General features: G+C 42.5%; 7 protein-coding genes and 1 long non-coding RNA gene across 25 annotated transcripts; 3 read left to right on the top strand and 5 right to left on the bottom strand.

The window, feature by feature from the left end:
* Positions 1–3,329: 3,329 nt before the first annotated feature.
* On the bottom strand, positions 3,330–9,312 carry LOC310760475. Its single transcript, XR_014546994.1, has 2 exons — positions 7,702–9,312; positions 3,330–7,623 (listed from the first exon to the last, which is right to left on the bottom strand). It is a non-coding gene; the product is annotated as an uncharacterized lncRNA (long non-coding RNA).
* Positions 9,313–14,772: 5,460 nt separating this feature from the next.
* On the top strand, positions 14,773–35,884 carry CEND1 (cell cycle exit and neuronal differentiation 1). 4 transcript variants are annotated; one of them, XR_014546900.1, is made up of 3 exons: positions 14,775–14,929; positions 28,499–34,625; positions 34,669–35,884. XR_014546900.1 is itself a non-coding variant. In XM_083608719.1 (2 exons), the coding sequence occupies exon 2, from the start codon at positions 28,734–28,736 to the stop codon at positions 29,154–29,156; it is 423 nt and encodes a 140-aa protein (XP_083464845.1). In that variant the 5' UTR covers positions 14,773–15,007; positions 28,499–28,733; the 3' UTR covers positions 29,157–35,884. The 4 variants fall into 4 exon arrangements, 3 of the variants coding, with proteins under 3 accessions (XP_083464845.1, XP_083464844.1, XP_083464846.1); XM_083608719.1 differs by having other exon boundaries at positions 14,773–15,007; positions 28,499–35,884; XM_083608718.1 differs by having other exon boundaries at positions 28,499–35,884.
* A 2,469-nt stretch (positions 35,885–38,353) lies between these two features.
* On the top strand, positions 38,354–47,836 carry GATD1 (glutamine amidotransferase class 1 domain containing 1). 2 transcript variants are annotated; one of them, XM_083608492.1, is made up of 8 exons: positions 38,354–38,772; positions 39,826–39,902; positions 41,259–41,364; positions 44,005–44,112; positions 44,673–44,767; positions 45,523–45,616; positions 46,955–47,066; positions 47,437–47,836. In XM_083608492.1, exons 1-8 carry the CDS (start codon positions 38,646–38,648, stop codon positions 47,441–47,443), a joined length of 726 nt encoding a protein of 241 aa, XP_083464618.1. In that variant the 5' UTR covers positions 38,354–38,645; the 3' UTR covers positions 47,444–47,836. The 2 variants fall into 2 exon arrangements, with proteins under 2 accessions (XP_083464618.1, XP_083464617.1); XM_083608491.1 differs by having other exon boundaries at positions 47,434–47,836.
* Positions 47,837–47,959: 123 nt separating this feature from the next.
* Positions 47,960–66,045, bottom strand: TALDO1 (transaldolase 1). Its single transcript, XM_083608064.1, has 8 exons — positions 65,781–66,045; positions 60,802–60,925; positions 60,382–60,489; positions 52,090–52,221; positions 50,920–51,095; positions 50,543–50,740; positions 49,573–49,718; positions 47,960–49,119 (listed from the first exon to the last, which is right to left on the bottom strand). Exons 1-8 carry the CDS (start codon positions 65,875–65,877, stop codon positions 49,087–49,089), a joined length of 1,014 nt encoding a protein of 337 aa, XP_083464190.1. The 5' UTR covers positions 65,878–66,045; the 3' UTR covers positions 47,960–49,086.
* A 3,535-nt stretch (positions 66,046–69,580) lies between these two features.
* Positions 69,581–154,930, bottom strand: EPS8L2 (EPS8 signaling adaptor L2). Of its 2 annotated transcripts, none has more exons than XM_083607870.1 (21): positions 154,171–154,930; positions 128,173–128,236; positions 127,515–127,570; positions 103,705–103,769; positions 98,896–99,057; positions 97,969–98,118; positions 97,363–97,442; positions 95,638–95,783; positions 88,790–88,869; positions 88,110–88,236; positions 87,449–87,537; positions 84,820–84,894; positions 83,735–83,883; positions 82,913–83,039; positions 81,041–81,150; positions 79,116–79,227; positions 77,958–78,074; positions 77,155–77,269; positions 75,594–75,777; positions 74,411–74,543; positions 69,581–73,109 (listed from the first exon to the last, which is right to left on the bottom strand). In XM_083607870.1, exons 2-21 carry the CDS (start codon positions 128,214–128,216, stop codon positions 73,038–73,040), a joined length of 2,193 nt encoding a protein of 730 aa, XP_083463996.1. In that variant the 5' UTR covers positions 128,217–128,236; positions 154,171–154,930; the 3' UTR covers positions 69,581–73,037. The 2 variants fall into 2 exon arrangements, with proteins under 2 accessions (XP_083463996.1, XP_083463997.1); XM_083607871.1 differs by lacking the exon at positions 154,171–154,930 and adding an exon at positions 133,270–133,455.
* A 4,069-nt stretch (positions 154,931–158,999) lies between these two features.
* TMEM80 (transmembrane protein 80) lies at positions 159,000–171,389 on the bottom strand. Of its 4 annotated transcripts, XR_014546640.1 has the most exons (7): positions 171,282–171,385; positions 168,351–168,367; positions 164,010–164,103; positions 163,825–163,917; positions 162,262–162,485; positions 160,315–161,128; positions 159,000–159,605 (listed from the first exon to the last, which is right to left on the bottom strand). XR_014546640.1 is itself a non-coding variant. In XM_083607591.1 (5 exons), the coding sequence occupies exons 1-5, from the start codon at positions 171,298–171,300 to the stop codon at positions 162,280–162,282; spliced, it is 429 nt and encodes a 142-aa protein (XP_083463717.1). In that variant the 5' UTR covers positions 171,301–171,385; the 3' UTR covers positions 161,745–162,279. The 4 variants fall into 4 exon arrangements, 2 of the variants coding, with proteins under 2 accessions (XP_083463717.1, XP_083463718.1); XR_014546639.1 differs by lacking the exons at positions 164,010–164,103; positions 168,351–168,367 and having other exon boundaries at positions 171,282–171,389; XM_083607591.1 differs by lacking the exons at positions 159,000–159,605; positions 160,315–161,128 and having other exon boundaries at positions 161,745–162,485.
* Positions 171,390–172,005: 616 nt separating this feature from the next.
* Positions 172,006–208,522, top strand: DEAF1 (DEAF1 transcription factor; the record flags this gene model as incomplete). Of its 10 annotated transcripts, none has more annotated exons than XR_014546430.1 (14): positions 172,006–172,279; positions 173,451–173,548; positions 174,227–174,356; positions 176,661–176,804; positions 177,448–177,587; positions 178,917–178,982; positions 180,508–180,634; positions 186,431–186,550; positions 188,170–188,298; positions 191,879–192,129; positions 198,463–198,586; positions 201,162–201,227; positions 206,375–206,464; positions 207,147–208,522. XR_014546430.1 is itself a non-coding variant. In XM_083606873.1 (13 exons), the coding sequence occupies 13 exons, from the start codon at positions 172,006–172,008 to the stop codon at positions 207,249–207,251; spliced, it is 1,740 nt and encodes a 579-aa protein (XP_083462999.1). In that variant the 3' UTR covers positions 207,252–208,522. The 10 variants fall into 10 exon arrangements, 7 of the variants coding, with proteins under 7 accessions (XP_083462999.1, XP_083462998.1, XP_083462997.1 ...); XR_014546431.1 differs by having other exon boundaries at positions 188,167–188,298; XR_014546432.1 differs by having other exon boundaries at positions 186,431–186,559; positions 188,167–188,298.
* A 7,415-nt stretch (positions 208,523–215,937) lies between these two features.
* Positions 215,938–252,125, bottom strand: DRD4 (dopamine receptor D4). Its single transcript, XM_083606798.1, has 4 exons — positions 250,721–252,125; positions 224,466–224,578; positions 222,044–222,597; positions 215,938–216,263 (listed from the first exon to the last, which is right to left on the bottom strand). The coding sequence occupies exons 1-4, from the start codon at positions 250,976–250,978 to the stop codon at positions 216,061–216,063; spliced, it is 1,128 nt and encodes a 375-aa protein (XP_083462924.1). The 5' UTR covers positions 250,979–252,125; the 3' UTR covers positions 215,938–216,060.
* Between the last annotated feature and the right edge of the window lie 409 nt (positions 252,126–252,534).

Below are 252,534 nucleotides of genomic sequence, written 5' to 3'. Positions count from 1 at the left end.
AGGGAAATATTTTATTAAAAATTCTATTAAAGTTTTGCAAATTCCTTTTTTTTTTTGAGGGGGTGGGGCAGTCTGATTTTGGAGGATAGCATGTTTAAGAGACATTCCTCCCCCTCCTGCAACTTGGACTTTGTCTTCTTGTTGCTGTGCCTCAATACTTCTTATATCCCATTCCAAAGAAATGAAATGAATTAGGTATGCAGATGGTGTGGCTATTTACATTTGCCCTTGAAGATGTCTTAAATGTTCCTAATGCCCGTGTCACTGTTGGCTAGGGTAGCCAGACGCAGAAGAGGAAAGGAGCTCTGCACCTTGAATAGCTGCGTAGAAGAGGGAAGCATCAGCGGATGTTTCTTGTTATGAAAGCTGCAACTGTTGTGACATTCCCTCTTCTACACAAATATGAAAGGTTCAGGAGCCCCTCTCTTCTCTTACATCTGGTCCTCCTATTGTTGGACCCTTTGAGTTAGCAGGGGGAGATGTTTTATTTATTTTAAAAATATGGCACTTTTTTTTTTTTTTAACTTTTCCATCGTATGAAAACAAGGCCTGAAGAATGTGGGGTTTTAAAGCATGGTTTCCTTGCTTATCTTGAAAATTAAATGTTAGAATCATTACGTTTTAGAAGACTGATTGTCGCACTGATGGTGCTGACTCACAAAATAACAGAAAGAAATTGCTGGAACTGGTTTATAATAGGAGCTGCATCTAATAATTTAATTTGCCTCATTTCATGCTGCTTTTTCATCACTGTAAGTCCTTGTTTACTTTCACATCTAATCATCATTTAAAACTCTATTGCAATGTCTGTCTTGCTTAAATGACCAAATGCCGCTTTGAAAGAGGAGGCCTTAAAGGACTCGCTGCTGCTGCCGCTGCTGCCACCACATGTCTGAGCCCACCATAAGACTACAGATTCTCTGTCAAGGCCTGGAACATCTGCACTGATGTGCTTTGGTATTTCTGAAGCAGAAATCAAACAATGATTTAGTGTTTTAAGAAGCACAATCTTCAGGATTAGTGTTTTTGCACTTTAAAAAGAAAGAGCAGCGGGGACCTCATTTTAAAAGCAACCCCTTGCAAGAAAACTTTTTTAAACAATACTTTTGTCACATGAAGAAAAACTGAAGTGGTACCCAAAATGTAATCTAATGGTGTGTGAGAGATTTATGGTTTGAAGCTTTATTTTAATGACAGGTGAATCTTTGTCCAGGTGAAAACAAGGGTTTATGTAAAAATACTGATAAAAAGAAAATATCTGTGCCTAAATAAAACAGGCTCCAGTTATCAATGCTACCACTAAGACAGCTGCTGCTTGCTTGCCAGGAGATTTTCCTGCTGAGATGTGGCTCAGCACTGTTGCTAGTAAAGGGAAACGGCACTACTTGTTTTTTGCATGAATACTCCTAAGCCCCGATTTTAGTATAGCATGACCAAGCTAATAAAGCAGAGTGGTGTTGTTTTCCAGTCCTTCATACTAGCTGTCAATTGAAATGTTTAATGCTGGCATTCTTATTGCTGCAAACTTAGAATATGTCCACATTTCAGACACACATCGTTCAAACATGTTGAATTAAACATTTAAAATGTTTGTGGTGCTTCAGCAGTGTAGATAAAGCTTTATTACTTTTCATATTAAATTTTATTGTGAGTTTTCAACACAAGATGATAATAAAAAACCAAACTAATCTAAATAAAGATAATGATAAACAAGACAGAAAGCAGAAATAAAGAAAAGAGGGGGGACACTAACACACACACACACACACACACACACACACATATATATATATATATATATATATATATATATATATATATATACCAAGCCCTCTGTCACAATTATGTCTTGATCCTTATTCCACATACAGAAGAGTTAACCCTCCCAGCTCTCACCTTAGAGCTTTCCCCTCTTCCATCAGCTTCACATCCTGAGGAAACCTCTCTGGCCTGCATCTCATGCACGTCCCTTCTAGAGAAAGCTCTAAGAGGCCCTTGTGTTTTCATGGAACCACACGTCACTGGGTTCCTACTGAAGTTCCTACAGAAGCTGTGAATCATTTGAATTTACAATGTGGAGATAGCCTAAAATCATTGCTTCCTAAGCTTTCTGGCTCCTAAGGACTTATTGGCCAACATGTCCACAGTCCACATTAAGAAAGGAAGAAAGAAAAAAAAAATCTAATGAGGTCATTTCAGGCATATCTGTGAGTGGTGGAAGTCTGTAATTCAGTTCTTGCTCCTATAGATTAGGGCTTTCAAGCAGAAGGTCCAGAGGCCTTATGGGTCCTCTGAGGTTCAAGGAATCCTATTTTAGTCCAGAGCTAATTTGAGTTTGATAGTGTAGATAGTGATCCTTCAGGTGTAGGGAGGTCTGTATTACCAACATTTATGCCATAAACACAGACCTATTACCAACATTTATGCCATAAACACAGACCTATCAAGCTCTGTGCATGCCCTTCTATTCTGAGTAAATTTGGAGTAATGCTTAGATGTGTACTTGCAATCACCAGTGTGAATTATAGTTCCCATTCTAAACATAATCGTGCACTGAAATAATAAAACCCACATTTTAGTCTCTCTTAACTACACTTTTGTACTAGTAATAAGGCTGGTTAAAGTCTGCTAAGGGGTAACAAGTATCTTAGCCATTCCATGGTAACTGGGAAGCAAGCGGCTTTTGAGGACAATAGCCCATGCTTTAAGTAGGGAATAGTGGCACCAATCTGTGTCGGCGGTAAAAAGTTACAAGTTTTCGGTTCAGCAGAGTTCAAGGAAGCTCTAGAGACCAAATGGTACAAATATCCTTCAAGAAAAAAAATGAAATGCTGAGCTCTTCAGTTTTGAAAATGCCAGCTCTTCAGTTTTAAAAATGCCAGCCCTTCTAAATCAAAATGGGTATCTGGAATGCAGTTGAGGATCCTGAGGTCCACATCTCATGATTCTCAAATATGCCAGTGAGGGAGAATGTGCATGACTTTTTTATTATAGAAAAAAACTGTTATGTGGTTACTTTTCTGAGTCATTCCGTTGTGAAACTCCCCCCAACCCGTCCTATGAATGTTGTCCCCTGAGTGTTTAGCTATGACTTAAAATAAATTTTGTTTTGGATTGTTTCTTAGCATATGGTTAAATAGAAATTTTGCTGTATGAGAATGACTGGGAATGTTGCAGTGCTGACATTCTCTTTTCACGTGATTGTATAAACTCATGTGAACATGCAGTCTTCACTCAGGCATGTTTCAGCCAAAAATAATGTCTGAGGCAAGAGTGCTGTGCAAAGTCCGGTGTGAGGTAAAAACAAGCAAACCAGAGTTTAATTCTACTGTGTTTGTGTGTGTTTGTGTGTGTGTGTGTGTGTAAAACAGATTTTTATTTTCTTGAACTTAATTTATCATTAAAATCATTTTTAAACACCATACTAAATTAAGCAGGTAACCTAATAAAATGAATTTAAAAAACCCAACTGTGTCTGGCTTGCCTGTTATATGTATCTTACCCTTTGAGATTCTCAATAGAGCAACCAGATACTGTAAAAATGTGCTGGTTTTTTATTTACGCAATTGATTATAATGAACTAATCATTGCGACATGACTAATATCGGGTCTTAGGGAAGGAGTAAACAATCAACACAAGCTTCATCATGTTAGAAACTGTGATCTCAGAAGTTTTTGCCAATCACTGGACTTTTAATAGGTAACAATTTGACAGAAATGCCGTCCTCTCATGAAGTTTGTTTACTCTGGGCTATTCCTAGGCATATGTTGCTTCTAAAAGGCTCCCTATTTTTCACTCCCATTTATAGGTCTCATTTTAAAAGTTAACTTCACAAGGTTGCATCTTAAATGCTAACTAATAACCCTTCAGGCTACCGAGTGTATGTCTAGGATGTTGAATATGTGTTCACACACTTCCACTAGAATTGGCTGTCCTTTCTACTTTAAATATGTTTTACTCTATTAAAAATAACATAATCATCAGGAAGAACTTTCTGACAGTAAGAACTGTTTGACACTGCAGCAGACGCCAACAAGAGGAGGTGGACTCTCCTTCCTTGGAGGTTTTCAAGCAGAGGTTGGATGGCCATCTGTCATGGATGCTTTAGTTGAGACCCCTGCATTGCAGGGGGTTGGACTAGATGACCCTCAGGGTCATTTCCAACTACAGTTCTATAATTCTATGTTAATTGGCTTTCTTTCTAAGTAACCCAAGTCCCTTTTTTGTGTGTGTTGATGCTTGGATTTATGGAAGCAGGTAAACTCCAGCTGGCTTCTATTCCTGCCACTGATATGATTCATGAATAGTACAAGCACTGCTTGTATCTTGCTGTCTAAATCCTAGACAGAGAACGATAGAGTTTATCACTGTCTTGAACATTGTCCTCTTTTAAAATTAGCTGATAGAACCATGAAGTAGTATTCTGGCCATTCTTGTGTTTCATTATTCCATCTAGTTTATATTTAAGGATGATATATAGTGGACTTCTGGAAGCACTTTCACACAGAAAGATGGGAGAACTTTCAGAAGACAACATATGAAATGAGAAAATGCCACATTGCCCATTTTCCAATGGAAATAGCTGTGTGAACTGGTGCTTTGAAGCTTAGAATTCTTCCATTACGTTTAGAACAAAGTCTAAGGATCCTTCCCTCATTAGGGTTCCATCTGTCACACTAGAACCATCAAAGTTGCTCGATGCCCAGTCAGTGTTCCCTGCATATTAAAATATTGTGCTTTCACATCCAGTCTGCGAATCCAAATTCTGTTGTGTAAATAAAAATTAACTGGAACATGTTGTGTAGTAGTAAGAACAATACAGTTAAGGCAATAACTTCCCTTCATGTGAAATTACCTCACAGGAGCTCTGTACTTTTGTGTTCTACTTATGCCCATCTTTTAGATATTATATAGGTGCAGGATATTTGCTAGTATTAAAGTTTTGAGGTTTTCCCCAGTATCTGTGTTAGGCTATCAGCTTTCAGGCCACAAATAGTCCCCCCCCCCATGGAAATGGACCAGGAAAGGTGTGACACAAGGCTCACACATGTCTGACTTTAAGCTTGGTTCTTTACTACAGCTAGTGAACACTGAAGATAACACAACACTGCCGTTGGCTGGGGTTTCTGACAGTGACTGCTTTGTACTGTGTCAGAGCAATGGTCCATCTAACTCAGTATTGTCTACACTGACAGGCAGCAGCTCTCCAGGGTTTCAGATGGTACATTTCCACCCCTACCTGAATATGCCCAGGATTGAACCTGGGACTTTCTAGATGTAAAGCAGATGCTCCACCACACTGAGTTATGGCCTTTCTCCACATAACTAATAAGGGTAGCTTCTCATGCGAATTTAGCCATGAGTGTTCAGATATTTTTTCCTCTGCTATGGCTGCTTCTCACTGACACTACTGTGAATTTATGTAAATGCTTCGGGATCATGGCTTACTTTTCTTCTCCATTTTGTGAAACTAAGCTGTTAGACCTTTGGACCCAAGCCACTTCTGTCACATGAGTGGAAGGCATGTGTGTGCATGTTTGTGTTTGTGTGCGTGCTGTGTCTGTCTGTCCATAGACAGCCTCCTTATGCTCCTTGACATGCCATCCTGGAGCGTCCCTGACTCTGGAACCAGTATGCATAGGGACATGGGGGCTGCAGATGAGGGAGCATTAGCCTTTGTGAGAACCATGACTAAGCTGTGTAACTTGCTGGTACTTGTGGCAATGGAGTCTGCAACACATTATAGGCAATCGAGCATCACTTGACTCCCATCTTTCAATGACTGCAGAAGTTATTGGATGTTGGGGAGGGTGGAACGCGTGAAGAGAGAACACAACAAAGTGTTGACTGGACTGTGAAATAGTGCTGATGCATCCCCAAACCTCGTTTTCTATTGACAAAGTGAATTAATTGCCTTTGTGAACTACACATGTGACACAATAAGCTCCTAGTTTGTTGATGTTCAGCCACCAAAACCTGAACTGTTGGCAATTAGCATGACAGGGTTTTTCAAGCTATCACGTGAAGGAAGCTGAAAAACAACCTGAGTCTGTGCACCAGTGTCATTTATTGATTTAATTTATATCCCTTTTCTCCAAGGAACCCAAGGTGGTTAACATGACTGTCCCTTCCCTGTTTTTCCTCACAACAGCCCTGTGAGTTAAGTTAAGCTGAGAGATGACCCAGTAAATTTCATGGCTGAGTAGGGTTTTAAACCCTGGTCTCCTAGGTCTTAGTCCAACACTCCTGTGGCTATGATGTGCATAGTTGATGGGGGAAGAGAAATTAGAGAAGATACTGAGTTATTATGTGCAGGTTTTCAACAGTGTTTTCAGTGTGAGGACTGAGGGATGTGATGAAGAGTCCTGAGGTCCAAGAAGGATATGATATGACTGGAAACCACGTGAAGAAATGTACAGGGGAAATAAGTGAAGGGTGAAGGTGAAGTATGTGAAAATAGTCTATTCTAGGGAACGAGATGATTGATGTCTCCTCTCTAGAATGGCATTAGCATTGTCCCCTGCCCAATGCTAAACTGGACTGCACAGGACCAAAAGCTTGTCTGGAAGGAGAGCTGAAGTCTTCACTTTAAATGTGTTGCTGCGTTACAGCTTCACTGAAAGACTGAAACGCCATGTATTTTTAATGTCTCCAAAGGTCACGTTTCTTCCTGATTGGCCTACTTCCGTCTGTTCCTTTCTTTCTCCGTGCAATGTCTGAGCTGCTTCTCTACCCAAGTCATGAAATCAAATGTCAGAAACTACTCGGCCACAAAGCAATCCCATAGGGACGCCTGACCCACTTCTGTAAATATGCATCTGGTTTAGGTTGTTGGCTTTTCTTATTCCAAGGGTACATACAGATGGATCTTTACATGAGGGTTGCCGGGGCTTTTTCTCCCACAGGTCAAGCCCTGGTTCCCTGCTCCCATTCCTCTCATGTTTGACAAAAAGTACTTATCACTTAGTCAAACACTGAGCTCAATGATCTCTTTTGCTGCTCCCACCAGTCTTCAGGTAGACTAGCTACCTGTTTAAAAAAAGAAGCCAGAGCATGACTTCATTTTAAATAAGTATTATTGTTATTTCCTTTTTTAAAGTATGCCACACTACTCTAGGGGTGGGAAGGAGACAGATTTGTCACACCACAAGCACCAACCAATATCTGTTGTGTGCAGTCGATTTTGGTTGGCAGAACTTATTTCTCCAGTGCTCAGAACGGAATTGTATACTGTATAGAACATGGTGAAGGTGCTTCTCCAGCAGGTGAGCTGTTTAAACAACATGTCTGTATGCAACTCAAAAAAGGACTAAGTCTTAGTTCCCTGGCATCATTTTTAATAGTGGCAACAGAAGCACAAATCAAGAAGCCAGAAAACCTTTCTTTGTCAAGTCGTTTCACCACTCTCCTGCTTTCTATCATCTAAACTGGAAGGGTAGTTAGTTCTGGTTCTTGTTTATTTATTTATTAAAATGTCACATTTTAAACCTGAGCTTTCAGGAATCATAAAATAGTGTATGTGGAAATGAAGAATTGGTCAACTTGTGATATAAATTAGAGATAAAAATACAGATTTGCAGTCACAGAGTTGGCTAAACGTTTTTATTTATTTCATAACCTGGCTGTGATCCAGAAAGCATCATCTTGGCATTGCACAAAGGTATATACACGTGTGCAAAAAATGCTCTGTGGAATGGAACAATGTTTCTCTCTTGTCTGAAGCAAGGCCATTCCAATCAGTTGAACAAATACTATGAGTGAATAGGAGTGGCTGTTACCTCCACTTCAGGAAAGGGGAACTTGCGGCCTTGCAGCTGTTGGACTCCCAACATCAGCCACTACCAGCATGGCCTATAATTACAGGTGAGGGAAACTGTAGTCCAACAACATCTGGAGGCCCACAGGTTCCTCATCCTTTTCCTTATTAGATCTTTAACCTGAAAACTCTGGGAAATCCTAATGCTTATGGGTGGTATCCAACTAAATTTTACTCAGAGGAGACCTATTGAAATTAATAGACCTAACTTAGCCATGTTCGTTAATTTCAGAGTGTTGGCTCTGAGTAAAACTTAGTTGAATACCCTCTGGTAATTTTCACGTGGAAACTGATAGGATTTGAATGTGTGTTTTCTGCAAAAAGCGTGTCTAGTGAATACACATTTGTGCAGGGGTTGTTTTTTTTAGTGTGCTGAATCTAGCTTCCTTTGTGTGGCTACACTTATGTAAGGCTGTGCATTGCTGAATGTTCTTGTAGATGGAAATGCTTTGAGGTTATTCTAACACTGATCTTTCCCCCCCAAAAAACAAAAACAAAACTTAAACTGAAAACTGTAATTTTGCAGCTGCTGAATTCACTGCTCCAGTGACTTCAGTGAGCTCCTTTGGACCATGTGTGACATCAGTCAGAAGGCCAGCAGTGGTCTTTTTGAATCTGCTACCTCCTTTCCCAAGAGTATTTTTCAGCCCAGCCTATGCAGCTATTTCCTCAGTGATGTGAATTGATTAGTGCTTGTCATTTGATGTTCAAAATGGTGCTGGAGAGTTGGGTGTTAAGGTGGTGAAAAGCTCCCTCATTATTACTCTTATTTATCTGTGCTGACTGTGCTCTTGGAGTTTTTTTCTGGTTTTGTCATGTGGCACTGGCATGCTTTGAGGGCTTCTAAGGGTGTTCCATTTCAGAAGAATCCCTCTTCTTAGGTTCTGCTTTCTTGGTGTAGTTCCTCGATCAATTACAGCTAAGAAAGTGGGGGGGGGGGGAGTCCAATAAATCCCTTTATGGGTTATGTGCCCTGGTTATATATTCATTTCAGTAATTCAAATCTCTGTTGAGGTATTCAACCAGATAATCTTCATTTTAGGTTAACTATTTATTTGCTGGTATTAAAAAGGATTCTGTTGCCAGTCATCTCGGCCACTCATTTGTTAAGTGGTGCTTCTAGTACAGTAATGTTTCAATTTCCAACACTGGCCATTGTGTGTGCGTGCAATTTTTGTTTGTGAGGCTTACAATCCCTGAATGGTGTGTATCAGTTAACACCTTTATGATGCTGTGTATCCTGTTGCTGTAGGAAAGCTGGACAATTATTGTACTGTTTTCTGAAACTGCTGCTTAAAAGTAAAATTAAAAAAGATCAAACTTTTTCTCTTGGAGAGTTTTAAAAAATTTTTTTGTGTGAACTGTCATGTTAAATAAATATTCTAAATAGAACTAAATCCATTTCTCCAGTGCCGTGAGGGTTTTGTTTATGTGTTTAACTTCTATTTCTGCACTTCACAACATTGGCTGGATGTAGAGAGGTACTTGTCTCCATTTTTCAATTTGAGAATCAAGAGTACACCTATCCTGGTCTACATACTAATTACTCATTGACCTTAATTGGCTGTTTTAAATGGGCTTGTGAATTCTCCTGCACAAATCCAGATTGTGACACATCAATATCATGGAAAAAAAATATTCTACAAGTTTTCTGGTTAACACTCGTGACAGCATGGTAAAAATCTACCTGAAATTTCACCTCAAAGAAACCCTGAAAAATCTAGCCCTCAAGAGCTAGGATAACATGTGCAGGTTTAATGTAATAACATATGCACTAAACTCCCAGATAGAGAGCCCACATAGGTCGTAGAAACTTTTCAGCACCCTAGAGCCAAGCTGTTTTTGAAGTCTGCTCAAATCTTTTTTTTAAAAAAAATAATATTTATTAAAGGTTTAAAGATTACAGAAAAAGGAGAAAGAAAAAAATGAAAAGTTAAACAAAACAAATCAATACCTTACAATACATAGAAAAAAAAAGACAAAAAACAATACAGCAAAACAAAAATAAAAACAAAAACAAAAGCACATCCAATATTTCCATATCTTTGTCTTTCATTTACTTGTTTCATCGACCTCCTCACACCTCCCTTTTTTGTATTCTAATTCAATTAGCTATTTCAGCAAATCCTTTCCATCTTTCTCAATTTTTGTTCTATAATTTATCTTAACACAATCTAACCTTAAATTTTCCACTTTGGCCCATTAACAATCTATTTTTACTTAATTCTTTATAACATTTCTGCTAAAGCCATATAACTTCATTCCAGCATCCTTCTAACATTCATTAATTTTACAGTATTTCTGTAAATAAACTTTAAATTTTTTCCAATCTTCTTCCACCTGAACTCTGCTCAAATCCAAGCAGGAGGGTACTTCAATATAATTTGATAAAGCTCCAGCTTGCTTACCAAGTTTAAAGTCAGGACCCTCCTCTCTCCCTCTCCCTCCCTCTCTCTCTCTCTCTCTCACACACACAATTCAGAAGACCAGGCAGGCAGATATTGTAGATGTTTTCCATCTGGGATAACTTCCCTTTAATGTATTGAGTTGGACTAGAAGATCAAGGTTCCTTTTGTGAAATTGAACTGGCTCCTTAGTTTCTCCACAGATAGTCTTAATGTTGAATCTTGCTATATCAAGAAGGCTGGTGCCATGCATCACTAATGCAGTACCATTTAAAGGCCATTCTGCTTCCATGGAAACACAGCTACGCAAGACGAATGTGCGTGTGCACATCCCTACAGACTCCGGGCTCATTGTGTGATGCCAAGATAGTGACACAGTCACAAGTTAGCCATTTATCACTTTCAGAGCCTCACACCTTCCCTGTGGGATTTATGCTGGAAAACAGAGCAGCCAGAGCACTATGTCTTAAATTCTCCTGAATTGTCTGAACTGGGAATTTTATGTGTTTCATTTGAGTGACAGCTGAATAAAACAACTGGGTAACCTGGACATGTTCTGCATTTCCCCTTTTCCTAAATTCTTTCTTAAACACTGGGTGGTCTCCCCCCCCCCCCCGAAAGCAATAGTCACATGGTTCATTTTGGAGCTTGCTTCTCTCCATCTCCCCACCTTCAACAGAACAGGCGACTGCCATCTGCTGGCCACTTGTAATTTTTTTCCTGGTTGGCATAGTTAGCTCTGCCCACCTTATGACATTAAAAAAAGTGGGTGTGGATTATGATTTCACTGTGATAGTTGCTGTATCAAAATACCAGAACCAGCAGGATGCAATTATGTTTCCCCACCATAAAGTGCAGAAGGAAGAAGAGGCATATCCCAGACCCAAGGATCCTCTATGAACCTTTGCAGTGATGATGGTGCAATAGATGTAATACATTGAGGGCCTTCACTTGGAGAGATTCCAAATCACTTACTTAGTTACCCATCACTTTCATTCATTCAGTTTACACTGTGCCTTTAGTGCAGAGTCCTAATGCAAGTTACTGCATAAATAAGGGGGGACACGTACATTAAGATTAAAACAAGAGCAACTGAAAAGCAATTCTATCAGAGATTTAAATTCTGGAAAGCCAAAAAGGCTTTTTACTTGGTCTCAAAAAGACTGTAGTGCAAGAAACAGGCAAGCCTCCCTACAGAGAATGCTTCACAAATGGGTGCCACAACTATGATGCCTGTCTGCATGTGTCACAGCTGCCTTGATGCAGATAGCAGGAACACCTGTAGGAAAGCTTTGTGGACCATTTAAGTGTATGGGGAGGCTCATTCTGAAGTACAGTGGTACCTCGGGTTAAGAACTTAATTTGTTCCGGAAGCCTGTTCTTAACCTGAAACTGTTCTTAACCTGAAGCACCACTTTAGCTAATGGGGCCTCCTGCTGCCGCCACGCCGCCAGAGCACGATTTCTGTTCTCATCCTAAAACAAAGTTCTTAACCCGAGGTACTATTTCTGGGTTAGTGGAGTCTGTAACCTGAAGTGTCTGTAACCTGAAGCGTATGTAACCCGAGGTACCACTGTACACCTGGATAGGTACCCATGCCATTTAGGGCTTTTGAAGGTAAGCACTCACAGGTCAAACCCTGCAAGGAAATGGAGCAGAAGCCAGTGGAAAGTTTTGAGCACTGGCAAAATACACTCCCACCAACGGGGCCCAGCTAGTATTCTATTGACCATGTTTAGAACCAATTAATTTACTGTAGTCCATTCTGGAAGTTACTGAAGCATGGAAAACTCTTTCTAGACAAAACACACTTGTGTTGAACCCCTGGCGCAAGAGATTTCATGAAAGGTACAGTGAAAATGAACCATAAATTTCAAATGCTGGGACTACAAAAAGTAAAAAGAAGGAATAACAGTAAATTTGAAAGCATCCCAATACATTTTTCCACTATCCCATACTTCCTTTGGGAATGCCAGAATGGCTTACATGGGAGCTTGCTGTAGACTCCCTTTCAGTACTGATGAGGTCGAAATACCTTTTTTAAAAAATCCCACCAAACTTAAGATATTATTGCAAATGTTTTAAGTGTTTTAATTTTGAACTGCAACCTGCCCTGGGACTGGCTGGTGAAAGGCAGGTAATAAAATTTAATAATATAAAATAATGGTTGGCTACACAGTGCTCTGGCTGCAATACACAGGAACAATTATACTTGAAGCACCTCCATTGGAGGTCAATTGACTGAGCATTAAGATGCAGCATTTCTTTCAAAAACACTGTTCTTGTTTATTTAAATGAGGTAAAATAAGAGACTCAAGAACCTCTTGCAGCAGATTTGTATCTGACTTTTTTAATGCATTTTCAAAATATAGTTTCAGCTAGGTACGGGAAAGCCACTTCCAGGCCTGCCCCAGGAGGTGGGGTTGCGGGCATCACGCCCTCCCCACGTGAGCGGGGGCTGGTTTCAGCCCCCGCGAGAACAGGGGAATCCCAACCGTCCACGCCTCCCAGCCAGCCAATCGGCTGGCTGAGGGGGGGGCGTGGCTTGCCCTATTTAGGGCCGGAGCGGAGGGGGCTCGCCCTCTCTTCTCCAGCTAGCCCCCACGTTTTCCCACCCTCCCTCCCTTTAGTTGGGCTTTAGGTAGGTCTGACTTTGCTATGGACTTCGGTCTGTCGCCGCAAGGGGCATGGTAGGAATTTTTCCCAATTGGCAATTTACAGCCTTTTGGTTTTTCGCCTACCTCGTAGCAACTCGTCACAACTCTCGGCATTGGCGGTAGGCATTGGTAAGAAGGGGTTAAGAGGATGTGTGGGGGGGGAGGAACGCCATCACCTCCCCCCAGTGAACGAAGGGTGGTCCATTAAAGGACTCTGGGGGGCGTGGCCCTGTCCGAAGCCTATGGAGGTGTGGGCCAAAGGCACGCCCCGGAGCGGTGACCCGGGGGAGCTCCTAGTCGACGTGCCTCGGCGGGAGACTCCCCCGATTAGTGTTAACCCTTCCCCGTGTCTCCAGCAAATGGGCTGGAGCCGGATAGTCGATAGGACCAATGCCTAAGCCAATGCCTCTCATTCCTGAATTCAATAAAGTTGTGGCCTAATTCGCCCAATTGACCTTAACTATGGTGTCTCGTGTGTTTATTTATCTTGGTGGGGGGCGGGAACTCGCCACGCAAATCACGACATATGGAAATCAGAGGCCAGATGATGCTCTGCAATCCGTTTGTTCTCTTATGAAGAAGCTCTATGAGTGGCTATCTCAAGACTGAGCAAGGCACAAGACAAACTCTCCTCCAGGATTATTTTTCTGTCAAAATGGCTACTAGTCATGATGACTATGCTGCCTCCACAGTTGGAAGTCACAATGCTTCTGAATATCAGCTGCTGGAAAATCACAGAAGAGGGTGTTCTTGTATAAGAATCCTGCTTGTAGGTTTCCCAGAGGTTTATCTCAGTGGCAGCTTTGTTTGGTAGGGAGAGTGGAGCCTCATGTTGATTCCACCACCCTCAAAATGAGAGGCCTAACCCGAACAAAACTTTTACTAGACAAACTTCTAGCACCATTCGGAACGGAGGAGTGGACAGATGCAAAGGACGCCTGGGAGGGAAAAGGGAATTCCAACAGGCGCTGCTTTTGTCAGCCCTGCTGCGTGACAACTGCACCCCTCAAGTTCCCACTACGCGTTGGCGTCTGCGCAGTCAGGCTTACAGTAGAGAAGCGACGGGGAAGCACTGGCGATGGACGGGAACCGGCTTTCAGCGAACTTCGACCCGCTCCAACCCTGCCGCTTTCTCCTTCCCCTTGTAAACAAACTCACGCACACGTGCAAGCGCAAACCGAGGTCCCAGCGCGCACGTGCCTTCTCGGGGCAACGAGGGAGCGTGTTTTGGCGGCGCCTTGCTCTTTTTACGGGATGGGACACTCCATTTTGCCCCCACGAGGGCGGGATCAGAAGCCTCTTCGCTTCCCACCTCACGCTAAGTTCCTGTCTAGCCCATCTCAGAATCCATGCGCCTTCTATCACTTCCTTTCCCTACTAGGCCGGTGCTTGGGGGGGGGGGGTAATCCGAGATCCCCTTGGCACGGAGAAACAAATCGCTCGGGGCTCCGATCTTAATCCTCGCTCCAACCTCCAAGCTATTTTGTGCCGGTCGAAGAGGAGTCTACCGTGGCACGAAAGTTCGCAAAACAGTGCGCACGGTCATTTTTCGCATCCTCTCGAATACACACATTAACAGATCCCGTGGCTGCGTTTCATAGGATATCACATTGCCTGCTGGCGCTACTTCATACTGGGCGACGCTCCCCTCCCGCGCAAAGAGGAGCCCAGTCGCCGGGGGCTCCTGAGCAGCAGCCTCCCACCCGCACGGCGCCAGGCCTCCCGCCTACCACGTTCCCAGCTGCAAACTCGACTCCCTGCAGCCATTCAGCCTGAAAAGAGCGTCAGGACCTATCGCGGCTCGCCTCTTTCTCCCACGCCGCCATCGGCCCCTCCCTTGGCCCCGCCCACCCGGGGTGTCCCCGCCCACTTTCCCCGCCTCTCTCCTCCTCAGCTTCATGCGGGTCTGCAGTGAGGCATTGTGGGAAACTCCCAGGGTATTTTCCTCCCCCTCCTTTCCCGCTGCTCTTCATCCGTTCCTCCTCTCTGCGGAACAGCCAGCTTCCAAGGTGTGACATCAGCAAACAGAAGCCCTAAGGTGGAAGTAAAGGTATGGGTCGTTTGTTTTACCCTCGGCCTTCTGGAACATTATAGAAGACACCTCCCTCCCCCCGAGTAAGGGAAATAGGTAGGCAGGCAAAGAGGGATGTGCACGGAGGAGGGCGGGGGGATGGTGGAGGAGAATGTTTTTGCATGCAGGTGAACAGAGGTAGAGCTGCTTGTTTAAAGCTGCCTGGGCATCTCTGAGAGCGGGAGAGGTCACTGGGTTGCTATGATAAAAGCATTTCAGTTGGCAACCCTGGCTTTCCTTGGTGCATTTGTCCTGATTCTGGCAACTGATACCACCTGAGCAAAGTAGGGACGGGGCGGGGGCAGGGGGAAAACACCTGTGAAATGCGTTTTGAGTTCTACACCCAGGGCTCCTGTGCCACGTTTTCTTCCTTGAAGGTCAGATGGTGGGTGTGAGCAGAAGCGGAATACCGACGTCCTACCTATCCTGGGGGTTATATAGCACGGCAGAACGTCATCTGCGTTTTGATTTGGTCATTGTGCAGCCAGTGCTGCCCAAGCATAACGATTGCAGTGGCTGCCCAGGAGAATTTCTGGCAAGACTTTTTCCAGAGAAGATTTAACATCCATCCCTGAGAAATAGATGAGAATTACAGCATGCTGGCACAATCTAGCAACGCAGTTATTTTTTATAATTTAAATTTAGAAAGTGGCTCTGATGCTATTGTGAAATCAGGTGTGTTTATTTAAGGCATCTTTTATAAACTAAAAATAGATAGAATTGGGAGACAAATAGGCACCCCTCTTTGTTTTAATCTTGTAACATTAATGGCACACGTTTCCAGCTTGAATAATCTTTTATGCTGTATTTTGCATTGGGTGTTTCATTCTCTTTCCTTATTTAGCCATCAGTCCTGCATGTAAGATGCCAAACCAAACATTGGCTTGCTTGATCAAACCTTTTGAAATTTTAAGCTTAGGGTTGTATGCCCTCCCCCCTCCACTTTATGCCAGGAAAGTGTGTATCTGCGCCTGTAAAATTCTATTAAAACAAAAGGGGTAGTTCAATGATGCATACTGCATCCTAGCTTTCTTCTGATATTTTACATCTATCTAAAACTAGTTGGGAAATGGGAGGAACCTAGTGGTAAAGTGGTAGTTGCTCTTAGCTCTAAAATAGGCCCTTGTGCATTGTTCCTGGGGGAAGGGGGAGGAGGAAACACTCAACCTAGTGGGTATTGGAATTCATGCTGAGCTATGGGACATCTGTATGATGCTGGAAGCTCTAATATTTAGTGTATTTCTGCCTTTGTACTGCCATGTATTCTTCACCTTGTGCCTGGAAAATACCTGTTGGTGTGGCCTTTTCCTTTAAAAAAGAGTGCCAGGTTTTTCCAAGCATTCAGAAGTTGAGGCTTTAAAGCTCTCAAACGAGGGCTGCCCCTCTCCCCAGTACTGAGCAGCCTGCAATTGCTAGAAGGTATTAGCGTACTTCACTAACTGAAAACTGGAGATTTCTGGAAATCTTCACCCTTCAGCTATAGCAAGTCCCAGTGAAATCAGAGTGGACATGTGTACAACTGCACTGCTGGGGCAGGATTGCTTGAGGTTGTTTATTTTGAAGGCCTGACCCTTATTCCATAACTCTGAATTATAGTTTCAGCAGAATACAGTTGATACCTTTATTATGTCTAGAATACCCCTGTTCCATAGCACTCTATGGAATACCTTCACCAGAGATCCAAAATACAAATTGGGTAACAATTCAGAGCAAGCTATGTGCCCTCAAGTTCCATTTAATTCAGCACACCCTTCCTCCTGCAGGTTTTCTATTTGTTCTTTAATGGGGATTCAGTACTTTAATGGGGATTCTGCCTAACTTGCACAGGAATTTGCTCTTATTTTTTTTATTGAACAGCCTTTGGGGGCGTGTTTTGGTATATCATAGCTGTTCAGTGTTTCCCAAGCTTGGGTTACACGATCATCTCCTTTACATAGGTGCCATAAGAAGGGGAACATTCACTCTCTCTTTGCCATTGTGGGTGATGCTGGTGGAGCAATTAAGGGAAACTAGGATGGCCAGAAATCAACCGGCTTCTTTGCAGGCTTTCCTTATTATTAGACATGCAGAACATCTGATCACTTGGGCCTGCATTTTCATGCTTTCACCAATGAGTTCTGGATGAAAGCTACTTTGAAAGCTACTTCTACTGCTATCTTCTAAAGGTGTGGCAACAATAAAACTCAAGACACTCATAGAGTCCTGGCATTCTTGGTCTCCTTTACCATCACTTGCTCCTCTGGCATTTTTCCACTGCTGCCTCTTGGCAAGCTTCAGGCCTCCATTTCCTTGTGGTCAGGCCTTTGCTCGCTGCAGCAGAAGGGAGGAAGAATTTACTGGCTTCCTTTCCCTCCTCAATAACATTGCAATAAATAATCCCTCATGGAGAGTGTGTGTGGATGATGAGTCAATGATGCTTATATATTTTCCACTAGATAATGTCCTTCTCAGCATTACTGGGGAATAAGTAAGAGGGGAAGCACTGTTTTTGTTGGTTAGTGAGGTAGAGTCTGAGTAGGCCTGAGCTTTCCATGGCCACCCCAGGGAGCTTGTGCTGTTCTTTGCTAAAGGTCGTTGCCTCAAGCTGGGTCAGGATCTCTGTCTGCAATGGCTTCTTGAATTTCAAGTGCGACACGGCAGCTTTGAGCCAGCGCCTGCAACGTTTGGGGCCTTGCGAGATTTCCAACCCAGTCATTTGTCTGCCATAGCAGAGCAAACAGGGGAATTGCTGGGTGACACATCCGGGGCATAGCTTTGAATTGAGTTACAGGGAAACAGAAGTTACTAGTTATCAGGAACGCTGATAAGATAAACAGAGCCATCATTCTCAATGGAGCCATTGTTCATCATCGTTTTGTGGCACTGGAGTTTTTTGTTGTTCTTATGGTTTTATCTATCTCTGTATTCAACAAGCAGAGAGAAGGAAAAGTCCATGGGCCCGCCATGGCGTGTATACAGAAAGAAAATAAAGCAGGTGGCAGGGTGACGGTGTTATGACTCAGTCAGACTGAACTCATGTTTGATGAACCGACTTCTATGACAACTTTATACCTCTGCAAGCTTAACAGCCTGTCCAGGGCAACAACTCTGTGTGGCAATTAAGTATCCCTAACTCCATCCAGAGATGGAAAAGATGACATGCCTATATTGGAGGACTGAGGGTTGGTTTACATGTTTGTTTATCCTGAGCTAGGAACAGATCTGACAGGATAATGCACACACTTCAGGCCACTTATCAAACTCTGCAGGGTTGACTTCAGGCCTGAGGACCCCCTCAGCCAAATGCCCCTGAGCAGACTCCATGCTCTGCTGATGGCCTCTTCAGGTGGGGAGCTACAGCAACAGCACACTTGTGAGCTTTGTGTGGATTTGAAACCATTATGATTTTGCACAGTGCCCCCACATAGCATTGCTCTAGGAAACAAAAATGAGGGTTTTCAGACTCCCAATGGGAGCCACTGTGGATTTCATTGAAAGGAGCCTGCGCAGTGGGTCTTGCCAGGGTCCCGAGGCTTTGGCAGTTGCCCAGTGATGCTATGTGCTGATGATGGGGCTTCCTCCCAGCTGCCAGTTACTCCAGTAACTAGGTGCTCCATTTTGTTCTTCGCAGCTCTGCTGTCTTAATTTGTTAACTCTCAGTGAAGATTCTGGGATGTCCTACCTGCTTGGAAGGAGCAACTCCTCTCCCAATAGAGTGTGTGTTGTATCTCTATGTGTGGTGGGTGTTCACATAAGGGAGTGTGCAGTGGACACACCACTACTCTTGGAGAGTTGCCCAAATCTCTTGTGTGGTCCTTAGGCTGAAAAAGGTTAGCCACACGTGCTATAGGCTCTAGTGCAGGGTTTCCCAAACTTGGGTCTCCAGCTGTTTTTGGACTACTGTTCCCCTCATTCCTGACCACTAGTCCTGCTAGCTAGGAGCGATGGGATTTGTAGTCCAACAACAGCTGGAGACCCAAGTTTGGGAAACCCTGCTGTAGTAGAACGACTGCAACCAAAGATTTGGAAACTCACCAAATTATGAGTTTCACCCCAACCCCATCCAGTGGGGGGAAATGCCTGTTTATACAATTGGTAAAATCAAGTGATAAGATACGAGCTTGAGGGAGGGGAGGTGCATGCTTGAATCTGACACATACAGTCCTTGGCACTTAGTAAACCAGTATGCCAGGGCGAGTTCTAGGGCAGAGCCCATCTCCCTGACAACCCTTTTTATGGGTCAGGAAATATTTCACAGGTGACTATTCATAGATGGAACCACCTACTTGTAGCCTGAAGTTGAGCTTTTTCTCTTTGGGGACAGACTCAATCACTTGATGCTGCTGACTGTACACACTTGCCCTGACTAACCGACTATTTGCTCTGCTAAGGGGTAGAAGTACTGTGGCAGCCATTTTGTCATGACCATGGAACTGGGCTGTATGGGATTCTGGGGTTTTCCTTCTGCACCTTGAGAAAGTGTGGCCAATGTTCCAGCGCAGTGTTATGATCAACATGAAAAGGGAAAGTGAACTTTGAGGGGACAGGCCTGTCTCTTTCCTGCTCTCTGATATCGCAGTTTGTTAAAGCAATTGCCAGCATTAGACTCTGTGGGCTGTGTCAGAATTCAAAAGGAAAAGACTGGTGGGCCTAGAGAGTGTGTCATAAATATATATTTAAAAAATGGGTCAGCATTGCTTCCTGGGCCTCCTGAGTGCCAGTCAGCTGACTAAGCGATGATGGTTTTGCAAAAACATTTCACGGTGTGCTGCAAAACCACCACGTGGTCCCAAAGGCTGCTTTGTGTGTCACAAAATCCCTATACAGGAAGTATCTCCGGCCTGGTGACAGATGTGCAGCCTCCGCAGAGATCACATGTGACAACTTGCATACGCAGGCTTCCTTGATACTGATGGGAATCTCTGGGGAACAAAGAGTACACATGTGCTTTTCCACACAAGGCATTATTCTGCAGGTGGATCCAGTCAGAAGAGTCACTTGCCCATATCAGCTGGTATCTCGACACAGCCCTGAGATATGGTAACTTGGCTAAAGTGATCATTAAGACAGGTTTTGAAAATGACTTTTCCAGGTTCAACTTCAGCTGCTGTAAAGTCCACAAAAGGGCATCGGTTCCAGGGTCAGAACATGGATACCCCTAGTTTTATAAACCAAGGTCTCGTTCACAAATCCAATTGCTTAGTCCTTCAAACGTCTCTGAGCATAGAATTGCTTGTCAAAATGGACAGTGCTTGGTAGGTGGGAAGAAAGTTGGTGGCTGTTCGTTTTTGCTTGGCTCCTGGGTGCTGTTTTCCTTTCTGACACAGGAAGTGACCTGAGGCATCACTCTGTTGAGACCCTGAAGAAGAGCAGCTGCTTAAGAAGGCACAGGTCAGAGAGTTTTGATGGGAGAAGAATTAGAATGGATGGAGGAAAGGCTCTCTGTTTTCTGGGAGAGATGCACACAACTTCAGAGGACAACAATAACAAAAAACAAACAAAACCAGAAGTCGTGAGCATAGTGGATTGAAACTTCAGTGCCCAGAGCCCCGCAGGAGGTGAATAGCCTGACTGTCCCTGTTTACTTCAGAGTGATGTGTCCACAGTTCAAAGGATGAGGGGCGGGGAAACTTCACTAGGCCACTATTGGTTTGGTGGTGGATTCCCTAACCCGGTGCTTTCTAGACGTTGTTGGACTACAATTCCCATCATGACTGCACATGCAGCATGGTGGCAAGGAGTTGGAAGTCTAATATGTGGAGTTGACCAGGCTGGTGAAGGCAGTTGTCTGTTTGTAGTTGATACATTTGTAGATGCTGTCTGGATATGAGGGGCCATCACTGACCAAGTGCTTGACCATACATTGCTTGTTGAATCTTTCTGTGCTGTCATCATTTGGGGCTGGTTTTGGAGATTGCTCTTAATTTGTTTAGTGGTGGGGAGGGGAGGAAGAGTCCTACTCCTTCTACTGCTGTTGATGAGAATCTGGACTGCACTTAACTTTCTGTCAAAGCCAACATGACACTCACCTTGTCTTTAGCTATGTCAGATTTTTTTAAAAATAACATCAGGTAACAGGAACACAATCTTCACCAGGACCACAGTGCTTGGGGTGGGAGGAGTTCAACCCTTTCCTTCCCCTGCTAAGGGGACTTGGTTGCTGAAGACACAGATCTAGTGGGCTGGGAAATGTGTTTGTAAAGCAACCACTGGCACTCTTTTACACCTGGAGATAGATGCTGTGTGGTTTCTCTTTAGAGTAGCAGCTCCATGAACTGCTCAGTAGCTGACAAAGGGAAACAGGGTTCCTGTACCCTTTGAATAGGTGTGTTAGAACTGGGAGTTTTTGCAGTTGCAGCTCAGTAATCTACTCAAATCTCCCCCTGCTCTTTCTTCTTCCACTACTATTTATGTATGCAGGAGCCCCGCCCTCCATTTCAACTAGTTAGCTAGCAATATTATTAAGACAGGAATTTTCCCTAAACATTTCAGCAAACTGCCCATTGTCTTCTCTTAGCGTGTATTGGAGCCACCCTAATTAGTGTGCACACAATTTTCTACTCTTGAGGTGGCACTTTTGTACATTGATTCCAAGGTACTTCCAGGTGCTTCTACCTGTTGCTACAGTGAGGAACAGTTGCTGGCAACCAGGAAGCACAACAGAGACACTGTATTGCAGGGTTATAGATCTATAGGAGCGGTTTTTTGGTTGGACAATACTTCTGTTATCTGGGCCAATCCTGCTAACCCATGTAAAGCTAGTACTAATCTGAGTGGGCCTCTATAAGGACATAATAGCCCTGCTTGATCAGACCAAAGGCCTTTTTAATCCATCATTCTGTGATGCTGAGACGAAAATTTTCGTTGCGAAATGGTTGTTGCAATGGGCTGCAATATTCTAACTTGAACCCCTTCCAGAATATTGATTTTCCCCTCTGACCAGGAGTCCTGAGGTTCTTGTGCTGTGCCTGCTTCTGTTTCTAGTCTGACATCTTTCAAGAAGGGGATAATGGGCCCTGGAAAATGACTGTTGAAGGGGAAGAGAACAGGCTTTTTGTAATTATGGCTCTTTACAGAAAAACTAGTGTGACTCATCTATTTTGTGTAGGGTAGATATCTTTCAGCAGCACAGACAGGGGAAAATAAAAGGGACAGATTAAATTTCTAGGCTTCTGGAGAAAGGAAGAGATGACAAATGCAGGGAGGGGAGCAGAAATCCAACAATTGCAATGGTCAAGTTTATTAGAACCAGTAGGACCTCCAACAAAATATGGAAGTACACCCCCCCAATCCCTTTCCTCCACAACTCCAGCCTTTAGCTAGAAGGCATTTAAGATAGCCAATGGTTTATTTCCCTCATTGGCAATCAATATTCCGTGGTTCCTGGAAGCCATTAAGCATGCTCAATACTCATTGGTCTGGGTTGTGGGAGTTTTGAGTGAATGGAGTCCCCTTTGAAACAGCCCCAGGACTCAGCTACATTAGTAAACAACAACAACAACAAAAACAACAACAGCTTTGTAAATGCGTCATAAACATGCAACACCAGATGGCGCTATAGAGCACAAAACTTTTCTTAATGTTCCCCCACATTCTAGCCATTTTGGCGCCTTTTGAAATTTTTTTAAAATTAATTTTTATTCAATTTCCAATATACATTCCATCCATATTTAACATCCACTTCTAACATATACATCTTTTAGACTTCCCTCAGCCTGTCTGACAATTTTCCATATTATCACGATTACTCACATTTCTTGAATTTATATTGCGCTTTAACAATCTTAATCTTATCATATCTTTTAAGCAACATTTCTATCAATCATTTTCACAGAGCCTCTTGAAAGTCAACAAGCGTTAATTGCTCCTCACATACATTTTTGATATACTCTGTAAATTTATTCCAGTCCTCGGTGAATCTCTGGTCGCGTTGGTTCTGGACTTTCCCCGTTAATTTCTCCATTTCTGCATAATCCATCAGTTTCATTCTCCATTCTTCCCTCGTTGGCATTTCTTCCTGTTTCCATTTCTGGGCCATCAAAATTCTAGCTGCTGTCACTGCATACCTAAATAACTTCACATCCTTCTTTTTAATTTCATTCCCTAATATTCCTAATAAAAATGCTTCTGGTTTCTTAACAAAAGTATATTTCAACATTTTCTTCATCTCATTATAAATCATTTCCCAGAAGCCTTTCACTTTCTTACACTCCCACCACATGTGATAAAATGTTCCTTCTTTTTCCTGACATTTCCAACATTTATTACTGATTTTATACATCTTACCAAGTTTCACTGGTGTTACATACCATCTATACATCATTTTCATAACATTTTCTTTTATTGTAGTGCATGCAGTGAATTTCATTCCTTCTTTCCACAATTTTATCCACTCATCAAATTGTATATTATAACCAAAATCTTTGGCCCACTGAATCATAACTGATTTTACTTCTTCGTCCTTTGTATGCCACTCAAGTAATAATTTATACATTTTTGATAAAATTTTAACCTCACTATTCAAAATTTCTTGATGAAACCTAGATTTCTTTTCCTGAAAACCTCTTTCTGACATCTCTTTTTTGAACATTGCATTCAACTGAAAGTAGTGCAACCAATCATTCACATTTTCTTTAACTTCTTCGTATGGTTTCAATTTCCATTTACTACCTTCTTTAATTATCAAATTCTCATATGTAATCCATCTCCCTGTCATATTGATCTTTTTCACACTCATTATTTCCAATGGTGATAACCAATGTGGAGTTTTAAACTCTAATAAATTTTTATACCTATTCCAGACTTCAATCAACGATCCTCTAAAGATGTGGTTTTCAAAACCTTTATGCACTCTATTCTTTTCACACCATAAGTACGCGTGCCAACCGAATCTATTATCATAACCTTCTAAGTCCAACAATTCTGTGTTTTCTAACTTTATCCATTCTTTCACCCAGCAAAGACACGAAGCTTCATAATATAACTTTAAATCTGGCGCCTTTTGAAATTGAGTAATTTGAGCTCACTGTTAAAAGGAACAAGTGTGGCCTGCAACAAAATGTTGCAGTGTGTTCTGATACCCTAAGAGATGTGTGCTTGTTGGTGGCTCCAGAGCCTTGCTGGTGCTGCTCAGTGTGGAGTTTCAGGAGTGGGATGAAAGAAGGGGGGGTTCTGCCCCCCTCACCCTCTTGACTGTAAAAAGCAAACAAAAAACAACCTACTATGCAATTCTATAAATTTAAAATCAAAAGTAAATTCCATTTTTATTTCAATGGAGCATTCTCCCAAGTAAGTGGATATCAGATTATTCCCTACCTCTTGAGTCACCACTGCAATAGCCAGATCCCTTTCAGGAGCTAGCGCTTTACTGAAACAACATATATATAGCGAGAGCAGAGCAATCCTAATTATGTCTACTCATAACTAAATTGTATTTAATTCGCCAGGGTTTACTCCCAGCTAAAGGAGGTTAGGATTACATCCTAACTTTCCCTTCCCCTGCTGGAAAAGCCAAGTGCGCTCTCTCTCTCTCTCTCTCTCTCTCTCTCTCACACACACACACACAGACAGACAGTGTGGGATGAAGATTTATGCATTCATTCCAATGAATTCCTTTCCCCCCACTCCTCTCTGCCCTGAACTTATCAGTGTTCTGTTTGTTTGTTGTAATTTTTACAGTAAAGTTGCTTGTTTCTGTTGTACTGATCTAGAAGAAACAGCCCTCTCAAAGAAGCCCTTCCCCAAAGACAATGTGGCTATGGATCTGTTCTCTACCCCCCTCCCCCTTTATAAATTATTGGCTTTGTTATTCTGCTTCCTCCTTTTCTTTGCTTGCATATACCAAACAGCTTAGTGCAAGCTAGTAATTTGGAAGGGGAGAATGCCACTGCAGCTTGCTAAACAAAGTGAAAAGAGGGGGTGGAGGAGTGTGGGGGCTGGCTTTCTCAGCCATGTTTGCATGTTCTCTCCTCGGTACAGGATGCTGCGCTGGGAGAACTATGAATAAAAAGGCCGCAGATAAATGGCATAGGAAGGGGGAATGGCGAAAACTGAGAGGGCTGCCATTCCGAGTTCACTTAGGAACATAGGTAGCTGCCTTATGTGGACTCTGACCACCTTGCTCTGTGTTGTCTACTCTGACCGGCAGAAGAGATTCACCAGGGTTCTTTCTGGAGATTGCAGAGATTGAACTGGGGTCTGTCTGCATGCAAAGCAGATGCTTCTACCGCTGAGCTTTGGCTCTTTCCAAACACTTGAAAATTTGGGGAACGTGGCTAAAGTGCTTGCCCTGCATTCATCCTATGCTGCTTAATACGTTCTATCCTAAATTTTACAATGGTGATATATGTTATGTAATAAGGGGTTTCACTCCCTCGTCCAGGTGCAGAACTCCAGGAGAAAAGTACGAACCATGTAGCTGGGTGCAGATTAATCAAAATCTCCATTTTATCAACCGTCCACCCCCACTCAAGCTGCCAGATCACTGACCCACCTACCCCATTGGAGGCTCTTACTTCCTAGTAACCTATTCTTGGAAAAGGAAGCTTTATCCAAGATACAACATTTTAGGATCTGTAATATCAAGCCCCCCCCCCCCCCAATCCTGGTATTTGGAGGCAGAAAACTTGCTCTGTGATGATTAATCTGTGGTGGTTCATTCGTTGGTGCTTCAGTGATGACCAAGCTGAGCGTTCTTTTTTCAAGTTCTGGTTGGCTGAGTCATAAGTAATTAAAAGGCCTCCTCTAGTCTATTTATGGCTTTGCTTTTAATTTCTAGCTATTTCAAACTAAGTGCTAGGAAAAGCAGCTCATAGGGGAATAGTTAGCAGTCCCCCTCCCACTCTTTGTCTGCTCAAAATTGCAGCCTCCCAAAGGTGCTTTGGTGCACCAGGGGACACTGGTGAGCTGCAGATACAATTTAAGACATGCTGCACTGTTAGAATCTGATGTTTTTCTATGGACTGTGGGTTATGGAGCTTTGATATGTGCCAGTTGTGTCAGGTCTGTTGCTAGAGTGGTGTGGTGGGTGCAGATCTCTGGAGGCGGGATGGGGAGCAGGGATTGTTAAAGAAAAGCTGTTCATGCTTTTTAGTGTGCGTGTGTGAATGGGCCATGTCCTGCTTGATGGGGACCCAGCACAGCCTGCCTTTTCACCTCCCTTTGGGGAAATAATTGAAGAGTGTGTGTTCATGTGTGTGAGAGTGTGTGTGTGTGTGTGTGTGTGTGTGAGAGAGAGAGAGAGAGAGAGAGAGAGTGTCAAAATGCAGAGTTCTAAAACTCCCTTGCTCAAAAAAGGTAATCTAGTTTAAATATTGCATAGAAATGTACTGTCACAACCCTGTTTTGAATGATAAAAATACATAAACTCTTTCTACTTGTTTCCATCTTGGAAGAGGATGATGGGAGAGGATTGCCAGGAGATTTTCATTTTCTTTTTTTGCTGGATATATTATAGGTCTATATTTAACTTTGTTGGTGGAAAAACTGTATGCAGCTGTTCCTGAAACCTCCAGCAGTTTTGCTGTGGTGGCAATGATGGCCTGCCTGTCTCTCCTAGTGCTTTCACCCAACATGTAGTAGACAGCACCATTAGAAGAGACCCTGACTTAGGCCAATGACCCATCAAGACCAGCACCCTCCTCTCACAGTGGCCAATCAAATGTCTGTGAGAAGCCAGCAAACTGGTTCTGAGTGCAATAGTATTCAGCCCACCTGCAGTTCTCATGAACTGGTAGTCAGAGGCATAGTGCCTCTGGCAATGGAGGGTGCCCCCTGACCTGTCCCCTCTAAGCTAGCTTTCTGCCCTGGGTGTGTTGGAAGATGCTGCCCTGTCTTGAAGTATGATTGAGCTATTAGCATCATTATATAAAATGGACAAGGGAGGGAATGCACCTGCCTTGGGCAGCAAAATGTATTGAGCTGGCCGTGCTAGTTGAAAACCTTTCCTAAACGTTATTTGACCTGGGATGGAGACTGGGGAAAAGCTTACCTTGCAACATTCTTGAAAGGGCCATGAGCCATCATTCCAATGACCTTTGGATGCTGCATTGCGCTTTTTCAAGGGCAACGGAAATAATCCAATATTTTCCCATCACACATTGTTTGTGGGGGACACACACACACCAAGATTTCATTGTGGATTTGTGAAAACTTATTATCAAGGACCTCTAAAATGGAGGTTGCAAATTTAAGAACACCTATCAATCAATGCATAGGTAGCCATTGATCCATCTAGCTTCATATCAGCTACCACGTTACGTAGCAGTGGGTCTCCTGGGTTTCTGACAGGGGCCTTTCAGCCTTTCAGCCTTACCTGAAGATGCCACGAATTGAACCTGGGACCTTCTGCATGCAAAGCGCTACTTTCCTTCCTCCTACTTTCCTTCCTCCTAATAGGAAGTAAATCCCACTGAGCTCAGTGAAATTTGCATCCCTTGTGTCAACGTGCTTAGGATTGTGCTGCATGTCTCCTACAACCTCCCAATAATTCCCAGGGTGTTTGTTCCTTGCCTCTGGGATTTTGATTCTTCCAATATTTACTGCTGGTCTAACACAGCGTGATGTTGGGAGCCTCTGAGTCTTGGTCTCTGGAGTGTGGTGCAGGAGACTAAAGGAGTGGCGGTGTCCCCTTCTGGGTCTAGGCTTGAAACTGATGAGCAAAAATGCTCAAAAAAGGTACCATGCCATTGGAGCTACTGACATATTAAACCTGCCATCAGGTGCCCATGTTTTGTCCCACCTTGTCTGTTTATTTCTCTTTCTCAGCAGAGTCTGTTGGAGTAAATGAGGCACTGCCTTTGCCATCTCCAGTCTGCACTCAGCTAGTCCTCACCTACTTACAACCCACCCAGAGGGTGCTGCTGGCTCTCAGCTCCCTCCTCCTTATACTCAGTGCTGCCCTGTAGAAGTCAGCGGGGAGGAGGGTGGGGACAATACTAGAATTTGTGTGCTTCTTCTGTCATTGGCTGTGGCTCCCTGTCTTCCGCCCTACCAGCCCCAGTGGCCAGCAGCTGCCACGGCCCCTTCTTACCTCTTTCGCTGCAGGCTCTTCGGAACAGGAGACTGTTTGCCAGCCGTACTTGGCAGCACAGTTCAACGTAAGTAGCCGCCATAAATGAGCACCGCCTTTTCTTAGAAAGTAAAATACAGAGGCCTCCCCCAAACATTTTTGTTTAGATCAGCCTACCCAGATATTTAGAAAGTTGGTGCGAGTTTTTAATCTGTTTTTTCGTCTGTTGTTATTTTAGCTTGATTTTTTTAAAAAAATTACAGGTAATGTTTTTCTTTCATTCCTATTTTTTGTAAACTGCTTTGGGGGCGTTTTTAAACAATCAGGCAGTGTTTAAATTTTATGAAATGAAATGAAATAAAAAAATAGACACCCTATTTTTTAGGGTAGGGCTGGGCTGATTAGCACTATATTACCATGCAAATATATAGCAAAATGTTAAGAAGTGAGTCCTGAAATGTATGTCTGGGCAAAATGTGTGTCTCCAGGTCTGAAAAGATGGGATACTGCTCTTCATGTCTTTTGTGACCTGACTTTTGTATTTCTAATTTATCTTGCAGGTTCTGTAACATGATCCAGCGGCATATTGTTTGAGCAGGGCGCCCCCCGGGAACACGGAATTATAGCTGCACAGGCCAAGCGGTTTTGAGGCGGATCCTTTTTTATTGGGATTTTGGCTCGAGGGCCAAGTGAAGGGAGCCGGGGTCCATCCAACCTGTTTTGTGCCTCCCCACCACACCTTTTGGTTTGGTCTGAGAGCAGGAGTGGGCGGCCTCCACTGTGCAGCTGAGCAAGATGGAGTCCAAAGGGAGCACCCGAGGTGGAAATAAGCCCGATGCCAAGACCGCCAGCTCAGGGAAGCCAGAGAAGCCCAACCCTGGCCCTGCCACAGCTGCCGATAAGAAAGAAGCCCCTTCAAAGGAGCAGCCAGCTCCTCCTGCCACCACCCCAGCAAAAAAGGCGGCAACGGCGGCAGCCAGTGAGGCAACCATGCTGAACAACCACGGCAACATGAAGCCTAGCTCTGCTGGGGGAGCGGCGGAGGGCGCAGAGGCCGCAGGTCATCCCGCTGACTCTGAGCACAAAGGGAACAATGCGGAGGAGTCTCCGGGCAGCAGCATTTTTGAGAACATGAAGCCTCTGATCATCGTCGGAGGGGCGGCGGTGGCTGCCATTGCTCTGATTGTGGGAGTGGCTCTCCTTGCCCGGAAAAAATAAATTGGCACCCAAGAAGCACAGGGGAGAGGAATAACCCTGCGCTGAATGTACAGTTCCTTTTGAAACAAAATGCATGTGGTAAACTCTATACATACCTATAAATATGCCGTATATATAGAGAAAGAGCTAAGTAGGTACAAACGGCAATGCTGGCTGCTGCCTTGCTCCCAGCAGATGCGCCAGCATTGGCCTAGCGCGGGCACTTGGTGGGCTTCTGCTCTTTTGTGTAATATAACTCAGCTAGCAGCAATGTGTATAGATGGCTTTTCTTCTCTGGTCCGTATGAGCTCTTGCGGTGTTTTCCTTTCCTTCCCCACCTTTTGTCCCGAGGTTGGCTCCAGGGTCACTTAGAGTTCTCAGCTTGGTTACGCTGGATTGCAGTAGAGCAGGTGGAAAGGGAGAATTTCCCATCGGCAAGGTCACCTGTTGCCATCTCTGTTCCAGCACACACTGTAAAGTGGTATGAGAATGCTCACAAGCTAGAGCTTCTTTCCTGATCCAAGGAAGATAGGGTGTCCCTAGTACTCGTTTTGTCATAGCATTAATGTGCTCACTCTGTCCCCCCTTACCTAAGTTTCAAAGTAGCAGCTGGAGCACGGGGGGCTTTCAAAGGTCAAGAAGCAAGCATGGCCTGCTGAGAGCCATAGGGTAGCCTTGCCATCCCACCGTGCAATATATGGGCATGGTGACATATAGCAGCCTGGCTGCGGATTTCAGTGGGCATTGCAACTTAGTAGAGCATTTTCTGTTGAACCTGGTCCTGTGCTGGTAAACTTCTTATGCAGGACTTGATGTCATTGATACTTAAACAACATGATTCAAAATATGTGGAAGTCAAGGAGGCCTTCTGTGCATATGGATTTGGGATGAATGCTAGTGCTTCGCTGTGGAAGGTTGACCTGTCATTGTATGCCATGTATGAAAGGGGAAAGTAAGGAGCAATTATGGGCTGGTTGGTTGGTTTGTTCTTTCTTTTGCTTTCCTCTTTTTTTTTTAGCTTGTGACCAATCAACAACTGGATTATGGTTTAGGAAGTATTTATGTATGGAGCATCCTGCCCAGGTGCACAGATTTGAAATGGATGGATTGTCTTTTGCTGTCTGACACTTTATAACTCTAATGCTGGAGGAGCCAGACAAATGGGCTAATCCCATTTATTTCACTGGACATTTTAGTGCAGAGAAAAAATGGCAACCGATTCATTGAGGCAACTGCCCCCCCAATAAATTAGAACCAATGGGCATTTAAGAGGGGAGGAAATTCCCTGTGTCCTGAGTTAGCCTTGCTACATTGGTGGCCTTCCTGAAGAATTAAAATCAGACTTTGAGAGGAGAAAGGATCAGTGGAATGTATGTTGACGTATCCTTGTTAATATATCTACCAGAGATAATCCACTAACCATAAGAACATTGGGACATAAATTGTAATGTAGGGATGACCGTTTGAAACAAGAAGCTTACATGTATATTTTTGCTTAGATTGAATCTGATGCGAAAGTGGTGATTGACATCAGATTAGTGTTGTTGTTTTTTTAAAAAAAGGAACGGCTAATTAGATTGAACTAGGAGTTGTAAAGCTTTTTTCTGTTGTTAGGTTGGGATAGATATGAGCAGCCAAGTTTTCGTTGCAGTACAGACTTGCTCATAAATTAATGTGGGTACTAGATTTCTTTTGCATTTTGGTCTCTGGACCCACGACTTGATCATGAAATAGGATGAGATGGTGACAGTGGCAGGACTACAGTTCATCGTCTTGAAGACCAACTTTCTCTCCCTTTCTTTCGTATTTATGGTTGTGATGTGATAGGTTAGGTCTATAGGGGAATCATTCACCAACAGTCATTGCTTAGTACTGTGGTGTCCCACTGTCTAGAATAATTCTCCAGAACCCACCTCCAGTCTGAAAGCACCTGTATTTTTGTGTGTATGTATGTGTACAAGCTTTCCTATACAAGCTTCCCTACCCTTACCTTATTTGAGAATATCTGTGTATATAGTACAGTTTACTGAAGTCTTTGTAAAGCTACAACTGTATTCTTTGTACAAAAAGCAAAAGGCAACCATTATTTGCGCACCTGCATTCACACAAAGTGTCCATGTTTTGTGCCACTTGCATTCCACCATGCAGCATCCGAAACCATGGTTTCCTTCCAATAAATGAATGTATGGTTAGCCAACTGGTGAATGTACGATAATCCCTCTTGTGCTGGGAGCTGAAAACTACTGCTTCTGAGCAGACCCTTTTAAAATGATAAATCTAGTCAGTATAATCTTCTGATGCAGTCAGCAAAAAATAGCGGTGTACCAGCACTGCACATTCTTTATATGTGTGTGTGGCACATTCCTCCCTAAAGTTTCCATGTAAACCAGGAGGTGTTATCATTGTGACTCCTGCCCATCATTGACCCTTTTGGAAAAAAGAAGGGCACTCGCCTTGCATACACCTTGCCTGGCTCCTGCTCCTGCTTCTCAGCTGCTCCTGCGTTGGCATATTGAGGCAGGGCATAGGCATAGCTGTCAACGTTTCCCTTTTTAAAAGGGAAATTCCCTTATTCTGAATAGGACTCCTCGCAAGAAAAGTGGAAAGTTGACAGCTATGGGCATAGGCTGATGGGTTCCCTGAGTTTCTTAAGTAGCCCTCGGCCATGCATCTCCAGTCAGTTGTACTGCAACAAGGCACCTTGTTGTGTCTGTGACTGTAAGATCGTTCATTTGGCCAGGTGGTGGAGAGGGGAGGGAAAGAGGAATATGTGTGTGTGTGTGTTCTCTGAACTTACTAAATCTGTGCTTTATGGAAGTGTGAATATAACACTGCTATATTGGTAAGCCTTACGAGTTTCTAAATGCATGTCCCTGACTATGTGCTTAAAGAAGCTGAGCAAATCAGAATGTGCTGCAGATTGTGTCTATTCTTTCATAAGCTTTTTCAACTTTACTAAGTTGGTGTCTTTGCCCAAAATAGCTAGTCACACTCACTCACTCACTCACTCACTCACTCACACTCACTCTTACACTCACTAATATATATATTGCCTGTTGCTTAAGAGCTGAACTATTAATCTATACCAACTCATTTTTCTTACCTTTGCTCTTAAGGTTTTATATTCTCCCCTTCCTCCAAGCTGTCATGGTACTGCCTCCTTTTATCCTCACAACAACCCTTCAAGATTGGCTAGGTTGAGAGATAGTGGCTAGGCCAAAGTCACCCAGTTTAGAACAGGACTCGGGAACCTTTGTTCCTCCAGATATTGCTGGACTACAATTCGCATCATCCATGACCACTTGCCATGCTGGCTGCCAGTGGTGGAAATTGGAGTCCAACAACACCTGGAAGACTACAAATTGCTTAGCCCTAGCTGAGAACTTGGGTCTTCCAACTATGAACCTCTATGACACACTGGTTCTCTTAAAGTGCAATCCTATACATGCCTATTTAGAAGTAGGCCCTCTTGAGTCCTTTGTACTGGACTTGCTGCCAGGGAAGTACATACTGTATAGGATTGCAGCTTTATATGGTTTGTGGCAGCAGGTCTGCCAGTACAAAGGTTTGATCCACTCAGAGGCTGATTTGTGCTTTTAGATAAATGCAGTGCAAGCCCTGCTCTCTGAGGAGGGCTGGAGAGAGAGAGAGAGAGAGAAGGATAGGGAGCTGGTGGCAGAAACTGCCTCAAGCAAAGCAGCACACATAGAAGGGGTAGTAGAGGAAGTGAGCGATGGTTGGATTGTGTGCACCAGATTTCTGTCATAATTGCAGGAACCTATTTATCTGAAATTGTTTTTGTATATGCCAGAGATTTGTAATCCTTTCCTCGCATTGAATAGCATTTTAATCTGGTGGAATTCGTAGGGGATTATCCTGGGAATAGTATTTAATTAATATTGAACAGGGCATGCTAATTCGCGTATAACCTGCTTTTGATAGCTGTAGGTATATATAACTATTTGACACATTATCAGAAGATGCCAAAAGCTGAAGTATGAGCATGTCACACTTCCTGTGTGGATATCATTGTTTGCTGTCGGGGCATGTCACCTGTTCCCATGGTTTGAGCCCAGGCATCTACCAATGGGGGCAATGTGAAAGTTTTATGCATTAACTTGGAAGTGCAATTCACTCACGATTCACTGTTTTTGGTGTATGATGCAGGCCCTGGATACAAAAAGTGTTGCTGGACTCCACTGAAGTTCAAAGTGACTGTGAATCTTGAGTCCCTTGTAGTAATGGGGGTCTTGGTTTGTATACCAAGGTTCATCCTGTTCCCCATGTTTACTGGGAATGGGTATTTACTAATAGATCAGTGCAAAATACCGTGGACTGAAGAATATGGATCCAACCGCATGTCAGAATTAAGGTGTCTAGGCAAACCTATGTAACGGAAGCTAGTTCAGTTCTTTAATGTGCTCTCCTAATGTAATAAAATACTCTGTACATACTTAGCCAATCAATACTGTGAGCATGAAACCAGAAAAAATGAAATATTCATGTTTTGGGGAAAGGAGTAACAGTCTTACTTCTGATTTAATAATCTTGGAAAACTACCACCCTCTGATTTCATATTCAGAAACAGAAATGCACATTTGAATCTTTGCTTCACCCCTAAGCGTGCATTAGAAGGGTGGTGAAAATCCACCTTGAATACAGCAAGGATAATTGATAAGGGTAATTGGGGACCTGCTATTTGGAACATAGAGTGCACATAACATGCACATAAAATCAGTATTTCAAGCTGGCACAGACATAACATCACTGTTATGTATGCCAAGGATGAAATGCTCTAATTGTAGTTGTTAATTGTGTATGGCTCACCCAGCCCACCCAGGATTTGGAAGTAGAAGAGTGACGGTGGGGGCTGGGGCATGGATTTGGAAGCGGGAAACTGGCAGGAACGGGATAAGATTCCTCTCATCTTGGAGACTGTGACCTGCGTGGCTGTATTTAGGAGCAAATGAAATGAAAAGTGAAACACTAAGGTAAAAGCTACATCTGATGTCATGTTAAGTCCAAAAAACAACAGCTTTTACAGATTTGATATGTGTTTAAAGCAGGCAGGTGGGTTGACAAGAGTTACTTCTACCACTTATCCAACGTCTTGGCTCCATCCATCTTTCACTCTCTGCCCTGCCCCACACCCATTTGTTCCATAAGACCTCTGCCAAGACCTTGGTGGAATTTGATTGGGAAGGGATTCTGCTTACACGCTTTGCTTCTTCCTGAACCCTTGTCTAAGGCACACAAATGGCCCCCGCTTCAGCTTCTCCACACAATGGAACTTCCCACACTCTGCTAGACAGTTGTCATGTTTAAATTGTCTCCTTAGGTCATTTTAAATGTGAGCTTCTGCTTCTAATGTGAATGTAAAACCTGCATTGGCTGCAATATACATTTTTTATTTTTCTTCTGAATTCTCTCTCATATTGATAGCATTCATATGTACCCCAAGAAGTATGAGAGAGACCCAAATGGTCTTGAGTAAAATAAAATAAAATCCTGCTATAGGGAGGATATAGTTTAGTCCCCAAAACTGAAGGCCATGCCTTGATATGAAGTCAGACGTTGACACTAGATATTAAAGTTCAGTCATGGATAGTCATGCAGGGTTTATTGGTAACAGTTGTAGCAATGCCTAGTTGTGAGAAATGCATTTAATTCCCACCCCACCCCCCATGTAATTCTGTCTTATCATTTGCCAGTTTTTGTACCACTGTAGCTTCAACTAGCCTCCTGAACTATCAAAAGAGCAAGGGGAATACTATTGCCTCAGTAACCCTTTTGTAATTTGTCTGTGTTTTCATAAATGTACTTGTGGTGACCTTCTTTGCCCTCTTTTAATTCTTATGCCTTTTCCTAAACCAAAAGTTAGGGAAAGGCATAGAGTAATACTTGCAAATGGGAAATGCTAATTTATTCAATCTGAACGTTCGCTATCTGCTTAAGGGGATCACTTGACTAAAACAAATATATATCAGATGAACATAGCAAAGGTCATTACAAAAAACAAGTATTTCTAAAGGGTCTCCCCATTATCTCTAATGGGCCCCAAATATAATTTCTTTTTTGAATTGAATTTGTCAAGCAACATCTTGATTTCCGCCCCTCCTCTGCAAATGAACAGATCCACTTACCACTTAACACATCAATTGGCCTGTGTGTATAACATGCAGATTTGGGTTTCTTTTTGAGTCCATTGTTGGTGACTCCGTTTCCGCAAAGGAAATGAAAGCCTACTGACACACACCAAGCTAGAAAACTAATTTGTACCTTTTTGAATTTATAATCTTGCCTATGCTTCTATGGACACTTTGTATGGGCTGCAGCTCAACTCCTTAAAATCAGCAAAGAATTTTTCCTTTCCCATATAGTATTCTCTTTTATTTGACTTTTAAAATGCGTATAAATGCAATAATGCAGGTAGACTAGAAATACTAGATTGAAAATTAAAGTAGTTTAGCTTGTCCCATTGTGACCTACAGTGTTGTATGTCACCCAACGCTGTATCCTAGCATTCTCGAGGCTTCCTACGTAGCTGAATCTAGTATTAGCTTTGAAAATCCATTGTGTGAATGGCGGGTGGGTTGATTGGGAAAGTGTACGCTTTTACACAACGTATGTTACTTGCATCAGAAGCTATATGGCCACTCCATATACTATGGAACTGTAAATGATTCCCAATATACCTGTAACTCTTATCAAGATTGTGTGAAATAAACTATATATATATGTATATTGTACACTTCTTATAGTGACCATCATTTTGTGTGTTATGCTTGAGTTTTGAGTCCTACTATGTTTTAATTCTGGCTACATAATTTTAGATGACATGGAGTTCTGCACACAGAACTGGAATGATTTCCCATCCTACCAAAGAGGGACCCTGCTACTTAGTGAACTGAAGTGACAAGAGAACATAGAAACTAGTACTTTCTATCGACACATCTGTCTAAAATATGGAGAAAAAGGAGCCTTAACATGAGGAATTTGGTGAATAATACAAAATTTATTGCAGCCTGTTCAGACTAGAACTGTGGGAATGTATTTGTCTATTCTTCGTTAGTTTCTGGAAATCAGAGCAATAAGAAGGGTGGGTTGTGAACTACCTAGAGCAATATTCTGAACATCTCTGCTGGTAATACATTTCCAGAGTTTATTTAGAGCACAACTATGCTATTCTAACTCCAAGGCTGCAGGGATTTACATGAAAGCTTTATAATGAGTCTCTGCTGTATGTGCTTTCTCTATTTCCTCATGTTGCCTGCAAGAGGGATTCAAAATGTTTGCTTCAGGATCACACTTGTTTTCCATTATACCTGACATTGGCTAGGGCTTATGGGAGCTGTGAATTCATAAACATCTGAAGGGCGCCAGGTTGTCTACCCTCGGCATACATGATTCTTTTTCTTTCAATGTGTATCACTTTGCTCTAACACTGAGGTCCCCAACTTGGCGGACATGGGTCCTTTCCCCTCCAAGGCCTCTTGCCCCTTCCAATAAAATTGTTGCTCTTCATTTGGTTGGAGGGGTTGCCAGGTTTCTTTTGGGGGGAAGGATATGGTCTGCTTTTTTCAATCTGTGTTTTTTTTTTGCTTTGTTTCAGGTTGTATGTAGCTGTTTTCTCTACTTGCAAGAGGGTTCTGAGCACTACCAATATTTATTCTGTGCCTAGGAGCAAACTCAAAGGGACCTTGGGCCCACAAATAAAATATTTGAGGGGGCTGCCCTCCCCCAAGTTGATAGGCATTGTCATTCAAATGGTGTGTGTGCTCTGCATCTTGTGATCAATTATTTGGGGCAGGGCTTACCTCCCCCCCCCCCCATTTTATTCAAGGTGGCATCCCTGCTTCTGTGAAATGAGCCAAACTCTCTGCCTAATGTTGAGATGGTTTCAGCTTCTTCAAAGAATTCATCCCCCTACAATCGGTGGAGTGTCGGGAGATTATTGACATACATAATATACTTTGTGAGCTAAAATGAATATTCTCTGCAAATGAAAACACACAAACTGGTGTTATGTCATTACCTCACATGAAGTTAGTCATGCTCTAGTTTCTCCCCTTTGTACTTTTTAGGATCAACAGGCAAAATCCTTCCTCAAAGAATGATTAGTTTCTGGTTCTCTAAAGAAAAAGTGACAGCATTTATAGAGACTATTTTTTTCCTTGCTAGTCCTATTTTCTCTTACTAGGCAACCCATGCAGGCTAAGCTATAACTTGTTCACTGCAGTAATCTGATGGCTAACTTCATATTGTGTAGAATAGTAATTAATCAATATATAAACAAATAAATATAAAAGCCATGCTAATCTTTTGTGATAAAGAGAAATATGTCTGATAGCACCTTGAGACTAATTATTAACAAGCTTTTTATTACAAAATGTGTATTCAGTTGATTATTTGTTTATTGCATTTATGAACCCCCCTTCCTTCACAAGGAGCTCAGGGTAATATATGCTAAGAGATAAAACAAGATTTATCAGCAAATGATAACAAAATCATTAAAACACAGATTGGTTTCAGCTGTGAGTTATTAAAACCAACAAAATATAATTCTGTAAAGGGAGGGTAAACAAAAATGTCTTCAACTGGTTTCTGAATATAAAAAAAGCAGAAGCCAAATGTAAGTCCAGGGAGAGGGCATTCCAAAGGCAAAGTAGCACCACAAAGGAGACTGTTACACATTCCTGGGCAACAAAGCCTTGTAAAGATCACAAGCAGAACCTTGTCTTTGCCTCCCAGTCTCAGGAACTGAATCAACTGGTATTGGAGGAGGCGCTCCTGCAGATACTTGGCTCCTGTCTGCAACTGGTACTTCACTGCACTAATCTTGGATGCATTTGGCACCCCAAACAAATCAATAAAAGGAATCAATAGAACATGTTTCCTGCTCCAGAGAAGTTGTCCCATGCGAGTCAGAAAAAGCCTTGGTATGAAATTAACCTCATACATGAATTCTGCTTTTAAATGATTGGTTAAGCAGACAGTAATAGTCAGTGTGCTGCTTCTCAATTCTGTTCCTGATTTCTCCGAGCATAAAAAGGTAAATAAAGGTTCTGCTGGATCAAGTCAAAGGTCCATATAGCTGAACTTTCTGTTTCCAGGTTAGCCTCCCTGGGGGAGCCAATGCAGAAAAGGCCTCTGCAACTGGTCCTTGTGGGTGTTTAGAGGCTGCTTAACCCTTCCCCTTCCAGCCCAGCTCACACTCGAGAGCCGCCTGCTTTGTTTCAGGCGCTGGAAGGATCCACCCCTGCTCCTGCTGCTGCTGCTGCCGCTGCCGCCGCCTTCAAGGCATCGCATCCGCTTCCCCGCTCTGGCGGAGGGAGGAACCGCCCTACCCCGCAGTGACGCCACACCTGCCTCTGGCCCATCTCCCTCAGCTGAGGCCGCACGCACCATGGCGCCTGCGCAGCGCAGCCTGGCGTAGCGGAGGGGGGATAGGCCTCTCTGCCTGCACTCCAGGCGCTGCTAGGCTTCCCCACCTCCGCCGGCCGGGAGCGCATGAGAAGGCGGCCGCCGCCTGCTTCCTCTTTCCCGCGGGGAGGCTCCGCGGACGACGAGGCCGCCATCATGTCGGAGAGGCTCAGCAAGCCGACGTGCCTCATCGCGGCCAGCGCGGCCGCAGCAGGTGAGGGGCGGGCAGAGCGAGCTCGGGCTGGTGGGCGGGCGCCCCTCTGAGCTTTTTATCTCCTCGGCTCGCCCTGTGGCGGAGACGGAGCTGTGCGGTGCCCGCGGGGCTTCTGCTCGGAGGACCCGGGGGTGGCGGGATGGAGCCGCCTGAGGGAGGCCAACCCACGCCAGCGGCATTCCCATTTCTGCAGGGCGGGGCGAGGTCACCTAGTCATTTCTCTATTGTTATCATAATTGCTGTTGCTATTGCCCGTCGTGTAAGAGTTGCAGGAGCCCTAGCAAAATATACAACATTTTTTTAAAAAAAATTGCAACCCTAAACAGGAGAGGGGAGGCCGGGCCTGCCTTCCTGCACAAGCAAACATGACAACCCCCCTTTTTTTTGTATTGTAACAATCCGGAACACCTGCCACACTCTCATTCTGGTACTCTTAGTCTCCGATATGAGCATGAAATCCTTACTCATATTGTACGAATTGTGCTTGAAGCTTGCTTGTTGAGATTGCCCCTTACACACCACACCATACATTGAAAATGCTCTTATGCCACCTTAAACACTCGGGGAGGATCCTGGGAACTGCAGTTTGTTAAAAGATTCTGGGGATTGAAGTTTTTCTGTAAGGTCAGCCACCATGAGAGACTGCAGTTCTCTGTGTTTGTTAAAGTGGTTAGCGATACTTTGAATGTATGGTGTGGATGCAACCTACTTAATATTGCTCCCTGCCTTGAGCTCTGCTTCCCCTTTTTTTTACTTTTATGATGTGGCTTTTTCTTATTGCATATCTCTCCTGCTGCATGAAATAGTTTGTCACAATTCTTCTCTCCTGGAGTTGTAAAACTGATTAGATGTTGATGTAATTTCATGTCTGTTTGGGGCAACTACCAACATCCTAAGCTGGCTGTCTTTTTCAATAATATTATGAATATTGTGTATTATTAAAATGCTCCTTATAGGAGAAAAATGACCACCAGGAATAGCAGATTAGTACTGTGAAAAATGTGTACTTGAAAACAAACGAAACATGCCTTTTGTTTAATTCCTGTTTTCCAGGGGTATCTGCTGATTCCTTCCTTCACTCTTTTACCCTGGCAAGCTCTGCTTTTAATCTACAGGTTGCTACTCCAGGGGTAGGTAAAAAATGTTAATATCTAACTGTGGATATTGTTGCAATAGATTTCAGACAGTAGTATTAGGCTCATTTAAAACAAACGGAACTTGCGAAAATCCATGAGGTTTATTCCTCGACCAGTGAAGATCATTTTTTGGTCTTTGAAAGAATTGTTGAGGGAGCTGCATCCCAGGGCAAGCAACTCATACCTCAAAATCACATATGTGTGTGTGGGAGGATTGGGTGAGGGGATTGGGATCCAGAGATACCAGAGATACATTCCACAGAGAAGCTTTCAGAATAAAGAGGCAGCCCTGCTTTGTAGGGCTGTTGGGTGGAAGTGCATTAGGTTCAAAAAATGCCTGGTGTTCTGCTGCCAGGTGTATTGCCTTGTTACATGAGGGAAGAATGCACAAACAATCCTTGCCTGCTGATTCTTTTTTTTCTTTGTAGCAGGAAGTAATTTTTATCCCCTGCTCCAGAAATTGGAGCCTTACTTTCAAGAGCCAAATGTGGCTCCCCAGGAGGCCATTGGGACTCTCCCCAGGTCACACTCCTTCATAGACTTGCTTTGCGCCCTCTTTGAGTGTTCTTGCCTAACTGGAATATGTCCTTCAAATCTGAAAATGTTTCTTGCTTATCTGGATAGAGGCATGAGCATCCATGGGGTGTGTGTGTGTGTGTTGAGACAAAAAGTACAGGTACTTTTATCCTCATTTTTTGTACAAAATTAGCCTACTGTACTTCCTGCTTTGAGTGTTTTACTCGCATTCTCCCTGATGAATTCCTGCAGATGCCCATGAATACAAGTGTGTGTGTAGAAACTAGCCTACTGCACAAAGCTAATATTCTTAATAGTTGATCTGCCCACTTTTGCCTCTGGCCTTGCACTCCACTGGCATGCAGCCTCCAGAAGGTTGCTTAGATGGAAATGTGGTCTTGGCACTGAAGTTCTCCATCCCTATCCTGCCATCTTACCCGAGAGCCCTAGCCTGCTCTCTCCTCTCCCTACTTGAGGGTGTCTTTCCATCATCTGAGTCTACATCAGACTCTGACTTTGGAAATAGAGAGGGCAGTAAATATAGGTCTTTTAAGTGGAAACAATTAGTTTTAGGCTCTGTTATTTGGGAAAGGGAGAGGCATTGGTTTGAGCTGCAGTGCTGTTCATATGTGTAGCTTTGTGCATGTTTTACAAAATCAGAACCACTTGTTTGCATATGAATTGTCTATCTTATTTCAGTCAATCACCAATAAATGGTATGTCTTAAAAAAATGGGTGCTCTTATCAGATCTTGCCCATGTATAAACTCTTGCATTTAACTAGGCTTTCCTCACATATTTTCATTAATTGAGCTTTGAACAATGATTCTGCTAGGGAAAGTCAATTGATTTCACTGGTGTTAATGAGGCAAACATGCGTTGGATCCAGGACTTCCGAATGAAATCTTACGCAAATCCTGCCAAGCTGGAATCAACTGATGGTGAGGTATCTTTTAACTTGCAACTCAGGGTCTGTTCTCTGTGCACAAACTGTTCTTATCTACACAGTATAGTGCTCCTTGCTGCCAACTCTGTCAAACTTGAGCACTCATTGATTTTAAAAGTGATTGTTGAGCATGTGCTGAGAATAATGCTATTACTGTTTCTTTTGCATTTTTAGCAATGATTTAGATAGTTTTTTTTCCTGTCTGCTGCAATCTCAAGGCCTCTCTTGTATTTGTGACAGAGAGTATTCAGATATGATAGGGAACTATGGTTTCCTTCTATGACAGTAAACCATGGCAGATCTTTGGCTCACACATTCCTTCCTCCACTCCTTTGCATCCAAGGGGAAACGGAAAGGTATCACTTTCACTTTTAAACTGACAGCAATTTCCTGTGATATTTACCGTATTTTTCGCTCTATAGGACGCACTTTTTCCCCTTCAAAAATGAAGGGGAAATGTGTGTGCGTCCTATGGAGCGAAGACGCCATAGCCCTGCAACCCTCTCCCGGTGGAGAGGTGTCGCGCGGCTATGGCAGGAGCCTCCATAGGCGCGCGTCACCTCTCCACCCGGGAGAGCGCGCGCGGGGCTAAAGCAGCCCCCCGCGACCCTCTCCCGGCTGGAGAGGTGACGCGCGCCTATGGCAGGAGCCTCCATAGGCGCGCGTCACCTCTCCACCCGGGAGAGCGCGCGCGGGGCTAAAGCAGCCCCCCGCGACCCTCTCCCGGCTGGAGAGGTGACGCGCGCCCATGGCAGGAGCCTCCATAGGCGCGCGTCACCTCTCCACCCGGGAGAGCGCGCGCGGGGCTAAAGAAGCCATAGCCCCGCGACCCTCTCCCAGCTGGAGAAGTGACGCGTGACTATGGCAGCAGCCTCTCCGCTGCGCCTTTCCGCTGCTCCCTGACCTGCTCTTTGGGGCTGGTGGTGGGCTTCCCCCCCCCCCCGCCAGCCCCAAAGCGCAGGTTGAAAGGAACCGACCCCTCTCGCTCTCCAGGCTTCCAAGGTAGCCGCCTGAACGCACCTTAAACGGCACCTTGTTTTAGAGCGGGAAAACAAGAGGGGGAAAATTATCCCACTCTCTGCGCAGCGCCTCCTGCCACTTCGCTGAAGGGGCGCTGGGCAGAGAGCGGAATAATTTTTTTCCCTTGTTCTCCCCCCTCTAAAACAAGGTGCGTCCTATTGTCCGGTGCGTCCTATGGTGCGAAAAATACGGTAAGCTTGGTGAACTGTGGTTTATTTCAACTGTAACTTGTGATAACAAACCAGGGTCAAGGAGTGGTTTGGGATCCTGGCTTGTTTTCAAACCATAGCTTGAACAAACATTGTTCAGCTCCCTGAGGGAACTGTGGTTAGTTTAAAATAGAGATTTTCGCACCATGGTTACAAAGGAAATGGTGATGGGAGGGTGCCTTAAACCCAAGGCTCATCATGGTTTCCCACTGCATCAGAATTGACATTTTCCTGCCAGTGACCTACCAGATCACTTTGGGGAGGAACAAGACCTGAAATAGGAGCATAAATCCTCATAAGGCAGCCCCCTCCATAAGGTTGCCTCCCATTTTTATTTGATGGGCAATTGGTTTGTCTGTAGTTTTCAGACGCAAACAAAACAGTGGGGCCAAAGGGAATCTAGCCTGCTCTTAATAGTTTCAGAGTGTGGTCAATAGAGCCCATTCCAATGCTTTCTTGAACAGGCCCCTTCCAATTACCCCATACAGTGGTGCCTCGCAAGACGAAAAGAATCCGTTCTGCGACTTGCGAAGCAAGCCCATTGACGGATTAGCGGATTAGCGCTATTAGCGGCTTTTAGCAGCTTATCGGCTTAGCGGATAAGCGGCTTAGAAAAAGGGGGGGAAGGGAAAAAAAACCTGCAGGAACTCGCAAGACATTTTCGTCTTGCGAAGCAAGCCCATAGGAAATTCGTTTTGCGAAGCACCTCCAAAACGGAAAACTCTTTCGTCTAGCGGGTTTTCCGTCTTGCGGGGCACCACTATAATGAAGAATCATTCCTGCGTGCACTTAGGGATAGTGTTGCTATGGGAACAAAGCTTCCTGTGAAAGGGACACAGTGGGGAAGGAGAGCAGCAACTATTCTTCTGAAGTCAGCTGCAGGGTTGTTTCCAAAGCTGTCCTCTTGCACCTTGTTGCACCCTGGAGGCTGTGGTTGGTTTGGAGTAATGGCTCTACCCCTCATTCCAGGTATGGTAATCCCCTTGATGGGCAGAACAGGGAAAAGGTGGAACAACTCTTCACACCTTCAAAATCACACCTGCTGTTGGAGCAGGTAAAGTAAGAGCCAGGTCACTGGGGGCAGTGAATATGGGAGAGGGGTCATAAATGTATTTGTAGAAAGGCACTGTTCCTGTAGTGCCAACTCCAGGAATAGTGGTTTGGGGGAATGAAGGGGAAGGCAAAGGCCATTATTAGGAGAGCAAGGATTTAATTGGCACATTATAGGACTTTAGTGACTAAAAGCTGGGGGAGTGAATGGGGTTGCATGAAATATTTTGGGGTGTACCCACTAGCCCATGGAGTCATCCCTGCCAGCCTGTCAACCTTGATAAACCTTTAGCTGGTTTTGAAATAAACAGAACTTACGAGTGTCGTAAGCTTCTTTGCTGCTTCTTCCTCCCTAGGTGCCAGATACCATGCTTTGTTGATTCCAGACTGTCCTGGTGCCATGGTGGATCTGGCAAACAGTGGTTACTTAGCTAGAATATTGCAGCATTTCAGCTCTGAAAACAGTAAGTAAACTTCCTTGGGGATTTATGCTTTATTCTGTACACTTTGTGCATCTTAGACTGGGAAGCATATAAACGGCTAAGACTAATTAAGATCTCTCTTTCTGGTAGGGGTGAACATACAGGAGGCCTTAAGGAAAATTATTGATAATGTGGATACAGTAGCAAACTAGTGCAAACTCAGTTCAGTAACATAAGAACAATTGTAGCCAGTTTAGAACCTAACACTGTGGATGTGCATCGCTTAATCCACAAATACCAACACTGAACTTCTTTCCACATCTTTTTTACACAGCCCTTCCCCCCAGCAATGTTTGCTATCAGTCAAATCTCAGTCATTCTGAGTGGTTCAGATTTGGAGAACCTGTGGCCCTCAAAATATTGTTGTGATTATAGTTCCAACATCTCTGTTCATTGGTCATGCTGGCTGCATCACAGAAATACCTGAAGTCAGTTAGATGGGAAGAATATTTTGTAGCATAACTGAACTTCTTGGGGGGGGGGGAATCAAATTGTAATTTTTATGAACAGGGATTTTTAGATAAAGCTGTTTTTCTTTGTAGAACCCATATGTGCTGTTGGACATGGAGCTGCCGCCTTATGCTGTGCCACAAATGAGGACAAATCTTGGGTATTTCAGGAATACAGCTTAACAGGTGTAGGTGCAGTATGTTTAAGCAAATCAAGACTTTTCATATATCACTCTTCTAAAACTCAAATTTCTGTTGTGATGAGTCCCATAAGAAGTAGCCTTTGTCTACATTTTATATGTGGATTTCCCCTTGGGCTTCCCATATTACAACCACAGATCTGCTCCAAGCCCTTTTATAGTAGTCTGTTTTCAGTGAAGCCAAGCACATATTTACTGGCGTTTAATTCAGGGTCACTGCAAGGTGAAATGACTGATAAAGTTGTATTTATTTACTTCTTAAAAAAAATATATAGTCAAAAGACTCCTCAAAGCAATTTAGAAAAATAATCTCAAGAAGATCACAGGATAAGCAATACAAACATAGCCATATGCATTATGTAGTTTTAACTACTAACTGTGAGGGAAACCATGTACTTAAATTTTCTGGGGACATGCTAGCAGTGGGATAGAAAGGTGCATGTTTATTTAAATAACTTTATTTTATGCTCAAGTATAAAAGGAGTATTATGAATTATTGCAGGGATAGGCTCACTTCAGCCTTGTTTCTTCTCCCCTCCCTTTAAAATTAAGTCCTTTGACCCACTAATTTGTTTTGTGTGGTTTGATCCTGAGTCTTGGTTAGGAACTGCTTGGCTGGATCAGACCAAGGTCAACCTAGTCCTGTATTCTTTGCAAGAATCTAGTCAAGGTGTTGGGTAGCCCACCGAAAACAGTATCTTCTTCTACGTGTTTTGTGACATTTATTTTCTTATATCTTCCAGCCCTGTGTGTATGAACTAATAAGACTGCCTAGTTTTGCCAGCTTGCCTATTATCTTTGAGGACTTTGCAAAAGATTCTGGAGCTGTCTATAGCGGTATGTCATTTAAGGCTCTGTTCCCACAGGTTTTTAATCAGTAGTTGATTAAGTAAATGTGTTCAAGAAATGCTTGGGCTGTACTGTATTAATGCAAGATCTAATGCAGATGTAAGACCTTAAAAGTGGAAGTTAGAAAATGCTTGTCAAAATTTCTCATTAAAACATTCAGCAACATGGAAGCTATAACAGCCCAGCATTCCACAGTAAATCTCCCAATCTTGGAGATGAGCTGAACATAACTACCGTATTTTTCACCCCATAGGGCGCACCTAGTTGTTTTTTTTGGGGGGGGGGAAATAAAGAAAAAAAAATTATTTCCCCCCCAGGCGCGGGGCTGGGGCAGGGGAAGCCTGAGCTTCCCCCGACCTCAGAACAGGCTGCTATCTGCAAGCCTAGGGAGCCTGGCGGGAAGTCGCGCCGGTCTCCCCAGGCTTGCGGAGAGCTGCGCAAAGCCCGGGGCGCGCTCTTCAGTGCGCCCCAGGCTTCAGAATGCAGGCAGCTCTTCGCAACCCTTGGGAGACCGGCACGAAGTCGCGCTGGTCTCCCAAGGGTTGCGCAGAGCTTCCTGAAGCCTGTGTTCGCCCCATAGGAAGCACACACATTTCCCCTTCATTTTTGGAAGGGAAAAAGTGCGTCCTATAGGGCGAAAAATTTCATAATTCAGGCACCCCCAATCTCGGCCATCCAGCTGTTTTGAGACTACAATTCCCATCATCCTTGACCACTGGTCCTCTTAGCTAGGGATGATGGGAGTTGTAGTCCCAAACAGCTGGAGGGCTGAGTTTTGGGATGCCTGTCATAACTGAACCCACAGGAACTCCATTTCAGTCTTTGCCACTGACCATCTCAGAAATGAAGTCAAGCTTGTTCCTGAGTGGAATCTGAATGCCCTGGTGGAGAGCCCTCTAGTGGTCCTTAATGTTGTTGCAGGCAGAAGTTAAGATCCACTGTGTTCTTATATACCCTCAGCATGCTCTTGCACACAATTGTGCAACATTTTAAAAGATTAATAGGAAAATTTCATTCTATTTGTTTCAGACACTAAGGAGAAGGGAAGACAAGCACAAGAGTCACTGTGGCTCACATGCAATAATCTAAATCATAGTCTGAGCCTGGCCAATGTTATAGATATCCCTATAATTGCTTGGGTTTTACAAGTCACAAAGGACAATAAAAATGGTTTGCAAGTGATTGGAAAAAACAAATCAACTTATTATGAAGATGAAATTAAATTGATAAACAGCAGTAAAGACTTGTGTATAGTTTTTCTTAAGTGTCAGAGAAATGGACGTTGTAGTATGTAAATTAAGACATGAATATTTTCCCCCAATACAGCCAGCAAAGCAGATGCAGTGCATGTTGTATTGGACAGACACCTTGTCACTGGACAGAATGAAAATTCTACAGTTGCAGCTGTCCAGAACCTTATTTTTCTTTGCAACGGCAGGTAAGAAAAGGTGGGGGAAGTTTCAATAAAATTTTGTGCCACTGCAGACATAGCCCTTCAGTTCTGGAGTATTCTAGCTAATGTGTGTATGTCTGAGAGGGGGAGACTAGTTTTATATTAAGAATTAAAATTATTTGGTTACAGCTAGCCAAACTCAATCTTTTTCTTCAAAGAAAAAATGAACATATATTAAAGGCTAATGGGGTCACAGTACAGTTTCATTTTTTAAAATAACCTGGTCAATTATGGATAAGTAGATGAAGCCGATCTCTGATGCTTAGCTGCTTGGTTTTTTTCTAGCAAGTTATTACTGTAGTTTAGATGTGAGCTGTTTACAGTGATATTATTATGTCCTGCTTTCATTCAGCAGAAAATGATGGTGCTCTTTGTAAATGGGATGAATACAGAAGTCGTCTTCATCTTTGAGAAATGGAAAGAAGAACACTGCACATTTGTAAGGATGGGGACTGTAAATCATGTGGTAAAAACCTTAATTGAACTATGTTTTCCTGCTTTTTTTGAAAAATATTGTTCCATCTTGTGTTAATACAGATTCTTAAAAGCCTGGTTGAAAACTAACATGAAAAACCATGGTTTGCAGCTCTGTCAACAGCTGAACTCCTGAATTAGATATTTTTGAAGCTATTACTTTGTTAGTTATCCATGTGTCCAAATCCTCATCCTTGTGCAGGACTATGTGGTATTAGTTTACAGTTGTGGCAATTAACGATAACATAAGAATACAAAGTAAAGTATTTGTTACACTTTCACATAGGAGTTTTGAGTTTGATTGCAGGTGCTAAAAAGACTGCTGTATTGAGATTAGCTGAAAGTTAAAATAAGCTTCAGTTCAGTAAGCTACAAAAATTATTCTAGATAATGAGTTGAGTTTGAGGCAAAGACCATGAAGATTCTATAAAATGGAAATACAACAATTGAATGGAAAGGCATTTAGTCTTGGGGCTGTGGTATGTGTGCTGGAATGCTTTTAAAGATAATTTTATTTAGTTTTTTTGTACCACCCATGATTGTACAAGTCCATTTTTTATGATCACAGAAGAAAATTAGAGAAGCTGTTGAAGTTGGACTCAATAAATATAATTTCACCCTCTTAAAAGTTTGTAGTGTAAGGACTTTTGGCTGTAGCTGATCAGAGTTGTAATAGGCAACATCTAGAAGGCTTCAAATTGGCAAAGGCTGGTTTGAAGTAACACGTAATATAGCTGTTGCACAAAATGATTAGACAAATGCTCCTCTTAGCTGCTAGTAGCAGCTTGGCCATGTTTTTTGTGAAATCAATTTTAATTTACCTGTTTAGGCTGGCTTAGGTATTGTAAACCATGTATAGGACTACAGGGCAGATTTCTAGTCATACAATATTCTGGCACCATACCAAGCCACCATTTGAATTTCCAAACATGAAGTTTACACTACAGTTACGTACCTAAGTGCTGCATTCCTAAGAGACCAAACTCTCGTCAATTCAGACATCAAATCATGATTACAATTACAGTTTGCAAGTCTTACTTCAAACCATAATTGGAGATCCTTAATCATTGTTTGGTCAGATGCTTATTCAAGTTCATTTGGTATAGCTAGGTTAGTAAACAAACCTCTTGCTTAGTGCTATGCACCCCATCCATAAAGTCTTCAGCTATTTTGATGAGAATTCTTCAACACACTTCCTGCATTACGGTAAGTGTAGACAATATCAACTTATCCTTTCTGCAAAGTAGGAATGAAACATCATACCTATTACTTAGTACAAATAAGTGAAAGCATTGTTGTACCACAATATATTTATTATTACCACCATCATTTTGAAGGGAAACCCTTCCAGTCAATTGGTCCTTTAGTCATCTGCAACTCCCCCCATAGCAGTATCAATTTTGAAATACAAAAGTGCCAAACACACTGAGAATATGTTAAGTTTGCAAAATCATATAAAAAGCCTGGAATGCAGAAAATCCATTCATATGCAGCTTGTACAGCCATACAGCTTCCAATAAGTTTGGCATGCCTACTTTCCATTTGCAGCATTGAACATTCGTTCCTAAGAGAAGAAGAAAAAATTCAAGCATTTAACAGGAGGCAAATCATATGAAACGTCCAGAAAATAGTTTCACATGTGTCAGTTTTCAACTTGTATAATTGAAAAACAGTATGGATTAGGCTTTAATAGATCTCGTCAATTTAATACTGATTTTATCAACATTTTACACTGCTTTATATAATAAAAACCTAATCTGCTTACTTAAAAGTTTCCTAAAGGCAAGAGAAAGCAAAGCACTGTTTAAATTCAGTATTCTATATGGATACTGACAGTTCTAAACAATAATTTTAATCTCTAATATCCAGTTAGTCTTATGGAATTAACATGTTTTAATCTTCTCCATTGGTGAACAGTTAGAAATGAAACTGAAACAGAAGCTGCAAATAAGCCACATCCTTATATGACAATGTATAGCAGACTATAAGAAGATAAAACCCTCTTAAATAATGTTACCTTTATCATCTGCTCCAATTTAACTGCATCAGCAGCAAACTTTCTGATTCCATCAGACAACTTCTCCACAGCCATTTGGTCCTCATTATGGAGCCAACGGAATGTCTTCTCATCCAGATGGATCTTCTTCAGGTCAGATGCTTGAGCTGAAATGAAGAATGCACAAAGCTACTGAATCTTAGAAATCTAGCAGGCTATTTGGATAGAACAGCTCTTAATGGGTGCAGAGTCCTTTTCACAAAATCACTAAATGCTAAGACAGCAATTGCTGCTGCTCAACTTTGCACAGCACCCACAGCAAATGTTTATTCTGAACTCTTACAGAAATCAACCAGCTGCACAGAGTTCATGGTATGTATTTTTGTGTTTATATTTTGCAAACTACCCTGTGATCCTCAGATGAAGTACAATATAGAAAATAATAATAATAATAATAATAATAATAATAATAATAATAATAGTGTTGTACTTTAAGCTCCACAGTAGGTTCAGCAACCTAGGTACAAGAGCAAACATGCTGATCTAAAAACTATTTTGGATATTTGATTATCAAAAAGATGAGTTGACAACAGTGCTTCTCTAATAGTTACACACAAGGCCAGAGCCTTTAGATATATTTACTCCAACTCCCATCTGCTCTTATCCAGAGAATACACTTGTTCAACAGGAGAAAGTTTAGAATAAAAGATTACAAAAAACCCCACATTCTCCATGTCAGCTCTGGGGTCTATTAGATTACAATCCCTCTGATGCCAGAGTCTACATGGAGCCACAGCCCCTTAAATGCTTCAAAGAAATATACGGTGATAAGGAATACCTTAATTGATTTACCCTGTTAGGTAGAAGTCAACCCTTAAACACATGAAGGACATTGTAATGAAAAACTGTTGGATTGTCACCCTAGTTAATCATCCTTAGTAAAATAATTTGCAAGACTATCACACACAATATATAAAAGAAGACAACCTACCATCTTTGACACTGAGCATCGGGGTTAGCTTGCTGGTATCTTTACTGAGCTCTCCCAGAAGCTTTGGTGAAATGGTGAGAAAGTCACAACCAGTCAGTGCTTTGATTTCTCCAGTGTTTCGAAATGAAGCTCCCATGACAATAGTTTTATAGCCAAACTTTTTGTAGTAATGGTAGATTTTAGTGACACTTTTCACACCTATAAAAGAATATGGAGTAGGGGTTTTTTAAAAAAAACACAACTAATTAAAATTACTTAGCCTTGAAGAAACTCTCAGACCTCAACTCTTTAAAAAAAACAACTTCCTCTTAAAAAACTAAGCATTTGGGCTTGAGTGTGTTAAAATCTTAATATGTTTGTCACAGTCAATCAATTACCTGGGTCTTCTGATGGCTCGTATGTTTTCTTGTCTGTATTTGCTACATGCCAATCCAGAATACGCCCAACAAAAGGAGAAATGAGGGTGACTCCTGCTTCTGCACAGGCAACAGCCTGAGCAAAGGAAAACAGCAAGGTCAAGTTGCAGTGGATCCCATGCTGCTCTTCAAGAACCCTGTTAAAAGAGACAGCCTTAGAACAGAATTGCTTCCCCCACCAACTATAATTATACTGCTGGGGAAAAAGGAATAAACAATTTACTACATATACCGTATTTTTCGCCCTATAGGACGCACTTTTTCCCCTCCAAAAATGAAGGGGAAATGTGTGTGCGTCCTATGGGGCGAACACAGGCTTTCGCTGAAGCCTGCAGAGCGAGAGGGGTCAGTGCACACTGACCCCTCTCGCTCTCCAGGCTTCAGGAAGCTATCTGCAAGCCTGCGGATAGCTGCCTGCAGCCCGAAGCCCGGGGAGCGCGGCACTGTGCACCCCGGGCTTAGGGCAACTATCCACAAGCCTGCGGTGCCCGGCGGGAGTTCCTGCCAGGTGCTTGCAGCCCTAAGCCCGGGGTTTGCAGCGAGCTACAGCGCCGCGCTCCCCGGGCTTCGGATAGCAGCAAGCTCCAGGAGCGATGGTGAGCTGGAGCACAACCTCGCCATCGCTCCCGGACTCGTTCTGGGGGCTGGGGAAGCTCGGGCTTCCCCGCCCCCAGCCCGGCAAGCTCCGGGAGTGATGGCGAGGTCGAGCGCAACCTCGCCTTTGCTCCCAGACCCCCCCAGCCCCAAGGCTAAAAACGAAGCCAAGACAGCTAGCGGGATCTATCCCGCTCGCTGTCATGGCTTCTTTGCTCTTTGGGGCTCGGGGGGGGGGATATTTTTTTTCTTTATTCCCCCCCCCCAAAAAATAAGTGCGCCCTATGGGCCGGTGCGCCGTATAGGGCGAAAAATACGGTATACATTTTCAAATTACTAAATTTTAGAAATTTTTGATTTGTCAGTATTTACTCCACAAGAAACAACCTCCAGCTCTGAAAATCTAGTTTCATATCAGAAACTGAATTACAGGTGTTTCAGTCTGGATAGGAGCAGGCACCTGAAAATAAGAGGTGACTGCTTAATATTATATTATATTGCATCTATACTACATTAACGCATAACGTAAAAACTTACTTGGCAGCCTGAATGCCCTCCCATGTTGATGACAGCTTGATGAGGATGCGATCTTTACTAATTCCGGCTTCTTTATAAAGATCTATGAAGTGCCTGGCCTTCTTCACCATGCCTTCCTTGTCAAAAGACAACCTTTAACCAAAAAAAAATTTTTAAATGTGCAAGCATTCATTTTTGTTTGTTTTTTTAGTTTACTGTATAGTATTTCTCCATTAATCATGGGTAGTAGCTCAGTAGGTAGAAAATCATTTGGCATTAATGTGTTTAAGCTTGAAGTGTTACAAATCTATTGCTTTGTATTTATGTGGAGAGGAGACCTTAGCACATAACTGGACTTGTGACCAGGTTCTTGTTAAAAGTTTTGTTATTTTGGAAAAAGAAAAAATGGTGCCTCTTTGAATTTTCTGGGATTTCCTCTGTCCAGCTAAACAGAACTTTTAACACAAAAGTATTGAGCAGAATAATTTGTCAAGTCAGCACTTTCCCTTATGTGGCAATGCCTATTTCTCTGTTTATACCCATGTTAGGAGCACATCTTTCCAATGTGTGTACTCATGGCAATATGGTGTGCGGGCACCTTTCTACTAATTCTATTATGTATGTATGTATGTATGTATGTATGTATGTATGTATTAAATTACACCCTCCATTTCCTAAAAATAAAGTGGCTAGCATAATAAAAGCAAAACAAAAAATTAAACACATATTCTATAAAAGCAATAGCATACCGTACTTTTCGCACCATAGGACGTACTTTTCCCGTCTTAAAAACTAAGGGGAAAAGTCTGTGCGTCCTATGGAGCGAATGCAGGGGGGAGGCAGGCAGGAAAAGCCCCCAAGAGCCCCACACAAGCTTCGCGCGGCTCTTGCGGGCTTTTCCCCAAGAGGGAGAAGGGACTGACACCGCCAGTCAGTCCCTTCTTCCTCCTCTATAAAAGCCTTGTACAACCTCTCCAGCCGGGGGGAGGCTGCGCAAGGCTAAAGAGGAAGCCAGGGCAGTGAGTGCGAGCCATCCCGTTCACTGCCCTGGCTTCCTCTTTAGCCTTGCATGCCTCTCCACGATCCACCAGAGGTAGATCTTAACCCTTGCCTCACCTGGGAGCTTCTCTGGGCAGGAATTCCCTCAGCCTAAGTGGGGTGGGGGAAGTGTGGCAGGTAGGGGGGTACCTACCTAGACACTGAAGCCACATGTCTCTCAGATGAAAATTGGGAGTGGGCATTGTGTGAAGTGGCTGTGGATCTCCTGCTGCAGAACTGTAGGACTGTATAGAGTTGGGAGGGCCACCCGAGGGTCATCTAGCCCAGCCCCCTCACAATGTAGGAATCACAGCTAAAGAACGCCAGGCAGCTGGTCCCCCAACCGCTGCTTAAAAGCCTCCAGTGGTGGAGACCCCAAACACCTTCCGAGGTCATAGAATTGCGGGGTTGGAAGGGAACCCCAGGAGTCATCCAATCCAGCCCCGGTGGACAGCGGGCGCAATCCATCCCGTTGCGCAAGACTAAAGATGCTGCGCAAGGCTAAAGAGGAAGCCAGGGCAGCGAGTGGGATGGATCGCGTTCACTGCCTTGTCTTCTTCTTTAGAGGTTTATTTTTTTTTTTTTTTAATAATATATTTATTAAAGTTTTCAAATAAAGCATATATTAGATAAGCACTTATCATTGTCCATTTAACATCTCTCAATTGTTACATGGGACTCCCCCACACCTCCCGCATACACTTACATCATTATTAAATTAATTTCAAACAAATTATCATTTAACTCATCTTAATTAATAATCTTAATTTGGTTTGACATATAATTCAGCCTTAAATCTAATTTAATGGTAGACAATTGTCTGCACTGGCATCCAATTCAGCACTCAGCCAAATTACAATATTTTTGTAAATAAATCTTAAATTTCCTCCAGTCTTCTTCCATCCTTTCTTCTCCCTGGTCTCGAATTCTGCCGGTCATCTCGGCTAATTGCATATAGTCCATCAGTTGCATCTGCCATTCTTCCACAGTGGGTAGCTCCTGAGTTTTCCAATTCTTGGCAATTAATATTCTTGCTGCTGTTGTTGCGTACAAAAAGAATGTTCTGTCCTCTTTTAACACACTCTGGCCGACAATACCCAGGAGAAAGGCCTCTGATTTCTTAGTAAAGGTGTATTTAAACACCTTTTTTAATTCATTATATATCTTCTCCCAAAAGGCCTTCACTCTAGGGCAGGTCCACCAGAGGTGAAAAAATGTTCCTTCATTTTCCTTACATTTCCAACATTTGCTATCAGACGAATGGTATATTTTAGCCAGTTTAACAGGGGTCATGTACCATCTATACATCATTTTCATCACATTTTCCTTCAATGCATTACATGCAGTGAAGTTCAGCCCAGAGGTCCACAACCTTTCCCAATCTTCAAACATAATATTATACCCAATATCCTGCGCCCATTTTATCATTGTTGATTTTACCATTTCGTCATGTGTGTTCCATTTCAGCAGCAAGTTATACATTCTTGAAAGTACCTTAGTCTTAGGTTCTAACAGTTCAGTTTCTAACTTTGACTTTTCCACTTGGAATCCTAGCTTTTTGTCATTTTTAAACACTTCTTTAATCTGAGCATAGTGTAACCAGTCTCGCACTTTGTCTCTCATCTTTTCTAAACTCTGCAATTTCCAGTTGTCACCATCCTTTTCTATTATCTCCCAATATTTTGGCCAGTTGGCCTCCATATTGGCTCTTTTCCGAGCCTTAGCCTCCAGGGGTGACAGCCACCTCGGAGTTTTATTCTCCAGTAAGTCTTTATATTTTGTCCAGACATTAAAAACTGATTTTCTGACAATATGGTTCTTGAAGGCCTTATTTATCTTAGCTTTATCATACCATAAATATGCATGCCATCCAAACGCATTATTAAAACCTTCCAAATCCAAGACATCCGTATCTTCAAGAAGTAACCAATCTTTTAACCAGCAGAAAGCTGCAGCTTCATAATACAACTTTAAATCTGGCAAGGCAAAGCCCCCTCTTTCTTTCGCATCTGTTAATATTTTAAATTTGATTCTGGGCTTTTTGCCCTGCCAGACAAATTTAGAAATATCTTTCTGCCACTTCCGGAAGCACTCTGTCTTGTCTACAATCTGCAGTGTCTGAAACAAAAATAACATTTTTGGCAATACATTCATCTTGATGGCAGCTATTCGGCCTAACAAAGAAAGTTTTAGTCTTGACCAACTATCCAAGTCTCTCTTAATCTCTGACCAACATTTTTCATAATTATCTTTAAATAAACTCAGATTTTTTGCTGTTATGTTTACCCCTAGGTATTTAACTTTTTTAACCACATTTAGTTCTGTCTCTTTCTGAAGCTGTTCCAACTCAATATCTGTCATGTTTTTCCCCAAAACTTTAGTTTTTTGCTTATTTAACTTAAATCCTGCCACTCGACCAAAGTTTTGAATCAGTTGTAGTACTCTTTTCAAACTAGACTCCGGCTCCTGTAATGTCAGAACTAGGTCATCTGCAAAAGCTTTGAGTTTATATTGTTTCGCTCCGACCTGAATCCCTTCCACCAACCGGTCCCCCCTAATCATATTCAGGAGCACTTCCAGAACCGAAATAAACAGTAATGGGGAAATCGGGCAGCCTTGTCGTGTACCTTTTTCAATTTTAAACTCTTCTGTAACCACATTGTTAACTATCAGTTTAGCCTTTTGTTCTGAATATATTGCCTCAATCCCGTTCTCAAACCCCCGTCCCACTCCCATTTCTTTTAAATTCCCCTTCATAAATTTCCAAGAAATGTTGTCAAAGGCTTCCGGAGGCGGCGCGACCGGTAATGGCTGCCTTCTCCGAGTAAGGAGAAGGGAGCTCCGCTGTAAACGGGTCGTCCGCTACGGCGAAGCGGAGACCCATTTAGGAAAACCACAGGTGGCAGAAGCCTGTGGTCTCGGGACCCGGCGGGCGCCAGAAGCAGCCCCCAAAACGTTGAAGGGACCCCGTAAGGGGCTCCGGATCGCGGAGGGGGTAGCGGCGCTGTGGGTCGTTGCGCAAACAGCGAAGTGAAGCCGCATTGCTGTTGCCGGTCAGCGCTGTCCTTTCTTCCTGCAACTTTTCTGAACTTTGGAAACTACAACCCGTGAGTAAATTTGGACATTGAAAACTTTTTGAAACTTTTGTCAACTTTCTGAAACTTTTTGAGAACTTTATGAAACTTTTAAAACTTTTTTAAAAAAGTTGAAATCTGGCTGAAAACGGAGTGAGGATAAGCAGGAAGCCCATCTCCCGCTATACTGAACTTTAAGCAAAGAGCAGGAGGAGTGGAGACAAAAAGTTATGCGTTAACTAAATGCTGGCACCCTGTTAAAGCAGTTTTCTGAGTGAAAGACTTTGAGCTATTGACTTTTGCTGGTCATATTCGGGGTGCACTGATATCCTTCTTCTGTGGCATCAGTGGATTATAAAATAAATAAGAATCTCTGGTGCTGGAGCTGCCTGGATGAGCACCAGTTTGCAACTTTGGATACATTGAATTCAGGTTTTGAAACATTCTGAGTTGGAACTGGATATTTTGAAACTGTTGCAGTCAAGGCACTGTAAGAAACACTGTTTTGCTTTAAGTTTTACTCTGCTAAAAATAATACATTGTGGAGGCGATAGACATGGATTTAAATTTATAAGTTTAACTTGGATTTGATCTTTTCCCTGAAGACGTATTAAGCTCCCTCTAGAGGATTTTGGACTTACAGCAGTGACTTTGTTTTACTTTCCCTTTCCCGGCCTCTGTTTGACTATTGCATCTGGGACTCTGCTTTCTCATGGGAACAACTTGGATTGACCTTGGATTACAGATAACTTTGGAATGAGTGGCGCAAGGAGAAGAGGAAGGACTAAACAAACAACTCTAACTTTATCTGCAGCCTCACAGCGTAGATCTTCTGTGCCGGCCTTGCCTTCCACTTTGCCTCCAGACATAGAGGCGGCCTCCCTAATACAGGCAGGGGAGGGTGAGACAGAGGAGCTGCACCTGGGAGATATGGCTTCAGGGACAAGTAGCTCTGTCTTGGAGAAAATTTTGGAGAAACTGGAGGCTCTGGACAAGAAGGCTGATTTGCATACAGCTAAAATTGAACAGAACACAGAAAGCTTGAATAAGCTGACTGGACAAGTTGCACAGAATGCCCAGTCTATTGGAGAATTAAAGGAGGCTGTAGGTGAAAATCGTAAACTGGCTGAAGATACTAGTCAAAGATTGGAAGAACTTGAGAAAGAAGTAAGACCACTCAGCAAACAAGTTGGAGAACATCAGATTTACTTTTTGATGACAGAACTGCGAAACAGGGAGACCAACTTGAGGATACGGTCAATACCAGAGGTGGAAGAAGATAATTTTATTGAATTTCTAACTAAGGAATTTGCCAAGTTTTGGAAGTTAGAGGAAAAAGACTTTAAAATTGTATCTGCTTTCAGGCTTGGCAGAGTCAGAAGGACAGAGAAGCCCAGAGATTGTTTGATAACACTGAGATCAAAGGAGGAAAGGGACAAGATTTTGGGCCTGCACTACGAAAAGTCACTAGACATTTTGGGCAAGAGAATTGAAATCTACAAGGACATTCCTAAGCAGTTGCTGGACCTTAGATCTAACTACACGGAATTGGCAAGACTGTTGAGAAGCAACGCAATTATCTTCAGGTGGGAGTTTCCACAAGGATTATCCTTTACCTACAGAGGGAGAAAGATCAAAATCAAAACAGTGGAAGATAGAGACAAGTTTTTGGGAGCACACGGAGAAGACCTCCACAAAGGACTTGGATTGCCAGCGCCAGAACTTCCAGGGGAGCCCGCCCCCTCGGATCCTCAAGGACCGGAGAACAAGGTACCACCCCAGAAAGAATAACCAGACCTATCCAGGATGTCTCTGCAGCTTTTGAGTTGGAACATAAATGGCTGTAACAGTCCCGAAAAAAGGTCTAAAATTTTTCATATTTTAAAAAAGGAACAATTGGACATTATATGCTTACAAGAAACACATGTGATTAGGCTCCATAGAAAGGTGTTAATAAATAAAAGGCTTGGTCAAGAATTTATATCATCGGATACAGTTAAAAAGAGAGGTGTAGTGATCTATGCAAAAGAGAGCCTTTCACCAAAATTTCTCTTTAAAGATGAAAGTGGAAGAATCCTCGCAATAGAAGTACAGTATCAAGGAGAAAAAATTTTGATATTAGGAATTTATGCTCCAAATGAAGGAAAATCGGATTTTTATAAGAAGTTGCACGAGATCATGCTGGATTATCTGGATTACAACAACGTCATCATGATGGGGGACATGAACGGGGTCGTATCAACAAATATGGATAAGTCACAGAACCAGAACATTACTAAAGAGGGAAGACTACCTAAGACCTTTTTTGAAATGACTGACAATATGGACTGGGTTGACATCTGGAGAGTTAGAAACCCCCTGGGAAGAGAAGGAACATTCTTTTCTGAAGCTCAACTGATTTGGACACGAATCGACCAAATATGGATAACTAGAAGTCTGGCACCTAAGGTGAGGAAGGTGGAAATCTGCCCCAAAACATGCTCCGACCATAACGCCTTGAGAATGGATATGACATTGATCCCAATCGGCTCCTTTAGATGGAAGATGAATGATGGCCTGTTTAGAGATCAAAGAATTGTAAAGAAGGCCCAAAAAACCTTAAAGGACTATTTTGAGATTAATTTGAACACTATGGTGGAAAAAAGAACTATCTGGGATGCAAGTAAAGCTGTGATGAGAGGGTTCTTGATTCAACAGAATTCCTTAAAGAAAAGACTGCAAAATGAAAAGAAAGATAAAATTCTGGAAAGTATCAAAGAGTTGGAGAAGAAGTTAAGATCTAACCCGAAGTCCCAACCGATTCTGAGAGAAATCAAACTTTATCAGGCGCAATATTCCAAGCTGATAAATCAGGAAATAGAATGGAAGATTAAAACAATGAAACAAAAAACTTTTGAATCGGCAAATAAATGTGGGAAACTGCTAGCTTGGCAGTTGAAAAGGAGACAAAGATTAAATACAGTAACAAACTTAGAGGTTGAAGGAAGGAACATTCAGAACCCGGGAGAGATTAGAAAGTGCTTCCAGAGGTATTTTAAAAAGTTATATACTCAAGGGCCACAAGATGAAATAGAGATTACACAATTTTTGGAGAGAAATGGATTAGCAAAGCTGTCAGAAGAAAATAGAACAATTTTAAATGGCAAAATAACACGACAAGAGATTGAACAGGCCATCCTGAGTCTGAAACAGGGCAAATCACCAGGGCCAGATGGACTGACCTCTAACTACTATAAGACATTGAAGGATTATTTGATACAACCTTTGTTGGAGGTCAGTAATGAAATAATGGAGGGGAAGAAGGCGCCTGAATCGTGGAAAGAAGCATTTATCACATTGATTCCAAAGTCAGAAACTGAAAAGACACAACTTAAGAATTACCGTCCCATCTCCCTTTTAAATGTGGATTACAAAATATTTGCAGATGTTTTGGCACGAAGATTTAAGAAAGTTTTAAGTGAGATAATTCATAAAGACCAGGCAGGCTTTCTCCCGGGCAGACATATGTTTACCAACACAAGGAACATCATAGACATATTGGAACTTTTACAAACAAACATAAACACTAAAGCAGTTTTAATTTTTATAGATGCGGAGAAAGCCTTTGACAACATTTCTTCTTTAGAGGTTTAGCTCCTGGCTGGAGAGGTTGCGCGGCTATGGATCCCGCGCGCTGTCTTGGCTTTTTTGCTCTTTGGGGCTGGGGGGGGGGAACCCAGGCTTCCCCCGCAGCCCCGAGAAGCTCTGGGAGAAGCAGACAGGCTGCGCGCAGCCTGTCCGTTGCTCTTTGGGGCTGGGGGGGGGGATAATATTTTTTCCTTGATTTCCCCCTCTAAAAACTAGGTGCGTCCTGTGGTCCGGTGCGTCCAATAGAGCGAAAAATACGGTAAATAAAACCACCAACATAAATAACAAACAGCTTAGGACAGGGCTGGCAAGCATCTTATTCACAAAGGCCTTTCTTTAAAAAAACACCTCCAAGATCTTCACCACACGGCAGAAGATCATAGTGGTGGTGAAGGCATGAGCAAGAACTCCAGAGCTTAGGCATGATTATCAAGAATGCCCTCCTCCCACTTGTCCCAACAAGGAATTACGCCAAGATTGATTACACAAGAGGGCCTTAGCTGAAGAACTGATGAGCAGCCAGGTTCCTTTATTTTAAGGCAGAGACCTAGAAGGCAATTCAGGAGACACACACCTTGCATCTACTTCTGTGGACACACGGCCAGGTATCCTCTTCAGTATTTCTGCCCCAAACAATATAAAAAGCTTGTCACAAGCATTTTTAACTTGGTCATCTTCTGACCTGGAAATAAATAATCACAAGAGAGAATAATGAATATCCAGGAAAAATAATGATTATGTGATGATAATGTCCCCAAAAAAATGGCCACAGCTCACTTGGGAATGGCTAATTGTTTGCACTATGGTTTAGTCTTGGTTTCTGATAGCCATAACCTTTTCTTGAAGGGAGATGACATGCTGTTAAATTACAATACAGGAGGGCCAGAAGAAAATACACAATGGTACCATCATGAGGGGTCATAGCTGCCAAGTCTGAATATGAATACACTTACCACCCACCATGTTCCCTTTGACAGAATACTAATGGACTTACCCACCAAGTTTCCTCCCATATGCAATAGCATCTTCCACCAGTTGCTGGTAGGATGGCATCTGGGCTGCAGCAAGTATCAGAGAAGGGTTGGTGGTGGCATCCAGAGGCTTGTACTCCTCAATAGCTATGGAAGACAAAAGCAATCAGAAAAAAACCCTGGTTGGCTAGCATGACAATAATTTATTTTAAAGATGGGAGAGGGTGGAGTAAACTTAGCTAATTTGCTATTCCAGAAGCATAATCTTGTTAATAACAATTAAGCAGGTGCCAAGTTTGGGAATCAATTAGTCAGACTGCTGTACAAAGCGTGACTGAACCCCACAGTGACTAAGAATTGGAAGCCTAGTTCTCAAATGGCAAACACGAGCTGTACCACTTCATCATATGCCAGAATGTTTCTCCATACAAAAAACATAGCATGACTTCAAATTCTATGCCTTGTTCAGGACCGTTTGGTATACCAGTCTAAAGGCACAACCCTGTCTCCCAAATACACCAGCTAGGATAAGTTAGGATGTGGTGTATCTCCCTATGACCCAGCTGAGCTGGTGTAAATAATTCACTTTGGTGTAGATACTTGCACCAGGCAGAGGGAAAGCCCTGCTAGCATAGGTCTTGAAAATATCAAAGACAATAGTGAGGTGTGTGTCAAAGGCACAGGATGGACAAAGAGGAAAAAGGAATGAACAAAGTTCTGTTGCTCCATCCCTTCAGTGGTCCTGCCCACAGGGAGCAGGTGGCGCTGTGGTCTAAACCATTGAGCCCCTGAGGCTTGCTGATTCAAAGGTTGGCAGTTCGAATACCTGTGACGGAATGAGCTCCCGTTGCTCTGTCCCGGCTCCTGACAGCCTAGCAGTTCAAAAGCACACCAGTGCAAGGAGATGAATAGGTACCACTGTAACGGGAAGGTGAATGGCATTTCTGTGCACTCTGGTTTCTGTCACGGTCCTCCGTGCACCAGTAGCTGTTTAGTCATGCTGGCCACATGACCCGGAAGGCTGTCTGTGGACAAACGCCGGCTCTCTTGGCTTGAAAGCGAGATGAGCCCTGCACCCCATAGTTGCCTTTGACTGGACTTAACCATCCTTTTTACCTTACCTGCCCACAGAACTCATGCAGTTTACACACAGGTATAACAAACTTCATATTCGCCACATAGGAACCAACGTAAGGACAGAAAATGAAGGTTTATACTGTTTCCCTACCATCTTGTCTCCCCCTAGCAAGGACCAGTTAACTTACATAAGAGATACAGCCAGTATATCTGATGTGTGTCATTCATTACCTAGAGTACTTGGTTAAGTCTGTTCTTCCCAACTGGCATCTATGGAATTATTAGTTTTAGCACAATTTTGTTAATAATCACCATTTGTTCAGAACATAGAGAAAGCAGTTGGGCTAGTGCTTAGATATTTTTCTCTCAAGCATTTGGATATGAACAACCCTGAGAATCAAAATTAAGACCAACAATGAAGAAGTCAAAGTTATGCAAACTACTCAGTTTATGAACTTCCTTATTTTTGAAGAATGAGGAAGTATTACTTCCTTCATCTCCTCTTCCCCAACCTTAATACTGCATGCCATTTCCCATTTTCGGTAATATTTTATCACTCACAAATCCAGAATTCTGGTTTAACTGCATATTAGTATGCACTTTATAGTGTGTAAATGTAGAATCTAAATGCTTGATCCAACTCCTTAGATCAAGGAACAAAAATGCTTACTCATTGCAAGCTAAAGTAAACAATGTTCCACCCACTATTCATACTTCTTTGTAGCATATCAGTTTTATTTCAGACAATAGTTATGCAGCACAACACCCAAGATTAACAAAGCAGTTGAACTTTGATTTTGAAGAGCTAATCCATTTTAAAGCAGAAGCGTCTTATAGTTTAGATATGGAACAACTTCAGTCTTGTGCAGTTAATGATCTGATTTCCATCACACTAAGTCAGAGGTCACCCACATTTTTTGGACTAGTGGGCACATTGTGAATTTGGAGAATGTGTTGGGAGCACCAGTCACAAAATGAGCCACTGCACTAAGCCAAACTTTGGACAGCTTGACCCAGCAGCAAAAAGGACCAGAGGAGTGAAGTAGCTGTAAGTTCCTCTCCAGGATCCAACACACTCATGTACTTGGCCTGAGCCATGATGTGACACAGCATGACATGTAAACCAAGCCAGTGAAGCCACTACATAGTAATTGAATCCCTGTGGTCTACTACAATATTTTGAATGTATAAAGCAGGAGTGTATTCTTACAATCTGTTTACAAAAGAAAGGCCTATACTGTACAAGAAACCCAGCTAAAGCTTTGCCACTGGTCCATTACTGGATCACAGTTTACCTTCTACCCAACCCTCTTATTGTTGTTCATCTATATCAAAGGAATGGTATACAGAAAAATGGTCTATAGATTTCCTAAATACTAGCTCAAGTGTTTACTTTTAATGAATAAAGTAGGGAACTATGTGAAGTTTGATGGGTCTCCTAGAGTATGTAAAGCACAACTTCGAAGACACCCCCTTCCCCTCCCAAGTCGGGTAAGAATGTACAAGTCCTGAACTGATACCTGGCTAGATGGGGGCCAATAACTAGAAGCTGAATCCTTACAAGACAAAGATTCCATGGCTGGGTGGCTTCCAGGTGCAGGAAACAGGCAGACTGGATGGGGTTGCACTCCCCTAAAAAAAGTAGATGCATAGTCTCGCGGTGCTTGTAGAACCATCATTGATGGAGACCCAAGTGCCCCCCAAAGCCAGCAACCTTTTACCAACTTTTGACTGATGCACCAGCTATAGCCACATGCTGGTAAGCTCAAGGATGGATAACTGTAACATGCTCTGTATGCAGCTGCTCCTTAAACTGGTGAAACCATTTTGAAAATCTGAAGGCAACAACACACTTACTAGAAGGATGTGTTTCACATGTGAAACTACAGCTGGGTGTAACTGAAGGATAGTCATTGTAATCTGAAATGCCTTTGTACTGATAATCATCTCCAAATTACCCTAAGGACATGCCAGTTTTCTTGCCAAAGTTGCACAAGAGGCATCACAATAATGCAATATGTCCATCAACCTTTGTGACATTCTTAGCTATGTTATGCAACATTTACTGGATCAACACAGCAGCCCTCAAGCACAAAATTAGTTTTCTGTGATTGACAAGTTACGGTACCCTCACCAGAAAGAGGCTACACACAATTCTGCCCATTTTGGAAGTGAGTTATTTGACAAGGCTAATTTCAATATCCCTGACACTATACATATTCAGTAGCAATGCAGGTCTAGTTTTGTTTCTGCACTTTAAGCCACTTCCTTCCCTTTCCATAATGCTTCAAATTTGAAAATACATTGTGAAACGTTTCTTATTCGTTATAATGAAACTTTAACAAATTACAACAACACAACACAGGGAATCTCCTGTCCCAAAATTTCTTATTCATAATTTTCAGGATTTTCTCCCTTCTGCATTTGCCAACTCAGTAATCATTAGCAGGATGCAGTAACCTGTTCAGTAACAGAAGATTTCAATGTCTTTCATAAAGACTATTTACAAAATACACCTTGTCTGTTTAGCACAGCTTTTATTTTGGGCTGTGCTTACCGTACTTGCTATAAAAAAGGCAAGGCTGCATTTAAGCAATTTAAATTTGAATCAAGAAATGTTGCATTTGGCAAACAGTTCTAATTTCTATACAGCCAAGTGGTGGAATGCATACAACTCTGCCTTCAGTTATAGGATGCATGGATGCATTCAGATTAACTTCATTAAAAAACTTATTACTGAAGCAATTTTTATCAGAAACTATATTTTCTGTTAATGAACAGCATAGTTCATTACAACAGGCAAGAACTGAGTTGGGATTTGCAGAAGGTCATAGTGAGTGCTGGGCCAAGAACCTGCATCACAGCATCCTAGTACTACCTACAATTCATTGACTTCATGATTCAATTCAAGCAACAGGCTTTAACTTTTAGACTTGGAGCTGGTGCCAGTGTACCTTGGCTACGAGTGTTCCCCGAAAAAGGGAAGTACCGGTAATTATTAAACTGTGGCCCAGCGTGTCGCCACTACAGGAGAAAGGATTATATCCAAGCAAGTCGTTCTTAACAGTAGTCCTACTGAAATCATTGGCTCTTTTACTATGTTGCTAGCTTTGGCTACTTTTAAAAATATTTTATTTATACTGCATTGCTCTTCGACATAATTCAGTTTAGCAGAAATTAAATGAAGATCTTGGCTCAACAACTGCTTCCTCCACGCTCAAGAGCTAAACTGGGTCTATGGATTGCCTGCTTCCAACGATCTGAAAGCTGCAACAGCACCTACTAAACGCAAGTGCAAGCCTTCCGTGAGCGAGTCCATTTCTGATGTGCATGAAGTTTGCAAGAACCGAAATAAATCTAAGCACGCGCACCACCACCCCGCCACTAACTTTGACTCTGCCGTCTCGGGTTAGGCAGCTATGGCAGCAACCACCGAACAACTAATATGCTCCTAAACAAATGATCGAAGGCACGCGGCAGACTATGGGAGGGAGGGAGCCACTTTGCCGGATTTCACTCAGGGACGCAAACCCAAGAGAGATGCAGCAGCTGAACCTATGCCCTTTCCACGACCCTTTGAGCAGCAGCAGCGAGAGAAGCCCGGCGGTGCTGCCTCCTCCCCACGGAAGCAGCGCCGCCGGCTTGGCCAAGAAAGCCTCGTTAATCCAATTTGCTTCACCTGCGTCTCCCCTTCCCGCCCGACGCCATTAGCCGGTCTCCCAGCACCCGAGGGGTAACTCTTGCACCCAGTTGCCAAAGAAGCAGAGCGAGACCCGGCGCGTCTGCGCGGGACCGACGGCCATCGCCGCGCACCCGGCTCCTCGGAGGCATGGAAGCTGCTGAAGCAGCCGGGAGCGCGGCGCTTGGAGCCTCAGAGACCCCGCTGGCTCAGTCGCCGCCTCCTCCTCCCTCTCGCCGCCCTCACCGTGGAAGTCCCCTGTGTCGGCCACCACCGTGGTGTGCTGCTTGAGCTGCTCCAAGGCCGACTCCATCTTCTGCCTCTTCACTGGGGAAACCGACATGGTCCACCTGCGCCTCGCGAGACCCTTTATATATTGTGCGCCCTTCGACGGAAGCGTTGGCAAGGGGCGCGCGCCCTTCTTCCGCCCTCCCGCCCTTCCTCTCTCGCGGCACTCAAGGGCTGCGCGTGACCGGCGGCAACCAAGGCTTCTGCGCGCGGGGGCTACAAGAAGGGGCGGGGTTAAGAAGAGGCGCCTGCGCCTGCGCCGCGGCCGAACGGGTTTCTCCCATTCTCTTCGCCCGCCTCCTCGAGAAGAGAACCAACTAACTCGGGAAGGGGTTGCGCAAAAGGGCTCGAGTGGAAAGCGCGGGCGGGAGAGCGAGAGGCCGAGCGGCATCGCTTCAAGGTCTGCAGCCAATCGCGGGCAGCGGCTGACCGTAGGACGAGCGAATGGAGGCCGCGTGAGGAGAGGGAAGCAACCAATCGCAGGAGGGGGAGGCGGCGGCGGCGGAGAATGAGGAAAGCAGCTGCTCTCTGTGTGTGTGTGTGTGGTTTCGCCTGGGACACGTGAAGGCTCATAGCGTTCAAAAGTAGTTAAAGGAGGTGGATGATCTGTCAGCGTAGCTCGTGGAGTGCTCGCCTTGTTTTTCTCCTGCGACAGCTTGATCGCGGCTCACTTGTAGCATGCGCCACACCCACCCACACCTAGAATATCATGAATTATTTAAGGTAACTTCGGAATTAAAATAAATAATACGAAGCCTGAGAGAGAGTCTTATGAAGCTTGCTAATAGTCCTAAGCATTTTTTAAAAACAAACATACCGTACATTAAAACTTAATTTTCTAGCCCTTTTCACTGCAAAATCATGAATTATCTTCTAAAGCCAATTTCTTTTGTTGTAAACAAAAATTGCCCTTTTCCCTTATGGGGTATCCAAGAGCCCATATAGAGTCCTTACATAGGTTCCCTATTGTAGGAGAAAATAACAGAGGCCAACCAGAGAATATTGAGAAGCAAAGCAGCTAGTAAGCTTGATCTTTATTGATCTGTTGCAACAGGGTGCTCCCCTCACATGCAGGAAAGGAGGAGGAGCCAGAAAAATGGTGTGCAAGGCCTTATAAAGACTTTTGAAATTGCCACCCTGTAGATCAAGACCACCCCCAGAAACATCATACATACATCACAGAAGGTGTGTAACCTAAGACCACCCCTCAGATATATCATACCTACATCACAGAAATTTAAATGTTGTTTTTCTCTTGTCCTTGTTTATCTCCTGTCTGGCAGGTTACTTGACTGGATTTCCTGGGTAGCCTGGCCAGTCTTTTGTAATGATAAATACTTAGTTCCTGGGCCAGGTCACAGGCTCACACCCTATTCAAACACAGGATTTGTGAAGGAAAAGACAATGGGGAGGCTTTTCCATTTTGACCTCGCGGAGAAAAGATTTGGTCAGTTTAGGAAGCAAAATAGTTCCAGGTTGGCCTTCCTGTCCTGATCTATGTATGTGCTTGGTTGGCACACCCACGAACACCACCATATATCCAAGACCACAAAATTCCTATTACACTCTTTCAAAAACACACTCAGTAGACGAACTACCTAGGCGTCTGAGTTGTGCGTGCGTGTGTGAACTAGACATTAAACTCACGTATGAACGTAGACGTTTACTCTGTACTCAAGGGCCTGCAAGGGAGAAGTTACGTGCTTTAAATGAATGACTTGGATCTGCCTTACATCACTGGAATCAATGTCCCTGATTATTATGGTGCCTTCTCCCTCCCACTGACTTCACCCCTCTTGCCTAAGTACAAGGAACTGGTAGTTCTTGAAAGGACATGTCGTGTAAAGAATTACAAATCTCTGTAGGCTCGTTCTGGCATTTGCCTGAACATGCAGGCACTGAAAGTGAAAAATAAGTGGCAAGCTTTGCCACTAACATCCTTGTGTACACCACACACACACACACACACACACACAGTGTCTACTCAAATTACATTGAATGCAAATAGACTTCTCTGCACAATCTACGACTTCCCTGCAGACTTCCTTGTGCAACACAAGCTGAAGGCTGAGAACTGAGAAGGGGTAGAATGAGCATGCTGGAGATAGGGCTTGCTTGTGCGCCCCACCCATCTACACTTTTTGAGTGTTCACCTGAACACACCATTGACCTGTGAGACTGCATGTCTTAGTTTTACTGCACAAGCATCCAACCCCTTCACTTCTGCAATTCACTGTACATAATATTGCTTTAGGTCTTGCCTGCTTGCATTAGAACTTCTCTACCCCCAAGTTGCCACTAGATCAGAAGCAAGTGTGATAGAAATTTTGAGGTCTTAAATATATGGTAATGTTCAAAACTGCACGTACATAGATCAGCACAGGAAGACTGACCTGAAGCCATTTTGATTCCTAAACTGAGCAAATGTTTCTCTGCATGGTCAAAGTGGAAAAGACTTCCCATTGTCTTTTCCTTCACAAATCCTGTCTTAAGGGTATGTCTGTGTTTGAATGGGGTGTGAGCCTGTGACCTGGCCCAGGAACTAAGTATTTATCGCTACAAAAGAATGGCCAGGCTCCCCAGGCAATCCAATCAAGTAATCTGCCAGACAGGAGATAAACAAGGACAAGAGATAAACAACATTTAAATTTCTGTTTAGACCGCCTTTTCTGTGATGTAGGTATGATGTATCTGAGGGGTGGTCTTAGGTTACACCCCTTCTGTGATGTATGTATGATGTTTCTGGGGGTGGTCTTGATCTACAGGGTGGCAATTTCAAAAGTCTTTATAAGGCCTTGCACACCATTTTTCTGGGTCCTCCTCCTTTCCTGCGTGTGAAGGGAGCACCCTGTTGCAACAGATCAATAAAGATCAAGCTTACTAGCTGCTTTGCTTCTCAATATTCTCTAGTTGGCCTCTGTTATTTTCTCCTACCAATAGGGAACCTATGTAAGGACTCTATATGGGCTCTTGGATACCCCATAAGGGAAAAGGGCAATTTTTGTTCACAACACAAGCAAACTACAGTAGCATTAACACTGCTTAACTGCAGTAAGTTCTTATAGGCAATAGTGTACATCACCAGATGATCACCTGATAAAGTCAGCTGTTGTGTACAGATGATCTGATGAAATAAGTGGTGGCTTACAAGAGCCCATGGAATAAGAAATCAGCTTGCTTGAACTGTCCTGTAACTACATGTGTAAAATCTACACCAGCTACAGTGTACATTCCCTTTCAACTTTCTTGTTTACATTAACCTGGCACAAATGTGCAGGGAAAGCTCAAAGCTGCATTTTGTACAGTGTTCTGGATTACCCAATCTTGTGCTTCTGGTTTGTGCAATACATGAATAGCAAATGGCCATTTAGTCAGATTTTCCCTTTCAGGAAAATCCAGTAAGTTAAACAAAAATACAAAAACCATTGCCAATGTCCCGTTGGCAATATCTCAATGACATGTTTACAGTATTTAGTCCCAGCCCAGAAGCACCTTCTTAGTAAGCTGTTGCCCCCATTTATAAGCAGCACTCTCAGAAACTCTCAGTAATGCAGATGCCTCCTAGACAACTAAGACAATTAGACACTAAGACTAATGGCTAATTCCATCCAAGTGGGAAACATGCACATGGATTAGCTTATAAGTACAACTAAACATTTTTGTAGGTTCAAATATTGTGCAGCATTAATCTAGCAACTGGAATAAAGGGTGCCATTTTAAACTACAAATTTGGCACATGTTTAGAAATAAACACAAACCATGGGTAAATTGTCTTTTAATTTTTCAGCCATCTTGCCACCCCCGCTTACAGTACATACATACAGTTCAGCATCATTAATCAAGTCATGTTTGGTTGAACAAATACGTCTAATCCCGCAAAGATAAAGGTATTTTCCATTAGATATGCAGCAAATACTCCCAGTTAAGTCAACATGGTTTATCAAATGCAGTCACCAAGTCAATGGTTGGTCCACTGACTTGTCTGAGATAGGACTATTCTATGGCTGTATCTGTGGCCACAGTAGTGTTACCAAATGGGTCTACCAGCAGTATACCCAATAATATGTTCACCACAGATTTAACAGAATTAGAATGTCCACTTCCATTAATGTTAGCCATTGTTAACACACGTTAAAATATTAGAACAGAGCAATTTATTAATTTCTTATATTTGTATCTCACCCTTCAGGGAGCTCAGACGTGGTTTTGTTTTACTTTGCTAGACTTTCATTACTGCCACTCTCTATAACAAGCAGTTTGCTTGCTTGATCATCTCTGTAAGTCTGTTAAACAAAAACAAGTGCATATTCTGCTAAGGATATACTTGCCAGCTTCCATACATAATATAAACTTTATACTAGCTTTGATTTTTAACATGTTAAATTATCTATGCGCAGCTACCATTAAAATATATAATGTGAACATAATTTTCATCTAGTTATACCTTCATGAGTTTTTGTTCTTAAGAACCTTGACTACATTTTATGTACAGATAATCTAAATCCACTGTGGCTAATGTACAAATAATAGTAATAGATGAAGGAACATAAAGCAGTTATGTGTGTATTTCCTAAAGGCTTGGTCCTGCAAAATTCTCCAGGCATGCAAGGGAATCAAGCTTCTTTAATGACGGTATAATGGGGCTGTTCATACCATGTACAGGCTACATGTTGCAAGTCTCTGTAGGAATCAGCTATAGGTTAAATATATTTGCATTTTCAGACTTCAAAAGTCTAATTAAAAGAGTATGTAGCAGTCACTTTTGTTCATACAAGTTTGTCAGGTTTCTATTTCCAGATGTACTACTAGACGTTAAAGCTTAAATAAAGTTTTATTGACCACCACCATCACCAGCTATTGTTACAGATTGTGGTCGCATGTCAACTGCACGCTTTACAATGCTGGCGTAAGTAGTTTCCCAGCAAGCGTGGGAGAAAGGTATAGTCGATCATCCCCTATAATATGTACAGAACAAGGACAAAGCATCTGAGAGCCACTGCTGTTGTGGGGTTTGGCTTATATCTAATTGTCCAAAGGTGATAATTGGCTATAAAATGGAGCAGTGTGGCATCTGCATCTTAGCATGATGAACTGACTGCAAACTCTATTACTATCAAACTGCAGCATGAAACTGACTAAGAATTATAAAAATATAATTTGGGGTGCCTTTATATTGTCTTAGGGGTTCCAGGCAGGTACAGCATGTACTGCATGAACTTTCTCATCTTTGTCTTCTTCATCATATGGACTGAAAACTTTTTATTTAATAGAAGTTTCAATTCATTACAATATTCCCTAGACATGAATGCACAAATGAACAAGCTAAATGCACAAGTGGAATGATTATTAGTTGAATGGTTTGACTTCCCATCTCTCTTGCAGCCCTAACCCTTTGTGCAATCCCCCAATCTGCTCTGGAAGGTTGGGGAAAACCCAGAGCAGATTTAGGGGGTGCATGGGAAGGGAGAAGAGGGAAAGTACCACTGTGCAAGTGGAAATTGTTCTGTTCACGGAAAGCGCTGCTAAGTGCTACATTGAATACAACCCATTTTGTCTAATAGGCCATATACCGGTAATCTGCAAACTGGATAGCTGGATGCTTTGAGGATGGTGAATGCACATCAGGCTGAAATTAAATCTCATATTTTCAATCATATTTTGATTGGTTATGATCAACTGGGTAATGCTGTGGCTCATAAGGATGAGTACAAAGACTTTTAACCTATTAACTATTACACAGTTAATAGGTTGCCACAAAGGAAATTTGAATATGCATCCATTTGCCATTCTTTTCAGCTCAACTTCTTTCTTGAAAACAATAGTCTTGTATAGTACAGGGAGAGAGAGAAAGTTGTCCCAACTCTTGTATTTAGTAACTAGCTATTACCATTCATCTACAAGTTGCAAAAGGTCATTATTCACTGTAAAGCCTATTCTAGGCACTGCTTAGTAATGGGTGAAATAATGGGAAGCACAAAATGTAAAGACTCTAGGTTTCTTCTAATATCAATCAGTGAGAAAAGGCATCTGATGAATATATATATGTATACAATGCTAAAGACCAATTCCAATGTGATCCACACTGCTGACATTCCTTTTTTCATGATAGTTTGAATATTTGCGTAATTACCTAAACATCATGGATACTCCATCCCTTAAGGGTCACAATAGCACTGTGTGGGGTCCTGATTTGCAAGAATGGAGGCATTCAGAGTTAGTCCCAAATATGATGATGGAGACTTGAAGGTATGATGACTAGAGAGGTGGTGGGTGGGGAGGCAGGGACACCAATGCAACTGCTAGGCCAAAAGTTTATCAAAGGACTTCAGAATATGCATTTAGCTCACATTACAACTTACCCTGGAGGTACAGCAGTTAATGGTTATGACATTAAAACTGCCCTCAGATAAACCGTGGCTATGTTTGGTATATGATGGCTTCCTTGTACCCTTTTGATGGCATATAAAAGCAGTGAATGCAGTTTAGAGCTAGGGAGGGAGAAAAGATGAGTTGGTTGCCAACTTCATTCTAGAAAAATCCAAAACCAACTTTAAATCACTTGCCTGCTAGTTGATCATCATCTTGTCTTGTGTTGTTGTTTTTTTATATAACATGTCACAATGGAGGCCCCAGAAGTAATCTCTCCCCTCCCCTCCCCACTTTAGGCTAATCCAGGCTTTCTTGTGTTGTGTACAAAAACACAACTGAATGGTCAGCCGGCCTGTAGTTTTCAAAATACAGGGCCTCAGAACATCCTTATAGGCTTGTATCATTTCTGCCCCCAGCTCATTCTATGAGGCTTTTTGAAAGTAGTGAAGGGTCACACAGGAAGCTGACTGCCATAGATCATTTTGAGGCCATTTTGCTTCAATCCAGCCTTTGCTCAGAATGTCAGTTCCTATGCTTACCATGCTCTGAACTTCACGCACATAACATTTATGTATAAAATATAGAGATATAAAAATAATACTTCATACAATACTAGAACCTCTCTCCCAATGCATGCCACATAAGTGAGGGAGCATGGCCTCACTAACAGTGCTTGAAGGAACAGTCAATCTAGATGGCAATTTACATTGCTTAGGTGCTGATTCCAGCAGTCTTTTTTTCCATTTTTCTTTGTTTTGCTCTCTTTCCCTTTTTGTTTTTTCGTTTTTGTTTTTTGCAAGTGTGTGTGAACAGTGTTGGGGCAAGGGGGGGATAAGAAGATAAAACTTAAATAGCAGAATCAATCCTTTCTTGGCGTCGTTTCATGATTTCTTGAAGCTCTGACTCCCCTCTGCTTTTCTGGAATAAAAGCAAAAGATAAATAATGCAAACTTTTCAGTGACCTTTGAGTTACTATACAAATTTCTAATTTGAGTGACTTTGGTGAACGACGAAAGGAAGGAACAGAGGTGAAAGCTCACAGCTGTGACCTACAGAAACTATTGTGCCTTAAACACTGAAGTTGTGGGTTTCGTATCTGTTTCTCAATAAAAACACTTGATAGATGTCACTGCAACATTTCTACACTTTGCTTAACTGTAAAACTCCTGCACAACCAGGCAATTCTCCACTACTTCCCCACTTATTTCATCACTATTTTAGGGTCCATATTATGGTTACCATTCCTCCAGCTTTGGTTGCTGATTGTCAAAGGAATAACTGCACAGATAAATTCACCGATACATTTTGAATAAAATCTCAGGAATACTGCACACAAGCATATTCATCACTGATTGATGGTAGCATCAATAACTTTTATACTATATCATGTTAGCTCAACACAATTCCTTTCAGAGATGGGATATGCATCAATACATAGAGACTGCAATATATCATGAATCAGGATAGCTTATAGAACTAATGAAGATCACAACAGCTAAAGAAGACTAAGGCAAGTGTGGGCCTCCAGATGTTATGGGACTCCAACTCACATTATCCCAGATCACTGGCCATGGTGGCTGGGAGTGATGGGAGGTGGAGTCCAATAATATCCAAAGGACCACAGGTTCTCCAACCCGATACAATGGGCAATTTTTAGGCCCTAAAATGTACCATGGTCATGAGAGCATGATAGTCACTTATCTGTCAAACAGTCAAACATGTATATTTAAGTGGTGTCTAAAGTTTCAAATGCTGGCAACTAGTTTTTGAGTTACTGTTTTTTGAAACTACCATTGCATTTCAGTCACTTCTTTTCCCGAAATGTTTTTGGGTTGCTTGAAACTTGGCAACCCTGCACAGTCCAATGAGACATCACAGTAAAGCGCAGGCCATGTCAAATAGCCTAGTATTGTCAATGACATCAGCTCCTTGAAAAATGTATCTTGCTTTGAAAATTCACATTCTGCTTTGAATGTGGAAAATTAATGAATGCCTGCTTCTGCCCTGAGCTTATTTACAATAGCAAATTGGTTTGAATTCTTGTACCAGAGAAACAGAGTCTGTTAGTCTAAGCACTACAATTTCTCCTTCTGTAGGAGGAACTAGCTTCAATAACAATGTTCTTATTACCCACTTTTTACAATCGATGCAGCCTTCAAATGTTTACCATCTTGAAACCATCTAATATTTTTGTCCTAATAAATAATGTGCCATCTTACCTCTAGGAGAGACTTTTGCACTGTGATTTTACTATACACTCTGGCACCCTCTTCTCCACATACTTTTTTCAACTCTTCTTTGTTCAGAGAGAAAAGTTGTGCCCCTGTTAGTATGCCAAGATGGTCCACAGTTCTGGGAAAACATAAGCAAGTAGCTTTATTTAAATTCTTATTAGGTTTGAGAGGTTAAATAAAAAGACAGGAGACCATCAATGACATCTTGTCCCTCAAAGTCCAATAGCTGCCAAGTAGGTTTCTGAATGTACAGGTAATTTGGTTATGTTTCATAACTTTGGCCTCCATTCTTAAATTTCATTAAACAGGACCTCAAAGCTGAATTGAGAAGGTCCCTTAGCCAGCTTCTCAGTGCTTGAGGTGTAAGAAATTTGAGAAGAGGCTTAGCTCCATGGCTATGGAACCTTCAGAGCAAATGATGGTGAATACTTTTAGAGCCCTTTCTTCAGCCCCTTTAGCAGTGTGGGTGCTGCCACCTCTGTATGCAATTCTAGGTAAATATCATGCTCCCTTCTGTATGGTTCAACCTGACACTGTATTGACACCCCCATACAGTGGTACCTCAGGTTACATACGCTTCAGGTTACATGCGCTTTAGGTTACAGACTCCACTAACCCAGAAATAGTACCTCAGATTAAGAACTTTGCTTCAGGATGAGAACAGAAATCGTGCTCTGGTGGCACGGCAGCAGGAGGAGGCCCCATTAGCTAAAGTGGTGCTTCAGGTTAAGAACAGTTTCAGGTTAAGAACAGACCTCCGGAACGAATTAAGTACTTAACCCAAGGTACCACTGCATAATGAACAGACTGTCCAGGGGCCCATTCATCACTTTCATGGCATATTAACTTCTGACTATTGCAAGATTAACTGTGGAGGTAACACAACCCATTCCCTTGCTACTAGAGTAAAACTGAGCACACACACCCCAGTGATCTGCAACCAGCTGGACTATTCCAGAAGAAAGAAGATAGAAGAAGCTCTCAAAACAACAGAGACCTGAGAAAACATGTGGTTTGGAATGCAGGACTCCCTTCTGAATTTCGTCTCTCCCCGCACCCCTGGTGTGCAAGTAACTTAGTTATTAAGAAAACTTTTTATTCCACTGTCCCAAGTTCACCTCGCATGATACAAGAGGAGAAGGAAAGAAGAGTAGAAAAAGGAACACACCCTTTGCTGAAAGAATTTGCTTCCAGCCATGCTTTGACCTCCTCAGCATTGGATTCAAAGGTCAGGGGCACATGAACCTGTTGAGTCTTCTCTACTTTAAAGTTTCTCTGGGGTGGTTGTACTTTGATATTGGTGATCTTTTTCAGCAGTTCATCATTGACTTCATCCATATGATGAATCAGTTCTAAAAACAGCACATAAATTTGGAGAGAAGGGGAGGGAGAGTACAAGGGTTGTCAAACTGATTAATGAACAATTCTTCAATGAACAATTATTTAATCATCTATCTCTGTCAATTAATTGGTTAAAATTTAAATGTATTTGCAAATTACCAAATCTTCATAGACTTCTACATACTGAAGAATGAACAAGAACTTGGAGTTTAACAAACAAAAGCAACCATTTGTTATTAGAAAGGCAGGCCAACTTTATTAGTTTCCTTACCATCTATTTTAACAAACACACCAGAACCAATATTGCTTCCAAAAATAACAAGTTCTCTCTCATCTGCATTGCTTAATTTTTTTTTACCTCACTAATTAAAATCTTCCCCCAGCCATTGCTTCAGGTAAAGCTTTAGTTGGTTGGTCTGAAATTTGCAGCCCCACAAAGCACAAATGAAAACCAATTTGTTCAAATTGAAGAGTTACCCTTTTATATCAATTTAACCAGTTTAGGTAAATAGACGTGAGTATTCAGGTTAGGATAAGCAAGAAGTATTACTTCTGCAGCTATCCTGTGGAGTTAAGTACACATGAAAAACAAATGCCTAATCTTTTCCCCACCCACATTTTTTCTGCTCCAAGTTCACCTCCAGGTGTTTGTATGGCTAAACACACATGTTAAGCCCCACGCGGAGAAAAGTAGCTAGGAGTCACAGTATGAATAGGGAGAGCAATATGCACCCCGCTCCCACACCTTTCCCACTCCAAATTCCTTCCCCTGAAAGTTCTTCTCTTTAAAAAATGAATAGGGCTAAGGTTATTCTGTGAGTATTTGCATGTCATTTGCAGTTAGTCTACAGTTATGATGACTGATTTCATGATGACTGTCATTTGCAGTTAGTCTACAGTTATGATGACTGATGACTCCTACCAGAATTTATGTTTAAAGTGATGGCACACACTGAACATTTTAACTGAGAGGAAGAGAACATCAAATATCCAGGGGCCATTTCTTATGTAACATTTTGATCTAAGGTTTTGACACTTATATGTGCACAATATGTGTTCTCAGATTAGTTAAAAAGATCATGATGTACAAATCACATGTGTTTCATTTCAGCAACTGGGCAAGGATCAAGGCTGCATTTATATAATGTAAATTTTCAAGTTTCCCTTTATACACATGTGTGATGCTATACGTGGTACTCCCCCCACCCCTTGTATTTTGGAAGTTGAAACCAAAGTACAAATTTTCGCACATGATGTGGTTTTTAGCTGAAGTGTTCAGACTAAAGATCAGGGTTTTGGGCCTTTATAATATCAGTTGCATACCATGTCAGAAAATACAAAATGCAACTTGTTCAGAGTGCTAGGCATTCCGACAATTGTATACTTACGTTCTTTGGCATCAGGAGAATTCCGGGCGAGCATTTCCCCAGCATAGCTGGCAGGTAACTTATGTGAGGGGCTGGATGGTCCAGTTCCCCTTGGACTCAAGTCTCCCTTGTATTTCTACAAAATAAAGTTTTTTAAAAAGGTGTCTCATTAAGTGCAATGCTTTCCTTTTAAACACATTCCTACTGTCTTCCATTCCCAGTTGCTGGGATGAAGATCTATAAGAGCTGAACTATCACAGCACTTCTTCTTCTTCTTCTTCTTGCTGCTGCTGCATGATCTATGGAGTCTCCACTTTCATTCTGTGTTGACCCCAGATATTCCTAATTGCCAGCTGATGAGCATCCTGGTAACTCCAACATACTAGACTGCTGTTGGGCACTTGGTACAGCTGACAGTAGAGATGGGCCTTTGGCTATTTATGCGAAGGCATTAGGTCCTTTACAGAGGACAGTCCTGTGAGAGGACAGTGGTCTATTTGAAAGGCTGCCAGCCCCAACTCTAAAGAACCATAAGAAGGTTGTTCACAGGATTGCCATGAGGATGAAATTAGGGAAGAGAACTATATATGCCCCTCTGATCTCCCTATAATAAAAATAATCAAATGTATGGCTACATTGCAGGTTCATGTGGCATTCAAGACTGAACATATGCACAAATTTATTTATTCACATTCATTTATATTTAAGAAGAATTTATAGCTAGGACAAACCTGTATTTTGTAGACACTATCAGAGTGAGTTGGTGATTATTTAAAGTAACTGCTTTAGAGTCTGATTGCAGTGAATCAATGGCTAAATCTCACCTGTTCAATTAGCCCATAATCCTCCAGTTTCACCAGATCCAAGATGTTAAATGGGACGTAACCAGCCTGCCCACTTCTATTTCGCAGCTTCCACCACTGTTTATTATCTTCCAACACCTGCAAATGTTAAAAAAATATTCATCAGCTGGGAAAAAGTAATTCATGGTTCAAGCACCACATTGGGCAAAAGATTCCTGCACTCCGGGGGGTTGGACTACTAGATGACCCTTGTGGTCCCTTCCAACTCTACAATTCTGTGTTTCTATGATGACTTTTATGTAACTCCTTTGCCATTTTTATTTCTTTCCTTTCACCAATATACTGAAAAGCATCACACTTACTCTTCCTGTTCCTATCCTAAAGAACCTGTAAAGACTTTTGCTCCAAAATGCCTGTGTAGCCTATAGGAAGGTCTTGCTAATAAGGAACAGGTAAATTTACATCCACTTCTTCCCTCTGCTTTTTGGTCTCCATCTCCGAAACCACACTGCCTTCAGCTTGCTGCTGATTCATCCCTATTAATTCTTTAAAAATAGAGAATGTGGGCCGTATGAGCAGTCTCTCCAACACTTTAGTTTAACATAGTGTATTGTTGTGAATTCTGCACACACAGTGTATGCTCTCTCCTTCTGTAGACTTGGAAGGGACCCTGAAGGGTCATCTAGTCCAACCCCTTGCAATGCAGGAATCTCAACTAGATCATATATGACAAATGGCCACCCAACCTCTGCTTAAAAACCTCTAAGGAAGGAGAGTCCACCTCCTCTTGTTGGCGTCGGCTGCAGTGTCAAACAGCTCTTACTGCCAGAAAGTTCCTGCTGATGTTTAGTTGGAATCTTCTTTCTTGTAACAATATATTCTATATAGCATTATTGTCATGGAGGGCAGAAGGATTGGTGCATAGCAAGGGTGATCAACTGACCCTTTCCAATAATAATGTCTTGGGGCAGATCCACATCATAGATTTAAAGTATATTTAATGCACATGACTTCCCTCAAAGAATCATGGGAACTGTAGTTTAAGGGTGCTGGAAACTGTAGCACTGTGAGGGGAATACTATGGTTCCCAGGATTCTTTGGGGAACTCATGTGCTTTAAACTTGTGTCGGGTGTGCTTTAAATCTATGGTGTGTTTCTGCACTTGTTCCATTCTTTTACCTCCAGAATTTCCTCCTTCAGCACTGAAAGTTCATTGGCATTTCGAGCAGTGAAATCATAGCGGATTTTGGCATATCTCTTTGATGGGGCCATACCCTGTGCCTCAAAATTCCTGCAATAAAGACATAATGGGATTATGATTGGCCTCCTCTACCTGTTGAAATAAAAACCATCTAATCTAAAACAACGTATTGAAATCAAAAGATATATCAGTGAATTTTTCCATTTTAGTCTAGTATATAGACCACTTTACCTAATAATAATAACAACAACAACACATGGTTCTATGCAACCATAGCAAACCATAATACTAAATCAAACAGTAAACAAAGTTGAATAAAAATATAACCCATTGGAATAAAATTCTAATTCAAATCACAATAGCTCTCTTAATTTATTTCATGCTAACCCAGGAATTTGGAAGGATATTGGCACTGGAAAGTGTGTCATGCTTTTTTAAGACCACTTTGTACTAGCTAAAAGAGAAAGTGTACAATGGCAGAAGGGACTGCATCTTCTGTGATGGATGTGGATGTACTTTCTCAGTCAGGACCATCTGTTCCTCTAGCATATACCTTCTTTTAGCACCTAAAGATTCATTGTGCCATAAGCGTTAAATGCAAGTTTTTCAGATGCCACTTTTGTGTGTGTGCTTCCTGGCAGAGACTAATATGGTGACTCTAGCATTTGTATGCCATATATTGGAGCTGGATCAGAGTCAATGAGACTTGAAAGTTCTTACCTGGCTGATATTTAAAAAACAACAACACAATACAGTATTATTTGAGGACAGGTTTACAGGCTGAGATAAAACACAAGTATTTTTTATCACTTGCCACTTGCATAGTTTCAGAACACGTAATAATGTTACTTTTCTCAAGCACCCATTATTCCCTTCTATTAATCAAAAGCTTTCTTAGGCTTATATCAACATCTTTCATGGAAAACATACCTCATTACTCTACTACTTTTTATTAGTATTACTGGTTTGAATGTAAGGATTTTCCTGCATAGCCACTAAAGATCCCTCTAATACATTCACTTTTAAAAACCCTCCTCAAAGCCTTTATCAGGTGGTTCATTTGTAATGTGATAAACAGTCATATCTTGGTTTTCAAACATCTTAGTTCTCGAACATTTTGGCTTCTGAATGCCACAAACCCGGAAGTGACTGTTCTGGTTTGTGAACTATTTTTGGAAGCCAAATGTCCCATGGGACTTTCGCAGCTTCCAATTGGCTGCTGGAGCTGCGTTTTCAAACATTTTGGAAGTCGAATGGACTTCCAGAACGGATTCTGTTTGACTTCCAAGGTACGACTGTATACACTTTGCATTAATATCTGAGCTTGCTATGAGAATTCTTCTTGTGCTCTTTATTCTGTCTTGCTGATTTGGGACAACATTTGGCATTCCCACCAATAAACCCTCACAAAACCTCATAACTGGTTAAAGGATGAAGTCATCTTTGTGCACCAGAACTTGGAATCAAGACACAGGGAGGCCTAACATACTAGACAGGAAGGGAGGTAGTAATCTTTTCCAGCAGTTCTCAGAAAAGCTAGGAATAAGCAGGAGAATGTGAGCTATGTTTACGTTGTGTGAAGCATGCCAGTAACATAGTGAGTCATTGGAAGGAATAGTTGGGACCAGTAGAATGGAAACCTTAAGGATAATTTCTGTCCTCCACAACCAGGTAGTTAGGCCTACACTACAGGGAGATACATGGGTGTCACTGACTTGCATTTCCACAGTAACAGATAGCTGAAGAAAAGTGTGAGCTGGCATCATTGTGTTAGCATTTACTCATTCTCTAGATGCAGCTGTCAGTAAAGAGGACAGACCACCTAAATGAAATTCATTGACCACTGGTGGTTGGTGGACATTGGAAACACCTGGTCTATTCTATTCTATATGCTAGAAATTACCTGTTCACATGTTGAGTAACATGTTGAGCAAAAGCATCCACTGCTGGACTTTGATCAGATGTCTGGACAGGCTTTATGTTCCGGCTGGAATATCCATTAGGTGATGACAGCTTAGATAAAATGGAAGAAATATTATTGCCAAACTGGGATACAGCATGTCAACATTCTCAACATTAAAAGTCATGAAACTGAAATGTAGTGGTATAATTTATGCCTCTTTCTTGAAGAAGGAGCCAGATCTGGGTAGCTTTCCACTGACTAGAAAGCAGCTGTTTGAGCCTCTCAAAGTGCAAATAAGACAACACTAAGAATTTACCTGCCAGGCAGTGCTCACTCTATTTCCTGCATTAGAAGATAGAAGAACAAATGACAGCAAGGTGGGTGTGGTGGTTGGCAGCAGCCACATGTGTTTGAAGGAGACTTTACTTGGGAGTCAATGCAACAGTACAAAGCGTAACAAGTGTTTCACTTCTGGGGCGGGGTTTGGTATCAGCAGTGAATGCCTCCTGTTCTTCCAATGAACATCTATTCGACCTTTGAAACCTGTGTTTCTGTGTCTTTCCAGTTAGCTGTGTAATATTACTTTTTTTAACCCACTGTGTTTGCTTCTCACATGAATATAGTGCAGTATTTCATAAACACCACTGGGCAAAGTGTTGCTAGTGACACAATCCAGAACACAAATCTGTGTAACATTTTGGATATGCAAATTTATATGTATAGTGACTCAGAGAAATTAAAGCAGAGGATAGCTGGCATCTCGCCAGCATTGCACTTCATAGTGTCCCCAGCAAAGTTGTGTTTGGTTTTTTTTAAGGGGTTTAAATGCAAAATTGTGGAAAGCGGCAGGTGATAGGAGGCCTAACACCTAACAGAACCCCTGACATTAGGTGCCACTTCACTGAAGCTGATGAACTCAAATGTGAACTTTAAAAGCAATTTATGAATCTTTCTTATACTAGATCAGCTTATTTGTCTCCTGAGGCTCATTATTGTCTACTCCGACTTGCAGCAACTATCCAGGATCTGAGAAAGAAATCTTTCCAGTTATCTGTTTCCTGATACCAGGGATTGAACATGGGGTAATTTCAGCATGCAAAACTACCACCAAGCAATGGCATCATGATCATCACCATTTCCCACCCAATAAATTTCCTAAGTTAAAATACTGTACACAGCAGGTGGACTTCTGATTAGAATTAATTGCAAGAGGTGATAATCTGGGGGTTCTTTAGTTCCTGGCATATTAATTTGTAGCCTCCATAGGTCTGATTCTTTGCTCAAATATTTGATTTTTATACAGGTGACCGGTATTGCTACAATACATTCTATCACTGAAAAGGAGGAAACAAAACTGAAACAATGGCCTCTGATAGTGTGCTGCTGCAAAATGCCATCCGGCAATCAGGGCTGCAGACATGCAGTGCTAGCCAGATGATTGGTGACAGCGCTTTTCATGAGGTTACAGGAAGAGAACTGGAGGTACAATTAATCCAACTCCTTCCCTCCCATTAAGGCTAATAATCTCACTGGTCTGGAGGATTTCTTTCAGCATCACACAGAACATCCATTTGTGCATTTCCCATTTGCAGGTAGAGATATGCATATGGAAGGCTGCTTCTGCATATGTGTGTTGCCAGCTAGATTGTGTTGGGTTACTCTGGTATAAACAGCTCTCAGTGTGTCTTTGATCATCTATTCATGCGAGGAACAATAGGAATACCAAAAAGAAGTAGGCATTTCATTGGAATAATTTTTCCTTTATTAGCCATACATCTGCCTACTTGTATGCTTGCAGAGTATTCAGCCCACTAAATGAGTAAGATGAAAGAAGAGAAATTAGGAGGGGGTGGAGTTAAGCCTGAGTCTCACCTCATCTTGCAGGTGGCCAATATCTATTTCCCAAGGAGCTCCACGGAGTATTTCTAGAGGTGGCTCCCATCCGTTGCGGAACTTTGGAATATAGCTTGGGATGTTGGCTTCTCTTGGCCACTCAGCTCTTGGAAACACATTGAGAAGAAGTTTATATGCTGCAAGAACCTTATGGCCCACTGTACTATTCTAGGCTACAGTTGTCATTATAAAAGTCCAGCACGTATTTTAGAAGTCAGCAGACTGATGCTTTAAGGTCACTAATTGACTTAAGTGACCAAATAACGCTGGAGACAGAGTGTTTCCCCCCTGTAGAATTGACTATAGATTGAAAGGCAAATTGCTGCCCATGGTGTAGACACCCATCCCACTTTGGGTTTTGGTAAACAGGTTTTACAGGTTTTTCAATGGTTAAAAACTCTTGGGGTGGAAAGAGAATTGTGTAGTGTACACACAAGAGAAGCAAATCAAGCATTGCTACTCACAAAACCAGTTTTCAGTCTCTTAACACCTACTGTTGGACTCTAATCTAAAATGTTTTTGTTTGTTTTTGTTTTGCTTCCAATACCTTTAGAAACATTGATAGGTTTCTAAAGAGGTGTGTATGTGTGTTGTTTGTGTCAGAGAAAAATATAGTTTCAGAACCCCTTCATAAAGTTTTAAGCCGATACTGCAAATTGAGATATTCTGCCCCATTTTCTAAAGAAATGCACATTATTGACCCAGTTAATGCTTCTGTTCATGTGATCTCTCAAGGGGCTCTCTCCTTCACCAGCTTCAGCCAACTTTATATTCTCTTCTGGTTCTCTCCTTGAAACTAACCTTGACCTTGTCCAAGTCTCCCCCAAGGACTCCCACAGCGTCATCTCCTTTGGTGTCAGATGCCCTTTCAGGAAATCTGTGGCGTCTCTAGAAAGAAGTGGGCTGACAACAGACCTTGCAACTTCAGGACCTCCACAGCTATTGACTATCTGGATAACATATGAGAAATCACATAAGAGGATTTTCAAAGGTGTTTCAAGATGTTTGAAAGAAAACCAGACCCCAACTCTCTACTGAAAGTATTATACTGGGTGGCTAATGGAAAGCCTAAAAAGCAAAATGGATAGTCAAATTCAAGCAGTTCAGTGGGCTATTTCCAAAATAATACTATTGTGTATTCTCAGGATAGCTCCTGAATTGAATCTTCACTGTATTCCCACATTGGCAAAATTAACATGGAGCAGGTTTTCACTTTAATCTTCATTATATAAACAAGGTGTTGCACATTAGCACTTATAGCACAACATGGGTTATGCCAGACACATCACAGAGCCATTCCAATAGGTTTTATGCAGCCGTTGGGTGATGAATAGGAGGTAATGTACTGTCTACATTCTTTAATGCCAATTCTGCTTGTTGAGTTCTCACAACATGATTACCCCTTTTAGTAGCATTTGTAGCAGAAATAGACCTCCATCACCCACCAATTTAGCTACCTTGAGCAAGCTGGCATAGGGTTGTGACATTCAGAGCCTGTAAAGATTACTATAAGAGTTCCTGCTCAGCAAAGGATTTCACCAAGTGAAGATTTTTCCCATCCCAGTGCTGTAGCGATGGGAGAAACTGAACTAAGAGCCTCAGTCTTTTGTCATGAGTTTCTGGCCATCTTTTGACTCACTTCAATCCTCCAGTGTAATCCTTTGGAACAAATCAGAGGTCGTTGTCCAGTGAAAGTTTATAGTTATAAAAATTTTACATATACCTAAAAACATGTTTAACATTTGTTAATTTATAGGTGATTTCTGAATGGAACCTTAGTAATAAGATGTACCCGTAAATGGGTTATTACTCTCTATGCCAGGCGATTATTATGGTAGCAATGAATAAGGAAGAATGTTGAGATTATATAGTAAAGACAATTATACCAATTCCAATGGTCCAAACAGGAAATGCACTAATTCTGAAGCACTTGGATTCTGGATATGTTTTCTCAGTTTGGCCTAAGAAAGGAAAAAAAAGAAATCAGGTTTAAACTAAATTTGATTTGCTGATTCTAAGGGTACTTCCACACTATTGCTATTTTCAAGCAGGATTCAACCACACATTGGAAAATTCAGTTTGTGCAATTATAGTTGATTGGGAGGTCTTGTGCGACAAGCTCACTGCCCCAAAATATCAGACTTTTTGCAATAAGGAAAGTGACAGGAAAATGCACTGGAGAGTGTAAGAGAACATATCATTTGGTGCAATGTCATCAAACCTCTCCACAAATGAAAATGGATGCTCATTAAATAGCCAATGTTGTCTAATCTGCCTGCAAACAAATCAGGATGTATGCTTAATAAACAAGTTGTCTGAAAGGCCCTAAGGTACAGAGATATCACTCTTTTCTTAAATTTTCATAGTCAGAAATGAAATCAGAAAAGCAGAAATATTTAGCTATAATCCAAACCTAGAAGTAAGGTTTAGCTGGCATGGGAGTCAAGCTTTATCATAACTGGAGAGTTTATATGTTAGCCCTCTGCTATTTATTTAGGTGTTAAGCTATATTTTATGGCAGAAAAACACTCTCAGGGTAAATTCACAGAAATAACATCACACACACACACACACACACACACACACACACAGAGAACTAAAACAGCTGCATCAATCCATTCCTACCCAGACAATGAATCCACAGAAAACTAAAGAGTAGTCATTTATTAACTCTTGCCTAACAACCTCCCAACTTCTCCAGACTGTGTTGGTCACTGGCTAAGATGGCTTAAAAAAAAAAAAAAAAAGACTACACAAATTCATGAAGGAGGAGGATAGACTTATCAACAGCTCTTAGCCATGATCAGGCACAGGCAAACTCGGCCCTCCAGATGTTTTGGGACTACAACTCCCACCATCCCTGACCACTGGTCCTGTTAGCTAGGGATGATGGGAGTTGTAGTCCCAAACAGCTGGAGGGCTGAGTTTGCCTATGCCGGGCCATGATAGTTAAAAGGAACCTTCATCTCGAGAGGAAAGATATCTTTGAGTGACAGATGCTGCAAATGATCAGCAGGGGTGGCCATCACCTCATGACCCCAATCTGTGAGCTTCCAGAGCTATCTGTATGGTTGCTGTTGGAAACAGCATTGGAATAATAGTCCCTGATCCAATCTGGCAGGGCATGTTCTATCATCGTAACTGGAAAAAAGAGGACACTTCCTGAGTGTTACAAGCCCAGTAAGTTATCCGGCATATTGAACAGGCAGTGCTACACTGAGGTTTAAAAGCAGAAATGGGAAACCTCAGCTTTCCAAATGCTGCTGGACCACAATGCTCATTACCCCTGACCACTGGCCATGCTGAATGGGGCTGATGGAAGTTGCAGTCCAATAACGCCTGAAAGGTCACAGGTTTGCCCCTGTCACTGCAAACCTGGCCTAAGGCATTCCTGATATTATTCATATTACACTAGCAACCAACAGACATGGTACTGTATAGAGTAACACCAGCAAAAAATCCAGGTCCTTGAACCAAGAGTCTTCCAATCTAAATATTAGTTTGGATTTCAAAGTTTAACTTATACAGAGCTTGTTTCAGTGACGCAGTGTGGTCTTAATGTTACCACACAAATTGCAGGTCACTGGTGCACCCAAAACCTCAAATATTTGTATTTAAAATGGGCTGCGTTGGAAAGGGAAACAATGAAAGGGATTTAGGAGGATGTCAAATGCAGCCAGCAGCCGTTCAGATGAATGCCCCTTTTATTTACATTGCTGGGAATTTGCTGTAGTGGCAAACGCCTCTCTTTGTTGAAGTGGAAACAGTGGCTCCTCAATACATGACAGTATTCTGCTTTACTGATATCTTGCCCGTTAACTATTTCTACTGTGACTGATATAGGGGCAACTGAGCATGTGAAAATATATGGGCGGTTCAGAAACTGTTCATGGTTAGGGTTGCCACATTTCAAAAAAGTAAAATTGAGCTTTTTTAAGGAAGACTCCAAAATTGTTGAGCTGCTCCCCCCCCCCGCCCCCCAGAAGCCATTTTTACACCCGAAAACCAGGGCATGTCAGGAATTTTCCTGGCGTATGGCAAGCCTATTCATGGCACTGGTGCTTCTTCCACTCAGCTACATGGGGATTAGCAGGAGATATTTATTATATGACACACAGATTATGACTTGTTAAGGGCTTGCACAGACAATCAAGCAATGCGTGCCCCAACAGCATTCTCCTCCATAGTGTGATACTTGCAAAAGTTAATAGTGGGCCACGTGTTGTTCAGATTTGTTATGGCCTTTGGCTAAACAGTACATTTTTGATTGACTGGACTAGTCAGTAGGCAGGGAGGAAGCGTGGCTTTGGTGCAGGAGGAAAGTTGTACTGCCTTCTGATCTTTCTTTTTCTCAAGCAGAGCTAAGTACACAGCTTTGATATTGTCCTGATATGGAGAAACCGTGTTCTCTGAATGTAAAAGCATAATCCTTCCTTGGTATAAGATGATGGCATGAAGTATAACCATTGCCTGTCTAGTGTAGAGACAAATTATATTGCGCCTTTTGGTTCTTACCAGGAGATTTAGTGCCAACTTTGTTTTCTGGAAGCAGTCAACAAATTCAGCCTCATTTGGGGGCTTTGCCCTCAGGGTCAGAACTCCCTCTTTAAAGCAAAACAACAACAACAACAGTGAATACAAAGAAACAAAGGAGAGGAAGTTAAAACCACGTGGTTTTTAGAAAAGATAACATTAGCTAGGAGTTGCTGGGAGACTCCTATGGCTTTCACAGAACTACAGTTTCCAAAGCAATTTAACAGTTAACCCCTCAGGAAATTCTGGGAATTGTAGTTCTGTGAAGGGAATGGGAGTATACCAGCAGCTCTCAGCACTCTTAATAGTGAGGTAGGAGAGCTGAAAATAATGCCAATATATTTCACATTTGGCAACCAATGCACCGCTTAATTTCAGACAGAACATGGGTGGACTAGGCTAAAAAAGCCCGGGGCACAAATTTTCAGAGCCCACTAAATGGCTATGGTGGCTCATTTACGAAAAGTAATGCATTTAGCATTAACTCTGGAAGTGTATACTTGATTCTTTTTTAATATAGTGTGTGTGTGTGTGTGTGTGTGTGTGTGTGTGTGTGTGTGTATCCTTGATTCTGACCAAACTAAGCCTCCTAGACCAAGGTTCCCCACCCCTGCCCTGAAGCTGGCAGTCTGGCCCTTTATACCTGCTGGACCTTTCTTCTTGTTCTTCTTTCCCTTCTTCCTTTGGTTCAGCTGTTTGAATGCTTCTGCAGCTTTCTGAAGCTTGGCAACAAACAGCTCAATATCATCTAGAGTGCAGTTTAGGATTTGCTGCAAAGAGAGAAATGAAAAACAATAAAAATGGAAAGAGAGCCAGAGCCTTGTGCATGCCCCTCTCCTTGTCCCTTCTGTCTCTCGCTACTGAAGACCAAACCAGACGGGATGCTATTTCTGTGAATGCAGATAATGTGCACAGGGAGTGTGAGTGTGTGTGCGCGCGCGTGCGCACGTGTATAAAGAGCACCTGTGGGGGTGGCCTGAGCAGCCTCAGGACTAATGTGGTTGGGGGAGTTTAATTCTCTCATTTCCTGCCATTGGCACCACTGGAAGATTCCCTTGAAATGAAAATATCAGGTTCAAATAAGCAATTTTTTGTTGGGACCCTGACAACAAGAGAGAACATCAAGCTTTTCCTTCCCACCTCATGGTCCTTAGGCTGCTCTGCTCTGCATTTACATTACAAAACTGAACATGACTTGTGTTCACAGAATTAACATTGTATTTGGTTTCGTCCTTAGAAAATGCATCTCCACCCTGTTCATCCCCTTTTCTCATCCTCCCACATAAGTTTTTTTTTGTGGGTTTTTTTAAAGTCACAGCTAACCGTTTCTTTTTCAATCTTCTGTGCTAGAATTGCCCGAGACTCTTCATAGTCCTGAGAACTGGAGCTTCGTCGATCATATTCTGTCAAACACAAAAAAAATTAGTTATCAAAAAGGAGAGGTCAAAAGTGGAGAGAAATTCAAAACACCTGCTTTCTGAAATTGACTTCTACCAAGATAATCTGCAAAGCATCATTTGATATGGATAATCATTAATATTATTGGTAACATATGGTAGGTTATGGCTGTTTATAAAGGGAAGCAGAGGGAATTATTGTGGAGAGAAAATTGCTAATTAAATATCTCAGGAGGATAAGGCACGATATGCCAGTACTGTAAACCTTGCTGATTTATTTTGTTGACTTGGACACAAAAGAGCAACCATACGTTAAGAGTCAAACAATTCATTTAGTGGGATCTGGCAAAGCTCCATCTATTCTTTTGATACAGGACTCAGTTTTGCAAAATGAGGTGCAAAAGCCTCACTGCCAAGAACCTGTCTGTTAAAAGCTGCAGTGAGATTGTTCTTGTGCACAGTTCCCGCAAGCAGCTCATGTATATCTTTTTTTAGCCACATGAGAACATAAAAATAAGAGCCCTCTTGGATCAGACCAAAGACCCATCTAGTCTAATATTCTGTTGCCACTGTGGCCAATCAAATGCCCATGGGAAGCTTATACAGTAAGCGTAAACTGAGTGCAGCAGGACTCTCCCAACCCATGATTCCCAGAGGCATGCTATCTCCAACACTGGAAGCTGTACAGACACACCATGGCTAGCAGCCTTTGATAGCCATATTCTCCATTAAACCTTTATTCTTAGGGGGATTGCTGCAATCTCATAATCATTTTGGTTATCCCTTTTCTGAAACTTTTCTGGTCTGGTCTACAATATCTTGCTTACTCCCCAGAATTCTGGGGAATGATGTACACACCATTCTAAGTAGGGTTTTGTAAAAAGGCATTATGATATTGGCAATTCTTTTCTCCCCTGTTGATCCCCAAAAGGGAGTACACCTTTTCACAGCAGCCACACACTGGGCTGACTTTTTCATTGGAATACCCACCAAAAACTCAGTATCCCTTCTCTGGGCAGTCCCAGTGAGCTCAGACCCTAAGAGTGTATATTTGCCCCAATGTGAATCACTTTATGCCTCCTTACCACATTGAAACACATTTTCCATTTTAATGCCCATTCACTTAGTTTGGAAAGACCCTTTCAGAGCTTTTTTGCTATCTCTTCCTTTTTTCTTTTAACCATCCTACAGTAAATAACTTGGTGCCAACAGCAAACCTGACCACTTCAATTCACACCTCTAACTGCAGATAATTTATGAACAAGTTAAGACACACAAATCTTGGTACAGATTCTTAGAGACATCCCTCCTTTCTGAGAACTATGTATTTGTTCCTACTCTCAATTCTTTAACCAGTTACAAGTCCATGAGAGGATCTCTCCTCTTATCCCATCAATGTGAAGTCACTCAGAAGGAGTCTTTCTGAAAGCTCAGCTAAACAATGTCTATCAGAGCACTCCTGTTCACATACTTGCTGACGCCTTTGCCACAAAGCGGAATCTGGTTGCTTTGAAAACAGCATTCTTGAACAAGAAGAGTCAGTGTGCCAGGGACAGATGGTGCATACAGTGCACCTGATCCAGTCCAGAATCCTGGTGCTTACACTCGCAGAGTTCATCCTGCCCACCCCATATGTCCTTCAAATTAATAACTTAAAAAATGGGGTGGAAACTCAGCTATTTTCCATAGGCAATGTTAGGGATTAACTTGGGAGGAAATGCTCTTCTCATGCTAAAGCGAATTTGTGTCAGCATGCAAAATTCACATTCTGCCATCGGAAAGGCGTTCTGGCAGGAAAGAAATAAAAAGCAGAGGCCACAAGCAGCATGGGATTGTAAGCAATGGTTCAATTGCATCACCAGTATATTTGAGGCCAAGACTGCCAACTTTTGTTATGGTACCTTCTCTTGTGAATTAAGTGGGAGTCTAATGTACAGATATTAAGCAAAATTTTAAAAAGAAACAACCCATTAGCTGCCAAATCCGAAATTAAAAATGGAAAGCGTAATGCTGGAGGTCAACAAAAGAGGTTCAAAGACTCTCTCAGGGCAAATCTAAAAAAAAGTAGTATAAACACCAACAATTGGGAAACACTTGCCTGCGAGCGCTCCAGTTGGAGAACAGCCTTTACCAAAGGTGTCATGGGCTTTGAAGACACTCAAACTCAGGACGCAAGGGAGAAATGTGCTAAGAGGAAGGCACACTTGGCAAATCCACACCGTGATCAACTCCCACCTGGAAACCAATGTCCCCACTGTGGAAGGACATGTGGATCCAGAATTGGCCTCCACAGTCACTTACGGACTCATTGTTAAAACCGTGTTTTTGGAAGACTATCTTACTTGGCTACGAGTGATTGCCAAAGAGAAGAAAGAGAGCGTGTCAGGCTGCTCTTATGGGCACAAAAGCAGGGCCAGGTTTTAAAAAGTGACATGTCCCAACCCTTTCCAAGTCCCCTTGACCTCCCATGACTTCCTAGACTTAACTGCAAAGCATTTAGGCCCCTTCTGCACTATGTATTTAAATCAATATTATACCATTTTAAAGAGTCATAGCTTCCCCCCAAAGAATCCTGGGAACTGTACTTTGTTAGTGGTACTGAGAGTTGCTAGGAGACCCAAATTCCCTGCCCTGAGCTACAATTCCCAGAGTTCCATGGGAAAAGGGATTGATGATCAAAACACTCCAGGAATTATAGCTCTCTCAAGGTTTCCTAACAACCTGAAGCACCCTTAATAAACTACAGTAGCTGAGATTCTTTGGAGGAAGCCATGGCTGCTAAAATGGTCGTCTAGTGCTTTAAATGAAATAGGGAAGAATAGCCATGGGCACATGGGAGGCTACACGTACCGCCCATCACTCACATCCTTCTAGTAGCACAGAAAGGATCAAAATGATGAGGGATGGGCAGGTTTAGGACAAAGTAGGACAAAAATAAATACAGAACTGTCTAACGGCCCCAGGCTGCTAGGATTTCTAGCTGACTGCTGTCTTATACAGACGTAAACAGAACTCAAGAGGAACTCTGTAGGAACTTGTACAATCCTCTGCAGAATCCAATTTGTTTTTCAAAGTGGTTGGTGGAATGTGCGTAAGCACCCCATGCTATAGACAAAGAGACAAATGTAAAAGTAACCTGCAGAAATTCAACAGGCAGTGTATGCAATGTTTCTGGTAGACACTCCTCCACCCACCCACTTTGCATTTGTAAGACTGAGAAGGAAACAAATTCTTTAAGGGTTTAGATAATTTTTCAGTGGCAAGAAGCAAGGATTCGGGCAAAAGAGCCAGAATACAGAAAATGGGAGTGACTGACATTGAGCCACTACCCATCTGCCTACATGTCATGTCATCTCCAAGTCAGGGAATTAAGTGACTCCTTCAGGCAGGTATTAAGTATGCCTTAGAGAGGAAGCTGCCGCATCAAGCCCTCACTTTTCATTCAGAGGATTACTGTACTCCACTGTACATATCCAACTCCATCTTTTCAGAGAGCAGAAAGCAAAAATCACTTTAGTATCAGTAAGTATGTTATGAAAACATTGACAAAATGTGCTGTGAAAACTGATATGCAGGGGGCGGGACTAACTAGGAAACATAATCAATCTTACAATGTATTTTTAGTTTTCTCAAAAAGACAACGAGCATCAATTCTCATTTTGGGGGTGCAGTATGAGGAGTGTTTTTTTAAAAAATAAAAAACTCTCTGCAACTTCTGCTGCTCTCTTTTTCGCTTCTGAATGGACAGCCAATAAGCTACACTCATAGCTCAAGTCATTCTGGAACACACAGGTACACATCACCTGGGAAACTAGCTGATTCCACAGGCTGATAGGTTTCTGTACCCATCTGATTGATGGCACAGCAAAGATATTTGTTACTTATATGAACATCATCAAAACACCCATCTCCCATTACAGTTCTACATTATTTCCATTATGCAAAACTAGATTTTAAAATAGCACAATATTTCTCTGGATCAGAGACCAGCAGATTTAACCATTTAAATTATTTCTAGGGGAAGATGTTTTTGGTCCAATATACAGTACGTTCAAGGCAGCTTGAGTCTGAACAAGTTTTCAAAGGTGAATTAATGCAGTACACAATAAATACAGCACACATGCCTTCACTTCAGTGAATGGCTTAATTCTTTTAACTTCAGTCTGACTAGCTACATGTCAACAGGTAATGCTTTCCCTCTGGCTATAGCTCTTCATGATGGGTTAAAGCATGGGTAGGCAAACTAAGGCCTGGGGGCCGGATCCAGCCCAATCGCCTTCTAAATCCAGCCCGCGGACGGTCCGGGAATCAGCGTGTTTTTACCCGAGTAGAATGTGCCGAGTAGAATGTGCCTCTATCTGTTGATGGATGGCCATCCTGACTCGGCCCCAGACACACTGACCAGATGCCTGGAGGCTGTGGCTGGATGGTTACGTGGGAGCCGGTTGAAGTTAAATCCTTCGAAGACAGAGGTCCTCTGGCTGGGACGGGACGATATGGGATTGAGGGGGCAACTCCCATCTCTTGCGGGGGTGCAGTTAGTGCCAGCACCGTCCGTTAAGAGTTTGGGTGTAATCTTCGATACCTCCCTCTCTATGGAGGCGCAGATTACAGCTATAACAAAGGCGGCATTTTTTCATCTCCGCCAAGCTAAGCAGTTGGCCCCTTATCTCTCTCGCCCTGACCTAGCCACTGTGATCCATGCGACGGTCACCTCCAGACTGGATTATTGTAACTCGCTCTACGTGGGGCTGCCCTTGAGACTGACCCAGAAACTCCAGCGGGTGCAGAATGCCGCGGTGAGACTCCTTATGGGGTCTTCGCTGCGAGACCACATTCATCCGGTACTATATCAGCTGCACTGGCTCCCGGTGGAGTACAGGATCAGGTTTAAGGTGCTGGTTTTAACCTTTAAAGCCCTATACGGCCTAGGACCCTCGTACCTACGGGACCGCCTCTCCTGGTATGCCCCACAAAGAAACCTACGGTCTGCAAATAAAAACATCCTGAAGGTCCCAGGCCTCAGAGAGGTTAGGCTGGCCTCAACTAGAGCCAGGGCCTTCTCGGCTGCGGCTCCAATCTGGTGGAACGCTCTGTCACAAGAGACTAGGGCCCTGTGGGACCTGACATCTTTCCGCAGGGCCTGCAAGACAGAGTTGTTCCACCAGGCCTTTGGTCAGGGCGCAGCCTGACTCCCTCCTCTGGCAACCTGCACAGAGTTTTGCTTAATGGTTGCCATCAACTTGATTTTAATTAATTTTTATAATGAAATATTTTTAGAATGTTGGTTTATTTGATTGTTTGATTATTTGATTGTTGTTAGCCGCCCTGAGCCCGGCTTCGGCTGGGGAGGGCGGGATATTAAAAAAATTTATTATTATTATTATTATATTATTATTTTGTTTAAAATGCATCTCAGGGTTATTTGTGGGGCACGGAAATTAGTTCATTTTTTCTTTCTTTTCAAAATACAGTCCAGTCCCCCACAAGGTCTGAGGGACAGTGGACTCGCCCCCTGCTGAAAAAGTTTGTTGACCCCTGGGTTAAAGTGTGTTTTGCTTTGCTGCCTGTCATGCAGCTATTAAAACACATAGTGTCTTTGTTCACAAAAGAATGGTGCCACCTCTGCTCTGGTCCTTCTGCTATTCTGTAGTAGAAATTCTCCAGACTTTCCTAACAATCTCATGTTGAGAAAAGCTGTATGCCATCAAATTGTGCTTAAGTCTGTATGAAAACAGCAGGCTGGTAGAAACATATTGTTTCCTCTTGCAGTGTCCTTGATGGAGCATACCTGAAGGAGCACCTCGACCCCCATCGTTCAGCCCGGACACTGAAGTCTAGCTCCGAGGGCCTTCTGGCAGTTCCCTCACTGTGAGAAGTGAGGTTACAGGGAACAAGGCAGGGGGTCTTTTCGGTAGTGGCACCCACCCTGTGGAATGCCCTCCCATCAGATGTCAAGGAAAGAAAAAACTATCTGACTTTTAGAAGACACCTGAAGGCAACCCCGTATTGGGAAATTTTTAATATCTAATGTTTTCCCATTTTTTATGTGCTGTAAGCAGCCCAGAATCATCTGCTCTCCCTTCCTACCCACTGGAGCAAGCAGGACCCTCATGTTGCAGTACAGGAGTGGGGCAGGCGGGGAGAGGAGGCTGGGCAGTGGGAATAAGATGAGAGAAGTCATGGCTGCATCCTTTATCATTGCTGTGGGGTGATAGGCAGAAATGATGGTTCTCTAGGTTGAGACCTGACAATGCTATCACATAGTGTTGCCTTCCCCACTGGTAGCCTTCAGATGTTTTGGACTACAACTCCCATCAGCCCCAGCACTGGCTGGGGATAGAAGTTGTAGTAAAAAACATCTGGGGGCCAACAGAAAAAGGCTGGCATTGAAAAATCAGTACAATTAACTTTTGTCGGAAATGCATGCATCCTTGGTGGAATGGATTCAGTCTCATTTATAATATACTCTGGATGCATACAGCACCTAGTACAATGAATAAGCATTATTCAAGCTATTAAAAATGCTTTTCAGTTTAAGGATCCTTTGCTTTAATTACTACAGCGAAATAAATACTTGCTACTGGGTTATTTTACCTGAGTGGTTAAAATGGAGAAATCAATGAAGATGAATAGAGATTTTCCTGTTCTACTGGGAAACAGCACATGCCTAATCATGTTAGGGCAACATAAGACTTTCTGGGTGAGTCACAACCCAAAGCAGATGCTTGCATTAGTCATCAATCTGAACTAGTCACCAACTGCCTTCTATACCTGGCTCATGATGCTGTGAAGGAGGAGCCACTCGATTCTGGTTGTTCTTTGGTGAGCCTCTTGCTTCATACTGGAAAGGAATTGGAGCTGGCCCTTGAGGTGGTGGGAGGATGGATTGTCTCTGTTTAATCTTCTCTTGGTTTACCCTGCAAAGGAAGCAATGGATCACTCCTTTTACCAGGACACCCTGTCTATGACTACAGTTACAAGGTTTTGGGTAGTCATTTATGATATCCCTGCTGCCCAAACTGGTGTGGGCTAAACAGTTGGCAACAACCAATAATACTTTTATGCACTCCCTCCTAACCTGTGAAAAGTTGCAAGGGAGGAGCTACCAGGTTTAATTTCCTTAGGTAAATGTAACACAGGGTCTTTGCTTTATTTACAACTACACCAGCAGAGGATAAGTGGAAGCAACCCAACTAGGCAGATCCCTGAATATCAACTCTGGCTGCATCGAAGGGACAGGGGACCCTTCCTCAACAATGTGAGAGGGGGCAGAAAGGGATTCTGGGTGGAAGAGAGGATGGGGACATTTCCCTCTGTGAACTTCCTAACTTAAAATCCAAGGATGATTTTGGGTGACTCTCCCCTTCCTGCATAGGTTCCCCACTTCCCACATCGCTAACGAATCCCCCACCCATGATATTCAGTAAGGCTTTTCGGGCGAAGGGATGCAGACGGCTGAAGTGGGAAGGGTGGGTGGGGAACTTTCCTTCTGTCAACCTCCTTAAAGTAACATCTTAGGAACCAAACTGGGAGACTCCCAACTATCAAGAAATTGTTTCCTAATCCACCTTAAAAGGGAATGGCAGGCCAGCAGCCATGACAATATTGTACAGTACATGGTCTAGTTTTTATATTGGTTTAATGTTGTGGATTGCCACTTCTGTGGGGGTTGTATCCCACACTGCCTGGGTAATGTTTAAACAGGGAGACCACACAGAAGGGATGGGTACATTATGTACTTCCCTGGGCAACTGCCATTGGCTCACAGCAAGATGTAGTGCTGGCATGGGGATTAAGCATGATACCTGTGCTACCCACATCATCTCCCTGCTTAAACATGAGTAAAGCAGAGAGTGAACTTAACCATGCCAAGATGAGATTTATGCAATTCATTCATTCACTAAAGTCCCAACAATTCCCATTTCCATGTAGTAAAAGAAAGAGAGAAATAAACAATGAAGTCTAGTTCAAAGACAACAGGGGAATTGCTTCAGTATATGATAGGATTGAATGTGGGCACATCCTAGTATCGTCAGGATATTGTATCTGTAAATGGAACCCATCAAGATGACTCATGTTCCTTAGAAGTTAGGGTATCAAAAATAATCCCTTCGACAAACAAGAGTTTGTGCTGCCAGATGAAGTTTGCAGCGCACCAGACATATGCTGTAAGCCACCCAGAGTGGCTGGGGTATAAATAATAAATTATTATTATTATTATTATTATTATTATTATTATTACTACTACTACTACTACTACTACTTGTTTCTCTGCCCTTGTTGCTCAAAATTTCACAAGGCTGTGCCTAATTTTACTGTCCTTTAATCCTAATGTGTTCACCTCCAAGGGACACACCTAGTACTTCAATAACTTAAAAGGAGCAGGAAATTAAATTAAGGGGGGATCATGAGCTTTGTGACTTCTGCAGAGTAGGGCAAGCAAAGCTGCTTCCCAATTTACTTGCTGGAGCCTGCCTGTCCACAGCACCCACTTACTTGAGAGTTTGCGGCCGTATCTTCTTTCCAAACTTATGGTCAGCAAGTGCACTTTCTATGTCCTCATGTACCATCTCTGCCTAAAATACAAGATCAGGTTGGTCTCAAGAGAAGAAATGGCTCATGGCAGAAATTTAAGAATGCATGTAAGAATGCAAATGGAACAAGGTCTTATAAACAAATGCTGCATTAAAAAATGTTTCATTGTACTATGCTGTGTGTGTGTGTGTGTGTGTGTGTGTGTGTGTGTGTTAGCTTCGCAGCTACAAATACACTAGAAATCACAGTTCCATATGTGATTGCAAAGATTTTGTGAGATTCGCTCCCACGAAAGCTTTGCACGGCAGTCCTTGCCTGCCATCAAGAGTTTTCTGTATGCCATCAAGAGTTTTCTTAATGCCCTTGCACATTAAGCACTGTGGATAGAAGAAATGCTTTTCTCTGCTAATATTGACAACAGGAGGTCCTTGCTTGCATGTGGCTGCAGAGCTGGAACACGGTCACAGTGGAGTCATGCTTGCACACCAACATTTTCTCATCTAGCACCAAGCTGCTAAAATATACCATGTTGTTTTTTCCTCCCCTCCTCTCCCCACCCTTGTTTACCTCCACCTCATCGCAATTAAAGAAATGAATGTCAGGCTTGTGCTGCTCTGAGTCTTGACACACTAGCAGGAGAATGGATGAGTACCGCATCTGATTCAGCACAGTTTGGCAGAGCTGGACTGTTGGCAGAAGGAAGTCCTCTAGCTCTTCCTGAAAGGCAAATCAGAGAAAGAGACAGACAGACAGACAGACAGACAGACAGACAGACAGACAGACAGACAGACACATTTAGTTACAAGCTGCATTTATTTATTGTAATAACCATTCCTGGAAAAAAGGCAATGAAGACGATGGCATCTGATTCACTCAGTGTACTTTAAATCCATTAGTAGCTACAGCTGCATGAAGGCAGTTGGACAAAATTGTTGCTGGCACATGTGAAGTTTCTGGGCGTTTCTTAGCTGGTAGGAAAGAGAGGCAAAGTTTTTGTAAGGAGGCCAACAAAACTTCATTGTGTTGCCTCCTCCCTTTGCTATCAATCTTGAGCATCATGTCAAAATACAATGTCTTAAAGACTTGTCAATTCTATGTTTGCAAAGACAACTTGTGTGCATGAGTAACATACTCTACCAAATCCCAGCCAGAAATAGGATCTCGAACACTACAGAAGCTGTTCCCACAGGTGTAGCCATATTCATTTGTGGCAGCAAAATTAGCAGACAGTGTACATGCAATGCATTTAAAGTGCATGACTTTTTTGTGAAGGGTGCTGTGAATTGCAGCTATGTAAAGGGCAAACTACAGTTCCCTAGATTTTTTTTGGGGGGAGGGTGCTTTAAATGTACGGTGTGTATGCAGCCAGAGAGTCTTGTGGGAGATCCCCCAGTTTACATGCTTGGCAAAAGCCAAGCCATGGACCCCCTTCTTTTCAAAATTTTGATATCTCTATGGGAGCTTTTGTTATGTGAATGGTGAATTACTGCTTACCTGAGTTTCGCAGTCCAGCAGTCGGATGGATTTGTCATTCACTTGCAACAGCATCTCTTGGGCCCAGATCTTCTCTTTGGAAGCCAGCTGTTTGAGTTTCCTGATGGCATCGTCCACTGTTACAATGGCCTCACTCTTATCCATGATGAAGGTGGCTAAATGCTGTAAAGGGGAAAAACAATGGTGGGCGGGATGAAAGGAAAGTATCCCAATTAAGCAGGAGGTCACAAGCCATTTTAATCCATGTGAGCTGAAAATTCATGCAGTCGCTATGTTGGAGTCTCACCTGCTTGTATAACGAATGCAGCTAATAGCAACATGGATTTTTACTCTTTCCACATACAACTGAACAGTAGTGCCTGGTCAACCCCCGGTTCTGTAGTGTGGTTACGAACAGAAATGTTTCCTACAGGTCTACCTTCCTTTGATTGCTTTGATTGACAGCAGTGAACAAAACAATTTCTAATGATGATGATGATAATTCCAGTACATATATAAACATCACATTACAAGGCATCAAAACTGGACTTGCCACAAAGTACACTTGACTTGCAGACCAATGCTGGCTCCCTCCTCATGTACCTTCTTGTAAGCACATACTTGTAAACACGTGTTGATTGCATTGGCATGTCCCATTTTTAGGTGTACACTTAAAACAGCATTAGGCACACAGCTAAACAATGTAATGTTGTCCGTTGACCCATTCTTTGTTCCATCTCTCTACACTGCATATTTGTGTGTTTGTGCCAGTGCTAGGAATGTAGCTTTCTCCAGGCAGTAGAAAGCCAGCCAGGCATGATTGTACTTGCAGTCATTTCCAGCTCAGCTCTAAACCTGTTGTCCTGGTTAAGAAAGCATTCAGCTTTTATAGCATGACATGATCTCTAGACCTCAGGATCTGCATGCACAGGCTGCTCTTGTATGGTTTGTATTGATAACAATGCCATGAGCAAGCAACGCTGCAATGCCACTGGGCAGTGCAAGGATACACACATAAAAGACTGTGTTTTCCTAATCTCTCTTTGCTTGCCATTGTTGCCAGTTAGAACAGCTGTTCTTCCTGGTCTCAGTAAAAATCACATAATACTTCCCTCTGTGGTTTTATCAGCCAGCAGAGGGAAGCATGAAGCAAGTGCAAGAGAGCACATTCGCCTTTTTCACATTATACTTAATCCATGCCATCAGCATCCACCACAAAGGAAACAGCTTGCCAGATTAGCAGTGTTCAAATTTTGGCAAACTCTTCTCCAAGAACTCAGTTTCACATCTTCCTCCCCTCCACCCCATTCTGACAATGGAAGCTGACATCCTGAACTGCTTTCTTCCCTCAGTCCTGAAACACATGCCATTTTGAAAACCCAAAAGACTAGGTGCCCTTCCCAAGGAGGCATTGCAATAGAATAGGGCACATCAGGATGTCTTACTGCAGGTTGGTGCATTAAAACGATTTAACATATAGTTGACCTTTGAACTGTTAGAGTAAGACTGGCACTCTTAGGGCTGCTGCTGTTGATGGTGGTCTGTGCACAACTGCTATGCTCACATGGAGCTGTCATTTCCACCTACCAGCAGCTTCATGAGGGCCAATAGAGCAAGATAATGATCACTGTTATTTTAGAGTTGTATCCAACATGTGCAGAAAGCAAGCTTGCACAACAGATCTTTCCCCAAAGCCTCTCCAAAAGGTAAGAGGAATGTACTAAGCATTGTGGGCTGTGTCATCTAGGGTGGTGGTGGTATGGAATCATCCTGAACTGAGTGGAGAGATTTTGTGTTCCACTGCAACCAGATTCCTCCATCTAGTTTTTGGTGATGACACATAAGACACAGCCCACAATGTTTGGCATGTCCCCTGACTCCCTAGAGAGGTTTTCTGCAGGGTGCATAAGGCTACAGGGGGAGGAAAACATATGTTGTGCAGGCTTCCTCCTGGTCATGCAAGGATGTAACCCTTTATGCTTACTGACAAAGTCAAAAATCTAACAACAAACTTGCACAGAAAAGAAGATTAAAAAACATGCTGTTTGGTAAATATCTGTCTCTATAGATAGATACAGGTGCATATCTATGCGTGTGAACAAACTGCCAATTTGACAGCTATCACACTTGCTTTGACTAAAGTTCAAGGGGAAAGAACAGCTTACAGCTGAGCAACCATAATTAACAGAGATCAAAATGCATTCTAGTTGCAGGAGAGAGTAAAGTCTACTTTCCAGTGGAAGTGACTGCAATGATTTTATTGCTTATTTGCAAAAAATATGTCCAGTGTTTGATTTCTTTAAAAGGAAGGAAATACAGCTCCAGTCTTCCTAGGTGCTACACCATCTGCTCCCTTTTCCTTAAATGTCTGGGAACAGATTATTATTTGCCGGTTTTGGACAGAGTAATATTTAAACATGCAATCTAAACAAGTTGAGCGTTTGTGCTTTCATCCATGTAGAATGAATGTGTAAAGAGGAAAGGGACAGCAGCTGGCAGTCCCATCACCTCTCATTCGCATGTTCACACAAACCTGTGAACACAGTCTACACATGCCTTCCCCAACCTGGTGCCCTGATGGTGGTCAGGACTGATGGGGCTTGTAGTGTAGTCCAAAACATATGGAGGGAATATGGTTGGGGAAGGCTAGTCTATGCCATATTTGTTAAATTAATCCACAGCATTTTCAGTTACAAGGGTCTCAGGGTCAAACTAGTGATGTTAAATGCATCTTTAAAATAGCATCAACTGGCTGCCTGGGACTAATTGTTATCCACCAATGGCTCCAGTGAGGAATTTCCTGCAAAGCAAATAGGAGCGTCAGTAGAGGAATTTTATTTAGAATCGCAGTAGAAGAGGAAAGGATAGAAAACTTGTTGAGTTTTTTTGGGAAAACTTGTTGAACTTTGTTGTTGTTGAGTTTTTGAGCTATTTAAAGGAAAATCACCAAAAATGACACTGCCGACATGGGTTGCCATACATCCAGATTTTCCTGGACATTCTAGCAATTTCCGCCCAGATGCTGCTTCTGACTGCAGTATTCCGGATATGTCCAGGAAGTTCTGGATGTATGGCAACCCTAGTTTTGATCCATAAATACATACAACTAATGCAATTTGCCTTTTAAAACACCTGCAAATTACACGTAAAGATGCACATAAGGGCATATCTAGATTGGCCCTCAAAGGGCAGCCCTGGAAAGGATCTTTGGGGGAGCTACTGCTGCCAGTCAGAGCCGCTAAAACTGGCTTTGATAAAGCAATTATTTTATTCAATACAGCTCAGCTTCTTACATTCACAGGATATTTTACAGAGCTTTCCCAAGTCCTGCTTAAATTCTAATCCAGACAAATACAGCAGCATAACTATTACCACTAGCATTACTACCACAGTGTCTTGGCTCCAGAAGGTTTGTGGCAGTGTATATACATGTGTAGCAATATTATTTGAAAACACTGCTTAAACATCATTTCACTCATTTTGAAAAAGACCGTCTTTTATCAGTTTTCTTTCCAATTCCCTTCCTCCAAGAGAATTTCAAGTTTTTGCATGTCAGGCCTTGATTGGAGGGGGGAGAGAAACCTGTTTTCCCTCTGCCTCCCCAAAGGCAACACACCCCAGATATTCACATCTCCAGGGACTAAATGACCTACATTGAGACTAAGCCACATGTGGAAGAAAATTACATATATAAGAACTCATTGTCATGCAGCACTCCTTGCCTTTGACACTGATGATGATTTGTCAATATAGGTCATAACAGAGTCAGTGGGGTGGGGTGGAACTGGCCTGGGGAGACCGCAGTGGCTCAATTAAATTCACCCATTAAGTTTGCTCAGTGACTTGGGTCAGTCACCCTTTCTCAGCCTAACCTGCCCCAGACTGTTATGAGGATAACATGTCATGAGATGAACCCTTGGTAAAGTTGCCCTGAGAGAAGCTGGATACAAATGAGATAAATATCCTTGTCCAAGGTGTTAGCTTTCTGGAGGGTGCAGTATCCTTTGCTAAAAAAGTGTTCTGGAGGAAAGAGAAATGAATCCTTAAATCAAAAGGGAACAGTTGCATTATGCATTGCACTAAAATCAATAATCAGGAAAGATCCTAAGCTGAAGAGGCCTTTGCACCTTTCCTTAGCCACATGGAAGCCATTTTCTCAGGATTTGTGCAGCTTGGGCTGAAGCGGATGTAGCAGCAAAGACTGGTAAAGCACATGCCCATGCACATAGGAGCCATCTTCTAGGGGCCCAGGTCCCTTCGCCCCCCAATAAAATATTTGAGGGGGTAGGGTCCCCCCAAGTTGATGGTCATTGCCATTCAAATGATGTGCCCCATCATGTGATCAATTACTTCCCCCCCCAATAGTTTATTCAAGTTGGCACCTCTGCCCATGTATATGTTGTTTGTGTGGCCCCCATCACATTTTGTAAGTGACGTCATGCACATCACCATTTAAAGAAGGGCCTTCCTGTAAGGCTATTAAGTACAGAGCCTAAAATTACCCAAGTGCATGAGAAACACTGATCTGATCTAGGTAATCTCTGCAAGGCCACTGGGAACAGGAAACCAGTGAACATTTCCCCCAGCACCTGAGCGAAGGGAAAGCAGGGCAAAGATCAAGAGTCATTACCAACTTCCAGTAACTCCAGCACATGATGTGTTGGGCTTCTACTAATTGTTTGTAATAAACCTTCTAGCATATCACCCAGGAAGCATGATTATAAAAATGTAACTAGAAGGATCAATGTCCTCCTATAAATGGTGCGATATCAGTATCATTTCTAATTGTATGCAATTTATTGCTCATTCATATGAGTTTCCCTGACTCACCTGTACATGGTACTGTGACGTCTCATGCATAATGACGTTAGAATTGGAATACTTCTTCCTCTGCTCTGCAGAAAGGAAAGGAAAGGAAAAGAGGCTTAGTTTTTACGGCAATTGATTGGCAGAGTAAGGGCCAAGCTAGACATCATCTTGGGATATGTGTGGTCCCAATCCTACAAAGAGAGGGGCATCGTTGCTCACTTGTAAGGCATCCCTTTCACTACAGGCATTTTTCATGTCAAAGGATCTGAGGCAATAGGGCTGTGAAAGATACGTGCATAAGGCCTTAGAGACTCACTGCTTGTCAGAGCTTCAACCCAGGCTAAGAGGACCAGTGACTGTACAAAGCAGGCTGCTGAGATTATAGAGACTGTGGACAGGAGAGCTCTAACAGAGGAGGTACGGTGGGCAGGAATTTGGGACATTTAAGGCAAACACCACCTCTAACACTGGGCTCACTTCTGGTTTCAAGGTATAAACTGCCTCTTCAAGGCCCTGTTACTACAGAAAGTGTGATAACCATATAAATAGGTGAAAGTGGCTTTTATTATGTCAGTCCATCTACCTGAGTATTATCTCAAGCTTGCTGTTTTCTCACTCTGTAATCCTCCCCCCACTTAAACACATTGTTCTCACAATAATGTTATAAGGGATAAACAAAGTTAGGAACCCCACGTTTCCCCCCATTTTAATGTTTGCTTGATCCTTAAGTCTAGTTATAACTTATACGGATAGGCTCTTTGGTTTCTTCCCTTCCCCTTTACATTTATTGCATTAATAAAACACTGCTAGCAATACGTTCTTAACAGCATTCTCATTTTTATTGCACAGGCAGTCAAGCACGTTGCCATGATTTCAAAGGCCACCAGTAAAATGATTTCTACTGGTTCCTTGACTATAAGCAGCCTAAAGAATAGGAAAGTGAGAAAAATATAAATAATATAATGGGAAAGAAAAAATAGTATGTGTACAGTGGGAAATAAATAACTTTTAGCATGTCACTTGCACTTCTCAGAAAAACTGTAGTCCATGTAGAACCTTAGATACACACAGTGCCAGTCACATTGCCCCGAACAAAAGCCATGAAACAGTTGATGCTTAAGATTGAGGGGAGGGGAGGTCTGCATGGTGGGGCCCTCACCCTGGAATGATCTCCCCCAGAGGCATGTCTGTAACCCTCATCGTTGGTCTTCAGCCATCAATTAAAAGCATTTTTATTTATCTATTATTTTGTAGGCTGATAATGGGATGCTTAACCATCAACAGAAATATTTGAGTAAGTGCTTTACTGAGTTGTTAATATTTATTTTTTGTGTTATATTTGTACTGTTGTTTGTGTTATGTTTTTTGTACATAGCTCTGTGCTGCACATAACCATAAAAATAAATTATAAACCCCCCAATGCTCAGTACCAATATAAGTAGGAGAGGTATTTGAATCATAACTTGACAGCAGGAGGGTTGAGGGAGGGAAAGAGTAGGACATTAGGACAACAGAACTGGAGAAGGAACACACAAGAATGTTTTTGCTCAGCAATTCCTACTGGGAGGAATTGATGTTACAGGAATGGTTTGCTAAGCAAAACAGTTAAGCAAGAGTGGCTGGATTCAACCAGTTAAATCCTGATCAACCTGGTTAAATTCAAGTACTTAGATCAAGATCCAAAGAACTGCACAAGTACACACACACACACACACACACACACACACACCCCATTTGCCAAGGGGACTTTGGGCTTGCTTTTCTTGAACAGCTCTCCCTGTGGCATGACAAATCTTTTTTACACAACAATGCAGGTTGGCTAGAGTGGAAATCTCACAAGACCCCTCTGATGAAGATTGGGTTCTTCTGTTTATCTGGGTTGTACTATAAAGCTAAAAATAACCACATGCAAAGTAGGGGAGGGATATATGCGCTCTAATGCAGAATACCACAGAATGTAGGGCTGCAGCATTTAAAAAAGAAAAACCTGAGAAACACTGCTTGCACTCTAAAATATCCCATTTCTGGCTCACAAGGGGCTCCTCCAGATGACTTGTTTATTGAGCATTTGTCCTGATTTGCTTACACAAAGCTTATGTGGAGGTTAGACAATGCCTGGTCTTTATTCAGCATTTGTTTTGATTTGTTTGTGGGGACAATGAACATTCATCCTAATTTGCTTGCACAATAGTTATATATCTTCCTGTTATTCATTTGTTTATTCCACACGATGGAGTGCATTTTCCCATCACTTTTGTAACTGCAAAAAGGCTATTTAAAAACCCCTACTTTAACTGCACACATCAAAATTTCTGTATGTGTATGAATCTTTCCTGGACAATACTGACAGTATGAAGGTGACTGAGGCTGCAGGAGACTCTCCTAGCAGTGCAACCTTATACATATTTACTCAGAAGTAAACCCCATCATGTTCAGTAGGACTCACTACCAAGCAAGAAAAGAACTGTTGAATATGGTTCTAGAGTTCCACCCTCCAAAACAATTTTTGGCTAGGCATTCCATTAATCAGGGAATGAGACTTGATCAGTCAGTCCCCCATGACAACTGTCCATAGTTTTCTGCTCTTGTGGAGTTTTTTATTTTCCTATCTTCTTTATTTCATTCATGCACAACTTTTACAGAGTAAAAGCTAGTGAAGATTACCTGGCTTTAGAGTCAGTGCCTGTCACTAAGAGGCTGGTAGACGATTCACCATGCCTAGTTTCTCAAAATTTGTATCACAATTATAGGAAGACCTGCTAATAGTAACACGCCCACTTTGAATGCAAGACACTTAATGGTTAAGGCTGCTCTCCCTCTCACTCCAGCTTGGAAAGCAGATCCTCATCCATGTGGCCATGAAGGTAAGAACTCCCAAGAGCTGGGCTTGAAAAGCATGTTGCAAGTCTGCTAAGCTCCTATGTGAGCTAAGTGAACCCCAAGCTGCTAGGTAGCTCAGATCTTTTAAGAACAGTTGCCGAAGCTTACAGTGTAATCTTGTACATTGTCCAGTGAATTCAAGGGGGCTTACTGTCAGACAAGTTAGTATAGGATTGCAGCTTTAGTTACTATGGGTGGGATTCCACTTTGGGCTTTTACAAATGTTCTATCTATGCAAGCTTTCCAGATGGAATGATCCCCCTTGTCCTCCTCCAGGGAGATGTTCTAAAGGTTCTCTGGACCCCACTAGAGCCAATTTCAGGGGTGTGAGGAAAGGAGAGGAGAGGAGAGGAGAGGAGAGGAGAGGAGAGGAGGAAAGCCCTGTTGTGCAAGTGAAAGCTCTTATGTACAGCTTCAGCTAATGGGGCTCCTTAGTGAATCCTGCCCTTTATTGTTATTTTTTTTATTAAAATATTTCTACGGGGCTTTTTCATCAGTTCAAATCAGTTTGCATCATATTAAAAAAAATTAACACAAAAACAAAACCACACCAACACATTACTGCAGATTTAAGAGTCACAGAAAACCAATTTCTATATTGCCAGCAGCCCAAGCAAGGGATTAGAATAATAAAGGATTTAGACTGCAGTATGGTAAACATGTATCTTAGCTTACATTCAGGGGGTATAATTTGAACGAGGGCAAATACGTACCCCAGGTTTCTTGTTGTTGTTGTTTAGTCGTTTAGTCGTGTCCGACTCTTCGTGACCCCTTGGACCAGAGCACGCCAGGCACTTCTGTCTACCACTGCCTCCCGCAGTTTGGTCAGACTCATGTTTGTAGCTTCGAAGACACTATCCAACCATCTCGTCCTCTGTCGTCCCCTTCTTCTTGTGCCCTCCATCTTTCCCAACATCAGAGTCTTTTCCAGGGAGTCTTCTCTTCTCATGAGGTGGCCAAAGTATTGGAGCCTCAGCTTCACGATCTGTTCTTCCAGTGAGCACTCAGGGCTGATTTCCTTAAGAATGGATAGGTTTGATCTTCTTGCAGTCCATGGGAAGATCAAACCTATCCATTCTTAAGGAAATCAGCCCTGAGTGCTCACTGGAAGGACAGATCGTGAAGCTGAGGCTCCAATACTTTGGCCACCTCATGAGAAGAGAAGACTCCCTGGAAAAGACCCTGATGTTGGGAAAGATGGAGGGCACAAGAAGAAGGGGACGACAGAGGACGAGATGGTTGGATAGTGTCTTCGAAGCTACAAACATGAGTCTGACCAAACTGCGGGAGGCAGTGGTAGACAGAAGTGCCTGGCGTGCTCTGGTCCAAGGGGTCACGAAGAGTCGGACACGACTAAACGACTAAACAACAACAACAAGAAACCTGGGGTACGTATTTGCCCTCGTTCAAATTATACCCCCTGAATGTAAGCTAAGATACATGTTTACCATACTGCAGTCTTCTTCCAGGTTTCTTAGCTTTACTTTAATTATAGACTAGTGAAAATGATGGAATTAGGTGAGGAGAAAGATTAAATTTTAATAATAAAATAATCTCATAAATAGGCAGTCATTTATTTAATTGGCAAAAGGGACTGGAACCTGGTGAGATACACAAGGAAATGTCTTTGCCTATCACAGGGAGTACAAGTTTAGAATATGTTCATGCTTTGCTCTTGATGCTGGAACACCGTGAACACAGGAAGAGGATAGGAGGCCACCAAAATAGAATAAGATGAAAGATTCTGCCCACAGGCTTTGAAGTGAACTGATGAAGACTGATTTTAATTCTAAATGAACAGCTCAGTCCTATGCAGTATCATACTCTTCAGATACAAGTCCCATTGAAATAAGTTGGAGTTACTCCCAAGTAAGCGTGCATGGAATACTACCATTCATAATTTATACCTGTATTCCCAGATTTCACATCACCATCAGGAAGCACACCTGTGAAGACTGGCACATTTGCTATCAATTGAGAAGGAGTAGGGATAACATAATGCACATATTAAGAATGCATATACTAAAGTATGCATAAGAATAACATATAAAAATACATTATATTAGGGGAAATTGCTTCCTGGGAGACAAAAGAGGAGGGGAGCTTGTTGCAGCAAGAGGGGGAGATACCAGTGACTCTTCAACAGTCTGGTTCATATCTGCCTCTTGGCCTTCATCTGCCCACTCTCCTGCTTCAGCTTCTGCCTCTGATTTTTGACTGCTCTCTGCCACAGACTCTCCCAGCTCACTAAGCCCTGTTACCTCTTCAGCTTCTGCCACCTCCACCTTCCTCTTCTCCTTATTTCCTCCTTCTTTTCCCTCTGACCACTCCCTGAGCTCCAAGCCTTCTTCTCTTGGTGGTTCCCCAGTTGGTTCCTCCCACCATTCCTCTGCATCCAACTAGTAAATGTGGATTTATTTTAAAAAGAAAAGGGGGTAGGGGGAATGTGGAAATAGCTCCAAAGCAGTAGGTTTTCTGCCTGCATTTCATCATGCAACTGAAAGAGCCTTTGAGATTTGGAATGAAATAACTCAAACAAATAACAATGGAGAAGAACAACTATCACCTGTGAATGAACATTACACCCATGAGAATATAAACATTCCCTCTCTGACCCCTTGGTCCTTGTCCTAGATTAGCCATCAAAAATATGTACAAGTTATGCCTGTGAATTAGATTTCATAACCTTATAGTCAATAAAGGTTATCTTGAAGACCAGAGCCTGTTGGTTCCTAGGTCACTGCAATACCCTAACTTCATGCTATGCTCTATTTACATGCTATGTTCTGTTTACATTGTTAAAAGTTCCTGAAAGTCTAGTTCCCAGGACCTCTCAGAGGTCAAGAGAGACCTACGCCACTTTCATCTTTTGAGGCCCTCAGCCATAACAATTAAAATTAAAAATTAAAGCATGCCAAAATAAAAGAAGGGACCCCGCCCCCAAGAGTGAGTGGTTTGTTCATATAATCAGCTAATCTGAGATGGCATGATCACTATAATTTTGTGCTATCAAAACTGACATTTTAAAATCTTTAATATGGCTAAATCCATATCAGTTAATAACAACAAAAATATATTTCATAAAATCACATCTCTTATTAGCTTAAAATTGCTGTTCTGAAAATGCGTGTCACATTTTGGTCTAATGTGCATGAAAACAAGTTGTGAAACTTATCAAATATGGGGGAAATCAACAAATTTAGTAAGCTGAGGCCCCCCTTTGAGTTTGAGGCGCTGGGTCAAATGGCCCTCTTTCCCCGCTCCCCGACTAGCCCTGCTAGTCACACAACCTTTTTTAATGTATCAATCAATTGAGTGTCGGGGGGGGGGGGGGCTTTCTGCACTTTTAGTTTACTGCCTATTAAAAAGTGCTTTCCCATTTGTACAGTGCTCATTACCTTTCTTCCAAATAGCATTTTGGTACAGGGATATTGCATGTCCCAAGCAATAAACTGTGCTATCTCTCATACCTAGGAAAAGGTGATGTTACTTCCCTGTAGGCAGACTATTCATTGCTATTCTAACTGTTGCATTTGGGATGTGCTTGCACAAAATCTGGAAGGTGTCTGTTGGAAATGGCTTCTGATATTATAGATAAAAGACCATTTTTTAATTGTGATAAGTAACAAGATTTCTTCCCCCTCCCCAATGAAACGTAACATATTGCCTGATACTCAGATGTATCAGGAGGGTTTGATAAATGTATGAGCTGGGCTATTACTGGTACATTTTCGTTGTTTCTTGCAACCTTTATACAGTATTCATAACCAACACTGTTGTCCATATGCGCATGTATAAAGTGGAGCAGCTTGCCCAGTGAGATGGAGATGTAGTAATAGCTTCCTGGCGCTAGAGCTGCTGATGTTTGCTGTTTGCCAATCAGGACTTTTCACGTGGTTTGTTTCAGTGGATCATGGCACTAGTACAACTGGCATTAGTTGAATATGAAATGTCCATAATGAACTATGCTTGACCCTGGCACTAGTTCTTACCTTAAACGTAATCTGGAAGGTATGAGTAAGAATCCTGACCTAATACTTAATGTAAAGATCAGCACACTAATCCCGGGTTACCAGCAAAGTTTAATGATCCCCTCCTGCAAGAAAAGAACTGGGTTCCGCATTGACAACAGAAGCTTCCTCCAAAGGTAAAGCATTAATTCAGGAAACGTACAAATAACAAGTTAGTCATCTCTCACTAAGGTTATGTCCTTTCAACTTCAAATGCAGAGAAGTAAACAGACTAATAAACAGACAGGAATGTGTAGAAAATAAGCAATGCTACAAAGGAGCTTAGGTGTTACTGCACTCAATCACTGAAGAAGCGCATCCCCTTTCCATAGGGAATTGCTGGCCCCAAATAGTACTTAAACCCCAGATTTTCATTAGTCAGGTAGCTCACATGCTCTAATGAGGCACCCTCTTTGCTCCTCAACGATCTCAAGGATCCACAATATGAATGAGAGATTTCTGTTATCTGTCTGGCACAGGATGGGAATAGTTTAACTCTTCCAGAAGGCACAGATCCCTGAGACTTTGAGTTCCATTAGGCTTCAAGATGACATATATCCACCTTCCTGTTCTCCCCCCGCCCCCTTAGTGTGGGTCTGTGGTACATTGTTGCATATACCTCCTGGCTTTTGAGTAGATAGGGACTCCTTAGATCAAGTGTGTTTGTGCTGTATGATTTGTTGCCCACCTATCTTTAACCTGGGTGTCTGAAACATACACTGTCTCTTTCATTTCATGTAATAAACCAAGCTTTCTCTACTTCTTGGCGTGTACAACTTCTTTATGGGGCATAAAGTTAAGGGTTTACATGCATTCGTAATGGACACATGTACTCCAGAGAAAGATCCCAATCCTCTCAGCGTAGTGCGCTGAAAACATGTGAGTGCTGGACATGCATGTGGGTGCAGCCACACACACCACAAAAGAGCTGTGCAGATGCATCAGCAGAACAAATTCAGAACCCCTACTTCTGAGTCTTTTGCATTGCTTCTGTGCCAAAGAGGAGCAGGGAAGCTGATAGATCTGGTTCACCTCTTAGGGATTTTCTCCAGTATTATTATGCTTATATTCATGTGATATTAGTTGCCTCAATGTTATTCAGGTTGGAAGAAACTCTCTAAGGCTCTAAGCTGTGGTTAATAAGTATCATATATCCAAAGAACACAGTTGTAAGATGGACAAGGCAAGAGGAAAATAAAACGTTTCCATTTTCCTTTGTGGGGAGCCATTGACTTCTGTTTAAATACAACAGAACTAGAACAATGTTACTTTGTTGCTGTGAGATGCTATCTTCAGATGATAATCAGGCTCTTCTAAAAATACACCTGGCAAGCATCTTACTCTCCCTCTCTCATATTCTTTGGTTTGTTGGTTTATTATCTAATCTGTGTTTTTTTCCTGCCCTATTTCCATTATGCTACAAGCTTCACCCAACAGGAACACAATGAGTGCGCCCTTTTGTTTCATCATCAAATTTATTTATGCTGTTTACTAATCCAGCCAGGCAATTCAAACTGTGTCCCTACTACATTGTACCCTTTGTGGGACAAATCCTGCAGCTCCTGATTCAAAGACAATAGTGTGATATCCAGTTAGAGCTGCTAAATTTTCACTTAGGTTCTGCCTTAGCCTCTGAATGCTCCATGAGATTAAGCAAAGATGTTGCATTTGCACCTCTCATTCTTCCTCATCCTCTTTACCCACCTGCTGTAGCAAGTGGGACTCTAGTTTTACATCCATAGTAGGTGATGATTAGTGACTGGCTTGCTTCTGTGCTTTAACAGCAACTTAATATGCAAAAATCAACAAGTGACACTTATCAAATCATACAGGTTAAGTATGAGCTGAGCTGAATTGTGGAAGATTCAAGACAGATTAAAAAAAAGTGATTCTTCACATAGCACATAGTTAAACAAGGGAATTTGCTTCCACAAAATGTAGTGATAGACAACTTTAAAAGGGGATTATACAGGTCCGTGGAGAATAAGACTACTACATAACAGAAGGCAACTCTAGTTATAAACTAGATCTGTCCCCCCCCCCCAAAAAAAAACACAACCTAGAAAAATAAAAAGGCTGTTGCATATCAGCCCAGTTTATAACAGCCATATACAATCCAGGTTCTAGGAGATCTCTTTCTGCTTATTTTGGCTTTATTTTTTTTCACCTGGCAGCAAAGCAGAAATAAATACAAACCCACCAAATGTGAGAAACAAATATTGACTAAGGGGAAGAAACACCACCTTTTGCCAATGCTTTCTATTCATTCCGCAGCATCGTTTCTCTATCTTCCAGGACACACCCAAAGAACAGGAAGAAATGCAGATTATATTTGAAATACTGGGGTGTGTGTCTCTCTCTTTCACCATTACTGATACTGGGAGCAAAACAAGACTTTGAAAGAAAACACACATACACCACTAAACGCTTAATAATAGAATAAAGAGAGATCTCTTATGTGTTGGCTCAGGTGTTTTTAAATCATAATTGTGTGTGTGTGAACATAACCAGCATCCCATTTAAAGGGCTGGTATTAACCCTTAAACAGCTGGAGACCAAGTTACTTGAAGGATTAATTTGGCCCATATTAGCCTGCCTGCACTGAGATCATTAATCTGAAGCTCTACTCACAAGCCTGCCTGTAGGAACAACTCGGATGGTGGGCACAAAGAAGAGGGTTTTTGGCAATGGGTCCATGCTTGTGGATTGCCTTGCCAGTAAGGCTTCATCAAGCCTCATAACTTGCAGGCCTGCTGCCTGTCCCTAAAGCAAGGCTAGGGAACCTGCTGGACTACAGTTTCCATAGTCTCTGCTGGCTGGAACGGATGGGAATCAGAGTCCAATGGCACCTGAAGGGCCACAGATTCATGCCAGCTGCCCTAAAGACTTGTTTCTGTTCTGTTGTATTAAACAGGATTTTATTGGGTTGTTGCATTTAGAAAATGATCCTGGTGAAAAATGTATGGAACTTAAGTGTTTTTGCTAGGCTGGGTGTGCTTTTAGAATTATTTCTAGTTCTTACCTGTTCTTTCTCACCTGGCATACCAGGTTTTACACACAGGTGTGAAAAAATAAACGATAACATGAAATGTTGTCATTTTATTGTATTTGAAGCTAAATATTTATATTGTGTATTGATTGTGGGAAGGGGTTTATTTTTAACCATAGAAGTGCCACACACACAAATAATAATAATAATAATAATAATAATAATAATAATAATAATAATAGTTTTATTGCAGAGAGGACCAACTACATTTGTTAGCTCTTAGAATCCAAGATACACAATTTAATGTATCTATCACAAAGCTCTTAAAATGCCACCTGCATATATGCAATGACACTTCAATGTAACAAGAGTGAGCAGATCCACATTGTTAAGTATGTTTCAGAGATGGAAAATATTGCGTAAGAGTTCATTTATTATCATAGTCATTATTGCACTATACGCCAAAGCCTGGAGCACTCTCAGTTTCAGAGCAGGATTGTTTCCAACCGAGCACATGCCCCATGAAACTGCCAAGCTCCACCCATGGGTTACACTAAAAGGTAGCTATTTAGGAAGGTAGCAGCCAGCAGTATTGAATTATACATTGCAGTAATGAGCACAAGTGATGGGTTGCTGCATTTCTTTTTTTGGCAGCACAAACAGAAATGGAATAGGTGAAGTTTTGCCATCAAAACTGCAGACTTTATACCAGAAAAAAAATAGCAGCTTGATTTAAATACCGTATTTTTCGCTCTATAAGACACACCAGACCATAAGACGCACCTAGTTTTTGGAGGAGGAAAACAAGAAAAAAAATATTCTGAATCCCAGAAGCCAGAACAGCAAGAGGGATCACTGCGCAGCAATCCCTCTTGCTGTTCTGGCTTCAGCGATAGCTGCGCAGCCTGCATTCGCTCCACAAGACGCACACACATTTCCCCTTACTTTTTAGGAGGGAAAAAGTGCGTCTAACAGAGCGAAAAATACGGTAAATATTTTAAATCTGGCAACATTTTACTCAATTTTTATCTTGAAATTTGAATGCATTATTGGTTTGTTTAAATTGTTTTTTTCATTTTGGCAGGATTAAATATGATATTGCATAAGGTGTCTCAAATATCATTGCATACCAAGTACCAAATACCATCAGCAGCCAGATACCAAAGGCTGGACTCCAATATAATCTAATGCCAATTATAGATACTAGATTCCGAGAATATCCAATGAATATTCCATGTTGAAAGTTTACAATGAATAATTCAAAGACGATTTTTGAGGAGCAAATTCATTTCTGCTTTAGTGGCAACTCTTTGGTTGTTCATGGTGGTTGACAAACCCCTGAAAGATCAAAACAGTTTAGATGTCCAGGATGTCCAGCCCAGGAGTCTAGGCTGCGGACACCTACTGAATTAGCAAATAAAGAATACATGCATTGTTTGTGTTTCCCATCTATGCCAAACTGGAGCAGCCCCTCTTGTGAATGTCAGGTGCTGCTGTGCATGTTAGCTGCCACATTCATGTACTTGTGACTGTAAAAAAGCACGTTGTGCTGTACATGACAATGTACCTACTTTTTTCTACATAAGAATTATCTCCAGGTAGGAAAAAATGTACTATATTAAATTACCCTTAGGAAATATAAGCTTCTTACACACTTTCAGCTGTCCCAGAGGCTTCTGCATAGCCTGCTGCTGTTAGGAAGAAGGACATGGCAATACCATCACAGTGGGCTCCTGATTAAAAGGTCAGTCTCTCAATTGACATTGATGGAATACATGCTGTGATTTTCAGTGAGGTTTGGCTCAGGCTTGTTTTAAGTCTGTTCCGATAGCAATGCACTGCTTTATTGACAGTATGCTGGCAGGCTTTAGGAGGAGTTGCACTGCTAAATTCCTTTCCACCATGCTTAATATTTACCCCAGCATCAGTGAGGAGTGCTTGCATTCCTTTGTTTATTAGATAAATATATAAAGCAAGCAAGGAGAGCAAACACAAATACAGCCAACATTTCCTTCTTGTGCAAAGTACCCATGCGGTGAAAAGCTCTGAGCAATTCTAACACGCCAAGGCATGCAATAATATCCCTTTACATTTTCATTGCATTCAAGTTGCTTCATGTGCATTATCAAGTTGTAACCATTACAACAACTTGTAGTACACACACACACACACACACACACACACACACACACTGTGCATGGGGAAATTAAGGCAGAGAGAGAGACTTACTTGCCAGCTAGCTAAAACAGGGACTTCCTGATTCACAGCGCAGTTTCAGCCTTTTTCACATGTCCTCTAGATTAAATGCCAAGTGTTGCAAATTTGGTTGACACCAAAAGCATGTTTTGCTTTTCTATCATACATAATGCAAATATAAAGCTACTGCAGAGTCACAACCTACATTCAGGTGGAGTGCACTGGTAGTACACAAAGTAGAGCAGAGTAGTATTGCTCAAAGTTGCTATCTAGCCCAGAATTTGTGACTTGGCAGAGTTTGGTGTGGACATGTCTTTGAACAACCCTATCCTGAAGGCATTTCAGCTTCATCAGAGACAGCTACATTGGTGGCAATTTTAAGGGTTGCAACTGGCAGGTAGCAGAGTAACCTTGCCAAGAACAGGATGCTGTTGGAAGTTATGTTGGTGCATTATGTGCTCTTATAGCTACAGTCTTTAGCACCAAGGTGCTTATCATCCTGGGTTGCAGTTTCTCATTCGTGAATGATTTACAACTTCCACAGAAAAATCACTAAATATGCTAACAGCATAGTGTTCATACCACAGATACTATAAAATGGGGAAACAGGGTTTTGAAGAGGGGGAAATGTGTTGGTGATATCCACCAATTTGCAACAGTGGAAGTCAGTGGTAGAGAGAGTATAAAAGCAAGAATGCGAATGATCTGGAAGAAGCCTTTTCTTTCTAAAATTGTCCTACCTGTGGTCTGTCACAGTGGAGTTGTGGTCCTTCACCTAAGACCACTGGTCTATTAGCTCAGTACCGTGTACAGCGACAGGTAGCAGCTCACCAGGGTTTCAGATAGTGGTCACCACTTCACAGCTAAGTGGCACACCAAGCATCATAACAAAGCAACAAAGTGATCTCTATTGATTTTTATGTGTTTAGATCAACACTGTGCCTCCTTGTATTTATTTTCAATCATATTTTCAACCACTGCATGTAAGGGACGGATGGACGGTTTCTGCTTCTTTTCTCAAAGGAGATAGTAGGAATGGAAACATTAAGAAATGTTGCTAGTTAATGGAGAACTGTACCAGAGAATAATCTGAAACTGTGATCAATGGCGGAGCGGGGGGAAGGGTTTGAAAGGAGAAACTGAAGTGGTAGCGGCTGAGATGTTGAGACAAACAAAGGAGTTATTCAAGGCAGGGGAGTGGGGGGATCTGGAATTAATGTCCCTAGGCATTCCAATGGCACCAATCCATTAACCTAGATCTACTCTGCTAATAGCGTTCTCAGGGAGATTGTAGGAATAAGCACGTGCGTGCACACACACACACACACACACACACACACACGGAGTTGTGTAGCATCTCAAAGACAAACAAATTAATTATGGCATTAGCTTCAGATGACTTGAGTTCACATTGTGAGAAAGGAGGAACACTCGAGAGAAGCCCCTTGCACCTGCTTCACTGTCCAACTGTAAAACAACAGCCCTGCAGTGCTGCCGCAGTGGGTCTTACTCTCTGGTAGTTTCTGCCACCACCCTCTCACTTTCTTCCTGCAGCCCAGATGGGAGGGAACCTGGATGCATCAAAGTGATGACTTTTTTTTAAAAAAATAAAAAATTCTCAGTCCGTGCACCCAGCACTCCTCTATACAACCCACACAAATTGCTGGGGAAATCAGGGCTAGCTTCCAGCTGACTTATCTTAGTCCAAGATCAAAGCAGTTTGCTCGTTTTTCCCTGCAGACCCCTCACTAGGCTTCTTAAAACTCAGGAAATGCACCCTGCATTTCTCAGACACTTCCCTTGTTGGTTACTCAAGAGTTGTAAAGGCAGGCCCCACTCCCTGAGTCCCTCCCAGATCTCAGAAGAGACTGCTAGTGTCTTACAATTCTGATCCTAAACTTTTAGTGGTAGCATGAATTCCAAGCATCTAGGCGCATGGGGAGTCTAAAACCCTGAGGTTGGCAGTGACACACACTTCAGACAGAAGGTCAAAACAGAATACAAAATAAACCAGGGCACGATGGTTCTCAAATTGGACTAATCCTAGACTAGCCACGACAAAATAATGATTCCAATTTACTTACAAGTTCTGCTTCAAAGAAAAATCTAATGTGGGTCCCTGATGGTGAGTGGGAACACCTGGATCCCTGGTGATGGGAGGGAACACACTGCAGAGAAGTCAGCTTTTTAAAGTCTCCCTCCCTTCTTTTGTGGGAATGACCCTTACTTGCCATTGCAAAGCTAGAGCCGGGTGCTCAGGTTCTGCAGTGTCTCTCAAGTACCCTTTTTTGCTTGACAAGACTGGCAGGATATATGTGACAAGCTGGCTTAGAAAAATGGAGGAGCCAATGAGTGCCTTTCTTCACACAGTCATCAGCTCCCCTCCCATGCCAAAAAGCACCAGGGGAAAATTCTCACTGGGAAGACAGCATAAGAAAGAAGAATCAGCAACCACCCCCATCAACACACACAGATACCAGTGGCTAGTACTTACAGCTTAAAAAGATATAACCAATACCAAACTGCAGCGAATACTGTGACCCTGACCAGCCGTACACCAGCAACAGTATAATATTCAGCAAGTCACAGGGAATCAGTTACTTACTGAAGACACCTAATCCCCAAAGTATTTGTTATCTGAATAATTGTTTCTTGATGCTGAAATAATATATTTGTCTCCATGGCTACCAAAGCATAGAATCTTTGGTATCTGTCTGTGGTCACATGGGCTGCAATTTAATCTTTGGCCAACAGTACATTGCACTCAGTGGTCAGTTATCATTCTTACTTACCAGGAGTTGCAGAGCTACAATATTCACATAACAACACACACACACCCTGCCACCGCCACCAGCATATGGTGTGAAGAGGGGAGCCTGGCATTGTCAGAAGCCTTGCAACTCCCCTTCCCACCCATGTTTACTCAGAAGCAAACTCCACAGTTCACAGTGGGAATGAATTCCAAATCAGGATGCTTAGGACCAGTGCCAGAATCTACAATCCTAAACATATTAACCTGGCAAACAATCCCACAGAAATCAATAAACAGTATTAGGAATCAGGTGCTAAGGTACTGAAGCTGTCACTCTGCAAGCAGCTCATGACAGTGTATCTGGTATCTACTGCAGCACAGAGGTCTGGACTGCATAGGTCACTCTGTGTGTGTAAGTGATAGATGGATGTCTCTATCACGTGCCTGAGGAGTCACTAAATAGTCCTTTTCATTATTCGATCTCACATATGAGCTCATGACTGAAAAGCACCAGAAGGTGTGAAGCATTCAGAAAGCATCCATTCTGACCCCGGGCAGTCATGTGGGAATGACTGTGCCCCTCATGCTGGCCTACCGTGTTCTGTTACACTAAGCACTAAAACCTTTCTTGGGTTACATGTAGTTTCTTGTGTCAAGTGATCTTGCCTTGCAGGCAGCCGCTTTTCAGGTGAGTGTTCCATCATCTAGCTTGGCTATTGCAGGTAAAGTGCTTTAACACTCTTCAAGGCTGGCATCCACTTCAGATTGGACACATTCAGATATGAGCAACCCTTATAGCATCTCATTTCTCTAACCTTCAAACCACAGTAACTGAGACACATACTTGTCCCTTTGTGGCCATTAGAAAAATATACATTAAAAACAACAACACATTATAGAAGGGGTCAACCAGGTGTCATAACACTTATTACTAAACCCTCATTTGAATGAACAGAGAGACAAAAATGTATTTTGAACAGATAAAGTAGAAAATAGGTTGCAAAGTTAGGAGGGGCAAGGGGGCTTGTAGGTTACTTTCTGATGGCTGCAAATATCTCCTTCTGCCATCCAAAGGTAGTTAAAGTATGCTAAAGGGAAGTGGAAGATGACTGCCATTTTGAGGCAGAGTTCATGTCTTAAGTTTTGTCTGAGAGAGGTTAAAATATCCAGTTTATTTTTTTTTGCAGTAATCAAGGCATGCTGGACTTTGGGTACCAAATCTTGAAACACTGTCACAAATTTGATGCATCCATCAGGGCACCAGCATATTTACATCAAGAGATAGACACATACAGTATACCAAGAACCACACACATTGAAATCTTCTCCACACTTTCTTTGCTTCCCACTTCCCTGACACCTTACATTGTCAATCTCTGCCCTCTCTCCTTCCCATCTGTAATGTGGTTCTCATCACCCAACTTTTCCATTCAATACAGCACCAGTTGATACTACAGAAATGTTAATAGCAGTACAGGCTTCCTTTGTATCATCCCCAGGCTCTCTGTTCAACCTTCTGGGTATTTCCTGCTTGGGTTTATAATACAGTATGGATCTTATAAAGATTGAGAATCCACTTGACTATGTAGAATTGCTACATTCCCAGCCTGAGCACCTGAGAGAAAATGGGATGGATTTATAGCAAACAGGTTTGTGGAACTGAACCACATTTGCACGTAACACTAAGCCATAGTTTAGCACTATACGGACGGACATCAACAAGCCCAGTAGCTGATGGCAGGGTCGGGTTGCACTGCTCATGACCTCCTTCTGGTGGAGTCACTGCTGCATTCCAGGATGGAGAGAGTGAAGGGACAAGTGGTGGTGACGAGGTCAGTGCAGTGCAAATGTGCCCATGGAGCCAAGCTTGCTGGCATATTTGTACCATGCCAACCTCACTATCACCTACTCCCTCCCACTCTGCACCCCAACTCAGCTGGAGGGAGGTCAGGTGAATTGCGCAGACACACCACACTGTCTGCTACTAAATAAGCCTGAGTGAAACGTGAGATGCACTCCACCCACCACTCTCCTCCTCTGGCACAGCCAGGAGGAGAACATCTACCAAGTTTAATATCATTTTTAAAGAATCTCAGCTTAGTGTTGCATTTGAACCAGGAATCCTGGTTCAAAACAACCTGTGGTAAGGTTAATAACAAATCAACTTCAAGCCATAGATTGTGAAGCTGACTTATTAAACTAGCCAGAGTTTGTTTTAAACCAAGTTCTGTAACACTAAGCTAAGATTCTTTCAAAGTGAAACTAAAGCTGGCAGAAATCCTCCTCTTGAACATGCTAGAGAAGATGACGAGCAGCAGCGGGGGTGGGGGAAGTGTGTGAGTTGAAAACTTTGCTCAGGCTAGATAATGAAGTGCTAAACCATGGTTCAGTGCAGGGCCAGCCCACCTATGATGCAATGTGAGGCAAACACCTTGGGTGGCAAGATCCGCAGGGGCAGCAGATCTGGCCTCCAAGGAATGCACTGCCACCTGCTGCTGCTGCTGCTGCCGCCACCACTGCTGCAGTGGCAGTGATAGCTGTGGCATGCTCATTGGAAGCCAGATCTCATTGGTGAATAGGAGGCACTGCTGATCTCCTGCCACCCTTGTTACCAGTGCAGATCTTTATTCCTCTCTTGTTCCTGATGTAGATTTTCACACATGCTTTTTTCCCTGTTGGGGATGGTGGTGGGTATTTTGTAGTTTGCCTCAAGTGCCAAAATAGCTAGGGCCAGCCCTGGTTCAATGTTATATGCAAACCAGCCAGAATGATTAAGAAGCTAGAGCCACCTGTAGGTTCCTTATTATTTTTGCAAAGTGTTTACCATTAGCTGACAGCGTGGGGGTGGGGAGATTGCAGCAGGGGGCAGAGGAGATTGCTAATGTGACAGAAAATGCAGCAACACGCCAGTTGTGTAAACCACTAATTATTCCAAAGTACTTCCTCCCCAGACATTCTCTTGAGCTTGCCAGGAAAATAATGGATTTCCCTCCAATGTCCTTTCATCTTGGTTCAGAATAGAAGCCAGTAAGCAGAGAAGTGACTTTATTTATTCATGGTTCACATTAACATTTATTCAGCTGGCAGCTGTGAATTGAATGAGGTAGTAACCTGAGAGCTACTTGCTGTACCTGTAAGCGGAGGGATCTTTCAGCAAGTGCTTCTGGCGACTCTTCTAGAGTATGGAGCTAAGCACATGAGATGCCCGTGTTTTAGTTGCCAAAGGCAGTGAGCATCCAGTACCCTTCGTGACCCCAAGGGACACATGTGGCAGAGGAAGGGCAATTCATTCATTCATGCAAGTAGGAGGAAGGGTCATTCACCAGCTCTTGTTACTACTATCAGAGCAGGGACTGAAGACACAATATTATATTTCCTCATTCTACAGGGCTGCCATGTCCCCAAAATATAAGAAACAACACACGTACTTTGGAGTGTTCAATGCACACAGTCATCTTTACAACAACCCTGTAAGGTTTTGTTAACTCCATTGTGCAGCATAGTAGGCTTGAAGCTAAATAAATAGACACATTGTTGAGGCCCCTTGCAAATCCATGGCAGAGATGTGATTCATGCCAAGGACTTTCTGGCTTATACCTCTAAGCCACTATGCTACATCAGACGTCACATCTATAGCCCCCAAACAAAGAGTGTAGGACAGGCCATGTAATCTATTCTTGTGGCTAGAAGACAGAATAAATATATAGCAACAGCTTCTTGATTGCACTGCCAGAGTGTTAAAGTGCTCCATGTGCCCCCCCCTTTTTAAGGACTTCTGTATCAACCCTATTATCACCATAACAGCCTGAATATTTCACAGCTGCTAGTGGATATGGACTCACAACACCCATGTGATGAAATGGAATACTAGCACCCCTTCATTTAACTCATTAGGCAGGCACTGAATAAACTTTCCAACATCACACCTTCTTTTTACGCAAGCATAAACACAAATAAGTGACTTTTAGGAATGCAAAAAATGTATTTCCATATATTTAGCTAGTATTTTAACATCTACTTGCTCAAGACCTCAGATAATTGGGTATGTTTATCCACAGTGCAGAGAGAAGTTATTAAATCAACTGAGAAAGATGCAACAGAAAAGCATCCTTAATGTTCAGCATGAAAGTCCAACATCCTTCCAGGGCACATCAGCAAATGGAAGCACAGTTTTGTATAGCGAATTATAGGCTAATAAATATATTGTCATTTCTGGAATTGCCTAAGGGTCTATTTTTTGTAACTTTGGCATTACATTAGCTACCTTTCGGTCCAGATAACATAGTCCAATAATTTGTTTTGTGTCCCTTCAGAATCCTTGGTGTGGATACCATCTGGTCATGGCAACTTGCTGTTACTTAGCACACCAATAGCTGCCTGCTATTTTCACGCATCAGTCTCTGCTTTCAGGCTTCCCATAGGCATTTGATTGGCCACCATGAGAACATGCTGCTGGACTAGATGGGTCTTTGGCCTGATCCAACAGGGCTCTACTTATGCAAGATTTAGACAAGAAAATATCAGGTGTGTTTTCAAAAATGAGGTGTAAAGCAAAGATATAAGAGTCTTATCCCAAGTAGCAGTATGTGAACATTCTGTCAATATTCTTGTATTGATTTGCAAAGCCCTGAACAACTTGGATCCAGGATATCTCAGGGATCACCTGAACCCTTACAGCCCAGCTCAAGACACTGAGATCATCTGCAGAAGCATCTCTGGTCAATCATTCTCCAAGCTGATGGGGCTCATTTGAAAATAACAAGAAACTGAGCCTTTTGTGTTACCACCCCAGTCCTGTGGAACACTCTGCTAATAGAGGTTCAGCGGGCACCTTCCATGCCAACTTTTAAACACCAGCTGAAAACTTTCCTATTCCACCAAGCCTATGCCAGCAGTTAAGAGTTCACCCTCCACAATGGTCTATTGTTGCTTGTTTTATTATTATTACTTTAAATTTGTTTTTAGTATTTACTATTTTATTGTCTGTTTTTATGCTTTTATATTGTTGCAAACCACTGTGATGTATTTTTTATGATACAGCAGTTTAAAAACATTTTTTTAAAAAATAAATAAGATAAATAAACACAAGGATTTCTGTTTGCACAATATTTCCCTCTTCTCGCATCCACAGGGGGAGAAGTCCTGTTGCACAAGCAGAAATCTTTGTGATTCATTGACAAGATGAATTACTTGAATACTACCCATTAACTTTCAGGTGAACACTGAAGGCTGTCATTTAGATACCTAGAAGCTATCATGGGGTGGGGGTGGGGAACAGTCCAGTAAGGGATGCCTTTTTGGTGTCGAGTATAAGACCTGAGCAAGCCATCTAGGAATGGTGCATGGGAGAGGAGGCATAGTCCGTTTTCAGTGCTCTGCTCCCTGCCTGTTTCATCATCATCACTAGTGCCACTCTATGAATAGCCACAGAACAATACAAGCAGCAAGTGCCTCCTGTATTTATTTTCTGTATCAACCTCCTCCTCCTCCTTTTGAATTATTAATAAGCACTTTGTTCAACACTTCATCTAGCAAACTAAGCACTGAGTCCTGCAGCAAAGGAGGCCTTTAATGCAACGACTACTCAGACAGAGGTCACTTGGTAGTGACAAAATATCTAGGGGTAAAACTGTGGGCAAATTAAGGTTTCTGTGCAGTGGCAAGTATTTCCTGCAAATAATTTGAAGGCTCTGCAGGCTATAACCCCATAAAACCACTGCTGCAGCCCCACATGATGCAAGTGGGCAGGGCTGGCCCAAGACATTTTGGCACCTGAGGCAGATGCCAAAATAGCATCCCTCTCTCCACCAGGGAAGAAGGGGTGAGGGAAAATCTACATCAGGAGCAAGGTGAAAAGAAAAATCTACATTGGGATCTGCTGTCCTGGTGGATCCTGCAGCCTGAGGTGGGCGCCTCACCTTGCCTCATGGGTGGGCCGGCCCTACAAGCGGGACTATTCTGCTGTTGGTAATAATTGCAAGGGAAAGAAGGGGGATTTACCAGGCATCTTGTCTATTACTTCACACAGAATCTTTGCTAAGCTCCCATGGAACTCTAGAGTTCTGCAGAGTAAAGTTTAGAACCACTGTCTGATATATGTACTCATGTTAACATTCAATTGCAATTTTTTTAAACTAATAGTCACACTTCTCATAAATACCTGTCACATGTTCAAAACATTACACACAATTTTGCAGGGCTGGCATTTCCTAATGAGGTATTTTATGAAGATCTTGAAGTTGAGGGGATTTTATTAAACTCAGTGTTCTTTAATTTTAATTGTGTGTTTATTGTTTGTTCTATACTCCTGTTGTAAGTCACCATAAAACCATTTTGGGTATATGGTGATGAATCAATATGGATAATAATAACATGTGCATACAAGTTAGTGTGTTGCTCCCAACGCTTTTGGTGTACACCAGAATGGCCTGTATGGCCAAGTGACCAAAGCTTGACCAGGCTCACAATGCTTTGTCGAATGCATTGCTTGATCACCTTGGGTGATGTGAGAATCCTGAGAGAAGAGTAACAAGAGGGCCCATACATCTCCAGATCTCAGGTGCCTTTAGGAAGCATTGCTGCCTTAACCTTCAGAGCTCCTATAATCCTTGTGCCCTCCTCCCACAGCCTAGAATGAATAAATCTTGTCACGCATAATCTATTTGTATTTTAATTCAATAAAGTTAATAATAATACCAAGTAAATGAAAACAGAACCAGGGAGAGGAGGGAGGACCATAGCTCAGTGGTAGAACACCTGCTTCACACAGAAGATTCCAGTTTCAAACCCCAGAATATCAGAGCGGGAGTGGGAATGTCCCTTGTTTGAAACCATGGAGAGCCCTGGACAATAATGAGCTAGAAAGACAAATGGTCTGGCTCAGTAAATGGCAGCTTCCTAAGTTCCTCTGACGGCTTATCAAAAGGGCATACTGTATGACAACAAACCTATTTACTAGTTTTAAGGAATTATTTGATTCTGTTCTGTTTAACTTTCATTTGAGCATTTTAATTTTATATATATATATATAATAATATGTCTCCAACTAGCTAGCTAGCTAACAAAACATTGGAGCTCATAAATTCCAAGGTCATAATAACCAACTGCATACACAACAGCTGACTGCGCAACTAAAATTCAGCTAAAATTCCTCATACTTGCAGAACCTGACCTTTAGACAATAGATTTTTTCTTCTGATGATCTGGTTAGACAAGATACATTTTTCTTAATACCCTGTTTGTCCTGCTTTCTACTAAGCAAAGAAAGACGGTCCTTAGCAGACTTCGGTTAATCCGGCAGCATCAGAAAGCAAGTTGTTCAATCTATGGTAGCTAGCTGAGTGGCTCATACAAAATAGATATCAGGAATCACAGAAGACACAGGGGGATGAAACCAATGTGCTACTCATGTGACTTGACTGCCTATTTGTCTTTCTGTCCCTACTTCAGATGAATCACTACTAGCTACTGTAAAATGCTAGCATCCTCCCCACCTCCAGAAAAGAATAAACTATAAACAATGATGCCTTAGGGCTATGAATAGCAATCTCTTTGAAAAAATATTAGGAGTGTCCCACCAACAGAAAGCAAGCAAGTTGGCAATTATGGCTCCCATTCTCACTCTCTTGAACCTCTCTATCATCATAGGATAGAAAAAACGTGTGGGAGAACACTGCTTGAGCTTACCTGGCCATCCAGGTAAACAGGGGGAAAGGCTGTCTGCCTACCCAATGACAGGGCTGATATCAACAGAGATGCAGGAGCAAGGAGGCAACAAGATGAAGTAGGCAGGAAAGTTTGGCTTGGTTGCCCTGGCAACCATGACATGCTGCTACAGCAAGAATAGGGAGTCTTGTGAGGGAGGAGGAATTGGAAAGGCTTGCTCATGACAAGTAAGGCCGCCTATAAAATGGGCAGCCAAGTCAGTGTCTAGGAAGAATTTCACCTAAGGCAGGTAGTAACAGCAAGAGGCGGTATCCCAGAAAGGGCCTGACTATGCCAACCATTAACATCAGGCCAGCCTATAAAATCATTTCTGACAACGAAGAACTTGTTTGTCTAAGGGACCTCCTGCCATCTAGAACACTATTGCTTGCAAGCCAATTCTCTTTTACACATTTGAAAGGATGTGAGTTGTTTTGAAGTTACACAATATCTAATTAAGGACCATAATCCATTAAACTGCTAATAACAGCAAACATTTCTGTCTTAAGCTGGTCTGGGAACTCATACAGTTTAAAGAGTTCATTTTAACTCCATAATAAGTACACTTCCAGAGAGTCTGACGCTCAGCTAATACTGTGGTGGCAACCCTCAACACTCCAGCCATACCACAGGCGAAATGGTGGCAATATTAATGTAAAACAAATGATTTTTATTTTAAAAAATGCTCTCAGTGAAGGTATACAGGAAAGTGTTATGGTCCTGCCTGGCAAATCCACAAATGTCATGGAATGGAAGAATGGAGGAAAACACTGGCTTGAACAAAAGAAGAGCCTGCAGAATCAGGCCAGCAGCCCATCCTTCTTACAGTGGACCACAAGGAGCCTGTGGGAAGCAAGAGCAATCTCTCCTTCTGCAGTTTCCAGCAACTAGTGTTCAGAAACGCATTGCTTGCAATAGTTGGGGGTAAAGCACAGCCACAATCACTGATCATATCCTGACTGTTATTTATGCCATGTCACTTCCCAAATACCAGTGAGTTCCAGAAGTAGCTGGTTCAGGAATGTACAGGGTTACTTTTAGAACAGAGGGCCTCGGAAACCTGCTGCAATCACAAACCTCTGACCCCTATAACCCTCCAGTGTTGCTCCAACACCTGTCAGAGCAAACAGAAACACTCCGCGCAATGGCAGTTTCGTGACTCACTGTAAAAAACCAACAAAGAATATTACTTCCCCACATCATAAAGTTAATTCTCACTTTCCAACACACAAAGCTGGATCTGGCATGCTATACTGTCGCAAATTTTATTAATGTAAGAGTCTGAATTATAAGAACTTACCATATAAATCCTTTGCACTCATTTTGGCAGCTCCATCTGCTTTCCCCATGCTACCACTGCAAAAGGAGAAAGCAGTTGTTAAGAACAAGCCAGGGTTTACGATGAGAGCAGCTTAAGAGCAAGTGTAGTAAATGGACTAACAGAGTCCTGAACAATGTTCAGTCCAATTCCCCAACCCATTTCTACATAAGAACAGGAACAGACCTTATATACTTAACTGATTCTCCCTCCCCATGTTCACTAATTCACTAATCTGAGAGTTCCAATGCTTATCTGAATGTGGGATCTCTCCTAACTCTGGATATTGAAACACTTTCATCTTGTAGGTTCAGTACTCAGGGTAAGGCGTAAAGGAGAGCCTATGTTACAATAATACTCCTGTTGTAAGTCCACTTCATCGGATGCATAAATGAACATGCGTGTCATAGGAAATGACAGCTCCACAGTACCACCACCCACCCTCTGAAAAGTTATCATCTGCATATAGCCTTAGAGCACTTTTCTTGGAAAATGGGAGCCTTGTATATTGTAAAACAGAAAGCAAATGAGGGTGGGGGGAGGGGCACAGGCCTATAAGGCCCTGTCACATCTCATTTTCTCTCTCTTTTACTAAAATTTGGGTGGGGAGTGAAGGTTGCTTAATCTTTAGGTTTCTTACTTTGCAGAGCCTGGATGGCTGCTTGTTGATCCCTTGTGGCTCATACTGCTTTCAGGGCATTCACCTGTAACAGATAGGCATGGTTTAGTTGAGACTGAGGAACTACAGCATTTACATTTCATTTACTTATTTGCTTGATGAAAGAGAGAGAGAAAGAGAGAGAGGAGCGCTGAAGGGAAAATGTATCTTTATCAGTGCGTTCTGTCTTGAGAATCTGATGAGGAGCAGCAGATTTGCTATAGGGGAGTAATATATTCAGGGCTTTTTCCCCAGACGGAGCTCCCTGGAGCTCAGCTCCGGCACCTCTCAGGTGGGCTCCGTTGCCATTCTAAGAGAACAATGGAGAAGTTAATGGTGAGTTCCGGTACCTCTTTTTCTAGGAAAAATAGCACTGAATATATTGTCTACTTGTATATGTGTACAGAAATCAAATTTTAGAAAGTGTCATGAGTTTCCAGTTATCTGTCCTTCCAAACGGAAGCCACACTCTACTAATTTCTGCTTCTGGAACGTCTCCCTCTCCCACACTGTATTGCAGCCTCAGTTATAGAAATATTCTTTAAAAGTGACAGCAACTTTGTTAGAGGTAAATAAGGTGGCTAAGAAAAAGAGTTCATGTTCAAATGTATTGTTTTTCATTTATCATTATTGGAACTGCAGCTCAGTGGACTGCAGCTCAGTGACAGAGCAGACACTTTACATGCAAAAGGTCTCAGGTTCAACCCCCAGCCTCTTGTTGTAGGGCTAGGACAGACCTCTGTCTGGAATCCTGGAGAGCTGCTGCCAGTCAGTGAAGGCAGTATTGAGCTAGATGGAGCAATGATCTCACTCAGTATAAAGCAGCTTCCTTTGTTCCTGCTTTACGGCCATATATCTCAGTGATCCAATGACATGACTAGCCCAGGTATTTCATCTCTGAGGGCAAGAATTCCATAATTGTAATTTTACGGAGTGCAGGCAGCACAGTTTGGCACACCACAAATTGTTGATGGAAATGGCACACGGATTTTAATTATAGACAGTGTATGCATATTAGCTATGGCTGCCCAGTTAATGGTGCAATTTTGATGAAGCTTTCCCTCAATGTAAACAAGCTGGGCACAATGGAAGTCAAGTTTTCAAAGGCCTTTTGCTTGCTACAACAGTGTCCAAAATCAATCATGCATGGGAATGGCAGGATATTGGTACACATCTTCTTCCTCTTTCTAGTACAGCTGTTCCAGTTGTTTTGTAAAATGATATTTTATTATTCAAAAGCATGTGATCTTTGAACTCATTGTTATGGCCTATTTATTTTCCATTCACACTGGTTTGTTTGCTGGGTGTTTATACATCTTCCTGTTAATCATTCCTTCCTTCCACACTTCTGAATGCATTTCTACATCACCTTCCTAACCACAAAAATTTAAAGTTTCTTTTTGAAATTGGATTTGTTGCGCTGGTGCTTAGTCCACACATATATTTCCTGGTATGTGTTTGAATCCCTCCCGTTTAGGGGAGTTTTTAATGTGTGACATTTTAATGTATTTTTAATCTTTGTTGGAAGCTGCCCAGAGTGGCTGGGGAAACCCAGCCAGATGGGCAGGGTATAAATAATAAATAATAATAATAATAATAATAATAATAATTATTATTATTATTATTATTACTACTACTACTACTACTACTACTACTACTACTACTACAGTCATACCTCGGGTTACAGATGCTTCAGGTTGCATGTTTTCAGGTTGTGCACCGCACCGAACACGGAAGTGCCGGAACAGGTTACTTCCGGGTTTCGGTGCTTGCACATGCGCAGAAGCACTAAATTACACTTTGCGCATGCGCAGAAGCTCTGAATTACGACTCATGTGTGTGCAGACGCAGCACTGCACATTGCGAACGTGCCTCCCGCACGGATCACGTTCGCAACCCAAGCATCCACTGTACTACAAAATAGTGACAGTCTGGAGGTGATATTACTTTGTTTACAATAATTTTGAAACTGGCCTCTATGGAATTAAAGTGGACTTTCTCAAAAATATTAATATTAGTATAAATGGTGATAGCGAAACTAAACCTGAATGGTGTCTTTGAAGAAAAAACACACAAAGGAGCTTAGCAACACCAAATTACAGGCTACTATTTTTAAAGTTACATTTTAAGCAAATATTTTTAGTGGCAGACGTTTAAACTAACAATGCCATCTATAAATACATAGTAACAAATTTATTTAAAGGCAATACGTTCATTCTGATACACCTCACATCAGTCCCAAGACTTGAATTGACTTCAGAGAAACCAACAATGAATGAGTAGGAGGCTAGATTACAGGCGAAACAATGGTTATTTCTGAGGTGTCATAAACATAGTAGGCAGGATTCACCTAATGAGTCCCATAAGTGCAATTCTGTGCAATGAATTCTACTTGTGTAAGGGGTCTTCCTCCCTCCTCTCCCTGCACATGTCCTGCAATATTGGGATTGGGAAAGTGGCGATTATTCTGTCTGGCAAGTTGAAATCACACGAATTTCTCCCAATATGATAAACGCAGCGCTGCCCATAGGCCTCCTGCCATCTTCTCTGCCTATGGGTTTATTCCCATTTCATATTGCTGCAAAATCTGTTTGACCAGAGATGACAGTGGTACAAAAGAAATTAATGTATGCAGCAGGGTGAAAAGGATTTGAGTGACTGTCATACCCACCTTCAAGCTTCTCCAGCCTAAATAGACCAAAAAAGAACACAGAGGCCCACTCTATAATTTGTGCTAGAACCAGATGTTAAACTACCTGACACCTGTGAGACAATGCCATGCTATTCTTAGAAGCTTGTTAATGAATTCAGATTGGAGAAAATAGACTGGGGGGGGGGGAACACTAGGAAAATACATTTTTAAAGCTAGAAAGATCAAATAAGATTTCTAACTTGAGCAGATGCATGTTTTCTAAAGGTAACCAGGTTACAAAACAAAGCAATACCACAGATATATTACACAAAGGAAGAGATACTGGCTCCAGTAAAGAGGTACAGCCTCCTTTCTTGCTATTTGCAAAATGTTTATCCCATCATATAGTCTGCAAAACCATCATAGGAACAATAGTTTGTAAAAAAATGAATGTTTGTCTTGCTATTACTATGACATTATTTGGAAATAATAAATAAAGTACCTCTCACTAATTTCAAGAAAGCTTTAAGGCTTAGGATAGCAAGCATGACAGTCTATAGAACAGCTAAACATATATACCCAAGAGGCAAGTGGGGATACACACACACACACACACACACAGCCCTGTTCCAGGTTAGTGCTAAGAAAATGGTAGTGTCAGTTGATTTGAATCAACTGATCAAATGATCTGAATTTTCTCCCCATTTCTCTCTCCCTCCCCATCTTTTGTTAAATCATTTCTCCCAAAGAGGTGTTTGTTGTGCCTCACAGCAACTCTGTGGGAGGAAAACAGGCTGAGAGGTAGCCAAAACCATGGAAATATTTTGAGTAGCAATTTCCAAATATATAACAAGGAAATAATATGAATTTATTGGAATTCAACAACCGGGGTTTCAGCATACCTAATCACTGTGCTATGCTGGCTCTTCAAAATTAGATTATTATTATTATGATTAGACATACAGTGCCCTCATCTGCATGCAAAATATGGCTTAGCACAAGTGAGTAAACATGTGGGCTTTCAAAACAGAGGTTGTGGCTGATCCCCACAGACTTTATGCTGCTGCACTGCATGGAAATCATGTTACTTGAACCAGGCTCACGTGTAAGCTCTCACAGAGAAACAACAAGCCACGACACACTATTTTCAGATGATGTGCTAAACCAAACCATAGCTTAGTACAGAGCAGCAACATGATGACCACGGAAAAGCAAAGCAGCTGCAATCTGTCCAGGAGTCCACGCGTTGGCTTATTTGTGCTAAGTCATAATTTATTCTAGCATTACTTGCGAACTGGGCCAGTGTTGGACCAAACTTAATGCATTTTCACAATACAGGATTGGCATGTTGATATATTTGGAGGCTATGCTTTTTTCAACCAGTATAAAGCAACATCTAGCCATGTTAATATTATACTATTAATACTGCTAACGCTACCCCGAAATATGTGTGTGTGTGTGCTTATGTAACTAATGCTTACCACCACTATAATTACCCAAATTTATGACATATAGGCAAGGTGAGGGGGGTGTAGGCAGTGGGACAAGGAGTAATCTAGGATCTGTCACTGTTGCTGGCACTGAGTTCATCTGCCACACCAGCTCATTGTATTTGTTTAGGTGGTTCAAGCCTTCCAGTTTGCTGCATCATAAAGTGCCAGCACTGAGTAACCTTTCATTTCCTTTTGCTCAAGGCACCTCAGTCTCCTGGAATCTCTCATTGTCTGCTTTATGGGTGTGATCAGTTTCTTCATGTTTCAGAAGGTGAGCGTGAATGCTTCAAATCTAAAGTACACTGAGTAACCTGATGAGTATATGATAATTCGGATCCCTCTCTTACCATCTTCACCTGTAGTTATACTTCCAACATTTGGTGCTTTATACTTTAGAGAAAAGGAGTAAGAGGATACATGATAGAGCTGTACAAAATTATGCATGTGGTGAAGAAAACGGATAGAGTTAAATATTCCTCCCTCTCAAAATGCTTCAGCTCGGGGACATTCAATGAAGCTGAACGTAGGGCGATTCAAGACAGACAAAAGATATCTTCACTTCTTTGCTTTCCCTGTGCCTTCAACCACTCCCAACCCCCCAAACTCCTATTCAATAAGCTGTCATCTATGCATGAGCAGTGGTCATCTCCCATGTACACACCTTAACTGATGTAAAGTTCTGGAGAACTCGGAAACTTGCACATTATTTTGTACCATTTTATCAGGACAAGTATAAATTACTTGTTGTTTACTGTTGTAACAATTGTTTTCTCAAAATTTATCTTCTATACCATGACAATAAATAAAAACAGCATTAAAAACAAACAAACTGGAACTATAGTTAAAGTCCATAGAACAGAACAGCCGCTCTCCTATTCAGTTTCTTCCATGACCACTCATTAAAAGAAAACCACCCCATGGTAGGCAACTTCCACACAAACATACAAAATCTACCTCACATGGCAATCCAATGCTTCTCTTTGACCGGGAAAAGAGAAAAGAAGAATTTGAGCAACATGCATACAGGTGCTGCTCCGAAATCAACAACTGATTCAATGATGCAGCAGAAGCAGAGTGTGTTACTTCTGGTTTCATCCTTTGCTGGTGGAGAAGGCTTTTGCAGAGAAACTCTCAGCTCCTCTGAGGCTTTCCTACATGTTTGATGCTTTAGATAAGAATGTGAGAGTAGCAAAAGCCTAATAATACAAGGCTGTCACTGGACACTTTAGCCATTAGATAACACATGACACTGTCTTTTCAATTTAAGAGGATAACAAAGCTCCCTCTGTTTGGTTTCCAGTTCCTAACATTTCTCAGAGTTAATTCAGAGCAGGAGGGAAGTACTTGGATAGCCATTTAAAGTGGGAAGCAGCATATTAATTTACCAGCTTAACTGGTACCACATGGATCTAACCTGTATTCCAGGGGTGGGGACCCCATGGCCACCCAAATGTTGTTGGACTACAACTCCCAACATCCCTGAATACTGTCCATGCTGGCTGGGCCTAATAGGCATTGAAATCCAACAACATTTGGAGGGCCACAGGTTCCCCACCCCTCTGTAATACCTCACTCCAGCTACAATGGCAATTAAGGGAATAGCCCAGCTTTCCCAATCCTGACACCTGAGTCTAGACTCCTGCTTTCTGCCCCACCTAAAACAATAGGTGCACTGCAACATAGACATGGTAATGCTGCAACTCCAGGAATGAAATCCATCAGCTAAAAACCACAGACTTTTTTTTCTCCTTCGTGAGGAACAGAGGAACGCAAAAGTTCACTAATCTGTAAGAAGAGTGGTATTCATAATTCAGCAGAGCATTTATGGAGCCTGGGCCAACAAACAGGAACCTGGACGTCAGACAGGAAAAGAAGGGTGGACCCTGCTGCAAAACTTGAAGCCAGCACACCTTGTTCTTGAACATAAATTTTTCACATTGCAGACATTCAGAGGAAGACAAACATGACGCTAAAAATAATGCAGTCTGATCAGTTGAGAGACACCGGATACCTGCAGCCAACACCCCCATGTTCAACTAAATCTAATATGTAGGTCAGAATATGGCTGATAATGCTAGACAAAAGGCTTAGCAAAAAGGAAGGCATTATATCGGTATCTATATGAAGAGAAAAATAAGATAAACAACTATTTCAAATTGAATGCCCTCTCAGGACCTCGTCATGCTATCGGTGAGCTTTCTCTCTAGAGCCACTAACTGCAGTATTTGGAAACCAGAAATAAATCTATCAGTTGCACTTGTGGATCAGACCAAGGATCTGTCTAGACAAGCACCCTATTTGCAACACTAGTCAGTCAAGTGCAAGGACATGAAGGCAACAAGCCCTTTTCTATATAAAGGTCATCCAGCTGATTGGGTACCTAATCCGGGCCTAAACCCAAACTGGGATGGATCCAGATAATCAGTCTCATCCAGAAATGTTTGTAGTTGTTCCACTATGATCCACTCTACCACCTTCCTCAAAAAGGGAGCATTTACGACTGAGCAATAGTTATTATAAGTTGGAGTAGGAGTAGCATTGTTTTAATTTATTCCTTGCATTTCACCCCAAGGTATCAGGGTGAGTTACAACAATTTAAAATGCAAGCTTAAAAACCTACAATTGCCTCCAAAAATAGTTTAAACGTGCAACCACAAAAAATAGGGTGGTTCCTAAAATATTGCTATTACACTCCATTGGGCCCAGGGCTGGTTTTCTCAGGAGTAGACACACTACCACCTCCTTAAGGTGGCAGGCAGCATCCCCTCTTGTAAGGAAGCATTCACCACTCCCTGGACCCCCTGCCAATCCTCCCTAACCCTGCTTGATTTCACTAGTTATGATGGGCAGGGATTGAGAGGTCACATATTTAGGACATATCCTGCAAGCACCCTGTTCCCAATATCAGGCATTGTAAAGTGCATCTGACCCCACAAAGCTGGAGGAAATGTCGCATTTAGGTACCTCAGCTGGGACTGGAACCATAACAGTGGCATCTGAAACACTGTGGAGTTAAGCAACTTTAGTCTCAAAATGATGACCCAGGTGACTGATGACTGGTGAAGCAAATGCAATCCTGTACATGTCTACTAAAATGTGAGACCCAAGCGGGTATAGGATTTCAACCTTAATGAGTTCAAAATCCAAAACTAAAACACTGACAATCACAAGAGTGAGGGAAGCTCTAGACATGCCAATAGCTGCAGCCACAGTTTATATGAAATTTTTAGAGTAGTTGGAAGAAATTGGGAAGTTCATTACATATTCTATTTGTTACAGGCTAATCCCAAACCAAGAGCACAGCCACAATTTTTGGGTCAAAATGTGAGTTTAAAACAAACAAACAAATAAAACATTTACCTGAGCATGCCTGGGTAAATTTACCTCCCCAAACAAATAATATGCACAAAACATAGCTACTGCTTGTGGTTTGTTTGGAAACAATTCATGAGCTGAGGAGAACCAGGTAACATGACAAGCCAGGCTGTGCCTGGTTTCCTCTGCCACCGGCGGAGAAAGGGGTGTGTGGTGGATGCAGCCCCCCTCGGGTGTCATCTGTGAGGGAGGGGTGACATTCCGCGCTGCCCCCCATGGATGCTCACCGTGGGCAGCTACCCCACCCCCACCCCGTGTACACACTCTGGGTGCCAGAGCAGCTAGCTCCGTCTCTGTCATCTGCACTGCATCAGGAGTGGAGGAAAAGTACCACAAAAGCTTTTGAGCAGCATACACATAAAACCATAGATTGTTTTAAGCCAGGGGTCAGCAAACTTTTTCAGCAGGGGGCCGGTCCACTGTCCCTCAGTCCTCGTGGGGGGGCGGACTATATTTTGAAAAAGAAAAAAAAAGAACGAATTCCTATGTCCCACAAATAATCCAGAGATGCATTTTAAATAAAAGGACACATTCTACTCATGTAAAAACACGCTGATTCTTGGATTGTCCGCAGGCCGGATTTAGAAGGCGATTGGGCCGGATCCAGCCCCTGGCCTTGGTTTGCCTACCCATGTTTTAAACTATGGTTAATGTGACATGTGAACTAAGCCTATGTCAATAAATCCCAACAGAAATAAACAGGGTTTTCAGAAACTGAACAGTTTTCAGCATCAAAAACATTCATACTAGTAGCCAAAGGGGAAAAAATGTGAACGATTGATGGAACAAAAATACCCGCTAGTCACTCAGCATGAATGAGTGTATAAATAAACCAGAAGATAAGATAAAAATAGGCAGTATCTAGAAATCTGCTGGAGGAAAATTGTTCCAAAAGAAGAGGGATTAGGGTTTCTCACACTCTGTTTCTCAGTTCAGCAGACCAAAGAAGGAGGTCGTCCATACTTGCAGATATTTTTGGAAGTCTGAGCAAAAGTAAACAAATGGGCTTCATATAAAAGCTGGCTGTCATTTTTTGGGATGAAAAAGACTCTGTAGAAGAAGAAATGCCATATTGAAATGGTGTGCAACATGAGTCATTTACTTTTGGTTTGAAAAAGAAAAGAAAAGAAACAACTTCACTTTCCTCAGCATGCCTGGGAATAACGCAGCAGCAGTTTGGAAAAGATTTCATAATTGTTTCCTCTTGCCCAAAGCTGTTCAAGGTTTGGCTGTGGAGCTTTTCGTTACCTCCCTCTAAAACTGTGACTAGTGAAATCTTTCGCTTCTTTTGACATACACAAACCTATCGCAAGGAACACAGCAAAGAACTTTAGGAAATGATATGCATTTTGGATGCAGGCAGAGCTCAAAGGTTGCAAGGTGGGAGAAAGGAATAGGATGAAAAGCTGCAAGTCTTCTTGGTGCAATTTCTCTGGCCATATGTCCTGCTTTTTTCCTCTTCACCACTATTGCCACATGCACCTCAAATCCCCTATTACAGAAGCAATTTTAAGAATATACTGCATTTATGTCATTGCATCTATGTGCCCACTCACCAGTCATACTCATTTGTCTCATTCACAATGAAATTCCTACACAGATATCCTATGTGATAATCCTGCAGATCTGAAATGTGCTGCTGCATGTAAATACGTCTTAATACCAGTAAATCAAACATGACGACAGCGGCCGTGTAGCACAGTCCGAAGTATTTCATCAGAAATAAGTCCTGCTGAGCCTTGATTATTGATTAAAGCTCTATATAAGGCATTAATAATATAATTGCTTTATTAACAGCTCTGCAGCAGATAACAAAGCTCTGAGGCAGCGTTTCTGCTAGGGCGGGGAAGAGAGAGAAAATCTGGAGGCGGAGTTGCACTTTAGGGGACAATGCAGAGTTAATTTATTCTGCCTGAATGCAGTGTAAGTGCAATTAAATGCAGGCATGGGAAAACTTTGCCCTTCTCAGTTTTGCTGAACTATTAATCCCAGCCCCAACTAGCATGGCGAACGGACAGGAATGATGGCAGTGGTTGTTCAGCAACATGTGAAGAGCCAAATGTCCCCTGGATTTGGCCTAATCCCATAATAAGTGTACTCGGAATTGAAGCCTCAGTTTTCTTAATGCCATTCAGTATTGCAGCAATGGAATCATAATATGATTTAGAAGACATATGAAGGTAGCCCCGTTTAGAGAAGTTTTTAATGTTTGATGTTTTATTGTGTTCTTAATATCCTGTGTGGAAGCTGCCCAGAGTGGCTGGGGAGGCCTGGCCAGATGGGCGGGGTATAAGTAATAAAATTATTATCATCATTATTATTATTTGCTTGTTTCCCACATATAAAGTATTCTTCTAATGTTCCATGTTCATAAATCTGTTTATTTGAGCTCCTGTCCATTTTTCCTCTTGAACCGCTTCAGCATCCCACAATGAAGGGGACAAGCAGTGAAGTTGTGACAGATGAAAGGGTTAGTGGTACAGTCGTACCTTGGAAGTTGAACGGAATCCGTTCTGGAAGTCTGTTCGACTTCCAAAACGTGGCTTCTGATTGGCTGCAGGAAGCTCCTGCAGCCAATCAAAAGCGCAGAAGCCCTGTCAGACGCTCGGCTTCCAAAAAAAGTTAGAATACTGGAACAGTCATTTCTGGGTTTCGATTGTTCAGGAGCCAAAACGTCCGAGTTCCAGGGCGTTCAACAACCAAGGTACGACTATAATGGCAATGGTGAGGGGGGATTATGATCTTTCATTTAAAAGAAAGGGGATCAAATACCACTTTTTTGCAGGAAGTGTTTTGCCTGGGAACATAAACAGCACCAGACCAATCCCATCTCTCTTCCCAAACCTATTTGTATCATTAGAAACTTCTGGGTTACCTGGAAGGTGGGTGTTGTGTATTGCACATTGCCAACTAAAAGGTTTGGGATCTTTAAAACACATCTGAAGCACATTCTTTCACTTAAAGAATTCTGGGCACTGTGGTTCACCCCTCATCGAGTTACAATTCCCAGCAACTCTTAACTAACTACAGCGCCCAGAATTCTTTAAGGGGAAAAATGTGCTTTGAATATACTGTACTTTAGCTGTATATTGTGTATGCAGATTAACAGCACCTCAAGTCTAAGTTACATATATCTGCTGGAGCCCAGGTCTTGCTCAGTAGAGTTAGGAAGCTATCTGGGCTGCAATACTCACATTAGGAAAGGAAAGGACAAACAGAACATTTATAAGGCAAAATATACGGCAAGCGAGTAACCCCTGTAAATAAGGGTGAAAGAAAGAGACCTAAAGAAGGCTCAGTGTGGATGCTGTGTTGTTGTTGTTGTTTTTAAAGCAAATGAAAATTTGAAGCAAATAGAGGCTTGCTGTGAGATGTGGAAATGCAATAAAACGAGCGTGAGCAGTACAGAAGATTCCTATACCATACATGTTCCCTCTGTTTCGGGGGCATATTGCTAGTTATTTAACAAATGTAGACAGGTCAGTAAATTCCTCTGCCTAATGCTTTTCAAGCAATACTAAGCTTCCCAAGCTTTATGTAATATTTAATATACAACATTTAAGTAGTCACACCTCTGACTGCATTATAGTATCTGATATACTATAGTTATTTTTGTAGATTAAAAATAATGGCTCCGATGAATGGAAGGGAGGTAAGTGTTCTCTTTTAGTGGTAGTCACTTCACCGTGCTAATTAACTCTATATGCATTAATTAAAACATATATACATGCATACATACAATCTGGCTTTCAAGTTTCGCTCCACCTATTATTAACTATGATGCAACTGCTAAGAGTTTGCCATTGGCAGAGATGCCTTGTGGACATGAATGAACTCAGCTTTTAGTTGTCATCCCTAATTTGTTATCTGATTCCTGAAATTAGATGTAAAGCTTCTAATAGAGACTGTAGCTACAAGGTAATTTAATTTAAGTTTGCATCTCTTAGTACAGTCCAGACACCAGGACTAAATAAAATAGACCACACTGAATTCTCAGATCAAAAACATTATAAGAAAGACGGGATGGAGTGGATCTCCAATGACTCTAACAAGCAACAAACACTAAAAAACCCAACAAGATTAAATTATAGGAAATAAATGGGGGGGAGCCGTATGATCTTAAAGAGAGCATCAAAGGGAAGGGCTGGATGGATTTATGCTCCAACTGCTCTATCAGAACTCTTTAAATAATCTTCCTGCTCCTTAGAAACAGAACTTGCATAAGAGTAAGAAGCACATGACCAAGGCTGTATATTTGTTTCAACATTCCTTCCTCAAAGCACTGGAACAAGAGATTTGGTTAAAACATTTCATCCAGTTACAAGCTTGATCTGTCAGTCACACAAACCCACTGCACACCTGTAGAATCTCTGCAGAAGAGGGAGGCAAGATTGTGAGTGTCTATGGCAGGCTCTTGGTTCCCCAACCACAATCTTCTTGAGGGTTCAGAATGCAATGTCTGACTCCAGCTACAGTGATAGAGGAAACCTTTTTCCCCACTGCTGTGCACACAGAGCAAGTGAGGAGTAGCAAAAACCGAAGGCAATGTGAGTAGCAAGCCAACTCCTCATCTCCCTCTTATCATTGTGAATGCAGCAATTACTTTTTGCAGAAACACACCCATACATCATTGTTCATGGGGTTTGAGCCTTCCAGCTCAACACAGGGGTGGCTACTTTCCTATCCTGCCAGTCTTTCATTTTTAGCTCTTGCTCACATCCTCTGTGTGTATATATATATATATGTTTGGATATTTGCTAACAATCCATACTCAGTTGTAACTTGGCACATGCTATGTCCACTGGGGAGTGGCACTTTAACAAAACAAACAGGCGCTGCTTTGGCTAGGCTGGTGGCAGGACTGGCACACAGGCGTTCTGTGTTTGAAGTTCTAGACCGCAGACCAGGTAGCGGCTTTGACAGTTCCAGACACAGTTTTGCACTCAGTAGCATCAAGTTTCTGAAGGAAATCCTCTCGAGAGCACCAAAGGAGCAGGCAGCCTGGGACCAAGACCTTGTGATGAAGATGAAAGAATTGTAGGAAGTTTTTTTAAGGGAAAACTGACAGGAAGTGATATAACCATATCCTGTCCAAGTATGTACTCAATGGTTAACTCTCTGGTGCTGTGATATGGAGCCTGTTGTATTACCAGAACAGGCCAATATTTTTTGTATTGCATTGCTAGATGGTGCTAAAAACATTTCATTAGGTTTGTGGGTGTGGCAACCTTCCCAAACAGAGCCTGAGTCCCAAAAGACAAGAACTGCCTTTCTAGAGGGGTCAACCATGTTAGCCTTTTGCAGAAAAACAAACAAAACATTGTGGCACCTTAAAAGACTGCCACATTTATTATAGCACAAGCTTTCACGAACTACTGTCCCCTTTGTCAGATACATGAATCACTTTCCTGAGCTTCAGGTATATACACATTTCATGGGGAGTGGGAAATTTTGGACAGAGAAATCAGAAGGAAATGAAACACTGAAAGGAATATATTGTATGGTACTCATGTGACCTTGAACACAGCCCTTGATCTCCACCCACCCTACCACACACATTTCATGGAAGTCAATGGGATTTCAGTGCCTTAATTGTCCCTGCTTGTCGCAGATTGTGGGAAGAGAGGGGGTGAAAGCAGATACGTATTGCTATAGTTCTAGGGCAGGAGACTCTGTTCCTGCATGATGGCAGATATTCCATGTGCTGTTGATGAATCAAGTCCTGTGTGTAAAGCAGGAGGCAGAAACCTTCCATGACAGCACATAGCGAAGGAGGCACACCCTTCTCATAACCCCAAGTCACGACTGGCTCCACCATTCCCTAAAGCAGCATGAACTTCTCTCCTGAACACCAGGAAATGTAGCTGCTTCAAACTCTAAGCAAACCAAGTTCAGGCTTTTATCTTTGCATTTATTCCCTGGAGAACCATGGCAGTTCACAAAACCCAAGCCTAGTAGGTGTGGTGGAGGAATAAGAAAGGGGGAAAGGATGGGTAATTCTATCTCCTTAGGAGCAAAAGTTTACCTTGGTGTACCAAGTAGCAACCATGCAACACTTTATATTCAGTTCAAGAAACCAAAAATGAATTTATTACGGATCAAGCATCCTGGAGAGATTGATGGAACACCTTTACAGCACAAAATTTAAGTCCATACTTGATTCTCAGTTGTTCACTTCCAACATGCCAGTCTGTGCCCACCAAAGTACCTGTATCCTAAGAGTAGACCTTAAGATAGAAGCAAAGGCTTGAAGCTATCTCCATCCTTCTTTTACCCTCTCTTTCTGGGGTGGGCAAGAGAATCTGTTTATTCCCTGGAACCTTCCATTGCCAGACTTTCCTGCACCCCAACACACAAACAAACACCTCTTTTTCCAATTGCTAGATTGAAAAAATAGATTGAAACCAAAACCTTTCAGCTCATAGTCAAAAGGCTACCTTAAATGCATGACCCACTTTTTAAAAAATGGCCTTGTTACATTAACTGAGTCAAGTAACACCTCACTGCAGTAAAACTGGAACCAAAAAAAATGCCTTCTGAGGGAGGTCTTTTATTCCAGGGTGTCAGGGGTCAGCAAACTTTTTCAGCAGGGGGCCGGTCCACCGTCCCTCAGACCTTGTGGGGGGCCAGACTATATTTTGAAAAAAATATATGAACGAATTCCTATGCCCCACAAATAACCAAGAGATGCATTTTAAATAGAAGCACACATTCTACTCATGTAAAAACACACTGATTTCTGGACTGTCCACAGGCCAGATGTAGAAGGCGATTGGGCCACATCTGGCCCCCGGGCCAGAGTTTGCCTACTCATGTGCTACAGTGTGCAACATACTGTCACACTGATCATGGTGGGGCAATGCAAATGTGAAACAAGAATATTCTTCCTCCAGGGAGCTCAAACTGCAGGAAACCTCCAAATTCTGGAATATGCTCAGAGCATTGTCCATCACAGCAGAAAATGCTGGTGCAGTTATACCCTTTACGTTTCAGCCTTCTCCAACCTGATATCCTCCAGATGTTTTTGACTACAACTCCCATCGGTCTCAGCCAGTACATGACAGCTCAGACTGAAAGCAACTAGAGTTCAAAACATCTAGAGGATGTCAGGTTTAAGGCGGCTACACTACTCATAGTAAGTTAAAACCCACACCAAATGACACACTTGTTCTAATGTATTGTTATAACATTGAAATTGATGTCTGAGACACTGGCTGTGCCCAGATACCACATTTTTATCATGTTAGTAATGAGCCTAGCCTTCATTGGACTTGTAAATGTGGACTTGTAAATGTGCGTTTGCTTCCAACTTCCAATTTCAGTTTGTGCCATTTCTGTTATGCTCAACCCCCCAAACACAGTTAATTTTAATTATGGGCTATTTAGACAACACTGCTTCATAAGCCAGTTTGAAGTTGGCTTGTTTCAAACAAACCATAGCTAAGTTTAAATACCATTTGTCAGGTTCAGATGACATAACAAGCTGAAAATGAAAAAAAGGAAGTAAAAATGCTCAACTACCTTCTTGTGGCAACGCTGGAGCGCGGGCGGGGGGCAGGGGAGAGAAGAGTGTCTGAGTCTGGGGGAGCAGGAGCCTGTGCTTGTTTCCATCACAATAAACCATGGTTTACTGTGATGTTTGAACTGAACCACTCTGTACTGCATAAATTCATGAGCTAATTTGACTTTGTCAGAAGGCAGTAATCCTACCCAGACATTCAAAATCCTTCACCATTCTCCAGGGTTCTGCATGGGGGGCGGGGAGCCTAGATGAAAAGAGAAGCCTCCCTGCTTTCAGAAGTCATCGCCGTAGCTACTGGAGAAAGGTGGGCATGGTGACCGGGTAGCAAGGGGAGGTGGGTGCAAAGTTAGCTTGCTTGTCCACTTTCCCTCCTGATTTGAGGGACTTAGAAAACCAGAAGATATGCAATGTATTCATCCTTTGTGCGCATCCCAGAGGAAAACGCGTGCCAAAAGTATACACATTTGTCAAAAAAGCAGGAAGTATGATGATGGGAGTTTTGAGGGAGTAGTAGACAAAGATCCAGGAAGTCAGGCCAAGAGTGAAGTCTGAGAAAGAATTATTTTTACACCAAGCACGCAGTCAGGCTGGAATAACCCACCCAGGGCAGCCACAAAAGCTTTTAATCACTGCAGAAAATGTAGAAAAGGGTGTAGTTGTATAGCTAGTTTGACCTCCCTTCCTGGCTTCCCCACCCACAATATTTGGTGGTACTGTGCAGCTCAATAAAATGAGAAAAAATGGACTGGGGTGTACATTTCCTGCCTTTCTGTCCAAAGTGATAGAGGTAGCAAGGGATGGGGGTTCAGGGATGGTTCAGATTTTAGTGCAAACCTACTTAATTTGCACTTTTGTACACAATATGCAAACCAAAACTGAACTATATTGCTCTGAATTTTGGGACCAGGTCTCCAACTAAATAATGTATATATTTTAGAAAGAAGAGTGCATAAAATGCATATATTGCAGGAAATAACATACAAAATGCATTAGGGAAAACTGTTAGCAGTGCCTACTACAGTGTATAATATTGGCATGTCTAAATTATTTTATTCCCAACCGCCACATCTTTATATCCCCCTCCGCTCCTTATCATTTTTAAAAAGTTTTTATTAAGGTATACACAACTAGTAACAAAGGGATGGAAAATGAAATGTTTGTAAATCCAAAATATTGATGGTTTAAACTATTATTTACCTGTATTTCCCAGTTTAAACATCCTAAGTCATTATATATCATGTTGTAATTGTTACTGCTCTGGTTTTCTTCAACAACTCTGTCTACAAATTCAAAATTTGTTTTCAAATTTATTTTACATTTTATTTAATTATTGTTCTTTTACTCAGTTGTTGGATGTGACCAAATTTGTATTTCTAGGCAACAATATTTTCTTTTTTGATAATGAAAACCAATAAAAAATAAATAAGTAAACTATCTATGGCATTTCAAACCGTGGAGGGTATTAGGTTTTTTTGTTTTGTTACTATGTTATGTATTTTTGTGTTTTTATATTGTAATCCACCCTGTGATGTTCAGATGAATGACTGTATAAAAATTTAATAAATAAACTATTAATTTGATTTATAAATAGGAGAAACTGTTTGCAAACTGTGTATCAGGCAAAATTGCATACAAACATGTGTATATTTGCACAAAGTACACAGTTTGCACAAAAAAGCTGATGAATTTTCCTGAGGACGTTTAAAGCAAAACTACAAACTAATGCAGAAATGTAGAGATATTAATTTAAGACAAGAAAGATAAGGAACTAGAGAAATGGAAACTGACAGAATAGTTTTTCCCTAGAGACAGAAATAAGGGACGCGGGTGGCGCTGTGGGTAAAACCTCAGTGCCTAGGACTTGCTGATCGCAAGGTCGGCGGTTCGAATCCCCACGGCGGGGTGAGCTCCCGTCGTTCAGTCCCAGTTCCTGCCCACCTAGCAGTTCGAAAGCACCCTTAAGTGCAAGTAGATAAATAGGTACCGCTTTATAGCGGGAAGGTAAATGGCATTTCTGTGTGCGGCGCTGGTGCTGGCTCGCCAGATGCCGCTTAGTCACGCTGGCCACGTGACCCGGAAGTGTCTCCGGACAGCACTGGCTCCCGGCCTCTTGAGCGAGATGAGCGCGCAACCCTAGAGTCGGACACGACTGGCCCGTACAACTGGCCCTTTACCTTTACCTTTAGAGACAGAAATAGGGACAGAATTGAAGGACTCATGGGTTCCCTAGTAATTTAAAATTCTACTGACCAGCCCCATGGATCCATTGCTGTGATATCAAAAGGCAACCCGCTGAAACCCCAAAATGTGTCCTTAAAAAAAATGTGCCCTACACTTTTACATTTTATCCATCTCTACTTTGCCATGTGGCCCCCAGAGGGCTGGTCCTGGGCCAATATTCAATATTCAAAAGAAGTTAGCCATCCCTGTTTGACAGAGACTGTTGGATGGCTGCAAAAAAGGGAAAAAAAACTTTTAAGAGCAGCAATATATCGGATGGAACAACATGTACAGCAAACCAAGTGTGGAATTTTGTACCCCCAGAACAAAACCCACTGAAATTGATGCAACAGATTCTGTGAAATCAACAGCCTTCCAGGGATGAAATCAATCCCTGACATTAGCATGTCAGATTCTAAACTACCTAGCACAGATGTGAGGTTCTTGCAGATGTGGACAATTTAGCAGCACTCAATCATCATTAGTATTCTACTTTAAGCAGGAAGTGGAATAGTAATGCTGCTTTCAGATGTCTGGCATCCAGATAACTTTCTGTAGCCAGGAAACCAGTTCCACCCCTCCTCCCTATTTATTCCTCAGTCCCAAATCTTGGTAAGAGGGTAATTTTCATTGGACCACTGTCCATGGAAATGGTTAAAATGCTTCTTCTCCCCACCTGCCACATAGCTCATTACTATCTCCTCCCCCCCCCACTGCACTCTAAATCATGACACTGTTGCAATTGGGGGGTTGTGGGAAGAGACACGAAAAACAGATATAAAATAGATACAAGATAATTCTGTTTGGAAAAAGAAAGGCTAAACAGCATAGATTCCAAGTGCAATTGGCCATCTACACTCAGAGAAACTGTGTACTCTATATCATGGGTTAAATTGATAGGTTTTCTGAGCTCTGGATAAATGTAACCTGAGCAGGGAAAACGTGAGATGAGGATGCTTTGTTTATGATGTCATGCAAATACTCCATAAAAAGTGAGTAAACGAAGCATAGGTATTTCACAGTAAATGTCCAGTGGTCTTCAGGAGACCATAAACAGGAACCAATAAAAATTTGAATGATAAGTAACTTAAAACACAATAATATTCTAAAACCATACACAACATACAAACCCTTTCCCCTGCACCAGTTTAAAAGTTATCTCTTTAATAAATGGGACTTTTAAGATACAGTAACAGATTTGAATCACAAAGCTGGTATCCTACTGCTGCTTGCATTAAGGGGCAGCTGGAAGAACTGTTGCGTTTCAAGATACCAAACCAAACACATACCCGCTTCTTCACCATACACCTACTACAGCTGCAAAACAAAATATGATTTTGTAACACACTTTCAACTAAAATTGGAAGCATATTTTGCTTGCAAAAGCAGAGGGTTCTAATACCAAAAGCTTCTGGGTGAACCATTTCCATACGGCGAAAAGCCTCCCTAGGTAATTTCTGCTGCAATACTGAGTCACTATTAATACAGAAACCTATTGCAGACAACCAGCTTTTCCTGTTCCCTCAACACAAACAGCTTGCATAGTGATCATTCAAGTGCTATGAAGAGTAAGAATCTTCCACCCTAAGTCTAGCCCATATATCAAGAATTCTCCAGCCGTGCCATTCAGTTTGTCCTGTTCGGCACTATCTTTTCTAGTCCTGCTTCTCCCCTTGCAGAGGACTTAGATGGACATGAAAACCAATCGAGCAAGCAGCAATGCCTAACAACACAATGAAATGGGTTGTCTCCAGCTTTGTCAAGCTCAAAGCACACACATTGAAATCAATGCACATGACTAACTTAGGCTCTTTGGCCAGATGGTTAACAAGTCCTGCTGGCACAACAGGGTTTCTCTCCTGCTCCCTTCCTACAGCCTGCAAATTGGCTCAGGGTTCGATAGGAGTGCACACACCAAAACAGAGTGCAGGAGGAGGAGAAGGGGGATTGTTTTGCCTGGCAAGCTGAAACGCTTGCACTGACGGAATTCCTGCTACTCTGAATTCCTGCCCTTAATTTCAATAGGCCTACTCCGAGTTTGACCAACTTTGGAAACAACCGAACAGTTCCCATGCCTTTTAAGAATTATGTAGAAGAGGAAACTGAGCTGGTTTTCTCATACTTGTGCCACTGCAACATAAGCTGGGCTTCCTAAAACCCCTCTGCTATAGAACAACTAAAGGGACCAGAACGTTGTCCTTCATTTCATCGTATCCAAAGAGTCTGGCCAGGATGCCGCTTATTTTCACTAACAAGCGATGAAATTAAGGCTAGATGGCTACGCCCTTACATTTATCTGAAAAGGGCTCAGTTCCAAGCAGCACCTGCTTGTATAGTATCTGTTGCTCCACTGCTCCCAATTATACTGTTGGCTACCAAATCCACAATAACTGCCCCATACATCTTGCTGCCTGGATGTTTGACCCCCTTAAGGCATAAGCTACAGACCTCTTTAACAGGTCTCATCATTTCTCTCCCGATATACTATCACAGAAAAATTAGACTACACAAAATTGATCATGTATAGCAGCCTTCCCCAACCTAGTGCCCTCCAGATGTTTTGGACTACAAGTTCCATTAGCCCCTACCAATACAGCCAATGATCAGGGAGGATGGGCGTTATAGTCCTAAGCACTGGGAGAGCACCAGGTTGAGAAAGGCTGCTGTATAGTAACAACTCTTACCCATCCCAGCCAAGGGACTTTTCCATCCCAACAGCCTTGAAAGCTGTACATATCAGCCAGCCTGTACCAAATCACTCTTGGCACATTGTATATGTTTTTATTGATTTTATTTTGAATTGTGTTGCAACCTAGGCTCCTATGGGAGGAAGAGCAGGATAGAAATGGAATGAAACGAATGAATATATGAAGAATTCACCCTTTCTTCTTCATGAGACCTACTAGAAGCTATGGATTTGTTTAGACTGGCTTTGAATCACCACCATCTCATTTCCCAAAACCTCTAGCTTGCCTTCCTATTGGACTAGGGCAGTCAGATGCAAAGGACAACAGAACCCTTGCACCTCAATTGTTGTGCAGAAGCTACACAGCTCCAGCAGGTGTTGCTTCTACATGACCCTATCCTCTTTTTTAATCTGGCCACCCTGAGGTTGACCCCTTCATATTTAGCCCCCCCCCATCTCCTGCATAGCTCTAGCCCACGAGACATTTCCCTCGATGATTCCTCCATGTCAGCCAGTCATCATTGTTCCAACAAGGAGTCATACAACAAGAGAAGAAAGTAGTAAAGCAGTAATAATTACGACAAAACAGATATTCACAATAGCAGTTAAATTTAACCAATTTATTGCACTACTGAGAAGGTGGAAAATTGGCTTGGACTTTAGAAGCTACCAAGGCAAATCCCACCACTGCTAATAGGGCCACTCTATAATGAGAAGTCAGCAGAAAATCAATGTTCTGCAATTAGATTTCCCCTCAAGGGCTGGATCTAAAAATGTTATGCAAACTGAAGGGGAAAATAGGACAAGAAAAGGAGGTGTGTCCTATACAAAACCACAGCCACAAGGGCAGCTTGTGTCAACCCTCTGGTAAAGACAGAGGGGGCCAGACAGGCAGAACCCTAGAGTCTGGCCATATTGCTTGACCTGCCATTAAGCACAGAAGCTGAACCTGAAAAGACATATGTTTATTATGCTTTCCTCCCATGTCTCTCCCCCCCTGCTCCCCCCCCTACATGTTACACCCTGGCTCTCTTGATTTTCTGAGTCATGAGTGGGATGTAATGCCTCTGTAAGCTCTACTGAAATTAGTTTTCTTGAACCATAAACAGGGCTTGGGTAGGAGAATTTCTTGATGGTTTGGACCCAGCAAAATGGGCTTCCTCTATTGTTGTGTCCTGGCAGTCTTTCTAGTTTAACTAAATATGCTTCTGAAGAGGAACAGCTGGACACACTGCAAATATTACACATATTATAGCTTGCATTAATAGGACAGTTGTTAACCACCTGACTACTACTGTCATTCACAAAACTAATAAAACCTATGTGTCATTTGTTGTGAGAAGAGCTTTCATCCAAGCCTTCAAGGGTGATAACTTGGATTAACTCTGAAATTTGTATACCTTTTAAACAAAAACTACAAGCCAAGTGACAAAATGGCAAGAGCTGGCAATATCTCTGGAGCTTGGCACAAACTTGCTTCTTGTTTCTGTATCTGTACAGAAAAAGAACACAAACACAGTGGAAGGCATTGTTGATGACACACAACCACGTTTTCCAAACACTAGTATCAACTACATACACTGAAAAGGGGCTAGTGGTGAGGTGGCTAATTGTGGCAGTCATAGAATTATAGAATCTTAGAGCTGAAAGGGGTCCAAGGTTCATCTAGTCCAACCCCCTGCAATGCAGAAATCTCAGCTGAAGCATCCATGACAGATAGCCATCCAACCTCTGCTTAAAAACCACAAAGGAAGGAGAGTCCACCACCTCTCGGGGGAGTCTGTCCTGCTGCCAAACACCTCTGTCAGAATGTTTTTCCGAATGTTTACTCGGAATCTCAATTCTTGTAACTTGAAGCCATTGCCTCAAGTCTACCCTCAAGAGCAGGAGAAAACAAGCATGCTTCCTCTTCCTTATGACAGTCCTTAAGATATTTGAAGATGGCTATCATCCCTCCTCTCAGTCTCCTCTTTTCCAGGCTAAACATACCCAACTCCTTCAAGCAGTTCTGGTAAGGCTTAGTTTCCAGACCCTTGATCATCATGGTTGCCCTCTCTGCACATGTTCCAATTTGTCAATATACTTTGGACACAGTATTCCAGGTGTGATCTGACCATGGCAGAATAGAGTGGTACTATTGCTTCCCTTGATCTGGACACTATACTTCTGTTGATGCAGCCTAGAAAAGCATTAGATTTTTTTGCTGCTGCATCACACTGTTGACTCATGTTAAGCTTGTGGTCCACCAAGACACCTAGATCCTTTTCACATGTACTGCTAGTAAACCAGGTGTCCCCCATCCTATATTTGTGCATCTGATTCTTTCTGCCTAGGTGCAGAACCTTACATTTGTCCCTATTGAAATTCATATTGTTAGCTTGTGGCCAGTTCTCCAATCTGTTAAGGTCATTTTGAATTCTGATTCTGTCTTCTGCAGGATTAGCTACCCTTCCCAGTTTGGTGTCATCTGCAAATTTGATAAACATCCCTTCAATTCCTTCATCCAAGTCATTTATAAAGATGTTGAACATCACCTTCACATGACTGTCATTTTGGGTTAATTGGATACTTTATTTCAAACCTGCAAACATCACAATACCCATCCTATTTGAATGATGACTTGCACTCCACTCTTAGAACAAGGCTGATGTGCACCGAAATGAGCAGATAGGATGAGAAAAGTGTGCAGGTGTATGAGAAATCTGTACATTCTGTGTAAATCCATTTAAATTCTATTATCTGGGATTTGCTAATAGTCATCATAGACAGACTGATCATCTGTGGTTTTCTTAAAGCCCCATGCTGAGAGACACATTTCTCAAATGAACATATCATCTTTAAAAAAGGTTCTAGATATCAAAGCTACAAAGCAAACTGGCATAAAAAGCTTGCTTTAAAAAACAACGAGGCAAATTATTTTATATAATATAATATAATATAATATAATATAATAATTATTTAATAAAATATAATAATTATTTAAAATGTAATCATTACGTTGGAACAATTATGATGTCAGATGACAAGACAGCTGCCTGGTCCCACCTACCTGTCAAAGTTAGCTTTGAGGTGGGGAGACCACTGATTAAAAGCTAGAAAAGATTCATTACTGTGTTATCCATGTGTATCCCAACTAATTATTAGCCATTGTTCATATTTCCATAAGTATTTCTCAAATGTAGCCAGCTTGGTAGTCATCAGCTCATTCAGTCTTCTTTTGCAGACTATGCACTAAGCTTAAGAAATTTATTTGTCAAGGCCATCTGGGAACTTCAAGGCTGAGCAGGGATTTGAAGACAGGTTCAACACTCACTTTCATAATTTTATTACCATGTTTTTATCTGTCCAAAGTCTAGACTACTCTGGCTTTCATAATTCCATGTTCATTTTTTCATCTGTCCAAAGTCCACAGGCATGGATCCTTTGAGTGGGATAGCTTTCGGGACATCCCCAGTGGCGGCAGCAGGATGGAGGCTCCCTCTGAGGTTGATCTAATGACTTATTATGTTTAGTATTAACTGAAATTCTGTTGCTGTTTTTTAGATGAATTTACATTCAGCTCTTCAATATAAAAACATTTCAAACAGTTTTGCCCAACAATTTAACGTGGAAGGTACTGATTCATTAAAGCTCAAAAGGAAGGTTTGGACAACAGCCTGGATTGGAAGGATTAATGACTGGGATTAATGTGTCATTAAACTTCAGATAACAGACTTGGATAGCATCCTGGATTGAAATAGAGTCAGAGGAAGGTGCGCTAGTAAAAAGGCAGTTGGAAAAATATATACTTACAAATAAAGCTGTATTCGACGGATGAAAGGATATATGATGTTTGACATGGTTGAGAATCGTGGAACCAGGGACGGAGAATGTTAAAGTGTCAAAATCGAGTTGTGGAAAATATGGAAACAATGAGGAGAGGCAGTAATGAGATGTGGAGATATGCTTCAGAGGTCCAGACCATGGGGAGCTCCGAAAAAATAATTATAATTTGGATTATAATTTGGTCTTTTTTATTTTAGTTATTTTAATTGGATTATGGTTGGATATATTAATTGGATTTTTTATTGGAAAATTAATAAAAATGATTTTAAAATAAATAATATTTCCCACATAAATTCCTGTCACGAATTATGAACAGGTTTTACTGCTTGAATGAGTGACGCAAGATCCAGGGTGAAGAGTCAGACGGTCAAATGCCAGGTAGTCCCTTTCCACACTGTACGTCTAACCAACCGATAAAACCACCTGTTTGTCTTATCTTGCCATGTGGTAAGGAACATTTAATGACACATTAGGGGTGACCAAGTGGTGACATGGTTATCTGTATTCACCCTAAGAGTGACCCTTCACATTAAAGCAGTGGCACAACAAGTACTGCCCAGTAACTTCTTCCCAGGCTGCTGCAGCAATACTTAGTGCCAAAAGTAATCATATGGACTATTCCCAACAAATTCCATCTCTTCCTCCCAGCTGGGATATAATTGGATAGGTAGGAGCTGCACACCACCCTTACATCATGTAGTTGTGGCTTCCAGACAGTAGCAAGGCAGTGGGTGATGAAGCCATGGGGAAGCAGCATACGAAGGGGGTGGCCCTGAGCTTTGTTTGTAGTCAGTGTGCAGTGTGTTGATATATCCTCCCCTCCACGCACACTATTGCATTTCACAATCCCAGCAGATTCCAACATCTTGTTTTATAACAGGTCCTTTTAACCTAAATTAGCAATCGACTGGGACTTCTATGTGGACCATCCTTTCCCCTAGACAATGGAAGAACTAGACCACACTACTACTGTGAAACAGCCTTTGCCAACTTGATGCCCTCCAGATGTTTTGCCTTACGCCTCCCATCAGCCCCACCTGATTTATGTAAATGTTCATAACATTTTGGTAAACTGGAAGCTGGAGCAATAATAACTCTTGTTAATATGGCATTCTATTCACATGACTATAGAGTGTCATGTGGTGAGCACAAAAAATCCAGATATTCAGAATGGATCAAGCTTCTTAGGACATCTTTACACACTGTACATGGGCACAAATCCCCAAACACATGTCATCAGTGTAATTTTTGAACGACATCCAAATGCATAACTTGTGACTTCTTACAAAATGCGTATGAGCAATTAGCATGAACTGAAAGGACGTGTGACATTTGTGTATGAAATACAAGTGTGCTGTTAATAAACAAGACTCTCTTGCATCTCTTTCGTACTTGGGAACTGGATCCAGAGTACAAAATGTAAAAATTAAGCAATGACCCTCGGCAGAGTAACTTGAAATTTGTGAGTTAGGAAAGAAAGATCTGGTATGTCTCTGTTTACACTTCCAGGAGTTACTCAGCATGGAAGAGCAGTCCTGCTGCTGCACATTATACAAAATTGCCCTAATTAAAGCCAAGGAACAATTATATCCAAGTGCCCCACTTGTCTGACAACGCAGTGATTAGTTCCCAGGGTTTAATATCAGGCAGCATCTCAGAAAGCTCTAAATTAAGATGACTTGCATTTATTGAGAAGAATTTGTACCAGTATTTTCCATACTTCAGCAAACACCACACACCCCAGGCCAAATGTTCAAGTCAATATGATTTCACTAAACTAAAAACAAAACTCAACCAACATTTTCCCATGGTCGTAAGTTTGAGGTCCACTTCACAAAAGTGCAGCCAAGCAGACATAAAAGCAGAGAGAAAAAACACAACCAACTTTGGAATAAACTTAGCAGTGTGTCGATGAAGCTGAGCAACTGATAGCATAGTTAGACTTTGTTTTCTAACCTAGGAGTCTTCCTTTGCCAAAACAGCACTCCCTGCTGGACCTTTCCCATTTGGGCAGAGATGTTGTAGTACGCCACAAAATAACATGGAGAAAACCCTGCTCCTTCTCCCCCTAACTTCTTCCAGAGTTTTTACCAGCCCTCCCCTTCCCAAACACACTCCCTTCCTTACGCACGGGAAATATTCTTTGGAGGCTCGTCGTCAAACGCTGAGGAGCAGGGCGGGGAAGGAGGGGGGGGAGAGAAATTAAAAACAACAACAATTCACTTACTTTTCCCTCAGAAACCAGCTGGACTCTCCCAGGTTCCTGGGTCCTCGTAATTCCTTTCCCACTGAGCGGCTCCCTTCCTCTTAGTCCAGCTTCCCTGCCATTCTGAAATTGGGGCTTCCTGCTCTGCTGTGCTCAGCACAGGGCTTCCCTGAGGTGACCGCCGACCTCTCGCCCAGGGGAAACGGTGCCCGGGGCTGAGATGGCGAAGAGGAAACGACCCTCTCCGTTCGTGACGGCTCCCTCTTCTTCTCGCTCCTCCTCGCCCTCCTTTCTCCCCGCGCAGACCTCGCAGTTCCACTGGGAGCAGGTGGAAGCGCTGCCTCAGCCCAGGCAGAGGAGGAGGGAGAGGTGGAGCCACCGGCCAAAAGCAACAGGTTACTATATAACCAGGAGGCTCCGAGTCGGGGCGCCTCAGAGTTGGGTATCTCTACTGACACCTGGTGCAACGTTGGAGAAACAGGACTGAGCCGCTGCCTGTGGAGACAGGCGGCAGAGGGGGCTTTATTTTTCTTTCTCTCCGAGACTTCGGCGAGAAAGGAGGTGATTTTGCTTCAGGTTTTCCTCCTTCGCCGTCTTCTCCCCGCCCCCTTTCAGTTTGGGGAAGGGCAATGAGCAACCTGGCGACGCTGTGGGGAAAACAAACCCACGTTTGTGAAAGGCACAAGCCGCCTCTCCCCGAGCTGGCGGCTGCCTGGCAGGCTCGCTCTGTCTGGCGAGATGTTTATCCAGCCAGAATAAGCCGGGCTCGGCCTGTCCTGGCAGCGCAAGGGTGGAAAATCTGTCGCGAGTTGGAGGGTGTGGCCACACGCATCTCTCCAACTCGGAGAAACAAAATGCAGAGGGAGAGAGTTTCACGGATTACCCAACTTTAGCAAGATGGATGGACTTGGGACTCGGAATATATCCCCCCCCCCCCGCAGCCACTGACTCAAATGCCAACGAGCACAGCACAGAGCTCAGCAGTTTTGCTGCATCGATAACGTGGAAGTGATAGGTTGTCTCTCTGGCTTGCAAGGGAGGGAGAGGGAAACCAGGAAAAAGGAGGTGCTGGGGTAGATAAAGTACATTTCCTTTCTTCAGTTTGAAACGGGTGGAAACACTTCCTTTGGCTTCCGGGGGTCTTGAAATGGACCCAGGGTTTGAAGCAATATACTGTGTGCCCAAACAGAAGTCTCAGCTCAAGCTAGCGCGTGCTTCCTCGGAAGTATGTCCCATCAAGTTCTAGGAAATAAACTTCAACGTGCATGAGCTTAAGAGCATTTTCCCTGCTCAGCAATTTGCCGGTGGAGTCCTGCACAATGCAACACTCACAACAATAGTTGTGTGGTGAGATTTTTGTCCCGACTTCTGAACAAGAAAATATGCTGCCTTTATGCAGAATTGGACTACTGGACCCCTTAGCCTAATTATCAGCTACTTCCGTTTTGGGCACCTCTGTGCACTTTTGTACATCATGATTTGGGCTACTCTCAAAGTGTATAGTGGCTAGACTAAAAACAAAAAAGGAAGTATGCAACAACAGCAGCAAGAATACTCATTGCAAAGTATTGGAAGACACAAGATTTACCCACCCTGGAAGAGTGGCAGATGAAGGTGATGGACTATATGGAATTGGCGGAAATGACTGGCAGAATCCGAGACCTGGGAGAAGAGTTGGTGGAAGAAGATTGGAAGGAATTTAAAGACTATCTTCAGAAACATTGTAAAATTAATGAATGTTAAAAATGATGTTGGATTGAAAATAAGAGGCACTAGCAACAAAGTTAGTGAGAATATGCAAAAATGAGTTGATAAGGGATGAAAATATAGAGCTATAATATGTTAAGATATAGAGTTAAGATAAACAAAAGAGGGTAAGGATTTGCTGATCTGATTATTGAAATGGGAATACAAAAAGGGGAGGTGTGAGGAAGTCAAGGAATAATAATAATAATAATAATAATAATAATAATAATAATTATTTATTATTTATACCCCGCCCATCTGGCTGGGCCTCCCCAGCCACTCTGGGTGGCTTCCATAGAAACCAAAAATACAGTAAACAAGCTAACGAGTTTAAAGTTATAAAAAATGGGTTTGTTTTTAATTCTTTTGTATCTATTTGCTTTTTTTTGTACTCTGTATGTGTATCTTTCTTTTCTCTCTTTTATGTAATTTTGTATGTTTCTTTTTCTTTTCTTTTTCTTTTTGGTATTTTGCAAATTTATGTTTTTGTAAAATTTTAATAAATATATTATAAAAAACAAAAACAAAAAAGGAAATCTATCTTTATTTTGGGCACTATAAAAATGTGGGACTCAAAGTACAAAGCTAGCACTGAACATAGTCGTTTGACAGAATTAGATAAAAATATGGCAATTAATAGCCAGCAGAAGCCAAGACAAAACTACCAATGAACAAGAAATCTAGAAAGCATAGAAATCATTCTGCTGTAGGCACATGCCATTTTGCCTTAGAAGCAGATTACAGGGTAATACACATTTCTTTACAATTAAACAAATTGTTACTAAAAAGTGTAACATAATGACTGCGTAGTATTCCAACTATGGTTAGCACACATGGCAAAAGTGCTAGGTTTTCCACATTTCATTGTGAATGTGATGTACATACAGCTTGTGAATGTAGAAGTGAAATCCAAGTAGGAAAGTGTGATGTGCTTATTTTCTGCAAGTAAAGACTTCGCAGTGCTAACACATAGCTTGTTAACAAGAAGCAAACACAAAGTCGTTCCTTAAGGACACTAATCGTGTTTTGTGTTAAAGCCAAAAAAAATGCTGACTTCTTGAGGAATGCACTTTATTTGTGCTTCATTTCCTTTTATTTTTGTTGGGCTTACAAGCAAAGAAACAGTCTGAAACAATGTAGCCTTATCTCTTCAAAATATCTGAGGGCATTAAATCCCAGGAGATGAATGTGCTATCAGAATTTTAGATCAAGCTGATGACAGCCACCTCAAGTTGTGTACAGAACAAGTGCTTTTTATTTGAGGCATAACCACCACCCAAATAATGATCTCAACTTCTGGGGGGAAATGTGCTCATTTCATTTTTATTGTATTTTTCATTAAAACTTGCTCATCCTGTTTCCAGAAGGGTTTGGCCTTTTAATTATACACTCCCAAGAGCCCAGCATGTTTAGCAATTGTTGTTTGTGACTTTACCATGACAATTTATGCTCATGCTCACAAAAATGGTCTCATGAACACTAACAAATACCTCCAGCAGGTCAGGAGTGGCAGAGAAAAAGATTCAGGCAGTGAACTAGTTACCTCTCCAGCTTAGTTAAAATTATTATGGGCAATCTCACATCAACATATAGGGGCTTCCTCTATGTGTGTTCATGACATGTGGCTGTGTAGACACATGGGAGAAACAGATAATATAAAGGCAGTCTAAACCCACTGAAATATATATGATTAACATTAAACCGGAATCCTAACTATGGGTGTAGACCCATTGACTTCAAAACAATGGGTTGTATCCAACTGTCTTCCCTCAGATCTGCTTCAGAGGACGGGGGGATCCTTTGGAACAGCACGGGAGGTGACATGCGAGCAGGCTGCAAGAAAACATATGAACAGAAGAGCCTGCTGGATCAGGCCAATGAGCCACCAAGTCCAGCCTCATGGTCTCACATTGGCTAACCAGATGCCTGTGAGAAGCCTGCAAAAACTCCTGTGGTTTTCATAAACATTACTGGCTCCAACAGTGGAGGCAGAGCACAGCCATCATGGCTAGTGGCCATCAATACCCATCTCCTCCATGAATTTGTCTAATCCTCTTTTAAAGTCAGCTAAATTGGTATCCATCACTTCGTCCTGTGAGAGCTTCATGGTTTAACTAGGTCCTGAATTTTCCAACATTCAGCTTAATTGGATGTCCACAAGTCTTAGTATTATGTGAAGGAGAAAAACTTTTCCCTATCCACTTTATCCATGCCATTGATAATTTTATAAACTTCTATTATGTCACCGCTTACTCTCCTTTTCACCAAACTAAAAAGTCACAGATGCTGCAACCTTTCCTCAGAGGGAAGAAATCATAAGAAGGAGGAATTCACAAAAATGGCCCACCTCTTCTACTCATAGAAGCCTCCACTGGATCAAAAAGCCTTCTATCAGTGCCACAGAGGGACACAAATGGATACAACCCAATGTGCGTAGGGTTTTTTTTATTCCATTTAGAATATGGTGACCAGTGAGCTATTGCCAATGTTATTTCACCACTGAGAAGGAAAATGCAAAACTGAAACATTATTTTGTGTCCTGGGTGGTCATGGGATCTTGTAATATTGCAATCCTATGACATTCATGTGAAATACCAATTTAACTTAATAGTAAATATTTTCAAGTAAACATGCTATGCTGTAGGATAAGGTTGTGAATAACTGGTGCTAAGGATCTCCCTTTTGCATGAGATAGTATATACAACTAACTAACTAACACAGTGGGTGGCACTGTGGTCTAAACCACTGAGCCTTGGGCTTGCTGATCAAAAGGTCAGCGGTTTGAATCCCCGCGACGGGGTGAGCTCCCGTTGCTCGGTCCCAGCTCCTGCCAACCTAGCAGTTTGAAAGCACGCCAAAAAAAGTGCAAGTAGATTAATAGGTACCGCTCTGGAGGGAAGGTAAAGGGAGTTTCCGTGCGCTGCTCTGATTCCAGTGTTCCGTTGCTGGCCACATGACCCGGAAAAAATGTCTGCAGAGCGGACAAAGGCCAGCTCCCTCAGCCTGTAAAGCAAGGTGACTGGACTTAACTGTCAGGGGTCCCTTTACCTTTAGTATGTACAAAGTAGGTGTGAAGGGGATCACCAAAGATATGCAAATAAATGTGCATCACTATGCATCAGTTTATTAACCACAAACTATGAGTGGTGACTCAAGGGTGGGGGAGCACCATGTCAGCTTTGACTTCCCACACATTCCCACCCACCCAATTCTCAGTAAATAGAGAGTTGGAAGGAGTCAACCATCACTACCATTTACAGGCTTTTGGCTGAGAAACTGAATTCATTCTGATAAACTAGATAATCCTGTTCTGCTGCGTTGGAATATAAAAGGTAATTCAAAAGAACTCTTTGTATGTGGTGCTGTATGCAAGATGTGCTCAATAATAATGCTTACAAAATCCTGACATCAACATGTTATCTCAAATCTCACTACTTTCTGGACAGACAGCCCTGTCAAAGCGCCAGTTCTCTTATGCAGCAATCTGCAAACATATCTGAAAGAACTCCAGGGACTGGAAGGTTTTTGTAAACTGCTCTAAGGTCCTAGGTTTTTATTTGTTTTTAACCATCAAACAGTATATGGATTTTATTTAATAAAGAAATAAAATCAAAGCTTCAGGAGTGAACCTGAAACATGATATATGACGCTATTTTAGATTCAGCATATCTGCCCACCAGAGTTACCCTCTTCTCTTCAAGGTTTTTACACTTTGTATTGTTACCGGAAAAATCCGAGGGCTCCCTTGGACAAAAACAAAGACACCAACCAGGATAACTTGGAGCAAAACAGCAGCCTGTAGGCTTGGCCTTTATTGAACTGTTGCAACAGGGTATTCCCCTCACTTGCAGGAGAGAGGAAAGACACAGAAAAATGGTGTGCAAGACCTTATAAAAACTTTTGAAATTCCCATCCTCTAGGTCAAGCCCACCCCCAGAAACATCATGCATACATTACAGAAAGGAGGGGTTGAGGGAGGAGTTGTGGTGGTAACCTGAGTGTCCTGTCACCTGGCTGATTCCCTTCTCCCCCTCCCCACGAGTCATTTTCAGAAGACAAAAGGTAGTCGCAGTTTCCTGCCCCCTGAGGGAAGATCTGATCATTGTCCTTTGTTCCAGTCCATGCTGAATCCACTCCCATATGCAAGTTCTTTGTGATCTTGATTGTCTTCTGTCTAGGACCATCAGGGTTGGCATAGCAACTGGGCAGGGCTCCTGTGGATGTGCTGGGCTGGCCTGTATCAAACCTTCCCCATTTTGTAGTCTTCATGGAGTAAAATAAAAGTGGAACAGTGCAAATCCGATGTATGGTTGATTTTTCTATGAATTTATAACAGAAGCGTGGCGTATGTAGTGTGTGAGTGTGAGTGTGTGTGAAGTTTGTACAAACTGAATGATTGGGGTGGGGGGTTCCTGCTACAGTATTATTATTATTATTATTATTATTATTATTATGAATTGTATACCACCCAGGGTGGTTCACAACAGAAAAATACAAAATGAGAATACAAAACTGGTTCACATCATACTTCACACTGTGTGTAAGGAGTGTTTCTACACTTCCCACTGTGAGGAACTTAACTGAACCACAATAGGCATACCCATCAGCTCAATTAGTATCTGTTCAATGTGAATGACTTGAAGTCTGTTTATTCTTAGTGATAGAAAAATAGAAATATATACTGTCCATAAATACAAATTTTAAAATATGATAATCTTTAAAACACTTCTTAAGGCTTTCTTGTAGAAAAAAAACAGTTCAACACAGAATATAAACCTAGGTGAAGGAAAACCCACATTGGACATTATACATAAAAGTGCTATACTAAAGAAAAATATATTGGCTTAGATTGTAAATGAGGTTCTGATGGCAAGTTCCCACATGCCGAGTTCTGCTAACAGAATGTTCCTGCTTCAGTCTCCCCTCCTCAACTGCAGCCCCTTGAATGTCTACTCAGGAGGGTCAAGGGACATTTCAGTGTATCAAGAGAGGCAGTGTAGGGGGAAGGGAAAATTGGTTAAAAAAAATAAAATAAAATGCTGTCTTCCACATATAGAAGGAACCCTTCCATTTGCAGAGGGGACTAATTAGAACCCAAGGCATAAAATACTGTAGTTCCCAGAAGATCAACATGGAATTCACCTTTCCAAAGTTCATATGAATTGAATTTGTCTTGAAGTCACTGGATTTGGTCTTAAATTTTTTTTTCTCATATCACACATATTTTAGATACCTGAAAGCAAAAATAAGACCACAGCAATGTCACGTGGATAATACTTATCAAAATCATCCAAATTCAAGAGTAAAATTAAGTAGCCTACAGTATACATAGCAAGGCATGACCTGTACTCAACTAAATCTGTTTTGCAGAATACATTAGGCAATATCCAACAGTGTTTGTCCACCAGTGGAACAGGCACCATTTGTGAAATAAGTATGTCTCCTCCTGCACAAACCCAAACCTGCCCTGAAAGGTTACGGTGACCCCCCAGAGCAGCTGAGGAGGGATGAGGGCTGCATGGGAAAGGAGAAGGGGGGATCTGTTCATGCAACACTGGATATTGCTCTTTCATTAATAAAATATATCTTTAAAATATTTTGAAAACTATTCTTAGAAACCCATAATTCTGACTTTAACTGGGAATTAGGCTTATGATAATGTACAGCTAAGATACCAGTTTCCAAGTAACTTTTAAAAGATTGCTACATTCTTTTGAAATTTTCACTATAAATGCTTATGCATGGTCTGATACAGTACAATAACATGTGATTTAGTTTCACTGATTCCACTGTTAAGACCACTGAAATGAGTAATCACCTCAAAGAGCTGCAAAAATTAATCACAAGGGTCTGGCTAATATTTATTTTGAGAGATGATTCAAGCTTTATGAAGCACTTTATTGCTACCTATTTACCGTGTATCTTCCAAGGAACGAGAGGTCAATGCCTCTAATCATATGGTATACACACACTGTGGGTAATCCCTGGGATCTGTCCACAACATGAATTTCTACATTTGTAGAAGCATGTTTTCCTTGAAACAATGTGGTGCTCACCAAAGTCAGGCAAAGGACAAACAGCAAGCTTGTCTGCCACCAAAAATGTGGATCAGCCTTGATTTGAGTATCAACATTTAACTCCAGACTTCAATGCAAACAGAGACCACCACTAAATAAGCTATGCTAAGAATAACCCTGCATAATGGGTTACATGTTAGTTCACGATGGCCTCATGGAACTTTGCAGTGTAGTAAGAACAGTTATGATAGTGTTTATACTCGAGAACATCAAGCCCATGTACTTTTACAAGGATCAATTAAAAATCTGTACTGCTTTTTTAAAAAGGAAATACAGAATATAGGTTTACCACAGATAGCAGCATGAGTTAACTGACAAATGCAGCAATGGCTATGACTTGCAGGATTGCTTCAAGTCCACATGTGACAAGCAGTACAACATTAATGATGACATCTGCTCGCAGGACATATGTTTGCCACACCAGAAAGTAGATGGATAGGATTATGCTGCCAGCAGTGATCACAAGACTGATACCCAATGGATATTCTTCTTCTGTTAGATTCCCTTTGGTACCTAGTGAAGTTAAAAAAAAATACACAAGCACTATTGACAAATGATGAATGTGATAGCTCTCAAAAATCCAAATTCAAAGCGACTATAATGGCCTTTTACTAGCTGCACCCACCTAGTATGATAGCTATGATCATTCTTCGGCCAGGAGAGCCTTCAGAGGCTAACACAGCGTATACTGGAGTTTGTAACAGAAATACCAGTGCTATTCCCTTTTACAGTGCTTTTGTGCTGATATAGCCATGACGTAGCTGAGAAGCAGAGCCTTCCTTTTCATTGTATCTTCCCCTTTTCAACCACCGTGATCCACAGAACCCAGCAATACTCTCATTTTACCCTGGGCACCTAGTGCAGTGGGGCTGTTGCTGCATCCCCCCTCCTATTAGCAGCATTCCATCTACTTACCAAGAAGGGAAGGGCAGGGCAGGGCAGGGCAGGGACATGGGCAGGGCTGTGTGGGCACACTGGTGAAAGCCAATTTGGTGCTTCTGCCACTAAACTGATACAGACCCAATCTCTCTGCCCTGTCTTAGTAAGTAGCAGTGGTGCCACTGCTAGGACAGTGAGGGCACAGCACAACCAGCGGCGGAGCATATGCCTGCGCTGCCCAGGGCAGGCGCACTCCCAAGGGGGGCGTGGCGCGGAGGATGCCCTCCCAGGCGTGGGATAGCCGCTCGGTTGCCCAGAGCGGCACGCAAGCCCTGCAGCTGGGGGTGGAGCGAGCTGCCCATGGGGGCAGAGCAAGTAGCTCGGGGGGGGGGGTGGAGCGAGCAGCCCGTGGCGAACATTTAGTGTGCTGCCCACCCACGACTCCCAAACCTCCCCCAAGCTGTCAAAATGAAGGGGGAAGGGGGGAATGCCGCTGGCAAAGCGGTGCAGCTCCCCCCCATCCCGACAGCTCAGGGTAAGCTTGGGAGTTGCAGGCAGGCTGAATGTCACCCCCCCAGTGAGGGCACCTGGGGTGATCTGCCCCCACCGCCCTCCTTCCTATGCCCCTGAGCACAGCCTCTGCTCCTGATTTTTATGGTTTAGTAAAATTGCCCTTTTTTAGGATGCAAGTGATAGACTCTTACTTTAGAACATACATCCAGGCAAACATGCATTTGACTGGAGTGTGACCTTGACAAATATATCTCTTATTTAACTAGCATTTAGCAAAGTCTCATTTGCACTTTTACCCATGTAGGTCAGTCAGCCATTTTAATGTTTAACATTAAAAGTATTTAAATGTGTTGTAAAATAATTGGTTAGCTGTCATGAATCAGCATGTTTCGACATGTATCCTTACCAAAGGATTAATATTTAACAATGATTCTAATGTGCATGCTGCTATCCAACTTACCAAAGTATAGCCTGATTGCTTCAAGAACTGCCATAATGAACAGCAATATGAGATCAAGAGCTAAGAAATCATCTGGATATGTGAAAACCTGACCTGCCAACGAGCAAAGTATAAATGATGAAAAAAGACAAGTAACAAGAGGTCCACAATACAGCTATTTTAGCTGTGTATTTGAATTAACTTACTTTTATAAATAATAATCATCAGGGTCGCTAAAAAATAAAATATATAATAAACTACATTTAAATAGAAAAGAATCTGTAAGGAAACAGATGACAGCTGGCAGTTTCTGTCAAGGAAATTGGTTTTAAAACAATCAAATCATGTCCCGTCCCCCGTCCCCCACTTCAGACAGCAACACTCCAAGGTATTAGATAGAGAGGGGTTTCTCAGCTCTGCTAGTTGAGAACCTGCATACAAAGCATGTGGACTGCTATAGAGCTATGGGCTCTCTCAAGGTATGGTAATGTATGCCTTAGATGAAACATTTATTGTGAAAACTGTTGATACAGAAGGTCTTGTTAAAGTTAAAAAAAGTTCTTGAAAGGGTATCTGTATAAAACTATTTGTTCAAGCCACGGGATTTGTTTTACAGGGATTTTATGAAGGCTGAGAATAAGATCAAAGGCAATTTAACTTTCACAGTCCATTAAGAGGAAGACTATTCCTGCAGTGGCTTTATGAAAATCTTGTATGATTTGGAGTATGAATTTTCAAGTGACAGAAGCCTTTGCTGGGTTATTTGCACTTTCAAAATAACGTACACTGGTATTTCAGTCCTCAAAAGTCTTAGAAAATAAAATTACTGGCCATGGACTGGGAATACCCAGGACTTTTCAATCCTGGCTTAGTCAAATTCCTATTCTAATTCCATCCTACATCTTAAGATTCCAACACACTAAATATTATAAGCACCATTCTAGTTATAAGAAGAACCACCTACTTGAATTTTACTGACTAGTATTCAGCTAAGGTTTAATCAGAGTGGACTCACTGAAATGAACATGACTAAAAGTTAGGTTTGTTAATTTCAGTGGATCTATACCCAGAAAAACTGAGTTTAAATACCACCCATTAAACTTGCAATGTCTACTGATCGAGATCAGAAAAACTTGAGATAGCAGTGCTCATGACAGCTGGCTCACCAGATCTGTAACCCTGAAGCACATTAGGACTGGATTTGGAAGCTCCCTACTGAATCACTAAGCTCACCAGGTGGCCTTCAACACAATAGTTCTGCCACATCCTAACCTTCCTCAAGGAGTTGGTGTGAGGAAAAATGAATTGCTTTGCATTTTATAGACTGAAATGTGCCACAGAACTTAATAGCAATCTAGGTCAGCATAAACTAAGGTTTCTGCAATACCTCCTATGAAGAAATGATAATGGTTTAATGATTTTTCTGCTTCTTCTAGCAATTGTAAATCCATAGAATTCAAATTGTAATACAATGAAATACAATATAAGAAATATAATAAGCAATAAAAATGCAATTAAAAATCAACAGGCATATTCAATCTGATGGATGCACCATCTCCAACTGCAAAATCCACCGACATGCCATGGAGCACCTGAATGAAGCTTGTAGTGGTTCACAAACTGATTTAGGAACTCCTGACGTAAGAGTTTGTGTTGTACCTTCCAAAGATTTCTGTGGTATTTTGCTTAACCCAAACTGTGAGCTGAGCCGCATTCTAGCAAAGGGGACTGATAATGGAGAGTAAATGATTCACATGTGGAGGGTTTTGCCATTCCATTCATGGCAATGAGAACCACGTGTGCACTTTGGGTTCCATTTCTCCATCCAAATGTATAAACCATGCTGAGCCCAGGTTCAGGGGCAATCTATAAGCAAGGTTTTAAGTGGGAAATGCAACTCACGCTATCATGCTAAGAAAATCTCAGCTAATTGCACACTAAGAAGTAGGGAATAACCCAGTATAAGGTGGAATAAGTTGATAACATCATGGTTATCTTATAAATTCCCTTTTTAAAAAATTCAATCTTTATTGGTTTAAAATCAACACATACACACAAAGAAAGCTTAGAAAAAGAAAAAGAAAACAGAACAAAAGAAAGACAATACATCTCTTACAAACAAAAAGAAATAGAACAATACATCGTGAATGCACAAAAATATTCTAGCTTTCAACTTCCGACTTCCTTGATATGGGTTCTTTGTTTCCTTAATTATTTGCCTCAATAAGCTTAAACTTTATTAAAACTTGTTTGTTCTTTATACCTTATTCAATTCTGACAGTTATTCAAAGCATTCTAAAGTTTTTATATGGGGACACTGTTCTTTTAAATATTGTCTGAAATCTCCCATTCTCTTTCAAACTTTTGAGTTGATCGATCTCTGATCTTTTCCATCATATATGCTAGTTCCATATATTCAAACAGTTTTACTTGCCACTCCTCTTTTAATGGAATGTTATCTCCTTTCCACCCCTTGGCAATCAGCATCCTCGCTGCTGTTGTTACATGCAAAAAGATCCTTCCTTTCTCTCTTGGGATGTCTGATGCCATTATGCCTAAGAGAAAGGCTTCCGGTTTTTTATTAAACGTTATTTTGAACAGTTTTTTTTTTTTTAAATCGTTATATATAAGTTCCCAAAAGCTCTTTATTTTTTTGCAACCTCACCCTATGTGGTACATCGTTCCCTCTAACACTCTACACCTCCAGCATAAAACTGAGTTGGTTCTGTACATTTCTGACAGTTTGCTAGGGGTATGACCTGTATAGCATCTTCATAAAGTTTTCTTTTATAGTGAAGCAAGCTGTGAATTTCAAATCCCTACTCCATAAATTTTCCCATTCCACCATTTGTATATTGTAACCGAAATCCTTCGCCCACTTAACCATGACTGATTTTACCTCTTCTTCCTTTACTTATCTTATAAATTCCTAAAGGACATCTGAAGTGCACAAACACAAACAATTGTTGATTTCTGTCAGTTTTCTTCAGTTCTATAAATCCAACAGCAGCACAGAAGGAGTCAACCTTTCAAAACAGAGCAATGCTTAAATAGCTGAAGTGTGCTTTCTCTACATTGTTTTGACGGTCCCTTTCTATTTTTACAGAAAAAAGCAAATACACCAGTCTTGCTGGAACACATGAATTCCTGAAAGCGCTGTACTTGCTCTTGGAAACAATGCCTGTAGGCATCCTGCACACTCATACACAGTCAAATATTTATATGAAAGAATGAATCTGAAGGAGCCAGGCCCATTTAGTTAAGTCCCACCGGCCTGAATGAGACTTATTTCTGAGACTTCCGGAGTCGGCGCCATCGGTAATGGCGGATTCCCTCTGACTCTGAGGGACCCAGCTCTGCGGGAATCGGGTCTTGCCGCTACGGCGAAGCGGGGACCCTTTAAAAAATCACAGGCGGGTGAAGCCTGTGACCGTGGGACTCAGCGGGCACCTTCAGCGCCCCCCCAATTCGCAAGGGAACCCGACTACGGGCTCCGGAGCGAGCGGGGAGAGTGGCGCGGTGCTGAGAGTTAACTGCTTCTTCCGTGGAGCGAAGCCGCACAGCCGTTACCGGAGAGCGCTGACTTTTTTCCTGTGACAATTCGGCTATCAAAACAACTACCCGTGAGTAGGCTAAATCTGAAAATAAGGGAACAAAGGCTTAATTTGGCACCGAAGCGGGAAGGTATAAACAGGAAGTCCGCCTTCCGTTTCTTGTAAACATATCAAAGCAAAGAAGCTGTAAGCTAAGACCTGGGAAGTCGATTGAAAAGGACTATAATTCTAACATCAAAACAAGAGATCCCCTCCCTTGGTTGCAGGAGAGGAGGGGGAAAGGGTGAACTATATTTTCCTGCAAAAAGAGAGGAAAGGAAACAGAAGTCCACCGCTTAAAACCTGGGAACGGGCTGCCAATGGACAATAAGATTGCCGTATTGTGAAACGCGCTGCTTATGAACAGTGTACTTTTGATAGCTAACTCTGCAAGAGAAATACATGGTCTCCGACTGGTCTTTCTTGATTTTAAAGTAACTGGAAACTAACTGAAATTGAAACTGTTGCCTATCTTTGTAAAAGGGGGGGCTAAAAAGAGTTATTATTTAATGTAACAAGTATTGACTGTTACTGTGTCCCCCTAGAGGAAGTTTGAAATTGTTACAACAACAGGGCCAGGGGAATTTTCCACTTCAAAACAAATTCTGGCCGTGGGATCGACCTTGGACTTTAATCAGAGTGTCATGGCAGATGGAAAAGAAAAAATAGACTTGCTTCAGGAAAAAACAACGAGGTCTGGTAAATCGTGGCAGCAGCGAAGAGCATCAGCATCTGGCCCTTCTGCACCATCAGGGGCAGCATCTGTTCAATTTAAATCAAAAGGATTTGTTTTGTTTGTCAATTTGTTTGCTACTGAATACCTGCATTGCATTATATTCTGCAACATGCTTGACAGTCCATAGTCCTCATTGAGGAACCCCAATAACACATTTGAAAATCACAGATAGAAAGAAGCAAAATTATTTCATCATCTGAATGAATGAGAAAGGATACAACAGATGTTGCTCTTCCTGTACATAAGACAAAAATAATAATTAGCAGAGTCTATAATTTTTGGACCAAAGATTAAAAACCTAAGAATGGCTGAATACATGTTGTACAGTAGAAATGATTTTTTTTCAGAGTCACTGGGAAAACAATTTAAGCTATGACAGTAGCCAGTTAGAACATGAACAGCTCACTTCAAAGCTGTAACACACAATGCTGAAAGATCTATTTCATACCACCCCTACTCCCTGCAAGAATAATGCTGCAATTTACAAACCACTTAAGTCATCTTGGGCATATTTTTCAGTTTAGGGCTACAGTCTTAAACACACTACTGAAGTAAGCCATAAAGAACACAATGGAACTTATTTCTGCACAAACATGCACAGAGGTTATAGAACCAAAGCCTAAAACTGATCAGAAGGTTACATTTTAAAGCAAGAAGTAACAAAGCTAGGAAGGACATAAAGAATTCAGTCATTCATCACTGTCATTCATTATTAGGCTTACATAAAATGCTTGATGTATAACCTAGTTACACAAAGCAGTTCTCTATCCCCCTCTAGTGAATTAAGCATGCTATGGTTTCTAAGTCGGTGAATTATTTCAACAGGGGCCTAAGTCCTTCTTTAAATCAGGTTGAAACAAAATAAACCTTTAGATGTAGTTGAAGTTACACTTTATAGTGCAAACAATTCATAAGATGTGGGCATGACTGTAAGATGGAGGTGTAGCCTGAAATTATATTTAATGTAAGATAGCCTCTGGTACACTATGTTTAAGCAACTGATTGGTATGGATACCCTCTCCATCTAATCCAACATCTACAGTCTGATGAATGCCACTTTAAAAAATAATACATATATCTGTGAACTGTCCCACATGAGAGTTTATATTATTCATTACATTACTAATGCCATCTGTACCCCTCCAACCCATAACTATTACACACACACACACACACACACACAGCCCATGTATTTAAAGTACATGGTCACAGAAACACTCCCAGTAAGAATCACAATGCCTGTGTTATTGGCCGAATTATTTTTGTGAACCCCCAAGCACCTAATATAGTGAAGCAGCCATATTAAACTGCAAAAATGAAGGGCTAAGAGTAATAAGGGTTGTAACCAACTGAGTAATGTAAGAGAAACTTCCACACATGCAGCAGAGCACCCCCTCCATCCACACCATTCCCAGATTTGCTCAGGGTTCCCTCCCACCGGCCCTCCAGAGCAAATATGGGGGAGTGTTCAGTTGTAGGAGAGGGAGAAGTTCTGTTGTACAAATCAAAGTTGTTCTGCTCATGCAATGGCTTTGCTGGATTCAACCCACAGCCATTAATGTGTGATCACTCTTGACTGCTCTGAAGTGACAAATGTGGCATCCCATCCATCAAGTAGAGGGACATTTCCCACAAATACAACTCATTTTGGGGGGGGGGTACATATTCATCCCACTTTTTCTCCCCTGTGCTCCCCGAGGGTACATATCCTCTAGCCCACCCTTTTGTCCTTACAATATCCTGAGAATTAGGTTATTATGACAGGCAGCAGTGGGCTCAAATTCACCCATATTTAGACCAAGGTCCCAGGTATGTCCAGTAATCTATACATCAGCCTTCCCCAACTCCAAGCAGCTCCAACCAACATGGCCAACAGCTAAGGATGGTGAGTGCTTAAATAGTGCAGGGGTGGGGAACCTGGAGCACCATAGGTTCCCCACCCCCACACTACTATACAATTTTGCTCTCCAATAATTCTGTGTACTTTGAAAGTCAAAACTGCTTAGAATAATTGGATGATTAAGCATTGGTTGCTGTAGGCAACAGTCTACTTCATCACTTATAAAAGCTCACAGTAAGTCATTCAAAAAGCTGCAGGCCTGATCACAATTACTAGGGAGAAAAGAATCCATTTAATGTAATGAGATTTTGGCTCTGTTGTTACTTGAGGTGGCAAACCTGTGTCTAAGCTAGGGGTGCGGAACCTTTTTCAGCTTGAGGGCTGCATTCTCTCATAGAGAACCATCCAGGGGCAGGGCACCAGTGATGGGCAGGGCAGGAGGCGAAAACGGGCGGAGCAACAGCTAGGACTCTCACTTTTGTACAGGCTGCATTCCAGACACACAAAAGCCAGGGGTGTGCATGTGTACACACAAACACACACACCTTTCGATCCAGGCAGCCACAGTTCAAGGCCACATTCCAGGGAGGCAAAAAAACCCCCCAAAACACCAGAGGAGAGAGCAGAGCAGTGCCTCTGTAAGAGGTGTGGGCTGGGGAGGGTGCCCAAGGCTAGCTGCAGGACAGGAGGGCTGCATTTGACCCCAAGGCTCACTACTCCTGGACTATACGGATTTAATTCTGGCTGTAGGAGGAGGCTTTTGCAATTAAATTAATTACTTCTCGATACCGAAAATCCCCTCCATGTAGAAAATAAATGTCAGGGGGAAAGGCTAAGCTGAAACACAACCTTTCACCCTGATATCTAGTTTCCTATGTAAAATAATTTTATGTTGGAGGGTGCCCATGGAGAAGCATTCAATCAGGCTGACACTCCGCCCCCGTCAGAGGCGATAGCGCTCTGCTTAAGAGACTTGCCGCCTCAATGAGAACTAGACACCTAAGCCCTAATCACAAGCACTTACAAAACGCAGAAAAAATCCTGCGTGGACGTACTTAAGAACGGACTGCGGGGTTGCAATCTGAGTCTCGTTTATTAAGGAATAAAACGCCACTCCGAGCAAGAACGCGCATTTTTGCTTCTCTGTTGCCATGGAAACCTAATACCAGGCAAGGCCAACGCAGCCCAGTGAGCAACCGGCGGCCTCGTCACCAGGCTCTGGAGCCGCGCGCATGATTAGGGGAACCGGGCCTGCTTCCCCTCACTCGCCCTGGCGTTAACAGCGGCGCCTTAGCGGCACTGAGCTCACCTCGCCTGACGGCCGCCATTTTTTCGCTCCCCACCGCCACCCGCTCGCTCTCTGCCCCGCCTCAGTTCCTCCAATATCCCAATAGTCCTTGCGCAGCCTCACTCGGGGCCTCGTGAACCTCCGCATACTGCCGTTCGTTGCTTTTCGCGCGGGCGGGATTGCACAACAGATTTCGGAGCTCAGGCGTTCGGGCTGAATCGGACAGCTCCGGTCGCTTGGGATTGTGAGGGGCGGGATTCAGAAATCCCTGTTCGGCCTTTCCCGCTCGCTTCCCGCTTATGCCCTTCGATTCGGTTATAGCCGGAAAGACTCGGTTCTCTTCGGCAATCGCCGTCAGTCGCCGCTTTTGAGAAGCCGAGACGAACCTGCACCAGTTCGGGCGCCTTCGCAAGCTTTCGGCCTCGTTCTAGATCACTTCGATTGGGAATTAGGCTGATCGGAAGAGGTCGGCTTAGATCGGGAACTGTTCGGGATTTTTCGGGTGAGACCGAAGCGGCGCTCCGGAGGCCTCGGCCAGGGTTGCCATCGGCAGCACTCGGGAGAGTACTCGGGCAAGATCGGAGAGGGCCTTGGGCAGTTCGTTTCGTCACTCGGGAGCCGTCAAAGAGGCGCTCGGGTGAGATCGGAGACGAAATCTCAATCGGACGGCCTCGGCTCACCTCGCTTCGGTCACCCCCCCCCCGCGTCCCCCCTCCCCAACACCCCCGGCTGAAGGCCTCTTCGGATGGAGGACTCGGACTCGGCCGCGAAGCAACTGGGCTTGGCTGAGGCCGCGGCGGTAGCTGCCGCCGCTGCAGTTGCTGCGGCGGCAGCAGCTGCGGCGGCCACAGACGGGTCGGAGCACCAGCAGCGTGTGGAGGCGAGTGGCTCGGGGGCGGAGCCACCAGAGGAAGAGGAGGTGACGGCCGTGACCGTAATGGCGGCGGATGCCGAACACATCGAGATGGGAGCCGAGTCCCTGCCGAGCAGCGACGAGGCCACCGCGGCTGCCTTCGCAGGTCAGCGCACCCGGCGCATGCGCAGAGGCGCCCCGCCAGCCAGTCCGTTCAGCTTCGTTCCTGATGCTTGGCTGGTTCGCGCTCGTGCGCTTCAAGGAGTGTTAATGGACTCCCGCCTGTTTTTGCAACATCACGTTTTGAATGCTCGTATTGCATCAGACACCACTCTGCTCTGTGGAAGTACTTCGCACGTTCCTCAGCCGCTATTAGTCAAGTGTATAGAAATCACGTGTACACATGCATATGTGAATCAGCTCTGAGACATAGTATAGTGGAGTCGTCGCTGTCATGGCTGCAATGTTTCATTTCTACTGCTCCCTGAGTCAGGGCTACTGGACCTTTAATATCGTGGTAGGGAGTCTTTTTGGCCCTCCAGGTGTTGGCCCTGCTGTTTGGTGATGATGGGAGTTGGAATCTCAACGTCCGAAGGGTCACAGGTTTCCCGGCCTGCTTTGACAGCAGCTTGACGAGCAGAAATCTAGCAGATGTACAGTTCCTCTATAGTTCCCAAGGGAGAGCTGTGCCTGTTTAATTTCCGCCTGTCAGACAACTGAAGAAAGACACAGAACCCTGCTTTGTAGTGATTAGATGTGACACAGCAATATAACTTTTCTGTGTGCATTTATACGTTTCATTTTTTAGTTTGCCTCAGGAAATATGGCTGGATGTCTGAAATGCATAAAATATCAAAGTAGCATACAATAAAGCTGCACTCGTTTAAAAATTAAACACTTGAAAAAGCAAGTGAAGTAGAAAGTTCTGTAAATACAGGCATACATTGACCTCAGTCATACACTGGGACTAAATCTTGGAACTCCGTGAACTTTATTTCTGAGTAGACACACACACATAGGACTGCACTGTAAAAGGGAAAAATTTCCCACTGCTACTCACCACTTTACATTTAAGTGCAGTCACTATATTGGTGGCTTATTACTAATTAGCTGTGCTCACTGAGCCAAAAATGTTTGCTTTATGCATTGAAATGCACACCTCAGAGGGAGAGAGATCATGCATTGAAATGCACACCTCAGAGGGAGAGAGATCACCTTACACCTAGATAGTTGGATAAGAAAAACATTTACAATTGCATGCTTTACTGCATGGAATTTATCTGGTCTATGGGAGGCTGTAGCAGAAAATTAAACGTTATTTTGGCCATATTTTACAGAAGTGACTACAGTAACTGTAGCCAACGTGGGTGCCTCTGCAGACAACGTATTCACTACTTCGGCAGCAAATGCAGCATCTATTTCAGGACATGTTCTGGTAAGGTCAGGGTTGATTCATTCTCAAATATTCATTCCTTCATATTTAATATTTTGTGTGTGATAAGTAACATCAAAGCTGTGTGTGTATGTCGCTATGACAATTCATCAATCCAACTGCACAGATGTAGCTTTTACCCAGGGCTTGTGGGATAAATACATTATTGTGTACTCTTCCTTTTAATTCCATTATGGGCAATCTTACACATTACACAGAGGAAAACCCAGGTTTGCCAACAAGTGTAGATTCAACATAAATCAGTGAGTAGCCAATCACTTGAAAATGTATAAAGCTGCCTTGATGTAGCCATTGACTCTACAATGCTCCCTTTTATATCACTTGTACAAAACTCAATAATGTAATATTGTTTAAGTGGTTCATGATTTGCACAGGCAGTATCTAGAGTCTAGACTGTAAGATCCTTGGGATGGAGACCTCTCTCAATGTTGTATGCCTTATGTTCTGCTTGTAGTTATGGCCCAGGAAAACTCTGGGAACTGTGTCTATGCAACTGCACAATAAATGCTGAGGAAGGGAGATATGGATTTCTCCTCTCCCCTGTAAATATGCAAATCCACCTTAGATATTTCCATACTAACTTAGAAATCTATAGGCAAACTAATATAAAAGAATAACAATCCTTTCAGGTTGTATCAGCTAAAGCTCTTTCTTCTGCAGTCTGGAAGGACAGCTCTTCAAATTGGAGACAGCTTAAACACTGAGAAAGCCACTCTGATTGTGGTCCACACAGATGGCAGCATCGTAGAGACTGCAGGCTTAAAGGGTTCATCAGCATCTCTAACATCAGGTATTATGCGGCCTTGCAAAGTTTTTTAAAGTGTCACCCCTCCGTTTCATGCCTTGCAATGATAAGGTTATCATGACAGTTAACTCATAACGTTTGGCTTATCACCTCTTGACGTTTTGTTGGTGTATTTTCTGACTGTTCACTTTTATATTGGAAATGACAGATGAAAGTACTTTGAGTTAGTTCAAGTAGCTAAGGGAAATTTCTAAACTGAGAGATGGAAGGCAAAGAGGATTTTGCAACAGGATGACAAATGTTTATTGAATTTTGGCAAAATAAGTATAATGACTTGGACCTACACTTCCTATGAGTGGATTTCCACTCATCCGATTCTCCCTTTGGGAAAAAGGGCAAGATGGGTGATTTCTACAGATTCCTCCTTGCTCCTGCAACCATCTCTACACTTGGAAATCTTCTTTGTAGGTTGGGAAAATTTCTGGAATGTTGGGGCTGGAGGGGGTATTGGTTAAAATCACCTGCCCCTTCTACCTCTGTTGAACTGGAATCCTTTCCAGGAACAGAAGGTTCCTTCATGATCTATGGGAAGACATCGAATAATAGAATTGTAGAGTTGGGAGGGGGCCACAAGGATCATCTAGTCCAACCCCTACAATGCAGGAATCTTTTGCCCAAAGTGGGGGTCGAACCCATGACCTTGAGATTAAGAGTCTCATGCTCTGCCGACTGAGCTACCCCACATGTCTTGTTCAACTTAATATTAATATAAATGTGCATCAGTGTGTGTGCTTACTTTTTTATTACAATGATTACAACTATAGCAATGTGAATAAATTTCGTATCATGCATAGAATATCCATCTTAACTGTTTCCTTTGTCTAGTGTTGATTCCAATAAAGTGCAAAAGGATTCTTCCATCCCTTAATTGTTTGTATTGTATTATTTTATTCACTACTATTAAATCCAAAATTATCTTCTTCAAAAACTTGCCCATTTCTTAGCCAGATATCTTCCAAATCTTAACCAGACATCTTTTCCATTTTCCATGCTTCTGCAATCATTATACAAGCTAAATCTACATGAATCACCAAGATTTGTCTGTGCATGTGTTCTTCAATCTCTGTGTGCTTTTATCTATAAACATTTATGCTTACAACTGTTAACTTACACACTGTATTTTGTTGTTCTTTTCTGCTGTATATGTATTAATACGAAACAATGAATAACAATAAGTAAAATGAAAGGTTACTCAGAAGTTATCGTTGCGAGTACTATGTTTACGGAAACCACAGCTCAGTTGGAGTTCTGTATAATGTGTTACAATCAGGCTTTTAGTCCAAGTAAATGGGATTATATTGGCTTTGATCCAATTATTCAGGTCTAGCATGTTTTTGGTAAATGACAGTTTCAATAAATATTGGAAGCAGTAGGCTTTTGCAGGCTTGGAGAAGGACTTGTGCTTGCATACTGTGAGTAAAACTATAATTTTAAACATTGAAGAAAAAGTATTGACATAACTGATAAGTTCTGTCTCTTTGTTTCTGTATTTAAATCCTTTTTTCTTTTGAAAACCCAGCAGGGCTATCTAAATGACTGCAGGTTGCCTTGAGTAATGACATGAAAGGAAACAATTCAGCTTCAATATCCCATTTGTAGTTCAAAGCTGTTCTTGGCCTGCTGTCTTATTGTTCTCCAGGTGGTGGTGCAATAGCTACTTGGAACACCAAAATGATTTTACTGTGCCCTGCCTTTTTTAAAACAAAAACTTCTCTTTCATCTGATGCAGTGTTATGAAATCAGTAAATCAGGGCCAGTTCATATGCTATGACAACAGTGCAATCGGCACTGCTGCATGCTTGCATCCCATGTTGCACTAGTAATGGCTGAACTGGGAGAACCATGTGGAAGAAACGTATTGTGTGTCTCCTCTCCATGCTGCTGTGGTTGAATGGAAAGCAACAATGACCTTTGCCCCTTTCCACACGATTTCTGTATTTCAAACAGATATTCTGTTTGATACACAGAAATATTTGATTTAATATTTGTTTCCTCTTCTTTTGTTAAAGGAACTAGTTCCCAACTAGAGTGGGGGCGGCAGGGGCTGCTCCAGTTGGACTGTCTCCTCCACACCACAGAGTCCTCTTTACATTTTATATCATTTATTTGTTCTGGTACTGGGAAAATTGTAAACTGCTCTGGGTGCCTTTGCAGAAAAGCAGTATATTTTGTTCTATTGGTCAGAAGTCACTTTGAGAATCCAGTGGCGTTTGCCTTCCTGTGGGAAAGGCAGAAGTTAGAACCTGAGTGTGCTGTGTGTGACTTCGTTTTCTTTCCATTAATCCAAAGGGCCTCAGTCTCCTACTCCTTTAACATCTGGGCAAGAAAAAGCAGGAACAAAATACAACTGGGATCCTTCAGTGTATGACAATGAGTTGCCTGTGCGGTGCAGAAATATCAGTGGGATCCTGTACAAAAACCGACTTGGCTCGGGTAAGGTGTCTCTTCCTCTTTTTCTGATCTGAGGGTGATTATAAATCTTCTGTGCTCCTTCTTAAAGCCTGAGAGTCAACAGTGAGCAATGTGGCTCAGCCTCAAGTTCCTGTGGTTGTGGCAGGCCAGAATCTTGTTTTGTGAAGAACAGGGACTCAGCCCTTCCCTCTTCTCTGATCAAATCTGTTTTAAATGACCTCTGTCAGTGCAAAGTACAGTTGTACATTGGTTCTTGAACATAAGCCATTCCAGAAATCAGTTCGACTTTCGAAAACCAAGGCGTGGCTTCCGATTGGCTGCAGGAGCTTCCTGCACTCAGTCGGAAGCCATGTCGGATGTTCGCCTTCCAAAAAACATTTGCAAACCAGAACACTCACTTCCAGGTTTGCGGCGTTCAGGAGTCAAAACGTACAAGTACCAAGGTGTTCAAAAACCAAGGTACGGCTGTACAGGGACACTGCATGAGCGGAATTTCCAAACTCCCCTCTTCTCCCCGGCTCATGAGGTTAGGCCAAGTGCCTTCTCTAGGCCCTTGCAAGATCTACAAATAGCAGAGAAAGGCTGTTTCCAAGCTCAGCTGGGCCATCTCTGCACAAAGCAATTCTTAAGCAGGAGCTAAGCTTGTTGTTTTGCCCTCTTCAAGGTGGTCGAGGACGTTGCATTAAACAAGGGGACACTTGGTACAGCCCCACTGAATTTGAAGCTATGGCTGGAAGAGCCAGCAGCAAGGACTGGAAGAGAAGCATCCGCTATGCAGGAAGGCCGCTTCAGTGTCTTATTCATGTACGGTGGGCTCTCTTTCATTCATTCTTTTATTTATTTCCTACAAAAGTCAGAAGGTCATTCCTGCCTTCCTCTCATCCAGGCACAGAGAAACTGGGCACGGTGGAAATCCCAATTCTAGTCTCAGAAGAGTTACAGCTTGACTCCTGAAAGACCACCTGCACATTTACAGACCTGTAAGATCACTTAGATCAGTGGTTCCCAATTAGGGGTCTGGGGAACCCTGGGGGTCACGGAATGCACCCAGGGGGCCTGCGACTCCAGCCCTTGCCTCTCCCCCAACTTTTTTTGTCATTTTTGCATGGTAATATCACACATTTTATGGTCTGTTATAGCGCTGTGATTTTTCAATATATTGGCCAAAATCAGTTTTGTAATCACACCGCGATAATGATTTTGACCAGGCAATATACAGCAATATACTGTTCCTTGCGCAAGGGGGAGCAGGGCAGCCAGTTTAATGGCACCACCAATATCACACGGTGATCACCTGAAACATGTTTACATTTTTACTTTGCTAACTATACATTGGAATCTGCTCTGGATCAATATTGAGTAGTATTCCATGACACCCCCTAGCTACGCTAGTGCATCGACTTTTCAGAATTTTCAAAAGTAGGGGGTCCATGGCTTGGCTTTTAAAAAATAGGGGGTCCTCAGTAATTAACTAATTGAGAACCACTGACTTAGATCATCTGGGGAAATTCTGCTCATGCCACCACACCCTGCAGAATATCATAGGGTGGTAACCCGAAAACAGGCATTTTCAGTTGTCCTTTTGTTTTAATGATATGCACTGCTTAGAGATTTTTGAAATATTAAGCCGCTTTTAAATAAAAATAGAAAAAGAAAATGTTAATTCACAAGTAAGCCCCACTAAATGCAGTGGGACTTGCTGCTTGTTGTGTGTGAACAGGGCGGCATCAGTACTGTAGTAGTAGTAGTAATACAGTAGTAGTAGTAGTAGTAGTAGTAATAATAATAATAATAATAATAATAATAAAATTTATTTATACCCTGCCCAGCTGGCTGGGTTTCCCCAGCCACTCAGGGCGGCTTCCAACAAAAGATTAAAAATACATTAAAACATCAGTCATTAAAAATAGTAACAATTAGTAGAGAGAACATGAAGAGAACAGAACGAGAAAGAACAGAATGTTAATTTCCTGGGCAGGTGGCTGGGAAGAACTCTAGACTAGGTCTTCTAGGAGTAACTTCAAGAAGGTGCTGGGAACTCTGAACTTGATCTTTTGCTTTGTATAGTAGAGCATAGGATGGGTCTCCAGGCATATTTCCCCCTGATACTGTTCTTTACTTCCCCCAATTTAGGATGGGATATTAAATCCTCATGCTGCCTCATGCACTTGTGCTGCTTGTTGTGATGACATGAGTCTGGTGAGTGTACAGCTGCTGTTGCAGAAACTGGCAGGACTCTCTAATGGTACACTGTAGTGCCGTAAGTTTAGGTTATGAGCATCTCAAGAAAGGAATAACTGTAAACTTGATGGATCGAGGTGTGCTTCGCTTAGGGAAAGGCAGAAAGGAAAGGTGGTCTTTTCATATGACAGCTCTTCACTGAGACTTCATTACAGTTGCAGTATCTGACTTTCTGATGGAAGAAATATTATTGAGGATAATTTATCTGTCAACTTACTTATTTGAAAATGCACATTCTATTTATACATATATAAGCTCTAGTGTTTTCTAATAAAGTAATCTGTCAAGTGGCCTTCATTAAGAGTAAATTAAACTACTGCAATTATAATCTGTAAGCAACCTGTTCAAATGCACACCTCAGTAAGGACATTTTTACTATGTTTTCTAAAGATCACATGAGATGAGTGTAGAGGCAGCAACAGAAAAAGGCCTGCTCTTTGAGTCTTGTGTGATTGCACACCGTGATAACTGTAGGGTCCTCTCCCTAGGACTGTCCAGAGCAGGGGTGGTGAGCCTATGGGCCAGATCAGGCCTCCCAGGCTATTTCTCATGGCCTACTAGCCTCCGGATCAAATTTTACAATGTCAAGGTGGAAATCCACTGTGGCGGTGAAATCAGTCATCTTGTTTCCCTTTGTGCTACTGTCGCTAATAGGTCGGAGTTCTCTGGAAATGGGAAGGAAAGCTCTCATCTGTTCCAGGGTTTCCTAGGAAAGGCTCAGGAATTTTTTAAAAAAAGATTGGGGTCTCTTTTCTGCTTCAGGAGCACTCTGACCTGCTAGTGATGATGGTGCAAAAGGAATAGAGGTGCCTTGCTCAGCAGTGATTTCACCATTGGTAGGAGGGAGGGAGGGAGGTGGCAGTGGTCTCTGACAGGACTGGGGTCTGCTCCTTAAAACATGTTTTCCTTTCCTCAAGAAAATCACCCCCTCTTAGATCCAGCGGAAAGGTGGACTTTCTGGCTAAGGAAATGTTCCTTTTTTAAAACAAACAAACAAACCCTACTTTCCACATTGTAAAGTAAATTTGGCACTGAGGTCAAACACCACCACCCACAAGCATCTCTTTCCTCACTCTGGTAGCGCAAATACAATACTGTAATGCTAAATTAAATAATTAGAGGTGGGATGCAACATCCCACTATGACAAGCGTTACATCTGTGCAAACATTTCAGCTTGTCAAACAGAATGACCCCCATCTCCTCCCACCATGTGCTGTTCTGGGGATTCTCCCAACCCTTCCAGGACCAATTTCAGGAGGTGCAAGGGGGAAACCTCATTGCACAAGCAGAAGTCCTTGTTTGGGACTTCCACTGACATTGGGTGAATCATTGGGTGAATCCCACCCTGAATAAAAACCATATGCTGCCCTTGCATGATACCCCAAGTCAGTTGCTTGAGACACAGAGCAAGACAGTTTGACAGAAACAGCTATGGCCATGGCAGAGAAGCTCTGAGCACTGGTGTTTTCTGCTTGTTACCAGAGTGGTCCTGTGAGACTCTTTGTGCCCTATAAAAGACGGAAAAAAGAAAACGAATTGCCCACAACTCCAGTGAAGAAGGATTCCCCAAAAAACATCACTCTTCTTCCTGGAACTGCTGCTACTACTTGTAAGTCATTCTTGGAATAAACAGCCTTGTCAAATGAATCACAATCATTTATATACATATGTATATACATCCTTTGCATGTTGTAATGTTAAAATAACTTTATAAATGTTATCCATATGAAATGTCCATCCTCCTTTCTGCTTTCTCACTTTTATTCAGAAAAGCAAGCAATGCTAAGGATTTTTCCTTCAGCAACCAGCAGATGGTCATGGTATGCGTTGCAATGGCAAACACATCAAGGAAATACTAGCATAATATATTATCTAAAATTTGAATATTTAGATTAAGTTTTTATATTAGTTTCTCCAGCTGGTAGGCCAAATCTGAGGTTTCCCTTTCTGTGACTCTGTCTCTTTGATCAGTGCAATTGGGAGGCCTTTATCCTACTTCTTCTGGATTGTTTCTTCTGTCAGTGGTGTCAGAGGAGGGCTGTGTCTGTTTTTTCTGAAATGTAATGGAAGTTTTGTCAGTGTTTTTAAAAAACAAAAAAAAGAAAGAAAGGGTTCTGACCTCCCTTTGTCTTTTCAGCCTGGTCCTCGGACCCTTGTCTGCATAAAAGAGTCCACGAGAATATCCTTGCAGAGTTTTATTCTTAAAAGTCTTTGTGCAAAACACGAGTGAATAAACTATACACACCAGCACTAACCAACCAACCCAACCTCCAGACACCAGCCTCAGCAAACTAACATTTCTCACTCTATATATACAACTTGGTGCAGGCCGCTGAGTCATGCTGACCCAGCTTTATTCGCATTAAAGAAACAGCGGCCATTTTACCCGTGACACCCCTTCTGTTTCTTAAATGCGAAAAACCCCAACAGAAACAATACATACATACATACATTATATACATAAACCCAGTTTCGTCATCAATTCATTATGGCATGTTGCTGGCAAAGGCTTGGTAAACAAATCAGCAATATTATCTTGTGACTGACAATACTCCAGTTTGATTACCCCATTCTGTACACAATCTCTAACATTCGCATGACGGATAGCAATATGTTTTGATGCAGATTTCATTATTTCCGAGCCCACTAATGCAATGCACGATTGGCTATCTTCATACACTTGGATAGGCAAATCTACTTTACAATCTAGATCTTTTAGTATCTGTATAAACCACATGATTTCATTGCATGCTAGCGACAGGCTCCCATATTCTGCCTCACAGGATGAGGTCACAACAAATCCTCGTTTCTTTGACCTCCATCCAATTATGGAATTGGCAAACATCATAACCATTCCACTTGTAGATTTTCTGGTAGCTACACAGCTTCCCCAGTCCGCATCAACAAATACTTCTAGTTTTTCATCTTGTGTACTAGATATCTTCAAACATACATTTAATGTCCCCTTTAGATATCTGATAAGCCTTTTCAAAGCACACCAATCAGCAGTACTGGGTTTAGATACACGTTGGCTCAGAACATTTGTAGCACATGCAATGTCTGGCCTTGACCACTGGCTTAAATACAACAGTGATCCTATTTTTGAGTGATACAACTCAGGCTGATCAAATTCATCATCACACACTGTCTTTGGGAAATCTGGTGTCATGGGAGTCTGAACTGGCTTGCAGTTTTCCATGCCAAACTGCTCTATCAAATGAAGAATTTTCTCTTTCTGGCTCAATAGGAAGCTTCCATCTGCTTCCTGCCTTACTTCTACTCCCAAGTAATTGCTTACAGGTCCTAAGGCTTTAAGCTTAAACCTCTTTTCCAGTTGACTTGTGAGCTTCTGGATCTCATCTGTGGAACTCCCTGCCACAAGCAAATCATCAACAAAGACTAAGAGCATTAGATATTTGTTGCCTGTCCCCTTGGTGTACAGACATGGATCAGCCACACTCCTTTTAAAACCAAGTTTTACAAGGGCTTCATTTAAACACTGGTTCCAACACCTTCCACTTTGTTTGAGACCATAAACAGCCTTTTTCAAACGCCAGACTGCACCATTCCCCTCTTCAAACCCAGGGGGTTGTCTCATTAACACTTCATGGTCTAAATTTGCATGCAGATATGCAGCATCAACATCAAAATGGTGCACTGCTAGTTGTCTTACAGCAGCAATGGAAAGCATTAAATGAAAAGTTTCACTCTTTACAGTGGGAGAAAACACTTCATCATAACTCTCCCCTTTAATCTGAGTGAACCATCTGGCTACTAATCTGGCTCGAAAATGTGGTTCTCCAGATGCAAGGGTTTTTCTTTTGTAAACCCACTTGCATGACATCACTCTGCCACCAGGTGGCGGCATTAAGACCTCAAACACTTTGTTACGTTTAAAAGAGTCCATTTCTTCTTTCATGGCTTGTTCCCACAAAGCACATACCCAGGGGGTAAGTCTAAGACTTCATTATAACTTTGTGGTTCCACACAACTCACATTGCATACTCTCACTCCTCCTAGGGTCAAACGTTGAGGAGGTACACCCTTGTTTGAACGCTGGGAGCGTCTAGGCACAACTACTTCTTCTTCCCCCCTTATCTCTGGCTCTTCTTCCTCTTCCTCTAGAGAAGTATTATCTATTGCCACATCTTTTGGGGAAATCTGTGCCTCCTCCTCATCCTGCTCCTGCGTTGCCAATGGCTGAGAAGAAACCTCTTCTCTTACTTGCAGGGGCAGTAGGCAATCTGGGTTGGCATGGCTCGCAGTCCATCTGTCCTGGTCAGCGAAGTCTGCACTTCGTGACAGAACCACGTATCCTGGGTGTAGATTGAAACGCCACCCTTTGCCATAGGACTGATATCCCACAAACCGCAGTTTCTGCGCTCTAGCGCCCCCTTTCTGGCGCTGAGCTTTGGGGATAGTTACATGTGCCCAAGAACCCCAGTTATGGAGCAAATGTCCACTCTGGTTCTTTCCCAAACAACACACAATAAGGAATATCTTTTATAGCGCTAGACCAGGTTCTATTAATCAAAACGTTCGCTGTCAGAAAAGCCTCACCCCACAGCCTATGGTTGTGACCCAGTCCTGCATCCACTAGCAGGTAGTCCTTTACTGACTGTATTACAGCCCCACGTCTTTCACACAGACCATTTTCAGCAGGGCTATAAGGGTTAGTCAAACGGTGAGTGATCCCCTTACGTCGCAACCATGCCCCAAATTGTTTGTTCAGAAATTCTCCGCCCCTATCTGTTTGCAGCTGCACAACAGGCCGAGCGAAGAGCTTTTCAGCTTGGGCAACCCATTCTCTGAATGTGGGGAAACACTCAGATTTCTGCTTTAACAAAAACAACCAACTAAAACATGATTTATCATCTATTACCAGAAAAGCATATCTGGCGCCCCCTTCAGTCTTCTGTGGGAAAGGGCCTATCACGTCACAATGGACAAGTTCTAAAACCTCTTTAGATACTCTGTCACTTTTAGAAGCCACAGGCTTCCTCTTAGATTTGGCCATTTTACATACATTGCAATCTAGGAAACAGTTACAGCTATTTACTTTTAGGTTCTTGCACACCTTTTGCATCTCTGAAAGCACACGGAAATTGGTGTGACCCAGTTTTCTGTGCAGTTCATGTACACACCCCTTATGAACTGGCAAATTATCCTGAACCACCTGAGCTGCTTTAACAGGTTGTCCTGCATTACATATAACCCATTTTCCAACTTTGCATGGCCACATACCTGAGTTCCATTCTTTATCAGACAGCCATCCCGTGTGAAGTTAACACTATACCCTGCATTAATCAAACAGCTTACAGACAGCAAACAATAGTCCAAACTGCTGACAAACAGAGTCTCTGGTAGAGTAGTGTTCAAGCACTGCAGGAAACATGTTCCCTGGCCATCAATCTTGCTTCTATGACCATCAGCAAGATAGATGGAGTCTTTTCCATCAGCTGGCTTCCCCAGGGTCTTAAAGTCCTCCCGACTGTTGCAGATAATCCTGCTGCTCCCAGAGTCCAGCAACCATGTTCCTCGAGGTATCTTCCTCTCCTCCCAAGAAAATGCAGACACAAACTGAGCAGAACGCGTGTTCTTCTTCCCTGAAGAGAACCCCTTCTGCTTACGTTTCTGCGTCGATTGCTGTCTCTGCTCCACGTCATCTCCTGGAAGTCTTGCCCTGCATTGACATTGGAGATGCCCGGGTTGGTTGCATCTATAGCACCTCCTCACCGCCATGGCCAAGTCCAAGCCTTGGCGTTGCTCCATTGGCAGATTCTGCTGCTGGCCCCCTCGACTGTAACTCCTCCGCTCTTGGAGTTCAGCCTGTCTATCTGACCTTCTTTCTGCTTCTTCGGTCAATCTTCCAACCACATACTCAAGGGTCAGATCTCAGGGACGCATACTCTCCATGCTGTTAATCACAGGCAACCAGCTTTCAGGCAAACTTGAAAGGATAGTGTAGGTTTGGTCAGTCTCATCATAACGCTTACCTCTCTGCTGTAGTTGAAGAAACAGAGATTTCAGCGTTTGAAGATGAGTTGCCAAACTCTCACCTTCTTTCATAACAGTCCTGAACAGCCTTCTGGTCAGAGAAATTATAGTTCCAGCAGTTTCTCTGACATGCATTGCCCTTAATAAATTCCAGCACTCAAATGCTGTGCTGGCATTTGCTACATGCAATAACTGAGAGTTGCTCAAACACAGCATAATTTGGGCACGAGCCCTTTCATCCAGCCGTTTTTTCTCAGCAGAGTCCCGTCTCAAAACCTCAGTTTCAACACAGTCCCATAGTCCATCTCTCCTTAACAACTGCTGCATTTTAATTGACCAACTCAGCCAGTTGCTTTCTGAGAGAAGTTCAAAAGGGATGCCTCCCCCAATATTTACAACTTGGGAAGACTGGAAATCTGCCATCTCTGCTGGTGCTTGCTGAGCCCCTTCTGTGGGGCCTCCAGCAATCTCTCCTGACTCTCTTTTTAGAGTCCGACTGGACAGTCCTGGCTGGCACTCACCGGCTTCTAGCTGCTGCCTCTGTTGACCCTCAGGTCCCGCCTGGCTCTGCAACTGGTGTAGCCGCTCTGTGAGTCACCTACTGTGGTCCTCTAGCAGTTCAAACTGTTCCAGTAGCCGACGCTGAGTGCTTTGCTGATCCTCAGATCCTAGCCGCTCCAGTGTCACTGCAGACAGTTACAGCTTGCCACCAACTGCTCCCACGCACAGCCACTGGCTCCATACACCACCAGGACTCACCAGCTCCTTGCTGAGATGCTGTCAGTCGTTTTGCACTCTGCACATGCTCAGAAACACTGGGCCCATAACCTGTCAGTGTTTGTAAAAAACAAAAAAAAAGAAGGAAAGGGTTCTGACCTCCCTTTGTCTCTTCAGCCTGGTCCTCGGACCCTTGTCTGCATAAAAGAGTCCACGAGAATATCCTTGCAGAGTTTTATTCTTAAAAGTCTTTGTGCAAAACACGACTGAATAACTATACACACCAGCACTAACCAACCAACCCAACCTCCAGACACCAGCCTCAGCAAACTAACATTTCTCACTCTATATATACAACTTGGTGCAGGCCGCTGAGTCATGCTGACCCAGCTTTATTCGCATTAAAGAAACAGCGGCCATTTTAGCCGTGACAAGTTTGACTATGAGTTAGTGCAAGAGTGGCTGAGCTGTGCTCTCCAAATGTTGCTGGATTCCCAACTCCCATCAGCTCCAGCCAGTGTAGCCAGTAATCGAGGATGATTAGAGTTGTCTACAGATATCTGGAGGGCCACAGTCACCCCTGAGTTAGTGGGCTGGTTTCTGCAACTTGGAAGCAGAAATGAAGAGACCTCTAGTTGATTGGTGTTAGCATTTCACTAATATCTGGAAAACGTTTTTACACTTTTTTTAGTCACTGTGACTCCTTCAGGACAGATCACTACCTCCGGCACTCTGACCTTTGACCGTGCATCAAGCGTTGAGGCCACAGCTATTATATCAGAAAGCCCATCCCAAGGTGATGTTTTTACTGGTACGTCTGGTAAGTAAAATAAGTAATTCACACATGTATGCACATGTGATTGGGATACTTGTGTGGAATTATAGATGCCTAAGGCTAACATTTCAGATTTAGGGATTGAGCAAGCTGCTTCAGCCACCATGATAAGCCACAGTTTATCCTGCGCAACTCAAATAAGCCAAAGTATAGTTCGTTGTGTCATTTGAACCTGGACCATGGTTTGTTTCAAACAAACTGCAAGGGATAAGCTCAGAAATAAACTAACGGTTGTTCTTGGTTAATTTGCGCTATACTGTTTGCTATTTGTGGTTTGCTTGTTTCAAAGAAACCATGGCATGTGTTGGAATGTCATGAAACACTATGCTGTGGCTTGTTTGAGCCACATGGGGGGACCCACACAGCAGGAGTAGAGGTATGTTCATGAGTAAACCATAGTTTAAGACAAACTGGTTTAGACAAACCTGGCCAATGTCTAAGGAAATTGGAAGACAGCAACTCAGATGACTTTACACTGCAATCCTATGGATGTCTACTTAAAATAAATCCTAAACTGAGTTTAGTGAGACTTAATCTCATGTAAATGTGTATAGGATTACAGTTGAACAGTGGAATCCTTTGGGAGTATATTCAGAAGTAAGCCCTATTGATTTCAATGGGATTTACTTCCAGGAAATTGTGTTTATGATTGCAGCCTTTAGCAATATCATAATAAACATTACGCCAATTCACACAGGACTTTTTTCCCTACATGCATGCAGTCCTGGCCTATACTGAGCCACATACAAGCCTGAGACTGCATGTAGTTGTGAAATTGGGTATACGAATACAGAGAGCAGATAACAGCAATTTTAATGAGTTGAAATATTTCTCCATATGAATGAGTATTGGCTTGAGACCACTGACCTTTATTGAAAAAGTTATATGCTGTAAGGGTAAGTAAACTTAATAAAACATACTCCACATGAAATGTCAACATCTCAGAAGTGGTTGAAAAATGGATTTAGATTTGATAATTTTTTAAAAAAATTAAGGAATCTGTAAGCATTTCTGATCAAATTTTAGACTGTCAGTTAAAGGGATAAAATTCTGGTTGTTTGCACAAGGATGCCTGCAAATCCTTAGGAAGTCATTTTGGATAAGCATTACTACTATTTTTTTTTAAAGGAAAAACAGCAGATGCTAGAATTTTGGTATTTATTTAGAATAAGGAACTTATTTATCTGAATTTTTGATTGTCCACATTCTGAATTCCAGTTTTAATCCTCCGTACTGAAGCTGAAACTTTATGCTAAACTATTAAATATATATTTTCAGTCTTGCTTGTCTTACAAGAGAAACAATTCAGTTCGTTACTGGTTGATTGCTGTTATGAGGGACCCAGCTATTTAAATAACACACTTTGCAAAGAAAAATCTGTGGATTCTAATCTAAGTCTTCGCATTGCTCTTTAACAAAGAGTGATATGAGCTCTTCAGTTCACATTGTTTCCAGAATAATTCCAGCTGCTGCTCATTCCTTTTCGTACTGTAATCTTGCATCTTGGGTACTCATATCAAAAGTTTAAATCAAAACCGAATGATGAATTCTTTTCATGAGTCCTGATTTTCCTTCTCCCCCCCGCCCCCCAGTAGTACAAGACACAAACGTTCAGCAGCCTTGCCGGGTGAGACATCCAGAGCCTCACTACCCAAGCTATCAGGACAATTGTCAAATCTCCGCATTCCCAGAAGCAGCACTGCCAACCTCTCATCCCAAAATTGGTAAGTTTCATCCCAAAGAGCTAAGGGAGAGATCAGACATTGCGCCAACAGGTGCAATGGAATTCCCCTTCCCCCTATGGTTCCCCAGTCTGTGTAAGGGCTGGGCGATAACTGCTTTCCAACATCGTAATATACTGCCAGCTAAACATCATGGTATGGCAAGTATATCACGATTTTGGAAAGGAATTGGGAAGGAACAAGGCAGTTGCTGGCCACCATGCACAGCTTCTGCCTCATCCAGAGTGCTGTCTCCTCCATCACCCAGCGCCGCCCGTGTCAAAGCAGCAGTGGATGAGGCAGGTGTGTAAACGCTCCATCACATGCCTGCCACACCCAATGCCTTGGCATGGGCCGGGTGGGATGGGCAAACAGGCTGCCTGTCCCAAATGAGACAAGCAGTCCGCTCACACCTCCCCCCTGCCAAGGCAGTGGCAGCAGCTAAGGCAGCATCCATCGCTGCCTTGAAATGGGCGGGGGGCGCAGGAGGAGGGATGTGGGGCTTGTTTGTGCTCCTTAGCCGGGGGTGGGGCAAGAAGCTTCCCACTCCCCAGCTGAGCAGCCTCAATCCTTCTTCTCACACGCGAGCAGGAGAAGGATCGGGGCTCCCTCAAATGGGGAGCGGGAGCACTTTAATGGAGCCCGACCCCGCTGTTGGATCGTGCGAGCCAGTGGCTAGTTGGGGGCTCCATAAAACTGCTTGGCTGAGGCAAAGGCAGTGGCGTGCCCATCACCCAAGCAGCTTAATAAAGCAAGGGAGGAACAACCTGTATCAGCGCCTCGCCGATGCAGCTTGTTTCTCCCTCTGCGCTGGTATGAAGACAGACCGCGATGGTGGTTTCACTCAACAGTATATCGCTGGTGAAACCGCCGCTGTTCCTGAGTCCCTCTGCCTCCAGCACCTGGCTGCAGCATGTTTCTCCTCTGGGCGCTGGTAGCAGAGGGACCAAGGGGCAGCGGTTTCACCCATGATATACCGCTGAGTGAAGCCATCATCACAGTCTGCCCCTCATACCAGTCCTGGGCAATACATTGATAGTCTAGTCTGCTTCAGGAAGTCCCCCCCCCAAGTCTTCATACCAGGTTTTGTGGGTGCTGGGGGCTGCATTGGGAAGGGAGGAAAATTCTTGTCTGTGCAACTGGAAACCAATTGTGTAAGTGAGACATCTTAACAGGATGTCACCTTAGACGCATATGTCAATATCAGCTTTCTTCCATAAGGGACTAGTTTGATTTTGATGCATTTTCATCAAGTTCCCTTTTGGAAGTCGTAAATAACACAAGTTTTGGAGTGCTCAGTATGTTTCATAGTGCTTGCTAGCTAACCTCTCCACAGATTGGAGGGGTGGATAGGGAATCAGGAGAAGGGTGGGGGTGTGCGAATACAGTTTCAGATACAAATGCAGCAGCATTGTGGCCCAATACTTATAGCAGGGCTTGTGCTGAGTGTTTTGTTGTATACTGGCCAGGAGACAGATGTTCTGGAGGCTAGAGGCCCTGTGACCAGGCTTTTATTGGGTTCAGACCGCTCACCAGCTGAAATATGGGTAAGCTCCCAGCATTTCCAGCCACACTGGCTAATGGCTAAGGAGTTGTAGTCGAACAACATCTGGAGGGCTATAGGTTCCTCCCACTGCTTTGATCTCTGTCTGAATAGGGAATCTCTTGGCCATCCCAGGGAATTTATGAAACCTGTCAGTTTCTGGAATGCATTGGGGGCTGTTCCAGTGGTACCATTTTGTTGATTCTCTGGAGGAAACCTCGTTATTGATTCAACTGCATTTGGACTTTCTCCCACAAGTCTGGTGCCATGGTTTGTAGATGAACTGCAGGCTGAGTAGCAGTTTTGGTGTCAGCTGAAGCACATGGCAAAAACTCACACTGAATCTGACTGAACATGTCATAGAGCCCATGTGTAGGCCTATAAGGTGGTGGTGGTGGTGGTGATGCTAGTAAAGGGGTTATACTTTCTCAGCACCATGGCATTAGCAGAATCACATCCAGTCGAGTTCTTTAGGGTTATTCACTGAGCAAAGAAAGAACAAAAACCTCTGGTGCATGACTACAGAAGTATAAACACTTATGGAAAGATCAGGCAATCAAATGTCAAGCTTTGTTCCTCACTGTAGAAAGCATAGTAGCTGAAAGCCGTTGCTTCTGCAAATATATGGAAGACAGGGATGTTTTACTGAATCAAATTAACTACAATCCTATTGATACTGTTGAGCAAACATCTGTTTCATTTACTAACTTAATAAAAGCTTTGGGGTTTACATTTTGATTCTCTAATTCATGGCTTTAACTTTGAAACTTGCACCCATTGCAGTATGGTTAAAGTCTAATACATGCTAAATAATTGCTACGCAAGTTTGTATTTAAAACGTAGTTAGCATTTTTAAATGATTTGGGGGAACTGGAAGCATACTTGGTGTATAGACATATTATTTCTTGCAGAGTTTTCTGGATGAAAACTGGAATTTTAAAATTGTTTTGATCTGATCTGTACACTTGTGTAATTATGCCTTTAAAGCTATACTCCTACCAACAGTTGCCTAGGAGTAGCATTGAACTCAGAGAGACTTGCTTTTGAGTAGACATAGATAGGATTACATGCAAATATTTGCATCTGTATTGTGATTCTAAACACACCTAACAGTGGGGCTTACTTCTGAGCAAACAAGCAAGAGTCTGACATTTTCTGGGGGATCCTTTGCCAACTGCTCCTTTTGCGGCATCAGTATTGTGGGCAGCTGGCATCACAAAGCAGGCAGCTTTGTTTCTTCTGTGGGGGCTTGTGTAGGGGCCCCATGCAAATACTGTTGAAAACAGTTGCAGCTTGTGTAACCACAGTGAGCTGATTAGTTTCAGCTTACACACACACACACACACACACGTGTCTTTCCTTTGCAGATCAAGTGCTTCATTGCTCATGTTTCTGTACCCATCACCACCCAACTTTTTTCAATGATGCAGCAGTGGAGAACAGCTTGACTTAACCTCCCTACTCCTGGTCCCTCAACAAAGCCGTTCTAAAGCTTATTTGGTATTCAGCCCATGTCCTTGCACTTGCCAGAGGCTCATAGCTGGTAACATGATTAGTGCATGATCAATGTCCCATTAAAAGATGCCATTAAGGCTACAGTCCTGTGGACACTTTTCTGGTTAAGGCCCATTGAACATGGTGGAACTTTTGCCAGAGTGAACATGGATAGGACTGTATTGTAAAAGAAGTCCCTGCTGTCCTTCTGGGTTGCAAGATAAAGTGGCTGTGTGTTGCTTCTGGGAAGATGCACAAAGCTCTGACTTTTGCTGGATCTCTGCAGAAAGTGACTTCCAAAGCTTGGAAAGGGACTACTGAGTATGCAGTAACACTTATAGTTTTGAAATCTGTGCTTCTGGAACTCCCTCCAGGAACTGAGGTTTGCTAGCAGTATGAAATTTTGATTAGGTTGTAGGTAATTCTGAACCTCTAAAGGGGCAGAGAGGTGAACTAAAGCAGTTACAGACTAAAGTTGCTACTGTACAGTAAGCTTCCAACGGAACTTGAACCAAAGTATCTTAATGGATTTCTTTTGATTTTCAGTATTGACCTCACTTCCTGCCCTGGCTGTGCCACCTGCCACCCCCACCAAAACCATATCGGCTTCCGTATTGAATGGTCTTGAAGTGACAGAGCAGCGGAGTTGGTTGTACCTTGAGGAGACGGTCAACTCCCTTCTCAGCACAGCTCAGCAGCTGAAGACTCTGATCGAGCAAGCTAAGCAGGCCAGCTCTTCCTACAGAGAAGCTGCTGTCACTCAAGCAAAAATTCAAGCTGATGTGGAGAGGAAAGAGGTAACTATGCTTGTGGAATGACAACACAATTCTAGCTCTAAATCAGTCTGCAGCTGACTTGCTCAGGTGGCAAGTTGATAGCCTTCACAGTTTCTTTTATGCCATAGTGGAAGGCTGCCTATCATGGAACTTCTTAAGTTTAGATTGTACTCTTCAATTTGATGCAGAAAGTACCTGTACTTTGAATGACTGGAGTTTGATTTTAATGAAAATTGTAACACTGTCTTTAGCAATAATAAAACAACAACCACACCGTTTTTACATCAAGATCCACGGGTGTTTGCTATCTGCCAGAACAGATCTAAGCTGTGGTCCACTTTCACAGATTCCAGCTGTAGGCAGAATAAATAATCATTGCAATAATTTTGCACAACTATACCGTTTACTGCATATAGACATTCACAGAAAATGACATTTATTTTTTTATTTTTACAAGGTTGGGGTGAGTGGAGCAGGGCGAGGATGAGATGAAAATGGCCAGCACAGGGGAAAGAAGCGATGTAATAGGAATAAGTTTAGGAACTATAAGGACACTAAAGCCCCAGCCACTGCCTAGTCCTAACCTTGGTCTTTTGTCCAGACGATTTGCGTGCTCTTCTATGCAACCATGGTGGCTAAAACTTCATAGAGCCAGTGAGATGCAGTGGACAGAGTGTTTGAATTGCAGTCCTGGCTTTGGAGCAGCTAGCAGCCATAAAAGCTTCCTCCGGGGGTGGGATAAAAGACTCATGTCACCCTCTTTTTGTACCAACTGCATTGGCACCTATTCATTTCCAAGCACAATTCCAAGTGATGGTTTTTGACCTATAAAGTCCTAAACAAGTTGGGACTAGGTTTCCTGAAGAATCAACTTCCTCCATATAATCCTGAGCTGAGATCTTGCTGTTTCTTCAGCTATCTGTAAGGTAACAGCATGCACAAGGCCATTTTTATGGTCTATCTGTCCCTTTCCACCCCACCTCTGGAACTCCCACCTCCAGGCTATCTGAATGGCTCCTTCGCTGCTTGTGTTAGAAGGACATTTTAACACTTTAAACATGTATTAAAACACTTTTGAGCCTTCTAGGATTTTACTGTTTCTTGTTTTTTTATTTCACGGCATGCCACTCTGAACTCCTATGGAATGGCATATAAAAAAGTATTAATACATTAATAAACAAAGGTCACTCAGTGGCCTTGGGCAGGGATGTCAAAGGATTGCTGACCAAAAATCCCCCAGGAACCTCAGAGGTCAGACATGATGGTAGTTATTAGACCAGGAGTGCATTACCTTTTGGGGGCCAGTGGTCTCATTGTCTTGTCGTCAACCACAAGGGGCAAAGGGCTGTATGTCAAAGTGGGTGTGGCCATTTAAAAAAACCCCAAATCTAATGTAATTAAATTGATTGATTGAATAAAATGATAAAATTTGGGGAAGTCTTGGGTAATCACAAAAACGTTTTGGCACCACAGAATTGCAGTAGGGGACCATAAAAAAAATATTGGTGGACATTTGGGTGTGTGTGCAAAACAATTGTTGGTATCAGTGGGATGGGGGCAGCTATGGGAGCATTCAGTCAGTAAAAAGATTTTTTTCAAAATTATTACAGTGGTACCTTGGGTTACAGACGCTTCAGGTTACAGACGCTTCAGGTTCCAGACTTCACTAACCCAGAAATAGTACTTCAGGTTAAGAACTTTGCTTCAGGATGAGAACAGAAATCGTGTGGTGGTGCGGCGGCGGCAGCAGCAGCGGGAGGCCCCATTCGCTAAAGTGGTACCTCAGGTTAAGAACAGTTTCCGGTTAAGAACAGACCTCCAGAACAAATTAAGTTCTTAACCCAAGGTACCACTGTATTATTATTATTATTATTATTCAACAAATTTGGGGGTGGGCTTTGAAGGTCTACAAAAACCCCTCCTGGTATCACAGCAGGGGACATACAGGAGTAGTCGGAAAAATGCGGGGGGGGGGGAGTGGAATCTACCCTACCAACCCGACACAGAGGGCATTTGGGTTGTAGTTCAAAGACTGGTCAGCACATGCCTTTTTTCTCCCTTGATAGTTGCATTGTCAGCTGATGCCTTGCACGTATCTCTGGGCACCGTGCCTCACGTTCCACCAAACACAGGGCTTTACAATTGCTCCACAGTGGTTGCTTCAGCTAGCCCTACACATGCAGCAGAATAAAAGGACAGCCTCCTGGTAACGTGGGTTGCACCACTTGAGGCTGCAGGCACAGGGTCTGCTGTTTTGGAATGCTCCTTTACATTAAAAACGTCCTGAAAATGGATAAATAGCATGATGGGCAATGGGACTGGACTTGAACATTTCTCCTGTGCATTGGTGGGGAGCAGAGGCAAGTAATCAGCAGTGGCAGGCACGCACGTATTCCTATTATACTTATAGACCCAGCTGAAATGTGCAGAAGGCAAGTGATGTGTGAACCATACAATGGCTTCTTTCCAGGATATTCATTGGCTTAAACATCTTGGTTAGAAGAAGACAGCAACTCATGACCCAGAAATTACGAGTCATATATGAAGGAGATAATATTGCCATTTAGATTAAGTTGTTAATGAGTGGCAATGAAGCAAGCTGGTTTCATAAATGCAGGCATTTACCGTATTTTTCGCTCTATAACACACACCCGACCATAACACGCACGTAGTTTTTAGAGGAGGAAAATCCGTAGGCATGCCACCCGTAGGCAATCCCTCCATAACACGCACAGACATTTCCCCTTACTTTTTAGGAGGAAAAAAGTGAGTGTTATGGTGCAAAAAATACGGTAATTGGTGGCAGGGAGAAAAGCTGCTCTTTCCTGTGCCACGGAAGTCATTTTCTCCTGTTTCGATACTTGGAGAATTCATACCATCAAATGAACTTTTCTGTTTCATTTTATCTGAGACTCAAAAAAGAATCCCGCCCTTTCCTGTACACATAAAAATATACGGCTGTCATTGCACAGCCCCCATTAGAGGATTTGCAGTGCCACATCACAACCCTGGACTTGCAGCAAGTCATGGTAGGATAGGGGAACAAAAGAGAAGGCAAGTTGCACAACACCAGTGTCCATGGCATGGGAGTGAGGAGGTAGAGACACCAAGAGGAAAACTGTGGTTTTAAACAGCAGAACAGAGTTTACATTCATAAGGCCAGGGGTTCCTGCCACCCCCTCCCCATTGCTCTGGATCCTCCTGTGCCCCCTGGAAATCTGCTCCTGAGAGTTGGGTGGTCCTTCGGAATGTGTGTGTTGGGTTGCAGGTGAGGGGAGAGGCTGCAGATAGAGAGGAGAGCTGGGAGAAATCACCTACCCATCCCAACTGCATGCAATTCAAGAAATATAAGACAATGTGCTTTATTACAGTGGTGGGACGCAGGTGGCGCTGTGGTCTAAACCACTGAGCCTCTTGGGCTTGCCTATCAGAAGGTCAGCGGTTCGAATCCCCGCGACGGGGTGAGCTCCCGTTGCTCTGTCCCGGCTCCTACCAACCTAGCAGTTTGAAAGCATGCCAGTGCAAGTAGATAAATAGGTACCACTGTGGCGGGAAGGTAAATGGTGTTTCCGTGCACTCTGGTTTCTGTCAGGGTATTCTGCTGCACCAGAAGTGGTTTAGTCATGCTGGCCACATGACCCGGAAAGCTGTCTGTGGACAAATGCCAGCTCCCTTGGCCTGAAAGCGAGATGAGTACCACAGCACATAGTCGCCTTTGATTGGACTTAACTGTCCAGGGGTCCTTTACTTACTTTTTTTTTTACTATTACTGTGGTGTTGCATTACATGAGGACTGTTAGAGCAATAGTTTCCTCACCAGTCATTCATGAAAAACAATGCTGCTACCCAGGCTGCTACCTGTTAAGTTATATACCAGCTTGAGCCTGAGGACATGATGTGTGACTGTTGTAATTACCTTCCAGAGTTATGTGCTTTAATAAACCACAGTCAGAAACAGCTGTCCCGAAATATGAGAAAAAAGGTAGTTAGGTGACTATTCAATCTGACATTTCTTTTAAACATTCCTCTATAGTATTTGAATTTTTCTAAGATAATTGAACATTTCATACATCTAGGTTTTCTGAAGGGGTAAATAATGTTTATAATGTTGGGTGGAAAAATCTGGATCATATTTTATTTCTGCCTCAGAGGTAAAAGCATTTCAGGGAGGAGGTGGCACACATTTCTCATCCTGCTGCAGCTTGATGTCGGCTTCTGCTGCAGGATGAGAAACAGTCTTCTCTTGTCCCTCTTGTCATAATCGGAGCTTTGCCTTGGTGGCAGCAAGAGATAGATGTGCTGGCTTGCATAGCTGGGCGACAACCATATTTGGCCCAACACACTGTGGGTTTGGGGGTACACTGGAAGAAACAGCCACATCTTGCTGGGGGTGGGAGGTTGACCCTCCAGCCCAGCATCCAACATTCCTTGGATAAAACTGCATTTCTGTACAGCAAATAGAAGCCTAATGTTAACTGGTTTCACCATTATGGATGTTCTAAAGGATGCCTGGGAACTGTGCATCTAGAAACTTCTGTGTCCTCCTGCATCCTAACAGTAACTTAAAGATTGGATTAAAAATGTGTCAAGGGATCCTCTATCTTCAAGAGCCCCATAGCCCAGGAAAGCTTTTTCTCTCAGGGCTGCGAAAATGCTTCTGGCAAAAATACCCCTTCAGTTCAAGCATACAGGAAGCTTTACAGAGTCTGGACTCAGGAAAAAAAATGGCACAATTAAGGCTATATATCTGTACCCCCTTACATTGGTTAGGTCTCATTTAACTCTGAGTATTTATGCACAGGATTGCACTGTTAGTCTGGAAGGGAAGTCTCATGAGAGAGAGATGCCAGCTCTAGCACAGATTAGTCTGCATAGCACAGTTTGTGCGGATTAAAATGCCAAGCACGGTTATATGTGGCTGCAGAGAGGTAATTATAAGGTGGCAACACGATGACCACAGCTTTTACTGTATATATATATATTGGTATTTTATTTTATTTCTACCCCCACATTTTAAGGCAAGCATGTGGAAACCGGCTGAGGATGAAAACGTTAAGAGCAATGCAACAATAGAATGGATAGCATATAATAACACAGCAGAGATAATGTTATATATAGCCACTAATAAAATCCAATAAAGAAACTCGGGATACAAACAAGGTTTTAGGGTCTGTTTAAAAGCCACAGAGTTCACCTCTTTGGCAGATACGCATTAAAATGCATACATGTCACATATTTCCTTAGAGTTAACAGAAAGAAGTTCTAATTGAGATTCGGTTTTGTGGTTTTTTTTATAAGATATTTATTAGACTAATTGAGATTCGGTTTTGTTTCATGTAACTGGCACCCCTCCCCACAATCCTGAGAACAAGATACAAATAGTTAACTGATATACACAGCTTGCTATGTAAGTGTTCAGGCATCCAAAGTTGAGGTACCCTTGACCTAATGCCTCTCATGGGCTTCTCTTGCAGCATTTACGGTGAGGTCCAACACCAAACTTTCCCCCCATTTCTTCACTGCAACTCAAGGATCAAGGCATTTCCTTCATATGTACTGTGTTACCATTCTTATAAAATAGCCTTACAAAAACTGGTGGGCAAACCCATTCCTTGCTAAGCAAAGCACAACTTTTACAGATTATTTGTTCTGACTAGCAAGCTTTTTCTGAAGCATAGAGACCTATATCAGGCCTTTAACGATTTTATTTATTTTTTTAAAAATGTATATAATGCTCTATCATAAAAATCTATCGCAGTGGTTTATAAAAACATAAAACTGGACAGTAAAAATTATTTAAAAGCTTCAAATGAATAAAAAGCAAAAAAAATTAAAAACAAACATCAGTAGACCATTGTTAGTGTTGTACACATCATTGCCTGCATAGGCCTGACTGAATAGGGACGTTTTTAGCAGGCTTTTAAAAGTCTGCACAGAAGACGCTATGAACATATAAGGCAATGATATGAATATATAAGCCAAATTATTAATACCAAGCAGCATCAAATCTGGTGTTGCTTGGGAATTCTAAGAAACCAACAAATGATTGCAGTTTTGAAATCAGTGTAGTTTGGAAAGTTTCAGTCTGCCATCTTGATTCAAAATGGCATCCAATTGTATCCCAACATGGACAAACCTGTTCCTTGATCTCAGGAACCATCAATGCAAAATGGGGTTGTGGTATCTTAAGAGGTGCCCAAATGAAAAGTGAGCAAAATATATAGTAGAGGCAGACACTACAACTTAGGAACAGTTATAACAATCAAATGAGTCATGACTGTCAAACCTGTGCTGGTAATTGGCTTTACTTCCTAGGCAAAAAACCAAAACCAAATCAATTTTTTTTCTTGACAGTTCTTACTACACTTTAATGGCATTGGAATACTTGGGAGTGTTAATACTGGTATCTATGTTACACAGTATTTGAAGGCTGAAAGCTGCTTCTCTTGGCTTACAGAGCAAGTATATCATAAAAAGTGTGAGATTTCCATCTTTTCCTCTCTGCCTAATGTGATTCTATGCCATGGTCATTTTATGTTCCTGTAAACTCACAACACTCCAGACCTTTAAATGCCGTGATGTCAGGTCATAAAGATGATCTGAAATTAAGCCTTTAATCTGCTTAAGTATTAGGTTCTACTCTTGGATAAATCTACTTTGCTTTAGATTGTTTTTGAACTGTTCCTCAGGAGATTTAACACCCTAGGCTGGTGTTGAATCTAATTTTGGCTAGTATCTCCAGTCTTGATACATTTAACTTAATTTATTTAGCACTGCCTAACCGAGTTCTTGTGCTTAGTTTAAGGCTCTCTGGAGCTTGCCTGCATTGTGAATTTATTGTGTGTTTCCATGCTGAATGAAGGGTATATAAATAAAGGGTTTGGTTTGAAGGAATATTGAGTTAAGACCACGGAGGAAAGTGTTATAGTTCAAAAAATGTCCATGTGAAATTTTGCAATCTATTTTTGCCCTACCTTAGGGCAAACCCAAACTTGTTCACCATAGCAAGTCCCCCTAATGAGCCAACCCCCTCCCAAAGTTTAAGCCTTCCTGTGGGATAACTAAGCCAAAATAAAGATGGATCGCCCCCATGGCAGTAGAACTCCTTCTCATTATAAGCCTGTAGCAACATGAAGCTTGTCAAAGGGAAGCAGGTAGAGCAAAGAAAGAGTTCAGGAGACCTCAAAGCCTACTGCCGCCAATCAATCAAATGTCTGGGGCGGGCAGGGGAGGAAGAGGACACCATATGTACAGATTGTCTGGATATAAAGACATTCCTCCAAGATTAGCAAAGCTACAGACATATCCATTTCCTTTTTTCTTTTTTCTAACTGGAGGTGGGATGGTGGGGAAGGAGATTTTGTGGAGTAATGGAGAACTGGAATTTATGCAGTACTTGATTTTCACACCTAAACTTCCTTTACCAGTTTAACTGCACAGTTTTAAAGCAGGGGAAGGGAATCTGGAGGCAGTTTGTCCACCTTATCCAATGCTCTTCCGGGCTGTCCTTAGCAGATGGGAAGTGAGAGCAGTGGAACACTCTCGTGCTCCTCCATTCTTTTCTTTTTGATTTTTTAAAATTAATACATTGTGTCCCAACTACTGGAAACAATGGGAGAGAAGTAAAAATGCTTTCACCCCCAATGCTAGACTACTATTGGGATCCTTGTGGTTGCCTTCCTGCATCTTAAGGTTTTGAAGAGGTTCCAGACAAGGCAAGCTCAGGGGGAGGGTTTTATCCCTGGCCCTTTCAACCAAGGGGTCACATGTAGGAAGGTGAAAGATCCTGGAGAGATAGATTCCAGAATTGCTGCTGGCCACCATTGTTGGTAGTGATCTACATAGAGCCTGGTACCAAGGCAATGCCTTGTAGCATCTTAACAACTTTCAGCCAATGAATCAAAGCTGGACCAACAAGCAGAAAGCTAACAGTCAATTTCTGTCTTCTGTGTCATGAAGTTGCTTCCCATGCTTGGCTCTTTAATGCTATTTTCTTGTTCTTGTTCTTTTTATTTTATTTTGTTTATGCCTTTTTGCAACTTATATATACACATCATACAGTATTCACCATTATCTCTTATCCTTGGACTTCCCAGTCCATGGGATTCTAGGTAGTTCTCTGTCAGCTGCATAATCTATTATTGCACCCCTTTTCATCTCAAATCTTCCTTTATTTAATGTTATTTGCTGTTCGTATGTTTATTCCTACTTTTATGTTAAATTGACTATTATACCCTCTAAGATACTCTTCAAAGCAACAAAGAAAGGCAGGGATATAGTAACCAATATAAAAGAAAATAAACTACAGGCTAAAGATAGTAGATTAAAGGGCCCTGATATTGGAAGAAGAGCACCAACAAAATTAATATAGCAAAAGCTAAGCTTCAAACCTAAAGGTGGAGCTTTTAAACTACTGTCTTGGGTGTCTCCTACCCCTTCAAAGAGCAATATAGACCAGAGAATGTTGAATCTAAGTACTTAAACCAAACTAAATATATTAGAAGGGCAGGAAGAAAAGTGGGAGCACCTGGACTTCCTAGAAAGCTCTCACTGACGGGAGAAGAAGATAAAGATAAATCTTGAAATTCAAATTAATATTAATACTCTTTTTCTTGTTCTGAAGTTTATCAAATTGTGTCCAAATTAACAGCTTTTGAGGGTGCAGCATGCTGTCAGCAGCATGTTTGGACGCCCTTGTGATTCCTTTCTCGCACACACACAAACCTAGGACCCTGCAGCTTTCCCACTGTGGGGCAAAAAGCAGCTTTTAATCAGGTGATATTAAACAGCAGGTTCTCTCCTGCTGCTGACCAATGCCTTGGCTCCAACCAGTGTCAGGTCCCTGCAGCTTCTATTCACTTTGCAAAGATTGCACAGGAGATCTTCATCACAGCCCTTCTGCATCACATCGAGTTCCCTTCTCACAGGAGTGATGTTGTTGAACAGAAAATTATATAGCAGCAGAACACTTTAATGGAATCATTTAACTATGCTCTAAAGAGCAGATTGAGATGTCTGTAAAGCTGAAGTTTGCAATGTCTTTTTCCTTTTAGCAGTATCAGGGCCAGTTATTTCAACAAGCTGAAGATGTAGATGGAAAAACAGAAATCATCATTAAGGTAAGCACAAGGCACTGCTATCAAACAGCAGTTCAGGAACGTTCTGTTCTGTTCTGGTACAATGTTGTCATTGTCTGTCAATGTTATGCGTTTCCAGTTTTGGTTTGCTCCCCGCCCCCCAATCCCCTGGTGGTACAGTGACAAAGTCTACCCCGTGACTGTTAGGGTGCTGTCATCCACTTACTTGTGGTGGCCTTTGGGACATTCTGGCTCCAGTATCATGATGCTCTGCTGCCAAGACCACTGGCACGGTCAGATAACACAAGCACAACTGGGAATTCCCTGGGACGAGCTGTGAAATGGCTGGTGCTCTTTGCCTCCTGTGACAGGCTTTGGGCCCCCCTGCACACATGTGTGCTCAAAGTGTGCAGCCTCTTTCAAATAATGCCCTCTGAAATTTGGGTGCAGTGTAGATAGCAGCACCTCCTGGCGTGATGTAGCACTTGATGAGTATTGCGTTTTTTGCTTCTGCAGTTGCATGGAGGCTAAAAGAGTACATATGTGTCCTGTTTCCAACTCATAAGGAGGGTGAGGAGATTTCACCCCTCCCATATCGAAGAATCTGCTGATGTTCTCTGCTGATTCTCGAGAGAGGAGGGGGCGGTTTCTGCTCTCTACTTATTCCGCTCCAGCCTCACATCAAAGAGAGAGAGAGACTGAGTGTTAGAGAGAGATCGTGTGTATAGATAAGGTTGCTGCTAAGAGCAGCTGCAGACACTCAGTGCAGTTCAGCATTTTCGTTTAGACCTCATTTAGCTCTGTACATAGTTGTGTATTATAGTTGTAGATAGAATAAAAGAAGATATTCTACAGAGCTGCTCTCCGAGTCGTTTATGCTCTGCTATACTTTGCTATACTCTGCTGTGCGACGACTGTCTTCTTGTTGGAGTGAATCCGGTGCTCACAACTCTAAGCTGTGAGTCCACAGCACTTTGACCTGTTCCTGTGCAGAAGGTGGTCTCTGGAAGTGCTACCCAGCTCGCCTAGCCCAGTCGGGGCAGAAGTGTGTGAGTCCAGTTGGTGGCACTGGCTCAAGGGCGATGTTGACAGAGGGAGCTCTATCCAACCACTCCTTTGTGCATCCCACTGGCACTCAAGGTGGCAGAGCGGGAGATGTCTGTGCAATACTTTCCATTCCCTGATCAGAGAACATCCCAGTTGCTTCCTTCAGTGTAGATCCCACCCAAACTCACAGCTCAGCGAGGATGAGGCAGCAGGCTGTTCTGCGGCTCTTGCAAGAGACAAATGCACTAGGGTGGGGGGCTTATTTGGATTATAGCTAGGGGGGGAATGTGTGTGTGTGTCATCCTTTCCATACAAGGACATTTTTCCCTGAGAGGCAAGGAGCAGAATTAAGGCTGTGATGCCTATCAGGAAAATGGTACAAGGGAGGGTGAGTTTGAAGCAGCCCACCCAACGTTATAGCTTTGATCCAGATTGGCAGGCCTCTATGGCTACATTTGCCTTTTTAGAAAACATAGGCAATCCAGTCTCGGGTCTCCTGCTGGCACATCTACTTTGGCCCTAGTCCCATATGTTGCTCCCACGTATATCAAACCTTGTACAAGCCGCAGTGTCAGGTTGTCAATGGCTTGCGTACACAAGCAGTTACTGCCGTACCCCCCACTAAAATCAAGGTATATAATTCTCTGGCACCTGTTATATTTCAAGATTTGCAGATAATTTGCAGGCAGATGGTGCAAACAAATTAGGTGATAATGAGAGTGTGAATCAGTTGGGCCCGAAAGCTAGCGGATCCATCTGCACTAAATATGGCCTGTGTTAATGCTTTCACAGCATGTCAATTTATTCACTGCCAAGAATCCCTTCCTGCGCTGGCCTCCTTCAATTATACCAGGTTGCTAATCACGCCTAGGTATGAGCTATAAGCAGATTGAGCTGGGAAACATTCCTTGCGTCCTTATTTTTGTTCAGGTTTTGAACAAGCCACCCCAACACGTAGAGCTTGCTCACTTTAATGGGATCTTATGAACCAAAGGACATAATGACAGCTCACCAAAGCAGTGTCCCGTTTCCCCCCACCAGTTGTATAAAAGTGTTGCCTGAGGATTTAATGCCTGTTTTTAGGTGAATGAAAAAAATGCAGTTATTCTCAATCAATTCTTTATTCTAATGCTTCCTCACATCTCTCCCCCACCCCCACCCTCATCACCTGTTCTTATTCTGAATAAAAATCCTGGTTCTTCCAAGTGGCTGGCAAAAGGCAGATTGGGGACACGGGGAGGTCTAATGCAGAGCCTTCAGCTTAAAAAGTTATGCCTCTCAGTATTCTTATTCTTGAAGGATATTCTCCCAGTTTTTCAGTATTACAGACCAGGGAAAAGCATATGGTACGCTCCAGGTGTTGTTGGACTATAACTCCCATCAGCCTCAGCTGGCTTGGCCAATGGTCAGGATTGATGGCAGTTGTAGTCCAACAACATCTGGAGGGCACCACCTTGTCTCCCTCTGTTGTAGGCTCCTGTTACCTCACTTTGGTGACCAAGAACTGTTGTTCTTTTATTCACAGTTCAGCACCATATTGTTTTCATGAGTTTTACTTATCTATTTTTTATTTATTTACCCCTTTCCATATTTGAGCTCTCTCAGCACTTGCTTGTGTTTCATAGTCAGAACTAGCAGTGCTCCAGAGTCCCCAGAGGTGGACCTGTGACAAGGTTAAAAATTTTTGGGAATCAATTTATAATGAACTCAAAAAAATATTTAGGTATACCTTCCCCAATAGACCGGAAGCGTGTCTATTAGGCTTAATAGGAACAGAAATTAAAATGCAAGATCAAAATCTGTTTATGTATGCTACGGCTGCCGCAAGAACCCTCCTGGCCCAAAGATGGAATATACAAGACATACCAACTATCCAGGAGTGGCAGGTAAAGCTGACAGAATATGCAGAACCTGCCAAACTGTCAGGGAGGATCCGGGACCAGGAAGATCAAAGATACCAAAATAATTGGAGTAAATTTATTGAATATTTAAAGAAGAATTGTAAAGAGGTTAAGACACTAGCAGGATTGACATAATACCTCCAATGTATAATAGTATTATTATGAGAATGATGTGTGTGATAGAAAGGGGTTAAATATACCAATTGTGAGGAGGGAGGCGAGTTGCGACTCGGCAGAGTCAAAGGGAATGTATGGTTTTATTATGGTTTGTTGGAAAAGAATATGTAAGGAAAACAATAAAAGTTTACTTTAAAAAAAAAAAGAGTCCCCGAGAGCAAGCTACACTGGGAAAAAGAAGCCTGAAGAGGCCATTTTTTTAAGATTTGCATTTTTGAAGGGGAAAAAAAGGATGGGTGATGACAAGGTCAATTCCTCCTGCTCTTTATAAACCTAAGCAACCCTTTGGAACCTGCAACCCATCTGCACACATTTCCCTTGCATGATGTTGGCTTGTTTTTCTCTCACTCCCCCCCCCAACTTTCATTTTCATCAGGAAGCATATATATAAATCTTTTCCTGGAACTGGTATTTTGAGTTGTGAAGTAAAGTAATTCATGAAATGAGCTTAGAAATAATGAGAACTAAAAAAATAATCAGTTGGGACTTTGTGCTTGCCACTGTTTACTGCCTTCCCCACAAATGGCCATGCGGCAAACTTTTCTGCATCCATCATCATTAGAGACATGATGAAAGCAGGAGCCTAATGAGCTCTCTTATGGGCCGTCCTGTTCCATATATCAGGTTCAGGCTGCAGACCTAAACACGTGTACTACAAAGTGGGACTCTTTTATTTTATTTTATTTTGAGTCATAGACACAGTCCATTTATTTATATACAGCATTTCCCACAAATCCACCTGTGCTCAAAGCTGCGGATATAAAAAGCAATCTGAAACTCAGTCACACAATAACAGTGCATCAATTGATTGATTTAAGAAAATACATACAGCTAATTCATTAAAAAAAAATCAAACTGGTTCACAACAACTACATAAAGCTGTACAATTCTTACTCATTTTATATATTTATGATATTTATATATCCCACTTTCCCCTCCAAGGCTCACCCATAAGCATTCATAAGGTTGAAGAATTTGCATGAAATGCATCAGCTCTTGAAACCTATAATCAAGTTATCTTTTTAATACGCTAAAACTGCTTGAACAATTCTTGTTTATGCAAACCTATCCAGTCATACAGAAGTTACATGTGTCTGATTTCTGTTTAGCTAGAGGTGATTTTAACCTTTTCAATATTTCTAATACCATTTTAAACTGTTTTCATATAGACAATTTCAATGTTTTGTTTTATATTGTAAATATAATAATAAGGCTATCAATGGCTACTAGCCACAATGGCTGTTCCACCTCCACTGCCAGAGGAACTATGTCTCTGAATGCTGGCCGCTGAGTGCTGCAGGAGGGGATAGTAGTCTCACGCTCAGATCCTGCTTGCAGGTTTCTCCACAGGGACCTGGCTGGCCACTGTGAGAACAGGATGCTGGATTGGATGGGCCATTGGCCTGATCCAGCTAGCTTTCCTTATGTTCTTAAATTAATAAACATGTTTATTCATGTCTAACCTTGTTTTGAACCGTATGTGCATTTGAAGAAGTATTGAGATATATTGCTTCCTGTGTACATGGAATATTAAAGAAGGTATGGTAAAAATCCACAGTTGGTCTTGAATATCTTTGGCTACATTAGGTTTTCACGACTGTAAAGTCAGAGGTATCCCTCCAAGGTGGAATCTACACACATATAAAAAAACGTTCTGAAAATGATTTTTTTAAAAAGCATTTTTAAAAATACATTGACTTTTCCATTAGGCTCACCATTGCCATCTTGTGACACGTATGTTGCACTTAAAACGTTTTATTTGCAGCTGTATAGCTGAGTCCCAAGCTGACTAGTATAGCCTTGGCTTCCTTGTGGTCCTTCAGAAAACTGGAGGGGAAAAGTCTAGGGAACTGAAGTGCCTGTTTAATCCTTCCAAGTGCTCAGTTGCTGTAGGCAAGAGTCAATTTATTTATTTTTTAAAAAATAAAGTATTCCCTACACAGGACCTCTGTAATTGTGCATCACTTCTGCCCTTTATCATGTATCTCGTACTATTAAGGCTTTGCAAGAGAGAGTGCTTCTTTCCTCCCCATTGACTTAGCTTCTGTGTCTGCATTGTGACAGCAATCCTGTGTAAACTGTGGTCGGGAAGCAATGAACGAGTGCACTGGCTGCCATAAAGTCAATTACTGCTCAACGTTTTGTCAGCGGAAGGTAATAAATTCCTTATACTCCGCAAAGCCAGAGAAACAAACACCCATGGCCTCTCACTTTTCAGCTGTCGCCACTCATTTATTTCACTGGGGCTTGATCAGAAGGGCTGCTTGGTAGATTCCTTCACGAAAAACCCACCAACCCGAAGGACCTCCTGTTCCCATGTGAACCTACCCAAACATGAAGATTATCTAGTGAGGCCCAACTGGCAGGTTTCATTGTCTGCTGAAAAGCCCATAGCTTTTGATGGTAGCCCATTTAGGGAACAATCCCCTCCCTAGTTTTATTCCCTGGCTCTTATCCTTTTGGAGCCATGTTAAAACGTATTTTAGTTACTCAAGTCTTTTCATGTGGTAATTTTAGGGCTACTTTTAATGTTTTTTTGTTTTGTTTTTTAAAGATATGGGTTTTAATTGAATTGTTACAAAATTATTGTTTTTAGTTGGTGCTCTTAAGTTTCCAATGAGAAAATGTTTTTGGAGAGACAGGGTATAAATGGGATTTTAGTTCCCTTTTGCTAAGTGATATTAGGATTCTGGTGTATGTACTGGGGGAATCTCAAAGCAGAATGTCACCTCATAAAACTAGAATTCCGCAGCCCTTGCCCAGTGTTGCTACGTTTTTCTTTTACCCGGTAACTGCTTTCATTTCACACTCTTTGCTTTTTGCCCCTCCTGTTCAGGATTGGAAAGACCACCAGCATATATGTGGCCAGGCAGCCACAGTTACTGTTCAGGCAGAAGAAGTGGATGTTGCAGACAATGTGATAGAGAAAGTTATTGTCTGAAGAGTCCCACCTCTTCCATCTATATGGACATGTGTAGGGAAGAGACTGGCTGGACCAGTAACCCCGCTGTGAAGTCCTACTGAACTGAACTCATCAGAAGATCAAACCGTGATGTTGTTTACATGTTGCTGTTCTCTAACTGTGCCAAAACTGACAAGACACGGACAAGAGAACATTTAGGGGCTCTGCGTGTTTTAAAGAAAACTCTGGAACTTACATTATGTTTACAGTCCTCTGTGTGAAACCGCTGCAAAACTGATGGACAGTTTGAATTGTTGTATCCTACAGCTCTGGTGGGTTCTTTGAAGTGACTTGAAAGGTTCTTTAAAGTAGTTTATGAGACCTGTTTTCTTTTGAGGTTCCTCCAAAGTGGTCCACATGAAACTTGAATTGTTCCCATTGTTGTTCTCTCCCTACCTCTCATGTAACAAAACGAATATGGAACAGCCCATCCCTTCAGTGGGTTTTGTGTGCTGACATTAGGGTATACCTGGACTTTGACTCTATCACTGATTTTAGTTTTGGTTGTTGCATTCTTCCATCCCACCCCCTGCAAGACAAAGTTCTCCAACATATTCAGAATTCTGTATTGTGCGGATACTGAGCAAACTGCAAAGCAGTCAGAAAACTTCCTGTAGCATTCACTCTGAGTGCAAATGCAAATCTGTGGTGTCTGAACGGCTATAAACAATTGATTTGAATGGCTTTATAACAGTTGATTTGTCCAGTATCACCAAAACCTTGAGATTATAGCACAGCTAGACCTAGCCTATTCACACACCTCACATATAAAAGGCCATCTCGTCTTGCACAAAACACCCTCTTATTCGTCTTGCACAAAACACCTGAGGAGAAACTGAGAAGACTGCACTGTGTCTACGGAGGTCACTATCATTTTAATTTTCACACATCTCAGTTTGTTTTCCACCTCCACCCACTTCACTCCATAAAATAAATGATAAAACATTCTCTCATATCTCCCTGCAAGAAAGAGCTCAGCACTGATCAGTAATCAAATCAGTAAAACTAATACTTTATAAAGAGTTTACAGCTCTGATTTCGTGCTGCCAGAAATAAGCGAGAAGGTGCAATTGTGCGTTTCACTTTATTCCTGCAAGGGAATTGATTTGAAAGCAGCACCTTCCTGAGTGCTAAAATTGCAGGATATAAAATGAGCATTGGTTTTAGGCCATATTCGTTCGTATAAAAGGAAGAACGTTTTTGGGAGTCGGAGGAATGAGAGAAGCACAATAAAATGTTGCTGATATTGATAGCACTTGCCATTTTCTTTCCAGTGTCTGTCCTGGTCCTCGTATTTATTTATAAATTTGCATTATACTTAAAAATAAACTTAATAAAATAAAGAAAGAATGGCTGCGCACAATCAGATGCTCCCCAAATAGGGTTGTGCTGACTTTTGCTTCAGTGCAGCATTGAAAAGCACAATGTTACTCTGGCATTGCAAAGACATTCACGAGTCCTTTGCAAATGCATTCTATATATAGACTTTCAATTGCACTTTGGTGTAATTTTAGGGAGGAAGGTTGTTCTTGATCATGCCAAATAACTCTGTTGCCAAATTTCCAGTCCTGGCTGCAAAGCTTTTAAAACTTCTAAGCAATGAAACAGCCCATCAGAAAGTCTTAAATAACAGCCAAATAGTGCATTTTTCTTTCATCCAGGGAAACCAGAGCTTTAAAAATCATGTCTCTGCGGTAAAGGAATTTTTCTTGCACCTTTTGCAGGTTAAATGTAATGAGCAGTATTCTCCTCAGTAGAAAGTGTAAAGTAAGGGGAACTTGTGTCATCACCATTTTGGTCCTTATGCTGAGAGTAATACAGATTATAATCAGAATGTGGGGAAGTTATACATCTGTGTGTACTTGACGCACATCCCACACAAGAGGAATGCTTCAATGTCACCTTGTCCATTTTGTGTTGACCACTCTTAGGGATATACATGGCAATAACGTTACCTCGGTCTCCATTTCAGTGGGGTCTTTTGCAAGAAACATTGGCTTGTGTCCAGTGCAGTTTCATGATTAGCAGTCAATGTGAGCAAGCAAGTATGTCTCAGGTGTAAGAGGAAGAGGCAGAAACCAGGAAATGCCCTTCATTTGGATAAGGTAGGGGCTTTGCCTTGCTCTTCGAACTAGAATGTGAGCTCATGGGTGAATGGGAAAGATATCTGCAAATGCTTTCAACAGGTGTCATCACTTTGTGGTGAATCTTGAGGCTAAACTGGGCTTGTGATCCCAAATCACGAGCCAAAGGGCAAGATGGCATCTGTCCAGTTATAAAATCAAACAGGACTAGCAGCTGAAACTTACTTGAACACGGACAGTGGGGCAGCATCCTCTATCACACCTGGGACAGCAGGCTGTCAAGTGTTTGATGGTGAGGAGAAAGAGGGAATGGAAGAGAAGAGAGTAGCAGGGGAGGAACGTGTGCCAACACATTTCCTTGGATGCAGATGAGGAGACATGGGAGAGTTAAGCAAGTGCTTCATGGCAAAACCAGGATTTGGAGGTTGAAAGAAGGGAGAGTCCTGATATTTCCTACCTCTTTGGGGTTGTCTTGGTTATCATCTCCCTTCTGAATGGAAAGGCCACCAGTGCTATCTGCCTGTTTTTGCCACCCTGACCTTTATCTGATGAAGATAAGAGCTGACTCGACTCTTAATGAGCTGCAAAAGGAGATGGTCTTGGAAAAAGGAGCTGCTTCTTTTTCAGTCCCTTTCACATTCCTCATGTCTTCTGCTAGACTTTGGCCTTTTGTCAGAGGAGCAGTGCAATTCAGCAGGGAAACGAGACCTTTGCAAGGAGTAACTGGGTTCAATAGCATCAGGGTGACTGGAGAAACTGAGCTCAGCAGGGTTGCTTTGCATGGTGCAAACCTAAGGGCCAGATTTAGAGCACAGATGAAACAAAAATATGTCCCAACACCAGGTGTATGCCTACATCTCCCAACCTCTTCCATGGGGGGCAGGTGCCTCTCTTCTCCCTCACAACCGCTCCTAGCTGGGTATGGCAAAGGATCTAGATTGGCAGTTCAAGTTAGACACATGGAAACCTTTTTTTAAAAAAGAGAGTGAGTTGAGTTGTTCTCTGCAAGAATCTTATTGTGCTGTCAGTTCTGCTAGAAGATCTGATGTGGGAGCAATGAGCTTTGAGGCATTTCAATGCTCTACCTCCAACTATGCGCAACCGATATATTGGTAAATAAATGCAAATATTTCAAAATGGCAGTTAGCCTTCAGTAACCTCATTCCAAAGGAAACCAAGCCCAGGGAAGTGCTAGAACCTCTTAATCATTTTGCCGCCAAGAGAAGTGTAGCATGTAGAACAATATACTCCATGGCAGTTCAATCTTCCTTCCTTTCATGGTCAAGCATTTTCATGCACCTCTGGCTACTGACTTCCTTCTTACTTTCCTCTCCCCTCCTCTTTTTCCCAAGGCCCAACTTTTTCTTATCTGACCAGTTTAGCGGACACAATGTCAGGAAGCACCATGTAGCTTTGCCTAATCACAACTCAGCGGTGCACAGCCTGTGCAAGAGGCAAAGCTTCCTTGGGAACACACTTTGTGACTCAGCTTGCAGAAGAGAAGTTTGCATGGAGTTAAGATAGAGTGAGGGACCTCCACATTCCCAGACCATCCCTGATCTTTTAACCTATCACCTTATTTATCTCCTTGCAGAGTGATACATCTTATGTTCCATTCTGTTTACAGCTTCCTCCTCTTCACACTTCCTCTCTTGGACCTCAATATTAGAAGTAATCTTTAACTAACTATGGCTACCTTGTTCAGCTCTACACTAGTTTGACCAGAACTGGAAACTTTTCTATCCAAGATATGTATCTCCTACAATAAACCACTTTATTATTTTCTTACCAATGAGCATCTCTCTGTGTGTGATTGCAGCAGGTAAAGTGTACACTCTAATCAAGATTCCGCAGATGAACATTGCTCACTCTGCACACTAAAGGGTAACTGGACCCTGTCACCCCAATACAAACAGTAGTAGTTCTCAAGAAACTGCAGGATAGATGTGGATTGTGGCTAATGTGTACACCAGGGGTGGGAGCATGCTAGAGCCATAGCGGACCATCTTAATTTATCAGTTTGAAGCTATTCAGGATAAATGTTGAGAAACTGAAACAGATATAACCAAAATAATATACATTTATTTGCCTGTAGTTTTCCCTTACATTTCTCCTCCTCCCCTTTAAATGCAGTTGTGGAAGCTGCAACAGGAGACCAACAGCTAGAGAAGGAAGGAAATTTTACGGCCTCTTCCTGTATTTTTCTGCTAATAATTTATCCCTCTGCAGTGCTGCTTTTCACCCTATATATTTTTCCCTGCAGAGGGAAAATCGGATGAACAGTTTTAAGCTCCCGCCTCCCAACACACACACACACACACACACACACACGCACACACACACACACACAAACACACAAGCCTGGGTTAAGAAGCTCCATACCCACTTACCAGTCTTCCATCCCAGTCTCCACAGCTGACTTCAATGTTAATTAGAAATCCATGCAAAATTGTCTTTTGATTCTATCCCATTGGTACCATTGTGACACCTAAACAATTCAGGAATCATCTCCAAAAGAATTCCCAAGGGAGAAGCTAGAAGTCATCATGGCTACAGGATTCTGTGCACATCTTTACATGATTCGTGAACTGCCTTGGGACAACTGTACTTGGTTAAATCTCACTTGGTTGGCACATTCGAAGGTTAAAATTAGAACAGCAAATGTATTACAAAATAGCGAGTTGTTTTAATCATCTGCCTCTTAATTAATATCATTAGATGAAAATAACTGAATATATTACCTGGAGCTCAATATTTTGTGTGTGTGTGTGTGTGTGTGTGTGTGTGTGTGTGTAAGAGAGCACACTGGTGCTATTTAGGGAGGAGAGAGACATTCAGTTCAGTTGCCTTTGAAGGTTAATCTGCTGAATTCAGACTTTTTTAAACAATAGAACATAGCCATCTTTTGAAGTTTACATTCTTCCTATTTTGCAATGCTGGTCACCAGCCAAGTAATATGTACAAAAATGCAAGTAGTGGAGTAGCATGTGCATAAAAAAAACTAGGGGGGGGGACTTGCAAACTGCATTATTTTAGGGGGAAATGCTCTCCAAAATATGTATTTAGGCAAAATGGCATACAAATGTGTAATTATGAGAAATTCACACTAAAATTATGATGACTTTTCATGAAGACTTAAAAAACCCCACAAACTGATGTGAACTTGAGAACTGAATTTGAGATTGGAAAAATGGGAAACTAAGAGAAACCAGAATTGACAGATTCAGCCATCCCAAGCATAATTCCAGCCAAACTTCAACTCCTATGTATGTATAATATCTGGAGATATTAGTTCCTGGGTGTACAAGAAAACCCTGCCAGGCTCTGTTTAAATAACCCCTGCTGTGCATGCAAGGAAGGTAATGAAGCGTGAGATTGGCCCAGCCTGAAAATTGGCTTGCTTCCCTTCTTTATTACCCTTTTGGACAGTCATGAATCAGCAGGAGGTCTCTTACAAGTGGATTGCAAGAGCTTATTGGGAAATAGAAACAATAATTTTGAAATATTCAGCAGGAAGCAGTACATGCCCAGGTTTATATGGAGTTAGTTCAGCAAAGCATGTCTTATAAACTGTGTGTGTGTGCATGAGATTTTATCTTTAATCAGGCAGACATCCTGTTTGTGTTTTCATTTTGTCTGGAGCATCATTATATAAACTGGATGGGTTGACTTAAATTGTAGGGATAGTGATTCCAGGGATGAATGGAGTTTGATGTGTGGATTTGGTCCTTAGGAGAACAGGGCAAACTCTACAAGGGCTTTTTCCTATATACTTTCAGTTTCTCGGCTCAGGTCAAAATTCTCTGCTCTTGGTATATGGAACCTTTATTTCTATATGGAAAAAAATTTTTTAAACTATTTTTAAAAATACTATTTATTGATTCATATGTTGAGTTCCTTTTTTTGCATAGATTTTTCACATAATTTGTCTGTCATCATCAGGAAAAAGTCTAAAGATGCTAAGAAAAGTTTCCCTGTAGGATTTCATGATGAACTGGAATTCCTTGCACTGGGTGGGCTGACAACAGGGCCGGCTCCTTGCTCAGTTGTTGTGATTCTTTGGTCCCAGCCTATTAACTTCCCAAATGGAATGGTAGACTACCCATGGAAGGATGTCAAGAGGCAGAAATTAGAAGGAACTTTAAATTCTCCTAAAAGTCAAGCTAACGGAATATTACAAAAGGGGGGGAGAGACTTTATTAAGTATGCTCTGCAGGTGGCTTTCACAATGCTGGGTTTTCAGTATAGTGGAAATATTGTGCATTTTTAAAAGAAAAATCAACTTTGTAGAGCTACCTGCACAGCGTACTTAATACTAGAGGTCATCAGAGGAGCGCATCTGTCCAAGAAGCTGCTCCTCTGACGACCTCTGTGTTGCAATGGGTCAGTGCATCTGGCTGTTAACCAGAAGACTGGTGATTCAAGCCCACCTAGGGATAGCTGTGGAGAGGATTCCTATATTGCAGGGGGTTGACTAGATGATCCTCAGGGTCCCTTTCAACTCTACAATTCTATGGTTCTTTAAGAGAAGGCATTCAATCATTTCCCTGGTCCATCTCAGGTTCTGTTCACCCATCAATTTATTTATTTTTTGTCTTGCCTAGAATCATTCTGATGAGATCCCCAAGCAAATGAAGGGAAGTGGATGGGCCATAGCTCAGTGGCAGAGAACATCCTTAGCAGGTAAAAGATCCCAGCTTCAATCCCTGATGTCCCCAGGTGGATTTGGGAAAGTCTCCTGCCTGAATCCCTGGAAAGCCACTGCTAACCAGGGCCAACAATAGATGGACCGATGAGCTGACTCAGTATAAGGCAACTTCCTACATTCCTATGAATGAATTGCTCTCCAGCTACCCTGCTCCAAGGATCATTAGCAATTAAGTGGCATGTCTGCTCCATTCCCATAACATGTTCCACAGACTTGCCTCGTGGAGATCAATACGGACAAAATAAGCAAAGCATATTGAACTGCAATCTCTGCTTTTACTGCTGACCTCTGGCCTTCAGTGGCCACAATTTATGCAGAAGTGTACATAAACCCATATCATGCTTATCTGGACTTCACTGAACTAGGTCTTTTAATCACTGCACGCAGGTCAAACATATAGTACAGTGCTACCTTGGTTCTCAAACTTAATCCGTTCCGGAAGTCCATTCCAAAACCAAAGCGTTCCAAAACCAAGGCATGCTTTCCCATAGAAAGCAATGCAAAACGAATTAATCCATTCCATACTTTAAAAAAACAACCCTAAAACAGCAATTTAACATGAATTTTACTATCTAACGAGACCACTGATCCATAAAATGAAAGCAATAATCAATGTACTGTACTATAAAATAAATAAGACAGTATTGTAGATGATAAAAATGAAAATTTAATTTTCCCCCCTTCCCTGTACTGATGATAGTCATTGTGTGGATGGGGGGCTTTTATCCATTTTCGCAGTCACACAATCAATCAATCAATCAGTAGATGAACTGGGTTCCACACAGTCACAAAAACAAATTAACCGAAAAAGCCTCAAAAACAAAAAATAAATCACAAAAACAAAAGCGCCAAACTTAATCCATTCTGGAATTCCGTTTGACTTCTGAAATGTTAGAAAACCAAGGCACAGCTTTTGATAGGTGCAGGTATCCCAGAAACAATAGCTGACAGCTGCATCAAATGTTCAGCTTCCAGAAATCGTTTGAAAACCGGAACACTTACTTCTGGGTTTTCGGATTTTGAGAAACAAAGCGTTTGAGAACCAAGGAACCACTGTACATACATGACACACATTTTCCTGCCACACGTCTTTCCCATGCTGCAGGGATGTTCAGAGCCTGGTAAAAATTGTGCTATGCTTCTGATCAAAGGGTGTGGAACTGGCCAATGTTGTAGGCTACAGTAGTGGAGGGGATAGATTGCTATAGACATGGTGGCCATGTTTGTTTTCTTCCCCCTTTGCTCAATTCCATAGCCCTTGTGAAAGGCCCCAGGCAGAGATAAACATCTATTGGTGATTGTCAGTTATATGGTAGTTATGTTTTAAAATCTTTTTATTTTAATGATATAAAATAATAAGCGTTAGAAACTAGGAAAGGTTTTACAGCACCACCAGAAGGTGCTTCAATTCTTTTCTAGGGGAAAATGGTACCATAAATTGGGGTGGGAGGCAACCACTGCAAATGCTTCTTAGCACATGCTGGAACTTGGCATGTAGATGCACACTTGAAGGTGGTACACAGGGGTGATGACACGTTTGTTTTAGGCCACATCAGCAGTCTCACCAAAAGTAGTAGCCTCTCTATCAGCCTTCCCCAACCTGGTGCCCTCCAGATGTTTGCATTACAGCTGCCAGCAGCTTTAGCCAGCATGATGGGAGTTGCATGATGGGAGTTTCTCTTCAGAACATCTGGAGAGCACAAAACTGGAGGAAGGCGGCTCCATCTGACAATAAAAAAGTTATTTGAAAAGATCATTCGTGCCGTGGATAAATGGCTATGTCCATAATTGTTGTGCATTCAAAAGAGGAACTGCATTGTTGTAGCATCTGTCTTCACCCAACCGGAGGAAAAAAGACTGAAGCACACAGTAATGTAGCAAGAAATAAAACTTTAATAAACTATACAAAGAAGTTAAATTTGTCTGGCTCTTTGCCTTGTGTAGTACACTCTGTTCTATATTCAGAATCCAGTTCTATGTTTAGAATCCGGCAGTGTTAGCAGAAGATGTGCAAAACTTTGCGGAAGTAGTTCCTAAATTCAGTGTTGAAGACGGTGTAGATGATGGGGTTGAGGGCACTGTTGACGTAGCCCAGCCATGTCACAATGCTGGTTACCTCGCTGGGGATGGTGCAGGAGTGACACAAGGCTCTGGTTATGTGGACCACAAAGAAAGGAGTCCAACAGAAAAGGAACACACCTGTGGCAGACAGAGAGACAAGGACAAACAAACTTAATTTCTGATTGCTGCAGGCTCCCCACGAAGCCAGAGGTCAGGTAACTTAAATCTTCAAATCTCTGTGCCTCCGTTTCTCTGATGCAGAAGAGTTTCATTCAAGAATAACGTCAATTAGCAACTTGGAAAAGTGGAATGGATTCTACAATGCGAGGCGAAGTGTCATTAGTAAGCTCATGACCCCCAGTGCTATTTCTTTATAACTCCTGAATCAGGAGAGGCAGTGAAGCCCTGGCTCAGTGTCTGGACCCAACACTGGGCTGGATGAGAGTGAAAAAGCTGAGCCTTAACCCTGACAAGAAAGAGGTGTCTGTGGGTGAGTACAAGGCTGCCAACAGATGGATATAAAGGGCTGGATTTGGTGGAGAGGGGAGCAGACCAGCAGAGGCCTCAGACTCTTAGCTTTATTTATTTTTTTAAAGCAAGTCAATCAGGCAAAAATGAAGACAGCTCTAATGCTTCAGCACACAGTAGGCAGCACCATTGCTAAGGACACTTAATCCTTGTTGCTAAGCAAACAAAGGAAATAATGTTGACCCTTCCCAACTGGGAAGCTGATTGGAGGGAGATACTGAGGTATTTTGTTTTTGTTATGTTTTGATAATATTAAAAGAATACAATTTATTTTGTTTAAATTGGTACTGAGGCAAGGAAGAAGGGCTACCCCTATGCTATCCATATAATCAGTTATCAGTAATCAATATATTCATATATGCTCACACATAATCAGGGCTTACAGTATTTTATAATCCATTTTGAATCAAAGGGAAGCTGTGCCTTAGCTAACTGCGTACTGCTTGAAACAGCAAAATTAGGAGCCGGCCTTTCCCCTACAAACATCCGTGTACCCTGGACATGGGGAAGACGTGAATCAGAGATTCTGGTACAAAATCCCCTCAGATACAGGCTAAATTAATCCACAGAACAGGAAGAGCAAAACCGCAAAATCTCCAAACTCCCTGTCCTGTCATAACTAGGGGAGAGGTTAGACAGAGCGTCACTGCAAGCATCGGAAAGCAGAACTAGAACTCCGTGCTTGACCAGTGCTTGACCAGGAGCTGGTAGCATGGCAAGAAGCTTGCTAATTGGCTAATTTTCGCTGACAATATCGTGACTGTCTCATGGTTGTCTCATGATCTATGATTTGCTGTGATCTGCTCAGGTATAAAGACCTCTGGATTTCTGTCAATCGGGGTCCCAGTTCCTTTTGGAAGAGATTCCAAACTGGGTCCTTATTGCCTGGCAATAAACTTCACCTTCTTATTCTCCATTGCTGAGTCTGCCTGATCCTTATTTAACACCAAGCGAGTACCTGCTTACGTTCACGTGCTTCAGTACCACTATCATCAGTGCCACCTCAGCACCCAAATCCATAACTAAATAAGCGCCGAAGAGGCCCCCACACAAGCAGAGCCATTTCTAACTCCCTGCCTAAGGGAACTCTTCTCACCCCATGTGTGAGATTATTAGAGAATCCTCTGGTGTCTGGTTCAGTTATTGCCCTGGGTGTGTAAAGCAACAAATCTTTCAGTGCATGTGTCTTTCCCACGTGCTCAGTGTCATATTCAAACTGAGTCATTGTGCCTGTGCAAACCATAGTTAATTACTTAACTGAGGCAAGAATGGGAAACCTGAGCCATCCTGATGTTGTTGGGATTCCATGTCTCACATTAACCCCAGCCAGCATGGCAAATGGTGGGAATGGTGGGACTTATAGACCAACAACAACTGGAGGGCCACAGGTATCCCATACATGGGTTAAGGCCTTTGTATACTGCCCTTTTAATATTTAGGCCAGTAAGAGTACATTGACTTGTACATTTTGGGAGGCAATTCCCTGAACACCAGCATAGGAATCTTATAATCAAACAGAGGATCTGTGGCCAGGAGGATGCAGTGCTGGTAAGCACCAGCATTACAACCAAATTGGGCTTTGGACATTATATATATACACACACACACCTGCATAACAATAAATCTTCATTTAATACAAGCCAAGATCTTTATGCTGAAGCCAGTACACAATGGGGGAGGGGAGAGATGGGGGAGACGTGCTTGGACCCAATAGTTGTCCCCAGCTTCATAAAACATTCTTCATAAAACACTGAATGATCATCTGAACTAGGTCTGCATCTTACACACGGGGGGGGGGGGGGGCTGAGTCTTATTTTCATCCATGTGTGGACAATGAAAGTGCACAGGGGAACGGTGACCAGATTACCATTTTCAACATGGAGCAGAGCTCCTATGCTTTTACAGGAGGGAGATGTAGTTTCCTCTGCCGCAGAAGAAGCTGCAACCTGCCCAAATCACTCTTGGGAGACTTGCTGATGCTGTACACTGCAGGGCTTCATGGGAGAGGCATCGTGACAGGTCGTAAAGGCTTCACCCAACCCCTGTGTTTAGCCTGAGAGCTCTTCAGCAGACAGGTACCCTTTACTACTCAACAGGAGGGAAGCTGGTTATAATTTTTACAAATGCCTCAGAAAGCCTGCGAGTTTAGTCTACAATTAGCAGAAAGGCCCCCAAAGAGGCAAATTGCTGGCGGAGTTGAGGAAGCCCTTAAGCACTGAAGAGAAAGAAAAAGATTTCACAGCTGCAAGGATCCATTATGTGACCATTTAGTTTGACCTGAATAAAGCTGGTCACAGAAAAAACACATAGCCAGTTCTGGTACTGAAGGCAGGCTTCTGGCACAGCTTCTCACATAATTTCAAAAGGTTTTTTTTGACAATAATGGGTTCTATCACCACTTCCCCGCTCCAACCTCTTGGCCCACCATTCTGCTGAATTTTCTCCTGAGATTGCTGAAATATGCTATTGGTTTTCTCATTAAACACCTCCATTAAAATGAAATTTCCATTAAAACTTTCCTAATATAGCATTGTTGCTTGCCACCCCAATCTCCGAGCAGTGCAAGATTCCAGGGGTTCCAGGTGCTTACCCAGGGTTCGTGTTTTCTTTGGAATGAGGCACAGCAGAGACTGTGGTATCTTTAGAAAAGATGGTTTATTTACACATATATACAATGGAGGGAGGTCATAGCATTAACACCCCAAAGGGGCCTTGCTTCTCCCAGAACCATAGCCTTTGATTCCAGCAGAAGTCAGCCATGGCTCTCTGACCCTTTCACTGAGATGCAGAGGCTGTTTAGGAGAAGCGCCAGAGCTCAGTGGTAGAGCACATGCATTGCATGCAAAAGGTTTCGAGTTCAATTCCTTGGATCTCTAGGTACGGCTTGGAAAAACTCATGCCTGAAATCTGGAAGAGCCCCTGCCAGTCAGATGGACCTGTGGTCTGACATGGTACAAGGAAGATTCCAACATCAAAAGAGCAGTTCCAGTTCCATTTAAATGGCCCAGTCATGGCCACCTTTGATGCTACAGAAATAATGCGGACAGCACTGTTAGCATTAAGCAGTTCCTAGTCACAGGGGCACCAATGCCTGCCACAAAGGAGGGCCCATTTAGAGTACTCAGGGTGGAATATATAGGAGAAGTACGGTAACATATCCTGCTAGTGTCTGACAGTGCTCTTTACATTTCATGCAGTACAGGGGGGGAAATCTAAACTTTGTATGCCCTCCTCAATTTCCCCCCACTAATCATGCTTTATGGAAGTTAAGTGCACTGATTCGAATTTGCAAAAGCTAGTGCACCCTCTGATAACAGGTTGTAGATGCTCTAGTGCCTCAGTCGAAAGACTCATGTATGCAACAAAGCAAACAATGTACACAGCTTCTTCTGCACTGCACAGCCCTTTCCATGTACAGAACTATTCCCTTCACCACAGTGAATGTGGCAGCCCTTGTAGAAGAGGGAGCACCATGTGGGTGCCCCATATATACCCTCACCAGATGAGGTTGCTTCTCTGTAGGTGGTCTGACATTCTGCTAAGTAGGGTTTCTCAGCAGTTCTGAAATTCAGGCAATCAGCCATGTCAAAGGAACTGTTATGACAGGCACTTTTGACAGATTTGAAAGGTTTTGGTTTTGGTTTTTTTTTTTTAAAAAGCACACACTCCAATTCTCAGGGTGAGTATGATGTGTGTTCAGTACAAGGGTGTACTTTTGACCCAGTACCTATTCTGTACCCACTTGGGATATTTCTAATGTCAGATATTATAGCGCACAATCATTGACCACGGGTGCAAGCCAACCCTACTATTAATTATACTATCCCTTTACGATAAAAATAAAAGAGATCCTCAGCTCATCCATACACTTATCTCCTTTGTCAGATAGCAGGTAGAGCTGTTCCCTTGCTCCTCAACGCAGCAGGAATCTCTGCATGTCTTGAATGAAGCAAGAGATCCTATCAGCCATCCATGGAAGAGCCAGGCTAGCACATATGTTCAGAAGCAGAATGCCATTCATGGGTGGGAGCCCTGATTCTTCTCTTTTGTCAGAGACTTAGACTTGAAGGCGGAGTCTGGATGGAGCCCAGAGGGGATGAGTGAATCATGCAAGAAATTAAGCACAACTGGCATATGTTACTTGCGGAAAGATTCCTGCTACTTAAAAATTCAAATTGTAGCAACAAAGTTATGCTGTGCACTGCTCTGCCACGTAGGCCAGTTCTAACAGGACAATGCTGGGGAACCATAGGCCCTCCAGATGCTGTTGGACTCCAACTCCCAACAGCATGGTCAATGGTCAGAGATAATGGGAGTTGTAGTCCAACAACATCTGGAAGGCCAAAGGTTCCTCATCCCTGTAACAAGACATCCAGCAGCAAAAGGTGTGTCATATATATTTTTCAAAATCTTCCAACAGGAGGAAGAGTTAGATTAAGATTCAAGTGGATTTCCACTATTATGTGGAAAAAGGTGTTTTAGAGATACTGAAATGTTCTCTGAAAGGTGCCCACAAAAGCGTCCCCCTTTTTGTCTAATTTGCACATTATGCTAAACCATGGCTTATTAAACTATATTTTATCAAACCATGACTTAGTGATATGTACAAACCTTGCTCTGTGTGTTATTGTTGGTTTATGAACTGTGTTTTAATTATGGCTTGGTGCTACATGTGAACCCAGCACCTTACCTTAACAGCATTTTGGGGGTTTTTTTTGGCTACCCCGCCCCCAAACGCACCCCAAGCTACAAAGGAATATAGCAAGAGCTGCTGGGAAACAAAACAAAACTCTGAAGAAACAAGCCTTGGTTTGATCTCCTGTTGCACAATTCACGGTCAACCCATTTAAATCAGTATAACACCACTTTAAATAGTCATAGTTTCCTCCTAAGAATCCTGGGAATCCCAGTTTCTTAAGGGTGCTGAGAGTTATTAGAAGTCCTTGCTATTCCGCTCACAATTTCCAGGATGGCTTAACAATCAATTCCTCCTCCCTGGGAACTCTAGAAAGGGAGGGGCTAGCTGAAGTCAGACTGAGATAGGTGGGGCAATGCCCCATTTGCCCTAATGAACCTGACTCTGCTGCATGTGGTCATGTAGGGAGACATACAAAGGACCCAGTCTGACACAGCTACTTAGATAAGCAACACCCAATCCCATCAATTTGGTGCTTTTGTTTAACCAGCTATCAGCACTGTGAGGTGACGAGAGACAACAAGAGTACAGAAAATTAGGGTAGATGTGCCCTATGGTCTGCATATTAGAATCCCAAATCCCACAACTGGTTACTGCCTGCTTCCCATTTCTGTTAATACGAGCCTTCTAAATTGTATCTGATCCCTGTTGATTCTCAGTCCTATTAAATAACCACTGAGCATTGAATACTCACCAACCACAACCGGCAGCACCTTCATAGCTTTCCTCTCTCTGCCATTGATCTTTGCCTGCTTCCTTTTGAGTCCTTTATGTGGTGGGTATCTGAGGTGTGGGTAGGACACAGTCTGAATCCCATTGGTCACGTAGTCCCTGGGAAAAGAGCACTCGGAGCAAGTATATCGGTTGCGCTCCTCCAACTTGACCTCAGCCTGGTTCCTCTCAATGACAGGTGGCGGACAATACAGTGGCCTGTTGCCCAAGTAGATGCTGCTCTTCAGTTTGGCCTTCCGGGCTTCCTCCCAACGCCTAAGTCCCTGGAACATGGCACAGTACAGGACCAGCATGACAGGGCAAGGAATGAAGAAGGAGCAAATAGAAGAGTACACAATGTAGTTGTTATCCTCCAGCTGACACAATGTAGGGTCCCGGTCTGGAACATTGTTGAGGCCAAAGATGACCGGGGAGGCCACAGCAAAAGCAAAGATCCATGTGGTGGAGATGAGGACCAGCTGCCTCAGGTCAATTTGCCGCCGGTTATAGTTCAGTGGGATGGAGACAGCAATGAACCTGGAATGACAAAGAAGAAGGTGAAGCTGGGAGTAGTCTTGTGGGAGTGGATGGCCTAGAGCATCTCAATCTCTACCATCAGGTGGCCAACATAGTTGTTGCTGTTGACTTCAACTCCCATCACTTCTGATTGCTGGGAATGTTGGTAGGAGATTAGGGGAGTCCAACAGCATATGGGGGCACCAAGTTGGCTATCCAAGCTCTAGGAATCCAGCCTGTCAGAGGTAAACAGCTTTTGCTTCATTAATCTGTTCTTATATCAAACATATCCCTGAATGTTTCTCCTGCTCCCATCAATCTATTCCCTGAAATTTGTTTTCTCCCTTGCTGCCCTTATGTTGGGAAGTGTTTCCTAGAACATCTTACTTCCTTCAAAACCCACCTTTTCTTTGAAGTCTTTGTCTGTACCCACTAGTCCCCATTGCCTGTTGTAGCTTGCCCCAACCTGTTGCCTTCCTGATGTTGTTGAACATCAACCCCAGTCAGCACAGTCCAAGCTTATGATCACCTAGAGAAGCACCTTTCAGATGTTATCCCTCCACACACTGAAAGAACAGATGGAAAGGAAAGAAGGTCCCTGGGCACTAGGCCTATGCCACAACATCCTTGCCAGCACCACACCAGCCTGTCACTTATTGAGTGGGAGATCTGATGGGGGATTCTATGTGTGTTTGGCTGATTGTTTTTCAGGTATCCCTATGTGATCAGGAACTAGCTGCCTTGAATGGATCAAAGCTGCATGTTGGACTGTTGAAACTGATTTAAAAACAAACAAACCAGCATGTGCTGGACCAATTTATAATATATATCAAGGAATATATATTATAAATAATTTGCTAAAACTATTTTCAAGTGGATCGCCAAACAAAACAGTAAATTAACACTGGGAAATCTGTATCCATCAGTGACCTAAAATGACTTCTGAACAGGGCATATTTGCTAATGGAATAGTTGTATACTAGTTCAACAAAATTTTAGCTTTTCAGTCTTTAGACAGGAGTTCTGTGGTCCAGAGGTAATACGGACAGATGCAGGCTCAGCACAAGCTTGGTTGACAGCCAGCAGTCTAGGGAACAGTTCTACTGAACAAAGGCTTTTGCTTTCACAGGACTCAAATTCCTTCTTTCCATTTGTGAAATCTGTGGAAGAGACATAAAGTGGTGCAATTGTATCAGACCAGCCAGCTCAACAGCCAGCACAACTGACACTAGCACCAACCGTACGGGATCAAGCTTCAGCACCAAGATCTCAACCAGCTCAGACAGGGGACCCTATTCCCTATTGGATAGATCACTGGTTTAACTGGTGGATTGGGACCCATTGCCGGGACATGGCATAATCTAAGATGGGCTGCAGCAGTAGCAACACCATCATACAAATACATGGGTAAAAAGAAAAAGAAATGGGTCCCCAAATACATGTTTGGGTTAAATGTGAGCCCTGGATCTGAAAAGGCTGAAGACTACTGGGGTAGACAGACCAGGATATATCCAGTTCAGAATATACAGTGCCAGAACTCTGGATTGTCTTGATCGATCTAAGGATTTGAAAATGCTCCAAAATATATCAGACCTCCACTCTTGAAGCTACCTCATCAGTTGTACCCTGGGGACAAGGAGGTTTTTAATCTGAAAGTGATGGTATGTATCCAAACTGTATTATTATAGGATGGCAAGTTATTCCAAACGCCTTCTGAGGCCCCTACTGCAGTTCATGTGTTGTTGTTTATGAATGAAACTCAAATCCAGCTGGAAGCTGTTCAAGTGTTGGGATGTGAACACATGAATGTGTGGATAGTGGTGGACAGGAATATAATGAAGCTGGGAAAATCCCAAAAGCTGAAATCCAAGGCAGGCAAAGGAGCTTACCGATCAACGCTGATTGCACAGAGGTTGAAAATGGAAGCTGTGCACAGCATCACATCCATGGTCATCAAGGCATCGCACAGGACTGTGCTCAAGGACCACACACCTCCCTGAAACTGAAGACAGAGAGAGAGCATCAGCTGAGAGGGAGTTCTCACAGCACCAGCCATGACTAAGATGCCTCCCCATATCCTCAAGAGATTCTAAGCTTGCCTCTGCTACTTTTCTCCAAGAAAGTCCTCCTCAATGGTTGACTAGAGGTCGCCAGAGTGCAACCAGGATTTCTGAGCTGCAGCTTTAACACTACCAATAAAGTGAGAGGTGAAAGTAACTTCTCCTGCACGTTCCTTGCTCAATCCTTTCATTTGGCACCCCATGCCCACTGTCCATCATACCCACAAGTCCTACTTAATGCAAGGGAAGGGGTGGGTGAAAGGAATGGGAGGGAAACAAAGGGGAAGGGACTCTTTCAGAGAGTAGCCATGGCTGTAGTACTGCTTCCTATTTGACCATTAGCTTTAAAGATGTAAAGCAAATCTCTAGGTAGCAACCTTCTTAGCTCCGGACAGGTGCCATTCCAGCAAAATGCAACCTTGCCTTGGGGTATATAAACCACTGCATATCTCACTTGCTTTGCATCAGAATGGGGGAGATTTGTCCTGACAGGGGTACAGGAGGCCATTGATACACTCAGGTGCAGAGAGAGTCTAATGCAATGGCTCTTTAGCTCCCTGCCCCCAACCCAAGATCAGCTGCAGTGGCACAATACTTCCTTTGTAACCAAGCAACCAACGGTGAGCCCCAAAGCATCACCTCTTCATAAGATAACAGCATCGCAGAACCTTCCTTTTTCACCTTAATGCGTATTAATAGATCTCAAACACGTCTGCAAAATCTGGGATTGTCCTAGAAAGAAAATAAGTCACAAAACCCTGCACTAATGTCAGCTAATCCTTGCTCTGCCGTTACTATATATCTCCCGCTGCAATGACGTTAGCGCAGGTGGATTATTCGCACCTTTTGGGCTACAGCTTCCTTATCCCTTAACTTTCAAACTGACTTCAGGGTCAGGCTAGGAGAAGGTTAATGTTCTGCATAGCCTCATCAGCTTCCCACACATTTGCAGGTAACGTAAGAGACCCCCAGGTTTGCTACACGCACATAGCACAACTGCTTGTCTGGAACACACAGGTCTCTGTCAAATTAAAAGAATTAATGGAGCCAAGACAAAAGTGTGGTTTGGTTGATATAGTTTTTACTTGTTCTGTAATGTAAAAATTTGTTTTTAAAATCATATTGTTAGATAAAAGTTTTGGTCTGTGTAGAAGAGCTTTAGGGAATGGAGAACTTCCCCTTTACTTCACCAATAAACCAAATTTCTATGGCAGCCTTCCTCAGCCTGGTTTGGACTGCATTTTCTTGGCCTGGGGCTGATGGGAATTGCAGTCCCAAACATCTGGAAAGTGCCAGGTTGGGGAAGGCCCTTCTGTGGGAGGCAGTTGCTGTGCACATGTTAGGCTTGGCGTTGTGCTGCTCCCTTGCTTTCTGTCAGGACAAAAGAGGGAGGCAGTGCATCAAGGAGAGAATGGGCAAATATGTTAGTTTGGGGGGGGGGCGTTTCTCAGTTTCTAAGTTTAATTATTGTTATAAATTATTATTATTAATGTATGTATTACTTGCACTTCACCCCAAGTCTGGTTCTCCACATTTCTACATCAGTTTGCAAAAAAGGAAAGGAAAGAAAAAGTACTCATTCTATAGACTCCTCACATTTCCAGAATATGTTCTTGCTAGGAGAACCTAAGTGAAAGAGGCTGCTTTGATGCTCACTCTTATTAGAAGTTCAGAATTTCCAAAGCCAGCTTTGAAAGCAATTTCAAAAGTATTTTGAGCTTTTAATTAAAGCACTGGTAAATGTAAGGTGGTGTGCAGTTTGTGCTAAAAGAAATGACCAAAAAATATGTCCCAAGGTAACTCAGCATGAAGTAGGTTAGACTTTGCACGTGTCATGTGCCCAGAACCATCTCATGAACTTTCCTTTGCTGAACTGAGGTTTCAGCTTAGTGTTTCCCATGTCCAAACTCATCACTTTCTGGTGCTCATTATCAGTTGTAAACCATCAAAGCAATAAAATGCTGCTTATAGGAAACTTTCTGCACCCAAAAGGAGAAGCGAAATCTTGACAGCTCAGTCCCAGAGATCTTTATATCCTTACCATTGCAGCCCTAGGCTTGGAAATCCTTGCAATAAAAACTGCTGGAACCTGGGCAGTGCTTAAAGGCAAAGTGTAGTGTGGGTCTAGAAGTGAAGCCTGCAGGCTGAGCCCAAAAGTTTGGGGCATGTATAATTATGGAGCCTCAGTAGCAAAGCCCAATGCAGTTTGTTCATTTGTAGCATGAGTGGAGAACCTGTGGCCTTCCAAGCCATGTTGAACTCCCATCGCACCTGGCCATGGTCCATGCAGCTGGGGTTGGAGGGACCATGAGCATCTGGAGAGTCACAGGTTCCCCACCACTGACTTATAGTGTACAGCCAACAAACAAGCAGCTGAAGAGAAAACTGCCTAAAGGAGGAAATCTGGTCTCGCTCCTTGCTTTTCTGGAAACCAGTCCAAGAGAATTAAGCAAGAAAATGGGCAGGGGTGTGGAAAAATTAATGTGCTTGAAGTAAAAATCTTCATTCTCTCTTTTTAATCATTGCATTGTTTCTTTCTTCTCAGCAAATAACAGACTTACCCACATTCCAGCTTGCCTATCATGAAATACCCACAGCTGCCAAATTCATTTATAGTCAACATTTTTAGAAAAGTACTTGGCAAAGACTGGACTCTTTTCTTGGGATTTGTAAAAGAGAAATGGGATCTAATTTGACCCGCATCTGATAAAATAAACAACACAATAGGGTTACATTAAGTTCTATAATTGGTTCACTTGATAGAGCTATTGTAGTTTTAATCTCACCTTCACACTCCCTTCCTTATTAAATTACATATTCTTTCCTACACTCTTAAAACTGTTAACAGGCCATTTGGTCAAGTCATTATCTGCCTTTCTCATTCTACTTTAAAATCCTTATGCTATCCTCTTAAATGGGAAAGTAAAAATGGTATAGGCCTAGTTCTTCTCTGAGGTAATAAACCTGTGCCTAGCACTATTTCATTCAGACTGCAGTTGTGGGTTTCAGAAGACCAATTGCTCCTCCACAGAAAACTACCGTATTTTTCCCTCTATAACACGCAGATTTTTTCTCCTAAAAAGGAAGGGGAAATGTCTGTGCGTGTTATTGAGCGAATGTGTGGTCCCTGGAGCCAAATGGCAAAAAAAATCAGGCAAAAATCAAATCGCGCGTCTCGGAGAAGGGAAACCTGAAAAGAGGAAGTGGCTGCTTTCCTGCATTCTGCCTCAGGGTCTTACTGCCCACCCGTCTCTGTTTCCTTGCTGTGTTTGCTCAAACGGAACAAAGAGCAGGGAAAGCCCCTCCCCTCCAGGCAAGCAAGGGGAAAGCAGAGTGTCGTCTCTGTGCTCCGGTGCTGCTGAAAACATGCAGGAGGGAGAGAGAGAGAGAGAGAGAGAGAGAGAGAGAGAGAGAGAGAGAGAGAGAGAGCTGGCTGGCTTGGGTGGGTAGGTGAGGGAAAACTTTTGCCTTCCTTTCCTCCCTCCCGTTATACCCCTCTCCTGCATTCTTAGCCAGCTGCTTCTCTGCACACCCCTCTCGTGCTCCTTGTCCATTCTGTATTTTTCCTTCCTTCCCCACTTAAAATGTGGTTAAAAAGCATGGATCCACATGGATCCTCAGGATCTTTGCATTGGGTCACCCCAAATTCACCATCAGATCACATAGCATGTCCATGGCTACAGCCTGCCCCCCCCAAAATCACACACCCACTGTTGCCTGGGGCTGCAATGGTGCAAAAACGTGGTTACAAAGCATGGATCCACAGGGATTCTCAGGATTTTTGCATTGGGTCACCCCAAATTCACCATCAGATCACATGTCTGTGGCCACAGCATGAAGCACAAAAATGATACATCCACTGTTTCATTCAGAATGTTTTTTCCCTTGTTTTCCTCCTCTAAAAACGATGTGCGTGTTATGGTCAGGTGCGTGTTATCGAGCGAAAAATACGGTATTTCTTCCAGATAGAAAACTAGATATTAGAGAGATGCGTTTTAGGCTTCTTCCTGGCATGTTCGTTTCCTGTGTTTTTAAAAAATATTTCAAAACATTTTTTATACATCAAAGTCATGTACAACCTTATTAAGACTAACTTATTGTTCAACCATATCACAATAATTCTAGTAATAAATCCAAATCTTCAGTAGGCAGCACATGTTCAGTAAATATCAATCATCAGGAAATGCCAGGGTAAACAAATGAGTGTTTAACATGCACTTAAAGCATACTATGGACGGTGGGTGCTATATTTCCAAAACGAGGTTTTTCCATATGCTGGGCGCTACCACCAAAAAGACCCTTCTCCCGGTGGTCTGGAAACCAGGGGGTGGGATACACCCAGAAGGGCTTTGTTTGCTGATCTCAATATATGAACAGGTTTGTGAGGGAGAAGATCTCAGATATATGAATGTGTTATGTGGGTTTACAAAGCATGGTTACTAAGTAACTTATTTTGTGCTAACCAGCATTTGTGTTAGTGCCTATGAAATACAAAGCTCTGGCTATCACCAAGAATAAATAGTTTGAAATTGCTTTGGAGAGAAGAGAACATAGGTTCACAAAGCTGTTTCCTGCTTTTTGAACCATGGCTTACCACCAAGCATTATCTCTGTCTTTGTGCACCTGCACAGAATTCTGACTCTGGCAGCTTCCCCACCACAGGGGCAAAGCAAAAGGACAAGGCCATACATACCATTGTGTTGATCTGATTAACTAAATCTGGCCTGAAAGGGTTTGGATGCAGCTTGAATTAGCAGAGACTAGAAAACGGGTGAAGGAAGAGGCAAGCAAAGGTGACTTTGGAAACGCATGCTACTGTTCATCCAAAAACAACCAGACGATAAAGCCAGATGTTCAGCGGCCAGGTGCCATAAACGGCAACTGCCAAAACAGGGAATTGCACACGCTGAGATAATCGGCTCTCATCTCCACAGGCTCAGCATCTGCTCCTCCCTCTAACCCTTCTCTATTAGAGGGGCAACAGTGGCTGAACTGGACAGGCGATCAGTTCTGCTGCAGCTTTATTACCTCTGCCCCATTTTATTCTTAACCCAAAAACATTGCTGGGGAAACAGCTGGTTCCTCACTGGCAGCAAGCAATTCGTTTCCCCTCATCTCTCTTTCTCCAGGTCTCCTACAAAGACGGCCAGGTGCAGACAAGTCTAAGGCTCCTTTTATAAATCAGTGATGATGGTCCCTACTCTCCTTTGCATTCAAGCAGTATAACCAGTGGTGTCAGTGGAGCAGGACAGGGCTGAAGTGCCACCCCTTATTTCACTCTGACAATCCAAAAGCAACACAGTGGGCTAATAATATACGTACAATACTTTTATATCACTACTGAATTATGTCTTAATTTACAATCAGATAACGTACAATATATACATGGTGACACCAACTAATATAAGTTAAGAAAGTGTCCCAAAGTGAGGGATTTTTAGGCTAGTATAACACCAAGAAGAATCACTCAAGCTTGAGGCAACATGCCTTCCAAGGTAAGTGTCTTATGCAGTGTTTTGCAGGGAGTGAGCTGAAGGATGTTGGTGCTCCAAACACAGCGACAGGACAGTCCTTCCAGGATAACTGACTGTTTCAATGTTCTTCCTCAGCAAGTAAAACGTCCAAAAGGGTACACAGGATACATATGGTTCAGGTAACTGATCTCTAATATTAGAGACTTCATTTTGTACAGTGAGAATTTCTGCTTTCAATCTGTGTACCCTTTTGGACGTTTTACTTCCTGAGGAAGAACATTGAAACAGTCGGTTATCCTGGAAGGGCTGTTCTGTTGCTGTGTTTGCAACACAGCAGATCTTTTTTGTTATCCCTTATTTCACAGCAGGGAGGAGGGTGTCATCTCCAGGGGTGCTATTTGCCAGTTCCCTGCACGCCAAATAAATAAACTTTTCTCAGAAGCAAATCTGCCAAATAAACTTAAGCAGAGGAAGAGGTGGGTTGGTTGCATCAGCATTCATGGGTAATGGTGAAACTACCACTTCAGTTTTGAAAAATTCCCAAGTCACTTTATTATGACCAACCTAAATGTCACTGTAATGTCCCTCTAGTGGTCAATCTTGGTGTGACACTGAGATATGCATAACTGGACCGCTTGCATTTCTCTCCTAAAAGTAAAAGCAATGGGGGGTGGGGGTGGAATCAGATTAGGACAGCAGTATGCAGAGTTCATGGGGGGGGGAAGGTTAAATCCTTCCCACCCATGGCATTCTGCTGCTTTTATTTTTATTTCCCATAAAATACCTTTATGCGATTGAACACTAAAAACATCAGCAATAAAAGCAATTACACCATTTCATATGTAAACAATATCATAGCAATTAAAAAAGCAATTAGAGCACTTTTAAATATAAACACGGTTTCGACTCTAGTACTGATATAGGCTGGGATAAAGCTCTCCACTTCAAAGACATGTTGGGAAAGGCAAAAGGTACTCCTGTGCCCAAATGCCTGATGAGTGAGATGGTACCTGCTGGAGACCCTCTTCTGCAGAGCATGCTGATTGGTTGTAGGAGTGCAGGTATCCGAATTGCCCCATTAAAGCTGTTTGCTGTATTGGGGAGGGGGCAGAGAAAAAGAGATGCAGTTATCTGTGTCTACCCATCCCCACACTGCAAATAGCATCTCTGGGGAAGCAATTGAGATACCAAAAAGAAAAAGTCCTAGGGGAAAGCCCTGGCCCAGTACTGCAGCCCCATCAGACCCCAGCAGCTTTTGTGGGGGGAGGGGGGAGACTGGAGATGCAACCATGGACCTCCTGACTTCAGTTGGGCCCTGAGACTCAAGCAGAACTAAAAGCAAAAAACACTCAAGGTGAGAATACTGCATTCATTTCTAGTTGCCAGGCTATTAGGTTTCTACGGACAGGATGCAACTGCTGGAATGTTCAAAAAGACAGGCCAGTTTACACCCTGGGTAAACCATCATCACAGTTTACACCCCCATCATCATTATCAGCAGCAGCAGCATTTTAACGAAGGCCACTAAATACATAATGCAGGAAAGGCACAGCGGAAGAAACTATGCAGTGACATTACCAAGTTCAGATTCAAGAGATCGTGCCTTTGCTCCCGGGTGGCAAGAGAACGTATGGCATCTCCTCTCCTGCCTCTGTTCTCAAACCATCTGGCCACAGTATCAAAGATCAATTGACTTTCCCTCCCACATGCAACATGGTGCAACTACAGCCCAAGAACCTTGTAGGTAAAAGGAACTGCTATCAGGGAGATGCTGCAGTTGCATAGTTCCTCTCTGTCCCAAAGTTCTTAAAAGCTGCAGGCAGGGTCTGTATGTCTGGACCTGATAATCCTACAAGACAGCAAAATAGCACCTTGGAGATGCTGAGTCAGTGATCCATTCAGAAGGTGGCAGAGAGCTAGTAGGAACTTTTCGAGCACAATCAGCTTACGAGTCCTCATGGCACTTTACCACCCTGCTTCAAGATGCCACAGCAGTGCACGATACACTGGCAGCATGTACTCAGCTCTGCATCACAGTCACACCAGGAGTGTGCCTTAGATATATGCCCTGGAAGATATAGATAGAGGAAGCTTCCAGGTATTTAAAACGGATACAACGTATAATTTTGGCTTCAGATGCTTCATTCTAGGACACCTGCCAGTGGCATGGTGTCACAAGGCTTGTTCATTTTTAAGTAAACAAACAATCCCCTGTATTGCAAAATATGAGTCAGCAATAATCAGTAATCACATGAGCACTGTTCCAGAGTATTTTTCATTATATCTATTCAAAAAAAGATTGGTTAATGAAGAAATTACATATCTTTCTACTTACGAGTGTTGAACTAATTGGCTGATGAAGAATTCAACGAAACGGTAGTTGTTATCCGGAAACATTGTTCAGCAGATTTCAGAGTTGGACATCAGAATTGGACATTTGCTGATTATACAAAGCTTCACAGCTTGCTCTCTGCCGGGTAAAGTCTGGCACCGTGATTTATTTAAGGACTTTCAGAGCCTTTCAGAGACTTCAGTTTGTTAGTTTTGATGTTTTGAATTATTCCATAAAGTTTTTCACATTGTTATTGTTTCTGGCCATCATGTTGCTTTTGATATTGCTTGTTCCTTTTTAAAGCAATGTTAGTGGCAAAGAGGCTTGTCATAGGCACTTGGAAAGCTTCACATCCCTCATGCTCTTAAGTCTGGCACAGTTATTTGACTCAAGGCTTGTCCACTCCACACTTCCAGCTGTCCCACTACTTCCTTCTGGGGAAACTCACTCCTTACCACTGAATCAGAGCAAATGTCAACCAGGTTTTCCCTGGATTGGCATTTGCTCCAATTCTATGCTAAAGAGTGGGTTTTCCTGGGGAAAGTGATGGGGAAAAGAGAAAACCTCTCAGACTTGTGTGCCTAGAAGGCACATGACAAGTGGAAAATTTCTAGGACCTAAGCTTTCTAGGCATGGGACAATCAGAGTGTGGATGAGCCCTTATTAATAGGAAGGGGAGAAATAGTCTATAGCAAGTCTAATAAACTGCAAACTTGCTCAGATACTGGGAAATCACGGAGGGGGGTTGTGAGGGAGAGGAAATGCAGGTTGCTCTTTTCCTTTTAGGCAACCTTTAGCCTCCAGCCAGCCAGATATGGTTCATTACACACACTTCATATCTCTCTGTTGTTTCTAATATTTGGAAGGAAAATGCTGGGTTAAGACAAGGGACTGACTAATGGCGAAGTTACATAGAAAGGAATAACAACAAATGCTGTTGTAATGGGGTTTGCTAATCTATCTGAAGCTATTTGTATAATGAAAATTCCAACAGACTGTTAATAAAAAAGAGCAGAGGGTTTGTATTATGTTTGGGCATTTTCAAATTTACACAACTGTGATCTCTTTGGTGATCGCTTGTAGCCGAGTAAGATGGTCTTCCATAAACACGGTTTTAACAATGAGTCCATAAGTGGCTGTGGAGGCCAATTCTGGATCCACACGTCCTTCCACAGCGGGGACATTGGTTTCCGTGTGGGAGTTGATCACAGTGTGGATTTGTCAAGCATGCCTTCCTCTTAGCATGTTTCTCCCTTGCGCCCTGAGTTTGAGTGTCTTCAAAGCCCATGACACCTTTGGTAGAGGCTGCTCTCCAACTGGAGCGCTCGAAGGCCAGTCTTTCCCAGTTGTCAGTGTTTATACTACATTTTTAAAGATTTGCCTTGAGACAGTCTTTAAACCTTTTTTGTTGACGACCAGCATTACACTTTCCATTTTTAACTGTGATAAGGATGGTACAGATGCCTCAATAGTGTTTTGTCCCTACCTAATGCTGGCAATTAGAGAGTCATCAGAGTCCTGCTGCTCATTAATGTTTAGCAGTCAATTCTACAGACATTTATTATCATCTTCACTTATTATACACTACTTTCATTTGTTTCAAGTGCATTTTTAATAAATAAATGTCGAGCTGTGTACTGGAGTACTGAGCCATTGCACATCCATCCTAATCCACAATAATCCCAAATAACCCCCTATCCAGCCAAGAAAGGATGGAAAGATGGATCTGAGGAGGAAGAACCGGGTTCCCAGTCACTGCAAGTGCTGCTCTTGCTACTGGATTCCATACCACATCACAGGACTCTATGAAAGTGCTTCTCTTGTCTTAGAACACGAGAGCATGCAGCTCATGGACTGGTAACAGCTCTCCAGGGTTTCAAACAGGGAACATTCCCAGTCTTACATGGAGATGCAAGAGATTGAACCTGGGACCTTTTGGATACAAAGCACAGAATCGTAGAGTTGGAAGGGACCGAGGATCATCTAGTCCAACCCCCTGCAATGCAGGAATATGCAGCTGTCCCATAGGGGGATTGAACCTGGAACCTTAGCATTATCAGCACCAAGCTCTAACCAATTGAACTATCCAGGCTGACACTGAGCCACAGCCTTTCCCTGCACTAACACCTCCTCCACCCACAGAGATGGATGTTAGTATTTCATGCATCTGATGCTGCAGATGTGATTGGTGTAATTCACATGCCTGTCTGGGAAGACCATGGGAACGGAAGACAGCCTTATCTCTCTTCCATTGTGGGTACTGTTGGACTGTACTTTTGCTTTTACTTCTGTTCTGTTCTCTCCTGGAGCTGATGAGAGAGGACGCCATAATTCTTTGTCTGTACATAGTATGTAAATAAATACATAGATTAGCTCTACGGTGTCTCATGCTTCCTGCTGTGTAATGCTAGAAGACTAGTGTGCATATACCATCTGGTATATGTTGCTGAGCACGCTGGAGAAGAAGGGAAATGCCTTTTCCAGAGCTGCACAGGACAGCGGGGGCTGCAGGAGCACCTCAGGGTGTTTTCCAATCGGCAGAGGAGAGGGGCTGGAAAGACCTGCAACCAAACCCTAAATTCCTACTTGTGGAGAGTCAAAAGCAGGGTTTGAAATTAGCAGGGCGCCAGGCACATTTTGCACCTAAAGGTTCTCCATTTGCGAGCACCTCAAAAAGTCTGGGTGCCATTTTTTGTGCCTGGCTGACACTCAAGGATTACTGAAATGTATGTGCTTTGAAGCTTCAAAGTATATGTTAGGGATAGACAATATGTTAATAAGTTTGACAATAAAGAGTAGAGTGTTTTGAAAACTGAAGTACAGTACCAATTTGCAAGCACAAAATTAAACATTAACAATTTATGCTAAAATGTGATATTAACAATGTGTCACTTACGTGAATTGCGTATTAGTTCATGCTTATCAAAATAATAAATAGAAAGTTTTGCCACACAAACATCCCCCAGTGGCAACTAGGCATTCTGTTTGGGTGCTCACAACCCAGGTCCCAGAAGCATTTGGCTCCTAGCTTTACTATCCCATTTTCTAGCCTACTAGTCTAACATTCCTTGCTGCTTCCAATAAGAGAGGATGGCCGTGTGCTCCTGAGTGTGTGCTTTCTTTTCCTTGCACCATTGAGACTGGCACATCACATTTCCTGGATTCTCAAAGTAAAGTATGCACTCACTGAACTAGCAGGTGGGTGGGGGCAAGCTTTCATAAATTTTATCTGGAAAGCTGAAGGAAATAATGAAACAATAATTGAGGACCTGACAAGCATTTTGTGTGAGCTGCTGAACCGATTTTAATGGCACATTTTGGCATATTACTAATCCATTCCTGCAAGAAGTACTAAAAAGTAGCCCCAAATGAATGGTCTGGTAGCAATTCATTTATGATACATTAACTCAAGCTGTTCTTCTGCACATTTCCTTGATGCTGCACTATTCCAGGGTGACTTTAGACCTTAATCGTATTCATATTTAGGATTGCATACACAGATCTCACTGCTTCATTCTCAGGGTACTGGATGAAATTCTCTCCCGATAATTGATTTTACGTTACAATTAACTTACACACTCACAGCGCTCCAGTAGTCCTCTTTAGAGGAACTGTTCATTGTGTAATGTCATCACTCAGGAAGATAATTAACAGCATTTGCCCCTTACCTAAGACAGAAAACATAGGAATTGGTTTGGCGCTGAATTGGTTCATTGCCTTTTTTAGTCTTCCCTGTTCAGAATATGAGTCCATGGCAACTGTATGATTAATATCTATGGGTTGATAAAACTAACTATTCAAGTCAGAATCCATAATTACGGTGATAATAGGATAATAGTGAGTGCAGGCTTGGAGATTTTTAATCAGAGCTTAAGGATAAGAGTTCAGTTTCCTATCAAAATATTGTGTCTGCAATGATCATCTAAAAATCTGACAAACATTAATTTCTATACACTACAGTCAGTATAAATCCCAAAATACTTCTTAATAAGCAAATAAGGAGATAGGATCTCCTAATTTTATTAGTTTTCATGATTAATAGAGAACAGCTTAGTTTTCAGGTATAAATTCCAGTTCCAAATCTATGCTTCGGTACGTATACAGCGTTGTTGTTTTTTGCACACAGTGCAAAATGTGGTAAAATGTGGACTGGACGAGGTAACTGTGAGGTGGATTTGTAGCTGGTTGACTGACCAAACCCAGAGAATGCTCACTGATGATTCCTCATCAACTGGAAAAACGTGACAAGTGGGGTGCCACAGGGTTCTGTCCTGGGCCTGTTGTTGTTCGACATCTATATAAATTTCTTGAATGAAGGAATTGATGGGGTGCTAATCAAATTTGCAGATGACGCCAACCTGGGAGGGGTAGCCAATGCTGCAGAAGACAGAATCAGGAATCAATATGACCTTAACAGATTGCAGAACTGGGCCCAAGCTAACAAAATGACTTTCAGTAGGGACAAATATTAAGGTTCTACAATTGGCAAGGAAGAACCAATTGCACAAATATAAGACGGGGACACCTGGTTTGCCAGTAGTACCAGGAGTCTTGGCGGACCACAAGCTTAACATGAATCAACAGTGTGATACAGCAGCAAAAAAAGCTAATGCTATTCGAGGCTGCATCAACAGAAGTATAGTGTCCTGATCAAGGGAAGTCAAAGTACCACTCTATTCTGCCTTGGTCAGACCACACCTGGAGTACTGTGTCCAGTTCTGGGCACTACAATTGAAGAAGGATATTGACAAGGCTGGAATGTGTGCAGAGGAGGGTGAACAAGATGATCAAGGGTCTGGAATCCAAGCCTTATCAGGAATGGTTGAGGGAGTTAGGCCTGCATAAGAGGAGACTGAGAGGAAATATGACAGCCATCTACAAATGTCTAAAGGACTGTCAGGTGGAAGATGGAGCAAGATTGTTTATTCCTGCTCTGGAGGCTAGTCCGCAAGCCAATGGCTTAAAGTTACAAGAAAAGAAATTCTTACTAAACATCAGAAAAAACTTTGTTGGAATGTGTTGGACTCTTTTTCCTTGGAGGTTTTTAAGCGGAGGTTGGATAGCCATATGTCGTGGATGCTTTAGTTAAGATTCCTGCACTGAAGGGTTTTGGATGAGATGACCCTTGGGATCCCTTCCAATTCTATGATTCTATGATCAAACTGAAAAATTAACAGCAGCCTTCAGAAACCTCTGTTGTAATTATGCAGAAAGCACAGGAAAAGTGGTGGTTTGTATATTTCTAATTTCGGCACTGTTTGTATCCAGGAACCAGAAACAGCCACACTGCAAACCAAATGTATACATTACTCAGTCTGTGGTGTTTAAACAAAGATCCAACAAAGGCAGAAGTTTATTCCCAGTGTCAGTACACTAAATTCCTCTTTCAGTCACAGATAAACATCCCTATAATGGGTTCAATTATTACAGATACAAAGCCAAGTCACAGATACCAACCCAAGTTCACATTGATATCAACAGGTCTTAAATGCAAACTTAACTGGACAACATTGCTGCAGATTGAATTTATTCATAAAATGGTGTTAAGTATATTCTGAAAAGAAAAAGGCTGAACATTTAAAAGGCCTGAGACAGATATACAGAACATAGCAGTTAGTTTTGAAAATCTTGGTCTGAGATTTTGGACACTAATTCTTTCCAACTGGCTTTTCATCATCATCATCAACCCCCCCCCAAAAAAACCCCCACCTAAAGCAAAGTTAGATCCCTTTTACCAAATATCACATATCCCCATTTTCCATGTTGTCTTTGTGGCTTTCAGGCAAGAAACTGTTTTATGCTTATTGCACTAAATGTACTACATGTTAACCAAAGCCACAGCCGTCTCTTCGATGCTTGACTAACTGGATTAACAGAGGCCAAACCCGCTTCAGCCTGGTCACAAGGTTAATTGTTACCTGATTATACTGAGTTGCTGGAGATTAGCTTGCTAGGGGACACAGTGTAAAGCTTTAGAGATCTTAAATGTGCCAGGCCTCCTTTAAATAGTGCTCCAGAGCAAGAGATCCACCAGAAGCTCTTCTTTATCTTCTATTTTGTACAGCTAGAGTTTTCAGTGTTTCCATGACAAGCACCAATGGTACAGAGGCTAAGATTAGAAGGCTATAGCAAATATTTCTCTGGGGAAAGACACTCAATGAGACTCTTATACAACAAACCTTCAGGGAAGGGCCATAGCTCAACCGTACAGCAAACGTTCTTCATGTAGAAAGGTCGCAGGTTCAGCTGTCAGCATCTCCAGGTAGGACTGGGGGAAAAACTTCTTTCTGAACCCCTGGAGAGCCATTGCTGAGCTAAATGTGTTTGCTTCCTCTTGGTAAGAAGATCTACCACGCTGGTGTTTTCCTCCATTCAAGCCCAAATCCTAGAATATGATATCTCTGATACCACATCATGCAAATCCAAATCATAGTTCTCCTGATGCAGTTTGTGGATGTCACTATTGCTGGCTGGAAGATTTCATCTTTGTCACCTTGCCCAAAAGTAGCCAGTCCTCTCTGGTTCTACTGCATCTTCCAGACTCACCCAAACCAGCCATAGGGAAGGCTGGCCCATCAATGAGGTGAGGTGAGCTGACTGCCCTCGGTGGCAGGATCCACAGGGGCAGCAGATCTCAATGAATACCTTTCTTCCCCACTAGTTCCTGATACAGATCTCACCCTTTCTTCCTTGATGGGGAGGGGGGCACCATTTTGCAGTTTGCCACAAGTACCAAAATGTCTTGGGTCAGCCCTGGTCATAGGCAGCTTCAGGGTTTTGTGTTCTCCCTCTAGCAGAGGGGTAAGGGAGCTCCAATTAGTTTCTCAGCACCCCAAACAACCATCTTCCTCCCAACATCCAAAGCACATGCTCCTCAGGGAAATGCCCACCTTGGGATTACACAGTGAACTACATATCCAAGGATATGTGCCCCATATTATATTTCCCAATTCCCCACGTGCTGCAGCGACCCTAAAGAAGCAAAGTTTTCTCCTCAAACATTTAAAGAAACCTTATTTTCCTAAACCTTCCTTCCCACCCTTAAAAAAAAAAAGGAGCAGGCTAGTCTGCACAGACAGAGAGAACACGAAGAATCTGTGAAAGAATTCATTAAGACTGATATTTCAGGTCATAATAAAAATTAGGCGATGCCACTAAAGAGAGCAACTAACATATAGCTGTTGTCTTGCAAATAAAACACAAGCCCTATAAATTTTGCATGCACCTGTAAATGTTGATGTCTAGTGACTGAATCTTGTTAATTTCAGATGGTTGATTAGTATATACTACCTCTTTTTTATCTCAACTGGCACAAGAGTCCTTCTCCCTTCTGTCATCAGACCAAGTGTGTATATAGTATCTTAAACCTGAAAAGGCTGCCCTGTGCACCGCCCCCCCCCCCCGGGAAGTTTGAGGAAAGCAGATGAATAAAGATGGCACTGATGGATTCTCAGATGTGTGCTGAGAGGGAGAGACACAAGGAAAGCAAGCAGAAGCTTTGAAACATGTGGCTCTTTGAAATTTCAGAAAGTGCATCACATATCTTCAGAAAAATGGTTGCACCAAAAAGTAAGAGAACATGATTATTCTCAAAGCCATGACAACTATTTACCAAAGACGTTCTGCAAACAATACAGATGATAAACCGATGAGAACACTACGATGGTTAACTCATTTCATACTTCTTCAGAAGCAGAATGGAGAATCATTTGTAGACGGTGGCCATAATCCCTTTCAATGCCTCTTTCTTTCAGGAATGTGTTATTCCTATTAATCTTCTTTGAATCTTCTATGAACTTTTAATCATTTGAGTTCAATCTGAAAGCTGTGGCTCAAAAGACTGTAATCCAAAAGTGAAGAAATTTAGAGTCCCAGGCAAGGAGTAAGTTATACCAGTATGCTGTTGTTGCTGAAGGAAATACTAAAGGAAGTGGTAGAAAATTTGTATTTGCAATTTTGTAGTCCATATACAAATATCTACACATGTCCACATGTATAGCTGTTCATATTGTTACAATTATTATTAATGATATCATTCATTTTCACTTGGGTTCCTGTAACTTTGTCTTTATATATATAACTTTGTTATTTATATGAACAGTAATGGAACAAATCACCAAAAGTACCTAATCTCCAGGAAATAAGTTCATTTTTTAAAATTCTCTACATAGAAAAACCCATACTAGGTGAGAAAGTGAATGGATTGGCTAAAGGAGAACCATGCCAATTCTTTATATAGGTTTTCCAGAGATATCCAACATGATGAATGAGCACTATGTGCCCTTAAAAGGTTCCCTCTTATAAAAAGTAATAAGAATAGTTGATGAGAGCTTTGTTTAGAGCCTGCAATGAGATAGAGGAATATGCAGCTATTGGTTTAGAAACACATTGTCCCAGGTATCTGTTTTTAGTAGATAGCAGTCATGACAGATATTCAAAAGTAACTTGGAAAAAGGTCATTTTTGAAGGCCTATCTTCAACCATGCTGAATGAAGCAGTCTGTTAGAAACATTTCCTTTTCTCTTCATTCAGTGACTTTTTAAACAGATGTTTATGCAATAAAATTTGATGTGAATGCAGTTAGCAGATCTACTTCAAAGCATGGTCACTTATGGGTTAGGAAATGGGCTGATCAAGTGAGTTTTCTTGCAGATAAAGACTTGCAGAATGCTATAACATGGCTGCATTTGTACATCACACTTAACTAAAAGTGAAAAACAACAACTGTGGAGCCAGGCATACACTTAGAATTAAGGAACAAGACACCTTAGAGCACATGTTCAGCCCAGGGATTTGTTTTCAGTAGCAGAAGTGAGCTCACAGTTTTTGTCACTCACAAAACTCCTCATTTCCTCCCCAAGTTTTCTTCAATTCAATGGCCTAATTTGTGCTGGAAGAACCTTTCTCATTCACTGTCATTGATAAACAATTGGGACTCAGAAACTTTTACCTAGGTAAGCCCAGGTGAGCCTTGGACTCACACCCTCCTCCTTCTCTGCACTGGTGCAGCTTTTGCATATCAGATTGTCATGTTCATTATGATTTGTTTGAAACAAGCCATACTGAAGTCATTGAGTCAGCAGCTGGCAAGCCGTACTGTCACCTCTCAGTTAAGAACCCTCAGGTGACCCTTTATAAAGGTTTGGAGGAAGATTTGCATATGGGGCGAGTATTAGTGAGGACTTCTCAAGGCAGATCAACAGATTGCCTGTAGCCATTTCAAGCATTCAACAGACTTTTGAAGCCAGTCCAGAAGAGCAGGACAGCAGATAAATAGATTCACTGGAAGGTACAAGTTGAACCTTTTTGTTTAAACTAGCTCTCAGCTCTGAGGGTCCCATACATTTTTGCAGAAGAGGTGTGGCTTATGATGTCTTGGAGATGCTGATTCTGCCCTCCATTCAGAAGCTGGCAGAGAGATACTAAAAACCTTTTGAGCATAAGCAATTTATGAGTCTCCATGGCATTTTGTCACCCTTCTTTTAAGATGCCAAAAGTAATGCATGGGGACACTAGCAGCATGTACTCAGATATGCATTACATTCACACCTGGAATGTGTTTTAGGCATTCATTCTAGAAGGGTACAGTTGTACTTCTCTTTGGGGATGAAGTTTGCAGGTATTTAAAAATGTCGCATTGGGTATAATGTATAATTTTGGCTTCCAATGCTTCATACTAGGACACCTACCAGTGGTATGATGTCACAAAGCTTGTTCAGTTTTAGAGCAATGTCAGTGGCAAAAAGGCTTGTTGTAGGCACCTAGAAAGCTTCACATCCCTCAAGGCACTCAAGTCTGGCACAGTTAACTGATGGAAAGAGGAGGAATAGTCTATAGCAAATCTGATAAGCTGCAAACCTGTTGAGATACTGGGAAATAACTGAGGGCATGCATGGGGAACCTGTGGCCCTCCAGAGCTTGCTAGGCTACAGCTCCCATAATTCCTGACATCTGTCTATGCTGGCTGTGGCAGATGGCAGTTGTAGTTCAACAGCATCCGAAGGGCCGGAGCGTCCTCACCCCTGACTATGAAGGGCACCAGAACATAAGAGACTGATAAATTCCTCATTTATCAACTTTGATGCAACCGTGCTCCCTTTGTAAGAGAAAGTTTGCATACAGAGGGTTGCAAACTGCACTCCTCAAAACTATTTTTTTACTGTACAGTATAAGCATTGGGGGAGGGCCACAGCCCAAAAACTGAAAGTTAATTTTAAAAAGGACAATACCCTGTATCGAATTTTGATTGCCCTTATGCAAACACACCTGATATTATTTTGTGTACATCCTATTGTCCTATCATGATAAAGCAGATAGGTAAAACAGGTAAAGGACCCCTGGATGGTTAAGTCCCGTCAAAGGTGACTATGAGGTGTGCCGCTCAACTCGCTTCAGGCAGAGGGAGCCGGCGTTTGTTCACAGACAGCTTCCCGGGTCATGCGGTCAGCATGACTAAACCACTTCTGGCACAATGGAACACTGTGACAGAGCACATGGAAATGTCATTTACCTTCCCACCGCAGTGGTACCTATTTATCTACTTGCACTGGTGTGCTTTTGAACTGCTAGGTTGGCAGAAGCTGGGATAGACCAACGGAAGCTTACCCCGTCGCGCGGATTCAAACTGCCGACCTTCTGATTGGCAAGCCCAAGAGGCGCCGTGGTCTAAACCACAGAGCCATCCTCTCCCCAAATCTACAGGAGAGCCAGGAGGGTGCACTTCAGCAAGGGAAGCAAGTGAGAACTGTTTCAGGACCCTGGACAGAGGACAAGGAGCAGATTACATGTTCCACAGAGAACATCAAAAACAGAAATGATTATTGAGCACTAAGACAACATGGAAAAAGTCAGGACCATTCAAACACAAACACACACACACACTGCAAATTGTACTCATTATGTAAACATACACAGAAATAAAATAAAATAGAATAGCCATAAAACAGCTTCTGAACACAATATTAAACCGCAATGAAAAAAATCTAACTTGACAACCTAACACAAATAAGCAAAACAAATGTTGAGCCAGACTATACTTCTCCAGCTCTGACCTCTTGCTGTGGAGTACACAAAACCTTAGTGGGGCATCTACTCTAAAGTCCAACATTCTGTCATCTCTACCAGGGATGTTGCCTATGTTAACACACTAGCTCTTGGACACAAGTTTATTAGTTCCTTGATGAAACTAAGCTAGGATGGGGGCAGCTATGAACTGTGGGGGTCTAGACTCAGAAACTTGAGAGAAATGGTGGTGTTCAGGCCTAGTGTTTCCTCAGTTGGCATCAATGACCTCTTGGTCTCTGTGTGTGTCATTGCTGGATTCCGTAAGATAAAGACACCTATGAAGTCAAAGGAGATGCACTTCACAATTGGTAAGGATTTCTATTCAACAGAATGTGACTGCCTTATCATATACAGCCCAATATAACAAATATATTGCATGCTGAGTAAATTAAAAAGAAGAAAAGAAATAAGACTAAACATGATACTGTTTTCTGTAGAATTGGGAACAAGAAAGCCAACCATTAGGCTGATGAGGCTTTCCTTGTTGAATAACAAATCAACCTTCACTTGTTAAAGAGTGTTATTGTGTTCCCTCCCAGCAAGCAAAATGCACCAACCCCCCCCCAAAAAAAAACAAGAGGGGAATCGCTTAGCCAACCACTGGTGATTCACTCTTCTTTCCTAATGAATTGTATTAAAATAAGTAGCTAAGTGGTTAACCCTGGTTTGACTGAATAGGCAGCAACAACCCAGCAAAAGCTATAATATTGAATTGACTGCCTGCTGGCATCACCTTTCATCCAAAACTAATAGAATTCACACTGGAGATGATAGAAAGGGCTACTAGGATCTTAATGGAGAGAGAAAATCACCCTACAGTGCTCTAACTACTCCAAATGGTTTATAGCAGAATTTGTGTGCTCTTGACAGGAGGAAATAAAAGAGACTACAGGGATATCGGCAGAGCTGACAACCCTTCTGGTCTGATTGCAACCCCAGAGGCACTGTGTAATTCTTATAGAGTCCCGGCTCCTGGCATGATATATAAAGAAACACATACATCAAAACAAAGGTGATGTTGCTGTGTGAGGTCTATAATTTGAGATCTCACAGGTGAGAGGAAGGAGAAATCCCTTAAAGAGTTCAGAAGCTGGGGTCTGGCGTAGACTAACACCAGTAACCATGGAGTTGACTATGGGATCACTACCCCTTGTTGTAGGGATGGTTAGACTGTATTGCACAAATTTCTACTCCCCATGGACTTTAAAGCACCAGAACTAACTGTGGTTAGCACTAACCAGAGTAACCTTTTACCAGGATTTAAAGCTAGTCAGTAAATCCTGATTGCAAGGAAACCTAGTTATTGCTAGCCATGATAAAATCTGGTGCCAATGAGATCTTTAACTCTAGTTATGACCAGTGGGGCAAGGGAAAGAGAATTCCTGCTAGTGATGAGCTGTGAAGGGACTGGGGTGGGGAGGGGAGGGGGGAAGCTAAAAAGCATGTTACTCTGAAGACCTTTCCCAGACTTGAATGTGGTAAAGCAACTGCACAGTGTTACATCAGCACTAGCTCCAGAAGGCACATAAAAATAATTCAGGATCTTGACATTATACCCAGATGTTCAAATCAATCTAATGATTTATGCATCTTACAACCAGAGATCTCCATCTCCTGTTTGTTCACTCCTTCGCTGAATGATAAGCCTCTGGTGAAATGCTCTCATTATGCTCAAATTATAAGCATTTAACAACTGCTTCTACTTCCAAATATGGGATGCTTCCATTTTTATGTTCCCATTGCTAGATTTAAAAAAAACCAAACTACTGGGTTAAAGCTTATTCTTCAGATATGCTATCAGTGCAGCATGATCCAATTGCTGAGGACTGTGGGAATTACTCTAGCTTTTTTGCAGTCCACAAAGCAGAATCTGGTACACTTTGGGAGCAACTGAGAAAGGGAGGGTTAAAAAAGGTTAATATCACCCTGAAGTGGTCAAAATATGTATCATTATATCTAACTGTTCAACTTTAAATATTGTACAAGTGAGGAAGCTGTTGCACCCAATAGTTGTACAAGGGGAAGGCAGCTAGCACAACCAATGTTTGCCGTCCCCTCTTCCCCCTGCAAAGGAGGTGTCTAACCTTTGGCCTTCCAGATGTTGTTGGGCTCCAGCTCCCATCAGCCCCAGCCAGCATGACCTACAGTCAGGGGTGATGGAGACTGATTTGTAATCCAACAACATCTGGAGGCCACAGCCTCTAACCTCTAGCTATGGTTGGTTGGCATCCATCAAGAGACAATGGAGCGTGCCTCTGGGGGGTGAAGTCAAAGCATTGCATTAGCAGCACCGAAGTGACATCCCTTCCCCTCCCCATCTATACATGATCATTTGTTGAAATTATTGTACTTTTTCCTTCCATAAGACATCTCTTGTATTTTCCATCTGAGGCACCAAATTTATTTCCACCACGGGATGATTGGCACCATCATAATAAACTAATTAGGCTCATTTTTAAACAAGAGCGAAACCAGAATCTGATCACCAACCTTCATTAGATTTTCAGTGAGCTAAACCTGTCACCAACAAATTATTCACCTTAAAATAATCATTAAAAGCTATGATACAATTGCTAGAAATATTTAAAATATTATTGCTACGTGGTGAAAAGCCCAAAGAAGGGGAAGGATGACTGCTTTCAAGCATCATTTGACTGAAGAAGTCACAGTGGCATATGTCTAAAGGACAAAGCAAAGGTAAGAACTGCCCCCCTTAAATAGGGTCATAAGGGTCAAAAGGGTCATAAATGCCCCAAAAATGCAGCTCATAATTTTTCTTGGAGCAATTAAATTAAATCTGTCAGATTAAGGCAGCAAAGAGATTGAGGAACATGTGTGTGTTGAGAAACCTATGTGTGTTGTCACTGCATACCAAAGTTTATTTGAAATGCATGCATCCCTCTTTTCCTTGGCTATTTTGCCTTTCCCTATCAGTTGGGCAAGGCGGGTCCTGCCTATCACAGGGAGGCACATTTCTGTTCACTGTGCTGCAGGTTATGGAGAACCTTCATTGTACAGACATGTTGTGTCCTTAATGGGCACAAGAAACACCGTTTTCAAGGACCACATGAGCCGTTACATCAATATTGGGCTACCCTGAATGAGGTGGGCAATCCTCATGCTTCGGTAGGACAGGGAGATATCTCTAGCTTTCTAAACAGCTTCGCATCACACAAACACAAATTTTGGAAATGTATGTACTATACTTCCGTACATGTCTTTGCTAGGGTTTTATGCCCTTGTTGGAATATGAACACCTGCCAATTCAGCAGAAAACAGCTACGCTCTGAAGGCAAAAGAAGAAAAGCCACCACAGCTCCTCTTCCTTTACCATGTGTTGTATTTGCTATGACGTTGTATATCTCCTAGCACAGGTCTGTGTAGCCTTTGACTCACCAAGCTGAATGCAACTACCAGCAGCAAATTTAACCTTTTTTTTTTTTTTTTAGGTGCTACCTGACCAGAAATGTGAAAACAGGGAGCCTGTCAAGTACCTTGGATGCGACAATAGATGGGTAGTTGGCTACATTCAGCCTTATAGGTTATGAGTTGAGCATGTTTGCTCTAACACTTTCCTGCAGTGCCACAGTTTCCAAATCATCCAAACGCTCCCATCTTTTCCAGGCCCTGTTCTGCTGCCGACTCTCTACTTCTAAGTCATACTAATCTCATAAACCATTTGGAAATCCTGTCCGCCTCTTGCTCTGGATTTTATGTGATGCATACATGCGTGGGTCTTCTAACCCTGTGCTCTACCTGTTTTCATAGATTTTGAGCACCACTGACTGCTGCATATCTATTTGCCCTGGGATGTTTGGGAAATTCCATTGAGCACCTCTCTTTTACGTAAGCCATGCCCTCCTGGTAACTTTTGAATATCAGAGTTTCAGGATTCACACGCTAGAAGATACCGCTCTTCAAAATCTTTCTCAGCAATTCACCGAGTCCTATAATGGCTAGTTGACACTGGTTTTGGATTCCTGTATATAATCAGTCAAAATAACTCCCTACCCTCCTTGCACATCACAGGTTTCATGGATGTTACTACTTCAAACTTTGCTGAAACTGTATTGTCATCAACATTTTGCAAATGGAAAAAGGATAAAGTATCTCAAAGGGTCAGAGATACAACAGAACCAAGGACTCAATAATGTGTTCCTCTAACCACTGTTTCATTATTTGAAACAGAACAATATTAGACAATTTGCAGAGAAAATCAGTATGAGTCTTTAAGAACTGCACATGCAACAGAACAGAGAGCTAAATACAGACTTGTGTGCTTTAAAGCAGAGATATATGAGGATCAAAAGCTGGTGGATATTATTTTCCAGTTTATTTCAATGGACTATGAGATCAGGAGCCAAGCAAGCATTACCCAAAAGCTGCATTCACTTACATGTAAATGGGAAGAATGTTTTAGCTCAAAAGGCTTCTTTTCTTCTTTAAATTAGAGGTACCCTTGGAAACATAAGTGCTTTTTTCATCTAATAACAGCCTGCTAAGATAATGGATAATAATATGTGTCGCATCACTGTTTCTAATTCATATTCTAATACATATTTCTGACATTCAATCTACTCCACATTTAGCTCCTCTCACACCTCTGCCTCACAAGACTTCCATTAACTCCAAATGACTTTGAATCAGATCTAAGAGGGAATGGCACACCTACTTTGAACATTAAATATTGGTTATGCTGTAAAACAGAGACCTGTGACAGGGATGCATGCACACATATCAATGCCCCACAAAATAACCCCTAGCCCCTACAAGTAAGCGAACAGCAAGGCAAATCATCCTAATTCAAGCTGCCCATGGGTTTTATCTTCTAGTCTTCCTCAGATGCCACACAAATTTTCAATGACAAAGAAACAAAAGCTAAACAAATGTTCAGCTCTGGAACAATATGCTCTCCAAATCTGCAAGAAGCACTTGAGTTTCTGCTACATCTGCCATTTGGGCTTATCTGAGATCCACCTGGACACTGTAAATCTCCCATGTATCAGTTGGCTCACTTAACTAGCACTAACAGTGCTCTCATTTATCTCAACTTCTGATTTTCCAAATGTTTTGCATGAGATCAGCACAGAGTGGCAAAGCTAGATAAGTTTAGATCCTTGACTTAATGGCCTTATAGGCACCCTCCCCCCACCCCAAAAAAGGTGGCTGTGTATTTTACTTCATCTGCCATTCCATGCTGTACAACTGATTGTACATTCCTGACACGTTAGGACAAAAAGCAAACAAAAAACAGTTTGCCAACCCTGATTAGTTTCACATTTTGAACTCATTTAAATCATAACCCCTCTGTGACTGCAGGAACAAAATGGAGCTCATTTGTGCTGCCCTGATGGTAAAGGTGTTTGCATGAAAATAAGCAGCACGTTTTTGTAGAAAGACATAATATATTTCTTGAAGTAAAAACAATAAAATGACTAAGTATGTGTCTGCCTGTCTGGTCCCAAGTACATATTTTGTTTAATAAAAGAGAAAGGAAATAGGAAAGATGTTGCAACAATGACCATCACCCCCGGTTGGCTCTAGCACGCCCGTAGAAATCCTAGTGCCATTGCCACCCCCACCTGTCACTCTCTGGGTGTTCCTCAGTGAGCAACCTTGGCTGAGGAGCCCTGAGCTTCAGCCCTAAGATCTGGCCCTAGCTGCAACCACTGTCCACACACTGCTTGCAAACTACCCCAAACCACAAAAGTTTAGGCTGCATTCCTTAGCAGATGTCCTAGAACCTTGGTTGAACTTCTTCAGGAGTAACCTTATGTTTAGTTTCAAGCCATGACTCTATGTAACAGTGTTTATGCCACATAAATCCATAATGCCCCATGGTGCTGAAACTTGGATAGAAAACACATTTCGTTTCATTTCCTAGCTAATTTCCCCAGGTTATGAAGACACTTGCAACTTCAGCAGCAGATTCTATGGTAAAATTAGGCAAATTAGCTATTTAAGATTAGTCAGTATTGAAGAAATGTCAGGCTTGGACCAAAGAGATCTAAACACAAATACCTCTTCTATAACAGACATACTGAAGAGTTTGGACAAATCCCCTACTTACATACCTCCACTCCTCATATGTTAAAAAACCCAAACACTACTGTCAGAAAGAAGAACTACCGTATTTTCCTGTCTATAAGACGCCCCCATATATAAGACGCCCCCTATTTTTCGGGAATCTGATTTAAGAAAATGGGGGGAGATGGCCCCCATGTATAAGATGCCCCCAAATTTTGGACATTATTTTTAGGGGGGAAACCTAGTCTTATATATGGAAAAACATGGTATATACCCACAGATGACATAGTAAAACAACCCCTCATCATCAATAGGCCATTGCTCCTGTACCACCATAGTCCTGACAATATTCAACCAACGCCCAGACCTGTGGCTGTGTAATATGCCTTTATCCACCTAGCATTACATATTGAAGTGCCAACAATCATACCGTTAGCAGAAAACTTCAAAGAAATTAGGACACCACAGAACTGCGGCATCTGTTCTGGTCTGAACACATTTGCACAGGTCTTTCTCAACCACTAGACAGAAAGTACAGAAGGTACAGGCTCATTCTGTGGTGATGTTCTGCCTGCCTCCCTGTCTCTTGCAGGCTCATGCAAGAGACACTGTCCACATAGCAGTTACAAAGCTTGCAATGTAGATGTGTGCTCTCTGCTCCCAGTTAGCCCCACAGGCTCACCTAGACAGCACAACACCCCCAAACTCCATGAAGTCCCGCAGCAAGTCCCTGACAACTATGTGCAAGGTCTAAGCACTGAAGCAACATTTCACAGGCTTTCCATTACAGGATCCCAAACATGCCCACAAGGCACGACAAGCTTTCCTGCAAAGGCTGCCCTGTGGCATTCAAATCTGCAATAGTCGACAAGGATTTGGGGACCTTTGGAGAGTTGTGGGAAAGAGAAATTCCGACAGGTCCTGCTTTTCTCCTCCTTGGGCAACACTAGGACTCAGCAAACTGCACCTACCTTGAAATCCCCTCCTGCTGCACAACTCTCTTTAAAGTCCTGGCCACTCGTTGCACCTTACCTTCTGAAGTATATATAGACGTGCTTCAAACAAGGGATATTTATTAACATAGGTGGTGCCTACTCCCACCCCTTCAAATAAAGGTTGCATGGGAAATTACCTTCGCGAGGGGGAAACAGGAAAGCGAGGCGAGAGGAAAAGGCGATGGACTTTACCTCTGAGAAGACGTAGAGAGGTAACACGAGGATGGCCAGGAGCAGGTCTGCCACGGCCAAGCTGACGATGAAGTAGTTGGTGGTGGTCTTCAGCGCTTTCTCGGTGCACACGCTGAGGCACACCAGCAAATTCCCGCTGATGATGAAGAGGATGAGGAAGACGCCGAAGACCAGCGCGGCGAAGTTGTAGTCCGGCTCCTCTTCGGGAGTGGGGCAGGCGTCGGTGGCATTGAAGGCGGGGGTGCTGTTGGCCCCCATGGCTCCCGCTCGCCGCCCTTTCACTTAGCACCCGCGTCCCGCCGACGGTCGCTTCTGCGCCTGACGAGCTACAAGGCCGAAGAGCTTCACGGGCTCATGGTCCTTAAACGGCAGGGCTCGGCTGGCGAAAGAGAGTCACCACGCCCCGGAGCTGCCTGGGCGGGAGCCGGCGCCCAGGCTGCCCCACTCCATCGCCGAGCCAGAGGAGCGATCCCGGCGAGCAAAAGGCGGCAAGAGAGACGCCGAGGCTCGGTACCGCCCGGTCCCTGCTCGCGAGGGACTTCTCAGCAGCCGGCGCGCTTTGCTTCTCGCCTCAGCTACGCGGCGCGGCCTCTTTCCCGAAGTTTTCTTTCCCGCTCGACCCTCGCCAACCAGCCGGGCGGGAAGAAGGAAGAAGCCCTCGAGGCTTCCTTCCGCGCGCCTAGAAGAGGAAACGCGTCCGTGCGCAACGCACGCGCCGGACCCTTGCAAGTCCCGCTCACTTTTTTCTCCTGTTGGAGCCCAGCTCTGCTGCCCCGGCGCGAGCTACAAGTGGGTCACCTCGAGGCGAGGAAAGCGAGCTGACTGGACGGAGGGAGGGAGGGCGCTCTGACGGGGAGGCCGGGCTGGGCCGCGCGCGAGGAGCCGACGGCCAATCAGCAGCGCCCTGCGCGGCGCAATCCGGGCACATGTGGACAGCGGGAGACCCGTGGTTCCTGCGCCTCACAGCGCCTGGCAGGAGTCCCAGGCGACGTCGCGCCAAAATCTGCCACCGACCGCCCAGAGACCCGCCAGCACCCTGGCTTGAGCGCTCGCACGTGCAGCTCCTTAGAAGGTTTCTCGGGGCACGAAGTCGCCACAGGGAACCTGAGGCGTTGCCAGACAATCGAATGTCTGTTTTTGCGGGATTCCCACCCAGGGCAGTTACCGCGGTAGATGTCGCCTCGTGGGAGGCTTCTTACAAATCTGATAAAAGGGAGAGGGCAGATAGCTACTAGCAAACAGGGTCAGGGAGAAATCTGCAAATAAAGGCATTTTCTCCCCTTCCGGAGTAAAGTTGCCTAGAATGGCTGGATGGCTCGTGATGGGCACAGCCTTTCTGCCTTTGATCTTATCTTTCAAAACTACTGGTGGATAAATGCAGACCTGCTGCACGAAAACGCATTGCCTTCCATACACTTATTTTCCCCCCTTTTAAAGATGGGTGAAAAAGTTCACGTTCGCAACCTTGCAGCTATGGGAGACAGCAGTTGTGTTGCGTCATTCGTGACATCACAGATAATATCCAGCAGGTGCCTGTGTGACACTGGTGCAAACTATACTCCATTACAGGATCCCAAACATGCCCACAAGGCACCTCTGTGGCAAGATAAATAGCTTTCTCGGGGAAGATAAGCACGCAAACTCTATACAAAATATAACATGTTCCCTAGCACATTCAGTCTTCAAACAGAATATCCCAAGGCACAGCCAGGAGTAGACATGTGTGGACTTTGCAGAGCAAATGGATAACACTATGATTAAAAACTGATAATCATTTTTACTATGTTAAAGGAAGTTCCTAGACACGACAGAGA

Source organism: Podarcis filfolensis (assembly GCF_964270895.1).
Source record: "Podarcis filfolensis genome assembly, chromosome: 1".
Taxonomy (NCBI): Eukaryota; Metazoa; Chordata; class Lepidosauria; order Squamata; family Lacertidae; genus Podarcis; species Podarcis filfolensis.
This window is presented reverse-complemented; position numbering and strand designations above follow the sequence as displayed.

Excerpts from the sequence above, each read along its gene's own strand:
- CEND1 (XM_083608719.1), top strand. The coding sequence starts at position 28,734 with ATGGAGTCCAAAGGGAGCACCCGAGGTGGAAATAAGCCCGATGCCAAG.
- GATD1 (XM_083608491.1), top strand. The coding sequence starts at position 38,646 with ATGAGAAGGCGGCCGCCGCCTGCTTCCTCTTTCCCGCGGGGAGGCTCC. Across the intron at positions 39,903-41,258 it reads TACAGGTTGCTACTCCAGGG|GGAAAGTCAATTGATTTCAC; the intron begins GTAGGTAAAAAA and ends TGATTCTGCTAG. Across the intron at positions 45,617-46,954 it reads TTCTGGAGCTGTCTATAGCG|CCAGCAAAGCAGATGCAGTG; the intron begins GTATGTCATTTA and ends CCCCCAATACAG.
- TALDO1 (XM_083608064.1), bottom strand. The coding sequence starts at position 65,877 with ATGTCGGTTTCCCCAGTGAAGAGGCAGAAGATGGAGTCGGCCTTGGAG. Across the intron at positions 52,222-60,381 it reads TCCACAGAAGTAGATGCAAG|GTTGTCTTTTGACAAGGAAG; the intron begins GTGTGTGTCTCC and ends TTTTGGTTAAAG. Across the intron at positions 49,719-50,542 it reads GATGCTCAGTGTCAAAGATG|CTCAAGCATCTGACCTGAAG; the intron begins GTAGGTTGTCTT and ends TCTTCATTTCAG.
- EPS8L2 (XM_083607870.1), bottom strand. The coding sequence starts at position 128,216 with ATGAGCCACAAGGGATCAACAAGCAGCCATCCAGGCTCTGCAAA. Across the intron at positions 95,784-97,362 it reads ATACGGCCGCAAACTCTCAA|GGTAAACCAAGAGAAGATTA; the intron begins GTAAGTGGGTGC and ends CTTCCTTTGCAG. Across the intron at positions 77,270-77,957 it reads ATTATGGGCTAATTGAACAG|AAATACAAGGGAGACTTGAG; the intron begins GTGAGATTTAGC and ends TTTATTTTGTAG.
- TMEM80 (XM_083607591.1), bottom strand. Across the intron at positions 163,918-164,009 it reads GATGATTATTATTTATAAAA|GTCAGGTTTTCACATATCCA; the intron begins GTAAGTTAATTC and ends GCTCGTTGGCAG. Across the intron at positions 162,486-163,824 it reads AGCAATCAGGCTATACTTTG|GTACCAAAGGGAATCTAACA; the intron begins GTAAGTTGGATA and ends TAACTTCACTAG.
- DRD4 (XM_083606798.1), bottom strand. The coding sequence starts at position 250,978 with ATGGGGGCCAACAGCACCCCCGCCTTCAATGCCACCGACGCCTGCCCC. Across the intron at positions 224,579-250,720 it reads CTCTCTACGTCTTCTCAGAG|TTTCAGGGAGGTGTGTGGTC; the intron begins GTAAAGTCCATC and ends CTCTGTCTTCAG. Across the intron at positions 222,598-224,465 it reads TGTGCAATCAGCGTTGATCG|GTTCATTGCTGTCTCCATCC; the intron begins GTAAGCTCCTTT and ends TTGTCATTCCAG.